Source organism: Schistocerca cancellata, chromosome 8, assembly GCF_023864275.1.
Source record: "Schistocerca cancellata isolate TAMUIC-IGC-003103 chromosome 8, iqSchCanc2.1, whole genome shotgun sequence".
In the NCBI taxonomy this organism is placed as follows: domain Eukaryota; kingdom Metazoa; phylum Arthropoda; class Insecta; order Orthoptera; family Acrididae; genus Schistocerca; species Schistocerca cancellata.
The window spans coordinates 398,756,302-399,044,659 of NC_064633.1; the positions used below are offsets into that span (position 1 = coordinate 398,756,302).

At 42.9% G+C, this 288,358-nt stretch overlaps 1 protein-coding gene and 1 non-coding gene across 2 annotated transcripts; one reads left to right on the plus strand and one right to left on the minus strand.

Moving 5' to 3' along the window:
- Window positions 1–28,154: 28,154 nt before the first annotated feature.
- LOC126095594 (arrestin domain-containing protein 17-like) lies at window positions 28,155–226,089 on the minus strand. Its single transcript, XM_049910367.1, has 11 exons — window positions 226,066–226,089; window positions 225,887–226,016; window positions 213,008–213,095; window positions 181,517–181,584; window positions 181,122–181,214; window positions 126,519–126,730; window positions 100,260–100,442; window positions 80,134–80,328; window positions 57,333–57,501; window positions 40,452–40,687; window positions 28,155–28,229 (listed from the first exon to the last, which is right to left on the minus strand). Exons 1-11 carry the CDS (start codon window positions 226,087–226,089, stop codon window positions 28,155–28,157), a joined length of 1,473 nt encoding a protein of 490 aa, XP_049766324.1.
- On the plus strand, window positions 144,422–144,518 carry LOC126096077 (U6atac minor spliceosomal RNA). The gene has a single exon (XR_007522029.1). It is a non-coding gene; the product is annotated as a U6atac minor spliceosomal RNA (small nuclear RNA).
- Window positions 226,090–288,358: the final 62,269 nt, after the last annotated feature.

Below are 288,358 nucleotides of genomic sequence, written 5' to 3' on the forward strand. Positions count from 1 at the left end.
AGTCAAGTTGTGCCTCAAACTTCTCTTCTCCCCAATCCTACTCAATACCTCCTCATTAGTTATATGATCTACCCATCTAATCTTCAGTATTCTTCTGTAGCACCACATTTCAAAAGCTTCTATTCTCTTCTTGTCCAAACTATTTATCGTCCATGTTTCACTTCCATACATGGCTACACTCCATACAAATACTTTCAGAAATGACTTCCTGACACTTAAATCTATACTCGATGTTAACAAATTTCTCTTCTTCAGAAACGCTTTCCTTGCCATTGACAGTCTACATTTTATATCCTCTCTACTTCGACCATCATCAGTTATTTTGCTCCCCAAATAGCAAAACTCCTTTAAGCATCTCATTTCCTAATCTAATTCCCTCAGCATCACCTGACTTAATTCGACTACATTCCATTATCCTCATTTTGCTTTTGTTGATGTTCATCTTATATCCTCCTTTCAAGACACTATCCATTCCGTTCAACTGCTCTTCTAAGTCCTTTGCTCTCTCTGACAGAATTACAATGTCATCGGCGAACCACAAAGTTTTTATTTCTTCCCCATGGACTTTAATACCTACTCCGAATTTTCCTTTTGTTTCCTTCACTGCTTGCTCAAAATACAGATTGGAGAGGCTACAACCTTGTCTCACTCCCTTCCCAACCACTGCTTCCCTTTCATGTCCCTCGACTCTTATAATTGCCATCTGGTTTCTGTACAAATTGTAAATAGCCCTTCGCTCCCTGTATTTTACCCCTGCTACCTTCAGAATTTGAAAGAGAGTGTTCCAGTCAACATTGTCAAAAGCTTTCTCTAAGTCTACAAATGCTCGAAACGTAGGTTTGCCTTTCCTTAATCTAGCTTCTAAGATAAGTCGTAGGGTCAGTATTGCCTCACGTGTTCCGATACTTCTACGGAATCCAAACTGATCTTCCCCGAGGTCGGCTTTTACTAGTTTTTCCATCCGTCTGTAAATAATTCGCATTAGTATTTCTCAGCTGTGGCTTATTAAACTGATAGTTCGGTAATTTTCACATCTGGCAACACCTGCTTTCTTTGGGATTGGAATTATTATATTCTTCCTGAAGTCTGAGGGTATTTCGCCTGTCTCATACATCTTGCTCACCAGATGGTAGAGTTTTGTCAGGACTGGCTCTCCCAAGGCTGTCAGTAGTTCTAATGGAATGTTGTCTACTCCCGGTGCCTTGTTTCGACTCAGGTCTTTCAGTGCTCTGTCAAACTCTTCACGCAGTATCATATCTCCCATTTCATCTTCATCTACATCCTCTTCCATTTCCATAATATTGTCCTCAAGTACATCGCCCTTGTATATACCCTCTATATACTCCTCCCACCTTTCTGCCCCTGGAAATGTCTTACAATTTAAAACCTGGTTCCTAAATCCCTGTCTTGCCATTATATAATCTATCTGAAACCCGTCAGTATCTCCAGACTTCTTCCATGTATACAACCTTCTATAGTGTGGAATTTTTTTAACCTTTTTTGCTGCTGATAGCATGAAGCCTAACAAGTTAGACAGACACCTTGAAATCAAACAGCCTGAGCTAAAGGAAAAACCAGATGAATTTTTTGTTTGGATACTAAACATTTTATTGTCTACACAGACGAACTTTGCTAAAACAATTAATGTGACCTCTAAGGCCCTTTTTGCCTCTTACCAGATTTCAAATAGGATTGCTAAATGCAACAAACCACAGACAGTTCAGAAATCCTCATTTCAACAGCACTGACTGAAATAGTGTCAATGTTGTTTGGTGACTCATTTGTTTAGCGATGGGTAAGTATTCCTATCTCTAATGACAAAGTATGTCAAAGAATTTTAGACATTTCTGACGATTTACTCCAGCAGTTAAAACCGATAAATTGCATCACAACTATTTGGTACTTCAAGTGGGAAAAGTGACTTATATTCATAGAGATGCTCATATGATTGCATATGTTCATTTCATTGACGAGTGTAACATCTGAGATGAATCGCTTTTCTATGAACAGATACAGAAAACAGCTACAGCTCAAAGTCTTTTTGACATAAATAATACTTTTTTTTGTCAAAATGGTGTATCATGGAATAGGTGTATTGCACTATGCCCAGATGAGACGGAGCTTTCTCAATGTGTGGAATTCACGATGGATTTCAGACAAAAGTTACAACTGTAGCTCCTGATACTACACGGACACTCTGTGTGATAAATTGGGAAGCTCCCTTTATGAAGTGTGGCAAACAGTTGTAGAAACAGTTAATATTATCAAAGCTAAATCTAAAAATTCAAGACTTTTTGAAGTGCTGTGTGAGACTGAACACACTCAGCTGTTCCTTTTTAGTAATGCTCATTGGCTTTCAAGGGGTAAAATACTAAAAAGAATGTTTGAACTGAGGAACAAGGTATTCTGTTTCTTGAATGAATAAAGTCCTCTCCAACAAACAGTTTCAGCAATGGAGATTTTCTATTAAAAATAGCTTCCCTCACTGACATTTTTGAAAAGCTAAATATTCTGACACTTCACTGCAAAGTAATCAAGTAACTGTACTACTGCAGATGGAAAAGGTAAAGGTGTTCATATAAAAATCAGAGCTGTGGCAAAAATGAGCTGAAAGTGGCATGCTAGGTATGTTTCCTACTCTAACATACTGTTAGAGGACACAGATAATCCAGTACTTCCAATGGAGATAAAAACCTACCTTCTTCTTCCTCTTGCAACACAAAGTTCACTTCAAAAAGTACTTCAGTGGCAATTTTGATAAATGTAATTGGATTATCTAAACCTAAAAGAGCAAGAACAACTTACCAATCCCTCTTGTGGTACTTCAGTGATGAGTAATTTTAATGAAGTGTCTGTGTTGGAGTTTTGGCTACATATTAGCAAGGAATTCCCTGCACCGAGTCAAAATGCAATGAGATCCTGATTCCTTTTGCACCAACATGCATGTGCAAGAGTGGTGTTTCAGCTTTGAAGTTGAACTATCATTTAAAGTTAAATGTAAGAGAAGAACTTCAAGTGGATGTTTCCACTATTACACCATGTATTGAGAAACTTTCTTCTCAAAAGCAACCTCATCTGTCACTTAATTCTTAGTGCTTTTGTAACCCTTTTTTGCTGAATTTGTAAATGTTGTTCATTTCATAATTCCTGAATAAATGAAAATGTGATGAACATAAACAATTTGTTCCATACTTTCGTTACTGTAATTCATGCAGTTTTAGTTTCTGTTGCACAAAATCCTTCAAAACTGAATTTGGTAAAACAGAAAATAAAACTAAGAAAATACAAAATGATAATTTTTATTAATAAAATGGGTTGGTGTGAGGGGAGCTGATACTCTTTTTTCCTCACAAAGGGGGCCCACAGGAAAAAATTTGGAGAACCACTGTGATATACACATATGGGAGGTATTTAGAATTCTCCTTCCTGGCGATATAAGCGTTATAATCAAGCTCATCCGAGATGCAACAAATAAAATAATGATGAGTGACTTTATGTAAATGGAGTTACATAAGTCAATAAAAACCTACAACAAATTTCATGACAAGATATGATTTATCATCAAGAGTAGACAACACAGTAAACACAATTAGGCAACACAAAATGTTTGACATTTCTAGGAACACACAATGACTAAAACAGTCATTGAAAATGGCATATTTGTGCCTTAAAAATTTAGTTTTAGTAGCTTTTGCTCTTTGATCTCTCAGATTTCTTGGTGCGAGTGGTTAATAGTGTACTTTTGGGTGTTGTATAATGTAGGGTTTGAAAAGAATAATCAGAGAATTACTCCTTGACATTACTGCATTTAAGCTTCATATTCATATGGAAATAATTGTTCCAATTGATCCCCAAAATCAACAACAGAGCACTTGTCAGAAAATAGTGAAATGGGACAAATCCCGACAGGTGTTTTTGGGTATATCCACACAGTTCCAGCAATATAATGACAGTTCTTTGGTGATAACCCCCTCAAAAGATGACATTCAACAACCACTGCCCGAGATTATCTCACCTGAAAATACAATTCTGCTGTCTAAAATGAAGATTTGGGAGAACTTTCGAGCAAAGCATTTGAATATGTGCTTCTGACAAACACCCAATAAAGAATGAATGGAAGGAGAATGCTTGGGAAAGAAAATCTTGCTACTAAGATGGAAAGACTTACCACAGAAAGAAAAAGAGTGTGACGTAGAAACAAATTGACATAAGCTGGATTTGTCATTGTTCCATCTTGGGTTTTCCACTGTTTGTAAATTTGTTTTCATTAGACGGACATAAAAAAAAGGAAGACAGATCAGCCCGGCAGATGATTATTCTTCATGCTCAGATTCAAATTTCTCGCATCATGATTGTAGCTTAGATATAGATATGGACTTACTATACAGCGAAAAAACATCCACAGAAGAAGATCCTGGGACTTCAAGATAGAATAAGAGGATCTAAAAAGTATACTATACTATTACTGGTAGCCTCTGTAATTGAACTCGTTTCAGGTTTCCCTACTAATTCTCCTTTCATGAAGAAGAAAGTATTTTTAAGCACTGTTCAAATTTACGAGGTATTTCAGTTCAATATTATGTTGGATAACTTAGCTACAAATCATCAATGTCACAAAGAGTTATTTCAAGTGTTTTTGTTATGCAGTCATCCATTTTTATCCACATTTACCTCAATGTTTTAGCTAAATTTTAAATTTATCTATAATTAATAATCAAACAGAGCTGGAACTTGGATGAGATATACGTAACAACCCACCCCGGACTTCAGTTTGAAGTTGCGGGGAAAAACTACCCCTTATTGACAACAATATTAGAAAACTGAAAATTTCAGAGCATTAAGCCCACCTAGCCTACGTTTGACAAACATTGTACATCTGCACAGGTGTTTGGAAAATCCACAGAAAGCAGACAGTGAATTTGATTGTTTACAGGGGCCTTAACATAAGCCTCTGAAAACACTTATTCTCCCACCCCTCCATTACCAAATCAACTATACCTTCATGCCTCAGGATGTGTCCTATCAGTCAACCTCTAGTCAAATTGTCGTATAAAACTATTCTCCACAGCACAATTTAGTACCCATTCATTACATGTTCAATCTAATCCTCAGCATTCTCCTGTAACATATTTCAGATGCTTCTAATGTCCTTTTGTCTGTTGCGTTTATTGTCCAAGTTTAATTTCTGTATAACGATCCACTCCAAGCAAATGTCTTCTGAAAAGACTTTCTAAATACTTAAATTTCTATTCAATGTTGACATATTTGTATTCTTTCTACTGTCACTCATTTTATAGCACCCTCTACTTCATCTATCATCAGTTATTTTGCTGTCCAAATGGAATAGCTCTACTACTTTTAGTGTCTCATTTCCAAACCTAATTCTCTCGCTACCGTCAAATTTAAACAATGCAAAATCCAATAGGGAATAATGACATTATGAAAAGGATAGTTGCTACTCACCACATAGCAGAGATACTGAGTCGCTGATAGGCATAGCAAGAAGACTGTCGGCAAGTAAGCTTTCAGCCAAAAAAGCCTTCATCAAAAATAGACAACATACATACATACAATCATGCAAACGCCAGAGACTGTGGTCGTGTTCTCTGTTTTTGATGAAGGCCTTTCTTGGTCAAAAGCTTACTTACCACCTAATTTAATATCATTTCAAGCATAATGCTTGTTTTTCTTTTGTTGATGTTCAACATACTACCCATTCCATTCAACTGTGCTTCCAAGTCCTTTTCTCCTTGAATTTTATGCTTGACAATTTCAGAATTTTTACATATTAAAAATTGTCTCTAAATCTGTAAAAGTTGATTTCCATTTCCTCAACCTATCTTCTATAAGTCATAGGGGCAGTGTTCCTTTGCACTTTGCACACAATGACAGCGGGGTTGCAGCCAGCGGTGCAGCCCACAGCTAAGAGAATAAGAGGCAGTATGTCAAGGAAGAAAAATAGTGTAAGTGTTGCAATTGTGAATAACAGTCTAAGATTTGTGATTTGAACATCTGTATTAGTAAAATGTCTGGGGAAAAGGAAGTAAGATATGCCCTCAGAGCCGGCTGCAGTGGCCGAGCAGTTCTAGGTGCTTCAGTCCAGATCCGTGTGACTGCTACGGTTGCAGGTTTGAATCCCGCCTCAGGCATGGATGTGTGTGATGTCCTTAGGAGAGACTGATGACCTCAGATGTTAAGTCCCATAGTGCTCAGAGCCATTTGAACCATTATGCACTCAGAAGTAGAGAAGGAAATGAGTCTTACAGTAATAGTGACGAACCAGTGGTTCAGACACAAGTAAATGGTAGTGAAATCAGGTTGTAGTCACAAATGACCCAAATGAAAATGTAAATCCAAACTTTGCTTATGAATCTGAAACTGTAAATTCAATAAACAATACTCCATTGAGAATTCTGAAGTAGCCATGAATGATTTTACGGGATATGTGGAGTTGGCTTTGAAAGAAGACAGTGAAAATGTAGATTAAGTGGGAAACAATGACAATATAAACCCCGAATATGTGGTACCTCATCAAGATGAAATGATGAATTGGAATGACAATGCCAGAGAAAATGACTCTGACATCAACATTACCAATGAGCCAATAGGTGAGTTATGCACATTAAATCACTGTACAGCATCAGTTGACACTTTATCAACTCAGGATGATGATCAGGATATAAGGGCTATACTAAAATTAATTATAGAAGAAGAAAATGTAGCACAAAAAGAATATAGGGGGGAATAAATAAAAACAAAAAATAACATAGAGAAAATAGATAAGAATTAAGTAATCAAATAGATAAGGGGTTAGAAGAAATTAATGTAGGAGTAGCTCAACTTAATGCTATGTTCGATACTTTCAAACAAAAGCTCACACATCTTGAAGCTAAACTGAGGGATGTTGCAAGGAAATAGATTATGAAACAAAAGAATGGGGTAAAAAATTAGAAGCTTGTAAGACAGAAATGAAACCCTTTGTAAAGGCAACACAAATGTGATTCAAGGTAAAGTGAGAGAAATAGAGCAAAAAGTATTACTTGTGATGCAAGACAAAAAAGAAAATGAAGTTAATCAAAAAGTCAAATTTTGGTGTGAACAAGAAAGAAAGAAAGCTACTGATTATGTAAGTGACACAGCAAATCATGCTAATGCATGTAAATTCCATGATTTCCATTGCAAAGGGACTGTACACCCAGTAGCCTTCATTAGACAGTTTGAGGGCATCATTCCTGAAAACATGACAGAACAACAAAGAATCAAATTTGTGGCCAGCAGGCAAGAAGGAGAATCAAGGGAACAAGCATCAGGAACACATGTAAAACATTTAAAGAATTTGTTCAAGTGTTCTTGACTCAATGCTGGTCTTGCAGCACACAAAAGAGAGCAAGAGGTGAAGTAGTTGTGAACAGAAGGTTTTATGGTGAAAAAACCATTATACCACAAATGGAGAGGAGCAAGGTCTATAAAGTCCTGTACTGAAGTACAATGGCATCAAGATATCAATAAACATAGACTTGACACCAACTATTTTATGAAGCACAAGGAAGTAGACATATTGTCGACATAGGACACAACTTTGACATTGAGATCTCATAAAAGACATAAACGTAGTGAATAAGGTTTATATAGAAGACCAAGTTATATGAAGTACAGAGAGTAAAAAAACACACACTAGTTTTAAATATGAAAGGAACGTAGAATAAAGGTCTAGCTAAGGTAATTAGCCCCTACATATTACAAAATCACATAATGCTTGTATACAGAAGTCAGTAGAAACTACACAGTCATTACATGAATACAGTTCCACTAGTACTGTTTGTAGCAAATATGACATTCAAATGTAGAAGGAATACTACTCATAATTTGGAATGAAGCAATAATTGTATTATGATTGAAGCAAGATTTTAAATGTTCTCTCAATGCACCTGTGAATTGCAGTTGTAAGCCTCCATACGTAAGAATTAAAATAGCATAGCAGGTGATGCTGGGTAGCGGTGTGAGCCATTACTGAAGTGAGTCAATAAGTAATAACAGATGGTGCGAGCAAGCACAGAGCTCTTGAAGTGTGTGAAGGGCAATGCCCCAGCCGTATGTAGCTACAGCTGTGGCCAAGACAAAAACATTGATGAACCACTGTTGTAGTACAATGTAAACAGTGGCATTGTTTATAAGCAACCAAAATCAATACAAAACATTATGTATTATGTATTTATATTTTAATAATGTATGAAAACATGTTTATTTAAAATTTGTTTAAAATTATTAGGAAACTGATTTAAGGCATTTTGTATTGTTTTATGGAACTGTGCTGGAGCTGTATGCTGAGTCTGGAGATGGGAGAATGGACTGACAGTTGTTGAACTCGACATCAGTTGGTAAAGTCTGGAGTTTCACAATGCCATATGACATCATGGACAACAGAATCATCAATAAAGGTTGTAATTGTGGGCTGCTTGCAGATGTTCTGGTAAAAGGTGTAAGGGTAATGTTCTTCTGTCTCTGTGTATTTGTGAAATGTGTAGGTGTTGCACTTGTTTTATTTGGAACATATGACGTGGATGTCTGTATGTGACATTCAAGTAAAATTAAGTGCAGAACCGCACAGAGAGGAAAAGTGTAAACGATGTTTCATTGAACTGAAAGGATGGCAATGCACTGATAGCAGTGATATAGCAGTTAGCCAGTTTAAAGAACAGAAATGTGCCAAAAGTGAATAACAATGTAAATTTTTCACAACAAATATTTTGTCGAATTTAATGGATGGCAATGTGCCCGTAGTAACTTAGCTTAACAGCAGTATAAATTTTTGTGATTGAAACTTGGCTGCTATAGAGTATTCTAGAAGAAATGATAGTTTGCAAGTTAGCAAAAGACTACTAACAAATTTATTTATTTTGTGTCATCAGTCTTCTGACTGGTTTGATGCGGCCTGCCATGAATTCCTCTCCTGTGCCAATCTCTTCATCTCAGTAGCACTTTAAATCTATGTCCTCAATTATTTTCTGGATGTATTCCAATCTCTGTCCTCCTCTACAATTTTTAGCTCCTTCTAGTACCATGCAAGTCATTCCCTGATGTCTTAACAGACGTCCTATCATATGTCCCTTCTTCTTGTCAGTGTTTTCCCAATATTTCTTTCCTCCCTGATTCTGTGCAGATCCTCCTCATTCTTTACCTCACCAATCCACCTAATTGTGGTGACTATTGACTGCCAGTAACTGCTGCCTGCCAAGTGCAGAGTAAATTGTCTTTGGACTCGATGTGTTCTTTGGATGGGGTGTGTGATTTTGGACTCTGGTGAAGATGTTTGATTTGTTACTGTCTGTAACTGTTTTCCTGGTGTGGTGTAATTATAAAAGCCATGATAAACATGCCCAATCATAATCAGTTGGTGTTTTCTGTGCACAGTCAGTCGCTATAGTTAGAAAATCCACATTGGTGACCCTGAGTCATGAAAATACGTTGCATTCTCTAGCTGTGTATCACTGGTTTCATGCCTGTAGACAATGTCACAACCTCCAGTATTTCTGGCAGTGCTAGATGCCACAACTGTGGAATGGACCTTTGACTGTGAAGCGCAATGCTTTGCCCCATGTACTACTCATTCACTGGGAATGTTTGTGTCTCCAGTGTTTGCTTTGACAGGCCAGACGACTCTAGTCTTCACTGGCACATCACACCAGATGCTGTACACATTGGTGCAGATGCTTTCTATGGCATTCTACACTCAACAGGATGCTTCTCCAGCACAAAATTCTGGATTCCCCTTACCCAACACAGACCACATGCCTGTCCAGTTTCAGAGTCCACACGCATGGATGCTGTCTCCTCAGAGTGGTCTGTCATTTAATGTGTGCCCTTCCTCACCAGTCGAAGGGACATTCACGTCAACCGTGCCAGGCCACATATATGCTTACCCATCCTGCCATCCCATGCACACCTCAGGCATTGCACCTGTTGTAGTTCCCCCCTGTCACTCGGCGCTCAATTGCAATTCTGTGCCTCTGCTCGAGATTTCATCTGCATCAGCCACTGATTCTTCTGTGCCTGCCGCAACATGCTAATTGTGTGGCCATACAGATTTCCTTCCTACAAGGAATGGACACCATGTCTTGCCTGCACATCTTCCAGACATTCAACACACCACATTACCCATTACTGAGGCATAGTTCACCTCAGTGAGCACTACAGAATTCCCACACGATTTGTGTCTTTCCTACACCCCTGCAAGCACTGGCCCCAGGTCATTTTCCGAAGCTGCCACTGTTATATCCGGATAGCCAAATGATGTGAATTACGTTGGTGGACAACATGTTGGACATACATGACATTGTGGATGACGACACTCATTTTGTGTGTTTAGTGAACCATCTGCATGACCACCCTGATCTTGTCAGTGACTTGGTACTGAACCCACCCAAGAGCGACAAATATACCTCTGCACGTGCACTACTCATCAAATGCCTTTCTTGTTTGGCAGCTGATACTATTCACAATATTATTTATGATGAGAACTCAGGTAAAATGTAAATGTCATGTGACTAGGGCCTCCCGCCGGGTAGACTGTTCGCCAGGTGCAATTCTTTCGATTTGATGGCACTTTGGCAACTTGTGCACCGATGGGGATGAAATGATGATGATCAGGACAACACAACACCCAGTCCCTGAGTGGAGGAAATCTCTGACCCAGCCGGGAATCGAACCCGGGCCCTTAGGATTGACATTCTGTAACACTGACCACTCAGTTGACGGTGGCAGACAGAACTCAGGTGATAGAACACCCTCCCAGCTGTGGTGATGCTTGCATGCGCAGGTCACTAATGAGATCTTGCTGAACTTGGTGCTCTGGGCATTGTGGTTGGTGAAGCTGCTGCAACAACTACAATTACAATTACATTTTTCTCCCCATACCACAGCATCATTCGAGGATAAACTACGGCTGGCAGACCAAGCGTACTCCATTATCTGGCACTGCCGCCTCCCTCTGTGTAGCACAGTGCCTAATACTGCCAAGGTTGGTAATACTGTGAGTATACTTCCACCATTAGGCGGTAGAGGCTGGGTGTGTGTATATCATGGACAGCACATGGAACAACAGCTACCTAGCAGCCACGACCGGGAATCGCCAGCAGTTCAGCGCCAGCCTCTCCCCACCCCAACCGGGCTAGCACCTCCCCTCCCCACCTTCCCCTTGCCTGGTGGTTCGGCTGGCAGGACAAGTACAGTTGACTCGCACTTATGCTGGTTCCATTCCACTTACAGGAATGCTGCTTACAACTGCCACCCGCCCTGTGCACTCCCAAATGCCACACACGGGCTGCAGAAGGCGCTGTGGCTCACAGGTATAGGGAAGGGTGCCCACAGATGATGTATTCTGTTAGATCCACCACCTCACAACATTGCCTGTATGCCTAGGATTTAGATTTGCACTGATATTTTCTCATTGACACTGGAGCAGACGTTAGTGTCATACCTCCCTCATTTAATGTAACGGACACAACAGCAGCCAAACTGTTTCTTCAAGCAGCAAATAAATTGCCACTTCATGTTGGTGGTTTTGCTGAGTTGCCTACTGAACTCATACTTGGCAAATATTTCACTTGGTCCTTCTGCATGGCTGACGTAGAAGACTCAGTATTAGGCGCTGACTTCCTTTTTCACTTTGGTCTCTCTCCGGATCACCATCTGGCCGCATTATTCCACCATGCCTCGTCTACTCAGATTGTGTGTTCAGTTGCCTCCTCAGCTCCCTCTCCCCCTCAGCATCCCAGCAATTTTGACGTAGGTCTCACCGAGTGCTCTCCACTGGTGGACAGCCTTGCATCTTCCATCACCCAGCTTCAATCCGAGCACTCTGCACTTGTTGATCTCCGCACTTGCAACACCAAACTGGACCATGCCATATTGTTGGCTATGCAAGCTATTGCCAAGGCACAATGCCTCGTACAATGCCTGTCAATGCTGCCGTCCCCCAACACCAGCGATGCACCGCATGGAACTTTGACACTGATGCTGTGTACAGCTCCTCTGGCACATTGGGTTACTGACTCTTGTGTGCTACCAATTCCCATTTTCCATGGCCTCTGAGCAAGTTCGTCAGCCCAACTGAATGCTATCATGATTGGAACAACACAAAAATTTTGTCATGGCAGACAGGCCACCAGTGCATCATAAAGCACATTGATTATCACCACATAAGCTACACCTTGTTAAGGCTGCAGTACTACCTGAGAGAAGCTGCATAAATATTCAGTCAGACCTAGATAAGATTTCAAAGTGGTGTAGAGATTGGCAACTTGCTCTAGATGTTCAGAAATGTAAAATTTTGCACTTGACAAAATGGAAAAACATAGTATCCTATGACTATAATATCAATGAGTCACTGCTGGAATCCACCAACTCATGGGCATAATGCTTTGTAGGGATATGAAATGGGTGATCACATAGGCTCAGCCATGGGTAAACCAGGTGGTTGACTTCAGTTTATTGGTAGATTACTTGGGAAATGCAATCAGTCTACAAAAGAAACTGCTTATATATCGCTTGTGTAACTGGTTCTAGAATATTGCTAAAGTGTGTGGGACCCATACCAGATAGGGCTAGCAGGGGATATTGAACGTATTCAGAGGAGGGCAGCATGAATGGTAACAGGTCCATGTAATCCATGAGAGAGCGTCACAGAGATACTGAAGAAACTGAACTGCAAGGTTCTTGAAGACAGATGTAAACTATCCCAAGGAAGTCTATTAACTTTCAAGAACAGGCTTTAAATGATTACTCTAGCAATATACTTCAACCCCCTATGCATCACTCACATAGTGATCATGATGAGAAGATTAGAATAATTATTGGATGCACAGAGGCATTCAATCAATCATTCTTCCTGCACCCCATATGTGAATGGAACAGAGAGAAACCCTAATAACTGGTACAATGGGACTTACCATCTGCCATGCATCTCACAGAGGTTTGCAGAGTATAGATGTAGATGTAGATGTAGATGTGTGTCTCAGTTCAGGTTCTCACCAACATAAACTTATAAGAATTTAGCTTATTATATTTCTTTCATTGATTTACCTTCATGTGTTATTTTTAATGGTATGGTCAGATCCAAGCAGTACACAATTGCTTGTATTGGGTTTTATCTGTGTTGTGTTCTAGTGTCTGGAGACAGAAGCCACGTGTGTGTGGGTTGTTACTAGGTGAAGCTGTGAGAGTTCTACATCTGAGGAAGGACTTAGTATGAAAGCACAAATATTTCTCATATCCTTTTTTGTTCTGAATCAGTGGTTCCTCTATGTGGTGAGAAGCAATCTATCCTTTCCTTATTGTTGTTATTCCATCCTGGACTTCACATTATTTACATTTTCTAGTGTCAAAGTTTCTCCATTAGACCTTATTACAATACTTGACTCATTAGCAAATGGACTATTTCTGCTTCTGTTAGATATATTATGGCAGATCATTTTTACACAAGAACAGGAGTAACCCACGTATCAATCTCTGTGGTACATCTGTAGTGAGTATACTCCATTCTGAAGGTGCTGTTGTGTACCCACCCTGAGTTTCTTAAAGTGATGCCCCATATCCTTCAGTTAGACAGGATGAAAACAAGGGAACAATAAAATCTCTGCAACCACAATTTTTGAACTTCTCTACAAGAATACTGTGAACTTCACAATCAAGTACAATTACGTGATATCTAAATTTGTATGCTGATTACCACAATCATATTATTAGATAATTATGTGAATGTTATCAGCAAATGTCTTTGGCCTGTCCTCGGAAGCTATTATACATGTCACTTATATTTAAAATAACATGAATTTTTAAACATTTGCAAGTTGCAGAGCACCACTTGTACAAGATATACTTATGACAACATTCATTAGCTTGATTTGTTGCCCATATGGAAGCATGACCACATTCTTATATCTACCACCTTACATCTCTTTCTACAGTCTAGAGATTACTCATCTTTGGGTTGTAATGTACTAGTCCAAGACTCATTCAGTTCATGACTTGACACACACTTGCAGTGGTATAGCTGATCTAGTATTATGAACATTACAATTTCATGTATTTACTGTCAATACTTTCTCACTCAATATCTGACATTGTAAAGAAGCACAAAACCTTATTAGACTTGAAAACCATATTATTTTCATTTTAAAATTGTGCTTCTGGTAAAAAACAATGTGAACTTATTCTTATTCAAAAGCATATTTAATTATGTAAGGCATTCTGAAAACATCTGTTGTAATACACAAGATGTTCACATATGACTTTGAAAGCATACTAGCAACTTTTATCTTTAAGTATTTAAAATATATTTCATGTCTAATTAAAATACATTATTAAGTGTGCTAATTTTGTAAATTTTTGTAATGAAGAAAATTGTCTTTGGAGATGATTTTTGTGATAAACTTTGCCAGACCATTTGTAGAATGTATTAATGTATCCAAAATTTCATAATGCTATAACTTTTAATTGCAAATACAATTAACTGAGAATTCTTACAATACTTTGTAGCACTTTTGATTGTGTTGAAGATATACAGATTGCATGACCAAGTCTGCTGCGTGATAGCAGTAGCTGGGAATTGTTTGTCTGCCAAGTCAGTGTACAAGAGAGTTGTACTGTACTAATGGATTTTTGTAAAGAAGAAATGGTAACTTATTGAACTGAAGTGTTAAAATTGGTAAATATCATGTTCATAATTTGGAAGAGTGTATTGAGAAATTCCTATACACAAGAAATCCGAGGCATTATAAATTGCAGTGAGCAGATTTTTGACTTGATGATGAACAGTTAAGTACTAGGTGCATATCATTCTACTACCTTCTTATCAAAATTTGTAAAATGCTTCAAATGCAGTGTGAAGCAACATAAAAATTAATGATTTCAAATGCATCTTTGTACAATCACAAGCAGTTTGATTGCATGATGTATCATATACGATTCACATAATGTCATGGAATTGTGTAAGAAACAAAATAAAGATCTTAGACATTTTTTAAACCAGGGACAGCTAGGAATTTGGTAGACAAACCATGCTCTGGTCCGAGTGGCATAGCTCTCTCACCTGGCTGCACACTTCATGTATCACCGTGGCACACTGTCTGAGCATGGGGATGGGAAAGGGGGAATTGCAAATGCACCACATTTAAATGCTAATGCACTCACACTGCTTAAGACTTGTTTTATATTTCACATTCGCCAACAACACAGAACACAAACAAATCAACTGTTTAGAGTTATTTAATTATTTTTGGCATAGTGAAGACATAAATACTTAATATTTACCTGATATAAACTGTCAGCAAATAGACAGACGCAGACAATTTCACAGATTTTAACACCAGGTTGCCATGTAATCATGACTTATTTTGTTTCATAATCACAAAATGCTATTCACAAACACACTTGTTAACTGAAAGATTTCTATCACATTTCCAACCTCATTATGGAGCCATGGAAACTCTTCCTGAGGAAAACAATGTAGATCTGTTGGATAGTCTTAATATATAATAATTTGTCTTTTAAATGGGAATTACAATGGATATCAATCTGTCCATCTGCACACGCAAAGGGGCACTTTCAACTGAAATGGGAGACGGTCTTGAAACAGATGACTGGCAATGCCCTCAAGACATTTTGAACTATCTTTGTAATTCTTTCTAGGCCACAATGAATACTTCAAAAGTAGCATTTTTAAAATGCATGTGAGGTTAGGGAAAGGGACAATATTTTTGTCAGAATTTGTCCTTTCCACAATCCTATTTTCTTTTTAAGTGCATCCCCGTCAAATCAGAAATAAGTTGTTTCTCTCCTTGCAGGTCTTACTGTGGGCTGTGTGCTGTCATGACCACTTAAATTTGAGGTCTGCAATCCATTCTGGATATTGTAATTTTCATTCCTGATTTTTCCTTCATAAATTCAACAATAGTGGGTTTTAAATCGAAAAGTCATTCCAGGCATGCCCCTTGATTTAACTAATGTACCTTACTGTAATATATAGTTTCCATAATCACTGTTTAGTTCAACTGAAAACTGTTGCAACTGACAGTGGAATAATTCATGTGACTCTAGAAAATGTACTGCTCACACCTCCAGTTTTCATCACATGCTCCATGCCTGCAAATTTAGCATGGAATGCTTCTTGTCGTACAGATCAATCAGTCCTGTCTCTTGATCATTGTAATTTTTGGCTCTTTTATTGGCTACTAAATCCTTAAATTTTTTCTGTGGGGTAATGTCATTCCATAGCAAAATTGCATTACCTGTCAATTACACAACTGTATATCACATAATGGATACTGAGGATTCGTATCCTTCTCTCCTATCATTCCCATTCATTTTAAAGGCTTGTAATGACAGAGTGCTGGGCTGCCTCATTTTGTGCAAACAGCCACCAAACCTGTGAATTACTCTTACATCATGAACATAGCTGACGTCATGATTCTGCTGAAATGAAAAAAGTTGTGCTGACTGAAAAATGCTGCACTGCAATGCTAAATGAAATTCACTCTTTACTGACTGCTTCCAAGAAGGACTTAGAAAATGGAGAAAGGCTGAGCCTTAGCCCGCATGTGGCAGCACTTCGTGATTGCATGCAGTTTGGCACACAATGGCTGACCCTGTTCTAAACAAACAGTATGGGTTCTATACGTTAGCTGCTCAGGACATTTCAAGGTTATTAATGAAAGAATGATCTGAATGCTGAAATAGAAACCAGATTTGTACACTGAATGTGTAGACCCACTCAAGCATATGGAATGTCTGTAAAAATTTATTGTTAGCTGTTTCATTTGTACATATAGACAACAGAACAACTAAAGATGTACATTGATTTAAATATAATAAGTATTTTAAGGCACAAGTGTAAATTATTTATTTGTTAGAAGAATATTTTCTATTGTTGCATATAGAAAATGTATTCTACCAGTCACATTCTTTTAAAAATAAACATTTTTGCATTGAAGTCCTGCAAAAAGCTCTCATTAAACAACACAACTGCTTGCACGTGTGCAATGATAATCTGTAATATAAAGGTCAAGAATATTATCAAAATGTGACTTCAATAATATCTTCAGTAATATAGAGAATTTTAATGTATAATAACGATAATAACAGTAGTCAGTATATAATATTTCTTGTATATTGAAGGCCTTCATATGTATAAAGCTTGAGAAAGGTTATTAAAAATTATGTTTTATGATTGCACACGACTTTAAAAAAGTTATAAGTTTTGATTTTTCATGATATTACATCTTGTTCTCGATCTGAATTCATGAAACAAGAAGTTTTTGTTGCTAACAAGACCAGCTTTTTTGGAACTGATTATTTTGGGCACAAGGAGGAGTCATAATCTTTAGTGCCAAACAACACTAATAACAGAAACAGTGCTTTATATCATTGTTCCAAAGCCAGCGTACATTCCTGCAAAATTTATAGTGAGAATTATACCACACCAGTTTTCTTCAGTCCATGTACTGAACAACCCATATCGACATATGTAGTAGACCATCCTCTCACTCAGTAGGTTTTCATTTAGCTCCTTGTATATGGAAAATCACATTAGCAAATAAAGGCCACTGCCAGACAATGACAAAGGCACTTTGAGACTAACACACTTTCACTTATAACAAAATGTACAGCACAGTTTCTTCTTTTAATCTAATTAAAATATCACAATATAGTAACAAGGCACTAAAATCAGTATAAAACTGTAAAATATGCTCATTGTCTGTAGTTAAATTTCAATAAAAGTAGGACATGCTTCAAGAGTATGTTAATTATATTTATAACAGAAGGAAGAAATTTAAGTACATTTCATTTAAAAAAGAAAAAAAAATCATGCGTAAGTCAGAGACAGTAGAAGTGTTATATCAGCTGTAGAGAGAAACAAAACTTGCAATAAAAATTCTTCATTAAAACAGATATTTATATTTAGTCCAATTGTAAATTTAACCTTGCAAATTAATATCTTCAAGTCAAGATGACCTTTGCGTGTTTAAATAAACTGAATACAAAAATTTACTCCAGAAGTGCCAACTTTTGTCTGTATGATATGTAGGCACTTTTCAGCGTAGTTTCTCTAACATATTCCCGATTTCTCTCTCCACATCCTGGGAGTGAGACCTTCCATAAATATGTTCTGTTCATAAAACACAACAGTCAATTCTTTGTAGTGAATGTGAACCTTACGTAACCAAACTTGTACTAATAATGTTTAGAATGTTGAGATATCATAGGTCTCCTGTCAGTTTTTGTTAGCAGTGAGAAAAAAGGTGGCAGTGATAATAACAGTCAAAACTGTGGGTGCATTATGCGAATTAAAGCCACTTTATGTGCCACATGACCCATTTATAAGGTTTGTATTCTCATGTAGGTTTACAGTTTATTGCACAGAGAAGTGTAGTAAAGGATCCTGATAAATCAAGTATGCTGTAAATTTCATACAGGCTCAATTTTCTCTCTCTGTTATTAATAGAAAGTAGAACATGGGAAATTTGCCAGGCAACATGTTACACGTGTCTTAAGTCAATGTTATTGCAGAATACTCAAGAAGGGTTACATATTAAACATTGAAGTGTTCCCACTGCACAGGAACACCTGGATACACAGGAGAAAGAAATAGAATTATGAAGGTTGATGTATTATTGTGTCATTAGAACAGGGTAAGCAGCCCTAAGGCATAATGATATATATGCTTCTGAAGAAATTAGCAATTCTATGCACTTTTAAATTTGATCTGCTTGTTGTGTATGTCTCATTGTTAATGTTAGCACAAAGCTCAAACAGGGGAGAGTACATGCGGATGTGGATGCAAATTCACAGACACTGCAATTGCAGCTTACAGATTCTGCGCCATTAGATAAATGTAAAAATACGATTTTAAGAAACATTTTGACACTACCTTGAAAACATGCAGTACCGTTAACCACAGAAAAGAGCATATTTTTCCAGTTGCAGAAAAACACTTATAAATGAGAATTATGAAAATTACACCAAAATTACACATTATTTTGTTTAACTCTCTATTTATTTAAGGAACTGTGGAAGAAGAGAGTAACAGCTACCTCAGAGTAACTAGAACCTCAAAATCAGGCCTTTAAGTATCTCAACCTTCCACTGTCAATACATATTTTGGTTCTTTTGCATGATGCTCCATAGAAACAATTCAAAACCAGAATGGAATAATCAGTAAACTATGACACTATTTATATTTACTAATAAAATTTATGTAAATGTTTACAGTTACAGACCTCACATCTGTATTATAAGCACAACATTACAATTTCACAAAGCTAGTACCTGTTGCAGCAAGAATTTAACAGAGTGAATAGTGTCTTAAGAAGAGCACCAATAATACTAAAACAGGTGTGATTGAGAACAATCAAAATAAATCAGTTGCTGCTGAGGCAATCTGGATGGGAAATGAGACACATAAAGCAGCAGATGAGTTTTGTTAATTAGGAGTGAGGTATACGACAAGGACAGAAGTTAGGAGGATATATAGCAGACAAATAATGACAATTTTTCTTAAAAATGAGAAGTATTTTAACATCAGATATCAGTTTCAAGTGTTAGGAAGTTTTTCCTGAAGTTACTTGTGTCGAGTATAGTCTTATAGGGAAGTGGAACATAGGCAATAAAGAGTACATCCAGGAGGAAAATAGAACTTTTTGAAATGTGGTGTTTCAGAAGAATGCTGACAAGTAGATGGATAAGTAATGAAGATGTATTGAATCAAATCATGGAGAAAGGTGCACCATGTGAGTAGAAAAAGGGACATACTGATAGCACAGGCCCTGAGACAACAAGGAAAAGCTAATTTGGTCATGGAGGGAACACAGTGAGATGTTGCGGAGTGGGTGTGGAAAGGGGGAGGGGGGGGGGGGGTAGAATTGTACTGATAGACTAAGGGTTGACTACAGTAATCACTCTCATTTATAAAATTAGCTGAATTTTCCACTGGTGCTTGGCAGAATATAACTATATTATTAAGAAGGAAATATTTCCTAATGTTGCACAACATTATGTTTAGTCAAGTCACCAACCAACTTTGGTTTCTTAGGCCATCTTCAAATGACAATTGAATGTTACAAACACAATAAAATGATGTGCAACTTATACAGATATTATTTACACAGAATATACAAAAATTATGACCATAGCATGTTTGCATAAGATAGTATTATTTTTTGCCATGTAGAAATAATTACATCAATGAAAGAAAGAAACAAACTTTTTTGTATGGAGCTACATTTACCAACTGCTGAAAATAATTTCAAATCTACAATTTCAGTCTATTATTTCTAATACAACTTAGTTAAAGAGAGGGAGAAAAAGGAAACTGAGTCTGATCACTTAATACTAAACTGGCATTCTATGTAATTTATTTGTTAATTTCCAGTGTTTCCAGCACAGACATCTTACTAATTTTTTTAAAATAAATGTAATACTTCACATTCTACATCATACATGTGGTTATCTGTTATTAAATGATCAGCAAACGTTGAATCTTTCTTTCTTAATCTGCAGCTTCTCTCATGTTCAGACAACCTAATTACCAAAGCTCTACCTAACTGACCAAAATTTACGTTCCCACAGTGCTTGCATTTGATTTTATATCACTACTCTGTGCCAACAATTGCAGTTTGTCTTTACTATTGAATAAAAATGATATGATGTTGGTATTATAAAATGCAGGTCTGATTGAGGCTGACTGCTGAACGATTCTGCTGCCAACAACATACATTTCACATAAGGACCATTAAGCTAAGATTAGAGAGATTAGGGTTCATATGGAGACATAGAGATAGTCATTTTTTCCTTGCTCTATTTGCAAGTGAAACAGGAAAGGGAGTGACTAGTAGTGGTAGAGTGGGCCCTCTGCCATGCACCATATTGTGGCTTGCAGAGTATGTGTGTAGATTTAGTTGCAGGACTTCAATTTTTACCTAAGTTATCTGAAATTTTGCCAGTATGTGGCATGATGCACCAGTTTTTGTAACTACTGACTGATTCCTGTTGTTCAGCATACAGAAGTGGTGTAGTTTTACATATTTTCTTTTTTTGTAGTATATTATCAATCAGGGCAGAGCTGTAGCCTTCACTTGAAGCAATTTTTTATGTTCTGTAGTTCTGTTTGAAAGGCAGATTCAGATGATGAGAGATATATGAGGCGATGCACCATTGAATGGAAACCTGCATGGTTGAGGCTGCGTAGGTGCTGGTAGGAATCTGTAGCTATGGTTGTTCTGTAAGGTCCAAGAAATTGACACAAAATTGGTGCATCATCTCATGTATTGGCCAACTTGCAGATAACGTTGGTAAAAAGCTGAAGTCTTGCAACTACACATGTACATTTTACAATACCAACAGCAAATCAAAACTTTTGTTCAATAGTAAAAACAGATGCAACCCTTAGCCCAGAGGGATGTATATATTCATTGGTCAGACAGAGCTGTAGTAGTTAGTGTATCTGAAAATGAGAGAAGATGGAGATTAAGAAAGAAAGATACAACCTTTGCTGATCATCTAATAGAGAAAACTACTCATAGATCTAAAATGTGAGGTGTTACATTTTGTAATGAAAAATAGAAAGATGTCCCTACTGGAGACACAGGAAATCAACAAACATACAACACAGAATGTCAGCTTAGCATTAAATGATCAGACTCAGTTTTCTCTTCCCTCTTTTAAATTAAGTTTTAGTACAAGCAATAGACTGAAATTGGAAATTCAGACTTATTTTTCATCAGTTGGTAAATACATCTCCACATAAAAAGGTTTGTTTCCTTTTTTAGTTGATGTAATTATTTCCCTGTGACAAGAAATATAATACTTTCCTATGTAAACACCCTTCTTGTTATCATTTTTATTTATTCTGTGCAAACAATGTCTGCATAAGTCAGACTCATTTTATCTGTCTTGATGAGATTCAGTTATCACTTGAAGATTCCTAAGAAACTGAAAGCCAGTTTGTGATTGAATAAATATAATTTTGCAGAACATTAGGCACTGTTTCCTTTTTAATATTACTCTCATTTATATTTAGGAGTGAAGGAGACTGGGACAAATACAGAGAGCGAAAACTTATCTTTAACTTTTACACAAACCAGAGTTAAAGGACATGAAAGAGAGGCAGTAATGGAGAAGGTTATGAGACATGATTTCAGCCATTCCCCTATGTTATTCAGCCTGCACATTGAGCAACCAGTAAAGAAAACCCAAGAGAAATTTGGGAAGTGAAGTAAATTGTCAGCGAGATCTCAAATCTGCCAATAACTTTGCAGTTCTGGCAGAGATGGCAATGGGATTGGAAGATTAGTTGAATGGAATGGACAGTGTTTTGAAAAGAGGTTATAAGATTGTAGAATTGTTAGTATTGATCACATTTTATTTTGTTGACAAATGATGCAACAGGAATGAGTTTCAGTTCTGAGTGAGGGGACATTAAATGTGTGGTGTGATGCAAGTACCAGTGCTTGATCCACTCATGTTCTTGGTCTACATAAATCATTTACCTGGGACACTGGGGGGAGCTTTCAAAAACTGATGTTTGTTGAAGACATGGCTATATTGATGGAGGACCCAAACACATCCACAGCCATGAGAATAATCTAACAGGAATTACAATTGGTTATCAACAATGAGCTTAATGTAGCAAAACTCATATTATGCAATTTCAGAAGATTCAAAATGACTTGCAGGTGCCAGAATTAGTGATCAATGAGCATACATTGAATAAAGCTGCATCTGTGTAGTTCCAGCACACCCATATGGATAATTAAGATAGCATCAGCAAGAGGATAAGTTAATCAAAAAGCTCAATTCTACCTGTTTCACACTTAGAAATCTCTCTCACTGAGTTGACCAGCAAAGAGGATAGCTAGTGTGCTGTACCTTGGCATAATTTCTGTACCAATGCAGATAAAGTGAAGGATTCAATAGGAATATTGTGTAATGTTAATACTGAAAAATCTTGCAGATGCCTCTTTAGGGATGTAGGGATTCATAGACTTACAAGCTAACCCACATACTCCTCAGTGGTGTTTGTAGTTAACAAAAAGCATGAATTCAGGATGCACATTGTAACTCAGAACCACAGTAGAAGAAGTGAACATAATTTTTAGTTAGGCTATGCACCACTCACTAAGGTTCAGAATGGAGTCTTATAATATAGTACAAAAATCTGTAACATTAGACAGGAAACTGGAAGTCTCCAAATATTTAAAAGAATGTAAAAGGCTCCATCACCATCCACTCCTATAGGTTATCACTAAGTTAGTGTTAGTAATGTACAGAATTAGTTTTTTATCATCACTGCTTGCCATATTTGACATTAGTTCAATAACATTAGCTGAATACTGAATCAGTGCTTGGTGGAACATGGTAACAATATTAAATAGGAAACACTTCCTAATGTTCTGTGATATTCATTCTGTAAGAGGTTGCTGTTAAACATTGAGCAGTCCCATAACTAGCCAGATATTCTGTAATTATGTATTCACTGTGTTTGTTTGTCAACATTTGACGTTATCAAGGGCTTTAAGGAAGCCAATAAATATGTCAATCTGTTTATTGCTGTCCATGGACATCTGCTGCTTTTTCTAAAGTATACATCTCCCAAATCACTCAGTATTATGTACATACCTACTTCCTTACCTAGGCCAATTCTGTAAAATACTAGCAGTAACTTTGTACTTTGTGAAGCCACGATATACATTAGTGTGACATTTTGAAGAACATTAGGAAGTATTTTCCATTTAATATCATAAATTTAATGCTGACCTGAAGATTATTGATTCATGATGAAGCTATTCTTCACTCCCATCATGTGCCTGTATAGAGTACTCCTGGCCATTGTCTTGGAGACTTATCTCTGTACAAAAGATAATATACAGACTTGGAAAATTGTAATCAATCAATACTCTACTTGACACTTTCAAAATTTATACAATTTACAAGCATCTCTAAAGAATTAGCACTGTAGTTTATGTCAGAACGATATGCAAAATGATTTTTAGTAAATATGCAGGTACGAATATAATGTGTGTGGTTTGGGAGGTATTTACTTCAGCAAAAGGAGACAAGTTTTAGATGTCTGAAGACAGCAACATTGAGACTGACATGTTTATTGACTTGCTTACAGCAAAGTCAAATATTGTCAAAAAACACAACAAATTCATAATTAGAGACTGTCTGGCTGTTTAAGGGACTGGAATGAGTATACTGGTGCTTGTATACTATTTTATATGGAGACAGATAAGAACAAGTGAAAATATTGCTGACAGTACAGTAAATTTTTAGGAATATATAAACAACTAAGCAACTTACTAGGACTTTCCTGGACAATGCTGTTATACATATGAAAGGATATTATTTATGGGTAAGATTTCCAGAACAATCAACGATAGGTACCATGACATGTAAATGATCTAAAGTAAAAGTAATGTAAATATAAAGCACAGCAACTGGTGAACATTTTTATTGTTGCTAGAATACAATGTTCCTACTAAATCACTTCAGTGACAATGTTAAAATGTTTAGAGATGTGAATCTGAAGCTGTGAAAGATGGAATCACTATGTTTCTCTTGTATTGTGGCAGGGAAGTGCAAAGATGTGATTTATTGTAAAGTGTAATATGCCTTCAAAAGTAGTGGCTAAGAACTTTTGACTAACTATTGCTGAGTGTAATTGATTTATAAGATTCTCCTACCTACCTGAGGGAGATGCATGCCTCTTCATTACATGGACAACCAGGGTTCAGTGGTACTAGCTACAGCATTTCCTTGGCAGGACTAGAGTAGCATCAACTTAGTTTCATGTAGCCATCTGAAGAGCTATTTGGAGGAGGAGTAGTGGCTGTGAGTAAAAAGCCGAAAGTAAGAATGTGGAGAGCAGTGCACTAACAACATGCAACAACATACTGCATAGCAAGAGGAAACAGTCACACAACATGATGTGGATTCTTAGGCCTAATTGCAGACCTAGAATGGATAGGTTCATTGGTTGGGAACATTTACTAAATGAGAGTAAATAACAAATTTGTTTGTCAATAGTGTGTAATGGAATCTCTTACTCCAGTGCAAAATTCTAAAAATGGCATACTGTTTCCCATGGTGACCTACACTTACAGTTCTTCGGAGAGAAGTGCAGTTACAACTTATTGAGAGCACTCAGTGGACTGAATAGACTCTCAAAGGAAAAGTATTATGAGTGGATGGAAGAGATTCTCAAATGCCACGCTCTATCTGAAATCACCCAGGCTAACTGGAATGTTATTCTGTTGTATGCATTATATTTACAATGTACTTGGGGATGCATTATCTTTAAACCATCCTGTTCTTCATGTTTATTACAATAATTGTTCTGAGATTATGGAATTTGTATATTTGGTGACTTCCATGAAAATGTTCTCCAGTGCAAAATATTTTGAGCCAGGAAATGTGGAGTTTGTAAAATCAGTCTGTGATAATTATGGCTTGAGCCTGCATTCTGCCCCACATGAACCCTTCAAGTGCTGACTGACTGCCATGTCAACTTTTACCTTAAGGTGTCTTTTGGATACGTTATGGAGGGCAAGGGCCAGCATACCAGCTGTTGTCAGCTTGCCAGACCTTGCAGTCACTACTTCTCCCACAAGTAGCTCCTTAGGTGACCTCATGAGGCTGAGTGCACCCTGTGCCAATTCTTTCACCCAGCATAGATTCCTGACCCTACCAGGAACTGTAGGTGGAGGAGCAGAAGAAAGAGTTTCAGGATAATATGGGCTTGGTAGTACTAGTTAGAGGGGAAAAAAATGGCTCTGAGCACTATGGGACTTAACATCTATGGTCATCAGTCCCCTAGAACTTAGAACTACTTAAACCTAACTAACCTAAGGACAGCACACAACACCCAGTTAGAGGGGAGAAAGATTAATTGAATTCTTTAATAAAGTTCAGCTAGTAATAGCAAATACCCTGTTTGAGTATTACAATAAGGGTATGTATACTTGGAAAGACCTGGAGATGCAGGAAGATTCCTGTTGGATTACATCATGGTCAGACAATAATATGAAAAGTAGAGTTGCTAATCACCATATAGTAGAGATGCTGAGTCACAGATAGGCACAACAAGAAGACTGTTGGAAAGTGAGCTTTCAGCCAACAATGCTTTTGTCAAAAACTGCCTCCCCCAACAAACATGAGTTGCATTTGCGTGTGTGTTTTGTCTATTTTTGACAGATGCCTTGTTGGCCAAAAGCTCACTTTCTGACAGTATTATTCCATTCCATTCTGGACTTTCCATTGTTTGATCAAGGTCAGACAGAGATTCCAAAATCAGGTATGGATGCTAAGGTATATGCAAGAGCAGATATAGAATCAGATTACAGTTTAGTAATAATAAAGAGAAGACTGAAGCCTAAGAGAATTGTAGAATGGAAGCTTTCATGACTGGTATTGACAATATTGCTATATGTAGATATTTGTTTTATCGGCATTAGTTTATGGTCCAAGGCATAATTTTCTGCCTAAGAGAATTTAAGATAATCTTCCAGAAGAACTAGTGAGGAAGGAAGTGAGATACTGAAGTATGGGGGAATGATGAGATGCATTTGAATTTCACTAACGATGTGGATAATGCAATAAGGAACACTACAGTAGCCAGTTCAGTTGATGAGGAGTGAACATCTCTAAAAAGAGCAGTCACAACAGTTGGACAGACAAACATAGGTAAATAATTCAAGGCAATAGTGCAGTGTGCTGTGGTTTTGGAGAGAGGTGACCACCTGACTTAAAGTTACTTCCCCACTCACTGACACAACAGCCTATACAAAAGCTCCACTGTCAACAACAGTGCATTTGGGTGGTTGTTTCTTTCTGTTGCAAGTGTGTTTTTGTGCTGTGGCAATTAAGTGGAAGCATGTTGTGATTACTTATGCTGACAAAGTAGCTGTATCAATGAAGTTGAAAAAGGAAGTTTATTGAAAACTGTTGTCACTAATTATGGAGTTGGTGTTTCTACCATTTGGGTTCAAATGACTCTAAGCACTATGGGACTTAACATCTGAGGTCATCAGTCCCCTAGACTTAGAACTTCTTAAGCTTAACTAACCTAAGGACATAACACATCCATGCAGGCAGGATTCGAACCTGCGGCCGTAGCAGCAACGAGGTTCTGGACTACCATTTAGGAATGGATGAAGCTGGAATCTAAATTTCTAGAGCAAGCTGTGAAAAATCGTTATAGAAAACCATGGAAAACATCTGTCTTTGAAAATGTAGATGAAGCTCTCTACTTTTGGTTCAACCACAAATGAAATAAAGGCATGCCTTTGACTGGCCTGATACTACAAGAAAAAACTAAAATATTTTCTGAGTTGTTAGGTGAGGAAGAAGAAATTTTTCTTCAAGCTTTGGGTGGTTGGACACGTTTAAAAACAGGTATGACATTTGTTGTCTGCAGACCCACATATGGTTAATGTTTTTAAAACAGTGCAAAGATTACACTCAAGGCTACACTAGGAACCAAGTTTACAGTGTTGATGAAATGGGAGCTAATTTCAAGCTTTTGCCTACAAAATCATTAGCTTCCTCAAAAGAAATGTCTGCCCCAGGACACAAAATCAAAAAAGAAAGGATAACTGTTATTTTGGCATCAAACATTTCTGGCACACGTAGGCTGCCCCATCATGTACCTGGAAGTTGAAAAAACCTTTGACCTTGAAGGATATTGCTATTATCTATCCCATTTTCTTGTGCCATTTAAGGGAATGGGATAGATAATAGAAATATTTAGGTATAACACTATAATGTAAAAAAAAACAAAAAAAACCCTTGTTTCCTTGCACATTTCTTGTGCATTTGACACGTTCCAACGGATTTTCCGTGCTATTGATCAATGGAACACATAACTAACTAACTAACTGACCAAAATGCATTACGAGTTTTTTTATAGAGCCTAAAAATATTCTTAGATGTCTTGTAAACTCTTTGACGAATGGTTTACTGATCATTTTGCACAAAAGATTTTATCCAAAAAAGGCCTGCCTAGAAAAGCCATCTTATTAACTGACAATATGCCTATGCATCCTTGCGAGATAAAAAGCAGCAATATTATTGTGTGTTTCCTTCACCAAAATGTAACAAGGCTAATTCAGCCACTGGATCAGGGCATAATAGCGACATTTAAACAGCATTACCATGGAATATTCTTGAGAACCATCCTGCAAGATAGTGACATGCAAAACAAAAACATTAATGATGTGCTGAAGGAATTAAAAATGAAAGACATAATGTATTGGGATGTGCAAGCCTGGGATAATGTGAAGGTAGAAAGAAAATCTTCAAAGGTTTCAGACAGAACAGTATGATAGGCTCGGAGAAAACAAGACAGAAAACTTTGAAAACTTGACAGATATGGTAAAAAGAATTCCTGCATGTGAAAACATGGATATGTGTGAGGTGGAGAACGGACTGTTGCAGATAGTTTGCAAGAAATCATGGAGCAAGAAATTGTAGAGTGTTGCAGTCAAATGCTGACACAATTGAAAATCCCAAAACAGATGACATGGACGACAGAGTCACAACTGACAGTGGTTTTTGAGCACTAGAGGTAAGCCTAAATTAAGAACTTCTCTTCTTTCAAAAACCTACTGGGTCTAGTGTAACACAGAAATTACAGCATATGTTGTTCTTGTTTTGGGTTGCCCTAGGATTCGTTGAATAATGTAATTAGTCAACACCAGCTGGTGTCCTTCTATTCATGAAACAGTGGTGGGACGTGACTGCTCAAAAATGTGTGGAGCGATACAAGAAACAAAAGAAAGTTACTGTTTTTTTTGAATGAGTAATTCATATACTGGAAACTACTGTATTAAGTACGGTATACTGTATATTAATGTAGTGTAAATCTAAAAATTTAATTCTAACTTTAATAAAGAACACAAGCCTTGCATAAAAAGGGACTTTTCAACTCATTTGGCCTTCAAAGCTATCCTAAAATATGTACTGTAATTACAGTACAAAATACTGTAGTAAATGTTAGATGTTCATAGTTTAAGCAGAAAAATTATTATCCAAAACTCCCTATTAGTATGGTTAACCAGGGTTGATGTGTACTTCAATTGATAGATAAAAGAAGGAAGTACAAAAATGTCCAAGGAAAGAATGAAAAAAATAAAAAGTGCAGGGAAGCAAAGATGAAACGGCTACAGGAAAAGTGTGAAGAAATTGAAAAAGAAATTGTCATCAGAATGACTGATCTAGCATACGCAAAAGTCAAAATAACTGTTGGTGAAATGGAAAGCAATGGTGCTAACATTAAGAGTGCAATGGAAGTTAAACACAGAGGAAAGAGCAGGCAGGTGAAAAGAGAGCACTGAAGACCTAAACGAGGGGGAGGCATTGTCTGATGATGTCACAGAAGAAGAAATTAGAGCTGAAATGAAAGAGAGGGTATCTAATATTTGTGTCAGAATTTAAAATGGAAGACCCGAGATCAAATAATGCAGAAGGGATAGGTAACATTCCATTGGAATTTTTAAAGTCACTTGGAGAAGTGGCAGCCAAATGACTATTCAAGCTAGTATGTAGAATCTGTGAGACAGGTGACATATAATGGAAGCAAGACTGAAGAAAAATCAAGATACATTCGTAGGATATGTTAACCTGAAAAAAGCATTTGACAGTGTAAAATTGTACAAGATGTTCAACATTCTGAGAAAAAAGTAATCTATAGTGAATGACACCTAACATACAATATGTGCAAGAATCTAGAGGGAACAACAAGATTATAAGACTAAGACTGAAGTGCTCAGATTAAAAATGGTTTATGATGGGGATGGACTCTTTTCCCCTACTGTTCAATCTACATTGAAGAAGCAGTAATGGAAATAAAAAAGAGAGGTTCAAGAGTGGTATTAAAATTCAGGGTGAAAGGGTGTCAATGATAAGATTTGCTGATGACATTGCTATCCTCAGTGAAGGTGATGAAGAGTTACAGACTCTGTTGAATGGAATGAACTGTCTAATGAGTACAGAATATGGATTAAGAGTAAAACAAAGAAAGTGAAAATGATCAGTAGTGGCAGGAATGAGAATAGCAAGGAGATTAACATAAAAATTGGTGATTATGAAGTAGATGAAGTTAAGGAATTCTGCTACCTTGGAAGCAAAATAACCCTTTATGGATGAAACAAGGGGCACAAAAGCAGGCCATTTCTGATGAAGAGATGTCTGATAGTACCAAATGTTGGCCTTAATCCAAGGAATACATTCCTGACAAAACACATTTGGTGCACAGCATTGTATGGTTGTGAATTATGGACTGTGGGAAAAGAACAAAATCAAAGATTCTGAAATGCGGTGCTTGAGAAGGATGTTGAAAATTAGGTGGACTTCTAAGGTAAAGAATGAGGAGGTTCTCCACAGAATCTGTGAAGAAAGGAAGAAACATACATTGTGCCATGAAGATAAGATATGAGAAATTAGGGCTGTTGTGGAGACATACAAACAGTCATTTTTCGCTTGTTCTATTTGCAAGTGGAATGGGAAAGAAAATGACTAATAATGATACAAGGTACCCTCCACCATGCACCGTAAGGTGGATTGTGGAGTATCAATATAGATGCACATGTAGATGTACAGAAAACATTGACAAGAAGAAGAAACAAATAGCATGACAGAACATGTGTTAAGACATCAGGGGATTACTTCCATGGTACTAGAGGGAGCTGTAGATGGTAAAAATGCAGAGGAAGGTACAGATTGGGATACATCTAACAAATAATAATGTTGAGTGCAAAAGCTACTCCGAGATGAACAGCCTGCCAAAATCGAACTTACATCAGCTCCAGTGTTCTCAGAGAATGCTCTTCCTCACAGTACAGATAGAGAAAGTATTAATATGATATTAGTTAACTGCAGAAGCATCGAAGAAAAGATCCCAGAAATAGCATTACTTATTGAAGGTTATAATGTCCAGATAGTATGGTGAAAAGAAAGTTGATAGTAACTGGAAGTGAATAGCAATGAAATCCTAGGCTGAATTTGGAATATTTAGCATAAGCTGTAGTTATCAATGGTAGTGGCATTTTTATTGCATTAAGGAACTCGATAATATGCAAGTAGATTTTCATAGATTCTAAATGTGAATTAATCTGGATGAAGTTAAGCATCAAAGGTCAGTCAAGAATGATAATTGGATGCTTTTATTGACAGTCTGTGTCTGGAGCTGTAGTGGCAGAACACTTCAGAGAGAGCTTAGCAGGATATTGTTAATACTTTTCCTTATCATTCCGTTGTAATAGGGAGTGACCTCAACTTGCCAGATACAGACTGTGAGTCATATTATCATTCTGGTGTCAGGAGAGAAGGATTTGTGTGACGTTTTTCTGAATGTCTTGTTCGAAAATTACTTTGAGCAGATAGTAAACCAACTCCCGGTCTCAGACCTCCAAGCAACAAACAAACCTGAATTTATCGAATCAGTTAAAGTAGAGGGAGGAGCGCAATGCTGTGATAGCAACTGTGCCTAAGCGTTTTATAAGGAATTTAAAGAAAGTAGGAAAATGGTTTTGCTTAGCAAGAGTGACAGAATACAAATTGCAGAGTATCTGAGTAATCAACATCAAATATTCAGCGTGCACAAATGGAGAAAATCAAAAGCATCGTCCAACAAACCGCGACAGGGATGATTTCCAGTCTAGCATACGGTAACATGTTCAAGTTTGAGAAACGAACCGACCTTCCACCAGATCATACGTGGAACAACAACGAAAAACGACTACGAACTCGAGTTCCTTTCGTGACAGAGGCGAATGTCATGGTATCGTCTGCAGCAGCTGTCACGTTGCGGCAGGTGCGTAAAACCGCCAGTACAGTTTTTACAACTGGGCCCAGGAGACACGACGCAGACGGGACAGTGAATAATACAGCTAATGGCAGATGCTGGCTCCGATCGCCGCGCACGTAATAAAATTTTAATGGCTGTGGAATTCAACGCAAAGAAAATTATTGTCTTGCTTTAGCACTCGAAAAAGGAAAATATAGAGCTTCCATAATGAACACTTTAGCGGTTTCTCAGCTCCCCGAGCTCATGAATTTCGATGCATAGATCGATATTTATAAGCACTGATCAATTGTAAAAAAACAGAAAAGGCGCCATGTGTCGTCCGCGGAACTCTGTGTATTATTAGAAATGGAGTCAAACACTCTTTAGTGACATGCGATCGGTTCTAAAACGAGGAATGTGGTGAGATGGCAAATGTCAATGTCGTATCGAAATTTTTCGCAGAAATAACACGGCAATATGATAAATTTTAGGCCGTAGTACCTATATAAAGTGCTGTTTGATTCTCGGTATACTATGGTTACACGAAAATGGGTGCGAAACTGCGGCGTTTCAGTAGACTTCGGTCTCCCACTCAGCACACTTTTTATGAAAAGTTATACTGTTTCAGTACCATGTATTACCGATGTGTATTGTATTCCTTACTAAGCAAGCTGTCGAATGCCTTTAAACAAGTATGGGGGCGCAAAATAGGTGTTGGGAAGTGTTTATCTAATGCAGTTTAATCGTACGCCGTAAATCATTCTCCTTGTGACATTGTTGTATAGTAGCTTTTAAAATTCTATAGGTCATTCAGCAATGACTCAGTTTATTTTTCAGAATGAAAGCATGAACACTGGAACAGCGTTTGTTTATCGAAAGACATTTTACACATATTTTGGATGTATTCTTATCGTGAGACACGCAATCAGTACCACATTGGATCCAAGAACAGCACCATGCGGGATGACCATTTCCTGGTGAGATTACGGTACTGAAACGAAGACCAACTGTGATGAAAAAAATTAAGCATCCTCTGATACGCCTTTTGTGTAATCTTTCCCCCTTTTTTTACAGGTTGACGAAACGTTTTAGGACTGGATCCCTAAAGGAAGGGCCACTCAGGAAGACCAGCCTCAGTTGAAACCCTAGAGAATTTAGAACGAGTGCAAATCCTTTTCAATGTGGAGCCACTACATCGAAAACACATTCAGCACGGCAACTCAGGATGTCATGACTGTCTCTTCTGAGAATAATTAAACAGAACCTTTACCTTTTTCCTTACAAAATTCAGCTCCTCCTAACTATGGAGGACAGTGATATGGTGTAGCGACTGAGGCCTTTACAAATGGAACAGTCGTTAAGGATACTGTGAATCCACACATTCACGGTGCTGGAATAGTCCCCGTATAGTTCCGATCTCAAACAGCATGATTATTTCTTTTGGGATTATCTAAAGGACAGAGTCTTCTAAGATGCACCTGCCACACTCCAGGCCTTCGTACTACAATTTCCAGAGAGATCCATGCTGTCGAAAATTGTCATCTTCAGTAATTCATCACAGAATTCAATTCAAGTCTTTGCACACTCTTTGCTGCAGAAGGAGAGCACTTTGAAGACCTTTTCAAAAAGAAGAAAAAAAGGAGCTGCTCTTCAAAATATTGGCCAAAGAAGGTTTCATCAGATAACTCACCCCGATGAGTTGAATCATCTAGCGAAAATGTCATTTCGGAACAGTGAAGCATTTGTAAAATATTAGGGGTGTCCCTGTTACGTGGGACACTGTTCCATTTAAGAGAAAGTTCCGGTTCAAGTTCCCATTCATTTACTTGATTTCTTTCTTAAGCTCTGACTCAGATTTCCTAAAAATAAATAAATAAAAGAGAAGATAACCTGGCGGTCAACGTTTATCGAAATTAGAACAGAGAGCCTGTCTTATTTTGATAACAGTGCGTCACTGACTCTTTTATCGCCGGAATAGTATAGGACACTGCAGGTAGACCAGTGAAACACATGAGTGAACCGATAATGCAGTGAGGACCTACCAAATAATAAGACACTTTAAAAAGTAATATGTTGGGTGCTGCAAAGAAAAGAACCTCCATAGATACTGAAGACGATTCATCATCCTTAAATACCTTAGCATAGCTGTAATCGTCGCATTGTATTCTCAAGGATATCAAGACACAAGAAAATTATGTCATAAGAACTATAACCCCCTTTAATTTGAAACTGCAGAGCAATGTAGGGCTATAAAATAATCTCACAGTTTATCTTCTGAGAGTGCGAGTGATGAAACGAGATGGGCGGCATTCATTAATTTTGTGCTGCTCTCTTTCTCATGGAGGTCTTCCTGCCACTTGTCATGTGTAATGTATAACAAAGACTTGGCCCTACTGAAAACAATTTGACAACAGAGAACTGTGTTTTCCTGTCAGAAGTAATTCAAATCATTAAATCAAAGCAAAGCAAATCTGTGCGTGTGAGTGAGAGCGTTGTGATGTCTTATTACTGAAAGCATTAAAAATGTAGGGCAAAGGAGTGAACATCATGGTTTAACATTCGCTTGATGATGATGTCATCAGAGATGCAGCCCCAAATCGGACTGGGAAAACGGGTAAGGAATTCGAAAGTGTTATTTTCAAAGAAACCATCTAGACTTTTGCTTTCAACGGTTTGGGGAAACCCTGATGTGGATGGGCGGACAGGGATTTTAATTGTCAACATGTCTAATGCGAGCCCCGTGTGCTGCCCACTGCGTCGTCTCGGCCAGTGCAAGATGTTGTAAGAATAAGTCAGACAAAAGCAAGGGGAAGATAATCGTAGCTTTTCGAAAATTAAATAAATAAATTTCAAAGCAGCAGCTATCATAGTGCCATACAAAGATAGGCTGCGTGAAAGCAACAGATTTACGCATTTAAAGCATACACGTCGACAAGAACGGGTAGTATCAAGCGTTGGAATAGTGTTCTGGAAATGACTCTGTGGAAAATGACGTGGGAAGAGAAGAGAGAAGGATTGGCAACTTGAGGTTTGTGAACGACATTGTATCGTTGCCTAACGGCAACTTGAGTTTTCCGAACAACACTGAGTGACTCGAATCTCTGGATACTGGTATGGCTTCAAAAAGTCTGTTGGTTGACCTCAGCTTAAAGCTTTCCAAAATTCAACGAAGAGGAATGAGAGGATATGATTTTGTTGACGACTTGATTCTGGAAACTTGTACTGGAATGACTCCATGACGACCTTTAATTTTTATTTTATTTTTGTACTAGTGTACAGTTGCGATCTCAGGCTATTTTCAAGTACCTGGTTACGTTCGTTGGCTCTTCTGTCAAAAAGTAACTGCGATAACAAATATTGGCAATTTAGCGGAAGGTGGTGTTACTAAACAGAAGTACGCATAATGATGTCTTGGCGAGTTAGTGATAAGTTGAAATGCGAAAAGCTTCTGAGCGTTGAATTATTTGAAGCTCATTTGGAGCTTATCACACAACAATTGATAAATTTGAGCATCGTGTTAATGCAAATATTCGATTGGTGGAAATACAAAAAGTTAGAAAAGCTAACGCATGCAAACCATAGAAATTCAATAAGTAGGAACAAGCGTAACATAAAAATTAGTTTTAAGTTTTTCAGTGTGTAGAAAATCTGACTAATATTGGATTAACCCCCACAACAACGACTGTGCTAAATAAAAGCCTAAAATTTAATGCCGAACCTTGCTTTTGAAACAGTACGATGAAAAACCTTATTGAAAATCCGAAGTTAGCTCTCGATATGGCTCACTTGTCTCCACATGATCGTAACAACACTATCTGTAAAACCGCGAAAGTAATGTATACACCAACATAATTGGAAAGTAGACTCACCATAAGAACAAAGAGAGGTAGTGAAGTCATACGTCAAATCAATAATACGAAAATAAAACAAAAATTAACAGTGCAGCCATCAAGAAGCCATTCAAAAAATTTATAGGAACTATGGATCACAGTAAGTTCTGGTCCAACTCGTAAATATGAAGAATAGTAAGATATAAAATCTTCGATCTCTTTATAACAGGATGGTAGGCTTTGGTGAATGCTCACCAGCTGATGTTCTACCAATACATATCTTTGGCTACGAGACACAGACATCGAATACATTGTTTAAATGGAAACTAAGAAAAGCGCAAATAGCAATGGTAAGCATAATGTTGTACAGCAGACGAACATGTGGGAAGAGGAAAAGACACATACGATCTGCTACAAAACTCAGTGCCATCTTTCATTGAAATGACCGTGAGATGATTAGGGCGAACAGAACTGGTGCTACACTACTGTCCAAGTAACAGACGAAGATTTTGGATAAGTGGGCTAAACCGACATGGTAGTTCATCCGGAAAAATCACTGTGTTTACTAGGTAAGCAACAGCTGAAGTCCACACTCGATGAAGGAATGAATAGCTCACGAGTCAACGTGTCTCTAAAGAGGCAGTATCACGTGTTGATAGGAATTATAAAGTTTCTATTTCGCTACAATAAAGATAAAAATTTACACCAAAGAATAAAAAATGCGTGCTTGATCTCTTGCCGTAAATTCCAGCTGTCAATTGTGGATGTTATCAAAGAAGGTAGGAAATGATCCTCTAGTGACTAAAGTAAGTAAAATGATAATTAATCCACAGTACTGACAGTGCTGTAAAACCGGGCTTCAGCCTTACCTCACGAGCATCCTGAATCAATAAAACGTGATCTTCGCATCGTTTCTGCCAAAAGCCTATTTCCACACTAATAAGATATTCCAGGGACATACATTTACGGACCGAATTCATAAAGTGAACATTAGTATTTATTGCAGTACAGCTGCAATACTGTTGGTGCTTCTATGGCATTAAAAAGCTGTTTTCTCGAACTGCCCTACAAATTGAGTTTACGCTTGGATACTGACTTTTATACTCAATTGTTCCAAAGCTGACAATCAGCAAACATGACGAAACATGTGACAGAAATTTTTGGCCTGAAACTTCGAATGGACTGGCGAATAACCAGTTTTTGAAATTGTACTGTACTGTGTAAAACCGAAAGATCCCAAGGGGATGAAACCCATACAACACTTCGACAAATATCAATTTTTTTGCACTCAAATGGCAGCAATAGTAGTCGAACATTTACTCGATAACGATTTAGTTCTTGGGATGTGCGTAAGTAAATGGATTAACGTCACGCCATGTAACGAAAAAGTCACACATTTGAGGAAAGACTGTCCATACAAGGACGGGAATAAGGGGAGCTTTCATGGTCTCCCGCCAAAGTGATGGTGGAGAGAGCATAAATTATGATAAAGGAGCAGGAGACGGTGGAGCAAGAGCTCAGAGAAGTGGTTGCTGAAAGGTATTCTCGAAGACACTGCTTAAAAAAGTTACCAGAACGTGATAAAGGTAATGTGTCCAGTTCAAAAATGGTTCAAATGGCTCTGAGCACTATGGGACTTAACTTCTGAGTTCATCAGTCCCCTAGAACTTAGAACTACTTAAACCCAACTAACCTAAGGACATTACACACATCCATGCCAGAGGCAGGATTCGAACCTGCGACCGTAGCGGTCGCGCGGTTCCAGACTGTAGCGCCTAGAACCGCTCGGCCACTCTGGCCGGCAATGTATCCAGTAATTTGGCATTTCACAATAGGCTTTTTGTCAGCGTAAATTATACAAGAACAAGTGAACTTTCACATGAACGAATGTCATATCTATGTAGACAAAATTATGTAACAAGGGTATGTGTGTGTTCTTACTGCAACAGATATTCTTAAATATCATTGGTGATGCAAAAGTAACAGGAAAAGTGAAACATTGAAATGAATTGTCAACAGAGCGCTGTGGTTTTCGTATGTTTTTTAATAGTGATGAAGTCTATTTATATATAGTTGTATCGCGTCAGGTGGTGCTGTAGCGTTGTTGTAGTTCATCGTTATCTAAGAAAGAAATAAAAACATTGCAGGCTGGTAAAGAAGTAAAATAATTATGAAAAGGTATTTTTAAGGCCAGTGGTCAGAATGGGCACTCTCTTTTACTTATTAGAGGTATCGAAATATACAACTGTGGACTGCACTACACCACCCCGAAAACTACTGCCTTAACACAGCACGTCGATGAATAATGTAACAATTTTCGTAAAAAAAAGAGAAAAGAAAAAGAAAAAAAAATGGTTAATGCTACTGGAACTACTTGTCAGACAAAGTATATTTCACAGTTTCACTTACTTTTGCATCGCCATGTAGCTTCTGCGTGAAATTGGAGTTTTACATGACGTGGCTCTATTTCAAGAGCACTCAGACAAGTACTTCTGCCGTAACACAAGTAAAGCTCATTCTCTAACCACAAAATCTGGGAGGTTGTAGAGGGAGCTTTTGATACATGAGAGTCGTGATCGGCAGCTGCTCGTTACAGTGTAATTACATTTTCTTTGGTTTCTTACCTCCATTTACTGTTCTGAAAATATCTGCAAAACAATGCGAATGTGGACGCTATGAGTTGCGTGTATCATTTGGAACCAAACTCGTTCCATTTACTGACGGTACTCGCTCCTGACAGCAGTAATTCTCACTTTGCTCTTCGTCCTCAAGTTGCTTTCAGTACTGCTCGGGTCTGTTTCTTTCCAGATGGACGTCTACAGTGATACATTGCATCGTGTATAGGTTTACTGTTGAACTGGCCAGTATACGGATCCTGTACGCGTTCACTGATTGCAGTGGAAGAGCGACGCCAGCCACGTCACCGTACCTTTGAATCTGCAACTTTTATATCTTTTATTCAGTAAACGTATCTAACAGCAAATAGTCTGGTAATGATGAGCAACGCAGCTGACACTAATGTTAATAATTAATGAAAACCGCTTCAGCCGTATTATTACAAATTTATTGTGTTACACAAGTTTCATTCGTAGAACATCTTCAGGCTGCCGAAGATTTTCTATGAAAGAAACGTCACAGCACAATAAATATGTAACAATACATATATGTCTGGTGACTCTTACTTTGGGCATGACCTAAAGAAACAGACACCATTTTGATCCTACAGCAACTATGAATCAAGACACTAAGGAACTTAACGATGTTAGCTGCCAGTGAGCATTGGTCAATGGGGCAAATTGAAAATTTGTGCCAGACGGGGATTCGAGCGCGGGTCTCCTGCTTATTGGGCAGGTTCGCTGACCACTACGCCATCCGGTCACATAGCCTCACGGACTGCCCTAGCACGGTAATCCACCAGCTCATTAGCCTTATCTCGCCCATTCCCGTAAGGGTTCGGGTTTGGTGTGCATCTGCGCTGAAGGGATCGTTGACTGCCGTCGCCTCAATTATACGCGTCATAAGTGGTGTCTGTTCTTTCGGACATGTCGAATCCTGATCCAGCACAAATTTTCAACTTGCTCCGTTGATATCAAGCAGTGCCTACTGGCAGCTAATGTCATTAATTCCTCAGTGTCTTGTTTCATAGTGGTAGCAGGATCAAAATGGTGTCTTTTCTTCCGAACATGTCTGCAAGAACAGACACCAGTATATAATTAAGGCGATAACAGCCATTGATTCCTTCAGTGCAGACGCACACCAAGGTTGAACTCTTACGGGAATTGGCGTGATGCCACGAGCAATGAGGCTGACGAGCAGGGGCACTACATCAGAGGTGGGTGGTGTAAGTCGAGAATGTGGGCATGACGAGAGGTGTGCTAGGCTAGTTCGCACAGTTGTGGTGACCTCTGTGCCAAGATGTCGTAGTGGTCAGTGCATCTGCCTAGTAAGCAGGAAACGTGGGTTTGAATACCAGTCCGGCACAAATTTTCAGTTTGCTCCTTTGATATAAATCAATGCCTACTGACAGCTAATGTCTTTAATTCCTTACGGTCTTATAACAATACAGTTCAGGTGGTTTTTGTTAGTAATTAATATCCAACAGCAAGTACTACGAGTGAATGGAACAAGACATACAGCTCATAAAATCGACAATTGTGCTATTGTGCAGATATATTCAATACGACACAGATGCAAAAGTAAACGAGGATAAAAAAATGAAACGAAATTCATTCAGCTCGTGTCCTTTGTACCAAAATATTTAGAAAATACCCCCGAACAACCTCTGGAATTTTGTCTGTGGGCTTTGGTTTCGCTCTGTACAAATGCGCGTGTCTTCGTGTAGTTGTAAAGAGAAAGGCGATATTTTCGCCACGTTTTCTTTAAAAACAAAACGCGTCGGTTTTCATTTCGAGGGGGCAAATACATCTTCCTGATCCGCGGTAGATGCCCGACAATATAAGTCGACGAAGAACTTCGTCTGTTTGCGATGCAGAAGGATTAATTTCGGAGTATCGCCGCGCCAGTGCCTCTGTAAAGAGCTCCGGTCACCAAGTGACGAGAAGGTAGACGTGGACCGCCAGAGTCTTGAGAAGCCAATGCCAGAGACGCCGGCGGCGGCTGGGTCACTGCCCGGGCTCGACCATGAGGTGGTCGGGCGCGGAGTGCCTGCGGGCGGAGGCGCGGCCCCGTCCGGCGGCGCCGTTGCCCTCGGCGGCGCGCTCCTCCGTGGCGTCTGCACCGGCGACGGCAGCGGCGGCGGCGGCGGCGGCGTGGTGGTGGCGCGCGCAGAGCCCCGGAGGCCGCGTGATGACGATGGTGGGCAGCTGGTGCGCGCCCGACTGGCGCAGCAGCGCGCGCACCGTGCCCTCGGGCGGCGGCCGCGGCCGGTACGTGGGGTAGCGCGGCGCCCAGCCGCGGTCCGACGTGCGCACGCCCGGCGCGCGCTCCAGCGGCCGCCGCCGCCAGAAGTAGCCGTCCAGCGGCCGCGGCCCGAACACGCACGGCTCGCCCGTCGACACGGCTGCCGACAGCGAGCACCTTACTGCCGGCTGCCTGTAAAGTCTGCCAGACTAGAATATGCGGGAAACAAGGCGGATGTACGATGTATTCTGTGCTGATAGGAAATTGAGAATACTTCGCGGTATCCCCACTCATCGTTTATTGGTCCAAAACTGGAGGACGAAAGTAACTTTCGCACAATGTGCCAATGCCGAGTAACATACACTACTGGCCATTAAAATTGCTACACCAAGAAGAAACACAGATGATAAACGGGTATTCATTGCACACATATATTATACTAGAACTGACATGTGACTACATTTTCACGCGGTTTGGGTGCATAGATCCTGAGAAATCAGTACCTAGAACAACCACCTCTGGCCCTAATAACGGCCTTGATACGCCTGCGCATTGAGTCAAACAGAGCTTGGATGGCGTGTACAGGTACAGCTGCCCATGCAGCTTCAACACGATACCACAGTTCATCAAGAGTAGTGACTGGCGTATTGTGACGACCCAGTTCCTCGGTCACCATTGACCAGACGTTTTCAATTGGTGAGAGATCTAGAGAATGTGCTGGCCAGGGCAGCAGTCGAACATTTTCTGTATCCAGAAAGGCCCGTACAGGACCTGCAACATGCGGTCGTGCATTATCCTGCTGAAATGTAGGGTTTCGCAGGGATCGAATGAGGGATAGAGCCACGGGTCGTAACACATCTGAAATGTAACGTCCACTGTTCAAAGTGCCGTCAATGCGAACAAGAGGTGACCGACACGTGTAACCAATGGCACCCGCCGGCCGGAGTGGCCGTGCGGTTCTAGGCGCTACAGTCTGGAACCGAGCGACCGCTCCGGTCGCAGGTTCGAATCCTGCCACGGGCATGGATGTGTGTGATCTCCTTAGTTAGATTTAATTAGTTCTAAGTTCTAGGCGACTGATGACCGCAGAAGTTAAGTCGCTTAGTGCTCAGAGCCATTTGAACCAATGGCGCCCCATACTATCACGCCGGGTGATACGCCAGTATGGCGATGACGAATACACGCTTCCAATGTGCGTTCATCGCGATGTCGCCAAACACGGATGCGGCCATCGTGATGCTGTAAACAGAACCTGGATTCATCCGAAAAAATGACGTTTTGCCATTCGTGCACCCAGGTTCGTCGTTGAGTACACCATCGCAGGCGCTCCTGTCTGTGATGCAGCGTCAAGGGTAACCGCAGCCATGGTCTCCGAGCTGATAGTACATGCTGCTGCAGACATCGATGAACTGTTCGTGCAGTTGGTTGTTGTCTTGCAAACGTCCCCATCTGTTGACTCAGGGATCGAGACGTGGCTGCACGATCCGTTACAGCGTGCTGATAAGATGCCTGTCATCTCGACTGCTAGTGATACGAGGCCGTTGGGAACCAGCACGTCGTTCCGTATTACCCTCCTGAACCCACCGATTCCATATTCTGCTAACAGTCATTGGATCTCGACCAACGCGAGCAGCAATGTCGCGATACGATAGACCGCTATCGCTATAGGCTTCAATCCGACCTTAATCAAAGTCGGAATCGTGATGGTACGCATTTGTCCTCCTTACACGAGACATCACAACAACGTTTCACCAGGCAACTCCAGTCAACTGCTGTTTGTGTATGAGAAATCGGTCGGAAACTTTCCTCATGTCAGCACGTTGTAGGTGTCGCCACCGGCGCTAACCTTGTGTGAGTGTTCTGAAAAGCTAATCATTTGCATATCACAGCATCTTCTTCCTGTCAGTTAAATTTCGCGTCTGTTGCACGTCATCTTCGTGGTGTAGCAATTTTAATGGCCAGTAGTGTAGTTCGATGAAATTTGGAACGTAAATACGTGGGTTGGATAAAAGATAGTGGAACACCGCCTTAACGTGAAGGATGTGCGTCACATGGCATTCCCGCTGTTTGTATTTGACAGCAGAAGGTCAATTGAAGGTGTGCTTTGAGTGGAAACGGCTGTGTTTGAGTCAGTTGCTATGTGCACTGACTGAAAGTGCCGAAGGCCAGTTCTAGCGCCCTAACAAAATGTGTAGGAAACATGAAAAACGTGTGTGGATCAATAATGAAGTGCTACGTGGTTGTAGCGCACGACAGTGGCACTGCATCTGGCACTGCATCCCATCATCCTTTATAAGAACATATAATGCCACACGGCGAACCCTGTGCAGGAACTTCAACGTACGTGGGAGTGGGAGATACTGGAACATCCGCCGTTTTCAGTCGATACGAGTCCATGCGATTACGACGTGTTTTCCAAAATGAAGTAATCTCTTTGGGCATACTCTGCAACACAAGAGAAGGCATCCGTGCCATAGGGCGATCCTCACAAGACATCTACAGAGATGTACGACACCTTCCATCTCTGTGGGGGAACGTGATCCAGATGCGGAGTGATTTTATTGAAGTCATGTAATATGGTGAACGTCTGTCAGTAATGTCTGGTATGAATTATAACCGTGTTGTTACTACCTTTTATCCAACCTGTGTAGATAGAACTGCCACGGCGTACGAGGGTTGGAACTTTAATAGTGGCAACTATTTATTTACAGCTCGTACAAAGTAGATACGTGTTTCAAAGTTTTACTGACCTTAAAAGTAGTCACCAGCATTGTGCTTAACCCGTTGCCAGCGATGTGAAAGTCGTAGGATACTCTTAGCAGTGACATTTGAGTTGACAGTTTGAGCGGCGTGGTCTATTTCCCGACGAATTTGTAACAGTTCTGAAGCGAATGCCGTGAAGTGTTTCCTACAGTTTAGAAATCGAGTTGAACTTACGAAGGCTTAAGTCAGGGGAGTGCAGTAGGTGGTATAGCACTTAGCAGACCCATCAGTCAAACAAATCAGTAACAGCTTGCACTACACCTGCTTGAGCATTGCCCTGCAAAATGATGGTCAGGTCTTGCAGAAAGTGTTATCACTACTGTCTCTATGCTGTTCATTTTTTTAACACAACCTACGACCAACTTAGAGACAGAAGTGATGACACTTTCTGCTGGACCTGACAGTCATTTTGCAGGGCAATGCTCAAGCACGGGTAGTGCAAGCTGTTACTGATTTGTTTGACTGATGGGGATGCTAAGTGCTATACCACCTACTGTACTCCCCTGACTTAAGCCCTCGTAAGTTCAACTCGATTTCTAAACTGAAGGAAACACCTCACGGCATTCGCTTCAGAACTGCTACAAATTCGTCGGGCAGTAGACCGCGCCGCTGGAACTGTCAACACAACTGGCACTGCTAAGAGTATCCTACGACTTCCACATCGCTGGCAACGAGTTATACACAATGCTGGTGATTACATTGAAGGTCAGTACAACTTTTAAACACGTATCTATTTTGTACGAGCTGTAAATAAATGGTTCAAATGGCTCTGAGCACTATGAGACTTAACTTCTGAGGTCATCAGTCCCCCTGTAAATAAATAGTTGATACTATTAAACTTCCAATCCTCGTAGTATAGTATAGAAGGCAAGTTAAAGAAATAACAACGAGACGAACAGAAATGACATTTTTATTCAAAGATACTAATTATACTCAAGTCTCTGCGATTTATGATGGTCCTCTGGACATTACAGACTGTTGGACATGGTGTTTACACTGTACAGTCACAGACACTGTCACAGTCACAGCCCAATTGAGATGGTCCCAAAGATTCTCAAAAATGGTTCAAATGGGTCTGGGTACTATGGGACTTAACATCTGAGCTCATCAGTCCCCTAGAACTTAGAACTACTGAAACCTAACTAACCTAAGGACATCACACATCCATGGCCGGCCGCGGTGGTCTAGCGGTTCTGGCGCTGCAGTCCGGAACCGCGGGACTGCTACGGTTGCAGGTTCGAATCCTGCCTCGGGCTTGGGTGTGTGTGATGTCCTTAGGTTAGTTAGGTTTAAGTAGTTCTAAGTTCTAGGGGACTTGAGACCTAAGATGTTGAGTCCCATAGTCCTCAGAGCCATTTGAACCATTTTTGAACACATCCATGCCCGAGGCAGGATTCGAACCTGCGACCGTAGCAGTCACGCGGTTCCGGACTGAAGCGCCTAGAACCACTGGGCCACCGTGGCCGGCCACAGATTCTCGATTGCGTCTAAATCCTTGGAGTTTGGTGGCCAGGGCACTGCTCATCCTGGTGCCCTTACAACACGCACATACACTGCAAGCTGTGCGACATGGTGTATGGCCCTGCTGGCAGATACCATCGTACCGAGGAAAAGCAAACTGCAAGTAGGGATGGAATGGTCTTCAAAGACAGATGCATACTTTTATGCATACTTGTGTTGATCCATTGTGCCTTCCAGAATGACGAAAACATCCCCTGGCCAAAATGCTCCCTCCTCTGGTCTGGAGTCTTCCGACGATTGTTACAAGGCGTTTGCTTTCAAACATTTCGCGCCGTACACACCAACGGGCATCTTTCTGATGGAGCAAAAAATCTGATTCAACTGAAAACGCCGCCTGTAACCACTCATTGGACATCAAGCTGCGGCATTGGCGTGCAAATTCCAGCCTTCGTCGGCAGTGATCAACAGTCAGCAAGGGTACATGAACCAGGCGTCTGCTGTGCGGAGTCCCAATGCAGCAACATTGACTGAACAATCTCTGAGCAGACACTGTTGGTAGCCCCTTGGTTCGTCTAAGTTGTCAGCCGCACAACAGTAGCACGTCTATTCACCAGTACACATCTCTGCAGCTATGGTAAACACCTGTTACCTATGGATCGTGCTGCCGCACAGTTGCCTTGGCGACGGTTTTGGATAGCGCTACTTTGCCGTGTATGGTGTATTTTAGTGGCATGCGAACAGTTTACAAACTTAGCCATTTCCGAAATGCTTCCACATTTGGTCCAAAAGCCAATGATCATGCACTTTTGGACGTCAGATAAATCGCTCCGTTTCCGCATTACGACAACGACTGCACTGTTTCCATGTCCCCTCTCCCTTCCCCAACACCCCCCCTGCCCCCCTGACACGCCTTACATACCCTCCATTGCAAGTGCCTTCACCTGCCGTCTGTGGGTGTTACTCCAAGCTGGCGTCGAGCACGGGCTGCGGTCGTATTAATGTGGGTGGACCCTGTAATAGGATGCGTGATCACCAAAGACAAAGTATGCTCTGCAACGTGCTCCCATGCTGGCCACGAAGTTGGTGAGGAACTCTACTGGAAGGACGTTTTATTCCTCCAGAAACTCGACTGGCAACTGCTGAAAGGACGTTGGCACATGTGGACGTGCTGCATACCCCACACATGTTTGATAAGATTACGCCAAGAGAACGGGCAGGCGAGTCCGTTTGCCGAATGTTCTCTTGTTTCAGGAGCTCTTCCACCTGAGCTGTTCGATTCAGTTCAGGCCGGATGCAGCCCTGAAAAGATGGACAAGGGGAAGGAAAACAGTGTCACAATAATGTGAGTGTACCGTGTTCAAAGATTTGAAAGTCAGTACATCCATACAACTTAAGGGCTCCCCAACCATAACATCATGTTTTGCAACGCTGGTCATACCTCATAGGACGAGAGGTGGGAACACTAAACGCATCCAGAAACATTGTCGAACATAATTGTTTTTGTGGTCCAGATGTTATGGCGTGGGAAGGCATAATGTTGCACGTGCATACTGACGTCCGAACTTTAAATACGGCACATTCACCAGTCTACAGTATTGTGAAGCTGTACTCCTTCCCCATGTGCGTCTTCTGAGGGTTGAATTCGGCCATGACTTCCTTTTTGTGGATGTCAATACGCGACCGCATCGAACGGCGAAGGTGGAAGAGCTCTTGGAACGAGAGAATATTCGGAGAGTAGTCTGACCTGCCTGCTGCCCTGGTTTAACTCCCATTGAGCAAGTGTGGGATGCGTTGGGAAGATGTATTGCAGAGCATCTACACGCACCAACGACCATCCAACAGTTGTCACCAGCACTGGTGGTGGAATGGAATACCCTACCACAAGAACGAGCGTTGTGGGTAGCACAGGAGCTCGTTGCAGAGGATGCATTGCCGTCCGTGGCTATCTTAAACCCTATTAGGAACCATATTCTGCCTTTTGTAATCTCTAGGGGACCGTAATGAGCCGGCCGGAGTGGCCGAGCGGTTCTAGGCGTTACAGTCTGGAACCGCGCGACCGCCACTGTCACAGGTTCGAATCCTGCCTCGGGCATGGATGTGTGTGATGTCCTTAGCTTAATTAGGTTTAAGTAGTTCTACGTTCTACGGGACTGATGACCTCAGAAGTTAAGTACCATAGTGCTCAGAGCCATTTGAACCATTTTTGAACCATTATGAGTAGTGGTGGCTTCAGTGTAACTATTGTCTTTGAATAAATGTGCCGTTTCTGTTCGTCTCATTGCGTGTTTCTCTCAGTTTCCTTCTACTCTGTTCTGTAGCATTTATTTCTGCAATGTATTGTCCAAGTTTCATCGAGCAATGTTGCTTGGCAGTTACACGTCACGTGAAAGTTATTCTCGTCCTTAAGTTTTGCACACCAGTGTAGGCCTATATGCCAGTCCAGTGCTCGGATCTTGGAATCTTTTTTGATGTGGTTGGGTTGCTACAGTGCTTTTAATTATTGACTTTGGAATGGTGAAAAGTTAAGCTCTGTGTCGTGGCCAAAAGCGAGGCTGGCTACCTTATTTAGAATGAGTTTATATTACGACAGTGCAGAAAACTAAAGTGTGTCCGCACTAAACATTTCCGACTATATCGGCGGAGCAGTAAGTCGCATAAATTCTGTCTTGTGTACTTAGTACTCAACTAAAGAGTGTGTGAGTTCTGGCCGTGACCACAAGAGACTTCGAGGACGCGCGAAAGAAGCGTTTGATCCTGTCTCCATCCCACACGCTTCATCCGTTGTCTACTCCGGTAACTGGTAACGGTGGTATAGGTAACACAGGAGGGACACTGTTTCTGCTTCTGACACTCCATAGAAAAATTTATACGTTCGGAATACCCTTGCTGCTGCATCTTAACTTAATACTTGTCGTTTTTGCTTCATGTCATCCACAATGAACAGTACAGAAGCTTAGTATTTTCACCATATCTAAACTGACACGAAAATCAACACTAAATATTCGACACGCAACCCGAAGTGCATGCTACTAACAGTCGCGACAGAACGGCACTGATGGCTGGAGCGTAATATTGTATACTGCTCCTTGCCTCCTAAGTAAACTTCAGATGAGGGATACAAATTAACGCTCCTTCTTTACACGAGGCAAATGATAACTGCTGAATAGTAGTTTCAAATATAACACAAAACCAGGAAATAATTAATGAATAAGAGTTTTAGTTCTGTTTGTTTCTAATAATACATTTTTATATTTGTATTGGTATTAGGTAATGTACAGTGTGAATCATGCGCCATTGAATCGGTAATCCTAACAATTTTTCTGATATTAATGGATACAAGCCACCAACCTTTCGCCAAAATAATGCTAGATCTGTTTTAGAAAAACGTTATCTTAGTGTGTCATCCTCATGGAGGCCAAGAAATCGTGCACACACGCAGTGAAACTGTACCTAGTTCTTAGAAAATAAATTGCAGGATACCAGCACGTTAAAGTCAGTGGATTGCAAAACATTACATTTCCTTAAGTAAATAAAAACGTTATGATTCAAGTAATGCCTTCTTAATAGGAGACAGAGGGTGTCAGTAGAAAGAATTCCTGTATTAACGTATCATCAGTCTTCATCACAATGGAAACTAATTAAATAGCATGTCCCACAGAGTTGCATCTTAGGCTCCATACATTTTTGAGTAGATTAATGAACTCTTAACAGTAACAGTACTAGACACTAAGTTTGTTTTGGTTGCAGATGATAGAAATATTGTAGTAAATAGAACATTATATATCATTTCTGAAAGAACTGCTAATGAAATTTTCATGGATGAGATTTCTGGGCAATTCACTGTCATTAGACTTTGAAAAACTCGCTGGCTGTGTGCATTTCACATCTGCAACAGGTTTCCATTCGATACATGTGTAAAATATGTGCACATACAGATAGAAAAGGTTAACAGTGTTAATTTTTTGGGATTAATTGTTTGATAAAGGCATTTGGCTGGAGCACATCAGGAACTGTTGAGAGAACCAGAGAGAAATAATGGTTTACACTGCGAATATTGCCTCACTTAGGTGAAGTAAAAATAAAAATAAAACTAACAGAATTTTTAGTCCATATTGTCATACAGTAGCGCATTTTCGAATGATGCATCAAGTCAGGAAACTGTTTTACAGGTCCAAAAACGCGTGATAAGAATTATTTGTGGTATACATTCAAGAATGTCTTGCGGAAGCCTATTGAAAGAACTGAGTATACTAACTATTTCTCAGTATATTTTTTCCTTAACGAAATATGACACAAGTAATATACTGAGGTCACAAAACTTCTGGGATACCACCTAATACCTTGTAGGACCTCCTTTTGCCCGGCGTAGTGCAGCAGCTAAACGTGGCATGGACTCAACAAGTAGTTGGAAGTCTCCTGCAGAAATACTGTCTCATGCTGCCTCTACAGCCGTCCGTAAGTGCGAAAGTATTGCAGGTGCAGAATTTTGTGCAAGAACTGACCTTTAGATTATATCCTACAGATGTTCGATGGGATTCATGTTGGACGATCTGGGTGGCCAAATCATTCGCTCGAGTTGTCCAGAATGTTCTTCAAACCAATCGCAAACGATTGTGGCCCGGTGACATGGTGCACTGTCATCCACAAAAATTCCATCTTTGTTTTGGAAGATGAAGTCCATGAATGGTTGCAGATAGCCTCCAAGTAGCCGAACAAAACCATTTCTAGTCAGTGATCGATTCAATAGGACCAGAGGACCAAGTCCATTCCAGAAAACACAGCCCACACCATTATGGAGGCACCACCAGCTTGCAAAGTGCCTCGTTGACAACTTGGGTCCATGGATTCCTGGCGTCTGCGCACACTCGAACCCTACCATCAGCTCTTACCAACTGAAATCGTGACTCATCTGACCAGGCCAAGGTTTTCCATGAGCCCAGGGGAGGAACTGCAAGCGATGTCGTGTTGCTGCCATAGGCCGTTAACGCCACTGGCCTAATTGATACATTCGTTGTAAATCCTACATTGATTTCTGCGGTTATTTCAAATAGTGTTGCTTACCTATTAGCACTGACAACGCTACGCAAACGCAGCAGCTCTTGGTCTTTAAGTGAAGGCCGCCGGCTACTGCGTTCTTCGTGTGTGGTATTCTTGTCACACTCTTGACACTGTGGACCTCGGAATATTGATTTTCGAAATGGAGTGTCTCATGCAACTAGCTCCAACTACCATTCCGCGTTCAAAGACTGTTAATTTCCTTCGTGTGGAATCACGCCGGAAAACTTTTCACCTGAATACAAATGACATTTCCGCCAATGCACTGGCCTTTTATACCATCTATACACTATACTACCGCCGCCTGTATGTGTACTGCATATGGCATCCCATGAGTTTTGTCACTTGAGTGCGTACATCTCTTTCGAGCCCACAGCTCAGTCCATAGAATCAATACAAAGAGTAAGAAATGGCTGCATAAAAACCTGAAGTCACTCAGTATAGTTTTTTTTCATGCATACACATTTTAGATAGTTTTCCAGAGGCCGTAAAAGCTTTAGCCTAAAGGGTTTACTAGTGACCAATTCTTTCTACCTCACTGTTGAACTTCTTAGAAGAACCAGACTGTGTACTTATTAACTATATGGCGCCATACAAAATAAATGCTATAAAATATCTGCTTTTGGATAATGCAATCTGTGTAAGTAAGCTTTGCAAACTGTTTTTGTTTTTATCAAGTCTATCATATCCTTGACATTATCCTTTGTAATCAAGTGTGTGAACATTTAAATGTTTCTGCTAAGTTTCCAACTATTATGTAAACGAAAACTATAAAAAAATTGATTAACGAACTTTGATTCGATAAGTCTATGAGCATAGCGACTGCAGATTAATTAAGGAAGGATAGGAACACAGCGGTCAGTCACAATCCCGCTGGCTTTTTGATTATTCTTGCATATCCTGATTTCAGCTACAAATAGTCATGTTCAATGCATTTAACTGAATTACTATTCAGCAAACTTCCTGCAGTACGTAACACCATATGACTTTACTGGTGTATGGGCAGAAGGAAACCTAGTGAGAGGTGACACTCAGCTTGAGGTAGAGCTGAGTAATATCACCGAAGAATGTTAATTAAATCTTAGAGTGACCCATTAATGGCAGTTGGCATGAAGAATTCAAGAATGGTGGTACTGGTTATGCTCACAGTATTATGCTCTAGTAGGGTGGGTGGTTATATCTGAAAGAACCGGTTTTCGGTTACAACAGTTTTTTTCCCCATACCACTTTAAACTGACTGTTAAAACTCCTCAGAATAACCGATTTCTGAAATAACTTATTTTCAGTTTTTTATTCGTACTGTTCCTTGTAATAAACACAGAAATCTAACAAAGACTGAAAAATTTTTACTTTCTCAGTTTCAAGATAGATAAAAATAGTCCGAGCATTGTTCACTGCTTTCCTCGCAAAGTGGTAAGTGCTTGAATGTACAAAAAAATCATCATTATTCCCCTACTGATTCTAATGTTTTGAAACACTGCTCAAAAATCATGCTGTGATTGAGAGTCAGTGATAAAGGGTGAAAACTGACACTGAATAACTGTTTTTCATGTTAATTTGTTCGTTTTTAGGGGCTACAAGGAGATAAAGGCACATCCTGTAGACACAGCTGCAGATCAGTTACTTCCTATTTTTATTGTTTACTATGAATGGATTTTAAAGTTTTTCCTTTGTTATTGTCATCATAATGTCCTCCTGCTTAGCTGGGAAGGGGGGTTAACGTGCTCGCCTCCCATGCAAGCGGGTGCGGATTCGATTCCCGGCAGGGTTGGAGATTTTCTCCGCTCAGGGACTGGGTGTTGCATTGTCCTCATCAAAATTTCATCATCATCACAGGCGCGCAAGCAGCCCAATGTGGCGTCGACTGAAATAAGACTTGCACTTGGCGGCCGAACTTAACCGGATGGGGCCTCCGGCGAAAGATGCCATACGCTCATTTTATTTTCATCGTCAGCATAATTTCCTTCCTCTTTTATTATTTCATAGAAATGGAAGACAAATCTTTAATCTTTTGAAACAAATGATTTATTGTACTTCTTTGCTATGTCACTTCATAATTTCCCAGACTAGGGTTGGTGCTATTCTACAATACATCGGATGTCCGGCGACTGTATGGAACAGGTGGGACCAAATTTTGCACACTGCACGTACAACCGTACTTTCAGTCTCGACATCAAGCGGCAGGGACATTATTGTCACAGCAACGCTGTACCATTTCTTATGCCATGTGTTTGTTGCTCGTTTCAATTGGCATTCTTATTAAAACAGCACTAATTGTGTTCCCATTTTACATAAAAACGCAACATTTCAAACCTAAAATTTTACAAATCAAAATTATCTTTTTTAAAATTTTTTTTATTCAAAAACGATAATTTTTAGCATTGGTGCTAAAGCTAATTCATGTTTCCGATTTTTCACTCGGATATTAGTTGTTGTTGTTGTGGTCTTCAGTCCTGAGACTGGTTTCATGCAGCTCTCCATGCTATTCTATCCTGTGCAAGTTTCTTCATCTCCCAGTACTTACTGCAACCTACATCCTTCTGAATCTGCTTAATGTATTCATCTCTTGGTCTCCCTCTACGATTTTTACCCTCCACGCTGCCCTCCAACGCTAAATTTGTGATCCCTTGATGCCTCAGAACATGTCCTACCAACCTTCTAGTCAAGTTGTGCCACAAACTCCTCTTCTCCCCAATTCTGTTCAATACCTCCTCATTAGTTATGTGATCTACCCATCTAATCTTCATCATTCTTCTGTAGCACCACATTTCGAAAGCTTCTATTCTCTTGTTGTCCAAACTATTTCTCTTCTTCGGAAACGCTTTCCTTGCCATTGCCAGTCGACATTTCATATCCTCTCTACTTCGACCATCATCAGTTATTTTGCTCCCCAAATAGCAAAACTCCTTTACTACTTCAAGTGTCTCATTTCCTAATCTAATTCCCTCAGCATCACCCGACTTAATTCGACTACATTCCATTATCCTCGTTTTGCTTTTGTTGATGTTCCTCTTATATCCTCCTTTCAAGACACTGTCCATTCCGTTCAACTGCTCTTCCAAGTCCTATGCTGTCTCTGACAGAAATACAATGTCATCGGCGAATATCAAAGTTTTTATTTCTTCTCCATGGATTTTAGTACCTACTCCGAATTTTTCTTTTGTTTCCTTTACTGCTTGCTCAATATACAGATTGAATATCGGGGAGAGGCTAAAACCCTGTCTCACTCCCTTCATAACCACTGCTTCCCTTTCATGTCCCTCGACTCTTATAACTGCCATCTGGTTTCTGTACAAATTGTAAATAGCCTTTCGCTCCCTGTATTTTACCCCTGCCACCTTTAGAATTTGAAAGAGAGTATTCCAGTCAACACTGTCAAAAGCTTTCTTTAAGTCTACAAATGCTAGAAACGTAGGTTTGCCTTTCCTTAATCTTTCTTTTAAGATAAGTCGTAGGGTCAGTATTGCCTCACGTGTTCCAATATTTCTACGGAATCCAAATTGATCTTCACCAAGGTTGGCTTCTACTAGTTTTTCCATTCGTCTATAAAGAATTCGCGTTAGTATTTTGCAGCTGTGGCTTATTAAACTGATAGTTCGGTAATTTTCACATCTGTGAACACCTGCTTTCCTTGGGATTGGAATTATTATATTCTTTTTGAAGTCTGAGGGTATTTCGCCTGTCTCATACATCTTGCTCACCAGATGGTAGAGTTTTGTCAGGATTGGCTCTCCCAAGGCCGTCAGTAGTACTAAAGGAATGTTGTCTACTCCCGGTGCCTTGTTTCGACTCAGGTCTTTCAGTGCTCTGTCAAACTCTTCACGCAGTATTGTATCTCCCATTTCGTCTTCATCTACATTCTCTTCCATTTCCAGAATATTGTCATCAAGTACGTTGCCCTTGTATAGACCCTCTATATACTCCTTCCACCTTTCTGCTTTCCCTTCTTTGTTTAGAACTGGGTTTCCATCTGAGCTATTGATATTCATACAAGTGGTTCTCTTTTCTCCAAAGGTCTCTTTAATTTTCCTGTAGGCAGTGTCTATCTTACCCCTAGTGAGATAAACCTGTACATCCTTACATTTGTCCTCTAGCCATCCCTGCTTAGCCATTTTGCACTCCCTGTCGATCTCATTTTTGAGACGTTTGTATTCCTTTTTGCTTGCTTCATTTACTACTTTTTTATATTTTCTTCTTTCATCAATTAAATTCAATATTTCTTCTGTTACCCAAGGATTTCTATTAACCCTCGTCTTTTTACCTACTTGATCCTCTGCTGCCTCCACTACTTCATCCCTCAGAGCTACCCATTCGGCTTCTACTGTATTTCCCCCCCCCCCCCCCCATTTCTGTCAATTGTTCCCTTATGCTCTCCCTGAAACTCTGTATAACCTCTGGTTCTTTCAGTTTATCCAGGTCCCATCTCCTTAAATTCTCACCTTTTTGCATTTTCTTCAGTTTTAATCTACAGCTCATAAACAATAGATTGTGGTCAGCGTCCACATCTGCCCCTGGAAATGTCTTACAATTTAAAACCTGGTTCCTAAATCTCTGTCTTACCATTATATAATCTATCTGAAACCTTCTAGTATCTCCAGGGTTCTTCCATGTATACAACCTTCTTTCATGATTCTTGAACCAAGTCTTAGCTATGATTAAGTTATGCTCTGTGCAAAATTCTACCAGGTGGCTTCCTCTTTCATTTCTTAGCACCAATCCATCCATATTCACTTACTACGTTTCCTTCTCTTCCTTTTCCTACTGTCGAATTCCAGTCACCCATGACTATTAAATTTTCGTCCCCCTTCACTACCTGAATAATTTCTCTTATCTCATCATACATTTCATCAATTTCTTCATCATCTGCAGAGCTAGTTGGCATATAAACTTGTACTACTGTAGTAGGCGTGGGTTTGGTGTTTATCTTGGCCACAATAATGCGTTCTCTATGCTGTTTGTAGTAGCTTACCCGCACTCCTATTTTTTTATTCATTATTAAACCTACTCCTGCATTACCCCTATTTGATTTTGTATTTATAACCCTGTATTCACCTGACCAAAAGTCTTGTTCCTCCTGCCACCGAACTTCACTAATTCCCACTATATCTAACTTTAACCTATCCATTTCCCTTTTTAAGTTTTCTAACCTACCTGCCCGATTAAGTGATCTGACATTCCACGCTCCGATCCGCAGAACGCCAGTTTTCTTTCTCCTGATAACGCCGTTCTCTTGTGTAGTCCCCGCCCGGAGATGCGAATGGGGGACTATTTTGCCTCCGGAATATTTTTCCCAAGAGGACGCCATCATCATTTAACCATACAGTAAAGCTGCAAGCCCTCGGGAAAAATTACGGCTGTAGTTTCCCCTTGCTTTCAGCCGGTCGCAGTACCAGCACAGCAAGGCCGTTTTGGTTAGTGTTACAAGGCCAGATCAGTCAATCATCCAGACTGTTGCCCCTGGAACTACCGAAAAGGCTGCTGCCCGTCTTCAGGAACCACACGTTTGTCTGGCCTCTCAACAGATACCCCTCTGTTGTGGTTGCACCTACGGTATGGCCATCTGTGTCGCTGAGGCACGCAAGCCTCCCCACCAGCGGCAAGGTCCATGGTTCGTGGGGGGATATTAGTATAAAATAAAAACACCTGTAATAACCGAGACGAAACAGATACCATAAAATACTGGTGTCGGTTTTAGCGGGTATGTTTTTCCATTTCCTACACTGTAGTACTTAAAATCACCCGTCAACTTCTTCTATAGACTTTGGAAAGAGCTCTAGAATCGTCTTGACGTCAAATTGCTGGTTAATGTGTATAAACAGGTCAACTGCTGCATGAAGCACGCGTTTGGTGGACTTATCCCCCAGGTTTGTTTCCCGGAAGTACACTGTCAGGAAAAAAGAAATAGTAATGTACACCTGGAAAGACGACGTCTATTTTGATCCGATGACGGCAAATGCCTCCTAAGAGATAGAAGATGCACTGATAATGGTTTCAACGTCGTCCGTCATCAGATAGCGTTGTAACATAGCTACCAAAGCGCCATCTGTGTCTACCCTTTAATAGGGAATGTTCATAGACAGAAGGCTTCGTGTGTTGCAGACGTGTGAAGCAAGCAAGCAACCATGCCACGGAGAGGCACTCATGCTTCCTACAGCCAACAGAGCGAATTTGACAGGATTCAAATTGGGTCTTCCTAGTGGCAAGATGGTTCAAATGGCTCTGAGCACTATGGGACTTAACATCTATGGTCATCAGTCCCCTAGAACTTAGAACTACTTAAACCTAACTAACGTAAGGACAGCACACAACACCCAGCCATCACGAGGCAGAGAAAATCCCTGACCCCGCCGGGAATCGAACCCAGGAACCCGGGCGTGGGAAGCGAGAACGCTACCGCACGACCACGAGATGCGGGCAGTGACAAGATGGTCCTTTCGGAGAATTTCCCCACAAGTTGGACGTGCTGCGCCAGTTGTGCAACGATGCTGGTATCAGTTGTCACGTGAACATGCTCAAACCCGTAGACGAGATTCTGGACGTCCACGCAGCACAGACGCTCGCCAGGATCGTCGCATTGTAAGGGCAGCAGGGGCAGTGACCACGACAGCAGAGATGAGTCTTGTAAGCCCAGAAGAGTCGACACGAACTGTAGTGAACCAGTTATTAGCAGAGAGACTATGGGCGCGCACACCTCTATCGCGACCTCCATTCACGCCACAACATCGACGTGCGCTGTTCGACAGGTGCCATAAGAGGATCACTTGGAAGTTGGAATGGCGCACCTTGGTCTTCAGTGATGAAAGCAATTCTGCCTGCTAGCAAGTGATGCTCGTGTGTGCGTACGATGTGGATCTGGTATGCATTCGTCCAAGACACCATGGTCCCACCCTAGGACTTATGGTCTGGGGTGCGATAAAGTACAACTCTTGTTCACCTTCGGTGTTTCTAGAGGGGACTCTAACCAGTGGTCGATATGCGCTGGATGTTATTAGATCCGATCTTTTACCGTTCTTGCAACAAGAAAGTGTTGTTCCAACAGGATAATGTTGGCCCACACACTGCCCATGAAACTCAACGTGCTCTGTAAGACGTGCAGCAACTTTCCTGGCCAGCACAATTTCCAATCGAGAAAGTGTGGGATATGATAGGACGAGTAGAGACTCGTGTGACTCGCCGTCCAATAACTCTTACAGAACTACTTGAACAGGGCGAGCAGGCGTGGAATAACGTATCCCCGGACGGCGTCGCCATTTGTACGATCGACTGGATGCCAAGTCAGCGCCCTCATTGCCGCCCGTGGAATCTACACCCCGTTCTAACACTGGTGTTTCAGGGTGGGTCGGTACCTGGTACTTCAGAACAGGTTGTGCTATTGATCTGTAAATGTAATCATTTCATGTACTCCATATGCACTGTTGCAACAATAAATTTTGAGTGAACTGGATACCTCTAAAAGGGCGTATTAATTTTTTTCCGGCAATGTGTTTCCCTACCCCGGCAACTTATTTGCTTGTGGAGGTACTCACGGAGGTCTGGATACTTGGCCACGGTGGCGGCCGGGAAGCGCACCCTGGAGAGGCCGGGGTCGACGTCCGCAGCGGCCAGCAGGTTGGGGAACTGCTTGCACAGCGGGACGGTGCCCAGCCACAGCGGCAGCCGCAGCTCCATCGGCTCCGTCTCCAGCTCCACCAGCAACTGGAACACGGGAGCGAGCGTTCCCACTCCTTCTGCACTCAGCAGGTCGGCTGACTCCCGGGTACTGGAGGAGGAACAGCCGCCACAGACTCTACCTGCAGCTCGACCAGAAGTTGAAGCACAGTGGTGTATCAGCTCCATTTTCAACCGAGGAGGACATCTGCTGTCCCATGAAGAATTTCCTCCATGGCGGCACGGTGTCCACCCGCAACAGCAACTGTAACTCCCTTACGTCAGATAATTTTTAAATCTAGGGTAGCAACAGCTGCAGTAATTATAAGCAACTGAAGCCCAATTCATGCGGTATACGGGTGTTTACATACACTACCGCTCATTAATTACAATATACCCTGGTACTTCAAATTTACGTTATTTCTCACAAAACTTTAACTTCAAAATATATAATACAATCACAATCATTATATTTTACTTTCATCAAAGTATCCTACTTTGGATTTAATGACTGCCTCACAAACTCGAGGCATGCGGTGAATCAGTTTTTGTAGGAATCGTGAATCTAGACGATTCCACACATCCTTAACAATATCCCAGAGATATTCCTTGCTGGATATATTAACTTCCCTGATACGTCTTCCACTTCGTCCCAGACCATTTCAATGGGATTACAATCGGGGCTTTACCATATCATTCAGCACTTTCTGTTTTTCCTTTGATGCAATATAGTTAGTACAGTATGCCGACCGATGATTTGGGTCATTATCTTGTTGTAAGGTGAACCCTTCCCCTATTAAGCGCAATCCACTTCGTATTGCATCATACTGAAGTCTGCGTTGGGACTGCTTCTGATTAATACACCCTTCTATTTTCACAATGTCGCCAACCCTATCTCCGGAAAAACATCCCCAAACCATAATAGAACCTCCACCGTGTTTAACTGTAGGTAGAACACACTGCTGGGCTACCCATTCCCCTACAAATCGGCGACAAATACTCTCCTTTTGGTTCCAAAAACTTCGAGGTTCGATTCATCGGTGAATAACACCTTCGTCCACTCTTACGATGCCCAATTACGATATTTTCTAGCCCATTCAAGTCTCTTCTGTTTATTTATGGGCCTTAGAAGGGGTTTTCTTGCTGTGTCACATCTTTTCAAACCGGCTTCAGTCAGTCTCCTTTTTACTGTTGCAACAGACATTGTCGTGTTCATTTCTATCAATTCTTCACGAATTTGGGACGCTGTTTTGAATCTACGTATTTCTCTTACTGCTAATTCTGATATCTTTGTAATCACTTTTAGTTCTTTTACCAGGACGTCCTGGTCGTGGTATGTTCTTATTGCTACCTGTTGTCTTCTGGCGGTGAAGCGCTTGTAGACACGCTACACTGTTTCGCAATTTGCCGAATAGATAAACCTGCTTGGCTAAGTGCTACAATTGCAGTACGTTTTTCTATGGATATCTCCAATCGGGGAACCATACTAGGAATGTGCACACTTCAATGTCACGAAGGAACTGACGTGCAGGAACCACCTGTTATGTATCGTAGCAATGCTTGCCGTCCGCTGCGGACATCACATCACTACAGGGAACAACACATGTGCATCAAATGCGGCGTCCGTCGGCAAATAGGTAAACAAACGTATCAGATAGGTACATAACGATTATGTACACAGCATTGTTTGTTGGATACTATTGTATCTCGATGATCACAAACAAAAATCATGACATGTGTACAACTGTTGCACTATTCCTTTGTTTCCTCAATCATACCCACGGTATTGGACCTTATCTACAGAGAACTAGATGTCATTTATTGGGTGTATTGAAATTAATGAGCGGTAGTGTACAGGTATTAAAACTATTAAAATATAAAACTGAATGGAAAGTCTAATAGTCAGCAGTAGTCGTTTTTATTGAAGTCAATCAGAGAATCACACAACCGGTTTCGCAACTTTTAAATTGCATCTTCTGATGTAAATAATGCTATGTCATTTGGTAAAGGCATCTATTACAGATATCCGCAGAGTAACAGTCGGCGTGGCGCAGGCAAAGTTCTCAGCCTTCAATTGTTAAAACCATCATCAGTGGTGGATGCCCTGCCTTTCCTTAAAAATCACGAAATGTCATCACTTTACCGACTATAATATGTTCCTGTGGGCGTGTCAAGTAACAGACGATGCCACTCGTAAATGTTATCCGGGGAAATATTGGGTCCGGAAGCCGATACGCTTTTGTTTGTCACCGAGTACTGACACGGCAGCCCACGGGCGGCAGCCACTGCACACGTTCCGCCAACAAACCCTGGACACCTCGTAGCTTGTGTTGTCAGCCGCTATGATTACAATTTTGTCGGTGACAAACATAAGCGTATCGGCTTCCGGACCCAATATTTCCTCGGATAACATTTACGAGTGGCATCGTCCGTTGCGTGACATAGGCCCACAGGAACGTATTTTAATCTGCAAAGTCATGACAGTTCGTGATTTTAGCACAGACTTGACATTCATCATTGATGATGGTTTTACCGGCTGTAGGCTGAGACCTTTGCCTATGCCAAGCCAGTTGTTACTCTGTGCCATTCTGTAATAATTCCCTATACCGTATGACATAGCATTATAAACATCAGAAGCTGCAACTTGAAAGTTGCGAAACCGGTTGTGTGAGTCGCTAATCGACTTCAATAAAAATGGGTACTGGCGACTATTTGGATTTTCAATCAATTTTATATTTCGATAGTTTAACTACAAAGAACGAAACTTGTCTATCTTGAAGGGGGAAACCAGATGGCGCTATGGTTGGCCCGCTAGATGGCGCTGCCGTCGGTCAAATGGATATCAACTGCGTTTTTTAAAATAGGAAACCCTATTTTTTATTACATATTGGTGTAGGACGTAAAGAAATATGAATGTTTTATTTGGACCACTTTTTTCGCTTTGTGATAGATGGAGCTGTAATGGTCACAAACATATGGCTCACAATTTTAGACGAACAGTTGGTAACAGGTAGGTTTTTTAAATTAAAATACAGAACGTAGGTACGTTTGAACATTTTATTTCGGTTATTCCAATGTGATACATGTACCTTTGTGAACTTATCATTTCTGAGAACGCATGTTGATACAGCGTGATTACCTGTAAATACTACATTAATACAATAAATGCTCTGTGCATTTGGCAATACGTTTAACGACATTCCTCTCAACAGCGAGTAGTTCGCCTTCCGTAATGTTCGCGCATGCATTGACAATGCGCTGACGCAGTTTGTCAGGCGTTGTCGGTGGATCACGATAGCAAATATCCTTCAACTTTCCCCATAGAAAGAAATCCGGGGACGTCAGATCCGGTGAACGTGTGGGCCATGGTATGGTGCTTCGACGACCAATCCACCTGTTATGAAATATGCTATTCAATACCGCTTCAACCGCACGCGAGCTACGTGCCGGACATCCATCATGTTGGAAGTACATCGCCATTCTGCCATGCAGTGAAACATCTTGTAGTGACGTTGGTAGAACATTACGTACGAAATCAGCATACACTGCACCATTTAGATTGCCATCGATAAAATGGTGGCCAATTATCCTTCCTCCTATAATACCGCACCATACATTAACCCGCCAAGGTCGCTGATGTTCCACTTGTCGCAACCATCGTGGATTTTCCGTTGCCCAATAGTAGATATTATGCTGGTTTACGTTACCGCTGTTGGTGAATGACGCTTCGTCGCTAAATAGAACGCGTGCAAAAAATCTGTCATGGTCCCGTAATTTCTCTTGTGCCCAGTGGCAGAACTGCACACGACGTTCAAAGTCGTCGCCATGCAATACCTGGTGCATAGAAATATGGTACGGGTGCAGTCGATGTTGATGTAGCATTCTCAACACCGACGTTTTTGAGATTCTCGATTCTCGCGCAGTTTGTCTACTACTGATGTGCGGATTAGCCGCGACAGCAGCTAAAACACCTACTTGGGCATCAATATTTGTTGCAGGTCGTGATTGACTTTTCACATGTGGCTGAACACTTCCTGTTTCCTTAAATAACGTAACTATCCGGCGAACTGTCCGGACACTTGGATGATGTCGTCCAGGATACCGAGCAGCATACATAGCACACGCCCGTTGGGCATTTTGATCACAATAGCCATACATCAACACAATTTCGACCTTTTCCGCCATTGGTAAACGGTCCATTTTAACACGGGTAATGTATTACGAAGCAAATACCGTCCGCACTGGCGGAATGTTACGTGGTACCACGTACTTACGCGTTTGTGACTATTACAGCGCCATCTATCACAAAGCGAAGAAAGTGGTCCAACTAAAACATTCATATTTCTTTACGTACTACACGAATATGTAGTAAAAATGGGGGTTCCTATTTAAAAAAAAACGCAGTTGATATCCGTTTCACCTATGGCAGCGCCATCTAGCGGGCCAACCATAGCGCCATGTGGCAAGCTAGACGAGTTTCGTTCTTTGTAGTTTTTTCGTTTGATGCTTATTTCGTGAGATATTTGGCCCGTTCACTATCAATGGACCACCCTATATACACCTGATGTATTGTACTATTTTAGCTATGGCTACCCTAGTTTTAGAATTATCTATTAAACACAGACGCCTCTGTGTTTAAGCTTCAATCACACTCAGGCTCCATCTATAATTCAGCGCTACCTGAAGCCCATGAATGACTAGTATTTACATTCTAAGTATCACAGATGCATTAGGAGCTGTGGATTGGTTATAGGAGACGGACAAAAATATGTAAACATCGCGAGAAATGCATGCCTTAACGTAATTGTAGATGCTAACCAAGCCGGCAGGTTGCGCTGTTGTATTTGATCACGAACGGTGCCTGTGCAATGTACTCAATACGTTGTCAGTCGTGGTGTTGGCTGTGTTGTTTGGAATTTTTGCCAATATGAGCATCTTTGTATGCCTGAACACATGAGTGACGTATTACTCTTTGGCTACCAGAGGTTGTACTAGCAGTAAATGAGAGAGTGAGTCTGCTGCGAGAGAGAATGTCGAGTGGTCGGTGAGTGAGAAGCTTTGATGGTGGACGTGCTGACTAGAGAATGAATTTTATTTGAGATGCTCCCTGGTGTGACTAAGGATATGAGAAGATTTCGAGATGATTTCATAGAGTGACGCCACATGTGGAGAAAGGTAACAAGAATAGAGTTCTTATTTGTTGCTAGTGCTAGCCGCGATGTAGTGTAAGGATTGCATTGCAAGCAGAAGCCAAGAGTAAATCTTACGTAACATAAACATCGTTTGAATCAGTTTACTCTGTTTCGGACAATGCGTCTGAATGCAAATCGAATATTACTCCACTGTCACGCCTTGCAATATTGCGTGGACAGCTGGTTGCGTTTTTGGAAAAATGTCAAAATTATCATTTGGCAAAGTTGCCTTAAGTGGTCCAAGAGAAAAATTATTGGTTGGTTGATCGTCTCAGAAAAATTTTATATTTGCTGGGTAAATTCCTCAATGTTTAGTAGAAACAAAAATATTTTTTAAAAAAAATTATTGTTTATTATTTTGAAATGGCGGCCATATTTGTTCCAGGCCGCATACCTTTTTTCGTATTTGCAAGCATCTACATTTTTTACAAATATATATATATATATATATATATATATATATATATATATATATATATCGCCTCACCATTGATAGTCTATAAAATGTAAGTATACTATACGGTGTAATAGCATAAAAAATATTAAAGCTGAGAAATTAATCTTTCTTTGGAAAACTAATGTTCAAAAATTGAGTTTTTTTAATTTGTGGCTGATAACTTTGAGCTATTAAAATATATTAAAGAAGACGTTCAGGTAAGTGAAAATGATGTTAATTTGTAGCCCAGAGTTTGTTGAACTAAATGCATAGTATCCGAAAAGCTTACGACAATCCACTACTGAATAATTGTAAAAAATGTAGATGCTTGCAAATACGAAAAAACGCATGTTGCCTGGAAGAAATACGGCCGCCATTTCAAAATAATAAACAATAAATTTCTTAAAAATTTTTTTTGTGACTACTAAACATTGGAGAACTCACCCGGCAATATAAAATTTTTCTGAGATGGTCAAGCAACCAGTGCTGGACCACTTGGTATAGATTAACCCTAAAAGATAAGGCAATTAGCTAAGCATGATTACTTTCAGGTACAAGCAGATCAACATTTCATATTAGGCTGTTAAACAGACTAAGGTGAGCTGAATGATCCATTCTAAGTAAGAAGCAATTGTAGGACCTCAGCGGGCTTTGCGGAATGAACTTAGGAACCGTTCTCATTTGTAAAATTTTCATATAGTTCAGCAGATGCGTTTTCTAACAGGGCACAGTTTCAGTATTCCACAGTTAGCCATTGTGCTGTGACTGTTTGATGAGGAAGCCATTCTGCGTACTATTGATAACATTATCTGTCTTTCATTTCATTTACAGATGCCACATTCAGTTTAGAGTAACTGGCATGACACGCATCGAAAGTAATTTGCACAGTTAACGCTCATGTTCAAAAGTAGTATAGCAAATGCTATTGGAGATTAAAGTACACTACTGGCCATTAAAATTGCTACACCACGAAGATGACGTGATACAGACGCGAAATTTAACCGTCAGGAAGAAGATGCTGTGATATGTAAATGATTAGCTTCTCAGAGCATTCACACAAGGTTGGCGCCGGTGACGACACCTACAACGTGCTGACATAAGGAAAGTATCCTACCGATTTCTCATACACAAACAGCAGTTGACCGGCGTTGCCTGGTGAAACGTTGTTGTGATACCTTGTGTAAGGAGGAGAAATGCGTACCATCACGTTTCCGACTTTGATTAAGATCGGATTGTAGCCTATCGCGATTGCGGTCTATTGTATCGCGACATTGCTGCTCGCGTTGGTCGAGATCCAATGACTGTTAGCAGAAAATGGAATCGGTGGATTCAGGAGGGTAATATGGAACGTCGTGCTGGATCCCAACGGCCTCGTATCACTAGCAGTCGAGATGACAGGAATCTTATCTGCATGGCTGTAACGGATCGTGCAGCCACGTCTCGATCCCGGAGTCAACAAATGGGGACGTTTGCAAGACAACAACCATCTGCACGAACAGTTTGACGACGTTTGCAGCAGCATGTACTATCACCTCGGAGACCATGGCTGCGGTTACCCTTGACGCTGCATCACAGACAGGAGCGCCTGCGATGGTGTACTCAACGACGAACCTGGGTGCACCAATGGCAAAAAGTCACTTTTTTGGATGAATCCAGGTTCTGTTTACAGCATCGTGATGTTCGCATTCGTGTTTGGTGACATCGCGGTGAACGCACATTGGAAGCGCGTATCCGTCATCGCCATACTAGCCTATCACCTGGCGTGATGATATGGGGTGCCATTGCTTACACGTCTCGGCCACCTCTTGTTCGCATTGACGGCACTTGGAACAGTGGACGTTACAATTCAGATGTGTTACGACCCGTGGCTCTACCCTTCGTTCGACCGTGCGAAACCCTACATTTCAGCAGGATAATGCACGACCGCATATTGCAGGTCCTGTACGGGCCTTTCTGGATACAGAAAATGTTCGACTGCTTCCCTGGCCAGCACATTCTCCAGATCTCTCACCAACTGAAAACGTCTGGTCAATGGTGGCCGAGCAACTGGCTCGTCACAATACGCCAGTCACTACTCTTGATGAACTGTGGTATTTTGTTGAAGCTGCATGGGCAGCTGTACCTGTACACGCCATCCAAGCTCTGTTTGACTCAATGCCCAGGCGTATAAAGGCCGTTATTACGGTTCTAAAATGGTTCAAATGGCTCTGAGCACTATGGGACTTAACATCTATCTCCCCTAGAACTTAGAACTACTGAAACCTAACTAACCTAAGGACAGCACACAACACCCAGTCATTACGAGGTAGAGAAAATCCCTGACCCCGCCGGGAATCGAACCCGGGAAGTTATTACGGCCAGAGGTGGTTGTTCTGGGTACTGATTTCTCAGTATCTATGCACCCAAATTGCGTGAAAATGTAATTACATGTCAGTTCTAGTATAATATATTTGTCCAATGAATACCCGTTTATCATCTGCATTTCTTCTTGGTGTAGCAATTTTAATGGCCAGTAGTGTACTTGGGCGACACTGTAATCGAAATTTAAAGCTCATAAGATTTTTGAATCACAAATGTTTCATCTGTTTAGTTCCATATAACTTTCAGTTTATACCGCATACAGGGAAAGCGGAAAAACGTCATCCGCTTAGTCACAACGCGGATGAAGTGTGTGTTCTGTGATCGTGCGGGCAATCATTGAGAGGACTGTCACGAAAAATAAGAAGATGGCAGCGGGAAAAATCACTGCAGAACTGATTGTCACACTCGTGAACGTTGTCAGCACCAAAGCAACACGAAGGGAGCTCCATAAGCTGGAACTGCAGGGCGAGCTGGAATTTCAAAACCACTCATCAGTGATGCGAATGCCCGTAACAGGAAAACGTGACGCCAAAGCCATAAAACCTGGACTGTACAGCAGTGGAAGAAAGTCATTTGGTCGGGTGAGTCTTGTTTCACACTTTTCACAACTTCTGGCCGAGTTTAGATCCTAAGAGTGACACATGGCGTGGGGGTTCGGTGATGATTTGGGCAGACATACCCTGGAATTCCGTATGACCCATGAGTACTCTGCAGTGTTGCATAACTGCCGAGGATTATGTAACCATTTTGGGTTGTCAGGTCCATCTCATGGTGCCATATCTGTTCGCCAATGGTGATAATGCTCTCACAGTCGTATCATCCAGATCTGGTTTTGTGAACACGAGGATGAAATGTCGCCTCCCTGCTCGTCACCACAGTCACCACATCTCGTTTTTAGTCAGCCTTTGTGGTCTACTTTGGAGAGAGGGACGCGTGATCGTTATCCATCTCCATCATCGTTACCTGAATCTCGTATTTTGTAGGAAGAATGGTATAAGATTCCACTAAAAACCATATTTGTACAGTCCAAGACGACTGGAAGCTGTTTTGAAAGCCAGTAGACTTCCTACAATGTATTAGGCATGGTAATGTGTTGTGTTTTTGGTGTTTGCATATTTTTGTCCATCCCCTGTTCTTACACATTTGAACGGTGCCATTCTACAGTGGCAGCACAGCCCGAATACATATCTCTCCAGCTTCAGTAGGTGCTGAAATACTCGCATCTTAGCTCTATCGGAAAAAGTCATATTACTATTCACCACTGGTCAGGCGTCTTTGCTTATTTTTTTCTCTCGCTGCTTGATATGACATAAAGTGATCTAAAATTAATCCATAACACTTGTAACAATATTAAATCAGAACATTAAGTTTATGGCCGCCCGTGGTGGCCGTAAGGTTCTAGGCGCTGCAGTCCGGAACCGCGGGACTGCTACTGTCGCAGGTTCGAATCCTGCCTCGGGCATGGATGTGTGTGATGTCCTTAGGTTAGTTAGGTTTAAGTAGTTCTAAGTTCTAGGGGACTGATGACCTAAGATGTTAAGTCCCATAGGCTCAGAGCCATTTGAACCATTAGGTTTATCAGTCAGGAACTTACTTGTTCAGTTACAGTTCGTGAACATGTAACTAACGTTAACTCCTGCTGGTTATGCATCTCGCATCATGTTTAGCCATCACGTGCTGCAGTGCATTGTGGTCGATCATCATATTCCTGCATATGTACTTTTCTCGAATGAAGTCTCTTTAAACGTACATTATGTGATCAAATGTAACTGGACACCCCCAAAAACATACGTTCCTCGTAGCAGGTGCATTTAGACATCGTGAGAGAGCAGAATTGGGCGTTCCACGGAAATCACGTACTTCGAACGTGGTCAGGTGATTGGGTGTCACTTGCGTCATACGTCTGTACGTGAGATTTCCACACTCCTAAACATCCCTAGATCCACTGTTTCCGATGTGATAGAGAAGGGACACGTACGGCACAAAAGCGTACAAGCCAACCTCGTCTGTTGACTGACAGTCCGCCGACAGTTGAAGAGAGTCGTAATGTGTAATAGGCAGGCATCTATCCAGACCATCACACAGGAATTCCAAACTGCATCAGGAGCCACTGCAAGTACGATAACAGTTAGGCGGGAGGTGAAAAAACTTGGCTTTCAAGTTCGAGCGGCTGCTCATAAGTCACACATCAAGCCGGTAAATATCAAACGACGCCTCGCTTTGTGCAAGGAGCGTAAACATTGGACGATTGATCAGTGGAAAAACGTTGTATGGAGTGACGAATCACGGCACACAATGTGGCGATTCGATGGCAGGGTGTGGGTACGGTAAATGCCCGGTGGACAACATCTGCCAGCGTGTGTAGTGCCAACAGTAAAATTCGGAGGCGGTGGTGTTATGGTGTGGTCGTGTTTTTCATGGAGGAGACTTGCACCCCTTGTTGTTTTGCGTGGCACTATCACAGCACTGGCCTACATTGATATTTTAAGCACCTTCTTGCTCCTCACTGTTGAAGAGCAATTCGGAGATGGCTATTGCATCTTTCAACACGATCGAGCACCTGTTCATAATGCACGGGGTGTGGCGGAGTGGTTACACGACAATAACATCCTTGCAATGGACTGGCCTGCACGAAGTCCTGACCTGAATCATATAGAACAACTCTGGGATGTTTTGGAACGCCGACTTCGTGCCAGGCCTCACCGACCGACATCGATACCTCTTCTCAGTGCAGTACTCCGTGAAGAATGGGTTGCCATACCACCAACAAACCTTCCTGACTGAAAGTATGATTGCGAGAATGGAGGCTGTCAAGGCTAGGGGCGGGCCAACACCATATTGAATTCCAGCATTACCGATGGAGGGCGCCACGAACTTGTAAGTCATTTTCAGCCAGGTGTCCGGATACTTTTGATCACATAGTGTAGACGGAATGCTCTATCGTCGGAATAGTAATTGACAGTCCCCCGCTACAGGTGTGGCGAGTTGTATACATTGATCTTATGGGGAGGGGTGTAGTCTGTGATTGGTTAATAGGCCATTAGCGACCTAGTGTCTGATTAACAGCAGCGGAGTATATTGTGTAACCGAGAAACTTACTCCCCACATTGGCTGAAGATACTCGCTTGATCTTGGTGCTACAGTCTGGAACCGCGCGATCGCTACAGTCGCAGGTCCGAATCCTGCCTCGGGCATGGATGTGTGTGATCTACATCTACATCTACATCTACATTTATACTCCGCAAGCCACCCAACGGTGTGTGGCGGAGGGCACTTTACGTGCCACTGTCATTACCTCCCTTTCCTGTTCCAGTCGCGTATGGTTCGCGGGAAGAACGACTGTCTGAAAGCCTCCGTGCGCGCTCTAATCTCTCTAATTTTACATTCGTGATCTCCTCGGGAGGTATAAGTAGGGGGAAGCAATATATTCGATAGCTCATCCAGAAACGCACCCTCTCGAAACCTGGCGAGCAAGCTACACCGCGATGCAGAGCGCCTCTCTTGCAGAGTCTGCCACTTGAGTTTGTTAAACATCTCCGTAACGCTATCACGGTTACCAAATAACCCTGTGACGAAACGCGCCGCTCTTCTTTGGATCTTCTCTATCTCCTCCGTCAACCCGATCTGGTACGGATCCCACACTGATGCGCAATACTCAAGTATAGGTCGAACGAGTGTTTTGTAAGCCACCTCCTTTGTTGATGGACTACATTTTCTAAGGACTCTCCCAATGAATCTCAACCTGGTACCCGCCTTACCAACAATTAAGTTTATATGATCATTCCACTTCAAATCGTTCCGCACGCATACTCACAGATATTTTACAGAAGTAACTGCTACCAGTGTTTGTTCTGCTATCATATAATCATACAATAAAGGATCCTTCTTTCTATGTATTCGCAATACATTACATTTGTCTGTGTTAAGGGTCAGTTGCCACTCCCTGCACCAAGTGCCTATCCGCTGCAGATCTTCCTGCATTTCGCTACAATTTTCTAATGCTGCAACTTCTCTGTATACTACAGCATCATCCGCGAAAAGCCGCATGGAACTTCCGACACTATCTACTAGGTCATTTATATATATTGTGAAAAGCAATGGTCCCATAACACTCCCCTGTGGCACGCCAGAGGTTACTTTAACGTCTGTAGACGTCTCTCCATTGATAACAACATGTTGTGTTCTGTTTGCTAAAAACTCTTCAATCCAGCCACACAGCTGGTCTGATATTCCGTAGGCTCTTACTTTGTTTATAAAAGGCGACAGTGCGGAACTGTATCGAACGCCTTCCGGAAGTCAAGGAAAATAGCATCTACCTGGTAGCCTGTATCTAATATTTTCAGGGTCTCATGAACAAATAAAGCGAGTTGGGTCTCACACGATCGCTGTTTACGGAATCCATGTTGATTCCTACATAGTAGATTCTGGGTTTCCAAATACGACATGATACTCGAGCAAAAAACATGTTCTAAAATTCTACAACAGATCGACGTCAGAGATATAGGTCTATAGTTTTGCGCATCTGCTCGACGACCCTTCTTGAAGACTGGGACTACCTGTGCTCTTTTCCAATCATTTGGAACCTTCCGTTCCTCTAGAGACTTGCGGTACACGGCTGTTAGAAGGAGGGCAAGTTCTTTCGCGTACTCTGTGTACAATCGAATTGGTATCCCGTCAGGTCCAGTGGACTTTCCTCTGTTGAGTGATTCCAGTTGCTTTTCTATTCCTTGGACACTTATTTTGATGTCAGCCATTTTTTCGTTTGTGCGAGGATTTAGAGAAGGAACTGCAGTGCGGTCTTCCTCTGTGAAACAGCTTTGGAAAAAGGTGTTTAGTATTTCAGCTTTTCGTGTGTCATCCTCTATTTCAATGCCTTCATCATCCCGGAGTGTCTGGATATGCTGTTTCGATCCACTTACTGATTTAACGTAAGACCAGAACTTCCTAGGATTTTCTGTCAAGTCGGTACATAGAATTTTACTTTCGAATTCACTGAACGCTTCACGCATAGCCCTCCTTACGCTAACTTTGACATCGTTTAGCTTCTGTTTGTCTGAGAGGTTTTGGCTGCGTTTAAACTTGCAGTGAAGCTCTCTTTGCTTTCGCAGTAGTTTCCTAACTTTGTTGTTGAACCACGGTGGGTTTTTGCCATCCCTCACAGTTTTACTCGGCACGTACCTGTCTAAAACGCATTTTACGATTGCCTTGAACTTTTTCCATAAACACTCAACATTGTCAGTGTCGGAACAGAAATTTTCGTTTTGATCTGTTAGGTAGTCTGAAATCTGCCTTCTATTACTCTTGCTAAACAGATAAACCTTCCTCCCTTTTTTTATATTCCTATTAACTTCCATATTCAGGGATGCTGCAACGGCCTTATGATCACTGATTCCCTGTTCTGCACATACAGAGTCGAAAAGTTCGGGTCTGTTTGTTATCAGTAGGTCCAAGATGTTATCTCCACGAGTCGGTTCTCTGTTTAATTGCTCGAGGTAATTTTCGGATAATGCACTCGGTATAATGTCACTCGATGCTGTGTCCCTACCACCCGTCCTAAACATCTGAGTGTCCCAGTCTATATCTGGTAAATTGAAATCTCCACCTAAGACTATAACATGCTGAGAAAATTCATGTGAAATGTATTCCAAATTTTCTCTCAGTTGTTCTGCCACTAATGCTGCTGAGTCGGGAGCTCGGTAAAAGGAGCCAATTATTAACCTAGCTCGGTTGTTGAGTGTAACCTCCACCCATAATAATTCACAGGAACTATCCACTTCTACTTCACTACAGGATAAACAACTACTAACAGCGACGAACACTCCACCACCGGTTGCATGCAATCTATCATTTCTAAAGACCATCTGTACCTTTGTAAAAATTTCGGCAGAATTTATCTCTGGCTTCAGCCAGCTTTCTGTACCTATAACGATTTCAGCTTCGGCGCTTTCTATCAGCGCTTGAAGTTCCGGTACTTTACCAACACAGCTTCGACAGTTTACAATTACAATACCGATTGCTGCTTGGTCCCCGCATGTCCTGACTTTGCCCCGCACCTGTTGAGGCTGTTGCCCTTTCTGTACTTGCCCAAGGCCATCTAACCTAAAAAACCGCCCAGTCCACGCCGCACAACCCCTGCTACCCGTGTAGCCGCTTGTTGCGTGTAGTGGACTCCTGACCTATCCAGCGGAACCCGAAACCCCACCACCCTATGGCGCAAGTCGAGGAATCTGCAGCCCATGTCCTTAGGTTAGTTAGGTTTAAGTAGTTCTAAGTTCTAGGGGGCTGATGACCTCAGAAGTTAAGTCCCATAGTGCTCAGAGCCATTTGACCTTAGTGCGTGTTTGTGCTTCCAGCCCGAATGCACTGTGCACATCTTGTTCTAGAGCACCTGCGTCAGATGTTCCCTGGACTGGATACGATGACAAGATCCTTATGCCTTCTTAGCTCTTTTGCTATATCTGATGATCCCACCTCAGTAGTTCTTATGAGACAATATGGAAAGTCCTGTGTACGAGAAACCTGTCGAGTCTGAAGAAAAATCTAGCAGCAGTTGTAGCTGCCTTTGACGACAGGGCTATTTAATGGGTGCGACAGACTTTTGTGTGCCGATGTCACGACCCCATTAAAGCTTGTGGAGAGGAGGGAGGGGAAGTGAGATTTTAAACAACTGCTGTGAATAGAGCACCTTATGCGAATTGAGCATATACTTAAACTGTAACAAAACTGCGTCTCGTTGGACCTTTATCATCAGCGGACTACAGTAAATTTTGAGTGCTGTTATTTTCACTTCTCACTTTCGACTCAACTGTATCTAGACCTAGGATTGTCTGTATTTGTGCTTCATTCCAGATAGTTTGCACTGTCGACATCTTTGGCTACTGGTACAAGGTGACTATTATTGAACTATATGAAAACAAAGTAAATTAATTACAAACTACGGCGTGCAGACACTTTATTCAACATGTAAACGTCACTACAGATATTCAGATTTAGGTTATGACGTGTTCGATATGCCTCCATTAGCAATGATGTGGCGCAGGCGAATAGCGAAATTCTGCACGACACACTGAAGTGTCGGAACATCGATGCTGTCGATGGCCTCCTGAATGGCTGTTTTCAGCTCAGCAGTGGTTTTTGGGTTATTGCTGAACACCTTGTCTTTAATATAGCCCCACAAAAAGGAGTCGCATGTGTTCAGTTCCGGAGAATATGGCGGTCAATCGATGCCCATGCCAGTGGCCTTTGGTTACCCCAGAGCCAGGATGCGGTCTCCAAAGTGCTCCTCCAGGACATCAAACGCTCTTCTGCTTCAGTGGGGTCGAGTTCCGTTTTCCATGAACCACATCTTGTCGAAATCAGTGTCACTTTGCATAACGTGGATGAAATCATCTTCCAAAACTTTCACATACCGTTCGGTAATCACCGTCCTATCAAGGAATATCGCACCGATTATTTCGTGACTGACATTGCACAACACCAAGTCACCCGTTGAGTGTGAAGAGACTTCTAGATCGCGAAATGCGGTTTCTCAGTTCCCCAAATTCGCGAATTTTTCTTATTGACGAATCCATGCTAATGAAAGTGGGCTTCATCGGTAAACCAAACCATGCATGTGCACATTAATCCCGGCATGCCGCGCGGTCAACCGTGCAGGCTGAACGCCCTAACGCAAACCGTTCAGAAGTTATGACGATTTTATTTCATATACACTCCTGGAAATTGAAATAAGAACACCGTGAATTCATTGTCCCAGGAAGGGGAAACTTTATTGACACATTCCTGGAGTCAGATACATCACATGATCACACTGACAGAACCACAGGCACATAGACACAGGCAACAGAGCATGCACAATGTCGGCACTAGTACAGTGTATATCCACCTTTCGCAGCAATGCAGGCTGCTATTTTCCCATGGAGACGATCGTAGAGATGCTGGATGTAGTCCTGTGGAACGGCTTGCCATGCCATTTCCACCTGGCGCCTCAGTTGGACCAGCGTTCGTGCTGGACGTGCAGACCGCGTGAGACGACGCTTCATCCAGTCCCAAACATGCTCAATGGGGGACAGATCCGGAGATCTCGCTGGCCAGGGTAGTTGACTTACACCTTCTAGAGCACGTTGGGTGGCACGGGATACATGCGGACGTGCATTGTCCTGTTGGAACAGCAAGTTGCCTTGCCGGTCTAGGAATGGTAGAACGATGGGTTCGATGACGGTTTGGATGTACCGTGCGCTATTCAGTGTCCCCTCGACGATCACCAGTGGTGTACGGCCAGTGTAGGAGATCGCTCCCCACACCATGATGCCGGGTGTTGGCCCTGTGTGCCTCGGTCGTATGCAGTCCTGATTGTGGCGCTCACCTGCACGGCGCCAAACACGCATACGACCATCATTGGCACCAAGGCAGAAGCGACTCTCATCGCTGAAGACGGCCTAACGGTGTGCGGGACCGTAGCCCAGCTTCATGGAGACGGTTGCGAATGGTCCTCGCCGATACCCCAGGAGCAACAGTGTCCCTAATTTGCTGGGAAGTGGCGGTGCGGTCCCCTACGGCACTGCGTAGGATCCTACGGTCTTGGCGTGCATCCGTGCGTCGCTGCGGTCCGGTCCCAGGTCGACGGGCACGTGCACCTTCCGCCGACCACTGGCGACAACATCGATGTACTGTGGAGACCTCACGCCCCACGTGTTGAGCAATTCGGCGGTACGTCCACCCGGCCTCCCGCATGCCCACTATACGCCCTCGCTCAAAGTCCGTCAACTGCACATACGGTTCACGTCCACGCTGTCGCGGCATGCTACCAGTGTTAAAGACTGCGATGGAGCTCCGTATGCCACGGCAAACTGGCTTACACTGACGGCGGCGGTGCACAAATGCTGCGCAGCTAGCGCCATTCGACGGCCAACACCGCGGTTCCTGGTGTGTCCGCTGTGCCGTGCATGTGATCATTGCTTGTACAGCCCTCTCGCAGTGTCCGGAGCAAGTATGGTGGGTCTGACACACCGGTGTCAATGTGTTCTTTTTTCCATTTCCAGGAGTGTAGTTCAATAATTGTAATCCTGTACATTCAGACCACGTGAGCCTTTTTCTCTGCCGCGCTGAGCTTTGAAATCAACGAAGTCATCCAACGAGCGGAATAAGGCCGAGTCGCTGTCATTTACGCTATACAACGTGAATCTATCATGGGTTTCCGCATCTTTAACTGAAATCAAGAACTGAGCTTAACACCGGAATGGCCTACTGTGTTAGTATTGCAGTTTTAGCAATATAATTAACGTTATTTTTACTTAATTCTCAATATTAGTTCCCCCGTTGTCGTTTTAACGTCTAGCTAGATGAAAAAGCACGACAATTTGTGAAATTTTATGTTTATGTTCATTTCTGTATGTCCTATACATAAGCGCCAGAATTACCTGTTCTTCAGTGAACTCCTCTTTTTTAGTACACTGTGCGTAAAATCGTTCACCGTTCACACAGGACCGTAACAAAACGTATCAGATTCGTTTTCATACGAATCGTCAAAAGCGCATTTTAATTTTCGTTTGCTGCTGTTAGTGGTGATAAGGATCCATTACGTCCTGCTTTTACACAAATAGGCGTTAACATTTTATGATCATTATTTGTCCACTGCAGATACGGAAACAATATTAAGACAAGAAGCAGGATATATCAAAAAATGTTGACTATAGAGAAAACTTTTATAATAAATCAGAGAGTATTAACATTTTGTCGCCTTAAAATCATTGTCGTTTATCGAGTTTTTGATCTCATGACCAATGTATGTCCCGGCTTTCTACACTGACTGCCATTACAAAGTAAGAGAATTTTGCTACGAACATCTGCTACTGAATTTTTCCTCACAGTTTTGTGACTGTTAATCCTCTGATAATAGCAGCTCTTATTCAGTACCACTTATCATGGTGCCCCTCATGGATTTTTGTACAAACTGAAACAAACTTTAGCTAATTATGGTTTTAAATTGAATGAAACTCTTAATTTTAAGCAACTGAATTTTGTTTAGAATTACATCGATAAAAGTACAAATAAAGGGCGTTCTATATTTCACTCTCCGATGCAGAAGACATAGGAAAATTAAAAGAAATAAGTAGAAAGACATCTTGCTTTAGATTTTCTTCCGAAAATAGAGGCTACAGTGTCAAAATACTCAGGAGAAAAATGTTTCGTACGCACTTTGTAAGGTGTTTTGTATTCAAAGTATGTTCTTTTCAACGCAGGATTCGGATAATTTCTTTGTGATTCATCATTGGGAAAACCTTTACCAGTATTCATGATTGTATAAAAAGAAATTACGAAGTTCATATTGTGGACAAAGAAAAGATAATGTAAATAATATTTAATACACTTCTGCTCATACCTTCATGTGACCTTTATCGACAATTTCAGAACGTTTGTACACAAATACTTACACGAAACAAAAGGCTAATCGCATCTGGTCGGTAGCGATATCCCTCCCCAGCTTCAGTCTATAACGTAATTTATTGATCTCGAAAAATGTCTTAGCAAAATTTTAGTGTCCTTAAAACAACAATAATTAAGGAAATAAATATTAGTGATACGTTCTTCTATGTCAATAAACCTTGCTCGAGACTTGACGATTGCAATGAAAAAGTCCTGACTGAAAACGATGAATTAAGGTTACTTAATGCTTTCTCTATTGGCCGGCCGCCACGGGTATTCATCAGTATGCTGTTCGAGATGTTAGTTTGGGATTTTTTCTTTGTTTTTGCTTCATTCCCCCGCCCCATATGAGCGGGAGATGGTCTCTCGCCGGTACTTGCATCTCATTCTTGAAAGAAAAGGTTCAAAATATGTATGAAGTTTAAACAATACAGTTAAAAGGCAAACTACTTAATTACAGTTTTAAAACTGATGAAGAAGATGATTCTATCGATGGCAGTAATAAAATTAAACTGTTGACTTTCTTCACTTTTAACTAAAAACAAAGGCTATAGGTAAGATAAAAAATAAAAAGATATATAAAAATATGGTGCAGGCAGGTGACGATCTTAAAATGAAACACTGAATATCTATCAGGAATCGAAGGTCCTGTACAGGGGAGGGATATTTAAGCGAGGAAAATGTTGGGCGTTCTGTTGGGTTGTAGGGTGAGGATATAAGCAGAATGGTGTGTTGGGCCGTAACTCCGGAGATGAGGCTAGGTGCTGGAATGGATGTTGATGGTAGGAAACAGATAGGGAATGGGAGCTGGGGTGTGGGCCGTAATTTGAAGAGGAAGGGGATTGGGAAAGATGGAGAAGGAAGGGTTGGAGGGGAAATCCTGATGTTGGGTGTGCTAGAAAAGAAAGAGTTGAAATTGACAGGATGGATAAATATCGGGGTGAATTTCGTTGTTGGAAGATGCATTTGTTGAAGTTTTGATTGGGAGAGTCTGTGGAGTGTTAAGAGTTTTAGGATTGGCGGAATGTGTCGGTATAGGTGCAGTAGCAAACCAGAGTTGGAAATTGGGAAACTATATGGTTTGATCTCTCAGGTTTTTCTGTGTGCAATTGATTGATAGTGTGCTTCCTTGTGTTCTTCCGAGTTGTTTCCATTTTATGCATAACATCTCGACGATCGACTCAGCTGTCTTCTTGAGGCGCTGCGAGTTTCGCTGTTATGTGCACTCGCTGCCTCGACTGGTTGCAGTGCATGAAATGGAAACAATAACTCGGCAGAACACACGGAAGCACTCTATTAACCATATGATTGATCGAGTCAAGTTTGCGGATAGTGTTGATGTATGAAGGTGTTCTGTGTCAGTGAGGAGAGGTGGGAATTAGATACAGTTCACTATCCACATGGGAGAAGGCTGTGGCTAGGTGAAATGCAAGGCTTTCTAGGATTTGGGGCAACAAGAATTTTGAGGAACATAGAAATAAAATAGAATAGCTCAAACCAATGTTTCGTTGGTGTGGAGGTTAGTAGAGGGATGCAATTCCCTCTTTCTACTAGCTAGTAGGTTTAGTCTATTGTGAGATTTCTGTTGGATGGCAAGCACGTGAGGCTTCCATATTAGACGCTGATCGAGCGGAGATTTGAGCTGTTTGGTGTGCTGGTTGGTGGGATAGAACGGTCGTAAATGGTTAGGTAGAGCTCAGGGGGATAGAACCTGTGGTGTTTCAGCCTATGATTATTTACTTGGTTTTGGAAGCATTTGTCTTGAGAGCCAGTGGTTAGGTCAGGATGTAAACTGGTTATAGTTGAGTTACAGGAATCTTTGGGATTTCTGGAGTGTGGGATAGAGACATAGGAAAGCGATGTTATCAGCATGCTGATGGATTGAGTGACTGTGCAGAAGATATAAAGGAGTAGAGATTGGACAGAGCTCTGGGGAACGCCTACAGTAGGATGGAAGATATGGAAATTGGTATCAATAGTGACAAAATGGCGGTGGTTAGACAGAAAGGCTGGGATAATTCGATGTGAATCTGTCTGGAGTTGGAAAAGGAGACCAATATGCAATACACGGTCATAAACTTTCCCAAGGTCATGGCATATACAAATTGTGGATTATTGATTATTAAGGGTAAGCAGGTTCAAATGAATGTAGGTTGCGGTAGTTATGCAGATACACGACAGAGTAGGATGGAGACCTACATCAAATCAGTCTTCTGAATGAAAACCACAACGGCAAGAGGGTGGGATTGGAGCTGGGTGGGTGAGGAACTGGAGCTGGACAGCAGAGAAGAAGGTGAGGCGGAAGGAGCTGGTGCCGGTTCAAGTGTATATGGATGCCGTGGCAGATGATGAATTCAGAGGTGGAGATCGAGGCTGGCAGGGCGGTAGAGATGTTGGTTTTCACATAGTGACATGTTGTTTATCTCGTGTAAGGTCTGAGATCATCACGACTAACACTGTATGTACAGGGTGTTTCAAAAATGACCGGTATATTTGAAACGGCAATAAAAACTAAACGAGCAGCGATAGAAATACACCGTTTGTTGCAATATGCTTGGGACAACAGTACATTTTCAGGCAGACAAACTTTCGAAATTACAGTAGTTACAATTTTCAACAACAGATGGCGCTGCGGTCTGGGAAACTCTATAGTACGATATTTTCCACATATCCACCATGCGTAGCAATAATATGGCGTAGTCTCTGAATGAAATTACCCGAAACCTTTGACAACGTGTCTGGCGGAATGGCTTCAAAATGGCTCTGAGCACTATGCGACTTAACTTCTAAGGTCATCAGTCGCCTAGAACTTAGAACTAATTAAACCTAACGAACCTAAGGACATCACACACATCCATGCCCGCGGCAGGATTCGAACCTGCGACCGTAGCGGTCGAGCGGTTCCAGACTATAGCGCCTTTAACCGCTTGGCCACCACGGCCGGCGCGGAATGGCTTCACATGCAGATGAGATGTACTGCTTCAGCTGTTCAATTGTTTCTGGATTCTGGCGGTACACCTGGTCTTTCAAGTGTCCCCACAGAAAGAAGTCACAGGGGTTCATGTCTGGCGAATAGGGAGGCCAATCCACGCCGCCTCCTGTATGTTTCGGATAGCCCAAAGCAATCACACGATCATCGAAATATTCATTCAGGAAATTAAAGACGTCGGCCGTGCGATGTGGCCGGGCACCATCTTGCATAAACCACGAGGTGTTCGCAGTGTCGTCTAAGGCAGTTTGTACCGCCACAAATTCACGAAGAATGTCCAGATAACGTGATGCAGTAATCGTTTCGGATCTGAAAAATGGCCCAATGATTCCTTTGGAAGAAATGGCGGCCCAGACCAGTACTTTTTGAGGATGCAGGGACGATGGGACTGCAACATGGGGCTTTTCGGTTCCCCATATGCGCCAGTTCTGTTTATTGACGAAGTCGTCCAGGTAAAAATAAGCTTCGTCAGTAAACCAAATGCTGCCCACATGCATATCGCCGTCATCAATCCTGTGCACTATATCGTTAGCGAATGTCTCTCGTGCAGCAATGGTAGCGGCGCTGAGGGGTTGCCGCGTTTGAATTTTGTACGGATAGAGGTGTAAACTCTGGCGCATGAGACGATACGTGGACGTTGGCGTCATTTGGACCGCAGCTGCAACACGGCGAACGGAAACCCGAGGCCACTGTTGGATCACCTGCTGCACTAGCTGCGCGTTGCCCTCTGTGGTTGCCGGACGCGGTCGCCCTACCTTTCCAGCACGTTCATCCGTCACGTTTCCAGTCCGTTGAAATTTTTCAAACAGATCCTTTATTGTATCGCTTTTCGGTCCTTTGGTTACATTAAACCTCCGTTGAAAACTTCGTCTTGTTGCAACAACACTGTGTTCTAGGCGGTGGAATTCCAACACCAGAAAAATCCTCTGTTCTAAGGAATAAACCATGTTGTCTACAGCACACTTGCACGTTGTGAACAACACACGCTTACAGCAGAAAGACGACGTACAGAATGGCGCACCCACAGACTGCGTTGTCTTCTATATCTTTCACATCACTTGCAGCGCCATCTGTTGTTGAAAATTGTAACTACTGTAATTTCGAAAGTTTGTCCGCCTGAAAATGTACTGTTGTCCCAAGCATATTGCAACAAACGGTGTATTTCTATCGCTGCTCGTTTAGTTTTTATTGCCGTTTCAAATATACCGGTCATTTTTTAAACACCCTGTAGTTTGTACACGCAGAACGCTGCAGGAGAGAGAATAAAGGCTGGCACTCACGTCGAGGCGGTAGTCGATGTCCATGAGCTTGCAGCAGTTGGTGAAGCGTGAGGAGGGCGGCACCGGCGGCACGGTGAGCGGAACCTCGTGCCACGCGTCGGAGTCACCGCTGGCGACGGCGCCGCGGCTCACCTCGGCCACCACGCGCTCGTCCACGTGGCTGCGCAGCCCGCGGCTCGACAGGTACGTCACCACCTGCACACACAATCACAGTGCAGAGCGGCCTGCACTATGCGTTCGCCCACACAGCTGTTAACAACCCAACACTACTGGTCCAGTATTTTCGGAGTGGGGAAACTATTAAATATAGTGTTCCACAAGGTGCTGTGCTTGGTCCACTCCTACAAAACTTCTTTGCCTGGGACTGTGGAAGAATCTTCAAAACCTGAGATATTTGCCGATGATACTATTCTTATAAAGAGTCCAAACACATCCAACAGCTAGGAGAATAATGAAACAGCCTCACAACTATATTGCTTGACAGCAAAAGAGAAGCACCCAGAAGAAGAGGAGATATTCAAATGGAACTTCGCGGTTTGGGAGGATACGTGATGTTACTTCAGTGATTACAAAATAGAGACAAATTTACGAGCACAAATAACGTAGGGATGACGTTGCACCATCTGCATGGATGCATGCACTGATTCGTTTGAGAAGGGTGTCATATAGACGTTATGTCCTATCCTAAGAAAGCTGGCCTACAACTGTTTTAAGTGTGTCATTGATATCATGGATAAGGGTACTAAGACAGAGTTGACGTCCGAGCTGAACTTACACATGCTAGATCTCGGGATCTAGCTGGGCACAGTATTACCTCAACATCAAAACAGTTTATGGAGACACGTTTCTGTGTGAACAAGCACTGTTCTCTTGAAAAATGTCACCACGATATGGTCGCATGAGAACGCAGCATGTCCATGACACACTGTTGTGCTGTCAAATTTCTCTTATCACTACTAGAGATGAGCGAACTCATATCTGACGACCGGGTGAGGTGGTGCAGTGGTTAGCACGTTGGACGCGCATTCTGGAGGACGACAATCCAAACTCGTGTGCTGCCATCCTGATTTAGGTTTCTCGTGATTGCCCTAAATGCTTTAGGCAAATGCCGGTATGGTTTCTTTTAAAGGTCACGGCCGACTTCCTTCCCCATCCTTCCCTAATCCGATGGGACCGATGACCTTGCTGTTTGGTCCTCCCCCCCAAATTAACCAACCAACCATACCTGATGGCTCCTCACACTCTGACGCCTTGTGTGACACCACTGTGCCTGTACAAAACATTGGCATAATGGGACCCCTGCCAAGGTTACCATCATACTCGTCGACGACGCTCGTACGGGGTAATGCAGAATCGCGATTCACTGCTAAACACAATCCGACGCCATTTATCACTAGTCCATGCTTCCCGGCCGTGGCACCACTCTAAATGCAGTCGTTTGCGCTGTGGTGTTAACTGCAGTCTATTCAAGCGACAGTAATTCCTTATTTCGGCTGGTGCTAATTTGCTAATTTCTGACCAACAGTGAGGTACGACGCAGAATGTTGCAGGCAGCCCAACACTTGTCTGAAGGCAGGTAAAGGAGTGAAGGGGCTACGATGAGCTTGGTGTAAAATACGTCAGTCCTCCGTTGTGGTGGTCAGTCGCAGTCGACTGGAATCTTTACGACGAATATGCTTGCCTTCAATTTATTGGCAGAACACTCTTTCGATGTCCTTCGTCGGTCCATCTTCATGATTGCACTACAATTCACAATTAAGGGCCTGGCAGAGGGTTCATCGAACTACCTTCAATCTCTTTCTCTACCGTTCCACTCTCGAACGGCGCGAGGGCGAAGCGAGCTCTTAAATCTTTCTGTGGGAACTCCGGTTTATCTAATTTTATCATGATGATCATTTCTCCGCATGTAGGGCGTGGGCGCCAACAGAATATTTTTGCAGTCATCGGAGGAGGAAGCTGGTGATTGAAATTTCATGAACAAAGTCCTACCACAGCGAGAAACGCCTTTGTGTTAATAATTGCCACCCCAAGCCACGTATCATGTCAGTAGCACTCTCTTTCTTCTGCCCTTCTTTGAACTCTTTCGATGTCCTTCGTCGGTCCAGTCTGATGTGGATCCCACATCGCACAGCAACAATCCAGGAGAGGGCGGACAAGCGTGGTGCAAGCAATCTCTTTAGTAGACATGTAGCACTTTTTAAGTGTTCTGCCAATAAATTGAAGTCCTTGGATGCTTTCCCCGTAACGTTATCTTCGTGATCTTTCCAATTTCGGTTATTGGTAATTGTAACCTCTAAGTATTTACTTGAATTTACAGCCTTTATGTTTGTGTGATTTATCGTTTAGCCAAATGTAGCGGATTCCTTGTAGTACTTATGTGGATGACTTCACATATTCATAATTTAGAATCAGTTGCTACTCTTCGTACCATGCAGATGTCTTGTTTAAATAATTTTGCAGTTGATTTTGATCGTCTGATGACTTTAGAAGACGGCATCATCTGAGAACAATCTATAAGGACTGCTCAGATAATCTCCTATGTCGTTCATACGGGATAATTCACGAAGATATGCAAATATTTTAATATGTTATTCTACAAGTAAAACTAAAGAAAAAAGTTCACATAAACATAGATACGCAAATGTTTAGTTACGGAGTTACGGCTAATAAAAGAGTATGCCCGCAATTTAGCAACTTCGCTAATATGTAGCCATCGCAAAACTGTTCGAGGTTAAAGTAAAGCACGATTTCCATTTATTTTGCTGTTATTGATCTGGTAAAACTTATAAAAAATGCCCCAGACGTGTATCTGCAGTAGTTTTACAGAACATTCAGAGAAGCAAAGATTATTATACAAGTAAATTTGTTTATTTCCCATTAACAACGTAGAAACTTTAATTTCATTGTTGGCAACCGTTAGTGAGTTGTTTCAGTCGTTTGTCAACCTTGAAACGAGTTAGTTTTCTGTATTGTTCAGTAAAAAAAATAATAACAACAGTGTATTTAAGTGAAACCACATCTAAATGTTGAAGTTTGTTGATTATTTATCAAATAGGGATGTCTTTAAAATTTACGACAGAGGAATACGCCGATGTCGTGTTTATTTATGGCAAATGTGATGATAATGCCACGCTGCAGTTAACGACTATCAAGTACGTTATCCAAAGGATTCCGAATCCACGAACCATTAGTGGAGTATTTCGAATGTTACGGGAGACAGGTTCTCTACCTAGCGTTCATAATCAGTACGAGCGCTCGATACGTGAAGACGATGATGAGGATATTATGGCTGCTGTTCAACGTAGTCCGGGTACCAGTACAGGACGTATCTCCATACGATTAGGCATTTCACAATCTAAGGTATGGCGTACACTGAAGTACAATAATCTGTATCCTTAACAGAAACAAAAAGTGAATCATTTGCGTCAGGGAGATCCTGCCCTTTTCTTGGAGTTGTGCGGCTGGTTAAATACTAATCTGCAGTTGCACAACTACATTTTATTTACTGATGAGCACAGTTTACTCGAGATGGTATAAACAATTTACTTAACGAGTACGTATGGTCTGAAGCAAACCCACATTCAACAGTGCAACGCAATAACTAGCAGCGATTTAGCATAAATGTGTGGTGTGGTATAATCAACACACACTTTATTGGACCATTTATTTTCCCAGGACGTCTAACTTGCGAGACGTACTTACAATTCCTTCGAGAAGAAATGCCCCACTTGCTCGAAGTTGTTCCACTAGCTACGCGAATGCAAATGTATTTTCAATATGACGGCGCGCCTCCACCAACGCCGTTATTACACATTTAAATGAACATCTTCCCCAGAAATGGATTGCTCGTGGTGCTACACGTCTGTGGCCACCCAGATCGCCTGATTTAACACCAACGAATTTTTGTGTATGGAGTAGATGAAAGACATAGTTTATGAAGACAAAGTCAATACACGTGAGGCATTACTTGCTCGCATTATGAATGCAATAGACGAAATTAAGAACAACCCTGTGAAACTGAAACGAGGAACAAAATCTGTTTATACACGTGTAGCTAAATGCATTGAACTCGGTGGAGACATTTTTGCACATTTATTGTGAAAGTATTGTGAAATTGTAAGTACACTGTACAACTTCCTTAACACTGAGCTTTGTTTTTTCGGTTGACCTTGAATTCACGTGTGTTATGGTGTATGTCAGATTATCTGACACATTCATACAGTGTCAGTTAATGTTATTACTATCATTTTTACAAAATAAAATTCTCTGCAACTTCTGTTGAAAACTTTGTGCAATTGGCTGTAATTAAAAAAACAAACTGGGCGATGTAGTTGATAAATTGAAACTTTTACGAAATTACTACTTTGCTTTTCTGGATGTTCTGGAAAGTCTGGGACATGTTTTATGAGATTCACCAGATCATTAACAGCAAAATAAGTGGAAATCGTTCTTTACTTTAACCTCGTACAATTTTGCGATAGCTTCATATTCGCGAAGTTGCTAAATTTCAGGCAAAATCTTTTATTAGCCGTAACTTCATACCTGAAAATTTGCGGATCTATGTTTATATGAACTTTTTTCCTTAGTTTTACTTGTGGAATAGGCCGGCCGGAGTGGCCGAGCGGTTCTAGGCGCTTTAGTCTGGATCCGCGCGACCGCTACGGTCGCAGCTTCGAATCCTGCCTCGGGCATGGATGTCTGTGTCGTCCTTAGGTTAGTTAGGTTTAAGTAGTTCTAAGTTCTAGGGGATTGATGACCTCAGATGATAAGTCCCATGGTGCTCAGAGGCATTTGAACCATTTTGAACTTGTGGAATAACATATGAAAATATTTGCATATCTTCGTGAATCACCATGTGTAGATCAGGAGTAGCAGAAGGACAGTAACACTTCCATGGGGAACGCCAGATATTACTTTTGTTTTACTTGAAGAGTCACTACGAACTGTGACTTTCCTGACAGGAATTCACGAATCCTGTCACACAGCTGACACGATACTCCATAGGCCCGTGATTTGTTCAGAAGTCGCTTGTGAGGAACTGTGTGTCACAAGCCTTCTGACAATCCAAAAATATGGGATCAACTTAAAATCGCCTGTCGATAGCATTCATTACTTCGTGTAATGGGCTAGCGGTGTTTCACAAGAACGTTTTTTTCTGAATCCGTGCTGAGTGTTTGTCAATAAATCGTTTTCTTCGAGGTCATTCATAATGTTCGAACACAGCACATGATCCAAAATCGTACAGCAGATGGACGTCAGTGATATAGGTCTGTAATTCAGCGTAGTACTCATAGTTCCCTTTCTTGGGTATTGGTATGACCTGTGCAACTTTACGGTCATTACAAACGGATCTTTCGACGAGCGAGCAGTTGTGTATGATAGCTAAGTATGGAGCTATTGTATGAGCATACTCTGAAAGGAACCTGACTGGTATGCAATCTGGACCGAAAGTCTCTTGCCTTTATTAAGTGTTTTAAGCTGTTTCGCTACATCGAGGATGTATGCTTCTAAGTTACTCATGTTGGCAGTCGTTCTACATTAGAATTATGGAATATTTTAATCGTCTTCTTTGGTGACAGAGTTTCGGAACACCGTGTTCAGTAACTATGCTTTAGTGGCGCTGTTTTCATTGGCGTCACCATTGTTATCGCACAGTGATGGTATTGGTTGCACCTTGCCGCTGGTGTACTTTACATATGACAAGGATATCTTTGGATTTTACGCCAGATTTCGAGATAGTTTCGTTGTGGAAATTATTAAAACATCTCGCATTGAAGTTAGTGGTAAATTTCGAGCCATGAAGTCCAGCATCGGTCCACTGTCACATGAGAATGTTCAGCAAATCTCGATACTGCACGATTAGACCAGCCGGACAAGTGGAGGTTCACGACCAGGCCCCTTTCAAACACTTTCAGGTTCTCATAACTCTGTCTCACAGAGTATGTGGCAGCTCAAGTCCTTCACAGTCATCACCCAACTTCTGACGCTCTTCATGCTCCTTATATACCCAACCAGTCCTGGTAGCAGCGCTAAACACGAACGACAATAATGTTCTGTGGTGGCCGCTCTACTTGTCTTAGAGAATTGCAACTCTAATCATTAACATTCCTGCCAATGCTGTATACGCGTACGAATTTACACAGACATCCTACGATGTCTTATGGGTGTTTCACATTGGTTTGCCAGGCAGTGTAGTTAATAGTAAACGACTTTACCTTTAATCTTACGAAGACTCATTTCAAGCATAGTGAATGACAGGTATTGGAAGTAGAGATCAGTGTGTAATGGGTCGCACCCTGGTGTTGTCTGTTCTTACTGAACTGGCCACATCCCTTACTGCTTCCTGTCGAACTGTGAACCAAGCATCAGCTTCCTCTTGTACTTGCAGGCGCTAAAGACCTTGCTGTTGTGCGTCCACAGCACTAAAGCACCATCTTATACTTGCGGGTTTAATTAATCTTGGTCCCTTGCTTCCTCGCTGTTGTTAAAATCAAGCTACTAAAAGAAAATAAAGACAGGTGGGAATATTATAGCACTACATAAATAAGAGTCGTAGACAGCCACAAATAAACAGATATACTGAGTTAAGTCCTCTGTTACAGCACACTTAATCCATTAATGTGATAACACCGAAATGACCAGTAAAGCGTACTTAAACTTTTCAGTTTTTACAAATTATTGAACTAGCAGCTAGTGGTCGGTCAACAGGAGAAAGTTTCACACAAGAAACACTGAAATACATAAGAATATGAATGCAACCGAATGAGAGATTCCATGAAATGACAATATGATGACAGCAGAATATGTAGGGTTACCTGAGCGGCTGCATGAATGACCTTGTGGTTTGGTTTCTGTTGTACTTTTGAGTTATCGTAATACTTGTTAATCTGGTTACTGCAATAAGCAAGCTAAAGCCGGTAGCCTTCCTTAAACTTCTGATGCTTCAGCAGTCGGGAACCGTGTTCAACTGTAGGTCCGTGGCGTCCGGGAGCTGATAGTGTAAATCGTGGCGCCCAAAAACAGAGAACCAGTGCTTGCCTGGGGTGCTATTTAAAACCTCTGTTCGCAACAGATGACAGAACAAAGTAACACTACTTCTTGCAGCGAACCTAACTACACTATCAGGTCAAAGGTATCCACCCATTAATGGACATCACACTCTACGTTTACGACGGATTGAACTCTGTTGGGGACACTTTCAATGAGGTATCTGAATGAAACTTCCTGGTAGATTAAAACTGTGTGCCGGACCGAGACTCGAACTCGGGACCTTTGCGTTTCGCGGGCAAGTGCCCTCCCATCTGAGTTACCCAAGCTCGACTCACGCCCCGTCGTCACAGCTTCACTCCTGCGAAACTTGCAGAACTAGCACTCCTGGAAGAAAGGATATTGCACAGACGTGGCTTTGCCTGGGGGATGTTTCCAGAATGAGATTTTTCTACTCTGCAGCGGAGTGTGCGCTGATATGAAACTTCCTGGTGGATTAAAACTGTGTCTTTCTGGAGGTATCTGAATGTCAGTGGAGGAATGGCAGACCATTCTTCCTCAAGTGTCGATGTTGGTTGCTGAGGTATAGAGAGAAGTCGACGTTCTAATTCATGCCAGAAGTGTTCCATTGGGTTTTTTTGGGGACTGAGGGCAGGCGCGTTCATTTCGGGACTGCTACTATCCTCAAGCCATTGCCTCACAGATGCTACTTTATGACAGAGTGATGATACACACAGTCATCGTCTCCGACTATTCCTATATCGTACGCAATACACACTGCTATAAAACATTTCATAGCCTTCCGCTTTTAGCGTTTTCTGAAGCGCTTATCACGCAAGACACCCGTTACTGTAAAATCATATCCTCTGTACTTCACTGTTGGTACTACACATTATGGCACGTAATGTTCTCAAGGAATTCGCCAGACCCAAAAGGCAAAGGGTATAGCATGATTCATCATCACCACACATCACTCGGTTCCAGTCATCCGCTCTCAGTGGAGTCGCTCTTGAAACCACTGGAATTATCGCTTAGCACTGACTACGGATGTGTTTGGCTTATGATGAACTGCCGACCATCACATCCTCTTCTTTTTTACTCCCTACCCACAGCAGTTGTGCTAGCTGTATTGCTGTTAGCACTTTGAAACTCAAGGGTGATTCCTTCCGCTGATTTCATGCGATTGTTACAACCACTCTCCGTCAGTACATGAGGCTTGTCTGGCCGTGGTTTAGCTGAAGTTATTCCTTCATTTCCATTTCACAGTCACATCACTTGGGCTCCTTTAAAAGGGTTGATACGTCCCCGGTGGATGCGTCTCTGAGATGACGTCTAGTTACTAGTCCGTGTTCGTAGTCTCCTAGCCGACGCGTTCTGCGGTTACTGTTTCTGTACTGATACCACATTTTTTTAAAAAAAATCTTTTCATTTCCTTCCAAGATGGGAAAGGGCGGGCAGCTAGAGATCTTCTTGGTGCTCTATTCAGCCTTTGGGTATGGTTGTTCTGTTTTGGCTCTGTTTATTTACTTTTTTTTGGGGGGGGGGGGAGGGAGGGAAGAAGAAGGCGTTACTCCTCCCAATTGGGAATTTATTTGCAGGTGATTAGGTGAACAGCTCCGGTATTCACCCTACGGCCTAAGGAAAAGCTGCAAAACCCGGCCCGCGTTGCTGGTGAATCACCATGCTCTTGGCGCTTCGCTTTTGGAGCGCTGTGTTGGTATCTTCTCGTTGGTTTACCATCTGCGGTGGTAGGATTGGCACTGGCGGCGCTCTTTTTCTTCTCTTCCTTCTCCTTTCTTCCTCTCCTCTATCTTTTCTTTCTTCTGCTTCGAATTTCTTCCGGACTTCCAACCAGTTGCGTGCATGCCTTGTCTGCATTTCTCAGTTGCGTCACGTCCAGCTTGGTGTCGTCTATGACGCCTACCATCTCGGAGTTGACCAGGTCGACGTTCCAGTTGGCGAATTCCCTGGTCTGCACCTCCTGGTCCCAGTACCCCCCAGCTCCTTTTATACTGGCGAGCCCGCTTCCCGTGACATCTGGTGGTCAACAGCGCAGTACATCCGGTTGCCCGAATATTTTTGATCAGATATTGTACGTCTTTTGCGGCAGTTCTGGACGGACCTATTTGGAACGTTTAAACTTGCGATGCTTTGGGGTCTTATAGAGACCAACTTCACCTTGAAAGTGTATTCGTGCACGTGAAAACACATTTGCACACTCATTAAATACCGAAGTTTCTGATTTTTTAGCCTCTGTACTATAATGGATTATAATTTTTATCGGGTTATCGAGTTCCCTTGGGCATGTGCATCAATAAATGGGCACACACTGGTTGAGAGGTGATGGTTCAAATTCCTAGGTACCCGCCAGGGTAGCCGAGAGTGCTAACTCGCTGCTTCCTGGACTTGGGTAGGCGCGCCGGCCCCGGATCGAATCCGCCTGGCGGATTAACGACGACGGCCGGTGTGCCGGCCAGCCTGGATGTGATTTTTAGGCGGTTTCCCACATCCTACTAGGTGAATACCGGGCTGGTCCCCACGTCCCGCCTCAGTTACACGACTCGCAGACATTTCACGATCTACACTAGACGCAGACGGCTGGGGTACACTAATTCCGTCCGGGGGGGGGGGGGGGAGGGGGGGGTATGGGGTGGTGGCAGGAAGGGCATCCGGTCACCCCTTGAACCCTTGAACTTAACCATGCCAAATCCGTATTTAACCCTGCCGACCCCGCGCACCATGCGGGATAAAGGCAGTAGCAAAAGAAAGAAAGAAAGGGTCAAATTCCTAGGTATCCAGATGGCTAACAAACAGAAATCGCACCAGCGCATGGATAATTAACAAAAATATCAGTTATGCCAATATGCCATGTGTTCGGTAATGGTACTACACTTTTTTTATTCTTTCTGTCGACATTAGGTTTGTTGACGTTGCACTTTCACAATCAAACTACTATTTTCTACCTTGAGAATCACCTCGGACTATGTTTAGCAATACAATCTTCAATCCAAAGAAAGCAGAAAAAGATGTGGAAGATGTGACGGCGACATTTTAAATCAGCTCTACGCTAACTCAAATAATATGAGAAAACTGTCGATTAGTTTGAATTACGTACGCTTATCTTCTCGCCTCTTACTGATTACCTAAGATTATATTCACGTTAGTTACAGTGAACTGAAAAATTAACAACAGTGCCGTCAATGACAGTGTCTCTGTTATAAGAAACAATTAAATATGGTACTAGAATGAACTACTACACAGAGACTATTGCTGTTTGCTTCAGTGTAATAACAAGGAATAATAGTGAATCAGAACAAAGATAAACGCGCATGTACGTCTTTCCTCATCACCACAGTATTATTAATTACGATCAGTGTTAAAATATTTGTTTAACTCAGTGACAACAGAGCAGTTATGGCAACATGTTGAAATGACAGGTTTATTTATATTGCTTGATACTTTCGCCGACTGATGGAAAGGAGACGGTGACATTTTAGATTGTCGTTGATCACGAAGTCATGAGAGACTTGACGCAAGGTGGGATTGGACACAGATAGGCTGGTAATTGATCGCAGCCTTTTCGGAGGAACCACTCGACCATTCGTTTTATGTATTGTAATACACAACGTGGGTGGTCCACGGATCAAGGATCAAATTTCGAATTAACGTGGAGTGTACTACATGTTTGTATTTGAAAATTTTCAGCATTTCGGTGAACACATAAGGGAAGATTCCTGTTTATTATAACGCATGCACTGTTATAGAAAACGGTGATCTGACTCATGTTTGCAACAAACAGGAACAGGACTGTCATAAAGGATACTATGTGCGCCAGGCATTCATATTGTACACAGTTAGATCCATTGTTTCAATTCTGAGGCTTCAAACTACAGCACAATTACATAAGTTTGAAGTGATTTAGGCCTTGCTATTGCAAGTACCAGCGCTGCAGCAATCTTATTTCCATTGCTCAGTGAGCAACTCTCAGTGTTTGAATGATCTTCGCATCAAAAGTGCATTTATCACTGTCATAAATAAAAATTCGTAATACACATTCTCTGTCTTTGGGTAGCTTAGTTCATAATTTGGAAAACTAATTTTAATTTAACATTGCTGTTAATGCCATTTCTATCGCAACAGCAGTCATTTAACCAAAGCGAGGTAAGTCACATACACCATCCGACCGAGAATCGTGCAAACTTGTTGCGAGTGCTATCGTATTTGAACTGTTTGTGTATCGTGCCTGAGGAGAAAGTTAGGAACAAGTTCGGAATTTATCTAGACGGCCGTGAGAAACAGACTAAAAACTGCACTTTAACTGGGCGGGGTACCAAACCATCGGTCGTCTGTTCGCCTCAAGGATTAGACCCGTGACCAGCTCACGTCGCTGTCGCGGAAGCTGCCGCTCTAGACGCCTTTATTCCTTTATCATTTTTGTTCGTCATTGTTCCCGTCATTTGGTCTGGGTGGACGTCACATGACACTCCTTCAAGTTCATCATTAGATTCTTCACGCACTTTTCTTATTACAGAGGACAGCGAGCCCTTCTGACCGAACACGCTGAGCTACTGAGATGGCAAGAAGTTAAGCTACACGAACATGTCGAAAGCCGCCCTTGTAAATTTTACTATCATAGCACATTAAGGGGGGACGTACATGAAAATGACCAAATTTGTGAAAAAAATTTTATTGGCTCTTCATTTACTACATGGTATTGAAATTTCAATTACCAAATATTACGTTCCAATTCCGCTTCTAAGGGGGAAAAAAATAATAATTTGTAATAGCTTGCACAGGGCGACGCCCCCCCATCTTGGTCTTCATCCTCTCGTATATCTATTTATACTGCGTTTTTTTCCAGTTTTGTGCAGTCACAATGCAGGGAACGTTTGTGTACTACATCAAGAAGGCTGTGGAATAATATCTCTGCCGCTGGTTTTATATTCTTTGATTTATAGCGTTTGTTTACGAGTGTTTGTTTGGAATACATTTTTACGAAAGTTGTAAGTAGACTTGTTATTATATTTTGCAGCATGCCGCGTTCTAGTAAGGTGTTTAAAAAGGTTAGAAAGTGTCAAGCTTCTCGATGTAGTAAAGACAACTTGAAAACCAGCCCCATAATAACAAATGGAAACGATACTTCAACCAAGAAAGCGAGTGCTTCGAGAAGGAAAATTGACAGCTGTCAATCACTTGATGATTGTGGCTCAGACACTCAAGCTACTAGTGGTTTTAGGCTTATTGATTTGAAAATACTATCTGATATTATATCATCTGCTTGTGTATGTGCTGACTGTGGTGCAAAAAGTTTGAGATTATATGACGAAGAAAACAGAATTGGAATAGTGTGTATGTTGCATCTTACTTGTGAAAGCTGTCATTCAGACACTGCTTTTAGAACTTCGGCATCAAGTAACCGGATATATGAAGCAAATATGCGTTTAATATATGGCATGAGATGTTTGGGCATAGGCAGGGAAGGTACCAGACTGTTTTGTGGGATCATGAACATGCCACAACCAAGTGCTAGGTACACCACTGGAAATAAAACACTGCTAAGTGCTCTTCAAGAGGAAGTGGAAGAAAACTTGAAGTCCTCTGCAAAGGAAGCTGTGAAGATGAATAGTGAACTAAAGACAGAAGCAGATAACACGCCAGACACCGATTTGTGTGTGTCATGTGATGGAACGTGGATGAAGCGTGGACATACATCACTGTATGGAGTATCATCTGTCATTAGTGTTGATACTGGAAAAATTCTTGACGTTCAGGTAATGAGCAAATATTGCTATAGCTGTGTACTCGGAAAGAGAGCTGGTGAAGTGGAAGAAAATAAGTGGCAGGTTGAACACAAGAAAGTGTGCTGTAGAAATTATTCTGGTTCTAGTGGTGGAATGGAACCTGCAGCTATGAAACTTATGTTCCATCGAAGTGTGGAAAAGTACGGTGTTAGATACACAAAATACCTTGGTGATGGTGACTCCAGCTCCTTCAAAACTGTTTTGGAAAGTGAACCTTATGGTCCCCATTGTGCTATAGAAAAGTTGGAATGTGTTGGACATGTGCAAAAACGAATGGGAGGCAGACTTTTAAAATTGAAACGTGAATTGAAGGGCAGGAAACTTGAGGATGGAAAACTTTTAGGTGGTCCCAACAGACTCACAGACAAAGAAATTCATTCTTTACAAGTGTACTATGGCAAGGCAATAAGGGACAACAGTGGAAATTTGAATAACATGCAGAAGGCTGTGTGGTCTATTTATTTTCATAAACTATCCACAGATGACAAACCTGTACATAATTTGTGTGACATATCGTGGTGCAAATTCAAGCAGGCTGAGCGTGATGGCATGAACTATTCACACAAGCACAGTTTACCTGTGGCTGTTTTAAGTGCTATAAAACCAACATTTAGGTGTTTAGCAGAGCCAGACCTCCTACGAAAGTGTGTGCATGGAAAGACACAAAACCCTAATGAAAGTTACAACTCACTGATTTGGAAACGTTGCCCAAAAACAACATTTGTTTCAACAATTATTGTTGAAATTGCTGCATATGATGCTTGTTTAGTTTTTAACAATGGTAATCTTGGAAGAATAAAAACTCTACAGAGGCTAGGATTTCATCCAGGAGCTTTCACCTATTCAATATTGAAGGACATCGATGACAAAAGAGTTGCTGCGGCTGATATTACAGCCAATAAAATTGAACAGCAGGTTAACCAAAGAAGACAAGCAAAGAAGAGACTGCTTGCAGATGAAGAGGAGTATGCATATGGCTTGCACTAGTTCACACAGAGACGGTAAGACCTAATACAAACACTATCAAATCATTGATTCAGTTTTCCCGTAACTTACATTTTTATAACTTTATGTACCTTTTTCTCAAAAACCACAAAAGGTAGAGAAGTGAAATTTGGTATATGACTAGTCAGTACTATAGTGAAAAATTCTGTGGAAGGAATTTTCATTTAATAAAATAGTAAGGTATTTATGGTAGAAAATATTCCTTAAATTTGATATATTATTTTTCAGGGAAATTGGGAGACCCGTAAAAACTGAACAAAAGAAGATATAAAAATTCTGCTCCACAGAGTTTTGTAATTATTTGGTATGAAAGTGTGTACAAAAATTCATTAACATTGCTCTCACAGTTTTCTCAAAAAAGGAACATTTGTAATTACATTGTTGAAAAAAAATTAATTGTTAATAATTAAAGATGTAAAAGGTCAATAAAAATGAAAATTTAGGTTCATATGCGCATAACATTTCTTAATAACTGTACCAAATTTGGATTGATTATCTTAAAAAATTAGAGTTTTATAAAATACTTTTAAAATTACTGCAGTTTCGTGTACGTCCCCCCTTAAAAGTTTAGATTTGGAAATTCTCTTTAGTTCACCAAAAGCACTCCATATCGTTTATATCCTTCTGTTTATTTTACTTTTTGTTTGCTGTCTGTACAGTGTAAAAAGTATTTAAACCGACAAACTCTGGGAGGTTGTAGGGGACACAAAAACAAATATTTTTCCCTTAAATCATTTTTTCCTATGAGGAGTATTTAAAGCGGTAGAGGAACATTTCTCTGGAGGCAAATTAATGAAAACAACAAACACTTTTACATTTTTTTATGACCAAGAGACAACACATTAATACAACCCAATTTCAATTACAGTAGATTTTCAAAAATGCCTCCATTGACACGTAAACAAAGGTTACACCGTCGGATCATGTTCTGTCTGACACGGGCAAAAACCGCAGGAGTATCCTGAATTGTTCCTGCTGCTACTACTATCCGGCCTACCAGATCCTCTTCTGATGCAATAGGAGTTGCGTAAACAAGGTTGCGCATCTATCCCCACACATAAAAGTCCAGAGGGGACATATCGGGGGATCGAGCAGGCCGTGGTACAGGACCACCTCTGCCAGTCCACGTTTCTGGGAACCGTCGGTCAAGGAATCGACGCACACGACGACTGAAATGTGCCGGCGCCCTGTCATGTTGGAACCACATACGTTGTCTTGAATGGAGCGCGACGTCTTTCAGCAATTCTGGCAATGCTGTGGCGAGAAAATTGTAATAGTGCCTGCCATTTAATGGCCTAGGTAGCAGATATTGCCCAATTAAACAGTCCCCAACAACACCGACCCACACATTAACGAAGAACCGCACTTGATGAGCACTAGTAACTGTGGCATGTGGGTTATCCTCACTCCAAACATGCGAATTGTGCATGTTGAAGACTCCATCACGCCTGAACGTTGCTTCGTCGGTAAACAACACAGAGGATGGAAATGTAGGATGCTTTTTACACTGTTCCAAGTACCACTGCGAAAGCTGTGCTCTGGGTGGATAATCAACTGGTTCCAGGTTGTGGACACGCTGTAAGTGAAATGGACGTAACAAGTGCTCTCGAAGGGCTGTTCTCACATTCGTCTGATTCGTCCCCATGTTACGTGCAATTGCACGAGTGCTGATTGATGGATCCCGCTCCACATGCTGCAAGACAGCTTCTTGAAATTACACCGTTCTTACGGCGTCCCTGTCCAGGTAATCTGCTAAATGACCCGGTCTCACGCAGACGTTGGCACACAGCAAGAAAGGTCATATGATGCCTGATACGGCGATTAGGATATTGTTGCTGATAAACCCGCTGTGCAGCTCGTCCGTTGTGGTGCTATACGTAGTATGCACCAACCACATCAGTGTACTCACTCCAGGTGTAGCGCTCCGTTAGTAAACAGAAACAATGCACTACTACACTGGTGGACAGCAGTTGCCTACAACTGAAGAGCATAATACGGCCTCTAACAACTGAAGAGAGTGATACGGCGTCCACAGTTTTAAATAATCCTCATAGGAAAAAATGACATTAGGGAAAAATATTTGTTTTGATGTCCCCTACAACCTCCCAGAGTTTGTCGGTTTAAATACTTTTCACCCTGTATAGTCATTATCTTCAACCACTACACCTACTGACACAAAACTTACCAGTGTCCAGTAAATGCTTCCGTTGGTTGTTGAACATTTCTCTTATTTCTATCTTGATTTTTCGTTATGTAGATTGAACAACAGGGGCGAAAAACTGCATGACTACCATACATCCATTTCAGTCCTAGCAATTTTGTCTTGGTCTTCAGTTCTTATTATTACCTCTTCTTTCTTGTAGGTACTATGTAATGAATTTAATTAATATATTTCGGGAACTTTTTGGTACCATCTCGTACTTAGCATACAATACCGATGAATTTCTGCCAGAGATAGCTCACATTAATCTGCTGGGAGCTCAATCGTCCCAAGAATGGCCACTCGGTAAGCAGAAACATGCTAACAGTATAACAGAAATTGTATGAATGATTATTGCAAGTTCGCACTAACATAAAGTGAAGGAGGTGTGTCCCCTAGTTTGCTCTGCGTACAGACTGGGCTGAGACTGATATCGGAGTTGCTTGGGAAAGCCTTGGGCTTATCGCGGCGCCGCGGAGGGACGCAGGGCGTGGTCTCGCGGTGACCTTTGGCCGTAACGAGCAGCGGCCACACGCGACGCGCCCGACGCCCTCAGCCCCTTGCCGCCTAGCCCTTAGCCCGGCACGTGCCCTACATGGTCGCCGCGCCAAGTACTCCAAGGCCCCTACACATCTTCTTCATTCTTTTTGTTGAACAATACTTTTGCTGTGTGGTGGTGCACGACTAATGCGTGAATTTCTTTGATGAAAACTTCTCAGGTTGTCAGTCGAGTTGTGGCGTCGAGTGTGCCTGAAGATGACGAGTCGGAAACTCGTTGAAACTTCTGACAACTCTATACCACAGTTCCGCTGATAACTCGAGAGAATTTTATCAGTATCTCCTGTCCAAGGAATGACTTGTAGCGAGGCTTATACAATGTATGTTTGGATTATGTTGCTTACACTCTTCCTTTAAGTTTTTTCCATATTGTGCTGTACACTATATTCTTCTTCGCTCGATCGCCTCTACTACACTTTTCTCAAATTTGACGTATATCGTCGTAGGATCTTTCAACTTGTTTTATGTCTGCCTTTCTTATTACCCACCTGTGTTCCCATGTAATAAGAAAATGTTCTCATCAGTTTCCTGATATAATAAAATCACTTTTGTAACTGTGTTTCGCAACTTGCACAAAAATCGTGTAACATAGTGAACCTAATGTTGTTTTGAATGACATTTGATGTAGGAGAGACAGGAGCAAGATGGCTTTCTCACAACTGTACTTTGGCGTTTTATTAATTCTGTACAAATTTTTATGTTTTTTTAATTCTGTGGTTTCTTCTGTTCGTAAAAATTCTAATTAGCATTCCATAAACCATGTGTTGAGTCTTTTGATTACGAAGTAACTATGACTTGCATGGTCCAGTGGAACATGATAAATAAATAAGTTTACGCTTACCCATTTTAATACATGTATTTTTGGAGATACAGCGGAAGCTCGTCTATGCAGACTAGACGGGACCATAGGTCAGATAATCAAAATTCTGTTTAATCTGGAAATTCACAATAAGAAATGCTTCAAATGGCTCTGAGCAATCTGAGCACTCCGACTTAACATCTGAGGTCATCAGTCCCATAGCGTTAGAACTACTTAAACCTAACTAACCTAAGGACATCACACACATCCATTCCCGAGGTAGGATTCGAACCTGCGACCGTAGCGGTCGCGCCGTTCCAGACTGAAGCGCCTAGAATCGCTCGGCCACAGCGGCCGTCTCACATTAAGGCCGAATGACATAGGTTATATGTTATAAATACAAACATTGTATTTACTGTCACAAATTGGCATAAATTATGCATTATTTTTACGCAAATTGTGATCAGATATTGACAAAATACACAGAGTTTATACACTGTAATAATCAACCAGTTTCTTCTGAACCAGATTCGTACGCTGTGTGTGTGTCGCACGATCACGTAGTAGTATCGCCAGCAAGAGTTCGGCAGAAGTTTTCTGCCTCCTGGCGTTCCAGATAATAAGTTGTGGCGTTTGTGCGAAGTTGGGTATCATAATTTAATTCCAATATAGAGTTACATTTACGGTTATGGCTGTGCGTGTCAGAAGAGTTAGGAAGGTTATCCACTCCACTATGAGAGGTGTTTAAGACCCCGGGAGCTGCAGTGCGGGAAAGTTACAGTCGCTAGACTATGTCCTGGAGCTGTGGCAATCCGCTAAAATTCCTATACAAATTTGATGACAATATGCTTAACTTCAAGACTTAATGAATAGTTGATTAAAAACAAAGCTGACGATACTGGAATCTTTGCCCATACTGACGTTTCATATTTGCAGTGTTATTAATTGATAACCTTCCAGAAGAAAAACGAATGAATCAAATTAACGTGACGAATGTCGACAGAGATGGTCGATCTCTGACGGAAATATGCCCTGCATGGGCAGCTGAGAAGCTATGAGGTGTCGCCAGTAACCAGTCTAGCTCGATGCTTCGTGATGTTAAGATGCAACTCGTTAGTGAGCGAACAAGTTATAGTGAGATGACTGTTAAAAGCGCGTTGGGAAACGTTTGATACGACATTAAATGATTCTCAAGAAGAGAGATTGCTATAGGGTATAATAGTTACGGTGCTAGATAATGTGCCGCACGGTTTTGGGCGCCTTGAGCCGGCCGCTGTGGTGGAGCGGCGGTTCTAGGCGCTTCAGTCTGGAACCGCGCGATCCCTACGGTCGCAGGTTCGAATCCTGCCTCGGGCATGGAGGTGTGTGATGTCCTTAGGTTAGTTAGGTTTAAGTAGTTCTAAGTTCTAGGGGACTGATGACCTCAGATATTAAGTACAGTAGTGCTCAGAGCTATTTGAACCACTTTGGGCGCCTTGTCTCGGTTAGCGCGGCTCTCCCCCTCGGGCATGGGTGTATGTGTTGTCCTTAGGGTAAGTTAGTTTAAGTTAGATTAAGTAGTGTGTAAGCTGAGGGACCGATGGCCTCAGCAGTTTGGTCCCATAGGATCTTACCACAACTTTGCTAAATAATGTGACTGACTTATGAATTTTTATTGCCTCTAATGTCTTATTGGTTTTACCATATCGCAACACAATGGGACAATAAGGTGACACCCGTTTTTCTTAAATCAGACTTTCAACATTATTTTAGTTTCAGTAATAGCGATCCCAACGACAGCGATCTACGGAGAACTACGGTGGAGATAACGAGAACTTTAGAAGCCATGTGGTAAGCAGGCATCTCTTCCAACCACCATCGAACGACCGAGTACATATTGTTAGGATATACTCTTGCTGTTTATCCAACGTATGCTACATTACACAGCTTCACATAGGGAAGGACTGATGGAGTTTGCATATTCAGATGTAGTTTAATTATCGCAGGAGGAAGATTAGGTTATGTTTACAAGTTCAGGAAGCGCTACAGTGCGTCCTATTCAAGCACGCGAAGTTAGAAAAAGCCATTGTACAGCGAGACGTGTACGAATACAGGTTCATTTTGCAGCGCACGATGTGGCATTTGCAACAAGCGGCACAGGGTCAGGAGACGTCGGAAGGCTCTGGGCGTTAGTGATGTGTTTTTGGTTGCAGCAAATGTTAATTGCTGACTGTACTGTGTCAGGTAGCCATTGTTGACTGCTGTGTTACTGTGTTGTACTTCAGTCTCTTTCGTACTGTTTCCCTTCTTGGTGAGAGGTAGGGCTTTGAGTGAGGATCTTCATTAAACACTTCCATAGATAAGAGGAGTTCAGTTTTGATTACGAACAGCATTTTAGCGACCGTTACCTCCGTGCGTGCCTTCTGCTTTTACTTAAGCGAGGTGCCTATATTGCAGGAGGCAGGCGGGAATTTTTCCCACAGCGTGGCAGCACAGCCCCAGGCACTGAATGCTTCCTCCACTTCCGGCAACACCCTCTGGCATTGTACAAATGGTTCAAATGGCTCTGAGGTCATCAGCCGCCTAGAACTTAGAACTAATTAAACCTAACTAACCTAAGGACATCACACACATCCATGTCCGAGGCAGGATTCGAACCTGCGACCGTAGCGGTCACGCGGTTCCAAACTGAAGCGCTAGAACCGCAAGGCCACACCGGCCGGCTGGCATTGTACGACTTAGACTTGACAAACTGTACGTATCAGACCGCCAACAGCAGACGAGAAAACAGACTGACCTGCTTGAGGCGAGCGCTCGTGCGGTAGATGGGCCGGTCGCTCATGTTGAGGATGTCGGCGGAGACGGCGATCTCCTCGCCAGGAACGAAGCCCGTCCTCTTCACCTTGGCCGAGGCGATCACCGTGCCCTTCTTGCAGCAGAACAGACACGAGTTTGTGCTGCGCTGCTCGTAGGCGCCGCTCTGCAAACAAACGCCACGCACTGGCTCGTTACAGACATCATGTGATTACAGTCAATGTCAGTCCCACACTGAGAATAACCAAATTATACCACAGTAGTTATCCACAGTACACAGACACTTGACACTCTGTAATACGTCAGATACAGGCAGTGGCGAACGTCCACCATATGGACCTCGTTCAGGGAAACATACACACAGATGGACACACACACTCACACACACACACACACACACACACACACACACACACACACACACGCGCGCGCGCACACGCACACACACTCACAACCACACACACAAACTAACCTAAACACGTAAACTCGCACGAACACACGCTCCTACAAACTCACGTTCAAACAAACATGCACTCACAAAAAAGGAACACTCACACTAGGATGTTGTTCAGAACGTCAATGTGGGTGTCAGTCCCCAACAAACACACACTCACAATTACACAAACACAAATTCACACTAACTCACTTAAACACATTCCCACCCACAAACACACACAAGCACGTTCACACAAACGCACATATCCACACACTCATGTTAACACAAAAACTCATTAACAGAAACATACTCTTGCACTCACAAGAACTTCCCCAAACACACATTCATGAAAACATACACTCACAAAAACACACATTTACACAAAAATACATTTACAGAAACTCATGTTTACATAGCCACATACTTATACAAATACAAACTCACAGTTACACAAATAGACATTCACCAAAACACACATATTCACACAAACACACATTCACACAAATTACTACTTACACAAACACATGCTACGTTAAACACACTCTCGCAAACACACTCACACAAGCTCATACTCATATAAACTCAAATTTAAGCAAACTATTGCTTACACAATCACACAAACACACATTTATATACATTCCACTCTTTCTGTAAACCTAAGATCGGTTGCATGTACTTGATCTATAGTTATCAACTGCTTGTGATGGAGTGTTATTTTATCATCGTAACCTAGATTTTCGCATAATAAAAGCTGGCTCTCATGTAATATAGCAAACATATTCGCCAACAGTATGAAGTTGTTTGAACGTATCCGCATCTCTTCATGTCAGTCTCTTTACTTATATTTAGTTTATCAGAGCTCATCATGTGTTTCAAGTTTTCACATTTAGTTTTTGTGTGTAGAAATTATTCTCAAAATTATAGATATTTATTGGAACACTGCTTAACTTTTTGACACTCTCATTAAAACTCTCTAACTCCGCCCGAACAGTCCATGAAAGCCCAACGCTACCGACCGGTCGCCGTTTCATTTTCAGCCCACAGGCGTCGCTAGATGCGGACGTGGAGGGGCATGTTGTCAGCACACCGCTGTCCCGGCCGTATGACAGTTTATAAGACCGGAATCGCTACTTACTCTCACTGAAAAGCGCTCTGAAAAGTGACGTGTCCTAGTCATTATTTGAGGGCAAAATATTTCGATACAAATAACCTGTCTGATCTAAAAGGCCATGTTTTAATCAATATTAATTAACTGAAAGAGTGACAAAAATGCAACAATACCTTACGAAATATTCAGCCTTCACAAAATCTAGTTCCTGATTTTTAATATACTAAAGAAATGGCCCACATTTGAAATAAATTTCAACGACATTGCGTTTTTTTATTTTGGCTTTTTGTAGTAATTTTCGTTTTTGTATGTTTTTAGACCTTCTAACACCCACATGATCCCGTTTCAGTGAATATATTATAAGAAAAATTAGCATGTGGACAGAGCCAACCATCAGTGAGGGTACATGAATACAGTTTTTTGTTAGTTAGGGCAGTTACCAACAGAGTGAAGGGTACAAGTGATTTGTGACAGGTTCAGGTGAGACTGTGTACATTCGTTCTTAGTATGTGGCAACACTGATGACAGCCATATTGAAGTGGAGCAGATACATGTTTTATTTTGTGTTGGAGGATAATAATAGTAAACAGGATGAAGACAGTACATATTTTTTATTTGTAATTTTAAGATCACTGTATGATACTATATTTAGTTTTAGAGGTAATTGTGTTATAAATAAAAATTAAAAAAAAATATTGCCTCCCGATTTTCTGTGCGTCCCCGAGACAAGAGTGAGACGGAAATTACGTATCACCATTTCCTCTGTGCGGAAGTATTTTGATCTAGATTAATTTTATTGCAATGCCTTTCAAACAGTAATTATTGGTGGTCACGAAGATGGCGGTGACCGTTAGAGAGGCTCCTTCATTTAAAGAAGGAGGTGGTTGGCAGTTAGGACTAGCCGGGTTAGGCCGATCTAACACATCTGGAGAGTTCTCTTAGAACTTGTTTGTAAGGCGAACATAGCTTTTTGTGGGAGCGACCGTTTAGGTTTGCAATACAGAATGGTGCCTTCCCTGAATGTCTTCTGTTTCCTTCCTGGGCCCGAGTTTTCAAATGGGAACCAGTGGAAGGAATGGTCTAAACTGCGACTTTTCTGTATTAGTGTTTTCTGTGAATGCTACTTTTCGGTAAATTCGATTTTTAGTTACGATTTGCCACAATTTAAAGTCGCAGTTCACAAATTCACAACTTGTGTCCCTCTGAAATATTACCTTAAATTTTAATTCACATATGATACATGATGAACTGTTATTACTTGTTTCAATACTGCTACACCTAAAGGAAATAATCAGTTGAAATAAGTAGCTATGAAGCTAGCTACTATGCAAGTTCCTTGAATTTAAAATACTTCGTGAGAGAGAAGGTTCTCATCAAAGTTCAGTTGAGTTAAAGCGTTGGTTATTTTATTCAGAGAAAATACAGATTCCCTTCACTGTCTTGATTAGACTCCTCCCTGTATGTCGCTGAAAATTCAATAGTCTCTGCTGAGAATTGTAAGACAGTAATTAATGGCGCTCGTGGGTCTCGTTGTGTAGGAGCAGCTGCAGATTTCCCCCGCTCGCCTGTAAATTGCTGGGAATAGTTAAGACTTCGTATACCAGTGAACTGCTCTAGTGCAATTCAGAAGCCTTGCAGATATGTTCACTGTTGACATGCACAGATTATAAAATGAAACTTGTTTAAATATCTTTTCAACACTGTGTTAAATTCTTCAGGTAAATTACAGTCTCTTATCTTCAATACTTTTAACACATTTGTCACAATAGCAAAGTAAAATAAAATTACCTTTAATGTCGGACAACAGTGAGTTACAATTCTGTTCGAGATTTGTACACATCTATTCTCGATCGTAAACCGTAACAAAGTGTGTCATCTACCTCTGATTTTTTGTTTTAAATTTATCTCTCCAAGGGGCAACTGCAGTCCAAAAAGTAAACGCATCTTTGTCGCAGGTGGAATCCAGTACATAGCTGTATTCTACGATTTATTATCGAAAGCAAGATTTAGGGAGGGATAATTATGGTATGCTACAGGTGAGGACCATATCCGAGGACAGTCAGCCCGCGTCCGCCGAGGCTATGGCACAGAGTTTAGGGCCAAATCTTGAAAACTTCAGTAGGCCCTGCAGGCTACTGAATCATACCATCTCCACCATGCAGAATCAACGCTCAACACGCCAAACGAAAAACCTGACAAACAACAACAAATCTGACACAGCCACACCTGCTGAATCTCAACATTCACAAACAGATTTCCAACAATCTCAGTAACGTTAACAGTCTCCGTTCGACACACAGCCAGGTATTCATTAATAAACCAACGGTTCTCCTCATGAAACGGAACTTGAGGAGATATATGACGATGAAGGTTTTCAAAAGGTATTCTCCAGGCGTAACTCGAGACGAAACTACACTGCATCCACGGAATCCGGTGAGAACCCAGTAAACTTTTATCTGAACATGCAACCTAGAATTGTTATCATTGGAAATTTGGACCCCAAGGAAACCGCTAAGTACTTTCATACAGCACTAAAACAATTCAGTCTTGAACAATTTGTGATTCACTTGAATTGAGTAGGAACAGTCTCCAACTCACCACTTATCTAACTGAGATTGAAACCAAAATAAAAAAAAAAAAAAAAACGGCACCACTTAGAGACCGGAAGCAACTATGAAGACAATAAACTCGCGCAATAAACCACAAAAAATGTCGATTAGGACGTCACCAATGAAGAAATCGAAGAAGAACTGAAGATTTAGGAATACCAATTCAAAAAGGCAACGCGTATCTAATCGCGACTCACAAAACGAACCATCAAGAAATAATGTCATCTTAGATCACAAGGAAACCATAGACAAACTTCTTGCACATCGTTTCAGCATGCGTTGTGTACTACATAAGTTTAAACGATCCATCCCGCTACCTCCGCAACCCACACACTGGAAAAAATGCAACAGTTTTCAACACACTTCCGAAAACGGTCGCAAAGAACCCAAATGTGGGAACTGTAACGGACATCACCTGATTTCCAACTGTAAACTAGATTCTAAACAGGAAATACCTAAATGCAGCAACTGCAATAGTACTCACCTCGCTTCCGACCCAAGTTTATAACAAAGATCGAAGCAACCCATTTCCGCCGAAAGAACAGAAAAGATAAATGTATTGATGAACTAACTTACCCCGTGGAGGAGCGCTCGCAAACTCAAAACTATCTGTGAACATTCACCACTGCACTACTCAACATTCTTCCGCAACGTAGATCCCTCTATACTGAAATGATAAAAACGTTTTCCAGAAAGTTCCTCCGGCTGGATACGGAAAACACGCACGCCTGGAACAACATATACATCTACATCAGCAAGCCGCCAGACTCATGCGCCCAAGTCTAAGCTAGTACTGCACTCTACAAATTTGGTAATCTTTTCACATTCACGTCCAGAAAAGACACTGCAACTATATTCTTTGCAAACGCAAATGGTTTCTGTGCAAAAAAAGAACTCCTGGAAAAAATGATTCGAGAACAAAACATTACAATTATTCGAATTGCCGAAACCAAATGCTTCGCAAACACATAAGCCTTCTCGATTACGCATGACACAGGTTAGACAAACCCAAGACAGAGGAAGATATTCACAAGGAGGGGTCGCCAACGTTCATACCAAACAAGTGACCGCTATAGCACTTGATTTACCAGAAAAACTGAACACCCACAAAGCTATTGTCCTAAGAAATAGTAGAAAAATATAGGAAACCGGTCTTCTTCGCAACTGAATATGTACGTGCCACTGAGGAACCAGTAGATAGATCTCTAAGAGTACTTCTCTGCTCTTGGCCCAGCAATCATCTCAGGAGACCTTAATGCCACATCTACTGTTCTTGCCGAAAGGACCAACAACAAAAACGGCGATCTCCTCAGTGCAGCTCTAAAGGACAGTCTGACACAACTGCAAAATAATTCACTTACGTTCATCAATCACACTGGAACCTTCACAGCTGATCACATTATTTGCACACCGCAAATTGCTAGTCACTACAGTTTAGTGGAAATAATTGATAACATTTCCAACGACTACGTCCCCATAGTCATTAAAACAACTGCCATTATCCACGTCAAAAATGACAACCACAATAGAAAAACTGTAGTCGAATTCAAAAAACCTTAAAAACAGAATTTTTAAGCAAAACGCTCAACACGAGAGCATTTAATACTACAGAAGAGAACTAAAACTAGCTAATCGTCTAAACGATACACTCTGTCATCACTGGTACTGCACCGAAGAAAACCATCACAGAATACACGTACAAGGTTCCTACCTATATTCTGAACCTAATCAAAGAAAAAAGAAACGTATATATAGATAAATTAAGCGTTTACTTTATGAAAGAACTAAACCGGAATGGAACCGTCTTAGCAGTCAAGTTAGATCAGAGATTCGCCAATTCAGAGCGATTAGATGGGAACGTAAGGCACAAGGACTTGACCGACGTAGCTCCACTCTCTTCTGGAATAAATTCAAGATAATTATGGGCAAAACCGTCACCGAAGAACAGGCTTTACAAATCGACCACGCCATCACGGCGGACGAAAGGGAGAAGGTTGAAATATTCCGTGATTTACGCAAAACATACACAATCATCCACCGGACCCCAAATTTGACAACAACCACGAGGAAATTATTACTAGGGAACTTCATTCACTTCTAAACAAAAGTACCACGCCAGCCGATCATTCACTGTTGAGAGAAATAGCAGATTATGAGATTGCCTCTGCCATACTAACCGGCCAAAATACAGCTCCTGCACATTTTTATCATAGGGACTTGCTCAGACACTAAAACCTTTATTTAATGAAGCCTGAACTTTCAGAACTGTACCAGCCCAATGGAAACCTGAGCATTTCAGAATGGTTCCGAAACCTGGAAAACCCTAAACCAGTCATAACTCATACAGACCTATAACATTACTTCCATTAAGTGGCAAAACTTGGAAGCAATAATTAACAACAGACTACAACGGCTTGCAGAAGACAACAGCGCTATACCACATGAACAAGCTGGGTTTAAAAATAATCACAGTACCGCTGATCCGTTATTAAGACTAACTAGCTAGGTATCAGAAGCTTGCAATTCAACAGTTGCGGCTGCTGCACTCTTTCTGGACATAGAACACCCCTTTTGGTGAGATATAGCATGCAGGACTTCTTCACAAAATGCTAAAATACAACTTGCCATCTGAAATAGTACAATTATTAGCTAACCTCACGGGAAATAGAAAAGTATAGGTATGAGTTGGGAATCAACCAATGAACAAGCCAACAGCTACATCGAGCAAACTTGAAATCTGGCTCAGTAAACTGAGTATCCGACCTAATTCAACCAAAAGTCAAGTTATCCTATTCAGACATAGAAATATTACTAATGGCCAACAGCAGGACCACAGCAAGCTCAATATTCGACTTTGGGGACAAGAAATTACGCCACAGTCAAACGTCAGATATCTTGGAATCTGTCTAGATGAACTCTTGAACTGGCAGAAAAACACGACTTTTAAGAATAAACAAGCTGAAAGTCGACTTAATTTAGTACGTCTCATGAAATACCGAACACGTGGAGTGGAGCAACTAGTTGCCCTTCTTACATACAAAATATTTGTCCGACCCATACTCGAATATGAATTTCAAGCATGGATTATGTCATCTAACCAAACGAAAAAATTCCATCTGGTGACAGGAGGATACTTGGAATAGCTGGAGATCTACGCTATGACTTACCAACAAACTTCCTTCACGAAGCACTTACAACCAAGAACATGCTAGACAGAATAAAAGAACAAGTCACCAAATTCGGGCTCAACAGACTGCGTAACAGTAGACTTAAAAATCACTCTTGCAGCACAATATTAGGTTTAATTTTCCGAAATTCAAACATGCATTGCCTCGCTACATCATTCTCGAAGCAGTATCTAATTAACTCCAACAGAACCCTCTGAAAAACGAAGAAGTCAATGAAGCTGTCAACAGACAAAGAATAATTACTAGGATTTGGGATGATGTGGCAGCCTGATATAAAAATAACAACTTACTGAGCAAAACTACTTCATATCAACTCCTACAGAAAAAGACAATTTTCTCTACATCGACTACATTTTCATGTTTTTCATGTTCTACTGAATTAGATGAAAATTTTCTATATCAAGAAAATCCCAAGATCACAGTATAACATTACCTAGACCAATGAGGTAATATGAAGATACATAAGTCGAACAACAGGCAACCAATCCCAGCTGGTGCTTTTCCGACCGAGAAGTTTTTCCCTCAGCTGTAAATCAAATTCTGGGATTTGGAATAAGGAAAACTTAATGAACAATATCTTTCTCTCATCTATTCATCTACATGCAATTAAATATCCTAAAAAATTAAATACTCACCCAGTTATCGTGAATAAAAGGTTTCACAACAGCACAAGCTACAACTATTGGCTGAAAAGGGCTATGCTCTCCTGCAGCCCACCATCTCCTTTAGAAATAAATTACAATGAAATCTAGACCATTAGCTGCTTACAGGCGTTGATAAATATCAACGGGGACAGTTGAAAATGTGTGCCTCTCCCAGGACTCGAACCCGGTATCTCCTGCTTCCATGGCAGAGCTCTATCCGACTGAGCCATCGGGGCCACAGAGGATAGTACGACTGCGTGGACTTATCTATGGCACGCTCCCCGTGAGACCCACACTTCCACCTTACTGTCCACACACTACATTTGCAGTGCCCTTGCCCACTATACTAATTACTCGCGGCAGTCAGTCTACCGATTCCCGTAAGAACTTGAGCAATGTGAGTGCATCCGCACTGAAGAAGATCATTGGCTGGTATGCCTTATCTATTGAAGATGATATCTGTTCTTTCGGACATGTCCGAAACCACCATCTTCATATAGATAAAGCTTACCGGCCAATGATCTTCTTCAGTGCGGATGCACTCACATTGCTCAAACTCTTACGGGAATCGGTAGATTGACTGCCGCGAGTAATGAGTATAGTGTGCAGGGGCACTACAAATGTATGTATGGACAGTAAGTTGGAAGAGCCGGCCGCTGTGGACGAGCGGTTTTAGGCGCTTCAGTCCGGAACCGCGCTGCTGCTACGGTCGCAGGTTCGAATCCTGCCTCGGGCATGGATGTGTGTGATGTCCTTAGGTTAGTTAGGTTTAAGTAGTTCTAAGTCTAGGGGACTGATGATCTCAGAAGTTAAGTCCCATAGTGCTCAGAGCCATTTGAACCATTTTAAGTTGGAAGTGTGGGTCTCACGGGGAGCTTGCCAGAGATAAGACCATGCAGTCGCACTATCCTCTGTGTCGTCGATGGCTCAGTCGGCACTCAGCCGTGTTGTGAAGCGGACGTGCGCGGGGCTCCGTGCGGGCCGTTGTTTACTCGCGCGGATAGTGGTATTTCAGCGTAAACAGATCACCTCGAACGACGATGGCGCTTTCTTCTAGAAAAGGCCACGATTAAAGTAACGTTCGATCCCCAGTATGCACGACATAAGGCATACGAAGTAGATCGTTTCCTGCGTGAAGTAATGCACGTCGATCCACAGGAACTTACCGGTAGAAATCTTTCGATCGTCTCCAGGAAAGTTTACTGTCAATGAAGCTGCGTGCGAACGACTTATTTGCCGTTCCATCGATGGACATCGTTTCCACCACTCGAACGGCAACGTGGGTGTGGTGACTGTCGACCATGCAGGACTCGGCCTTCGAGCTGCCGTTTGAAGTTCGCCGGCCGCGGTGGACGAGCGGTTCTAGGCGTTTCAGTCCGTAACCACGCGACTGCTACGGTCGCAGGTTCGAATCCTGCCTCGGGCATGGATGTGTGTGATGTCCTTAGGTTAGTTAGGTTTATGTAGTTCTACGTTCTAGGGGACTGACGACCTCAGAAGTTAAGTTCCATAGTGTTCAGAGCCATTTGAACCGTTTTCGTTTGAAGTCTCGGCCAAGCTTGTCGTGAACGCGCTGTGGTCTTATGGGGAAGTACTAACTCACGTGGAAGAAAAGTGGCATACGTTCGAGACGTATCCTGTACTGAATGGAGATGGTCAGGTGCGAATCGAACACATCCCATCGTACGTGACTGTTGGTGGCTGTCAAGCGATCGTCAGTTATGACGGTCAACCACGGACTTGTTCGGGGTGCGAGAAAGAATGGCATGTACGCTCTGAATGCCTGCAGCGACCCCTCATCCAGATACCAAGTGCAGACATGACGCCTACATTGCAACCGACAACGCTGCCTATTACACACGTTGAAGCAGCGAGGAACATGTCGGCCGCCGAGGTTGTTCCGCTCCAGTTGCCGACCCCCACCGGCCCGGTTTCCGTGCCAACGACGACGCAGCGTCCATCGGTACCGTCGCCTTGCTCGACAGCAGCGACCACGTCTGCACCCCACCCCTGTGAAGGAAGAGAGCATGAGCAAAACGATTCGAGCTCGGACACGGAGATGCGAGAAGTGCATACTGTTCGTCGTGATCCACAGGACGCGGACATCTTGTCTCAGCCGATCAACGATTCCTTGTTCGCTGCTGGCAACGACCGCCCAAGGACAAAGCCAAGTTGACGATGCTCAGCTCACCGACGTGCCCCCTGGTAATTTTGCGGCTGAACATTATGCGGATGAACATCATATGTCGCCTAACGTACCTCACCTCCAGTTTGGTGGTTGGGCGTCCGAGAAGGAGATGGAAAGAATGTTATCAGACTCGAGCGACAACCAGATGCCCGCGGCCGGCGGACCGTCGGACGGACATCTTGTCTCGGCCGATCAATAATATATACGGTGCGGGTGACAGGGACAGTCGGACAGACGACGTGGCGCGTACTGGCTTAAACGACTGCAGGAAGTGGTTAAAGGACATGACTCGGGCGGTGGACATTGATATCGTATTTCTTCAAGAGGTATGGCCTGATCTGCGCCTGGATGTTTGTGGATACGCATCTTACGTCAACCCAACTTCCGACGGTGTTGGTGGTACGGCCATACGACTAGGCGATGGTATCGAACCAACGGATATTAAGTTTTTGCCATCAACGAGAGGCATTGCGCCCACCATCGGCGCAGACCGCCTTGTGAATCTGTATGCCCCATCCGGTACTGCGAAGCCTTGAGAGCGAACGCACTATTACTCAGTGAGGTAGCTCCATTGTTTCAAGGCTCTACAAAGCACCTGGTGGTGGGCGGGGATTTTAACAGCATCTTAGGCTCTGAGGATCAGATCCCTCACCATGTACAATGTCCAGCCCTTCATGCTATGGTCAGAGATCTCGCTTTGCAAGATATGGTGACCGACGCGGGTATACACACTTCACCAGTCACTCGGCAAGCAGACTGGACAGGATTTATGTCTCTCGAGGTATTCAGGCAGCAATTAACGGTGCTGAGCTGTGGCCCACTGCATTCACCGACCATGAGGCCTTCATCTGCGCCGTGACTCTGCCACGACAACAGACGAGCCGTAGTATAGGACCTTGGACTCTTAACGTTAACACTCTCCGGGAAGAGACTTGCCGTGTAGCCGTCACTGATACCTCGTACAGATGTGGGCGGCGGCGTCATACCTACGATTCCAAGACACTATGGTTGACATACTGCGCCAAACCAGCTCTTCGCCGCACGCTCATGGCGTATGGACGAGACAGGGCGCTTTGGCTCCGATCCACCTCTGAGTTTTACTACACGGTCTTGCGGGAACTAGCGTCGCAATAACCTCGCCAGTGCGCCAAATGGCCGTCCACCGGACACAGGCACGGCTTATGCAGATCACGCGTGACAGATTGGACGGCACGCAGTTTCGACCGACGCTGCTAGATTCCATCCCAGAGGAATGTGCCTCTCTTTATCACATCGTCAGAGAACGGAGACACCGTAAGAGACGACTCATCACGGTAGTTATTTCTGCGGACGGGCAACGCGTAGGGAGACAAAACGTCATCTCCCGTGCCCTCACAGATTATTACCGCACTCTCTATTTAGCAGATCAACGGCGTGACAATGACATTGAGGACGTCTTGCACGACCTGCCACCTTCGGGTAGGGCCCAAGGCGACGCCACCTTCTTGGTGGCCGTCACGTGGGCAGAAATGCCCATGGCCCTCTCGCGGGGTGCGAGAAACAAATCACCTGGATCTGATGGTTTTCCGCTGTAATTTTATAGTATCTTTCCTGACCTGATGGGGGAAGTTTGGCAGATGTGCTGCGAACTTCTGGATCTGGACTTCCGCATCTCCCCTCGAATTTTTGGAATGCATGATCATCCCTGCACCAAAACCAAACGTGGTGTGCAGACCGCAAGACTTCCGGACGTTGATGTTATTGAATTCGGATTACAAGCTGTTCGCCCGCATTCTTCGTGCTCGCCTCCTCGGTATTGTTAGAGCTGCCATTCATGCCGACCAAACATGTCTGGGAGGTGGCAGTAATATGCACACGGCGTTAAGCTCTTATAGAGATGTGGCGGCGCTCACGTCGGCATGACGCTTTCAAGGTGTCTTCGTGGCAGTTGACCTAGGCCACGCGTTTGACCGAGTTGAGCACCATTTCTTGCAGGCTGTCTTAGAGAAGATGGGAATGTCCCCAATATGGGCAGGTGTGATTCTCCGTCTCATCCACAATTCTGGTCAATGTCTACCGCTCGTCACCGTTCACTATTGAGCGCTCAGTGCGAGAAGGATGCCCTCTGTCAGCCTTTATCATCGCCGTCGCTCTCGAGCCTGCACTTCATGGTCTACGACAGTGTTTGGAGGGCATTCGCCTCCGCGATGTGCATTTTAAATGTTGTGCCTATGCGGACGATGTAGTATGCTTGGCGAGGTCGGCAGAAGATATAAGTACGGCGATCGCGTGGCTTCAGCAATACGGAGAGGTGGCTGGGAGCCGTATCAACCTGCGAAAGTCGCACTACATGGATGTGGGCAGAGCATTGCATTTCAGTACGCCAGTGCCCATTACCAAAGTTCTGGTGATGAAGTGTTTGGGAGTGACCTTCCATGGGAACGTGCAACGTACAGCAGCAGATATGTATCGCAGACTACTTAATGTGATCCGCACTGCCGGCCGTGGTGGCCGTGCGGTTCTGGCGCTGCAGTCCGGAACCGCGAGGCTGCTACGGTCGCAGGTTCGAATCCTGCCTCGGGCATGGGTGTGTGTGTGATGTCCTTAGGTTAGTTAGGTTTAAGTAGTTCTAAGTTCTAGGGGACTTATGACCTAAGATGTTGAGTCCCATAGTGCTCAGAGCCATTTTTTTGATCCGCACGCAAGTTCGTCTCCATAACTTTCGAACACTTGACGTGATCACGCGGGTACATTTTGTCAACGTCTACCTCACTCCGATACTTAATCATTACACACACGTTCTCCCGATGGCTTCTACGGTAGCTACCAAGTTCCAGGCGGCCTTCGGTCATTTCGTCAGCGAGGGTAGGGTATTCAAGAACCGTTACGAGACGCTAACGTTCCTACACATGCAGGTGGCATTGGAATGATAAACGTGCACAACAGGGCGCGCGCTCTCTTCCTGCGGACGATGCAGGGAGGACACTCTCCCTTGTACACTGATTCAGGAGCTGGTGTCTCAATCCCTCCATCCGCCGATTGGTGTTGGTCATATCACGCTAGCGCTGTGTCACATTCGCACGAATCTGGTCGACATGAGTTATCTGTTGGGTGTCTTACCGACCACGCGGGATCCTAGAACCAAGGACTTCTACCGCTACTTTCAACGGACTCTGCCAGCTAATGTGGTTGAACATCGACATCCGGCAGTTGGCTGGTGGCCGGTGTGGTGTAACATTACACTCGTCTTTCCTTCCCACCACGGTCAGGGCGCTGAGGTATGTGATAACGATAGAAAAATTCCCCACCCGACAACGTTTACACATGATACATCTTGTCGAGGATCCTCTCTGCCCCAGACGCGTCGCTGTCGATACCGACATGCACCGTTTCATTTGTGGTACGGCTACCGACTGCTGGCTCCTCACACGGACCGTGTTGACATTGTTGCTGTGACGGACGCCTCAGTCCGTAGAGCCCACCGAACTGATCCATTCCGACGCCACTTACTTCCCTGCTACTCGTCATAACGCCACCGTGTGGGTTAAGGGTATGGCACCGTCATACTTTTTTAATGAGAGCGTTGCAGGGTTGTTAGATTTCTGGCATTATTTAACGAGTAACTACACAATTTTACGGCGCAAAGCGTCGTATGGAACGCTCTTTGAGAATTACGTGGGGTCGTTGTTTACGCGCCCTCCAAACCATTGGCGTGTACCGGGTGTGAGAAGAGATTAACGATAAAGCATATGGTGGACTGATGAGAGACATCAACGGTAATTATTGGGTGTTTCACCCTCGCTGAACGAGAAGACGACCAAGACACCCCGCCGTCTGACTGCTGTGGACACCTCAGAAAAAAAAAAAAAATATATAGAACAAAAAAGAATTACAAATAAAAACATAAGAAAAAAGTGAACAACAAATAAAATGTAATAAAGTATTGTACCACTTCCTTTATCCTTTTCTTTTTTAATAAAATGTTCAGAGGCGTATTTAAATTTTGTTCCTGGGCGGGGCCTGAAGTGATGCTCACGACCGTCCTAGTTAAAAAAATATGAAATAAAAAAAAGTGGTAACGTGAAAAAAGTCGGATAGAGCGTCTGCCATGTAAGCAGGAGATCCTGGGTTCGAGTCCCGGTCGGGGCACACATTTTCAACTGTCCTCGTTGATATTTATCATCGCCTGAAAGCAGGTAATGGTCTGGATTTCATTGCAATTTCATTCTTCGAGTGCTGCAAGATCACCGGACATGTCCGAAGGAACAGATACCATCTTCATATATCTCCTTTAGAGGTGGAATGATAGATTTTATATATATTTACGCGACTTCTGCGACTTATCACCTAGATGTCACACTGTGATTGATCGCAATTAGCAACTGAGAGGCACTGGCAAGTGTATCTGGTAACTGTTGTTTCTAGCCAGGTGAATGTCTCAGTGCAACGGAAGTACTATGTAATCGCTTGTAATGTGTGCAAGCTGATTATTTCAACAGTGTGTCATTGAAGTGATTATGCGATTTGAGTGAGATGATAAATATATTTGAAATACATCGTGAGTGATTAATGAGCATTACATTCCAACCTTGTTAAAGCCGTCTTGTACACCTAAGTTTTTTACCAAGTGATAAAGACTTTATTATGTGATTTAAAGTTGATGGTGTGCAAGTAAAAAGAGCTGGTAGTACAGATCTTCGCGTTATAAATTGACAATATCGGCAATAGTTTAGTGTAATACCTGTGCACTACAGCACTGTAAAAGAAAACATCCATTTTGTGAATACACTAACGTTAAACGTTTGGCAAAAGTTACGTGGTAAACCTCCTCGCCCCACCTTGCATTTTTCATAGTTTACGGTGGGAGACAGGCGAAGTGTACATAGCAATTATAGACATCATATTAAGTCGTGGACCTGTAACCTTGAACCTAACGAACACAATAAGTAAATTCACGGTAGTTCCGGATTTGAGAAACTTATACTCGACACTCGGATTACGGGGGTAGGAACTTAAATAGTGGCAACTATTTATTCACAACCTATACAAAAGAGTTACATGTTTGCACCTGTTACTGACCTTCAGAGTAGTCACCAGCGTTGTGTAGAACCCGCTGCCAGCGATGTGGAAGGCGTAGTATACCGTTAGCAGAACCTGTTCTGTTGGTGGTGCGAATGGAGCGGCCTACTGCCTGTAGAATCTCTGGAACAGTCTTGAAGCGAATGCCACGAAGCCAAAACTGAAACGCCAATTCAACGAATGGCGTCATTATCGGTCGCCGCGAAAGTCGAAAGTGCGTCAGAGCCCCAGTATGGTAAGAGTTATGGTGATTCTCGTGTACGACTGTGATGGTGTTATCCTAACGCATTACATTCCTCCACGGCAGACCGTCAGTGCACAGTATTATTGCTCGTTTTTGGAGAATCACCTACTACCAGCTTTGCGAAAGAAGCGACGACATTTTCTCCGCAACCCACACATCACTTTGCACGACAATGCGCGGGCGCATACAGCGCAAGCTGCGGCTGCTCTGTTCGGTCGATGGGACTGGGAAGTACTGTACCATCCACCATACTCCTCGGACTTAGCATTCGATTCAGAACTGTTTCAGAGATTCGACAGCCAGTAGACCGCTCCATTCGCACCATCAACAGAACAGGCTCTGCTAACGGTATACTACGCGTTCCACATCGCTGGCAATGACTTATACACAACGTTGGTGACTACTCTGAAGGACAGTAACTGGTGCAAAAATGTAACTCTTTTGTATCGGTTGTGAATAAATAGCTGCCACTATTTAAGTTCCAACCCTAGTGTAATGCCAAACGGTGTGCGTAATGAAACCCAAACCCCTGTAGCCAGTCTGTCGTTTCATTTTTGCTGAGCTCTTGAATTAATCTCGTAATGTGAGATGCAGATTTTACGAAGTAAAAAGGCATGCTTAATGTGGGTTTGATTCATATATAGGGCAGGAATGACGATTGCAGAGGTCGTTCTTTCCTATTTTGTGATGCTTCTTTCGTTAGTGTGTCTGTATGTAGTTATTGATCGTAGCAGCTGAGCATTGGCCAAGGGGATTTCGTTCTGACGACAAGAGAGGCAGTTCTGTGGGCCCGAAACGGGTCGGAACACGGGCTGTTGAGTGGTAGTGGCTGGACGCCATGTCGTGCTGCCCTCTCAGGTGGGCAGTCGGCAAACGCTGTTTGAGGGATTGCCGTTGGAGGGATTGACGTCGGAGGAATTAACGTTGCCTATCTGTCTGACTGTGTGTGGGCTCACTACGACTACGTGGCGATCCTACCTATGCCCAGTCACGTGGCAACGTTCACCACGCCAAAACAGAAGGAGAAAAGTCAGAGTGTGCGGCGGCAGGCAGCGGTCGGGGCTAGCACGTTGCAGTGCGCCGGTGGAAACGACGCAACGGGACTTGATCGCTATAAGTGCGAATCATAACGTGGGAGACGCATAGCATCGCCGTTAAGGAACAACTTAGTAGCCTGCCGATGCCCTGCTAGCGCCGCTTGTTAGGAACAGTCCACATGGAGTTCTGACACAGAAGCTAGGCAGCATTCTGTTTGGTCGGCGCTCACAAACTTTAGAAACAGAGATCTGTCATTCGTAGGAACTCAACTTTCTGAAGCAGCGGTCTCCCACTGCTTGCTCTGGCTAGTAAGAATGGTACCATTGGCTACAGCTTTAACAAAAAATCTGCGTGATGTAGAGAAATGTTGGAGATATAGACTTTCACTGGGCGAGTTGAGCCAATCCTTGAGACTGGCTTACATGTGATTCTGGCGACATCGTGAGCGAATGTGCAGCGGGCCGCAAGTTTTAGTCTCATTCACGAGTCACATTCAGGATTTGAGATTCATCACTTAAGTTTCAATTTATAAGATTCGATGGTAGCCATTCAAGATTCATCATTCGGATTAGAGATTCAAGCTTGGAGACTGTTAAGGCTTCCACGACAGACATCCAAGGAATGCGCGATGGCCTTCCGTTGTCCACTACCTGCTGCAGCGCCAGCTTGCCGTCTAGCTCCACATATTAGGTGTAGGTTCTCACAGCAGTGAGGGGCGTCAGTAGCACTGACGTGGGAATATGCTTCACATAACTAGGGACTTAGAGAGATCGTGAATCGTGAGTGATACCCTGGTCATGGCTGTGCTGTTTAGCCTTCATACATGCTTGACCCCTTCACTGCAATCATCATGACAAATGTGACACCGTATTTGCTATTCAGTTTGGTATAATGCAAGTTTATACCAGAGTTTCTTCCATTCCTCCTTGAGATGTCCTTTACGATCCAATATCATAAGGAAATAATCTGCACGGATTCAGATTTTGTCCTGCACTAATCTCCAGTTTGTAAAATCATGTCCTGTGTAGTTTTACAGACAGTCAAATTTTGTCAAGAAATCGTGATTTTAATGGATTTCACTTTAATTTCAGTGGATGTATATATTCTCCCCTCCACCCTCAATTATTAATTTAATATAAGACCCACAGCTACGATTTATTTATTAGGGCAACCCACCTGTTTCGTTTCCTCATACATACCTCTCATTATCATCTAAATTGTAGTGGGGAGGTCTGCATATCGAGAGGGAACGCTCGATGCAGATCACTGATTTAATATTTGTACATGCATTCCCGTAACCCCAGTGGCGTCTGGCAATAGGCAAGCTCACAATAATGAATGCTTTTGCAATGCGTCACTATATGCCAGACTCATAACCATCAAATGCCTAGCTGAGATATTGTGGATAGGTTTGGGATGAAATTCAGGACACCGATTGCGGGCTACGTGACGGGACAAAAACAATTTATTTGACCGTATTCTGCTACTGGAATGTTGGCTAAGCGTGCATCAGCTGAAATTGCATCTGCTTGGCAATGGATAAGCTATTACGAATCTGCCGTCCACTCATGAGTTAAAGAGAAGCAGCTAGTTTAATTAACGGAATGAACTAAGTTAAACTGCGCTTCCACAGGTTCCATGAGACTTGAAAAACTCGGCTCGGGCCTAGCGTCCTACTTCGCGATGCCATCAAAGAGTGGAGACGGCATCAGCACACATCAGAATATGGTGTCAGAAACTCGGAGCCTGTGACACTTGGGGTCGGCCTCCAGGTTTGAAGACCGCCAGGGCCAAATTCTTGAAGACCATTCTTCTCAAAGACGGCCACGACAGTATACTCCTAGTTCTCTCGGAGGCTCCCACTAGAATGTTTTTTCGTACTTCTCATCTCAGTTTCACTTGGTCTCTCGTAAGAAAAACGCGTAGCTTGCATTGTCCAGTAAAATCTTGCAGCCACCGATCGAACAGTCAGGCGAGAGAAACGTGAAGTAGCTGTTCCCGTCCACCTAAAGTTTGGTGACTGACCAACCAGATTTTACCATCCTTAGTGGAGAAGTTCGTTGTTTACCGAATTGTACGACGCCAGTTTGTCGCGACAATAATTATTTTGTGAACACGCGAATGCGACCACCAGCGTCGTCTCACCACACGGCCGTTGCACGAGCAGGCATGGCTGCACTCAGGTCGTCACCAGGAGGACACTTGAGGAATAGCTCTGGAAGAATAGTTTCGCCCAGAGAACAAGCGTCTCGTTCTCACTCCATCTGTGAGAGCTTGTTGAAGGAGCGCAACTACGAAAGACAAAATGCCTGCTCACCGATTGTCGCATCAGGTCTGCGCACAGCACCCCTCAGATTTGTAAGTGACGCCACCAGTGGGAGGTGAACGAGGGACCGTGTTTCAGCAGGGCGTCTTGCGTCCTAATGACGCCAACTAGGCCCGCCCGTCGAAGATGAGTTTTCTTCCTAAGGCCGTTTAGTGTATAGAGTAGAAAGTGGGCCTCCCACTGGTGTTCCATCTGGGCATTTTTCTTGAGCAGCGTGTGGCACAAAACACATTCTAGAATACGTACATAAGAAAATTTAGGAGGGGAAAAAGCTTCTTTTCTTTATGATTAATTTGAACTGATTCGCCGTTGCCTCACAACCACGGTCAGAACGTGAGTAAGGTATTACTGACTGAGCTCTTGCAATTGTTATGTCATTTATGATGACCATTTTCATCCTTTGCCTATTACGCTGGCGTAAGTAGCATAATGTGAAACCAGTCAGTCAGTTGGTTGACATACTCTAATTGACAGACTTGTTTCAACTTGACCAAGAGAAAGGATCCGTTGGCAGCACACCTCCTTAAGCCCTCCTCACACGGGTCAAGGCAGCTGACGTCGATGTGGATGCGGATTCTAAAACGAACTGTACGAGACATATTATCCGCGCCATATGTGACGTGCGGGTTAGCGTGATTTTCAACTGTAACGGTCTCCAGCGGCAGGTGTCAACTGTATGTGGCTCACAAACCAGACAGTTTGTTTCCAAAAATGGACGAGTATAAAATTCCTACGTTACCTCTATTAAAATGTGCATTTTCTCCTTTGTCCACATACTATAAATGTTTTCTGTCTGTACTATACGAGTGCATAAAGAAAAGTTCAATATCCATGAACATGTTCTAAAGCAAAAAAAGTTCCATGTCCAGTCAGTAAGAACATCAGGTTTCAAAAGTTCCATAACAAATATGCGATACAAATTTTTAAAAGTGTTCCACGTAAGATGAAAATTATTTCACGGTTCTCGCGTTATAGTATAATGCTAAGGTCATTCTTAACAGATCACTGCTTCTATTCAGTAGCATAATTTTCGGAAAATGTGAAAAATAAAACTTTATATAAGAAAGTGCAAAATTTCCTACAACAAGAAGAACTAGTTCTCTTGTAGATAAAGCCATAAAAATTACTTGTTTATTGCAATTTTACTGTTAATTATTTTGTACCTCTCTCTCTCTCTCTCTCTCTCTCTCTCTCTCTCTCTCTCTCTGTGTGTGTGTGTGTGTGTGTGTGTGTGTGTGTGTGTGTGTGTGTGTTTGCGTGCGTGCGTGCGTGCGCTTGCCTGTGTATGCAGAACCATAAGCAATGTTTATAACCGAATTACATATTTCCAAATAATGCGTAAATATTGAATTGCGATCAAATCAGGCACTGATGTAGGAAGCAGTCTTCCAATTCGTTGGTCCATATTCCTTGACGTGTTCACAAATTCGAACGAACTTACCCTTGAGAGAGAGCGTACTTATATTTACATAAAATCGAATATTGCAGATATTTAAGTCCCAGAACATAACAGAAAACGAGCAGGGAAATAAACTTTTTTTGGAGGGATGTAGCTTTGTGTGAGCCAGCAACACATTATTCCATAATTCTGCGCCTCTATCCGTTACAATACGCTGAACATAAGTGCCATATGACTATGCCATTTTATTGTTATCTGAACATTTTAATCTCCGATATACTATTGACTCAAAAAATGGCTCTGAGCACTATGGGACTTAACATCTATGGTCATCAGTCCCCTAGAACTTAGAACTACTTAAACCTAACTAACCTAAGGACAGCACACAACACCCAGCCATCACGAGGCAGTATTATTAACTGAAATGTAATTAAACATATCGTACTAAGAATAAAACGTTTTGATGAATCTTCAAAGAGCTTTTGCCTTGAATTGACGTATTTTCATAACGGGCACGTTATACGAGCAATACGAAAATAACCAGGTAGTAAAATTCTTTATCCGCCGACATGACGCTTCCCTCTATTTTATTAAAACATCTCGTACCAACAATGACGCGTTTTCGAGGATTGTCAGTGTGCTGGTGCACTGAAAGGGCATAATATTTATAGAACGTAAGTTATAGCGTAAAACACACCAAATATGGGCTTCAACCGAATACGATCAAATCGATTATGGCATCTCAGGATTTCTGATTACGGTCTAGAAAGCATTCTAGCCTCTGTTGGTTAAATGTTTCTTTGCACATTTCCAAAGTATGGCAGAGATTATTTCGTCTCTCACTCTTAGAAATGCTTTCTCAACGTGCAATAAGAGGCACTGACGTCAAAAAACTCGTAGAGCTCCATGTCCACATTAGCTTTTGCGTCTGACGTGAGGACGGCTTTTGGCATAAGGGAATCGTCAATTTGGTAGTGGAGGGAAGAGTAGGAGGGGGGCAGGTCGATTGTAGGGGGAGACCAACGGATGAGTACAGTAAGCAGGTTCTAATGGATGTAGGTTGCAGTAGTCATTTGGAAACGAAGAGGATTGCGCGGGATAGAGTAGCGTGGAGAGCTGCATCAAATCAGTCTTCAGAATGAGGAGCACCACAACAACTACAACAGTAAGCGTCGGCGTGGGACAGCAATAAAACAGATCATTCAATGAAGGAAAATTAGAGGAAAAAAACGTGAAGTTGCAAATTTTGGCAAAGTGGTACGGGAGAGTCAAAACAACATACCAAAAATCCCCTACAGTTGGATGTAACCGTTTAGTTGTGGGGTGACATTTATATGCTACTTTTTTATGTTTCTCTTGAATAACTCGAAATCCGTAGCTTCTAGCGAAAATGTTCCCAGGACAAAATTAAATTGCATTAAGGTAATATTTTATTCTCTGGGCTAATAGTTTCCGCGTTGTTGAGAATGGAAAAATTGCTTATTATAAACATTGTGCTGTAATTTTGTGAAGTTAACATTTATTGTTAAGTGAAGGGGGTTATGAACGAATGTTAAAGGTGTGCACCACGTGTAAGTGCAATAGAACAGTATTAAGGGATAAAGGAGAGTAACAGGGTAGGGAGGAGGGGTGGAAGGTAGAAGCACGAGGGAAGGTGGGTTACCGGATCTTGGTAACGCAATTACTTCCTTCATAGGTCTACAACGGAAGAGCCACTGGATGATTCCTCCTACTATCTATACCATTACGTCACAAGAAGAAACTGCAGAGTGTTTCACAAAGTTGTACTGACCCTCCACAGCGTGTCTTATGAATCACTGACGACGCAGTGCACAGACTTCCCCAGTGGTGTTTAGTTTCCACAAAGAGGGTTAAAACTTCATGGATTACAGAGATGAGTTACTAGAAATACTGACAGAATCTACGTAAGCCGCGCGGGATAGCCGTGCGGTTTGAGGCGCCTTGCCACGGTTCGCGCGATTCCCCCTGTCGGAGGTTCGTGTCCTCCCTCGGGCATGGGTGTGTGTGTTGTCCTTAGCGTAAGTTAGTTTAAGTTAGATTAAGTAGTGTGTGAGCCTAGGGATCGATGATCCGCACTTTGGTCCCATAGTATTACCACAAATTTCCAAATTTCCATTCTACGTAAATCTCTCCCTTCTGCTTTACACTGCTAGAGAGGAATATGATTCTTAGTGACCCTGTACGGCAGTTGTAGCTTTCTTCCGGGAAAGGCGACTTCCTCTACCACTCGCTTTTCAGTTTACGGGTAGACTGTATCTCCCTAGCATTTCCTGTGAGATTTACTTATGTAAGTAGACAAAGTAACTTCACTGAGCTCGTGTTATATAGGGGAATTATTTTCAAGTAGTTATTTACGGTTGTCAAGTGTGCTTTCATGTAAAATACCTTGCTATAGACAGTGGTGGAGAAGCGGTTAACCTGTAAATGTGGCGATGGCAGTAACCAATGGTGGGAAAGGGATTTGACTGTTAAACATGACATATTGCTGCTGTTTGGCATTGAGAGCGTCTGTAAACCGTGTAACCATGTAGTAGTCACTTGGTGGTGAATTAATGAATGACGAGAAAGTTACTGCATTTCTCTCACTTCTAATGATGTTACTGGTAGACTGCATAAAGCTCTTTCATTCAGGAATTGCTGTCGCTTGTAGCCACTTATTACACATCCACAGTATATGTTTGAAGCTGGGTGTCATTGTGTCTTATGGAAGGGGACTAATCTTGTTTAAGTCTAGAACAGTAATCTGCTGTAATGCATTGCTTGACTTATAGTGAAATAATTCAAGTTTCGTAACACCTATGTGACCTACATCTGTTGCAGAGGAAGACAGTTTGACCCTGTGGGTGTCTTCAGATGGTGGGGAACTGAGCTGGGGTGATGCATTTGATTACCCTCACGCTGTGAAAAGTATTCCAGCCAGTGATAGCGGAGCGAATGAAATTGACATTGTCGACTTCATGTCGACAGTATGTTACCCCTGGGACAGGCTCTTCAGTGTGGGAGAAAACTGACAGCTCCAGCTGTTGAAATTTTTACATAATAGCTCACTTAACAACTGCTCATCTAATTAACTGAAAATAACTCTACTATATAAACACTAGCTCGATAAAGTTATCTGTCTATTTGAAAGAGAAAACTGGACAGGAAATGCTGTGGGAGTATAGTCTGTTTGTAAACTGAAAAGCGAGCAGCATTCGTGGTGATGTAAGCCGCCTTTCCTGGGACAGTATGTTACCCCTGGGACAGGCTCTTCAGTGTGGGAGAAAACTGACAGCTCCAGCTGTTGAAATTTTTACATAATAGCTCACTTAACAACTGCTCATCTAATTAACTGAAAATAACTCTACTATATAAACACTAGCTCGATAAAGTTATCTGTCTATTTGAAAGAGAAAACTGGACAGGAAATGCTGTGGGAGTATAGTCTGTTTGTAAACTGAAAAGCGAGCAGCATTCGTGGTGATGTAAGCCGCCTTTCCTGGGAGAATGCTGCAGCTGCAGTACAGGATAACTAAGAATCAATTTCCCCTCTAGCAATGTAGAGCAGTGTGCAGAGATTTACGTAGATTTCGTCCATATAGGTTTCCTGCCTTCGTATTATTAGCAGCTCATATCTTCACTCCATGTATTGTTAACACGTGCCTCCCCCTCCCCATCGGGCAAGTCTGCACACAGCATCGCCAGTGATTCATAAGGCGAGCTGCGGAGAGTCTATAAAATTTGTGAAACATACTGTAGTTGCTTTTATGACTCAATGGGGTAGACAGAATGGGGGATTACCCTATTTAATGTAGTTTATTATACTGGGAAACAATTACGTCAGAAGCCGCAGGTTTAAAGAAAAACACGAAAAGTGATCATTAAGTTGCACAGGTCAGACCAATATTCAAGAAAGGTAGTATGAGTAATCCACTAAATTACAGGCCCATATCGTTAACGTCAATGTGCAGCAGGATTTTGGAACATATATTGTGGTCAAACATTATGAATTACTTCGAAGAAAATTGTCTACTGACACACAGTCAACATGGGTTTAGAAAACATCGTTCCTGTGAAACACGACTAGCTCTTTATTCACATGAAGCGTTGAGTGCTGTTGACAAGGGATTTCAATGGATCCCGTATTTCTGAATTTCCGAAAGACTTTTGACACTGTACCACACAAGCGGCTTGTAGTAAAATTGCGTGCTTATGGAATATCGTCTCAGTTATGTGACTGGATTTGTGATTTCCTGTGAGAGAGGTCACAGTTCGTAGTAATTGACGGAAAGTCATCGAGTAAAACAAAAGTGATTTCTGGCGTTCCCCAAAGCAGTGTTATAGGCCATTTGCTGTTCCTTGTCTATATAAACGATTTGGGAGACAATCTGAGCAGCCGTCTTCGGTTGTTTGCAGATGACGCTGTCGTTTATCGATTAATAAAATCATCAGAAGATCAAAACAAATTGCAAATCGATTTAGAAAAGATATCTGAATGGTGCGAAAATTGGCAGTTGATCCTAAATGACGAAAAGTGTGAGGTCATCTACATGAGTGCTTAAATGAATTTGTTAAACTTCGGTTACACGATAAATCAGTCTAATCTAAAAGCCGTAAATTCAACTAAATACCTAGGTATTTCAGTTACGAACAACTTAAACTGGAAGGAACACATAGAAAATGTTGTGGGGAAGGCTAACCAAAGACTGCGTTTTATTGGAAGGACACTTAGAAAATGTAACAGATCTACTAAGGAGACTGCCTACACTACCCTTGTCTGTCCTCTTTTAGAATACTGCTGTGCAGTGTGGGATCCTTACCAGGTAGGACGGACAGAGTACATCGAAAAAGTTCAAAGAAGGGCAGCACGTTTTGTATTATCGCGAAATACGGGAGAGAGTGTCACAGAAATGATACAGGATTTGGGTTGGACATCATTAAAAGAAAGGCGTTTTTCGTTGCGACGGAATCTTCTCACGAAATTCCAATCACCAGCTTTCTCCTCCGGATGCGAAAATATTTTGTTGAGACCGATCTACATAGGGAGAAGCCCACCTGGTTGTCCGTGCGGTCTAACGCACGGCTTTCCGGGCGGGAAGGAGCACCTGGTCCCCGGCACGGATACGCCAGGCGGATTTGTGTCGAGGTCCGGTGAACGGGCCAATCTGTGGATGGTTTTTAGCCAGTTTTCCATCTGCATCGGCATCTGCATCTGCATCGGCTGGTTCCCCTTATTCCGCTTCAGCTACACTATGTCGGCGATTGCTGCGCAAACAAGTTCTTCACGTACCCGTACACCACCATTACTCTACCACGCAAACGTAGGGGTAACACTCGTCGGATGTGAGACGTTCCCTGGGGGGTCCACCGGGGGCCGAACCGCACAATAACCCTGGGTTCGGTTTGGGGCGACGGAGGGGTGAAGTAGACTGCGGTAGTCGTCGTGGGGTTGCGGACCACTGCGGATGCGGCGGGGACGGAGCCTCTCCGTCGTTTCTAGGTCCCCGGTTAACATAAAAAAGAATACAATACATAGGGAGAAAAAAATCACCACGATAAAATAAGGGAAATCAGAGCTCGTTCGGAAAGATATAGGTGTTCGTTCTTTCTGCGCGCTATACGAGATTGGAATAATAGAGAATTGTGAAGGTGGTTCGATGAACCCTCTGCCAGGCACTTAATGTGATTTGCGGAGTAACCATGTAGTTGTAGATGTAGTTAAACGCCCCTCCCCCCCCCATACCCCCACACTCAAATTCCATCCTATGCGGATTTTTAGTATGTTGTTCGTGACACTCCTCCGTACCAACGTACAAAAATTTGTGGCTACTCGATATTCTCCCCTGTTCGACATTTTCTGGTCGTCATTGACTGACCTAAAAGTAGAAATTACTGCAGAGATATCCGAGGATATCTCCATTTTTACGGATTTCTAATTACAGACCCTCAGTGAGTGGCCTGCAGCGGGTGTATATTTTAGCTGTTAACTGGGTGGCGTACTCACCTCTGCCTTGGGCTCGGCGTTGAGGTCGGCGATGCAGCTGACGCTGAAGGGCGCGCGGTGCGTGAGTCCGGGCGCGCCGGCGCGCTCCAGCGTCGCCTCGCACAGGTAGCGCACGAAGCCGAAGCGGCCGTGGAAGGAGGCGGGCAGCTTGGTGGGCAGCGCCACGCGGAACGGGAACTGGTGCGAGCCCGCCCACAGCCGCTCGCGCCGACCTGCGGGCATATGCGCGCTGACAGGCGCCGCCGCTAGCGCAGGTACAGAGCACTGCGGGCTAGTGTGGCACGCAGGCGTCAACTTGTAGCATGTAGTGAACAATGGGAAACTAAACGGCTCGCTATTAAAATTCCAACAGCACGAATAATAGCAGATAACGGAACTTTACTTATTGTGCGTACACAGTAGAGCAAGATGAATGTATAATTCCAGTTGTGGCTGATTTTGGAGGTGTACAAGGTGCGAAATTTAGTACACGTAGTTGCCACTTTTGGCAGCAATAATACTGTACCAGATGTTTTAAGCTGGTGTCCGATCTGAATATTGTGCCGGTCAGAGCAAAAGTGGAGCGCATGTGTATCGAATTAAGTCAGGATGCGCTCTTGCAATATCTTGTTGAAAGATAACGTCACAGAAAAGTCAAAGACAGGGCTCATCCATCAGCCTTAAACTGTCAAATATATAATGGCTGCTGTCATAATTACCAGGGATGCGATCCAGAGGTGATTGTTGTGATGATCCGCTTATAGTGCGACCGTCCCGATTCTTCGTTTGTGGATTAACCGCGCGAATTAACGACTCGATTTTTTATGAATATAAATCTCTGGTGAGGGAACAACAGCTAGACAGAAAAGTGGAGGAGGGGATGTGCTAAGCAATGTCAATAACTATTACAGAAAAACTATTTTAACGGAATGAGACGGCGTTTCTTGTGCGCTCGGTGGACTGAGGAACCAACCACTACCAGCAGGCAGCTGAAGGCGCAGCTCTAACGAGGCGTGCGACAAAGAATAGTCCGTTGGAGCAGGATACAGTTTGGCTACTGAAATATAGTATTCAGTGTCCAGTTTTCATGGAGCCCTCATCTGCATGTTAAGTTGTAAAGATACATGCACCAAGAATATTTTGAATTACACTAAAGCTATTGGACTGATTGTTGCTCTTATCTGATTCTCAATACTAGCCAGAGAATTTAAACAGCGCATCGCTGTAAGGATTGTGAGGTGACAGCCTAATCGGCCTCCCCATGACATTCAATTTTGCCGTGATTTTAATCACATTCTTGTCAATGTGATTTTGTTTTCATGTTAGCTTCAATTTTTTTTCGTTCAAGAAGTGAGACACAATGAGGTTCGTGGTAACGTTTCTTCAGCGCTTTCTTTTCGTAACTGTATCTTATACTTAAGAGACCATTAATTTTTTTATACACAGGAGTAGTTCTCTGGGTCAGTTGTTTGGTTCCCTCGGGTCCGGTGTGCGGATCGGATTGGAAAGCCAAGGACGCTGCTATGCTTGATTATATTTCTTTCTGCTATAGTTCTATTTCGGCGTGATTGCCACCTTCAGGTTGAATATAGGTGACTCACCTGTCAATACTGCTGTCACGTAACGTCATTGTGGAATAAACTTTCATAAATCGACAACTACAAAAATAACAGCCCAACAAAAAAATGTAACATAAAAGGAACAAACAAATACAATAGTGTGGCAGCAAATGAGATATCGATGTTATTTGGATGTGAAGACGAGCTGATATAACCTAAAGATGGCAACCACACCGAAATAAGCCTATAATAACACACAGCAGTATCTTTGGTCTCATAACACAATATAATGATGTCCTTATATGACCCAGATGAGTACAAATTGGAAAGTGATTCTATGTCTGACAGAATGTCAGCCGAACGCCACCGCCTAGGTATGCATCTGGGTCATGTACAGTCGTTTTCAGGTGCTGCGTGGGCGGCAGCCAAAGGGCTTTGGAGACCATTTGTGATCTTTTCCCGAACGGAATCTCCCGCACTGGCAGATCAGAGCTTCTCAGAGACGCAAGAGCGAACAATATTGAGGGACAGAGATAGGTCAGGAACTGTAGCTTCAGTCGCGGAGGCCGAACGCATAGGCGCCAGCTGATGCTTGTTTTGGGGGTCTGGTCTGTCACCGATGAATGCAAGCGGCAGAGCTTTCAGGACCCGATAGCATCTTAGCCGGACTCGGGCAATCAGATGAGCAACGGAAAATAACTTGCTTAGTGTTTGCCTAAATTTGGGCGTGCCTTTTGCCTTAGGTGGGAGCGAATCCGATTGACGCGCTGATGGGAACTTATATTTTACTGCAATTTTTTCTGAAGTTGGGTCTCGCGTGTGCCCAGTAATTAGTCGAGGGCGAAGCGAAGAGATGGTGCACCTAGGGCGGGTGGAGACTAGGAGTCTTGAGGTAAAAGGGAATCCGACTTAGGCACTCTTAGAGTGAGGGCATTTGAGTATTTGACCCTTCTGGACGCCCACCCGGGATAGATAAGGACGTCAAGATTTTCGGCGCCTCGGTACTGCAGAGTGGGACGGAGGAGGGAGACGTGGGGCGACTGGCCGCTGCACCATGGGCAACTCACGCACCTCAGACGACCGCAGCGTACTCTACGCGGGAGCAGCACCAGCACACGGACGGTAAGACGTGTCGGCTGCGCGATGTCTCAAAATTGTAGTTGAAATTAGGCATGGTTAGGTCGTGGGGTGTTATTCACCAGCTCTCACTTCCTTCCTATTGCAGTTGTTCACTAAGCTCACCTCTCACTAAGGGTTAGACGTGGGGCATAGGATAGATCTAAACTCGCCGTCAGATTGCACAACCACGCTTTTTAAAAGTATGCGCTGACAGAGTTCCATTGCTGTCAAACAGATGTAATCAGTCAGCATTCGCCGGTTATAAGCACCTCAGAAATGATCTCGCCAACCGCATTTTGTAATAATTAACTGATACTGCCAGAAGAATTTGACAGAGCACTGAGTAGTACAGGACGTGCCGTCAGGATTACTGATAGCCTTGGGAGAGCCATCTACGAAAAAAGTTTTCCATCTGGTGTGCAAGATGCATTAGATAGGCGACGTACCCTCAGACTTTAAAAGGATATAGTAACTCCAATCCCAAAGAAAGCATGTGCTGTCAGGTGTGAATATTACCGAACTATCAGCTTAATAAGTTGTGGTTGCAAAATACTAACTCGAATTCCTTACAGATGAATGTAAAAACCGGTAGAAACCAACCTTGGGGAACATCAGTTTGGGTTCTGGAGAAATGTGGAAACACGCGAGGCAATACTGATCCAACCAATTCTCTTGGAAGATAATGTTACGGAAAGGCAAACAACGTATATAGGATTTATAGACAAAGAGGAAGATTGTGACAATGTTAACGGAAATACAGTCTTTGAAATTCTAAAGGTAGCAGGCGTAAAACAGGAAGAAAAAGGCTATTTACAACATTACATAAACCAGATGTCAGTTATAAGAGTCGAGGGGCATGAAAGCGAATCAGTGGCTGAGATGGGAGTGAGACAGTGTTGTAGCGCATCCCCGATGTCATTCAATCTATTCATTGAGATAGCAGTAAAGGAAATAAAAGCAAAAAAATTGGAGTAGGAACTAAAGCTCAGGGAGAAGCCGATGACATTGTCATTTTGTCAGAGACGCATAGGACTTGGAAGAGCAGTTTAGCGGAATGGACGTTGTCTTGGAAGGAGGATATAAGATGAACAACACAAAAAGAAAATAAGGATAATGGAATTTAGTCGAATTAAATCAAGTGATGCTAAGGGAATTACACTAGGAAACGAGATACATAAATACTAGATTAGTTTTGCTCTTTGGTTAGCAAAGTAACTGTTGATGGGCGAAGTAGAGAGGATAAAAACTGTAGACTGGCAAGGGCAAAGGAAAGCGTTTCTTATGTAGAGAAATTTGTTAAGATTGAATATAGATTTAAATGTTAGAAAATCTTTCCTGAAACTGTTCGTATGGAGTTTAGACAAGAAGACAAGAGAAGCTTTTGAAATGTTGTGCTGCAGAAATATGCTGAAGGTTAGATATGTAAATCACATAACTAATGAAGAAGTACTGAATAGAACTGAAGACAAAAGACATTTATGGCTCAACCTGTCTAGAAGAAGGGATAGATTGATAGGATACATTTTGAGACATCAAGGAATCACCAATTTAGTGTCAGAGGGAAATGTGTGGGGTAAAAATCGTAGAGGGAGATCAAAAGATGAAGACAGTAAGCAGATGGAGAAGTATGTATGTTGCAGTAGTTATTTGGAGATGAAGAGGGTTGCGCAGGATAGAGTAGCATGGAAAGCGGCATCAAATCAGTCTTGGAGCTGAAGACCACAGCAATTGTACCAGTGTTTAAGTGTAATTTAATTTTCGATATCCACGTCAATACTGCATTCGTAATTGTACTGATTTTCTTTGATCCCTTATCAGGGAATCTTGTTGTTGTTGTTGTTGTTGTTGTGGTCTTCAGTCCAGAGACTGGTTTGATGCAGCTCTCCATGCTACTCTATCCTGTACAAGCTTCTTCATCTCACAGTACCTACTGCAACCTACATCCTTCTGAATCTGTTTAGTGTATTCATCTCTTGGTCTTCCTCTACGATTTTTACCCTCCACGCTGCCCTCCAATACTAAATTGGTGATCCATTGATGCCTCAGAATATGCCCTACCAACTGATCCCTTCTTCGAGTCATGTTGTGCCACCAATTTCTCTTCTTCCCAGTTCTGTTCAATACCTCCTCATCAGTTATGTGATCTACCCATCTAATCTTCAGCATTCTTCTGTAACACCACATTTCGAAATCTTCTATTCTCTTCTTGTCTAAACTACTTATCGTCCACGATTCACTTCCATGCATGGCAACATTCCATACAAATACTTTCAGAAACGACTTCCTGACACTTAAACCTATACTCGATGTTAACAAATTTCTCTTCTTCAGAAACGCTTTGCTTGCCATTGCCAGTCTACATTTCATATCCTCTCTATTTCTACCATCGTGAGTTATTTTGCTCCCCAAATACCAAAAGTCCTTTACTACTTTAAGGGTCTCATTTCCTAATCTAATTCCCGCAGCATCACCCGATTTAATTCGACTACATTCCATTATCCTCGTTTTGCTTTTGTTGATGTTCATCTTATATCCTCCTTTCAAGACACTGTCCATTCCGTTCAGCTGCTCTTCCAGGTCCTTTGCTGTCTCTGACAGAATTACAATGTCGTCGGCGAACCTCAAAGTTTTTATTTCTTCTCCCTGGATTTTAATACCTACTCCAAATTTTTCTTTTGTTTCCTTTACTGCTTGCTCAATATACAGATTGAATAACATCGGGGATAGGCTACAACCATGTCTCGCTCCCTTCCCGACCACTGCTTCCCTTTCATGCCCCCGACTCTTATAACTGCCATCTCGTTTCTGTACAAATTATAAATAGCCTTTCGCTCCCTGCATTTTACCCCAGCCACCTTTAGAATTTGAAAGAGAGTATTCCAGTCAACATTGTCAAAAGCTTTCTCTAAGTCTACACATGCTAGAAACGTAGGCTTGTCTTTCCTTAATCTCTTCTCTAAGATAAGACGTAGAGTCAGTATTGCCTCATGTGTTCCAACATTTCTACGGAATCCAAACTGATCTTCCCCGAGGTCGGCTTCTACTAGTTTTTCCATTCGTCTGTAAAGGATAAGTGTTAGTATTTTGCAGCCATGGCTTATTAAACTGATAGTTCGGTCATTTTCACATCTGTTAGCACCTCCTTTCTTTGGGATAGAAATTATTATATTCTTCTTGAAGTCTGAGGGTATATTGCCTGTCTCATACATCTTGCTCACCAGATGGTAGAGTTTTGTCAGGACTGGCTCTCCCAAGGCTATCAGTAGTTCTAATGGAATGTTGTCTACTCCCAGGGACTTGTTTCGACTTAGGTCTTTCAGTGCTCTGTCAAACTCTTCACGCAGTACAATATCCCCCATTTCATCTTCGTCTACCCCCTCTTTCATTTCGATAGTGTTGTCCACACGAACATCGCCCTTGTATAGACCCTCTATATACTCCTTCCACGTTTCTGCTTTCCCTTCTTTGCTTAGAACTGGGTTTCCATCTGAGCTCTTGATATTCATGCAAATGGTTCTTTTTCCTCCAAAGGTCTCTTTAATTTTTCTGTAGGCAGTATCTATCTTACCCCTAGTGAGATAAGCCTCTACATTTTTACATTTGTCCTCTAACCAATCCTGCTTAGCCATTTTGCACTTACTGTCGATCTCATTTTTGAGACGTTTGTATTCCTTTTTGCCCGCTTCATTTACTGCATTTTTGTATTTTATCCTTTCATCAATTAAATTCAATATTTCTTCTGTTACCCAAGGATTTCTATTAGACCTCGTCTTTTTACCTACTTGATTCTCCGCTGCTTTCACTATTCCATCTCTCAAAGCTACCCATTCGTCTTCTACTGTATTTCTTTCCCCCATTCTTGTCAATCGTTCCCTAATGCTCTCCCTGAAACTCTCTACAACCTCTGGTTCTTTCAAATTATCCAGGTCCCATCTCCTTAAATTCCCACCTTTTTGCAGTTTCTTCAGTTTTAATCTACAGTTCATAACCAATAGATTGTCGTCAGAGTCCACATCTGCCCCTGTAAATGTTTTACAATTTAAAACCTGGTTCCTAAATCTCTGTCTTACCATTATATAATCTATCTGAAACCTACTAGTATCTCCAGGTTTCTTCCATGTTTACAACCTTCTTTCATGATTCTGGAACCAAGTGTTAGCTATGATTAAGTTATGCTCTGTGCAAAATTCTACCAGGCGGCTTCTTCTTTCATTCCTTAACCCCATTCCATATTCACCTACTACGTTTCCTTCTCTTCCTTTTCGTACTATCGAATTCCAGTCACCCATGACTACTAAATTTTCGTCTCCCTTCACTGTCTGAATAATTTATTTTATCTCATTATACATTTCATCAATCTCTTCGTCATCTGCGGAGCTAGTTGGCATATAAACTTATACTACTGTGGTAGGCATGGGTTACGTATCTATCTTGGCCACAATAATGCGTTCACTATGCTGTTTGTGGTAGCTTACCCGCACTCCTACTTTTTTTATTTGTTATTAAACCTACTCCTGCATTACCCCTATTTGATTTTGTATTTATAACCCTGTATTCACCTGACTAGAAGTGTTCATCCTGCCACCGAACTTCACGAATTTCCACTATATCTAACTTTAACCTATCCATTTCCTTTTTTAAATTTTCTAATCTACCTGCCCATTTAAGGGATCTGACATTCCACGCTCCGACCCGTAGAACGCCAGTTTTATTCCTGCTGATAACAACGTACTCCTGAGTCGTCCCCGCCCGGAGATCCGAATGGGGGACTATTTTACCTCCGGAATATTTTACCCAAGAGAACGCCATCATCATTTAACCATACAGTAAAGCTACACGCCCTCGGGAAAAATTGCGTGTGTAGTTTCCCCTTGCTTTCAGCCGTTCGCAGTATCAGCACAGCAAGGCTGTTTTGGTTAGTGTTACAAGGCCAGATCAGTCAATCATCCAGACGGTTGCCCCCACAACTACTGAAAAGGCTGCTGCCCCTCTTCACGAACCACACGTTTGTTTGGCTTCTCAACAGATACCCCTCCGTTGTGGTTGCACCTACAGTACGGCTATCTGTATCGCTGAGGCACGCAAGCCTCCCCACCAATGGCAAGGTCCATGGTTCATGGGGGAGACTCTTATGTTAACAAATGTGTCAGCTTAACATGACCTTGAATGATTTTGTATTTGGAGAAACCTTTCAACAGCTTAAGAAGAGATTGCATGTTCTTTTTGTGACAACGCAACGAGCTACTTGGACATTGGTAATACGTATATGTAACTGTGTTCACGGCAACCGCCAGTCCCACTAGTTCCAGGGGGAAGGGGGAGGGGCGGAAATTTTCAAACTGACGGTCGCCACCTTGCTAGACTTATGATAACATACGAGTATAATGATGATAAATTTAACTGTTGATGCTTCGTGACTGTTGTGGGATCTTCGAGATATTCTGATGGGCGAATACGAATTACGTGTCTACTTGCTTCCAAGACGGGGAAGGACAACTTTGATAGGTTAGTGAACCTTTTATGAAAGTGACATTCCGTTTACAGTTTGATTGTAAGTTTCTCTGAGAGATTGGTGATTTTTGCTAATGATATAAGTAGGTGCTGTTTCTCCTTGGAAATTCTGAGCAGTCCGAGACATTTAAAGTATTCAGGGCTTAGCAGTAATTACCAAATCGTGACTAAAATGTGGATTTTAGCCAGACCCTTTTATTGTGTGGTATCGACCCTGAGACGATGATCTCAATTAAGCTTCCAGTCCACGGGCTAGTTGGTATATCAGATGTCGGAAACCTAGTATAGCCAGAGGCCCCAGGTATAGAACCGCAACATCGTGTTACATACTCAGTGAAGCCCCATACCAACACATCAAGTCTGGTGATGACGAATGCGACCCAGTAACGTTCATTTTCCTCGGAGCCTCCTGAAGCGCGTCCTGATGCAACTCGCAGAAGCATGACTTGTCAGGAGAGAATACGTGATGCGAGCCTCTGATGTTGACGTGCCTCTCTCTGATACAGCGTTAAGTGAAGCTGCAGCAGCGGTCGCCATGCTGAGTGTTCGTGGTGCTCCACATATCGTCGCACCTTCCGCATGGAGATTTATTACTCTGCAAACAAGCCCCCATTTCCAGTCTAAGGATACATGATGCGGGTGTACGATCATGCACGTCTGAGGAAACAATATGTCTGTTCTCTTGGCCGCTAATCGCGTGGCACCATTGACACCTTGTGTGGCTTTTCGTCTGACTCTTCTGAACTCGTCGTTCCACCTTCGCTTGACAGTCGTCAGTTTCTGACCAACCAGATGAGCGATGTCGCTTAGGGAAATAGCGGAAAGGTCGGGGAAGAAGGCCAATGTTCACTCTGTCTGCTTGCCGGGGGGTCTCATCCTAGATGTGGAGGAGGCCCTGCTGGCGGCAATAGAGAGCACTGGGTGCACCAGACTGCAAATTGTTGCTCATGTCGGCACCAATGACTCCTGCCGTCTGGGTTCAGAGGTCATCCTCAGTTCGTACAGGCGGTTGGCGGAGTTGGTGAAGGCGGAAAGCCTCGCTCGCGGGGTGGAATCTGAGCTAACTGTTTGTAATATCGTTCCCAGAACCGATCGCGGTCCTCTGGTTTGGAGCTGAGTGGAAGGCTTAAACCAGCGGCTCAGACCATTCTGCGGAGATCTGGGGTGCAAATTTCTCGACCTCCGCTAGCGGGTGGAGAAATGTAGGGTCTCGCTGAATAGGTCATGCGTGCACTACACGCAGGAAGCGGCTACAAGGGTAGCGGAGTACGTGTGGAGTGCACATGTGGGTTTTTTAGGTTAGAGAATTCCCTCCCTAGGCCCGACAAGACGCCTCCTGAGACGCGGCAAGGTAGGAGTAGGCAAAATGCAACAGGGAATAACAATATTAATCTGCTAATATTAAACTGCAGGAGCGTCTATAGAAAGGTCCCAGAGCTGCTCTCATTAATAAACGGTCACAATGCCCACATAGTACTAGGGACAGAAAGTTGGCTGAAACCAGATGTAAACAGTAATGAAATTCTAAACTCAGATTGGAATGTATACCGCAGAGACAGGCTGGATAGTGAAGGGGGAGGCGTGTTTATAGCGATAAGAAGTGCAATAGTATCGAAGGAAATTGACGGAGATCCGAAATGTGAAATAATTTGGGTGAAGGTCACGGTTAAAGCAGGCTCAGACATGGTAATTGGATGTCTCTATAGGCCCCCTGGCTCAGCAGCTGTTGTGCCTGAGCACCTGAAGGATAATTTGGAAAATATTTCGAGTAGATTTCCCCACCATGTTATAGTTCTGGGTGGAGATTTTAATTTGCCGGATATAGACTGGGAGACTCAAACTTTCATAACGGGTGGCAGGGACAAAGAATCCAGTGAAATTTTTTAAAGTGATTTATCTGAAAACTACCTTGAGCAGTTAAACAGAGAACCGACTCGTGGCGATAACATATTAGACCTTCTGGTGACAAACAGACCCGAACTATTTGAAACAGTTAACGCAGAACAGGGAAACATCGATCATAAAGCGGTTACTGCATCGATGATTTCAGCCGTAAATAGAAGTATTAAAAAAGGTAGGAAGTTTTTCTGTTTAGCAAAAGTGACAAAAAGCAGATTTCAGAGTACCTGATGGCTCAACACAAAAGTTTTGTCTCAAGTACAGATGGTGTTGAGGATCAGTGGACAAAGTTCAAAACCATCGTACAAGATGTGTTAGATGAGTATGTGGCAAGCAAGATCGTAAGAGATGGAAAAGAGCCACGTGGTACAACAACCGAGTTAGAAAACTGCTGCGGAAGCAAAGGGAACTTCACAGCAAACATAAACATAGCCAAAGCCTTGCAGACAAACAAAAATTAAGCGAAGCGAAATATAGTGTGAGGAGGGCTATGCGAGAAGCGTTCAATGAATTCGAAAGTAAAGTTCTATGTACTGACTTGGCAGAAAATCCTAAGAAATTTTGGTCTTACGTCAAAGCGGTAGGTGGATCAAAACAAAATGTACAGACACTCTGTGACCAAAATGGTACTGAAACAGAGGATGACAGACTAAAGGCCGAAATACTAAATGTCTTTTTCCAAAGCTGTTTCACAGAGGAAGACTGCACTGTAGTTCCTTCTCTAGATTGTCGCACAGATGACAGAATGGTAGATATCGAAATAGACGACAGAGGGATAGAGAAACAATTAAAATCGCTCAAAAGAGGAAAGGCTGCTGGACCTGATGGGTTACCAGTTCGATTTTACACAGAGTACGCAAAGGAGCTTGCCCCCCTTCTAGCAGCGGTGTACCGTAGGTCTCTAGAAGACCGTAGCGTTCCAAAGGATTGGAAAAGGGCACAGGTCATCTCCGTTTTCAAGAAGGGACGTCGAACAGATGTGCAGAACTGTAGACCTATATCTCTAACGTCTATCAGTTGTAGAGTTCTGGAACACGTATTATGTTCGAATATAATGACTTTTCTGGAGACTAGAAATCTACTCTGTAGGAATCAGCATGGGTTTCGAAAAAGACGATCGTGTGAAACCCAGCTCGCGCTATTCGTCCACGAGACTCAGAGGGCCATAGACACGGGTTCCCAGGTACATGCAGTGTTTCTTGACTTCCGCAAGGCGTTCGATACAGTTCCCCGCAGTCGTTTAATGAACAAAGTAAGAGCATATGGACTATCAGACCAATTGTGTGATTGGATTGAAGAGTTCCTAGATATCAGAACGCAGCATGTCATTCTCAATGGAGAGAAGTCTTCCGAAGTAAGAGTGATTTCAGGTGTGCCGCAGGGGAGTGTCGTAGGGCCGTTGCTATACACAATATACGTAAATGACCTTGTGGATGACATCGGAAGTTCACTTAGGCTTTTTTCGGATGATGCTGTGGTACATCGAGAGGCTGTAAAAATGGAAAATTGTACTGAAATGCAGGAGGATCTGCAGCGAATTGACGCATGGTGCAGGGAATGGCAATTGAATCTCAATGTAGACAAGTGTAGTGTGCTGCGAATACACAGAAAGAAAGATCTCTTATCATTTAGCTGCAATATAGCAGGTCAGCAACTGGAAGCAGTTAATTCCATAAATTATCTTTGAGTACGCATTATGAGTGATTTAAAATGGAATGATCATATAAAGTTGATCGTCGGTAAAGCAGATACCAGCCTGAGATTCATTGGAAGAATCCTAAGGAAATGCAATCCGAAAACAAAGGAAGTAGGTTACAGTACGCTTGTTCGCCCACTGCTTGAATACTGCTCAGCAGTGTGGGATCCGTACCAGATAGGGTTGACAGAAGAGATAGAGAAGATCCAACGGAGAGCAGCGCGCTTCGTTACAGGATCATTTAGTTATCGCGAAAGCGTTACGGAGATGATAGATAAACTCCAGTGGAAGACTCTGCAGGAGAGACGCTCAGTAGCTCGGAACGGGCTTTTGTTGAAGTTTCGAGAACATACCTTCACCGAAGAGTCAAGCAGTATATTGCTCCGTCCTACGTATATCTCGCGAAGAGACCATGAGGATAAAATCAGAGAGATTAGAGCCCACACAGAGGCATACCGACAATCCTTCTTTCCACGAACAATACGAGACTGGAATAGAAGGGAGAACGGATAGAGGTACTCAAGGTACCCTCTGCCACACACCGTCAGGTGGTTTGCGGAGTATGGATGTAGATGTAGAACGAGAAACTACAGCCTCGATAGGGCCCTTCTTGCAAACAAACGATATTCAAACGCCATTTCTGAATGAGAAACTTGCTAGGTAATCTTACCTTATGTACAAAGAATAGATGCTGTTCTCCTAACTTACATTGTGCAGTTGACTGAAATGCTAGTAATTTCACACCAATTTGTCTTTTGTTGTTGCCTTCATGGTGATGCAGTTTTAATGGCCTCCAGGGTGTTTTATGTGGTATTCTTTGTGTACTGAATGGGTAAGGAGGGAAGTGTAGGACTATCTCGATAAGGCAGTTGTCTGTCATGTACACATAATCAGCATGATTCAGTTCACTGATCAGGCAATAATTACTGGACGAACCACCCTCAGATTCCCAGTGGCTTATACCTAACCATTTCGGACCGTCTTACCCTTATTAACAAACGCATGAAATTATCTCGGATTAACGCTCGAACGGAAGTAACATGGAAACCACCTAACAGAAAGTACACAATTTGCTGAAGCTTTTGAAACTACTAACCGCTTGAAAATCAGGATGGCATCCCGTTCACTTTCCTCCTCTCTTCCGAAACATTGATCCGATCTATCCCCTCCTGTGCTTATCTAATCTGGATATCGTCTCCACCAAAATTTTGTCACTCCCTCCAAGTGATTGCATGCCATGCATTCCAATTTGCCTTCCACATTCGTTTACCTTACTGCATATGGAGTATGTATCATCTCATCTTTTTCCCACACCTCCTCGCTCACATTAAACACTACCCGCAGTCTCGAGTCCAACAACCTCATTGTTTCCCCTGTAATTTCCTATCTTGGTATTCCACAGCACTACCTACACTGACACATCCCATCAACTACACCTTTGCACACACTCCATAAACTCAGACAATGATATTTTGACCGAGTTCCTCTCCCAGAATATGAAGTACACTCTGATATTTATATACCACTGTAACTCTAACTCCACCCTCCCTGTTCTATCAAACAACAGAGCTTCCCCCTTCTCTCTCTATTGTTTATTACTCCTTTTCTCATATCATGGTCCAGTCCACACCCCAGCCCTTTACGTCATAGTAATGACTCACCCTTTGTTTACACTCGCACCCCATGACCGCATAGCACCTTCCATCTCCTATCATTTCCCAGCGCAGGTTCTTCAACTTTCAACGACATTTGGTATTTTCAAACTGGAGCACATGACATACTTTGGTCTTAATGGCATTTTTAGTACTAACGACACCCAAAAATTTACGAATCGTAACCGGTTAACCCGTCATATGTCCACAAAATTAGATCAAGACAATTATGAATAACAAGTATCCGTCAGTTTTCAACGAATGTGCAGTGCTCTTTTTTCAAATTTTCACATTTCTGTGCCATCTTCATTTCCTGCTTTTGTTCTTGTTTGTACTGTTTAATTTAAAAACGAAAAAAACCAACGACTTATATTTCTAGTACCATCTTTTAATTATTTTAAAACACGTGAATGTTTCCCCATTTTAAATTTAGTGTAATAACTCAAGCATTTTAAACTTTTGACCGAAGAACAGGATGCTTCTTCAAGATGAACCAACATTTGAAAAATAAAAGAAAGTTCGGTCATGGGATAGCAGCGACCGCATAAATAAGGAATATTCTAGAATAACGTATCTGCAAACGCTGCACAACGCAAAAGGGTTTCTGTAATAAGAAACAGTGCTGAGTCCAAAAAGGACTCATAGAAAGCTACGTTTAGAAAGAAACAATGAAAGTATGATGTTAATGCTGTATGCTGGCTTGAAAGTGGAACCTGGAACGTTGCTTTTCACGGGCAATGCTCCTACATGCTGAGCTACCCACGCACGACACGCTGCAACGTCACATGTTTTGAATCGTCCTAAGACAGCCACATACCGTGACGCGCACGTGAGTGGCCACACAATACCGAAAACAAAGCAAAATTCGAGTAGAAATTAATAAGAAATAAATCAAGTGACGAATTCATTATCCTTTAATGATCAACAACCTGCTAGTGTATTCATAACGTACAAGGGTTGGACAAAAATGAAGCCCTCCAGGATAGCCGAGAGCGCTAACTCGCTGCTTCCTGGAGTCGGGTAGGCGCGCCGGCCCCGGTTCGAATCCGCCCGACGGATTAACGACGAGGGCCGGTGTACCGGCCAGCCTGGATGTGGTTTTTAGACGGTTTTCACACATCCCGCTTGGTGAATACCGGGCTGGTCCCCACGTTCCGCCTCAGTTACACGACTCGCCGACATCTGAACACGTTCGCACTATTCCATGAATTACACTGGACGCAGACAGCTAGGGTACACTAATTCCGTCCCAGGAGGTACAGGGTGGCGGCAGGTAGGGCATCCGACCACCCTTCATCCTAACCTTGCCAAATCCGTTCCTAACAATGCCGATCCTGCGTCACTGCGGGACATGGCACCAGTGAAAGAAAGAAAGAAAGGTTTGGACAAAAATGCATTCTTGAACATAAATGCAGCTGCTAGCCGAGCATGTAGGTTGCTCTGTTATATTTGATCAAAAAAGGCACCTGTACAGCGTACTCAATAAGTTGCAAGTGTCAGTCGTGATTAGAACTGTGTTCTGTGTGGTCGTTAGTGCACTACGTATGAGCTAAGTGAATTCAAACGTCGGCAAATGGCTGGTGCTCGTATGGTCGCTGCTTCCGTAACTATGGTAGTCGAAGTGTTTGGAGTTTCAAGAGGCATCATACCGAAAATTTATACCGCATATAGGCCCAGCTTTTGAAATGTAGTGCAACAGAAGAATGCTGAAGATTAGATGGGTAGATCACATAACTAATGAGGAAGTATTGAATAGGATTGGGGAGAAGAGAAGTTTGTGGCACAACTTGACTAGAAGAAGGGATCAGTTGGTAGGACATATGTTGAGGCATCAAGGGATCACCAATTTAGTATTGGAGGGCAGCGTGGAGGGTAAAAATCGTAGAGGGAGACCAAGAGATGAATACACTAAGCAGATTCAGAAGGATGTAGGTAGCAGTAGGTACTGGGAGATGAAGAAGCTTGCACAGGATAGAGTAGCATGGAGAGCTGCATCAAACCAGTCTCAGGACTGAAGACCACAACAACAACAATAGGCAAAGCGGAAGAACATTATCCTCTAAGTCACAACATGAACGAAACTATGTGTTGAGTAATCGTGGCGGACGGTACTGAAGAGGATTGTGGCGAAAAACAAGAGGACGCCAGCTGCAAAAGTCACTGGAGAACTGATTGCAGGCCCTCGAAAACCCAGACAGCAGCAAAAGAACACAAAGGGAGTCCCAGCAGAAGGGACGTACAGGGTCAGTTGGAATTGTTAAATCACTCTTCGCTGACAGGAAAGCCTGGTACGGAAGACACAAAACCTGGACCACGGAGCAATAGAAAAATGTCATTTGCTCCGATGGGTCTTGTTTCACACTGTTTCCAACTTCTGGACGAGATTACGACCCAATAGTGAAACATAGCAGGCTTCCAGTGGTGATTTGGGCAGCCATATCGTGGCATTACATGGGCCCCTTGGTTACTCTCCAAAATCGCATTCCTGCCAAGAATTTTATAAGGTCCATACCATTTGTTCCCCAATGACGATGTTGTGTTCCAAGACGACAGCGCCTCTGTTCATACAGATCGCAACATGCAGAACTGGTTTCGTGAACACACGGACGAAATTTCCCGTATCCATTCGCCACCACAGTCACCATATCTCAATAGTATTGAACCTTTGTGTTTACTTTGGAGAGAAGGGAGAGTAATCGCTGTCCAACTAAGTCATCGTTACCTGAACTTGCCACTATTTTGCAAGAATAATGGTATAAGAGACCCTTGAAAATCATACACGACCTGTATTTATCCTTTCAGAGACGACTGGAAACTGTTTTAAATGCCAATTGTTTTCCTACACAGTAATAGGCAGTGTAATGCGTTGTGTTTATGGTGTTTCCATATTTTTAGGGTCACGTACATCAGTCGGTACAAACAGAAACCTAATAGGATCTTTTTGTTGTCTATGTGTCCGTCGCATTATCAAGAACCCTTTTTCTCAGGAACGGGTAGACGTATCAGATTGAAGTTATGACCTATGGGAGGTTTATGGTCCCTTGGTGATGGAAAAACGTTAAGCTTCTAAGTCATTGTAATCAAAAGACACGGCTATTTATGTCAAATATTTTGATACTTGCAAACTGACTCTTTAAGATCTGTTGGGTACTTCCTGTTGATCCAGACTACTCATGAAATTTAAAAAGAAACTAGGTTTCACAGTACAAGTAAAGGGAAAAATCAGAAAACTGTTAATTTGTAATTATACGAAACGAAAAAATATTTGTCATTTTTTATCCGTCTGCCTTTTTGTCCGCCTGTTAAGAGCTCTTTTTTTCAGGAAAGGGAATGCGTATCAAGTTCAGATTTATGTCATGTAGTAAGCGGTATGATCCCTTGACTGTGTAAAACATCTATGTTTCTAAGGCAATGGAATATGTCCATTCATGTCACATACAGCCACAAACTCACTCAGTAAAACCTACAATAATGAAATCTGACGAGAATCAAGATTTAACAGCACAAGTAAAGGAAAAGAATCAGAAAATATATACATCACATGAAAAAATCTTCTTCGTCGTTTTCTATCGGTCTTTTTGTCTGCCTGTCTGTTACGACCCATTTTTCTCAGGAGTTGGGAGACGTACTAACTTCAAATTTGTATCACATACTAAGGTCTATGGTCCCTTGACGGTGTAAAAAATGTAAGTTTCTAAGCCACTGAAACTGAAAGATACGACCAAGTATGTAACATATTTTAACGCTCGCAAACTCACTGGTCAAAACCTTTAGAATACTTGGCGCTGACACAGAATCATAAAATTTGGCAAGAAGCAAAGTTTCACAGTACAAGCAAAGGAAAAAATCCGGAAATTGTTAAACTGCGATTATATCACATAAAAATACTTTTTTGCCATTAGAACTGACATTTCATTTATCAACCGTGTAAAGCATATAGAAAAATATTACAGCATGCAAACCAAAAAGGTAAGTTGTAGTCATATTTTAGTAAGTAAATAAAAACTGTTTCATTAAATCTCCTTTCTGTGCCTATATAAACTCCCCTGCAAGCTTCTTTTTTTATGTCGGGCGACTCTCAGGAACTACTGTAAAGATTTTGATATGGTCTTGCCCGTATCGATATCTAAAAGAGACAAAAACAGTTGAGAGTGCGATTCCCGAGTTCGATGAACTGTCTACATATATAATTAAGTTGGAACGAAGCGCTCAGTGGGCGAGCCCACTCGCACGCGTTGAATTTTTTCCCGTCCTGTTGATATCATTATATTTCGAAGTACCAAAAATTCTGTCATAAATTAAGCCATTAAAGAAATTTCAGAGGGAAAATAAGCTTTATGGCAGAGATTCCTAGAACATTGAGAAACCTAAATTTGGAAACATATTTAGGCTGCTATCATTCTGAGAGAGTTAATAATTCACTCATGCTGGCGGTGACTGTTAAAAAGTTGTTCAGATTTTAAACAAACGTCTTCTTACTTGTGGAATGAGTATGAAAGGAGAGACGGTTAGCACTCCCCTAGACAAGGATGGAACACATATAAGGTTGAGGCACCGCTGAGTTATCAGCGCTTGACCCATTTACCCCTCCGCCACACACCGTCAGGTGGCTTGCGGAGTATGGATGTAGATGTAGATAGATATGGAAATACTTGCCGTTCCGACCGTTGATACTGCGCCAGGATAGAGAACCTATGGGGCTAAAAGGAAGTGGACAGTTGCTATATCCCGGCCACTCGCCCTCTCACATAGACGGTAATGGCGCAATGTTTTTTTTTGAAGTCAAAAGCTTGCCGGACTGTGTAACCAATTATCCCGCAAAATGTGTGCCCCACCCCATTCTGTTGTAGCTGCGAGACCTCCCAGCAGCTGCAGCCTCGTCATCGTTTGCGACTGTGTGGTACGGTTATCATTCACCGCCATGCAGTACTAACAGTTTAACTGTTCGTTACTTTGAACAGAAAATAGCAATGTCGTTCGATTTCGCTCGCCATTTCTTCGCTTGGTGTTGAGTATTTATCAGTACGGCTGCAAACCAACGGCGCCAGCCATGCGGTACGATTCACCATAGTCCTTCCCGCCCTCCGTCACCTGAACCCCCTCCCCCCCTCCCTACCTCACCCTGTCCTTCGTCACGTTACTCTGCTTCTTGTGGTTTAGCATTATCACTCGAATTTGTTCTTAGTTGTGCTTGTCTAGATGTCGCTAAAAAGTTGTTCTCTGTGTCACTTCGTAATTTTGTAACGTTAGTGAAGGCTGTCTTCGGCTTAGTAGTGGTCTGTTCCATTTTGATTTCATAATATATATCTGTTTTTACTATTTCCAATTCTTTTTCTTATACGTGTGGCCAATTCCTACCACCTTTCCCCAGTATCCAAACAAATTAGGAATCCCTTTGTAGTAGGAGCATTGCCGACGCCTCACGCGGTCTGTTACTAGGAAATAAACTTAAAATTCAACTTAAAGTGCATGTTTATATCTATCTCGCCCGTTAAATGGGACAAGTTCTTGTCATTTACACTGCTTGGGGATTGTGAGAGCTTTGCCAGGGAGATACGATTTAGTGGTGCATCACGATCCCCTTTCACACCCTCAATTATGCCATTACCTCTCTCCTACTTCTCAAACTTCGAAGTTCTCCTCCAAACCTTCCTTTTAACTCTTCAGGAAGTTTTAAAACAAGAAGCAGCTCACACTCCGCTGCAGAGAGAATTTCACTCCAGGAACATAATGTACAAAAGACACGGAATGGTTGGTCTCGCTTTGCGACATGACTCGTTGGCGAAAACTGTAACTGAAGGGATGTTGAAAGAAAAGACTAGCAGGGGCAAACCAAGATACATAGTATATAAGGTAGATCCCTAGTGGTGAACGATGGAACAATTATGTTGGAAAGTGTTGAGGATAGCTCGCAAGCAAGCGACAGGACGGTAAAGCTGCCTCAATAAACTTTGGGTTTGTTGACTAAAACAATAACTTTCTTAAGTGCAATTAGGGAAAACCAATTCCTCTGCTGGTGGATTTAGTAACTTATGTAGCTTAAGATGCTAATTTACGCAAGTCGCATTTGTTATTCGCAAATAGGCCATCTGATTGTAGAAAATCGCAACCAGTCTCATTACAGTAGTGTATTTAAATGGAACATTCTGAAACCTGAGTTTCTCTCGGCGTACAAACTTTTCAGATAACTTACGTGAATATTGCCGGGTGACGTTTTCGAAAACCGTCGATATTTCGACAGTTCCACATCCTGTCATTTTCAAGGCACAAATGCAACCAGATGGCACTGTGCAAGGAACCTAAAACCTAGTCAGGGGTGTACGCTGACCAAGAACCGTAATGCGGCGTATGCAGGAGGGACAACACACACACACACACACACACACACACACACACACACACACACACACATCGTAAACAACTAACGTCACCACAGAACCGAAGGTGACCGACGTCGATACAGAATTTAATTACCATCTCTGTTCTTTGACCAGGGAGAGAATAGGATTCCAAGCAGGATTTAAGCAAAAACCGCAATCTGTATTTGTAAGGCTACATGCTAATTAAATCTCAAATGGTTTCTTCACAACATCCTAATAGCTGGAAGTACACTCCAGAATCTCCGTGTTGTAATTTTCTATAGGATGACTGGTCAAGGTAATGTTCCACAATGTCAGATTTTCTCGGCTGCTGTAAGCGTGTCTGATGCTTATTCTCTGTACAGTTGTCCTCCACGGTCCTGATTGTCTAACCAATGCATGACATGCTACAGCTGCATCCTTTATAGACACTAAAAGGGTCCTAATCTTAAATCATGTTCGAAAAACACACTTCACACCGTGTTTCGCCAGTCCTGTTTGAAATCCTACCTAGACTTAGGTGCCACTTCATTATTTCCATCACTCAACCGATTCTGGATTTTTTGGCAGCACAATGCGCCTCTGATCTGGCTTTCATTGTAACCGCTATGACGAAAGGTGACTTCGAAGTGGGCTAATTCAGTTGATAAGATTTTAGGATCTGAGATGCGCACCGTAGAAACCAGATAGCACTGGACCAGATAGTGACAACTATCAGCCTGAAGATACAAATTAGTGTGAGCTGACTTTCCAAACTGCTTGTCCCAAAGATCCATCAACCCTCCTCCTGACGAACTCTTCAAGGAAGAGAAGGCAGCAACCCTTTTCCACCTCCATAGTGAAGCGAATATTCAGGTGAACTGAACTAAGATGTTCTAATAAGCTGCTTAAATTGTCACTTCAACGAGGCCAAAGAAAAAGAATCGTCTATATATCTAAAAAAAAAAAACACAGGTTTCTATGCTGTCAACTCGATGGTACGCTGCCCGTTTGTTTACAGAAGAATTCGAGGAACATGCCCTGACGTTGGTCATCTTTGGTTGTGTTGTGGAGCTTGTTATTTATGGTGTGCACGTGTGTGTGTGTGGGGGGGGGGGGCTGTTTAAATTTCCTTGCACAGCTCTCTATCATTGCATGAGTGTCTTGAAAATGACGGCGAGTACATCTGTCAAAATATCGACCGCTGTCGAAGATGTCATGGGCACAAAGGCTCCACGCGGTACAGGAGAGTCAGAGGGGTTGCCTGAGCAACAGGCGTTAAGTGACGAGACGATACTGCAGTTCCGGCCGGGCGTCTTCGCCGCATTATTTTGCAGCTCCTGTCACATGGGCAGAATTAGCCATTGCTCAGTATCCTTCGCCCGCTGGGTAATTAGGAGGCTGAGCAGTCCTAGGAAGGGAGAGCGAAGTGGATAGTCAACTGAAGTTCCTGTCAGCTAGCACGAGGAGCGCCATTGGAGCACAAGCTTCCACCCGTCTTCGACGCTGCTCGCTACCAGTTCACTTACAACTTCTTGGTAGTGTAAATTTCCTGATTAGGTCTTTGATACAAAGTGAGTACTAGCCAAAAATTGTGCCTGATGTAGGTGTTATTCAGACGAGGGTTAAATACTGTATATAGGATGATTAAGCTGCCCCTACCTATGTCTTTTATGCAACACGCAACGCCGTCTAAACACCCACAAGTGATTTTCACATACTCTCGCTCGCTACGTGCAAACTATTAGTCCTATAGAGAAAATGAACAGGGTCCCTTTGTAGGAAATTTAATGTAGTTTAATTTTTTTTACTGGGATAAGTTTTTGATGTAAGCTAGGGTTTTCGAGTTACTCGAGGAAAACGCTTTTGATGACCAATTTTGTACAATTTTCTTGAATAATTTGAAAACTGCGGCCTGTGGTGAAAATGTGTCGCAGTACAAAACTTACCTATATTAAACTTCCCATAAAATGGTCCTGTTCATTTTTTGTATAGCACTAACAGTTTGCATATTATGAGAGAGAGAATATGAAAATCTTTCAGGTGGTATTTGATGACGTTGCGGGTTGCACAAAACCAATAGACACGAGCAGCTGAATTACCCTGTATATTTTATTTAGTAATAAATGTTTTGAAATTTTCCTCTGAAGTGTCAGTCAAAAACTGTGTAAGCCACCTTCGTATAACTGGTATAATTTTTTCACATACGCAATACAGCAGTTTGAATAAATGTACGTTGTCCATCAATAAAATTAAAGAATTTGGAATGGAAGCTATTGGAATATAACTAAAATACATCGTAATTGCTTTTATTTGGACGTGAACTTTCCTTTGTGACAAGGTCTAAATTAATGGTCGTTATCTTTTACGAAGTTACTTAGGACCGTATTCTGAAGTATCAAAAATATAACAGCTAAGTGATAAATCAATGATATCTCATTCCGTTAATGATAATTTCAGCCACTTTCCTGGTGTTACTTATTAGTGACTTGAAACAATGGAGCATTCGTGGGTGGACTTCTGTTGGGACGGTTTTATGCGTATCACGACTAGGCAGTAATCGATTTGTTGGCTGCCTCGTCCATTTTGTATCTTTCCATTTTGCACCAGAGAAGGCAGCATCTTATACAACGTACGAAGGCTGTGTAACTCTGACCAATGATCACCGCATCTGCTGATGATTAAAGTTTTGAGTTACCTTGTAACAGAAACTGAATTGGGTCACATCAGGAGTAGCAACACTGTGTTCCATAGTAGGAGTAAATCGCAGTCTCTCGTCGCCTCTAGCATTCAGTACAAATTTGCCCTGAAATTGTTTTTACACTTCACTTCGCAGGTCTTTAGTTCCACAAATGGAATTATTTGTTAGCAACTCGCGCTGACCCCTTATCCTACGCTGAAAAAACACACTTAGCCTAAAACAGTATCTTCTACAAGCATTCTGGAGAATTAACTAGTTTGCCAGAATCTGCAAACTCCGTTTCTTGTTGGCTCGTAATATTTATGGCCTGTGGGCAGAGCTACGGATGCGTATTTTTGTTTACCCTCACGATGACTGAAAACATGTGCATCCTTCTTCATAATTCTGATCTCAGCCATAATCGCTACTTAAGCTGATGGTAGCATTTTTTGCATAGAAACAAATATTTATGGAGCCATTACTAAGTTTCTGTAACTCACAAACAGTAAATTGCCAGAACATAAAACTAACTACTACGTAAAAAGATGTGTTCCAGCTGCTACGTCTAAACGGTGCACTTTGGTCGCAAAATGCATGTGATGTTTCAATAGCGTGGCAAGCGAAAGAAGCTCGTTACTATGAAAACGCCATACTTTCTCTGGGCTTGGCGTGGCGAGTGTCATCGATTGACTGCAGGTTTTTATCCTTGTGTTATTGAGCAAGCGAACCGTATGCCCGGTCAGAAACAGTCTCAGGACTGGTTATTGCCAGTTCCAATTCAACGTGGCGCACAGTGCGAGTACGGGAAGTGACCGCGGAAAAAGTTGCTACGGACCGGCGCGGTGGATTGCTATTAATGGGAATAATGCTACAGAAGATGAGAAGAAAAAGGACTCGCAGCGCCAAAAGAAAAGGTGGCGGAACGTGCAAGTAAAATGTTGACAAGCAAGACTTAACCACTTTAGTGAAAGCCAATATCGCATCTTGACCACAAATATTTATTTCATTTTTCGTTAGGCGTTTCTGCATTTTACCATTATCTGAGAGCCAGAACACTGTTGATACAAAGTACTCTTCCGAAGTATTGCACTGACTGGAGTAAAATTATGGAAACGCGCCAAACACAAGACATTTTCATGCCTAATACCGTATAGCTAAACCACTGTCGTTCGAAGCAGTTTCCAGTAAACACGGTTTAAAGGGAATCTAATACTATGCTTCCTGCAAAATAGTGGCAAGTTAGGTAACGATGACTGAGGTTCATAGCGTTCACGCTACCTTCTATCCAAAACAGTTCACAAAGACTCAGTATTGTTGAGATCTGATGACTGAGGTGGCCAGGGAGTTGTGAAAATTCATCTTTGTGTTCACATAACCAGTTCAAAATGATGCAAGCTGTATGAACATGGCTCCTGGCATCTTGATACACAGCATGACCACTGTAGAACAAACACTGCACCAGAGAATGGATTTTATCAGCCAAAAGGTCACATAATCGCTTACAGTAATGTGATCTTGCAGAGTAACCTTGGGCAAATGGAATACCACGAGACTGTTGTCTACATCTACATCTACATGGTTACTCTGCAAATCATATTTAAGTGCCTGGCAGAGGGTTCATCGAACCACCTTCACAATTCTCTATTATTCCAATCTCGTATAGCGCGCGGGAAGAATGAACACCTATATCTTTCCGTATGAGCTCTGATTTCCCTTATTTTATCTTTTTGATCGTTCCTCCCTGTGTACGTCGGTACCAACAAAATATTATCGCATTCGGAGGAGAAAGTTGGTAATTGGAATTTCGTTAGAAGATTCCGTCGCAACGAAAAACGCCTTTCTTTTAATGGTGTCCATCCCAAATCCTGTATCATTTCTGTGACACTCTCTCCCATATTTCGCGATAATACAAAACGTGCTACCTTTCTTTGAACTTTTTCGATGTACTCCGTCAGTCCTACCTGGTAAGGAGCCCACACCGCGCAGCAGTATTCTAAAAAGAGGACGGACAAACATAGTGCAGGCAGTCTCCTTAGTAGGTCTGTTACATTTTCTAATTGTCCCGCTAATGAAACGCAGCCTTTGGTTAGCCTTCCCCACAACATTTTCTATGTGTTCCTTCCAATTTAAATTGTTCGTAATTGTAATTCCTAGGTAGTTAGTTGAATTTACGGCTTTTAGATTAGACTGATTTATCGTGTAACCGAAGTTAACACGTTCTTTTTAACACTCATGTAGATGATATCGCACTTTTCGTTATTTAAGGTCAACTGCCACTTTACGCACCATTTCGATGTTTCTTCTAAGTCGTTTTGCAGTTTGTTTTGATCTTCTGATGACTTTATTAGTCGATAAACGACAGCTTCATCTGCAAACAACAGAAGACGGCTGCTCAGATTATCTCCCAAATCGTTTATATAGATAAGGAACAGCAAAGGGCCTATAACACTACCTTGAGGAACGCCTGAAATCACTTCTGTTTTACTCGATGACTTTCCGTCAATTACTACGAACTGTGACACATTCCAGTCACATAACTGAGACGATATTCCAAATCATCACCGAAGCCCCGCCATGTTTCAGTGTTGGGATATAAACTCGTTCTGACCCATCGTGAAACAAGATTCATTCGATCACATGACTTCCTTACATTGCTTCGTAAACTGTGTTTTATGACTTCGTTACCACGTTTTCCTGTTACGGGGATTTGCGATACTGAAGAGGGGTTTTGGAATTCCCTCTTACCCTGCAGTTGCCTGTTGTTGGAGCTCCCTTCATGTTGTTTTGGTGCTGTCTGAGTTCGCGAGTGCGACATTCAGTTCTGCAGTGACCTTCGCACCTGTCATCCTTACACGTTTCTTCACAACCCCGTTTAATGAACGTCTTCCATTGTCACTCAACACACACTTTCGTTCCCGTTGTGGCTTAGCGGACGATGTTTCTCCGCTTTCCCTGTACTTGGTAAAGTCTTCGATACGGTGCTTTTTGAAACACTCAAGACTTCGGCTACCTTGGTTACGGGTGCACCTGCCGTAAGAGACCCAACAATTTACCATGTTCAGATTCACGTATGTCAGACATAATACATTCACAACTACACGGAATACTGTTCTGACCTCGACTGAAGCTTGCAACGTATTGAGGACATCGCACAGGTGCCAATCGTATCAAATACAAGAGTCCAAGCTGCAGGTGGGTAGAATATGCATTTATTGTTGATACCGTCACTATAGAATGTTTGACTTGGTTGATGGAAGCACAACCACTCTTCTGTTTGCAACGGTTTGTCATTATAATATTGGAGTCCTCGAACTTGTTCTTTAAGTTCCGGAAAGAGATGAAAATCGGATGGAGCCAAGTCAAGAATGTATGGGTGATGATCGATGACAATGAGCCCATTGAGCATTCAGAATGACAATGAGCATTGTCATGCTGAAGGAGAAGGTGCTGCATTTGTGGGTGAAATCTTGAAATTCCAAATTCGATTATAGCACGCTGCTTCTCATCCACCAACATAGTTACGTTATATACCATCATGTTACACGCTACAATTCGGAGCCCCTGAAATTTGTTCCTATAAAGAAAACTCTTTAGCCTCAATCATTGACTTAAACGTTTACGAGACAAAAATAGGAGTTTTCTGTATTCTTGCAAGCGACGTTGCTGTACGCGCTCTATTTGTGTGAGTGAGGCGCAACAGACCTTATATTCTGTGCAAGAGAACTTTTACAAAACTGCATATAGCACCAAAAGTCTTTTTGTATTCAACTGAAATCTATAAAAGACTTTTGTTTCACTTGCATGATCGGCTATATGAATGGAAATAAAATCATTTTATGGAAGATTTTGAGGAGCGGGTACTCAATTCAGCCATTTTAAAACCAACAGTTTGGCGGTACGTTGATGATGCATTTATAGTTTGGTGTCATGGTTTGGACAGTTCCCAAGAATTCCTTCACCATCTCAAATGCATACATAAAAACAAAAAATTACTATGGAGGTAGAGAAAGAAGGCTGTTTGCTGTTTTCAGATGTCTTGGTCCGACGTAAGAGTGATGGCACACTTGCAGCTTCGGTATTCCGAAAGCATACTATAGAGGCCTGTACTTACGTGCTACTAGTTGTCACCATCCGGCACAAACAATGGGCATTCCGACCTTTGATTCACCGAACTCATACCATCTCACATGCCGATAACCTTCTAACGGAATTGGAACTCCTCCAAACTGTGTTCCTGGAAAACAAATGTTCGTCTCAGCTGATACAGAGAACTTTACAAACGTATAAACGGTGGAACAAGGAAGAAGATGAGTCATTAAAATCGACAGCTTAACTGCCATATAGTGGAAGCTTATCGCGAAAACAGGCAGAGTACCAGGGATATGTAAGATTAAACTCATCTTTCGTCCTCCATCAAAAATCTCGGAGATTCTCTGGTCTATCAAAGACGACTTAGATCTTCGCAAAGGCAGCTGTTTATAGGATTCCGTTTGCGTGCGGCAAATCTTGTATAGGGCTAACGACGCGCACTGTTCAGGAGCGAATCGTGGAATATCACAGGCCTACGACGCCTCTTTCAAGCCAACAAATGCGTTACTGCTAAACACAGTATTTCTACTCTACATTCGATGAAATGCAACCGAACAAAAATTGTGGGTGATACTTCAAATTTCTGGAACTGAATTCTCAATGCAGCAGTGGATATACGACTGTCTTAGGCAGTGGTTCCTGGTCAGATACTGCATGGAATATTGTCGTATAAAAAGTTCATGCTCTGCGTGGTCAGCGTTGTTATGCGATTTTACCACCCCAAAATTGATCTCATATTGGTTAGGCGATCTTTTATCACGGATGCTGTTCCGAGCAGCGCAGAGAGTTTCAGCAGAAGCGCCAGCACTGTCTTAAATTGCCACAAATTGCTTGGAAGGAGTGTAAAACGGTTTAGGTGTGATGTGAGTATTATGTGGTTTAGGCTTTCCATGGTAGCTTTTTGTCACACGCGTGAGTGCTAGCCAGTCACATACGGACTGAACAAAGCTGTTTTAGCCATACACAACAACATAACCATATTGTTGCGCCACAGCTCTTCATCTCTCGGCAGAAGAACCGCGTGACCGACTTAGCAACAGACGTCATTGCAGACTGAGCAAGAAATCACAGGATAGGGACCGGTTAGGTGTTTTGTGTAAGAGGCCATAAGTGGTTTATGCTGACATAACAGAAACCGCTACTGAAAGGCGAACCTCCTACGCCGACCTGGAGCAACCAGGTCTGTGAAATTATTGACACAATGGAAAGGCTGAGGTAGTGACGTCATTGTTCACCAATGGCCTCCTATTGTGCCTCATTTCCGTTGTGACTTACGAGCGAGAAGGACCGCCGTTTCAGAAACAATGACGCACCGAATTCGTATGAATACTATTCATTTTAGACAGGCATACCAGTCACCGCCAGCAGCCAGCTACAAAGGGAAGTGTACATCAGTCTACGTCCAGTAAAGATCCAACAAGCTACCCCCCCCCCCCCCCTCCATATGCTGCCCGCGCTGAGTCAGAATGCTGTTGACTTGGTGTTTTCCAGCTGGTAGGCCGACTTGATGGCTAACGACGAAGGGTGTAGAATAATTACAGCAACACATTTTTATCTCAGCGAGTTTCGGTTGCAAAAATGGGAAACTCGTTGTGGGACATCTTTGAGTATTTCTACTTCAACCCATATAGTTATAAGAAGTTCCGACTGGTGGGGGCGCTAAAGGTACCCTTCGAAATGGCTTCTGTAACAGAGGTGCATTCCAAGCAGAGAGCTGACACTGAGTTTCTTTTGGCAGAAAACCAGAGCATCACAGATATTCATAGGCGCCTGCAGGACATCTACAGAGACATGGAAGTGAACAAAAGCACTGTGAGTCTTCGTGTGAGTCGCCTCATTGCATCAAGGTCGCGCAAACCTGTCCGATATTCCGCGAGCTGGCCGGCCGCGCACAACTGTGACTTCCGCAAAGTTGCAATGTGTGGACACTCTCATTCAGGGTGATCGACGGATGACAAACACCTCGCTGCCCAACTGTACGTTTCTGTTGATAGTGCTAACGCAGTCCCCCACCAGTTGGGTTCCTTGCCACCTGACAGAAGAGTAAAAAGAGCAACGAAGGGCCACTTGCGCGAAATTGTTTGCGCGTTACGATGCTGATCGTGAAATTTTCTGTCGAACATCGTCACAGGCGATGAAACATGGGTTCGTCACTTCGGAACCGGAAACAAAACGGCAATCTATGAAGTGGCGCCACACCACCTCTCGTTAGAAGAAAAAAATTCAAAGCCACACTGTCAGTCGATAAAATTATGGCGACGGTCTTCTGGGACTCTGAAGGGATTATTCTGCTTGATGTCCTCCCTCATGGTGAACAATCAAGTCTGAATTATATTGTGCTACCCTGAGGAATCTGAAGAAACGACCAGAAAAATGCAAACGAACTTTTCCTTCTCCACGACAAGGAGGTTCTCACACAGCTCTGCACACCCAAGAGGAGCTCACAAAACTTTATTGGATCATTCTTTTCCATCCACCCTACAATCCGGATCTCGCACTTTCCGACTGCCATCTGTTTGGCCCAATGAAGCGCGCACTCTGCATGAAGGAGTACCTGGATGATAGGGAGGTTATTGATGTAGCAAGACGTTGTTCTGATCGCGACTAGGAGTGTGGTACCATGCGAGCATACAGGCCTCCCAGTAGAGCGGGATAAGGCCTTTGCATTGAAAAGAGATTATGTTGAAAAATAGGGATTTGTAGCCAAATGGATGGGGAATAATATCCTGAATAAAACCAACCTGCTTTCAGAAAAAAATGTATTGCATCAGTTATTAAACGTTCCTCGTACCATACACTGCAGGCTGCAACGCAGTTCGTGCGTGGGTCATCTAACTGCACAGCCGTGATTGCCTGTGCGGGAAAAACTCTGTTGCTGTCTGTCATCTACTGCATGAACGCACGGCACCACTGAGAACCTCTGCTGTCCGCACTGGGTCCACAGTTTGATTCTGCACTCTCTTGTGTGTCCCCCATTGAGCTGCAGATTCATACCAGTCGGTGTGGCTGCCTACTCAGGCTGACACCCATTCCGCTGCGGGACCTGAGTCAGCACCATACCAATTTAGTGCTGGCCGCATAGCCTCACACAGCCGCCGCGTGCTGCCCAGGCCGATGTTGCCTGCTGGCTGTGACAAAGCGCCACTTGCTGATCCAAGATTGCTGAGTCGTCTATCAAGCCCAATTTGTGCCTTGAGGGTGTCGACTGTTGCCTAGCACCTTGTCCAATGTACACTCCTGGAAATGGAAAAAAGAACACATTGACACCATACTTGCTCCGGACACTGCGAGAGGGCTGTACAAGCAATGATCACACGCACGGCACAGCGGACACACCAGGAACCGCGGTGTTGGCCGTCGAATGGCGCTAGCTGCGCAGCATTTGTGCACCGCCGCCGTCAGTGTCAGCCAGTTTGCCGTGGCATACGGAGCTCCATCGCAGTCTTTAACACTGGTAGCATGCCGCGACAGCGTGGACGTGAACCGTATGTGCAGTTGACGGACTTTGAGCGAGGGCGTATAGTGGGCATGCGAGAGGCCGGGTGGACGTACCGCCGAATTGCTCAACACGTGGGGCGTGAGGTCTCCACAGTACATCGATGTTGTCGCCAGTGGTCGGCGGAAGGTGCACGCGCCCGTCGACCTGGGACCGGACCGCAGCGACGCACGGATGCACGCCAAGACCGTAGGATCCTACGCAGTGCCGTAGGGGACCGCACCGCCACTTCCCAGCAAATTAGGGACACTGTTGCTCCTGGGGTATCGGCGAGGACCATTCGCAACCGTCTCCATGAAGCTGGGCTACGGTCCCGCACACCGTTAGGCCGTCTTCCGCTCACGCCCCAACATCGTGCAGCCCGCCTCCAGTGGTGTCGCGACAGGCGTGAATGGAGGGACGAATGGAGACGTGTCGTCTTCAGCGATGAGAGTCGCTTCTGACTTGGTGCCAATGATGGTCGTATGCGTGTTTGGCGCCGTGCAGGTGAGCGCCACAATCAGGACTGCATACGACCGAGGCACACAGGGCCAACACCCGGCATCATGGTGTGGGGAGCGATCTCCTACACTGGCCGTACACCACTGGTGATCGTCGAGGGGACACTGAATAGTGCACGGTACATCCAAACCGTCATCGAACCCATCGTTCTACCATTCCTAGACCGGCAAGGGAACTTGCTGTTCCAACAGGACAATGCACGTCTGCATGTATCCCGTGCCACCCAACGTGCTCTAGAAGGTGTAAGTCAACTACCCTGGCCAACAAGATCTCCGGATCTGTCCCCCATTGAGCATGTTTGGGACTGGATGAAGCGTCGTCTCACGCGGTCTGCACGTCCAGCACGAACGCTGGTCCAACTGAGGCGCCAGGTGGAAATGGCATGGCAAGCCGTTCCACAGGACTACATCCAGCATCTCTACGATCGTCTCCATGGGAGAATAGCAGCCTGCATTGCTGCGAAAGGTGGATATACACTGTACTACTGCCGACATTGTGCATGCTCTGTTGCCTGTGTCTATGTGCCTGTGGTTCTGTCAGTGTGATCATGTGATGTATCTGACCCCAGGAATGTGTCAATAAAGTTTCCCCTTCCTGGGACAATGAATTCACGGTGTTCTTATTTCAATTTCCAGGAGTGTATTTTGGCTTGGGATAGGAGATTATATCTAACTGCTGTTTTTATGATGGGACTTTGGGCATTCACCTGGTACCTACTAAACATACCACTGCAGCCACACATAGGCTGGTGAACTGCAAGCCATCCTGACCACAATTAGTCTGAAGGCGCATCTGCTCAAAACGGATGTGCGACAGATGTTATATTTATTTTACAATATTTAAATGATAGGTGTCATAGCTTGCAGTATGCCATTTCACGGTAATTGTGCCGGCCGGTGTGGCCGTGCGGTTCTAGGTGCTTCAGTCTGGAACCGTGTGACCGCTACGGTCACAGGTTCGAATCCTGACTCGGGCATAGATGTGTGTGATGTCCTTAGGTTAGTTAGGTTTAAGTAGTTCTAAGTTCTAGGGGACTGATGACCACAGATGTTAAGTCCCATAGTGCTCAGAGCCATTTGAACCATTTTGAACGGTAATTGCATATTGAAGATTTATCACAAACAGCGTACCCTTATAATTAAACATCAGTTAATCACGCATCAGCGATATAAGCCTTCGAGGAACACCATAATATTTAAGGCAAAAGGCGACAAACATAAGACTACAGCGCGTTATAATGTTCAATGTTTTGGATTACTGTGCCGAAGCATGTGCGTTTGTAAGTTCGCGTCCTGCTAGGTGATAATATTTATTTTATCTTAGCATAGTTAACACATTCTCGGAATTTCTTATGAGTCTTATAAAGCATGTTCTGCAATAGTCGATGTTATTTATGTTTCCATCCGATTAGAAAACAAAGAATGAAATACATGATTGACTGTTTATTTACCAATATTTGGTGATTTCCGAACATGTGGTTAGCCAGGAACCCAAGAGGACAGCTTAAACTGCTGAGAGTGCAACTGTGATAATCTCGTATAGTCTTCGTTGCCACAAATATTTAGCTGTTTCAGAAGATGAACGGAGAGCAGGCTTTGCGTATGGTCAAGGTGAGATGCTTCTTGCGTCACTTCAGTTTGGAGCCGATGTGTGTTGTAGATTTAACTTCTTGTCTAGCATCCCCCATCCACTGTAGAGGTCAACTCCAGACCTCTACAACAGAAAAAAGATAAAATTGCCCTCAGCCCTAAAGGTGGTTTGAAAACTATAGTGGTTTACTACGCATGGTGATATTGGAGGTGGTATGTCCTTTGCTTTTGCAAGACAGTGTGAATCACATTATTAAATGTTTAACGGAGGTGGAAGGAGCGTGATCTTGAGCCCAAGGACTGTGTTGATGCAGCTCTCCACACAGCTCTGTCTGTACAGGCCTCTTCATCTCCGAATAAATACTTCAGCCTGCTACATCCATTTGACCTGCTTACTGTATTCAAGCCTTGGTGCCCCTACAATTTTTACCCACCCCATTTCCTTCCATTGCCGAACTGAGGATTCTTTGGTGTTTCTTGATTTATCATATCAAGCGATGCCTTGTTTTTGTCTGGCTATGCCATAAATATCTTTTTTCCCAATTGTATTCAATATAATTTGATTAGTTATTCCTCTACACATTTAATTGTCAACGTTCATTCTGGCACCACGCTCGAAATGCATTTCTTCTCCTTTTGTCAGCACTTACTGTCCACATTTCACACGCTATGGATGTACATTCAGAAAATACTTTCTAACACTTAAGTGTATTTTCGATGCTGAAAACTTTCTCTTCATTTGAAACGCTTTTCTTGCCATTGCCAGTCTATAATTTGTATACTCTCTACTTCGGCCATCATGAGCTATTTTACTAGTCAAGTAGCAAAACTCATATACTGCTTTCACTGTCTCATTTCACATCGCCTAATTTAATCCAACTTCGTTCCATTACCGTTGTTTTATCTTCGTTGATGTTCATCTTATAATCTCTTTTGAAGACACTACCTATTCCGTTCAGCTGCTCTTCAGAGTCCTCTGAGAGAGTTACAATGACGTCGAAAAACCCCAAAGTTTTTATTCCTTTTCTCTGAAGGTACCTTCACGGCTTCCTCAATGTACAGATTGAATGACATCAAGGGGAGTCTACATCCATGTCTCACTCCCATTTTAATTACTGTTCTCCTTTCATGCCCCTAGACTATGATAACTGCATTCTAGTTTGTGTTTTTGTAGATAATTTTTTGCTCCCTGGAATTTTCCACCTGCCACCTTCAGAATGCCAGTAGCAAACTCTGGTGTTGAGCTAAGATTGCACTTTGACGGAGAGATTTGCTCTAGTCAGACGTGTTAATGATTAAATTGGTTGAATGTGCATAATGCAGAAGATATTTTTCTCCAGACCTCGCACGAGAACACTTAAAACTTTCTGCATTCTTCTCATTGTTTCAAAAAGTGTTCCGTTCATGCGACAATTTTCAAAGCCAGCTCTACACTGCAGTTTCTCCGTGCGCTTTCAAAACAATGTGTTGTGCCTGTGCCTTGAGGGGTGAAAGTGGTGTGCTTTCGCGGCGACAAAGTATCAGATACCGCCATATGTTGACTCTTTAATATTTCAGGCCGAGCAGCAGGCGATACGAGAGCTAAAAATACTCACCATAGGCCACGGATTCGGCCGTGGGGCAGTGTGGTTGCGTGCCTTCTGGTTTGCGTCCTAACCGATGCGGCATAATGAAGTCACGCAGCCCGGATCGCCACACCTGTTGGTCGATTCCCTGCTCCGCGGATCACGCCTTGAACGCCGCTCCTGTCACGCAGTCTGACAACCCGCCGACAAAGAGCAGGCCGTTATTGGTTCCGGCGGACACGGAGGCGTGGCCCTACTACGAGGCTCCCACAGCAAACACCAGTGTCCTGATATACCCGCAATGGAGCTTCTGTCTGCAAATGTATCTTGTTCCAAAACACTCACCGGCTTATGCCACGCATGACTTTCAATGTGGCGTCACGATATTAGCAGTATATCACTTTTATGGTGCGTGCCACTTTTTTTTCGACTCTAACCAAACTTCTTTCACTGTCTCTGAAATCTATTGCATATCTTTCGAATATTTAGTTACAATTTTTTTTCTACTGGACATACAAAGCGAAATTTTTATTTTTAGCAATAGTTACATCAGAATGTTGTTGTTTTGGTGTTCAGTCCAAAGAATTTTTTTAATCCAGTTCTCCTCATTAATCTGTCCTGTGCATAGGTACTGTAGTATACGTCAGTAGAATTGCTTGCTGCATTCAAGCTTTGGTCTCCATCTGTAACTTCAACTTTACCTAACTCCCTACTCTCTCTCTCTCTCTCTCTCTCTCTCTCTCTCTCTCTCTCTCTTTGCTCCATTACCAAATTAACTAGTCCGTTGAAATCAAGAGTCGAGATCACAATAACATTTGTTTATTTACCGATTCGGCTTACGTTAAAGCCATCCTCAGAATTTTTGGGCCCCCTATGGCTGGTATTGGCGGCTCCTCGGTTTTTCATGTGACACCACGATCGTACATGGAGCGATCGTGGTATCAGGTGAAAAACCGAGGGCCGTCCGCTGTGGCCGAGCTGTTCTAGGCGCTTCAGTCCGGAACCGCGCTGCTGCTACGGTCGCAGGTGGAATCCTGTCTCGGCCATGGATGTGTTTGATGTCCTTAGGTTAGTTAGGTTTAAGTAGTTCTAAGTCTAGGGGACTGATGACCTCAGATGTTAAGTCCCATAGTGCTTAGAGTCATTTGAACCATTGTTGAAAAACCGAGGAGACGCCAGTACCAGCCACAGGTGGCCCAAAAATTCTGAGGATGGCTTTAACATAAGCCGAACCGGTAAATAAACAAATGTTATTGTGATCTCTTCTGTTGATTTTCACCTAAGTGTAGCGCCAGATCGCTGCACTTCATAGGAAATGTTGTCTAAATTTATTAACTATTCAGTGATGCCTCAGGATTCGTTCTATCAACCTATCCATTCTTTTAGTCAAGTTGTGCCTTAAAGTTTGTTAGTATATCCTGCTTACAAAAGCAATTATGTACTGATTTATTTTATTCGTTAACGTTGCGCATGCATAATAATACAGAACAGTGGTGCAGCAGCACTAAACTAATTAAAGTTCGTGTAGGTATTAATTAATCACATCATTCCCAGTATGGCACATAGTATTCTCTTCCTCGTTGTTGTGTCGAAAGGTGATTTTTGTTGAAGCTCGTCGCATATAAAAGCGAGATGTCTAAGCTACACCTGTTGCCGCCATTCAAGAAGCAACCTGCAGCAGTCATCATCAGGATCCTTCGTCGTCAGCTTGTATTGATGAGAATGGACTGAAGATTTAGCAATAACAATAAAGTTAACAGCCATTTTTGACACAAGGAATATCACAACTAGGCAAGCGGAAATATTATAAGTTCAGAAACTTTTATTCTGTGTTCTTTTCTGTACTGTTTATCATCCACGATCCACATCCACACAATCTTAAAACATCTTTTCAAGAAAGCGGCCATTCGGTTGAACACAACTCCTCACAAATACTTTCAGAAAAAAATTAAATTCCAGTCTACATTGTCAAAAGTTTGCTGTAAGTCTACAAAAGCTACAAACGTAGGTTTGCATTTCTTTACCCTACCTTCTAAGATACGTCCTAGGGTCAGTATTGCCTCACGTGTTTCAACGTTTCTCTGTGATCCAAACTGATCTTCCCTGGGGTCCGAAAATAAATCGCATCAGTCAGCAACTATGACTTATTAAACTAATAGTTCGGTAATATTCACATTTGGCAGCACCTGATTTCCTTGGAATAGGAATTATTACATCCTTTTTGAAGTCTGAGAGTGTTCCACCTATCTCATAAAATAATGGGAACGAAAGGCTATGTACAAGTTGTAAAAGGATCTGACAGCAGTTCTAAGAATAGGGGGTCACGAAAGAAAAAAAACATTCGACAACGGGGTCAATAGAGACGGAGCAGAAATCAGGAACGCCGAATGGGTATTTGAACTCTCGTTCTCCCGAATGCAAGTTCAGAAGTGAAAGAGGGCCAGCAGCCGGGAAGATAACAAGTCACAGTTGCAGTCTATTGCTCGTGACACTAAATGTGTATTTCTAGGTAGCTGAAAAAAGTAATGACAATTAACCGAGGAAAAACAAAATCTTTTGAGGTTAGATGATGACACTTTAATTCTAACAGAGACGGAAAAGGACCTAGCAGATCAATTGAACTGAATAGATAATGCCGTGAAAAGACAGTATGAAGTGACATAAGTCAGGTGATGCTTCGGGAATTAGATTATGGTATGAAACACCAAAGCTAATACACGAGTTTTACTGCATGGGCAACAATACAAATAACGATAGCAGAAGTAAAGAGGATTACAAAATACAGACGAGCAATATCAAGAAAATCTTTTCTGAAAAAGAGAAATATTTTGACACTGAAATGAATGTCACGTGTGAGGAAGTGGAAGAAAAGCGGTACAGGCAAGAAGATTTTTGAAATGAAGAAGACAAGAAGACTTCAAATGTAGAGGCAAGTTCCCCAGCTGGACTGGCCCCCCCCCTCCCCCCACCCCGTCGTTCTCAGCCAATGTGGTGTTTCATGACTTTGCAATCTCCTGAAAGTCAATCCGGGAAAAGATTAAAATTAGTTTAGGTTTCTATCACTCTGTAGCAGAGCGCACACGTCATCGGCCGTTATGTATTTTGACAGAGGGAAACGTTCTACCTTGTGCTGCAATTTTCGTTATTTCTCCTAGATACCGGCACTTGGACCTTTCGACTGGCACAGGGTGTCCCAGGTGGAATACTGAATATTCAGGGACATGACAAGAGCGATCATTCGAATCAAAAAAGTCTAGTAAACATAGGCTCTAAAACGCATAACTTATCAGCTACGTCCTTCCATGAACCATGGACCTTGCCGTTGGTGGGGAGGCTTGCGTGCCTCAGCGATACAGATGGCCGTACCGTAGGTGCAACCACAGCGGAGGGGTAACTGTGGAGAGGGGCAGCAGCCTTTTCAGTAGTTGCAGGGGCAACAGTCTGGATCATTGACTGATCTGGCCTCGTAACACTAACCAAAACGGTCTTGCTGTGCTGGTGCTGCGAACGGCTGAAAGCAAGGGGAAACTACAGCCGTAATTTTTCCCGAGGGCATGCAGCTTTACTGTATGATTAAACGATGATGGCGTCCTCTTGGGTAAAATATTCCGGAGGTAAAATAGTCCCCCAATCGGATCTCCGGGCGGGGACTACTCAAGAGGATATCGTTATCAGGAGAAAGAAAACTGACATTCTACGGATCGGAGCGTGGAATGTCAGATCCATTAACTGGGCAGGTAAGTTAGAAAATTTAAAAAGGGAAATGGATAGGTTAAAGTTAGATATAGTGAGAATTAGTGAAGTTCGGTGGCAGGAGGAACAAGACTATTGGTCAGGTGAATACAGGGTTATAAATACAAAATCAAATAGGGGTAATGCAGGAGTAGGTTTAATAATGAATAAAAAATAGGAGTGCGGGTAAGCTACTACAAACAGCATAGTGAACGCATTATTGTGGCCAAGATAGACACGAAGCTGTGGCCAAGATAGACACGAAGCCCACACCTACTACAGTAGTACAAGTTTATATGCCAACTAGCTCTGCAGATGATGAAGAAATTGATGAAATGTACGATGAGATAAAAGAAATTATTCAGGTAGTGAAGGGAGACGAAAATTAAGTAGTCATGGGTGACTGCAATTCAAGAGTAGGGAAAGGGATAGAAGGAAACGTAGTAGGAGAATACGGATTGGGGGTAAGAAATGAAAGAAGAAGCCACCTGGTACAATTTGCACAGAGCATAACTTAATCAGCGCTAACACTTGGTTCAAGAATCATAAAAGAAAGCTGTATACATGGAAGAATCCTGGAGATACTAGAAGGTATCAGATAGATTATATAATGGTAAGACAGAGATTTAGGAACCAGGTTTTAAATTGTAAGACATTTCCAGGGGCAGATGTGGACTCTGACGACAATCTATTGGTTATGAACTGTAGATTAAAACTAAAGAAACTGAAAAAAGGTGGGAATTTAAGGAGGTGGGACCTGGATAAACTGACTGAACCGAAGGTTGAATAGAGTTTCAGGGAGAGCATAAGGGAACAATTGACAGGAATGGGGGAAGGAAATACAGCAGAAGAAGAATGGGTAGCTTTGAGGGATGAAGTAGTGAAAGCAGCAGAGGATCAAGTAGGTAAAAAGACGAGGGCTACTAGAAATCCTTGGGTAACAGAAGAGATATTGAATTTAATTGATGAAGGGAGAAAATATAAAAATGCAGTAAATGAAGCAGGCAAAAAGTCATACAAATGTCTCAAAAATGTGATCGACAGGAAGTGCAAAATGGCTAAGTAGGGGTGGCTAGAGGACAAATGTAAGGATGTAGAGGCTTATCTCACTAGGGGTAAGATAGATATTGCCTACAGGAACATTAAAGAGACCTTTGGAGAAAAGAGAGCCACTTGTATGAATATCAAGAGCTCAGATGGAAACCCAGTTCTAAGCAAAGAAGGGAAAGCATCATGGTGGAAGGAGTATATAGAGGGTCTATACAAAGGCGATGTACTTGAGCACAATATTATGGAAATGGAAGAGGTTGTAGATGAAGATGAAATAGGACATATGATACTGCGTGAAGAGTTTAACAGAGCACTTAAAGACCTGAATCGAAAAAAGGCTCCGGGAGTAGACAACATTTCATTAGAACTACTGACAGCCTTGGGAGAGCCAGTCCTGACAAAACTCTACCATCTGGTGAGCGAGATGTATGAGACCGGCGAAATACCCTCAGACTGCAAGAAGAATATAATAATTCCAATCCCAAAGAAAGCAGGTGTTACTAGATGTGAAAATTACCGAACTATCAGTTTAATAAGTCACAGCTGCAAAATACTAACGCGAATTCTTTACAGACGAATGGAAAAACTGGTAGAAACCGACCTCGGAGAAGATCAGTTTGGATTCCGTAGAAACATTGGAACACGTGAGCTAATACTGACCTTACGAATTATCCCAGAAGAAAGATTAAGGAAAGGCAAACCTACGTTCCTAGCATTTGTAGACTTAGAGAAAGCTTTTGACAATGTTAACTGGAATACCCTCTTTCAAATTCTTAAGGTGGCAGGGGTAAAATTACAGGGAGCGAAAGGCTTCTTGCAATTTGTGCAGAAACCAGATGGCTGTTATAAGAATCGAGAGGCATGAAAGGGAAGCAGTGGTTGGGATGGGAGTGAGACAGGGTTGTTGCCTCTCCCCAATGTTATTCAATCTGTATATTGAGCAAGCAGTAAAGGAAACAAAAGAAAAATTCGGAGTAGGTATTAAAATCCATGGAGAAGAAATAAAAACTTTGAGGTTCGCCGATGACATTCCAATTCTGTCAGAGACAGCAAATGACTTGGAAGAGCAGTTGAACGGAATGTTCAGTATCTTGAAAGGAGGATATAAGATGAACATCAACAAAAGCAAAATGAGGATAGTGGAATGTAATCGAATTAAGTCGGGTGATGCTGAGGGAATTAGATTAGGAAATGAGACACTTAAAGTAGTAAATGAGTTTTGCTATTTCGGGAACAAAATAACTGATGATGGTCAAAGTAGAGAGGATATAAAATGTAGACTGGCAATGGCAAGGAAAGCGCTTCTGAAGAAGAAGAATTTGTTAGCATTGAGTATAGATTTAAGTGTCAGGAAGTCGTTTCTGAAAGTATTTGTGTGGAGTGTATCCATGTATGGAAGTGAAACATGGATGATAAATAGTTTGGACAAGAAGAGAATAGAATCTTTCGAAATGTGGTGCTACAGAAGAATGCTGAAGATTAGATGTGTAGATCACATAACTAATGAGGAGGTATTGAATAGAATTGGGGAGATGAGGAGTTTGTGGCACAACTTGACTAGAAGAAGGGACCGGTTGGTAAGACATGTTCTGAGGCATCAAGGGATCACCAATTTAGTATTGGAGGGCAGCGTGGAGGGTAAATATCGTAGAGGCAGACCAGGAGTCGAATACACTAATAAACAGATTCAGAAGGATGTTGATTGCAGTAGGTACCGGGAGTGGAAGAAGCTTGCACAGAATAGAGTAGGAAGGAGGGCTGCATCAAACCAGTCTCATGACTGAAGACCACAACAACAACATAGTTCCGTAGAAAAGATGTGTTTCACAATAGTGAATGTGAACCAGTGCTCATAGCTCTTAAGATAAGTACTTTAGGACCAAAATTTACAAGGCTTTTTTCTGGTTTTGGCCGACCTCTCAAAATATGGGAAGCAAAGATCTTGCGGTAGAGGAGATTTGTTGCACAGTATCGAAGATGAACAAGTGCTTATAGCTCATAATGCATGCATTTTAGAGTCCATGTTTACTAGACTGTTTTGCTTTCGAATGATCGTTTCTACCATATCCCTCAATACTGACCGTTCCTTCTGGGACATCTTGCATATACAGGGTTATTACAAATGATTGAAGCGATTTCACAGCTCTACAATAACTTTATTATTTGAGGTATTTTCACAATGCTTTGCACACACATACAAAAACTCCAAAAGTTTTTTTAGGCATTCACAAATGTTCGATATGTGCCCCTTTAGTGATTCGGCAGACACCAAGCCGATAATCAAGTTCCTCCCACACTCGGCGTAGCATGTCCCCATCACTGAGTTCGAAAGCATCGTTGATGCGAGCTCGCAGTTCAGGCACGTTTCTTGGTAGAGGAGATTTAAACACTGAATCTTTCACATAACCCCACAGAAAGAAATCGCATGGGGTTAAGTCGGTAGAGCGTGGAGGCCATGACATCAATTGCTGATCATGATCTCCACCACGACCGATCCATCGGTTTTCCAATCTCCTGTTTAAGCAATGCCGAACATCATGATGGAAGTGCGGTGGAGCACCATCCTGTTGAAAGATGAAATCGGCGCTGTCGGTCTCCAGTTGTGGCATGAGCCAATTTTCCAGCATGTCCAGATACACGTGTCCTGTAACGTTTTTTTTCGCAGAAGAAAAAGGGGCCGTAAACTTTAAACCGTGAGATTGCACAAAACACGTTAACTTTTGGTGAATTGCGAATTTGCTGCACGAATGCATGTGGATTCTCTACCGCCCGGATTCGCACATTGTGTCTGTCCACTTCACCATTAAGAAAAAATGTTGCTTCATCACTGAAAACAAGTTTCGCACTGAACGCATCCTTTTCCATGAGCTGTTGCAACCGCGCCGAAAATTCAAAGCGTTTGACTTTGTCATCGGGTGTCAGGGCTTGTAGCAATTGTAAACGGTAAGGCTTCTACTTTAGTCTTTTCCGTAAGATTTTCCAAACCGTCGGCTGTGGTACGTTTAGCTCCCTGCTTGCTTTATTCGTCGACTTCCGCGGGCTACGCGTGAAACTTGCCCGCACGCGTTCAACCGTTTCTTCGCTCACTGCAGGCCGACCCGTTGATTTCCCCTTACAGAGGCATCCAGAAGCTTTAAACTGCGCATACCATCGCCGAATGGAGTTAGCAGTTGTTGCATCTTTGTTGAACTTCGTCCTGAAGTGTCGTTGCACTGTTATGACTGACTGATGTGAGTGCATTTCAAGCACGACATACGCTTTGACTCCTGTCGCCATTTTGTCTCACTGCGCTCTCGAGCGCTCTGGCGGCAGAAACCTGAAGTGCGGCTTCAGCCGGACAAAACTTTATGAGTTTTTCTTCGTACCTGTAGTGTGTCGTGACCATATGTCAATGAATGGAGCTACAGTGAATTTATGAAATCGCTTCAATCATTTGTAATAGCCCTGTATTATTCATAGGTAAGATTTAAGGTTAATCATTATCACTAAACCGTTTCATTAAAAAACCTGATTAAAAATACTTTGGATAAACAAAATGTAGGCTGTAGTTCCATAAACCCGACCCCATTAGTTACCGTTATAGTATGTCTATGTTTGTACACGCTCCTGTTCTCTTGGAATTCTTTAGGAGATTCCGGAGGATATGAGTCAAATTGACCACAGAAAGTGAAGTAAATCTAAAATAACTAAAGCTATAGATACAGTTTGGAAGAAGAAGACGAGATGGAACAACGCGAGTAAAGAGTTTAATATTTCGAAAATAACACATATACTTGAGAAAGAATGAAAAACAAAAAGAGCCAGTGCAACAATTTCGGGTGAAGATCTTGAAGAAGAGCTGATTCATTGTTGACTTGCAGTGGAAACTTCTTTTTTGGGTTAGCACGTAATTACTTGCGAAGAATGGCCTTCAAAAGTTGATTAGCTATTTTCTTAAGTGCCATAAAACCATGTTATCAAAAATGAAGCCTACTGAAAAATTCTGCAACAGCGCTCTTGGGTTCAGTAAAGAAAACTCGGATAAATTCCGTAGCTTCTGGAAGATTTTTATGAGAAAAGTAAACTCACTCCTGAGAGAATTTACAGCGTTGATGGGAATGGCATTACTGCGGTACAATTTAAAGTGGGAAAAGTGTTTTGCAATAAGGGTAAAAAGCTGATTAGTACCTTGACATCAGCGAATGGGAGTCTTTATAATAAGTGTTACTCGTAAGAGTGCTAGTGGCCCATTCGGGTCTCCTTTAGTAATCTAGTGAACCATTGAAAACAGGATTCCAGCACGAATAATCTGTTGGAGTGCAAACTTCAGTGTGAAGCCAAATCATCTCCCCCACTCAATGATTCCGACACTTCACCGACGGACCGCAAATTGTTTGACCTAAATCAGTCAACATCTTTGGTATGTCTGGCTGTTTCTCTCCCATCAGCTAAACATGAGGATCCTCATGATTTCACATTTTGTAAGACAAGCCCAATTTGTTTCACTCCCGTTCCAAAATACAGAAAGAGGATCTCGAATAGTGGACAAAAAGCCTGCAGTCCTATAGTCATCGCATCAGCGCCTTTTAAAACCGAATTAGTGTTAGCTCAAAAAGCTTAAGAAGCCACGGAAACTGAAGAGCAAGCAGGGGATCGTGTTCAAGGATGCAGATGTAATCACGGCTGGAGACGAGGTTCAGCAGCAGAGCATTCAGGAAACGGTAAAGCACTCGTGAAAAAAGTCTAATTTTGAGAAAAATGCCGAAAGTTTAGTTCTGAAGATGAAAACTGCGTTTCCTCTGGAACGTCTGCACGTGAACTCCTCCCGTGAGTTTCCCAGTCCAGCCAATATGACGCTTTATGCATGATTTTGTGGTAGAAAATTTTTAGAGCGTAGATTGCACCTGTTTATGGATGGGAGCGATCCGTTGGTTTAATGAAAGGAAATTCCTTTCGAAAACAAGTTCGCTAAAAATTATTTCTTTCACAATGGCTTGTTTCTACAGAAGTTTTCTGTCATCATCTGATCTTCGGAAATTTAACGAACATACATATCAGTCATAGGACTGTTTCCACTATTTAACTGATATGTATGCACTTTAAATTTCTGAAGATGGGATGATGATAGCAAGCTTCCTTCGATATCGGGATCGTGTAATAAACAATATTTAGCGATCTTGTTTTCAGAAGGAATTTCTTTTCGTTAATTCTTGGCGTATTATAATGCGGGGCTTAAGTCATGGGCTCGCTGAGGGCCAACGTTTATTATACCGGGACTTAAAACGACGCTCATTTTTGCCGCTAAACGATATAATTGGTGACGTGAGGGAGGGGGCATCCGGCCACCAGTCGTCGGTAACGGTCCGCAGCTCGTGGTCGTGCGGTAGCGTTCTCGTTTCCCGCGCCCGGGTTCCCAGGTTCGATTCCCAGCGGGGTCAGGGAGTTTCTCTGCCTCGTGATGACTGGGTGTTGTGTGATGTCCTTAGGTTAGTTAGGTTTAAGTAGTTCTAAGTTCTAGGGGACTGATGACCTCAGATGTTAAGTCCCACAGTGTTCAGAGCCATTTGAACCATTTTTGAACCGTCGGTAACATTGCCAAAACCCATATAACATTGCCGACCTTGTTGAGAAACAGGAACAGACAAGGAAGAGGAAGAAGAACAAGGAAAAAGGTAAAAGAAGAAAACAGAAAGAAAATTAAACCCATATGCTGAAATACATAGAAAAGAAAAAAACTAAAAGACTGTCCTGATGGAACAGGAATATATCATAACTGAAGTAGAATGAGATTTTCACTCTGCAGCGGAGTGTGCGCTGACATTAAACTTCCTGGCAGATTAAAACTGTGTGCCGGACCGAGACTCGAACTCGCGACCTTTGCCTTTCGCGGGCAAGTGCTCTACCATTTTTTTTTTAATCTCATTTTGTTCGCTTTCGTTCATTGCATCAGCTCGTGGTGGACGTCGTAAGACATCCGTTTTAGGTTCGTTGTTGATCGATTGACTCAGTTTTTATATTACAGAGTGCTGCTAACTCTCTGACCGAACACGCTGAGCTACCGTTCTGGCTATTTCACAGGAGAGCTTCTGTAAAGTTTGGAAGGTAGGAGACGAGGTACTGGAAGAAGTGAAACTGTGAGGACAGAGCGTGAGTCGTGCTTGGGTAGCTCAGTTGATAGAGCACTTGCCCGCGAAAGGCAAAGGTCCCGAGTTCGAGTCTCGGTCCGGCACACAGTTTTAATCTGCCAGGAAGTTTCATAAGTGAAGTATGTTGCAACTGAGAATAGTCTATGTTAAAGATACTCGCTGATCAGCTAGCGACCTACTATCTACATAACCCCGTCCAGGCGATAGCAGCGCCATTTGGCAAGGAATGATGGCTAGTCAGACACGCACGGTGCATGTAGTATCAGCGAGCGTGCTGTCCGTGTGTAGAATGGAGAAGGTTCAAATGTGTGTAAAATCTTTGGGAATTAACAGCTAAGGTCATCAGTCACTAAGCTTACACACTACTTAACCTAAATTATCCTAAGGACAAACACACACACCCAAGCCCGAGGGAGGTCTCGGACCTCCGCCGGGACCAGCCACACAGTCCATGACTGTAGCGCCTTAGACGGCTCGGCTAATCCCGCACGGTCAATGGGGAAGGCGCGCGATCTATCTGAGCCTGACCGACGATTGACTGTGATGACCCGGAGGCTTGGCACGAGCGTTTCGGAAACTTCATGACTTGTCGGGTGTTCGAGGAGTGTTATGGTGAGTATCTTAAACACATGGCAAAACCAAGGTAAAACCATGTCCAGACGTCGTGGAGTTTGGCGGTCACCCTTCATTACAAATGTAGGACATAGTAGGTTGGACAGTCGGCGAACTATGGTGGAGCTAAAATCAGACCTTAATGCTGGGCGGAGTAAAAGTATGTCTGAACACGCAGTGGACCGAACACTCTAACAGTGGCCCTCTGCAGTCGACAACCTGTGCAATTGCCAATGTTAACACCACGACATCGTCAACTACGACTGAAATGAGGAAGTGACCATCACCACTGGGTGTTGGCGCAGTGACAGAGCCTTACAGGGTCTTATGAATCTTGATACGTTCTTCATCGTCCCATAGCGAGGGCACGTATCCGTCGTCTTCCAGGGGAACAGCTCCTTGACACCCGTACTGCGGAATGGAGAAAAGCTCTCAGCAGCTCCGTTATGGCCTGTTTAACATTCTCGTGGGCATCTAAGTGTCCAGTGGATCTCGTGCAAGGCTCCATGACAGCCTAGGAGTATCGTACACTGGTTGCAGACTGCGTACACCCTTTCATGTCGATCATGTTTCCCGACAGCAGTGGCATTTTCCAACAAGATACTGCGCCATGTCAAAAGGCCAGGAGTGTGGTATAGTGGTTCGAGGAACATACTGGCAAGTTCCAATTGATCTGCTGGCTTCCCAACTTGCCACATCTCAACCCGATCAAACACATTGGAATGTGATGGAACACGGTGTCAGAGCCCATTGCACACTCCCCGGAATTTATGGGAATTTGGTGATTTGTGTGTGTAGATGTGGTGCTCCCTCCAGCGACCTACCAAGGCCGCATTGCTTCCATGCCTATGCGTTGCTGCTATTATCCCTGCCAAAGCGGGACATACCAGCTATTGGGTAAGTGGTCATAATGTTCTGACTGATCAATGTAATACTTGGTAATGATTGTCTTTTAAGTTCTTCACCATCAGCCATCCTCAGAAGGATGGACAGAGCCGTCAACCGCCGGGTTCGCTGTTCGCCTAAGATATAAGAGTCAAGCAGAGGGTAGTCAGCTCATTATCCGACAGTGACAACTGCAGGCAGAGGGAGCATGGTGGTGTTCATACTATCGATTCCTAACGCTATGGTGAGCACTTGCGCAGTGGCTCTGAAGGAAATATATATATATATATATATATATATATATATATATATATATATATATATATAGTGAGGTACTACGCTTCTAAAATTCAGCACAGAAATAAACTATGTGTGGAATGGATGATGGCTGTTTACCGGCATTAGCATAACCAACAGTAAAGAGCTGTCAACCACACTAACTTAAACTAAAACGCAGAAGAAACTGGTATAGGCATGCGTATTCAAATACAAAGATGTGTAAACACGCAGAATATGGCGCTGCGGTCGGCAACTCCTATATGACAAGTGTCTGGCGCAGTTGTTAAATTGTTTACTGCTGCTGCATCGGCAGGTTATTAAGATTTAAGGGAGTTTGAACATGGTGTTACAGTCGGCACACGAGCGATGGGACACAGCATCTTCGAGGTAGCGATGAAGTGGGGATTTTTCCGTACGACCATTTCACGAGTGTACTGTGAATATCAGGAATGAGGTAAAACATGAAATATACGACATCGCTGCTGCCGAAAGACGATCCTGCAAGAAAGCGACCAAAGACGACTGAAGAGAATCGTTCAACTGGTGACAGAAGTGCAACCCTTCCGCAAATTGCTGCAGATTTCAATGCTGGGCCATCAACAAGTGTCAGCGTGCGAACCATTCAACGAAACATCATCGATATGGGCTTTCGGAACCGACGGCCCACTTGTGTACCCTTGATGACTGCATAACACAAGGCTTTACGCCTGGCCTGGACTGTTGATGACTGGAAACCTATTGCCTGGTCGGACAAGTCTCGTTTCAAATTGTATTGAGAGGATGGACGTGTACGGGTATGGAGGCAACCTCATGAATCCATCGATCCTGCATGTCAGCAGGGGACCAGTCAAGCTGCTGGAGGCTCAGTAATGGTGTGGGGCGTGTGCAGTTGGAGTGATACGGGACGCCCTATACGTCTAGATATGATTCTGACAGGTGCCACGTACGTAAGCATCCTGTCTGATCACCTGCATCCATTCATGTCTATTGTGCATTTCGACGGATTTGGCAATTCTAGCAGGACAATGCGACAACCCACACGTCCAAAATTGCTACAGAGTGGTTTCAGGAACACTCTTCTGAGTTTAAACACTTCCGCTGGCCACCAAACTCTCAGGACATGAACATTATTGAGCATATCTGGAATGCCTTGCAACGTGCTGTTCAGAAGAGATCTCCGACCTCTCGTACTCTTACGGATTTGTGGACATCCTTGCAGGATTCATGGTGTCAGTTGCCTCTAGCACTATTTCAAACATTAGTCGAGTCCATGCCACGTCGCGTTGCGGCAATTCTTCGTGCTCGCGGGGGCCCTACACGATTTTAGGCAGGTGTAGCAGTTTCTTTGGCTCTTCAGTGTATGGCGAAGTATGTTATGCAATACATTTTTTTTGCTTGCTAATGAATTACGTTTAAGTCATTGTTAGTTACAAAAAACTACAAAATATTAACAGGAGTTTTTATTTATTGCATTGTCGAGACGGATACTTGGCATAGGCAAATGGATATTCTGGGTGTGATACGAAATTTTTCGAGCCGCTGGATCGCATTTTGTCCGAGTGGACAGTCGTTCCCCGCTATATAGCTCGATAAGTTCTCAAATAAAACAGGATTCAGTTAGTTGTTAGTGAAAGGTACGGCAATTAATAGGCCAAAATGTGATAATAATAAGAACAAGTCATAAATGAGAATTTTAACCCGTCTGAGAATCATTAATCTGTGTTCAGAGGTCAATGCAAGTCGCGATTCAGCAGTTCTGTCTCTGTTTCTCATAGGAACAGGTAATCAGCTGCACAGACATTACGCAAATATTTAATACCAATTTAACTGGACCAGAGATCGAACGATTTGTGCCACTGTTCGATATAAAAGCATTTTAGACGAACCTGAAACAAAAGTGCTTCGGAAACAGAGCGTTGTTATGATGCCTAAGTAGCAAGGGTAGTTAACTTTGAACGTCGAATGCAAAATCAGTATAACGCAGAACTACACTTACGCTAGTACATGGGTTGTAGCACTTTAAGGTGTAACAATAGCATGGACGAGACTCCATGGTCGATGCAAAAGTGAGAAATCAATAAGGAAACTAAATATTGTTTAAGATCTGGAATAGGAAATGAAGTGTTACGAAAACTAGCTCTCGCAAAATCTCTCGCGGCCCTGTAAGTGTTGGGATCGTGCAAGGAAGCGCGTAATGGGCTGAGCAGTTAGCCACTGTGCTCTACAGCTGGCACGGCCGAGACTCGACACGAGTCGCGGGATCGATGCCCCGGAGAACGGCTGCGACCGAGATTGCCGGCGGCGAGCATCGGCCCAATTACATTCATTCGGCACGGGTCACGCGAAACCAGCGCGTCGCGGCGCCACGCGAACCGCAGTGTAGGAATCAGACCGCCTAATGAAGCGGAGTCCGTAAGGAGCCGCGGGCCCGCAGCCGATGGCTGCAGGAGCGCTTCTGTTAGGCGACGCAGTGCGTACGTAGCACAGATGGGAAACTGCTTTTGCACTGCTGCCACTAGTACGCCACAGTATACCACTATTGGTCTTGTATACGCCCGCATGCTTCGGGATGATCGTTCTCGGTCGTGTGTTCTCCGCTATATGACACACTCGCGCTCAAAAGTGTTCATCAGGGACGAGAGTATTGCCAGCAGTGCACCAGGAGTGTGTGATAGGACCGCACTCGTTCTCTATAAATCTGGTGAGGGATCTGGAGAATGTGCTGGTCAGGGCAGCAGTCGAACATTTTCTGTATCCAGAAAGGCCCGTACAGGACCTGCAACATGCGGTCGTGCATTATCCTGTTGAAATGTGTCGGCCGTGGTGGCCATGCGGTTCTAGGCGCTGTAGTCCGGAACCGCGCGACCGCTGCGGTCGCAGGCTCGAATCCTGCCTCGGGCATGGATGTGTGTGATGTCCTTAGGTTAGTTAGGTTTAAGTAGTTCTAAGTTCTAGGGGACTGATGACCTCAGATGTTAAGTCCCATAGTGCTCAGAGCCATTTGAACCATTTCGCTGAAATGTAGGGTTTCGCAGCGATCGAATGAAGGGTAGAGCCACGGGTCGTAACACATCTGAAATGTAACGTCCACTGTTCAAAGTGCCGTCAATGCGAACAACAGGTGACCGGGAAGTGTAACCAATGGCACCCCATACCATCACGCTGGGTGACACGCCAGTATGGCGATGACGGATATACGCTTCCAATGTGCGTTCACCGCGATGTCGCCAAACATGGATGTGGCCATCACGATGCTGTAAACAGAACCTGGATTCTTCCGAAAAAATGACGTTTTGCCATTCGTGCACCCAGGTTCGTCGTTGAGTACACCATCGCAGGCGCTCCTATCTGTGATGTAGCGTCAAGGGTAACCGCAGCCATGGTCTCCGAGCTGATAGTCCATGCCGCTGCGAACGTTGTCGAACTGTTCGTGCAGATGGTTGTTGTCTTGCAAACGTCCCTATCTGTTGACTCAGAGATCGAGACGTGGCTGCACGATCCGTTTCAGCCATGCGGATAAGATGCCTGTCATCTCTACTGCAAGTGATACGAGGCCGTTGGGATCCAGCACGGCGTTCCGTATTACCCTCCTGAACCCACCGATTCTATACTTTGCTAACAGTCATTGGATCTCGACCAACGCGAGCAGCAATGTCGCGATACGATAAACCGCAATCGCGATAGGCTACAATGCGACCTTTATCATGGTCGGAAACGTGATGGTACGCATTTCTCCTCCTTACACGAGGCATCACAACAACGTTTCACCAGGCAACGCCGGTCAACTGCTGTTTGTGTATGAGAAATCGGTCGGAAACTTTCCACATGTCAGCACGTTATAGTTGTCGCCACCGGCGCCAACCTTGTGTGAATGCTCTGAAAAACTAATCATTTGCATATCACAGCATCTTCTTCCTGTCGGTTAAATTTCGCGTCTGTAGCACGTCATCTTCGTGGTGATGCAGTTTTAATGGCCAGCAGTGTACATGGGGAAAGTGTCGTCACTGAGTGACTGGAGTTGGACACAGGATGATTTAGACAGTATTTCTATTTGTATGGTGAATGGGTGCTTGCTGCAAATGTAGAAAAATCTTAGTTTAGATTGGTAGGAAAAGCACTACTATAATGTTTGAATACATTATTGATGATGTATTACTTGACATAGTCACGATGTTTAAATATCTAGGTGTAATGTTGCAAAGTGGAATGAAATGGAACGAGCATGCAAGTTCAGTAGAAGAGGAGACGAATGGTAGACCGGTTTATTGACAGAATTTTAGGAACATGTAGCTCATCTACAAGGGAGATCACATGTAAAATACTACTGCGACCAATTCTTGAGTAGAGCTCGAGTGTTTGGGATCCCCACCAGGTCGGATTAACCGAGGACTTAAAAGCAACACAGAAGCGTGCCACCTTTGACTGACAGGTTCTATCAACAAGCGCGTATTACGGAAATTTAGAGAGGGGATTTGAAGGCGACTGCAGAAGAATCTAATCCCACTAACGTCCTACATCTCGCGAAAGGAACGTGAAGGCAATATATTAGAAATTAGGGCTTCTACGGAGGCATATAGACAGTAGTTTTTCCCTCGCTGTGTTTGCTAGTGGAACAGTAATTGGAATGATAGTAATGGTACAAAATACTTCCCCGCATGCAGCGCTTGTTGGCTTGCAGAAAATATTCAGGATGACCCATAAGTCCGTTAACGTTTGAAAAAGCACTAATTCATGGAAAATGTAAGTAGAGAGGTAAAATTGGACACGCACGCCTGAAATGACATAGGGTTTTATTCAAACCAAAAACTGGTGCAAGAACTGGCCAATAGATAGCGTTGGACAGCAACACTCCGACGGCCTATCAACACCCACAGCCAGTATCATTTCATTGTACAACGTTTGTTCGCTGTGATCCAAGGCGACAGGGCCGCCGTTCACACAGCTCGCATCGTCCGGGGCAGGTTTTGTGAGCACGAAGATAAATTGTCACACGTCCCCTGCCATCGTAGTCACCAGATCGCAATATTAGTGAGCCTTTATGGGCTAGTTTGGAGAGAAGGGTGCGTGATCACTATCCACTTCCACCGTCATCAACTTAATTTTCCACTGTTTTGCAGGAAGAATGGTATAAGACTTCCTTTAAAACCATAGAGAACTTATATTTATCCATTCCGAGACGACTGGAAGCTGTTTTGAATGACAATGCTTTTCCTGCAGCGTATTACGGATGGTAATGTCTTGTGTTTTTGGTGTTTTCTTATGTTTGTCCAGCCATTGGACGTGTATTATCTCTGCTTTATGAGAGACAAGTTTCTCACGCCATTGGATAAAGCTATCCTTGTTGAAAGTCGATTGATGTGGCTTACGCACGATGGGGTACTACCAAATTTTCTAAGACTCGTACGATGGTGCCTAATACAAACGTTAATCGAATACTGGATTTATTAAGAACCTGCAGTGACATGCTCTCTCCGTGCACGTGACCTGAATCCCTCAGATCTCTAGCTTTGGACACATAACGGGCACCCATTTACAATGGTAAAATGTTTTAGGAACATCCCATACAGGTGATCAGATTGGAGGGCAGCCTGGTATTTTCGCACGATATCGTCATTCTTTGAGTGTAAGAATGAGCCGTAACCACTTTGAACATTTTCTGTAGTGTCAACGTATCTACATCTATATTTACGTGATTAGTCTGCTATTCACAATAAAGTGCCTGGCAGAGGGTTCAATGAAGCACCTTCCAGCTGTCTCTCAACCGTTCCACTCCCGAACGGCGCTCAGGAAAAACGAGCACTTAAATTTTTCTGTGCGAGCCCAGATTTCTTTTATTTTATCGTGATGATCATTTCTCCCTATGTAAGGTGGGTGCCAAAAGAATGTTTCTGCAATCGGAGGAGAAAATTGGTGATTGAAAATTCATGAGAAGATCCCGTCGCAACGAAAAACGCCTTTTGTTTTAATGATGGCCACTCCAGTCCACGTATCATGTCTGTGGTACTATCTCCGCTACTTCGCAATAATACGAAACAAACTGCCCTTCTTTGTACTTTTTCGATGTCATCCGCCAGTCTCATCTGATGCGGATTCCACACCGAACAGCAATACTCCAGAACAGGGCGGACAAACGTGGTGTAAGCAGTCTCTTTAGTATACCTGTTGCACCTTTTAAGTGTTCTGCCAGTGAATCGCAATCTTTGGTTGGCTCTACCCACAACATTATATATGTGATCGCTTCAATTTAGGGTATTTGTAATTGTAATCCGTAAGTATTTAGTTGAATTTACAGTCTTCAGATATGTGTGACTTATCGCGTAATCGAAATTTAGCGGATTTCTTTTAGTAATCATGTTAATAGCTTCATACTTTTCTTTATTCAGGGTCAACTGCCACTTTTAGCACCATACAGATCTCTTATCTAAATCATTTTGCAATTCGTTTTGGTCATCTGATGACTTTACAAGACGGTAAACGACAGCATCATCTGCAAACAATCTAAGACGGCTACTGAGATTGTCTCCTATGTCGTTAATATAGATCAGGAACAATAGAGGGCCTATAACACTTCCTTGGGGGCGCCGGATATTATTTGTGTTTTACTCGATGACTCTCCGTCTATTACTACGAACTGTGACTTTCTGACAAGAAGTCACGAATGCAGTCGCACAACTGAGGCGATATTCCATAGACACACAGTTTGGAAGACGCTTGTGAGGAACGGTGTCGAAAGCGTTCTGGAAATCTAAAAACATGGAATCAATTTGACATCCCCTGTCGATAGCACTTATTACTTCATGAGTATAAAGGGGTAGTTGTATTGTAGAGTGCAGAGGGGATGAGACTATGTTGAAGTTTATTAAAAGTATCAAGAACTGAAGAGTACTCACTGTCTGTCTTTTTATTAGACAAGTGATGTCGTTTTCTCATTTTGAGACTGAAAATTTTGATACCCTTGTTCTCTCTCGAGAAGGGCCCATGCTTCTACTTTTACAACTGTGTTCTTTTTCTCCTCAATACCCCCAATCATACTGCCGGCCGATGTGGCCGAGCGGTTCTAGGCGCTTCAGTCTGGAGCCGCGCGACTGCTGCGGTCGCAAGTTCGAATCCTGCCTCGGGCATGGATGTGTGTGATGTCCTTAGGTTAGTTAGGTTTAAGTAGTTCTAAGTTCTAGGGGACTGATGACTTCAGTCCCATAGTGCTCAGAGTCATTTGAACCCAATCATACTGGCTCTCATGTTTTCCCGTCGTGATCGACTAATTCTGTGCTTATGGATCGACATTTCGACAACCGACCCAATCGTCTTCTTGAGTTTCGACGAGCTGTCGTTATACATATTTATTGCGTGGACTCAAAACAGACTGTAGAGTTGGAAAATGTAAATTTCGTGAGACTAGGGTCTCCCGTCGGGTAGACCGTTCGCCAGGTGCCAGTCTTTCGATTTGACGCCAGTTCGGCGACTTGCGCGTCGTTGGGGATGAAATGATGGTCATTAGAAGAACACAACACCCATTCCCTAAGTGGAGAAAATCTCCGACACAGCCGGGAACCGAACCCGGTCCCTTAGGATTGACACACTGTTGCGTTGACCACTCAGCTACCGGACACTGTAGAGTTTATTGTATTATTTATCTACACAGATTATAAAGTTCCTCGTCGCGTTTTTATATATGTATATGAAGCAAATCTCAGGGATTACTATAGGGATTTTGATATGGTTATCAAACTTATCACTAAACAGATAGACGAGTCACAAGGAAGGTGGTGTATACAGGCAGTTTCAAAAATACCGAAACAAGAAAAAAATGTCTTTAAACAGGGGCTCTAAAATGCCCACCTTGAGAGATATGAACACTTTTCATCTTCGTTACACGCCTCTTCTGTCGAGCAAGGGCTCATACGTCTTAAGTTATGTTTTTTAGAGCTCATGTTTATTGTACTTTTTTCTTTTTTAATTAAGGGGTCTGTCCCCAAAGTTTGTACAAGTATTTTTTATAACACCCTTTATTATTTACTATCGCAACGCCAGATAATTTGTCCGGCCATGCTAAGCAGGGCCGTGTCGCTAGTCATCATGTACTTCAGACTCGGGTTGCAGTTCTGGCAGCGAGTACGCATTATTACGCACCACGCATCAAAAAGGAGATAGTTGAAGAAGCACATCATTAATTCAGAAGTCGGTTTTGCACACCTGTAGAATAAGGAGCAGGCCAGGAAAGTGGTAGGCGGCTGCGATTGCACTCACTGCTGTACTTGTGGCCGAAGACGTAGAACTTGTGCTCGAAGTACTTCTCGCTGGAGCGGAACTTGTGGGGGGCGGCGACTGCGGCGGCGGTGGCTGCGGCGGCGGCGGCGCCGGCGGCGGCCACGCGGTGCCTCGGGTAGGTGGCGCGGTGCTGCGGCGTCCGCGCCGGCGGCGGCGGCCCGGGGGCGGAGGCGGGGGCGGTGCTGGGGGCGGCGCCGGGGGCTGCCGGGGGCGGCGCCGGCTGGACCCAGTCGTCGGCGCGGCAGCCCGGGCACAGCTCGCTCGTCACGTCGGCCACCCCGGGGCTGCTGGAAGGACGCCACACCCTGACGACCAGGTGACTGCGGTAAGCACAGTGTTCGCAAACATCTGTGCTTTGATCATCATGTGTTCACCTCTAATGTAGACAAGCACATTACTGGTTGTCGACCCTAATGTACCTCCACCTGATATTGTACCACAACTGCAAATATGCCGTACATACTGTTGCGTAGAAAAACTATATATTCTCTTTATTTTCAAATTAATGGCAAACAGGTGTATATGAAGATGTTTTCTTTTTAGTTACTACGATTGATTTAGAAAAAAATGGTTCAAATGGCTCTAAGCACTATGGGACCTAACATCTGAGGTCATCAGTCCCCTAGACTTAGAACTACTTAAACCTAACTAACCTAAGGACATCACACACATCCATGCCCGAGCAGGATCCGACCCTGCGACCGTCGCTGCAGCGCGGATCCAGGATGAAGCGCCTAGAACCGCTAGGCCACAGCGGCCGGCCGATTTAGAAGCTCTGATTTCGTCATAATCAGGCATATGTCGTTATAATCAAATTTCTCCCCACTCACGAGGAATATGTTTATCTCCTTGTAGAATTAGTAAACAGACAATCAGTAGCAAATTGGAAGATTTATTAGAACCCTTTTACCATATTTTCAATGTTTATAATAACACCTTCTTCAGGAGGAAACAAAGACAATCCAAGCAAGTTAATAGTACCTCGTTACGAATGCAAAAACAAAACTTATTCAGACGCACTGGATTACATGTTGAGGCAGAGGTACGTTAATATATAGCCGAAAGGCATCGGTCAAATAAAGGTGACGTTTTATATTTGAATGAAGCCTGTGCCACAACATGTAATCCAGTAAGTCTGAATGAGTTTTGTTTTAAGAAGACGTTTTTGTAAACGCAACTGATTGGCTGTTTACTATTTCTACAAGAAGGTTTCATTCTACGATTGCTGCTCCAGCCATATACAAATTTTTAATATTTGTTTATCTGCTTAATCGCTATTGTCACGGCATGTGCCTGATAAAGAAGACATCAAAGCTTCGAAATCACTCATAATAAATAAACAGAATAAAATATGACTGTTGGAATTAATTTCAGGATAAAGAGAGTAAACAGTTATTCTTCGCAACAATAGTATGCCAGTATCTCTTCAGCAAAGCAGAAGATGAAAACCCTACATATTATGACTGAAGAGGATAATTCTAAAACTAATGCCTCCCATTTATTTTTATGGAAAGTACAACAGACTAACAAAGCACAATTACACAGAAAAACAGAGTGAGAGTTTAGCTATACGCTATCATTTTTCCACGTAGTCACCGTCATTCGTTACGAAATTTTCCCAACGACGAACATGAACCTGCATGCCGCGCCCGTTGAAACCTGAACAAGGCCAGCCACTGTGTTACTGGTTGCCGTATTTTCAAATGGAAGCATGCAGCCTTATGACTGTTCGTATAACAATAATTTATTTTGCCAGGATAGTCTAATTAGAACAAATATTCACATTAGCGGTTTCAGCATAATATTGCCGTCTTCGGATGGCATAATTAATCCACAGTTTAAGCTTCTTGTATGAATTCTAGTTATACAACGAACATCATGAAATAGTATAAAATATGTCAGTAAATATGTATCATAGCTAGAGTTTATATATCATCTTGAAACTGCGGATTAATCATCACATTTGAAGATGGCTATATTAGGCTGAAATCGGTAATTTGAATAGTTGTAGTAATTAGGCTATGTTGACGTGAAAAATTCTTATACTGCACTAGAGCTTTGACAAAACCGTCAGTGTCTCGAAAATGTAGGCCATCTAGTGAGCCTTCATAGGCCCAAAGATGTGGAAGTCTGATGGCGCTAAATCAGGTCTGTATGGTGGATGTCGTAGGTTAGTCATGATAAATTTGGCAGTGCGTCCTGTGGGTGGAAAACTGTTACGACCGTGGCGTTGTCATGTTACAAGTGGAAGTTTCTCTTCTTCTCTGGCCTTAGCCTGAAAATTTGGGCTTTCCAATGTGCCGCATTCTGAACTAACAGCTGGTATAGGGTCCAAGATATGCAGAAGAACCATATCCTGCCTATCCCAGGGGTCTATACTTTTAACTGTACCTGCAGATAGCTGTATCTTGGAATTTGTTCTTTGTTGGAGAATTAGCATGTCGCCACCCCATGGACTGGCTTTTGGATTCCGGATCGTAATGGTGACAGGAAGTGTAATCTCTGGTCATGGTACTGTTCAGAAAATAGATGAATGTCGATGTGAGTGCAAAACGTGGCAATTAAAATAAATGCGAAGAGATACCTGTATTCCTTCACTACTAAATTACTGTAAATAACTGCCACCTATTCTTCTCGACGGTATCCTAATATCCTAACAGAAAAGGTAAGGGACTTGACTGTAACTTAGGATGAGCACCTCAACTGGGCAGAAAACGCTGTCGCCACTTTAGGGATGACTTCGCCTAGTCTCTATGCCCTCCAGAACTTACGCAACATGTGAGGTACGTCTGAAAAGCTCGGTGAATGGTCTCAGAAAAGAAAGGAAACAAGAGTTACAAACAAAATACTCGTATCTTTACTGGCCTTCGGGGTGCACTCTGCCTCGTGATGCCAATTGAGGAGCTACTCGACCGAGCAGTAGCGGCTCCGCTCAAAGAAAACCATCATAACGACAGGGAGAGCGATGTGCTGACAACGTGCCACTCGCATCCGGATCCTCATCTGAGGATGACACGTCGGTCGGATGGTCCCGGTGGGCCACTTGTGGTTTGAAGACGGAGTGCTTTATTTTTACTGGCCTTCAAAGTAATCACCATTAGCAACAGCAAACTGCTGTAATCGGTTGTAAAGATGTTAGAAAGTGTGAGCAAACGCTTCTTGTGGAATCGCTCGAAGCACTGTGGTCACGTTATTTGATATGCGCAACGTCTGCATGCTCAACTTTGTCGCTCAACGCAATGTGACTGTTCTTCATAATCCACCTTATTCCTCAAATTTGGAGCCGGCAGAGTTTATTTTGTTTGCCCGCTGTAAAGTTGCTCTGTAAGGTGTACCCTTTGCAGACGTTGTTCGTCAACACGGTCCTTCGAGCGATTCCACAAGAAGCGTTTGCTGACTGTTTCCAACAGTGTTACATCCGATGTCTGTTGTAGCTAATGATAATCATTTTGGAGGCCAGTAAAGGTATTTTCTCTGTAATTCTTGTTCCCTTTATTTTCCGAGACCATTCACTGAACTTTCCAGACGCAGTTTGTTACCACAGAATCTGAAACGTAAAACTGAACAATCACTCGTATTGTCGAACCTCTACTGTCGCGATGTGATCACACATTGAAAGAATAGTGAAAATAGTAGACGGTTAGAACTTGTGCTCGTTCCATATGCAACATCCGTCCCGTTGACCAATTCAGTGCTTCATACGTTAAATTCGGATGGTTGCGGCCACACTGAAAGGTAAGTGTAGATATAACTCAGCGTTCATTCTCACTGCAAAAATAATTTTTATGAGTTAACTCTCATGTTTGAGCAGTTGACAGTGTACCCAAAAACTTGTGCAGCCATTTTTAATACACAAAAAGGAAATGAGATTTACGGAAGCTTCGAGAGGTCAGAATTGATGCTCAGAACCGGATGCGTCCTGAATTTAAACCTCATTGGTTGCGTCTAATAAAACTCGTTCCGTATTACTGAGGCATTCTTTAAAGCGAAAAATGTGAGAGGTATCACTTCTTGGCAATACGTCCACTATGTATGCGGCAGCCGAGTCATTAAGTACCACATGAAGTGTTGCGTAATGCGCCGATCTATAACGGGGCAGTTCTTTTCGGCAAGAAGCCATGTTTTTAAACATATGTTGCGTAACGATGGCCCGTTGGCTGTTGTGACGGGTTTCAAATATTTCCGTTGACTAAAAGTGGCTTTGGGCACCTTTAAAGTATCTCGATGCTGGCAGAAGCCCTTATTATCTTTGCCGGTAAGCATCTGCTCGATACAGAGTCTTCCATATCCTCACAGGTTCAAACCCACACAGACTGCGGAGGTCACTAAGCTATTACTTTGCGCTGAAATGAATGTTTGAAGTAAGACGTGTGAAGCGTATGCCTGTAAACTCCGTAAGTTTCGTGAAAAACAACTGCCTGCCACATCGACATCGGCGTCGAAAGAAAAAAAACAACTAACAATCGCCTGTGATGTGTTCAGAGCGGAGTTTTCCACCGTTTGCAGCTCATGGCTGATGCATTTTAATTGTGGTGGAGCAGGATTTCGTGACCGGAAAGCAGAAGGAATGTCCAGAGAAAAATTTAGCAAAATGCCCAATACAAAATTGGAAGAAATTTATCGCCGTGGATAGAAAACTGCTGAATACAGACCACAGAGAGAGCTACCCAAGATTCTAGACAAAGAATTGTTCAGACGTTAGAATTTGAAATGGTACTGTTGGATCCCGTCGCAGGATATTCGTCAAAAAGCACAATAAATTTGACCATGAAATCCATACTCCGACGAATACAGTGTGCAGTGATGGAGAAACAACTACGTTAGCGCCATAAACAACGTAAGCAAGCAATGGCGACAGACCTAAAATTCTGTTCTGTCGATGCATTCTGTCGTGCAATGTACACATTAAAACTGGCGGTCGTCGCTACGAACAGCTACTTTGAGCCTAAGTTGTTGTTATATCAGTAAAATCACTACTCATAACCATCTCTGAAGACGTCCACCTCTGAAGATGTCCAACGCAGCTCTGCACGAAAGTAAAAGGGTTTATGGACAACGATCATACAACTCAGAAGGCTCACCAGCAGCTAAATATTTATTTCCGGGTATTTCTCTCTGATCGCAAGGTGCTCAGTTCGTTTAGTTTTCACCATAAAGATTCGGGGCATCCCGTCTATAAAAACGGCTCCAAAAATTTTTGTACTACTTTTATACCAGCGAATATGCGTGGGTTTCATAGAATAAATTTTTTGAAACAAAAGAACACTTTAAAAAGCGTTCATCGTTGCACATCTGTGAAATGAAAACATGCTACTGCGTAACATTCTATACCGTCTTGCTCCACCCCGTGCTTTGTGACATGCTTGCATCCTCCTTTGCATGTTGTTTACGCAGTGGTCCGGCGTTGCTGGTGTCTTCGAAACTGAACCTCCCGAGATCAGTATCTGAGGAGGGTTGCTACGAGAATACAAGGCGATTTTGAAGCGGTTCTAAGCTAGCTCAGTTGGGGTTATGGCAGCAGATACCTCAGGTCATTCCATTCAATTAATTTCTGCTACTTGGAGGAAGATGTCAATGACGTGGTCACGGAATGCTGTTAAATGAAATGAAATGATCGTTTGGCATTACTAACTGGGAGACCCAGTACGGGGTAGTTCCGCCGCCTAGTGCAAGTTTATCTGTTTGATGATATTTCGGCGCTTTATGCGTCGATGATGATGGGTTGAAATGAAGAGGACAACACAAACACCCAGCTCCTGGGCGAAGAAAATCCGCGAGTCGGATAGGAATCGAACTCGGGAGCCCTGGATCCAGAGGCAGCAACGCTAACCACTGGACCACGAACTGCGGGTGGTGTGTTGGTGCATTCTCTTCTTGAAAGACTCTTCGCGATAATATTGATTTCAGGACTAGATAACAGACTGGAGAATCCTGTTCCGATCTACACAGCCCACACGGTGTCCTCGATAGCGACAAGAGGTATCACCTGTACATGATGCTGCCACAAAACGTGACTCAACCATCTCCTGTTAAAACCGTGGGACCGCTTGCTTGACACGTACAACGGTGTCTGGCCGCCTTTCTGCTCTTCTACGATGATCATCAGGTGTCAGACAAATCCTGCACTGGTCAATGAAGAGAACCCGACGACACTGACCCAAGTCCTATTTCTAGGGCTATCTTGCCCACCTTATTTGGGAGGGGGGGTGGTTGCTGCATTGTTGTTCTGTTGTCGCAATGGGCACCAGGCCTAATAGACTGGGAGGTAAAGGTTGCAATCTGTCTGGGTTGAGATAGTACCTCATTTTCCTCAAAAACGGTGGTGCGCAATCATGTTAGGTCCTCCTCGGGGTACCTCATGGCCACATCAGTAGATAGCGTTGATCAGCTGGTGTTTCTGACGGTATGGCTACTACGAAGAAGATATTCAATGTTTTGAGTCCCACAATAACTGAATGTTCGAATCACATCTGCATGGTGAATTCGACTTCTCGTGCTGGCAACATTTTTTTGCTGTACAGTGGTAATGCGTGCATAGTTTAAGCTTGACCCTTCGAGGCATGTTGACAAACTAGTGAGAAACTATTGCACACAGCCCATATTGTCCCGCTGGCCCCTGGAGACGAACATGCCTTACTGAACTTTACTGAGAACTCAGGATTACTTTCACCTGTATTACATGGGTGGCAGTTCGTATAGAGTTATTGTGGTCAAATGATATTGAGAAAGAGGTTTGTGATCAAGTAAAAGCGCCAATCATGAGGGTGGTGCAAACCTTCTCTTTCATTTACCGGTAATGGAACCCAACTGAGATCACATATTCTGTTGTTGTAATAAATGGCGAACAAACGTAGATTGTTGCGGAAAAGTCGACGGGCAAAAGTTAGCAGAAATTCGAGCGTCTATAAAATGATCGATGCGCGACGCATGCAACTTCCACCATCATACGTTAGCGAAATACCTTGCTGAGAACCTAAATTCTGGTCCTACGTAAAATCGCTAAGCGGGTCGAACACTTCTCTTCTTATCTCTTCGACCAGTCTGGTGAGCCAATGGAAGACAGCAAAATGAAAGGTGAAGTTTGAAATTACGCGTTTAAAAAAATCATTCACCAAGATGATCGTACATAAAGGCCTCCGTTTTGCCGTAGCACAGGATTCCCTATAAACATAGAAAAGGGCGTCCATGGTGTTGAGAATAAACTAAAAGTGTTCAAAATAAATAAGTCGCCAAGGCCTGATGGAAACACAATTCGGTTTTAAAGAGAATACTCTTCGGCATCGGACCCTTACTTGTCTTGCAGTTATAGCAAATCTCCCACTCAGCGCTTAGCCCTAAGCGACTAGAAATACTGTGATGCGCAGGGAAAACAACAGAACGAAAATTTTCAGATCAATATCCTTAACGTCGATTGCTGTAGTATTCTTGAGCATATTCTAAGTTCGAAAATAATACATTTCCTTGAGACAGGAAAATTTCTGGCTACAAAAATGAGCACGGGCTTATAAAATATCGCTCGTGCGAAACTCAGCTTGTACTTTTCTCGGACGATATATTACGAAACTTGGGTGAATGGCAACAGGCAGATTCTAAATTCTTAGATTTCTGGAAAGAAGTTCGTCGCTGTACGCCACGGCAGACTGTTAACAATGGTCCGAGCGCACACAATAGGGTTGCAGATATGTGAGTGGATCGAAGACTTCGTAAGTAATGCAACTCAATGAGTTTGTCCTAGACGGCGAGTGTTCATCAGAGATAAGTGTACCGTCGGAGTGCCGCAGGGAAGTGTGATAGGGCTGCTCTTGACCTCTATGTGCATAAACGACCTAACGGAGAGGATGAGCAACAGTTTGCGATTGTCTGCTAATGACACTGTAGCGTACGGAGAGAAGATGACGTTTGAGAAATTCTCAGAGCACACGGGACGACTTAGAATTGTTATATATTGTGATGAATGGCAGCTTACTCTAAATGTACAAACATGTAAATGGATGCAGATGAGAAGGAAGAAACAATCCTCTGATGTTCGAATACAGTAATAGTAGCGTACTGCCTGACACAGTCACGTCGATGAAATATCTAGGTGTAACGTCGCAACGTAATCTGAACTGGAACGAGCAAGGAAGGTCGGTAGTAGGAAAGGCGAATGGTAGACTTCGATTTATTGCGAGAATTCTAGTAAAGTGTATCAAATGCATCTCATCTAAAAGGGAGACCGTGTATACGACACTTGTGCGGCTCATTCTTCAGTGCTACGACTGTTAAGGAAGACATCAATGAATTCGAATGAATGCTGCTAGATTTCTTCCCGCTAAGTTCAGTCAATACACTAATATGCTCCGTGAAGTCAAAATGGGAGTCCATGGAGGGAAGACGACGTTCTTTTCGCGAAACATTATTGATAAAGTTTGTACGACTAGCATTTGCAACTCATTGCTGGGCGATTCTACTGCCACCAATTTACATTTGACGTTAGTACCAAGCAGACAAGGTAAGAGAAATTAGGGCTAGTATGGACTCATGTGAACCATCATTTTTCCTTCGCTCCATTTGCGAGTGAAACAGGAAAGGGAATGACTAGCAGTGGTACCCTCCGCCATGCACCGTATAGTGGCTTGCGGAGTTTGTATTGAGATACATCCGGAGATGTGGAATGGTATTTGTCTCGATTGTTATTAATTCTGTGGCTTTCACTTCTCTGCAATTTCGTTCTTTAAGCGTAACGAGATCTACACTATATTAATTTAAGGATCTCGTTTTTGGAATCCACGCTTTTTAATGAAAACTTTGTCATGCCTTGTCAGTCTTGATGTGGATAAGAAGGCAGGTGCCGTCAGGTGCGGATGTTATCAACCCATCACTTTAATAACTGAAGTTTGCAACATACTAAAACGAGTTATTTACAGTATAATGGAAATAAGGTAGAAGCTGACCTCAGTTACGCTCACTTGAGGCAGTACTGACGCTACCACATCGATCAGTCAGAACGTTAAGACCACGTACCTAATAGCCGGTATGTCCACCTCTGGCACGCATAACAGGGGCGGCGCGTCGAAATGTGGTAACAATGAGGCCTTGGTAGGTCGCTGGACGGAGATGGCACCACATTTGCACACAAAAGTCACCTAATCCCAACAAATTTCTGTCAGGGGGCGATGAGCTCTGACGTCACGTTCAATCACATCCCAGGTGTGTTTAATGGAGTTCAGATCTAGCGAGTTTGGGGGGAGAGCACATCAATTGTTCCTCGAACCACTCTATTACAATTAAGGCCTCGTGACATGTTGCATTATCTTGCTGAAAAATGCCACTGCCGTCGGGAACACCACGGTGCGTTGCACGAGCTACATTGGACCCATGGATGACCACGTGAATGTTTCTCAGAGCATAATAGAGCCGCCACCAGCACGTCTCCGTCCCACAGTACTGGTTTCAAGGAACTGTTCCCCTGGAAGATGACGGATTCGCGCCCTCCCATCGACATAACGAAGAAGGTATCCGGATTCAGCAGACCATGCAACGTCGTGCCACCGCGCCAACGTTCAGTGCCGATGGTCACGTTCCCATTTCAGTCGTAGTTGCCGAAGTCGTGGTGTTGACATTGGCAAATGCATGAGTCGTTGCCTGCGGTGGCCCATCATTGGGAGTGTTCGGTGCGCTCTGTGCTTAAACACACTTGTACTCTGCCCAGCATTAAAGTCGAAGGAAACGGTCTATTGACACACAGTCAACATGGGTTTAGAAAACATCGTTCCTGTGGAACACAACTAGCTCTTTATTCACATGAAGTGCTGAGTGCTATTGACAAGGGATTTCAGATCGATTCCGTACTCCTGGATTTCCGGAAGGCTTTTGACACTGTACCACAGAAGCGGCTCGCAGTAAAATTGCGTGTTTATGGAATATCGTCTCAGTTATGTGACTGGATTTGCGATTTCCTGTCAGAGAGGTCACAGTTCGTAGTAATTGACGGAAAATCATCGAGTAAAACAGAAGTGATTTCAGGCGTTCCCCAAGGTAGTGTTATAGGCTCTTTGCTGTTCGTTATCTACATAAACGATTTGGGAGACAATCTGAGCAGCCGTCTTCGGTTGTTTGCAGATGACGCTGTCGTTTATCGACTAATAACGTCATCAGACGATGAAAACAACTGCAAAACTGCAAAAAAATATCTGAATGGTGCGAAAAGTGGCAGTTGACCCTAAATAACGAAAAGTGTGAGATCATCCACATGAGTGCTAAAAGCAACTCGTTAAACTTCGGTTACACGATAAATCAGTCTAATCTAAAAGCCGTAAAATTCAACTAAATACTTAGGTATTACAATTACGAACGACTTAAATTGGAAAGGACACATAGAAAATGTTGTGGGGAAGGCTAACCAAAGGCTGCGTTTTATTGGCTGGACACTTAGAAAATGTAACAGACCTACTAAGGAGACTGCCTACACTACGCTTGTCCGTCCTCTTTTAGAATACTACTGCACGGTGTGGGATCCTTACCAGGTAGGACTGACGGAGTACATCGAAAAAGTTCAAAGAAAGGCAGCACGTTTTGTATTATTGTGAAATATGGGTGAGAGTGTCACAGAAATGATACAGGATTTGGGCTGGAAATCATTAAAAGAAAGGCGTTTTTCTCCTTCGAATGCGAAAATATTTTGTTGACACCGACCTAAATAGGGCGGAACGATCACCACGATAAAATAAGGGAAATCAGAGCTCGTACGGAAAGATATAGGTGTTCATTCTTTCCGCGCGGTATAGGAGATTGGAATAATAGAGAATTGTGAAGGTGGTTCGTTGAACCCTCTGCCAGGTACTTAAATGTGATTTGCAGAGTATCCATGTAGATGTAGATGTAGTTGTAGCTTCGCCACAGTCCGCCACCTTTCCTGATTTACCTATCTGCCCAGCCTACGACGTGTGGACGTGGTTTCACCTTGGTTTCGCCACGTGTTGAAGACTCTCACCACAGCACTCCACGAAGAGCCGACGAGTCCTGCAGTTTCCGAAATGCTCGTGCCGAGCAGTCTGCCGTTGGTCAAACTGAGATAGGTCACGCGCCTTCCCCATTCTACAAAAGGACAGCACACTCACAGATAATACGTACACCGTGCGCCTATTTGACTAGCAGTAGTTCCTCGCCAGGTGACGCTGCTTTCGTCCGGATGGGTTTATATCGATAGTATGTCGGTGCTCATAATGATCTGCCTGATCAGTGTATTTATCTTAGAAGATAGACTTAAGAATGGAAAAACTACGTTTATAGCATTTGTAGTTTGACAGAAAATGTCTGAATATATTAACTAGAATAGTCACTCTTTGAAATTCTGTAGGTAACAGTGACAAAATACAGGGAGCGAGAAGTTATACACCACTTGCACAAAAACCGTCTGAGAAAGCAAGTATGGCTTTTCACTCTCTACTCAGATGGCTCTGAGCACTATGGGACTCAACTGCTGAGGTCATTAGTCCCCTAGAACTTAGAACTAGTTAAATTTAACTAACCTAAGGACATCACAAACATCCATGCCCGAGGCAGGATTCGAACCTGCGACCGTAGCGGTCTTGCGGTTCCAGACTGCAGCGCCTTTAACCGCACGGCCACTTCGGCCGGCGTCTCTACTCAGATGCAAAGTACCCTTGAGCTCTGAGAGATTGAGAATTTCGCCTCCTTCCCGTAGGACCCAGCACGTGCTGAAGTCTAGTGCTTGAGGTGGTGTTCGTGGTGGTGGTGGTGGTGGTGGTTGTCACTTGTATTGGGCGCTCAACAGCGATGTCATTAAAAAACTTACTGGAGACGAATGTGATTATTGGTGGTTAGCAATTGTATAACAACGTCACGAAAATCATTGTAATTAACCTATATCAAAACGTAGGTTCATATGTTTCTGAGTTGGCGGCAATTCATTCAGTCATTTGCGAGAAAACAGCGTTATTCAATATTTTGAATTTAGCTAAAAACGGAAGTTTGAAACTTGAAATTTTAAAAGCGTATATAGTTGAATACACAAAAATCACTGAGGCCAGTGTAGAATATCTTCATCATTTTCTGAGTTATTTCATAAAATGCGAAATTACGACGGCTCTTCGAAAAGTAAGATCCGATCGGGCGCGAAATGGAAACCACAGTGAAAATCCTATGAAGCTTTGCACAGATGTGTTGGGCAGTGTCTCTAGTATCCCCATAGGTCGCGTCGCGTCTCTCGTTTCAGTTCTGAGCCCACAGTGAGCACGTAAATATGCCTAGAAAATAGTGCCTCCTGCCAAGTTTAAGGGCCTGGTGAGAGAGTTCGGCTTCTGTCTTGCAGCTCCACATAACATAATTATCGTGCGTTTTTCTTCTTCAGGACAATTCTCGGCAGCAGTGTGCACGGGAGACGAAGATGATTTTGAAGCGTTTTCGATGGGAAGTGTTTCATCACCCAAAATACAGCCCATAATTGGCTCCCTCTGAGTTTCATGTCTTCGCACATGAATCGCTGGATATGAAGACAACATTTTGGCACAGACAACGAGATGTAGACCGACGTAGAGAATTGGGGGAAAGCACAGACTGCTGCTTTTATGACGAGGGTACTGGGAAGTTGGTACAGCGCTACGACAAATGTCTGGTTTGGAGCGGCAACTGCGTAAAGAACTAGCTGGAAGTTGTGGCTAACCTTCGTAAACAAAACGTTTTTGGTTTTCGCAGTGGTTTCATTTCGTGTAGGATCGGACCTTACTTTTCGAGTAGCCCTCACAGATGGAAAAAACAAATAAAGCTATACAAGGTGTAACGGGTTTAAGTGGAGATATTTTTATATGTGCTAACTTAATATGTACATACAAAACCGTGTTGGTTGTTTTTTCTCTGTCTCTAATAGTCTTCCAACAAGCAGGTAACAAACTTTGCAACCTGATGTTTTCTGCACAGTCGTAACTGCACCGCTAAGTGGGCTGCACCTGTCACTATGGAGCAACCAGCTTGCGGCCAGGTGCCACACTTCTACACCTATCCTGCTGCCCCAGGGAATATAAGCATTAATGGCTTGCTCTTGCCACATGTGCTTGGAGATACTAACCAACCTGAAATCACACTACTTCTAATAACAGTAATTATTAGTCTGCAAATGAAGTAAATACTGATGTATCGTTGTTCAGTACGCTGTCTTCGGTCACCATTAAAAATATCTGCACTTACACCATGTGTATACAAGGTGCTTCACAGTTCTTGTTACAGGACTCTTGGGATCATAGAGGGGAATTAATAGATAAAATTTTGATAAGAAACCCCTATACGGAGATAATAGTGTTTCGATTTGAAATAAGTTTGAAGACTGGAGCACTTGCAAATCTCCAGCTTCACGTTTTCTGAATATGTGCTGCTTTTTCGAGAAAAAATTGTATACCTACACGACTGTAATATTTTTTTAAGTTAAGAATATGCCCCAGAGTTCTGCAACAGACGGACATCAGCGGTAACGGCTTTTTTATTTATTTGGTCTTCCGAGTAGCAACTCGTTTTAACCGTCAATAACACATAGTTACAATTTATTTATTTGCACTTCAAGTTCCCTAGGACCAAATTGAGGAGAAAATCTCCAAGTTCATGGAATGTGTCAGTACATGAAATTACAACATAAAAGTAATAACAAATAAATATAAAATGTTTATGAACACGGAAAAAGTCAATCCATAAATTTAAGTGAAAGCAATCAACAATACAACAAGAATCTGCTTAATTTTTCAAGGAACTCCACGACAGAATAGGAGGAATGACCCCTGAGGAAACTTCAGTTTCGATTTGAAAGCACGTGGATTACTGCTAAGATTTTTGAATTAGAGTGGTAGCTTATTGAAAATGGATGCAGCAGTATACTGTATACCTTTTTGCACAAGAGTTATGGAAGTCAGATCCAAATGCAGGTTTGATTTCTGCCGAGTACTAACTGAGTGAAAGCTGCTTATTCTTGGGAATAAACTAATATTGTTAACAAGAAATGACAGTAAGGAATATATATATATTGAGAAGCCAATCTCAAAATACTCAGACTCGAGAAGACGGGACGACGAGAGATTCGTGAACTTACACCACTTATTGCCCGAACCTCCTGTTTCTGGGCCAAAAATATCCTTTTAAATGGGAAGAGTTACCCCAAAATATAATACCATACGACATAAGCGAATGGAAGTAAGCAAAGTAGACTAATTCAAATGGTTCAAATGGCTCTGAGCACTATGGGACTCAACATCTTAGGTCATAAGTCCCCTAGAACTTAGAACTACTTAAACCTAACTAACCTAAGGACATCACACACATCCATGCCCGAGGCAGGATTCGAACCTGCGACCGCAGCAGTCCCGCGGTTCCGGACTGCAGCGCCAGAACCGCTAGACCACCGCGGCCGGCTGTAGACTAATTTTCGACTCGAACGATCACTTACTTCAGATACCGTTCGAACAGTAAAAATGGCAGCATTACGTCTTTGAACAAGATCTTGAACACGAGCTTTCCACGACAGTCTACTATCTACCTGAACACCTAGAAATTTGAACTGTTCAGTTTCACTAATCGCCCATCCTGTGAAATTAAAACGGCAGGGTTTGTTGAATTGTGTGTTAGAAACTGTAAAAACAGAATCTTACTGTGATTTAGCGTTAATTTATTTTCTACAAGCCATGAACTTAGGTCATGATCTATTTTAAACCGAGCTTGCGCACAACATCCCTTACTACCAAGCTAGCGTTATCAGCAAACAGAAATATTTTAGAGTTACCTGTAAAGTAGAGGGCATATCATCTATATAAATAAGGAAAAGTTCAAAAATGGTTCAAATGGCTCTGAGCACTATGCGAAGTAACTTCTGAGGTCGCCTAGAACTTAGAACTAATTAAACCTAACTAACCTAAGGATATCACACACATCCATGCCGAAGGCAAGATTCGAACCTGCGACTGTAGCGGTCTCTCGGCTACAGACTGTAGCGCCTAGAACCACACGGCCGGAACGGGAGTGGCCCCAACACTGATCCCTGGGGCAACCCCCCCCCCCCCCCCTTGACTGTACCCCACTCAGACCCCACATCACAGCCATTCTCAACATTGTGAATAATGACCTTTTGCTGTCCGTTGCTAAAGTAAGAGGTGAACCAATTGTGAGGTACTCCCCGTATTCGGTAATGGTCCAACTTCTGGAGCAATATTTTGTGATGAACACACTCAAACGCCTTAGTTAAATCAAAAAATATGCCTAGCGTTAGAAACCTTTTGTTTAACCCATCCAGTGCCTCACAGAGAACAGAGAATATAGCATTTTCAGTTGTTAAGCGACTCCTAAAGCCGAACTGTACATTTGATAGCAAATTACATACACAGCCTTTTCAATAACTTTAGCAAACAATGAATGCATAGAAATAGATCTAAAATTGTCTAAATTATCCCGTTCTCCCTTTTTATAAAGCGGCTTCCCTACTGAGTACTTTAATAGTTCAGGAAACTGACCAATCCTAAAGGAAAAATTACAAATACCGCTAAATACAGGGCTAACATATGCAGCACGGTACTTTAATATTCTGCTAGGCACTCCATCATAACCATGAGAGTCCTCAGTTTTCAGTGATTTAATTATGGACTCACTCTCCCCCTTGTCTGTATCGTAAAAGAGTATTTCAGACATCAATCTCGGAAAGAAATTTGCCAAGGTAGTTATATGATTCACTGTGTAAAATTAAATTTTTATTTAATTCACCAGCAATGCTCAGAAAATGATTAATAAATACTGTGCGTATATCTGATTTATCAGTACCAGAAATATTTTTACTTCGAACTGACTTTATATCGTCGAGCTTGTGCTGCTGACCAGACACTTCCTTCACACCTGAGCATATGGTTTTAATTTTATCCTGTGAATTAGCTGTTCTATTTGCGTACCACATACTCTTTGCCTTCCTAATAACATTTTTAAGTACCTTACAGTACTGTTTGCAATGGGCTACTGTTGCTTGACTGTGACTACTTCTAACATTTTGATATAATTCCCGCTTTGTTCTACATGATATCCTTATCCCACAAGTCAGCCACCTGGGCGGCCTATTACTGCTAGTACCCAGTTTAGAACGTTCTGATGGAAAGCAACTCTCAAAGAGCATGAGAAATTTATTAAGGAAAGCATTATACACTCCTGGAAATTGAAATAAGAACACCGTGAATTCATTGTCCCAGGAAGGGGAAACTTTATTGACACATTCCTGGGGTCAGATACATCACATGATCACACTGACAGAACCACAGGCACATAGACACAGGCAACAGAGCATGCACAATGTCGGCACTAGTACAGTGTATATCCACCTTTCGCAGCAATGCAGGCTGCTATTCTCCCATGGAGACGATCGTAGAGATGCTGGATGTAGTCCTGTCGAACGGCTTGCCATGCCATTTCCACCTGGCGCCTCAGTTGGATCAGCGTTCGTGCTGGACGTGCAGACCGCGTGAGACGACGCTTCATCCAGTCCCAAACATGCTCAATGGGGGACAGATCCGGAGATCTTGCTGGCCAGGGTAGTTGACTTACACCTTCTAGAGCACGTTGGGTGGCACGGGATACATGCGGACGTGCATTGTCCTGTTGGAACAGCAAGTTCCCTTGCCGGTCTAGGAATGGTAGAACGATGGGTTCGATGACGGTTTGGATGTACCGTGCACTATTCAGTGTCCCCTCGACGATCACCAGTGGTGTACGGCCAGTGTAGGAGATCGCTCCCCACACCATGATGCCGGATGTTGGCCCTGTGTGCCTCGGTCGTATGCAGTCCTGAGTGTGGCGCTCACCTGCACGGCGCCAAACACGCATACGACCATCATTGGCACCAAGGCAGAAGCGACTCTCATCGCTGAAGACGACACGTCTCCATTCGTCCCTCCATTCATGCCTGTCGCGACACCACTGGAGGCGGGCTGCACGATGTTGGGGCGTGAGCGGAAGACGGCCTAACGGTGTGCGGGACCGTAGCCCAGCTTCATGGAGACGGTTGCGAATGGTCCTCGCCGATACCCCAGGAGCAACAGTGTCCCTAATTTGCTGGGAAGTGGCGGTGCGGTCCCCTACGGCACTGCGTAGGATCCTACGGTCTTGGCGTGCATCCGTGCGTCGCTGCGGTCCGGTCCCAGGTCGACGGGCACGTGCACCTTCCGCCGACCACTGGCGACAACATCGATGTACTGTGGAGACCTCACGCCCCACGTGTTGAGCAATTCGGCGGTACGTCCACCCGGCCTCCCGCATGCCCACTATACGCCCTCGCTCAAAGTCCGTCAACTGCACATACGGTTCACGTCCACGCTGTCGCGGCATGCTACCAGTGTTAAAGACTGCGATGGAGCTCCGTATGCCACGGCAAACTGGCTGACACTGACGGCGGCGGTGCACAAATGCTGCGCAGCTAGCGCCATTCGACGGCCAACACCGCGGTTCCTGGTGTGTCCGCTGTGCCGTGCGTGTGATCATTGCTTGTACAGCCCTCTCGCAGTGTCCGGAGCAAGTATGGTGGGTCTGACACACCGGTGTCAATGTGTTCTTTTTTCCATTTCCAGGAGTGTATTTATCATCTACGTTATTGGCACTATAAACATCCTGCCACTCTTGTTCCCTGGCAAGGCTTAAAATGCTCTCTATTGCTGTTGGATTAGCTTTCCTAAATAGTTTGTAATTACATGTGAGTATTAATTACGTTGTTTGAATACAAAAGCCTTTTAGCGTTAAAATTAGTGCATCATCGTCTGAAAGGCCTTTCACCCCAGAATGCCCATCTTGTAATGAAGAATGAATAAAAATATTGTTTATGGTTGTGCTACTGTTTCTCTGCATCCTAGCTGGAAAAAGCACAATCTGCTTCAGATCATATGAATTTAGGAGATCTACCGACATCCTTTTTCTTGCACCATGATATACAAAATTTATATTGAAGTCACCACATGTAACTACTTTCTGGTACTTCCTACAAAGTGAATCAAGAACCCTCTCTAGCTTGAGCAGAAATGCTCTGAAGTCAGAGTTAGGGGACCTATAAACAACAACAATTAGAAGTTAGTTTCACTAAATTCAACTGATCTTGCACACATTCAAATATCTGTTCAGTGCAGTGCCGTGATACGTCTATGGACTCAAATAGAATACAGTTTTTTACGTACATAGCCACTCCCCCACCCCGCAAGGAACTCCTTGAGAAACATCCAGCTAATCTGTATCCTGGTAAAGGAAGACTCTGAACTGTCAAATTATTTAAGTGGTGCTCCGACATATCAATAATTTCAGTCAACATCTATAAGCAGTTCACTAACTTTATCTCTAGTATCTCTTATATTTTGATGAAATTTGCTAATTCCTTCTCTACTTGTAAACATGACATTCTCTGAAGGCGAGCCCTTAGTTAGAGGGACTTCCTTTAAGCAGGGATACCTATCAACTGTGTTCAGTCTACAAAACGTGCAGCTGTAATACCAACAACTACAGGAAATTTTCCACGAGTGATCACACAACCTCCAACTACACTGTCCCCTGTAAGGTTTGCCAGCCTCCCCATCCCATACCTATTGAGGTGCAGGCCATGCCCCGTGAAATCCGACCTTCTGATCGACCCGACTGGCACCACTGAAATGTGACCCATGCCCTCTGCGAACAGCGCCCTCTCCAGCCTCATGTTATCGCGCCTAACAGCAACATTAAGATCAGGCCGATCATGACGCTGAAACAGTTGCACGAAATGCACGTTAGTGCCACCAGTTTGAGTAGCTATCTTTACCAGGTCACCAGCTACATCACATTTGCCGTCCCTATCAAGACTGTTTCCTGCTCCACTCCCTATCACTACCTGATCCTCTTTCGTAAAATTCCTATATAACTCCCCTATGCTGTCAGTCATCTGAGACAACCCTGCACTAAGCTTGACACTTCCTGGAACTGCTGGCCCACACCTCTACCGTGAGATGTACGTAGTAGCAGAACCTTCTTCTTCCTGTTAGACTTTGCAGCTGACCTAGGCCTCCTGACTGCTGACGACTGCTGCGTGTTCTCTACATCTACAGCTACAAGAGGCTCCGCTCCTGTCAACTCTGACAGTAGTTCAAATATGTTGCATATACGCAAAGTATAACTGTCTGAACACCTCCTCCTGCTAGATGGTTGGTTGGTTGGTTTGAGGAAGGAGACCAGACAGCGTGGTCATCGGTCTCATCGGATTAGGGAAGGATTGGGAAGGAAGTCGGCCGTGCCCTTTCAGAGGAACCATCCCGGCATTTGCCTGGAGTGATTTAGGGAAATCACGGAAAACCTAAATCAGGATGGCCGGACGCGGGATTGAATCGTCGTCCTCCCGAATGCGAGTCCAGTGTCTAACCACTGCGCCCTACTAGATGCCTTTGCCAACTGCCAGATCCCATTCCCCACCAGCCTTTACCCTCCTCAACCTATCTAGTTCCTCCTTCGCGCATTGTAACTGCACCAGAAGGACACAGATCATACGCTCCTGCTCCTCTATGAACTTATTTCTACTACAGATTCTGCTCTCCCAGGAGAGGATCTCGCTACAATGTCCACTGGCTTCCTCACTGCATTCCCCCCAATGAAAATACACTCCTGGAAATGGAAAAAAGAACACATTGACACCGGTGTGTCAGACCCACCATACTTGCTCCGGACACTGCGAGAGGGCTGTACAAGCAATGATCACACGCACGGCACAGCGGACACACCAGGAACCGCGGTGTTGGCCGTCGAATGGCGCTAGCTGCGCAGCATTTGTGCACCGCCGCCGTCAGTGTCAGCCAGTTTGCCGTGGCATACGGAGCTCCATCGCAGTCTTTAACACTGGTAGCATGCCGCGACAGCGTGGACGTGAACCGTATGTGCAGTTGACGGACTTTGAGCGAGGGCGTATAGTGGGTATGCGGGAGGCCGGGTGGACGTACCGCCGAATTGCTCAACACGTGGGGCGTGAGGTCTCCACAGTACATCGATGTTGTCGCCAGTGGTCGGCGGAAGGTGCACGTGCCCGTCGACCTGGGACCGGACCGCAGCGACGCACGGATGCACGCCAAGACCGCAGGATCCTACGCAGTGCCGTAGGGGACCGCACCGCCACTTCCCAGCAAATTAGGGACACTGTTGCTCCTGGGGTATCGGCGAGGACCATTCGCAACCGTCTCCATGAAGCTGGGCTACGGTCCCGCACACCGTTAGGCCGTCTTCCGCTCACGCCCCAACATCGTGCAGCCCGCCTCCAGTGGTGTCACGACAGGCGTGAATGGAGGGACGAATGGAGACGTGTCGTCTTCAGCGATGAGAGTCGCTTCTGCCTTGGTGCCAATGATGGTCGTATGCGTGTTTGGCGCCGTGCAGGTGAGCGCCACAATCAGGACTGCATACGACCGAGGCACACAGGGCCAACACCCGGCATCATGGTGTGGGGAGCGATCTCCTACACTGGCCGTACACCACTGGTGATCGTCGAGGGGACACTGAATAGTGCACGGTACATCCAAACCGTCATCGAACCCATCGTTCTGCCATTCCTAGACCGGCAAGGGAACTTGCTGTTCCAACAGGACAATGCACGTCCGCATGTATCCCATGCCACCCAACGTGCTCTAGAAGGTGTAAGTCAACTACCCTGGCCAGCAAGATCTCCGGATCTGTCCCCCATTGAGCATGTTTGGGACTGGATGAAGCGTCGTCTCACGCGGTCTGCACGTCCAGCACGAACGCTGGTCCAACTGAGGCGCCAGGTGGAAATGGCATGGCAAGCCGTTCCACAGGACTACATCCAGCATCTCTACGATCGTCTCCATGGGAGAATAGCAGCCTGCATTGCTGCGAAAGGTGGATATACACTGTACTAGTGCCGACATTGTGCATGCTCTGTTGCCTGTGTCTATGTGCCTGTGGTTCTGTCAGTGTGATCATGTGATGTATCTGACCCCAGGAATGTGTCAATAAAGTTTCCCCTTCCTGGGACAATGAATTCACGGTGTTCTTATTTCAATTTCCAGGAGTGTACTTTGAACAAGTCCCACGCCGTAATCCACTACTCACAAACCTACAACAGAGCCCATACTTATCATTCATGGTAAAATTTTACAGTTACTGAAAAAAACTATACGACTACGTTATCTAAGTCCAGTACCTAAGTACAACGTACATAGAATTGAATAAAACAATACAGAAATGCGTATTTTCAAGTAGAGGAAGCTCAAACCGCCCCAGCTGTGTCCTACAATTAGAAGAAAAGGTTGTTAAAATTGGGGTCTAGTGTAGCAGGGATACAACCCGTCGGCTTCGAACAATGACGTCACAAGTCGCCAGAGAGCATGTACAGGGCTATTACAAATGATTGAAGCGATTTCATAAATTCACCGTAGCTCCATTCATTGACATATGGTCACGACACACTACAGATACGTAGAAACACTCATAAAGTTCTGTTCGGCTGAAGCCGCACTTCAGGTTTCTGCCGTCAGAGCGCTCGAGAGCGCAGTGAGACAAAATAGCGACAGGAGCCGAGAAAGCGTATGTCGTGCTCGAAATGCACTCACATCAGTCATAACAGTGCAACGACACTTCAGGACGAAGTTCAACAAAGATCCACCAACTTCTAACTCCATTCGGCGATGGTATGCGCAGTTTAAAGCTTCTGGATGCCTCTGTAAGGGAAAATCAACGGGTCGGCCTGCAGTGAGCGAAGAAACTGTTGAACGCGTGCGGGCAAGTTTCACGTGTAGCCCGCGGAAAATTGGCTCATGCCAGAACTGGAGACCGACAGCGCCGACTTCATCTTTTAACAGGATGGTGCTCCACCGCACTTTCATCATGATGTTCGGCATTTCTTAAACAGGAGATTGGAAAACCGATGGATCGGTCGTGGTGGAGATCATGATCAGCAATTCCTGTCATGGCCTCCACGCTCTCCCGACTTAACCCCATACGATTTCTTTCTGTGGGGTTATGTGAAAGATTCAGTGTTTAAACCTCCTCTACCAAGAAACGTGCCAGAACTGCGAACTCGCATCAACGATGCTTTCGAACTCATTGATGGGGACATGCTGCGCCGAAAGTGGGAGGAACTTGATTATCGACTTGATGTCTACCGAATCACTAAAGGGGCACATATCGAACATTTGTGAATGCCTAAAAAAACTTTTTGAGTTTTTGTATGTGTGTGCAAAGCATTGTGAAAATATCTCAAATAATAAAGTTATTGTAGAGCTGTGAAATCGCTTCAATCATTTGTAATAACCCTGTATTACAAAGATGAAAGAGCTGAGGAGAATGTTGAGAAACAAAGGAATGCGAGAGAGATAAACTTTATTTCACATATATAACGGCCAGTAGTATTTTCACGTTAACGATATCGCGTGTTTGTATCTTAGTATTTCTCCACAAAATACAATGGAAAGAAATGAATGAAATTACTAGCAAAGAATACATCACGTTACATGTATGTCAGTTGTATCTCGAAAGTCTTTCGAACTGTATTGCTTAAGTGCAGTACGGGATACAAGTTCAGCGTAGTCGATTTCTTAGTTTCAACTAGCATTGCTGTCCTGTTGTTCACTTGAACTATGTATCCCCTGCTTCACTAAACCGCAAATGAAACCCGATACAAATTAAAAGCTCATTCGAAGTGTGTTGCTTAAGTACAGTCCGGAATACGAGTTTGTCGTAAGGCGATTTCTTCGTTTTCACTAGCATTACTGTCCTGTTCTTCACCTGAACGATGTATCCTCCGCTTCAGTAAACCCTAAGTGGAACACGGGATACAAATTGTAGATGTGCTGTTTATTTCGTCTCCGCTATTACTAACATAAAGTAGGATCAGTTTATTCTACCTCGTGAGATTTTTTTTTAAAGCCAAAAAACACTTATCAGCTACTGGAGCATCTGTATCTTAGGATCAGTTTATTCTATCTTGTGAGATTTTTTTTTAAAAAGCCAAAAAACACTTATCAGCTACTGAAGCATCTGTATCTTCTAATGGGTGCGGGAGTTCCGACTCCTGGGGAGGTGGGTGGGTGTGAGTCGGAACTCCCGCACCCATTAGAAGATACAGATGCTTCAGTAGCTGATAAGTGTTTTTTGGCTTTAAAAAAAAAATCTCACGAGATAGAATAAACTGATCCTACTTACGAATAGGTGGAAATACACGTACGTTACATTTGCAACCTGTTTCATTTTATATGTTTTGATTGTTTATTTAACCTTTGTGTTTCACTTGTCTTTGCTGTTATGTTTTAGTTTAGTTTTTTTATTGATTGCTTAATAAAGTAGGATCAGTTTATTCTATCTCGTGAGATTTTTTTTTAAAAAGCCTAAAAACACTTATCAGCTACTGAAGCATCTGTATCTTAGGATCAGTTTATTCTATCTCGTGAGATTTTTTTTTAAACGCCAAAAAACACTTATCAGCTACTGAAGCATCTGTATCTAATATCAAGCGATCGCTTTTAGATTCACATTCAATTATTTTAATGATAGCGCTTATTAGAACACAGAACTGCTTTATTATCTATGCCTCGAAGTGAAGACATTACTACCTATGACTAAGGAATGACGTCATTCTTCAAAGCCGACGGGTTGTATCCCCTGCTTCACTAGACCCTAAAATTGTGTTGAGTTACAGTCACATAATTCCTGAAATATCTTCAGAAGCAAGACATAAAAATAGAATATGTACGCTATTAAAACTTACTGATTGTGCCCAGTACTCCTAAGCGACTTAACAGTCACTTTATAAAGGCGAATGTCTTTGGTAAACAAAAGAGAAGTAGCTGATTGAGGAAGGTGGTATCCCATAGTAAGCAATGTCCTCAGAAACTCCAACTCATTGCAGTCAAATTTGAGACATATAAACAACATGTCGATGACATCAGCTTCCGTCTCAGGATCACACTCACATGCCGATGAAGCGTAAACGTTGATACAATGTAGATGTTGAGGAAAAGAGGCGTGATTGAAGCGAAGTCGTGTCATAGGAGAAATCGTGGATCGGTTCAGATGTCTCCTCATGAAATACGGCTGTGAAGGAATCTGAGGTTGTAGCACCGCGTAATAGCCGCTTTCCATTTGCTGGGAGACGTTCCACATCTCTTGCCATTGTTGGTTTGCGTGACCCTTGGCTTCACGTAAGTAGCCACTATAAGGTAATTTCAGATCCAGGACAGTGCGTAAAGATGTCGCTTGCTTGGTTAAAGCATCAACTTCCTCATTATGTAGGATATCTGCGTGGGAAGGCACCGACAGCAAATGGATTGTCCGCCCCATCCGTGTGCAGCGAAAATATTCCGAAACCAGTCCAAAATATAGCGGTTAGTTGTTTTGTTCAATGTCCAGTGCTGAATATTTTGAGGGACGCTTTGAGAGTCAGACACAATTAATATCTTGGGGAAGGAAGGGGAAGAGACAAACTTAAGAGCTTTCAGAAGTGCCACTGCCTCTGCCGTAAATATAAAAACGCTTGAGGGCAGTTTGAAGTTTTTCCGGATCTGAACCTGACGGCAGAGAAATTCATTCCAATATACTGTTCCTGCGGAATTTTGGATCCATCGGTATATACACAGAAAAAACCAGGCCACTGAGATGCAACAAGATGACTGAATCAACTATTGACATTAATACTTTCCAAATAGTTTATATTAAAATAGTAGACTGGAATATGATATCTGAGCGTATGAAGATAGTATTCAAAAAGAGACAAATGGGATGAAAATCGTATGGAGGTTAAGAGAGGTGACCAAGTGTCAAAGTTGGTACAAACGGTCGGAGCCTTATTCCTTCTGCAGGAGGTAGTCCATAGTCGGTAAATGCAGTCTCTACTTTGGTAAACAGAACCATCCATAAATGCCATGTCTTGAATATAGAATTTATCCGATAACATTAGGTTTCTAATCTTCAAGAGCAACTCCCCTGCTTCCTCAAAATGACCGTTGGCTGACGTCGACCTCATGGCTCCAAGACAAATATGAATGGCTTTGTATTGAAGAGTGAGTAGTTCGGTGAGATGAACCTTTGGCGTATTGTGCTACAGTCGACAGCCATAGTCTTAATCGATATCGAATAATCCTCCGGTACACGACGAGTAAACTACTCTGGACCGTTCCCCACCAAACACGGGTGAGTCATCGAATTTTATTTACCCTTCTTCACACTTGATAACAATGGATCGGATGTGAGGCGCACAGCTTAAAAAGGTTCAAGTGGCTCTAAGCACTATGGGACTTATCATCTGAGGTTATCAAACTCCTAGACTTAGAAGTACTTAAACATAATTAACCTAAGGACATCACACACATCCATGCCCGAGGCAGGATTCGAACCTGCGACCGTAGCAGCAGCGCGGTTCCGGACTGAAGCCCCTAGAACCGCTCAGCCACAGCGGCCGGCTGCACCCAGCTTAACCGAGAGTAAAAAATCATCCCCAGAAGTCGAGCGTGAGATTTTATGTGGAAAGTGTACTTTCCACACGTGGTATGATCATCAATGGGAGCCGATGTCGACTTGTAAAAGTAGACGATTACTGATATCTCAGCCGAAATTTCCAGGCTTTTAAATAATAGCCACTTATCGATGTATGTAGTTGTTGTGAGTAATGCCGTTTTGGCCTGAAGATACGAACGGCAGTGGAATAAACACAGGCATCGTCTGTATATTGCAATATTTTTGTGGGGGGAGTGATTATGCGCTCTAGATCATGCGTGTACAGACTAGAGAGGGCGGGGCTTAAAATTGCACCCTGAGGCAAGCCCTGGCAGAAAATAAATGGTCCGACCATGTCTCCTTTGTAACGGCCGTAGATGGTCCTCTGAGCGACCAGGGTACTGATGCCATAAATCATCCATGGAGGAATTACGAACACTGCCTGTTTGTCCAAGAGAATCGGTATGTGAACGTGATCATACGCTCTTTTAACGTCCAGAAAGGCAGCGACCGCTATTTCTTTGTTTTTAAAGGACGACGTAATATCCATAGCAAGTAAATACAGATTGTACATAGTCCCTTTGCCTATTCTGAAGCCGTACTGACTCAGTTTCACCAAATTATGATTTTCAAGCCATCATTCCAATCTCCTTGTAACTATTGGTTCCAGAGTTTTGCCAACCCACTACAACAAAGCAATCGGTCGATAATTAGAGGTCACATTTGGATCTTTGCCATTTATCATAATTGGAATTATTGCTTGCGTCTTCCATGTTGCTAAAAGGTCCTTGTGCATCCAGTAACGATTAAAAATGTGGAAGAGGAAATCTTTCGCCTCTGTCGCATAGAATAACGAATAAAATCAATACCAGGACAGCCGTCCCTCGATGGTTTAATAGCTTCGTTGAATTCTTTGGAGAAAGGACGAAGGAGAACATGGTATTGGTCATCTTCAACATGATACGGATGATTGAAGAGTGGGGCCGTGGGAAGAGCAAGTGTATCTTTAAATTCCTCTAGCGAGACCATGGTAGCAGAGGGGGGGGGGGGGGGAGACAGTCGGCTGGTTCTGAAAGCCTTTGTTTTATGACAGATGCTTGCCATACTGGTTTCATTATTGAGGGAAGAACGAAATTTTATCCAAATGTCCTTTTTCTTTCAGAAATTTGTTGGCTCACGCATTCGCTTTTCGAACGGCCGAGAAGTTATCCAAAATGGGACTTTGACGACGGGTTTTCAAAGCAAGCCTCGCTTAGCAACTTGTCGAAAGGATTCGAGATTCCACCAAGGAAGGGAACGGTGCTGCATAACGGTGATCTCTTTTTCCTTAGGGATGTTAACATCAGTTGCAGTATTCATAGCGTTGATTAAAACTTGATATAAATCTTCATCCGGTAAGTCACGTCTCATGTTTCAGAACGCCCGCCTAACTGCCCGTTTCTATAAGTCCCAGTTGGTTTCCTTGATTTTCCATGCACTATTAGCGTAACATATGTGCGTGGTATCCACGTTGATATTGATGTCGACTCTACTGAGAGATGATCGGATCCCACTGAATCTGTTTTAACGCTCCAGTTAGATAATTCGGTAAAACAGGGAGTGCAAAGCGTTACGCCGACAGCCGAGGGTCTACTGAAAGGTGAGGGTATCATAGTAGAAGCCATCATTGAGTATCGCTAGGTTATTGTCTTCGATAACATTCATCAGTGTCCTGCTCTTTTTGTCATGTCTCCTCCCCATGCTACGAGGGTAATCCCCAAAAGTAAGGTCACCGCCATGCTGTTCAGAAAATTATGAACTGGCGTGATTGTTGCTTGGTGTCAGGTGTAAAGTTGAATGCCCAGATTTCGTCACCTCTGCGTTCAAAAACTGAATAACTGCGTGCAATTCGCCCTTGGCGGTAACATCCAACGGTAGCTCCGTTCTCAACGGTTGCCAAACCAAGACTGAGCGCCTCAGTGCGGCGTGTGCATGTTTACACACAGTGTGTGAAGCGCTCTTCATAACAGTGTGACCAACTGCCACACAAACAGCGTTCTGTACTTATAAAAAAATAAGAGACTTTACTTGTGGGATTACCGTCGTACATGAAGGGAATTAAAGTCTCCAGCTTAACGGTAACGGTTTATGATTCTGTGCATCCACACTATTACCCTTTTTCAGGAGTGAATCTTGCTCCATTTTCAGCCTCAGGTGGGTTATTTGCCGCGCAAGTGACTCTCGATGAATACGAGCCAGGAAACAAACTAATTCTGTGGTTTATTTATTGCAAAATCTAACTGGAAGTCCGTCAGGGCCAGTATGCCTAGTTCTCTTTACGTAGTCTCAATTGCTTAACAGTAACAGGTGTACTAAAGTTGATTTCACTCTTTTGTGAGTCTGTGCGGGGATCATAAGTTGGCACGGTAGTATCCCCTCGCAAGAATGCATTTTTATATGTGGAATTTAAAATTGCTGGTTTCGCCGTATTGTTTTCAGTTTCTACACCAGTCAGATCCACGGGAGACTGAATGAAAAGTTCGAATCCGTCGACTGACTTTACGCGTGACCAGAAGTTCCTAGGATTTTTTTTATAAAACTTTGGCCAGATTTTGACTGTGCAAGTATTGTTGACTTTGCTCAGCGCCATCCTGACAGATACGCGAGTTGCTATTAACTTTTCTCTATCAGTGTCTCTGCAACAAAACAGATAACTAAATAAAGAGAAAACTGAGGATAACCAAAACCAACAGAAACGAACTTACCACATCTGGTATTTTTCAGCCGACAATCAAGACTGAAACGCAATTTATCTTGGACAGGCAAGGAGAAATTTCAATACTAGTTACATAAAATGCAGAAGAAGACAAAAACTAACAGCGTTGTCGTTTCACATTCGCATAACACCTTATGGATATGGACCACGGATTAACAGACATAAACACTGACCAAAAAACTCTCAAATGCAACAGCCCCACACGGAAACTACTAACTGAGGAAAACTACCAAATGCACAAATCGTTACTAGAAGGAAATGAAATAATAAACGAATGCACAGTTCCAAAAAAACAAAACATCTTTCTCCACACAGTTTCATGGACTCTCACTTTGACAAACAGACACATACACTCACTCACTCACTCACACACACACACACACACACACACACACACACTCACATACACACACTGTTAGATGCACCGCTAAAAGACTAAGACTGAAACAAGTTCAGAAGTTCCGCTCAGAACACATTCAACTGCTCGCTATCTTCTTTTGCATCTTCAAACCAGTGATACAGTGCAAATTTTAAAGTACAGTTCCACTGTAGAGAACATAAGTGGAGCAAATTTTAAAGAACAATTTCACTCAAGAGAAAGTAAGTGGTAACAAACTGCATACACACACACACACACACACACACACACACACACACACACACACACACGCACACACACAAACACACACCACAATTATTCTTAGAGAATAGAATAATGTTAACCATAACAGCCGAACATTCCTAGTCTTAAATTTTCGTGTAAATAATTTTTCTAATTTTCTTGGTCGACAACTATTGGTGCAACTGCTGGTACATCAAAATGTGCTGCAGTACATCTCCCCAGAAAACAAACGGTGAATGAAAAACAGTTGTAACGGCCAATACTGAAAGCCACAGTAACCACAACATGTATTAATAAGCTACATACAGGGTGGTCCTTGATCGTGACTGGGCCAAATATCTCACGAAATGAGTGTCAAACGAAAAACAACAAAGAACTAAACTTGTCTAGCTTGAAGGGGGAAACGAGATGGCGCTATGGTTGTCCCATTACATGGCACAGCCATAGGTCAAACGGATATCAACTGCGTTTTTTAAATAGGAAGCCCTATTTTTATTATATATTCGTGTAGTACGTAAAGAAATATGAATGTTTTAGTTGTACAACTTTTTTCGCTTTGTGACAGATGGCGCTGTAATAGTCACAAACGTATAAGTACGTGGTATCACGTAACACTCTGCCAGTTCGGACGGTATTTGCTTCGTGATACATTACCCGTGTTAAAATGGACCGCTTACCAATTGCGGAAAAGGTCAATATCGTGTCGATGTATGGCTATTGTGATCAAAATGCCGAACGGGCGTGTGCTATGTTTGCTGATCGGTATTCTGGACGACATCATCCAAGTGTCCGGACCGTTCGACGGGTAGTTACGTCATTTAAGGAAACAGGAAGTGTTCAGCCACACGTGAAACGTCAACCACGACCTGCAGCAAATGATGATGCCCAAGTAGGTGTTTTAGCAGCTGTCGCGGCTAATCCGCACATCAGTAACAATTTGCGCGAGAATCGGGAACCTCACAAATGTCGGTATTGAGAATGCTACATCATCATCGATTGCACCCGTACCATATTTCTATGCACCAGGAATTGCATGGCGACAACTTTGAACGTTGTGTACAGTTCTGCCACTGGGCACAAGAGAAATGACGGGACGATGACAGATTTTTTGCACGCATTCAATTTAGCGACGAAACGTCACTCACCAATAGCGGTAACGTAAACTAGTATATTATGCACTATTGGGCAGCGGAAAATCCACGATGGATGCGACAAGTGGAACATCAGCGACCTTGGCGGGTTAATGTATGGTGCGGTATTACGGGAGGAAGGATGATTGGCCCCCATTTTATCGATGGCAATCTAAATGGTGCAATGTATGCTGATTTCCTACGTAATGTTCTACCGATATTACTACAAGATGTTTTACTGCATGACAGAATGGCGATGTACTTTCAACATGATGGATGTGCGGCACATAGCTCGCGTGCGGTTGAAGCGGTATTGAATAGCATATTTCATGACAGGTGGATTGGTCGTCGAAGCACCATACCATGGCTCGCACGTTCACTGGATCTGACGTTCCTGGATTTCTTTCTGTGGGGAAAGTTGAAGGATATTTGCTATCGTGATCCACCGACAACACCTGACAACATGCGTCAGCGCATTGTCAATGCATGCGCGAACATTACGGAAGGCAAACTACTCGCTATTGAGAGGAAACTCGTTGCACGTATTGCCAAATGCATTGACGTTGACGGACATCATTTTGAGTATTTATTGCATTAATGTGGTATTTACAGGTAATCACGCTGTAACAGCATGCGTTCTCAGAAATGATAAGTTCACAAAGGTACAAGTATCACATTGGAACAACCGAAATAAAATGTTCAAACGTATCTACGTTCTGTATTTTAATTTAAAAAACCTACCTGTTACCAACTGTTCGTCTAAAATTGTGAGCCACATGTTTGTGACTATTACAGCGCCATCTATCACAAAGTACTACACGAATATGTAATAAAAAATGGGGGTACCTATTTAAAAAAACGCAGTTGATATCCGTTTGACCTATGGCAGCGCCATCTAGCGGCCAACCATAGCGCCATCTGGTTTCCCCATTCAAGCTAGACAAGTCTCGTTCTTTGTAATTGTTTCGTTTGACGTTTACTTCGTGAGATATTTGGCCCGGTCACGATCAATGGACAACCCTGTATATAAAAAAGTTTTGTCTCTTTTCAATTTTGTGAATATTTTACTTGAAAGCTGAAATTCTATATGTACAAAAAGCAATTTTTATGTTATTTAATAGAAAGAAAATAAAAAGCACTTATGACTTAATATCAGCGAAACATGTCTGGGTAGAAAAAGAAACAAAAAATTGTGTTTTCTCAAGGCGGACTATGTCGAGAAACAAATTTGTTTTCAAGCAAACACGGACACAAGCGTGCGCTACAACCTCAAGATGAGGAAACAACTTTTACTTGTTACTCGATCATGTACTGTTTGACGTAATACGATGTATTGATTCTTTAAGTTTTGAGCTGATAATGGTAGTCTGCCGAATCGTGTCATCTATTCGAAGTAATAAAGTGAGTTCCAGACGGATAATTTTAGTAAACGTACTTCGTGGTTGCAGACGTCTACAAAGTCTTTCCGTCTACTGTTATCCAGAAAGAACATTCGCGACCTGTACGGGAAGTGCACGTGTCCACCTGCAACAACTGTGTGGAATGTCGGGCTGTTACAACCAGCCCATATCATTACGCTTTCGGCAGTAATGGTGGGCGGAGTTCTTACATCCTTTCCAAAGCAACCGTACCCATATTTGCCGCAAGAGCTGTAGGGACACCGCAGGAAACCTAAAGTCCAGCGTCTTACCACTGTGCTATCTTGCTCGACGGTTGGTGTTGGAAGTAGTAGTAGTAGTAGTAGAAGAAGGGAGTAGTTAAGCTTAGCATATATATATATATATATATATATATATATATATATATATATATAGAGAGAGAGAGAGAGAGAGAGAGAGACAGAGAGAGAGAGAGAGAGAGAGAGAGAGAGAGGCGCTGCTTGCTGGCTGTCCGGCAGGCCGGTGCTTACATCTTGTTCTTCCTGAGTCGCGGCCTTGGCGCGGGTGGCTCTGACGTCACGCTCACTGCCGCCTCGCCCACAATGCGCACCGTGATGCCTGTAACCGAGAAACAGCTCAATGTAGTACACAGTAACACATATAATGACGTCAGTGCATTTGTTACTCCCAAATGAATTTGTATTTAGATATGGTAAGTAGTAGTTGACAAATTAAATATTATGTTATGTGATTGGAACAGGTCATCAATTACTGTGGCCGTAATTCAAATTTGGTGCTACAGCATAAAAATCAAATGCGTCTTATTAAACAGTAGTAATTTATTCACTGTTTTGATATGAGAAACTCGTGTGTTTCCACAACAGATGAGTATGCAGATGAGAACTGAAATGAAATGAGCGTTTGGCGTGATTGGCCGGGAGGGGCATGTCCGGTCGCCTTGGTGTAGGTCTTATTACATTGAACGCCACATTGGGCGACCTGCGCGCTGGATGGGGATAAAATGATGATGAAGACAGCACAACACCCAGTCCCTGAGCGGATAAAATCCAAGACCCAGCCGGGAATCGAACCCGGGCTCGTAGAACGGCAATCCGTCACGCTGACCACTCAGCTATCGGGGCGGACAGCTGAGAGCTGATACTTCAAAAATAAGATCACAAACGGGAAGCTACACAACAATGTAAAGATGGTCCTACAGAACCAAACAATCTAGAAAATATGTACTGAATAACAGTGCTCACTAATAATGACACAATAAATGCTAAAGCTTTTGGACATTAAAAACAACAATCATCTGCATAGTAGGCGGAACTCAACGCCCGTAATTTAGTCTGCAACCAGCCTCTGTAGTGGAGGTGGCTAAGACGCGGTTCTGTGGTGACGCACAACTTGGAGGCACGTCTATTTGAATCCAGGAGGTGGATGAAACTTCCACTGCCAATATTTGGCCAGGAGAAGGAGGAGAGGTGGTGGCGTAAAGTTCCTGATGACCTGTGTCTGCGCTAATGCCCTGTATTAAATTCTGAACCTCTACTCTGTGACTCATGAAATGAGGGTATGTGGCTCTGTTGACAGTGATCGGTCCGTCTGATAGGGACGTCAAGCTCGGCAGTCACCACAAATGTAACACTAGACTACACAAACATCCATTATATCAGGTTACCTTCCATTCAAAAGGCTCTTGCACTCAGCGACTGTGACTTGTAAATGATGGATTTCAGCTATCAGTCGTCCTTTTTAAATTTTTTTGGTAGATCTAGATTTCAGCTAGAAACTAGCCATTCTCAATGCACTATCAGTTCATTGACCTGTGGATGAAGCCCGACCAACAGGCATTACATGCATTGATCAAAATGATAGTGCATTGAGAATGGCTTGTATCTAGCTGAAATCTAGCTCTGTCAATAAAATTTAAAAAGGACGACTGATAGCTGGAATCTATTGTTTACAACATCAAAGTATTTACTTCCTGCCTGCACTATGCTTCAATCCCACTATCGTGGAACAATGCAAAGATTATACTGATACACAAGAAAGTAAGTATTCAAAATATAAAAAACTATCGTCCTATCAGCTTGTTCTCAATTTTGTACAAAATTTTCACAGAGATCCTGTTAAAACGAATTAGTTCCACCCTAGACTCAGCCCAACCTATAGAACAAGCAGGATTCCGAAGCAATTTTAGCACTATTGACCACATTCTGACCGTTAGTAAAGTGATAAGCAGATGAGTACCAAGTGTCTCTCTGCATTGCCTTTGTTGATTCTGAAAAGGCGTTTGACTCCGTTAGCCATATAGCTGTCCTCCAAGATTTGAGTGAATAAGGAGTGGGAGCAGCGTACATTGAAGTGCTCAGCAATATCTACGAAACTTCTTCAGCTTATGTTAATGTAAGCGAATCAACTCAAGAATTCCGCATCATGAGGGGTGTCAAGCAAGGCTACCCCATCTCCCCAAAACTGTTTTCGGCTGTACTGGAAATGGCTATGTCAAAGCTGAGCTGGGAAGGTAAGGGCATTAGAATTAATGGAAGAAGGCTTACCAAGTTGAGATTTACTGATGATATTTACTTATTGGCCAACGATTTCGGAGAGCTCCAAAACTTAGTTACATATCTTGCATCGGAATGTCAGTTGGTTGGCCTGAACATGAACCTTTCCAAACCAAATGTAATGTCCAACAAATGAGTCCCATATAGAGATGTGAAAGTCAAGGACAGTCCATTAGAAGAGGTCAGTGATTATATCTACCTTGTAGACATAGACACTGAACTCATTTACAAAAGGGAAACTTATGACAGCACAGAGTGCCATGGAAAGATCAATGCTGGGCTATACAAGATAGGATAGGAAAAGGGCAGATGAAATCCGCTCTGTGACGAATGTTAAGGACATCTTAGAGACAGTAGGCTCCTTGAGATTGCAGTGGGCTGGCCACGTCGCGAGAAGGAATGACGGCAGATGAACGAAGCTAGCACTGGAATCCGAGAGAGCATCAAAGGCCTAGAGGAAGACCACTGGACAGATGGGACAAAGATATCAAGAAGATCGCTGGTAGCACATGGCAGAGAACTACCCAAGACAGTTCCACTTGGAGAGAACTGCTGAAAGCCTACCTGAATCCACGACTCGAGAGGCCACATCATTTAATGATTGAATTGGATGATGATGATGATGATTGGTCATCAGCCTTCCACCTGGTTTAATGCGGCCCGACACGAGTTCCATTCTTGTGCCAACATTTTCATCTCAGAGTAGCAATTGGATGTATTCCAATCTCTGTCATTCTCTACAGCTTTTAGCCTCTACAGTTTTCTCTAGTGTCGTGGAAGCTATTTCCTGATGTGTTAATAGATGTACTACCATCCTGTCCCTTCTTCTTGTCAGTATTTTCCATATATTCCTTTCTTCGTCGACTCTGCGGAGAACCTCCTCATTTCTTATCTCATCAGTCCACATACACTCCTGGAAATGGAAAAAAGAACACATTGACACCGGTGTGTCAGACCCACCATACTTGCTCCGGACACTGCGAGAGGGCTGTACAAGCAATGATCACACGCACGGCACAGCGGACACACCAGGAACCGCGGTGTTGGCCGTCGAATGGCGCTAGCTGCGCAGCATTTGTGCACCGCCGCCGTCAGTGTCAGCCAGTTTGCCGTGGCATACGGAGCTCCATCGCAGTCTTTAACACTGGTAGCATGCCGCGACAGCGTGGACGTGAACCGTATGTGCAGTTGACGGACTTTGAGCGAGGGCGTATAGTGGGCATGCGGGAGGCCGGGTGGACGTACCGCCGAATTGCTCAACACGTGGGGCGTGAGGTCTCCACAGTACATCGATGTTGTCGCCAGTGGTCGGCGGAAGGTGCACGTGCCCGTCGACCTGGGACCGGACCGCAGCGACGCACGGATGCACGCCAAGACCGTAGGATCCTACGCAGTGCCGTAGGGGACCGCACCGCCACTTCCCAGCAAATTAGGGACACTGTTGCTCCTGGGGTATCGGCGAGGACCATTCGCAACCGTCTCCATGAAGCTGGGCTACGGTCCCGCACACCGTTAGGCCGTCTTCCGCTCACGCCCCAACATCGTGCAGCCCGCCTCCAGTGGTGTCGCGACAGGCGTGAATGGAGGGACGAATGGAGACGTGTCGTCTTCAGCGATGAGAGTCGCTTCTGCCTTGGTGCCAATGATGGTCGTATGCGTGTTTGGCGCCGTGCAGGTGAGCGCCACAATCAGGACTGCATACGACCGAGGCACACAGGGCCAACACCCGGCATCATGGTGTGGGGAGCGATCTCCTACACTGGCCGTACACCACTGGTGATCGTCGAGGGGACACTGAATAGTGCACGGTACATCCAAACCGTCATCGAACCCATCGTTCTACCATTCCTAGACCGGCAAGGGAACTTGCTGTTCCAACAGGACAATGCACGTCCGCATGTATCCCGTGCCACCCAACGTGCTCTAGAAGGTGTGAGTCAACTACCCTGGCCAGCAAGATCTCTGGATCTGTCCCCCATTGAGCATGTTTGGGACTGGATGAAGCGTCGTCTCACGCGGTCTGCACGTCCAGCACGAACGCTGGTCCAACTGAGGCGCCAGGTGGAAATGGCATGGCAAGCCGTTCCACAGGACTACATCCAGCATCTCTACGATCGTCTCCATGGGAGAATAGCAGCCTGCATTGCTGCGAAAGGTGGATATACACTGTACTAGTGCCGACATTGTGCATGCTCTGTTGCCTGTGTCTATGTGCCTGTGGTTCTGTCAGTGTGATCATGTGATGTATCTGACCCCAGGAATGTGTCAATAAAGTTTCCCCTTCCTGGGACAATGAATTCACGGTGTTCTTATTTCAATTTCCAGGAGTGTAATTTTTAACATTCTTCTGTAGCACCAAATCTCAAATGCTTCGAATATCTTTCGTTTCGGTTTTCCCACAATTCATATTTCACTACCATGGAATGCTATGCTCCAAACGTAAATTCTCAGAAATTTATTTCTCATATTAAGGGCTACGTTTGATATTAAGAGACTTATGATGGCCAGGAATGCCCTTTTGTCAGTGCTAGTCTGCTTTTGATGTCCTCCTTGCTTCGTCCGTCGCGGATTATTTTGCTTGATCGGTAGCAGAATTCCTTAATACCGTCTACTCCTTAATCCCCAATTCTGATCTTTCGTTTCCCGCAGTTCTCATTTCTGCTGCTTCTCGTTACTTTCGTCTTCATTTGACTTCCTCTCAATCTATATTCTATACTCATCAGACTGCTCATTACATTCAACAGATTCTACAAATCTTCTTCACTTTCACTGAAGATAGCAATGTCATCAGCGAATCTTATCGTTGATATCATTTCACCTTGAATTTTAATCCAACTGTTTAATCTTTCCTTTATTTCCGTCATTGGCTCTTCAATGTATACATGTTTTAATTCGAACGCTTCGTTCTTGCTCCTCCAGTCTTTCTGTCCCACCTTCGTTCTTGTACATATTGTATATTACACGTTTTCCTCTATAGCTTACACCCATTTTTCTCAGAATTTCGAACATCATACATCATTTGACACTGTCGAACGCTTTTTCAAAGTCGAAAAAAACGTATAAAAGTGTCTTTATTTTCTTCAGCCTTGCTTTCATAACCGCAACGTGAGAACGGCCTCTCTGGTGCCCTTACCTTTTCTAAGGTCAAACTGATCGTCATGTAACAGATCCTCAATTTTCTTTTCCATTCTTCTTTATTATATTGTTGTAATAAACTCGTGTGCATTAGCTGTTAGGCTGATTGTGCGATAATTCTTCCACTTGTCGGTTCTTGCTATATCCACAATTGTGTGGATGCTGTTTTTCCGAAAGTCAGATGGTATATCGCCAGACTCATACATTTTACACACCAACGTGAGTAGTCGTTTTTTTGCCACTTCTCACAACGATTTTAGAAATTCCAATGGAATTTTATCGATCCCTTCTGCCTCATTTGACTTTAAAGCGCTTTTAAAGTTTGATTCTTCTCCGTTGCCACCTGTTCCTTCTTCCATCACGTCATCAGACAAGTCGTTCCCCTCATATAGCCCTTCAGTCTACTCTTTCCAATTATCGCTCTCTCCTCTCCATTTAAAGGTCGAATTCTTACGCTCTCTCAACATCACCGTCCTTGCTTTTAATTTCACCAAAGGTTGTTTCGTTTTTCCGTATGCGGAGTCAGTCCTTTTCGACTTCTTCACGTTTTCATTCATCCATTTCGTCTTAGCTTTACTGCAGTTCCTATTTATTTCATTTTTAATGGATTTAAATTTTTGTATTTCTAAATTTCGCTAACTTTATTGTACTTCCTTATTTCGTTGATCAGCTGAAGTATTTCTTCTGTTTCCCACGATTACTTCACAGTAACTTTCCTTGTACCTAAGTTTTTCTTTCCTTCTTCTGTGATTGTACTCTTTCGAGATGTCCATTCCTCTCCAAACGACGTGGCTACTGAGCTGTTCATTAACTCAGAGAACTTCAAGCATATCACTTCATTCCTTAATACTTCCGGATCTCATTTCATTGCGCATTGATTATTCCTGACTAGTCTCTTAACTTTCAACCTAGTCTTCATCATTACTAAATTGTGATCTGAGTATATCTGCTGCCGGGTACCTCTTACAATCCGATGTCTTCTTTCGGAATCTTTGCTTGACAATGAAGTAATATAAGCTGGAATACTCCCGTCCCTCCCCGCCTTTTCGAAGTATATCGCCTAATCTTTCGATTCTTGAACAGAATATTCACTATGAATAGCTGAAATTTATTGCAGACCTCAAGTAATCTTTCTCCTCTCATTTCTACTTCCTTGCCCATATTCTCTCGTAATCTTTTCTTCTACTACTTCCCCTAGAACCACATTCCAGTCCCCCATGACTATTAGATTTTTATTTCCTTTTACGTACTGAATTACCTTTCAACTTTCTATATCTTCATATACTTTCTCTATCTCTTCATCTTTTTCTTGCGACGTTGGCATGTATATCTGAACTATTGTTGTCGGTGCTGGTTTGCTATCTATCCTGATTAGATCAACCCTACCACTGAACTGCTCACAGTAGCTCACTTTCTGTCCTGCCTTCCTACTCAAAATGCAGCCAACTCCGGTTGTACCACATCACTTCACTGAACGTCACTACATCTAGATTGAGCCTTAGCATTTCCGTTTTCAAAGTTTCTAGCTTCCCTACCATATTCATACCTCTGACATTACACACCTCGATTTGTAGAACGTTGCCCTGTGGTTGGTTATTCAGTCTTTTTCTCATGATCACCCCCCCCCCCCCCCCCCTTCATGGCAATCCTTCCGGAGATGCGAGGTGCGAGTGGGGGACTAGACAGGAATCGTTTAACACTGGAGAGATCATCATGAAACTTTTTCAACTACAGGCCACATGTCCTGTAAATATACATTATGTATATTTCATACAGCGGTTTCCACTGCCTTCTGTGTCCTCATGCCGTTGATCATTGCTGATTCTTCTGCCTTTTAGGGGCAGTTTCCCACCCGAAAGACAAGAGAGTTTCATGAACGTCTGTCCGCTCCTCCACTCTCTTTGACAATGCCGTTGGCAGAATGAGGGTGCCTCTTATGCCGGATGTCTTAGGCCACCGTTTCTTATGATTTTTCTTCAAAATTTAAGCAATGGTCAGGTTCGAACCCGAGACCCAAAACGTTATGAACGCTGTCCAAACACTGTACCCCTAGACTTCAGAGTTATCTACCTGAAATAAAAGAGCAGCAATTACAGTGCAAAGCTTCTGTTTAAGATCAGCTTCAAGAAGTACAGGGTACAATAATATAGGATCGCAGTGTTCTAACAAGTGATCTGCAAGAAACAAATCTCACGTTTGTTAAGGAACAACAAGTACGCAAAACGTTTTTAAAGAACAGTAGACCTTAAATCAATCTTTGGGTCATTGTTGTCATGTTACATAAAAACTGGCTTCATCAGGAGCAAAAAATATTGATTTGAAATTAAGGGAGCAGTATATGCAAAAGCTTTCATACAAGAGTGTGCTAAACTACTGCTTATAACATAGAACCACAAGTAACTTACCTCATTCATTATAAATTATATAGTTAGTGATAGCATCAAGTAGACATGTGAAAGTGTCGGTTGTTGTAGCACTGTTGAGGATTTCAGTAAGAAATTTCTTTGTGAATACAGCTCAAAAGATGTCCAAGAAGAAGCAGTTCTCTAAGTCTGGATAGCATACAAATATCAGTGTCACTTAAAAGTTTCTGTAAGTATTCCTGGGATAAGTTAAGATAATTTTGCACACAGACAAAGAAGTACATGTAAAAATCTACAACACAAAATTCCAATCTCTGAACAAAAATCATTAGTATGAGCTCCAAGAGATCGGCAAGTTTGTCAGGTTCCTTCATGGAGTGGAAACTAAGATTGAGAACTTTTAGAATAGTGCGATGCGTACAGAAAATGTCAAACGTAACTACAGCTGGGTCAATGTTCTCATGACGCCCGCGAACCACTTATGTACCGATGGCGGGATCAGTGTTTTAGAAGACGAAGCGAAGGGCAGGACGGCTTCAAAACCGGAAACAGGTCTTATAATGACATGTCCGTAACTTAATCTTGGCTAGAGATCGACCGAAGATTGCAATTAGCATTATCCCTGATTTAACTAATGACAGTTTTAATAATGATACATCTAATACTAAACGTAGGAGACAATACACTTAGTAATACGATAATATTCAGGCCTAACGTAATACCAGAGAGGAGAGTGCCGCTCCAAATACAAGCCAGCCAATCCCAAAAGTTTTAAATAATATAGATAGAGTGCAGAATTGCAGAAGATGCTGTATCTACGGGGCATAGAGGCTCCACGCGGTACAGTGGAGTAAGCAGGGTTGTCTGCAAAGCAGGCGTATGCAACCGGATGATACCACACTCGTAGTTCCTGCCAGGCGTACAGAGGGTGCAGTGGAGAAGCACTGTTTTTGAGTACGCATCAGATAGGCGGAACTGGGTTTCCAACTGTTTTCCACAGGTAATATCAGACGATGATTACTCTGAACTAAATGGTTTTAATCGTCCACCCATAAAAAGTGATATGCTTAAGAGAAAGATGGGGTGAGTGAAGAACTTGCCAGTTCGTTAATAGCTATTAAAAGGCACAAGATTTGGTAGATAGTGGGCCAAAATTTTGCTTAGATTTTTCAAATTAGTGCCAAAAGAAGGCGATGCAATAATTATTGGTACTGAAGATAGTTGGACCTACAGGCATACTACCCAAAATAGTTACATATGATTTATGCAGCAGAAAACGCATTGCAGTAGGAACTAACAACGCCAAGGTTTCATTGATAAATTATCTGATCAAGGGTATCAGGAGTCCTGTTAGTGGAGGTTAATACTGGGTGTGCCCATCCTTCGACTTTATGACAGCCTGAACTTTGCTGGGGACACTTTCAGTGATGCCTGTGAATGACCCTGGGGGAATGGAAGTCCATCCTCAAGAGGCGATATCAGAGTAGGTAGAAATGTTGGACGCTGGTGTTTGCAGATAAGTCGACGCTTTAACTCATCTTAAAGGTGCTATAGTGCGTTCACGTCGGGAGTCTTGGCGGACCAGTCCGTTTCAGGAATGTTACCATCCATAAAACGTTGCCTCACATATACTGCCTCATAGACAGGTGCACTGTCACGCTGATATAATCGTCGTCTTTAATTATTCCTCTACCGTACACAGTACACAATGCTGTTAAGTGTGTTTATATCTTTTCGCGTATCTTTAACTACAACTAGGAGACAACAGCCAAACCACGAAGAACACCCCCATATTGTAACATCACTTACTTGGCACTTCACTGTTGGCACTACACATAATGTCGGGTAGCGTTCTCCATGAATTCGCCAAAGCCAAACACTTCCATCCGATTACCACAGGCCATCGGATGATGCGTCACTCCCAATTACTCGTTTCTTTTATTATACTAACTGTTTTGTTTCCACGTACCACTTCAACACCCGACCTGCTGCCTAGGGGAAAATAAACATTAATGAATTGCTCTTGCCTCATGTATTAGTACTTGGAAGGACTAACCAACTTAAGAGCATACCACTCCTCATAGTTGTAAATATTAGTGTGCAGATGAAGTAAATACCAGCGTAATGTTGTTCAGTACGCTGTCCTCAGTCACCGATAAAAATATTTGCACTTTTACCCCTAAGGCCCTGTATGTGAATTATATGTTGCTGATGGCAGTGTATAAATTAATGGTCATTGATTAAACCAGCATTGTTTTAATCTGTCTATGAATTAATTGATACAGTACTGTTTTGTCATGGTAGGTATTGTTGTTGTTGTGGTCTTCAGTCCTGAGACTGGTTTGATGCAGCTCTCCATGCTACTCTATCCTGTGCAAGCTTCTTCATCTCCCAGTACCTACTGCAACCTACATCCTTCTGAATCTGCTTAGTGTATTCATCTCTTGGTCTCCCCCTACGATTTTTACCCTCCACACTGCCCTCCAATACTAAATTGGTGATCCCTTGATGCCTCAGAACATGTCCTACCAACCGATCCCTTCTTCTGGTCAAGTTGTGCCACAAACTTCTCTTTTCCCCAATCCTATTCAATACTTCCTCATTAGTTATGTGACCTACCCATTTAATCTTCAGCATTCTTCTGTAGCACCACATTTCGAAAGCTTCTATTCTCTTCTTGTCCAAACTATTTACCGTCCATGTTTCACTTCCGTACATGGCTACACTCCATACAAATACTTTCAGAAATGACTTCCTGACACTTAAATCTATACTCGATGTTAACAAATTTCTCTTCTTCAGAAACGCTTTCCTTGCCATTGCCAGTCTACATTTAATATCCTCTCTACTTCGACCATCATCAGTTATTTTGCTCCCCAAATAGCAAAACTCCTTTACTACTTTAAGTGTCTCATTTCCTAATCTAATACCCTCAACACCACCCGACTTAATTCGACTACATTCCATTATCCTCGTTTTGCTTTTGTTGATGTTCATCTTATATCCTCCCTTCAAGACACCATCCATTCCGTTCAACTGCTCTTCCAAGTCCTTTGCTGTCTCTGACAGAATTACAATGTCATCGGCGAACCTCAAAGTTTTTATTTCTTCTCCATGGATTTTAATACCTACTCCGAATTTTTCTTTTGTTTCCTTTACTGCTCGCTCAATATACAGATTGAATAACATCGGGGAGAGGCTACAACCCTGTCTTACTCCCTTCCCAACCACTGCTTCCCTTTCATGCCCCTCGACTCTTATAACTGCTATCTGGTTTCTGTACAAATTGTAAATAGCCTTTCGTTCCCTGTATTTTACCCCTTCCACCTTTAGAATTTGAAAGAGAGTATTCCAGTTAACATTGTCAAAAGCTTTTTCTAAGTCTACAAATGCTAGGAACGTAGGTTTGCCTTTCCTTAATCTAGCTTCTAAGATAAGTCGTAAGGTCAGTATTGCCTCATGTGTTCCAAAATTTCTGCGGAATCCAAACTGACCTTCCCCCAGGTCGGCTTCTACTAGTTTTTCCATTCGTCTGTAAAGAATTCGCGTTCGTATTTTGCAGCCGTGACTTATTAAACTGATAGTTCGGTAATTTTAGCATCTGTCAACACCTGCTTTCTTTGGGATTGGAATTATTATATTCTTCTTGAAGTCTGAGGGTATTTCGCTTGTTTCATACATCTTGCTCACCAGATGGTAGAGTTTTGTCAGGACTGGCTCTCCCAAGGCCGTGAGTAATTCGAATGGAATGTTGTCTACTCCGGGGGCCTTGTTTCGACTCAGGTCTTTCAGTGCTCTGTGAAACTCTTCACGCAGTATCGTATCTCCCATTTCATCTTCATCTACATCCTCTTCCATTTCCATAATATTGTCCTCAAGTACATCGCCCTTGTATAGACGCTCTATATACTCCTTCCACCTGTCTGCTTTCCCTTCTTTGCTTAGAACTGGGTTTCCATCTGAACTCTTGATGTTCATACAAGTGGTTCTCTTATCTCCAAAGGTTTCTTTAATTTTCCTGTAGGCAGTATGTATCTTACCCCTAGTGAGATAAGCCTCTACATCCTTACATTTGTTCTCTAGCCATCCCTGCTTAGCCATTTTGCACTTCCTGTCGATCTTATTTTTGAGACGTTTGTATTCCTTTTTGCCTGCTTCGTTTACTGGAATTTTATATTTTCTCCTTTCATCAATTAAATTCAATATTTCTTCTGTTACCCAAGGATTTCTACTAGCCCTCGTCTTTTTACCTACTTGATCCTCTGCTGCCTTCACTACTTCATCCCTCAAAGCTACCCATTCTTCTTCTACTGTATTTCTTTCCCCCGTTCCTGTCAATTGTTCCCTTATGCTCTCCCTGAAACTCTGCACCACCTCTGGTTCTTTCAGTTTATCCAGGTCCCATCTCCTTAAATTCCCACCTTTTTGCAGTTTCTTCAGTTTTAATCTACAGGTCATAACCAATAGGTTGTGGTCAGAGTCCACATCTGCCCCTGGAAATGTCTTACAATTTAAAACCTGGTTCCTAAATCTCTGTCTTACCATTACATAATCTATCTGATACCTTTTATATTTCCTTGAATACATTCAGAGAGGGTTTACTTTCGACCTCCATACTGTGGCCACAGCATAATCAATGTTCGACTGCGGTAATATTTTCCTGTATCCGATTGGCATTTTGTTAACAGTTTAGAACTACCATAGTACACGATTATTTACCTCTATTTGAGTAGAACATTATCTTAGTATTGTTAGATGCAGTAATTCCTTTTAAATCTGTTTTACTGTGTAGTACACGGCAAATCTTGTATCAGTTACTAAATAAATTCGAATACGTTATTAGCCAGCAAAGAATCTTATTTGCTGATAAAGTGTGCTACTGTCACAATGATGCTAAATGTCTGTGTTTGAGGCGAGAGTTCGTGCCTTGTCACTTGGAGTATTTACTGCTCGTCTTGGAAAAAGGATGGAGAACGGTCTCGACCACGAAGGAAACGTCCCAACATTAGCCGGAATTAACTTAACCACTCCATGCAGTTCAAACTTAAGTGAGGATGGCCCGTCAGAGAACAGAACTTTATTCCTCCTGAATGAGGGTACCAGTCGCCTCGCGTTATATGATCCAGAAGACGACGTACTTGCCGGGGAAATGCAATGGAACCGAGCTACTTGGAGAAAGTATTTTTACGATTCAGCAAACTGATTCAGTTTTTAGTGACAATACAAATGCATGGAGACCAAAGATAATGATGGAATCTTAGCCCCATTTCAAAATATAAGGAAAGCGTTTTTAGCGCAGCATTTGGCAAATTAGGGGTGAGTACGGCGCCGCTGTTACCTTGAACGGTGAGGCAGTTGTCCAAGTCGACACGCACTTTGCCGCTGACAACGTCTCCGGAGAAGTAGACGCAGCCCGGGTCGTCCAGGGTCACGTCGAAGCGCCGGATCTGCTCGGGCGACGGCGTACCCTGCAGACACAGACGCCGTACTTGGGTAACGATGACGTTAGAGCTGTACCAGCCACTGCCCAGGGCGTGGCATTGATTGGCAGCGAGGCTGGTCCGCAAAAGTGTCAGTTCAATGCAGCCAGGTGCCTCATGACAGTGATTATGTTGAGCACGGTTGCATCAGAGCACACGCTATTAATTCACATCACACTCGAGGAAGTGTGCTGTTAAGTTCCTTGGTGTAGTGCTCAGTAATGACGTCTGATAGCCCATTTTACCGCGAGCGTTCACTACTCAGGTGGCGAAGGAGCGTTAGCGCTCGTGCTCGTCCAGCCGCCTCCGGAACAGCCTCCTCATGTAGTGAATTCATTTATGACCTGGCGCTGTCTCCTCACCTGGTATGGCTAATGAATAAAAAGACAGTGTTCATCATACCTATACCCCAATTTAAATTATAAACTGATGTGAAGAAATGATTGGGAAACAGTCTGAAAGTTCAACAGCTAGGTATTTTTCTAGACAGAGAATTTGTCTGATCCATTCTTCACAAAAATACCATAACTGCGGTTGATTTGTGGTGCAACTGAGAACGGACGGTTTAAAATGCATTTTAAGAACTTCATAAATTCCTTAAAAAGCTTTACAGTCGTTCTAGGTTTATTATCACATGGCGGGTATTTACAGGTACTTTATACATGGTGTTCCAGAAAAACACTAATACGCTTTAGGGACAGCTTGCTTACACCAAAACAAGAAAAAAAGGATAGTAAACCTGGGCTCTAAAACACACATCTTAAGAGCCACGAGCACTTGTTCAGTTGAAGAGATGTGTTTCGCAAAAGGGAAGATGAGCAAGTGCTCACGTCTCTTAAGGTACGCATTTTACAGGAGATGTTTACTGGATTTTTTTTGCTTTGATGCCCGTAAAGCTTCTCGATGTTTTTTGGGGCACTTTGTGTACTGATCAGACAAAGTATTATGACTACTTAACAGCTTGTAGGGCCAAATTTGAAACGCAACGCAGCAGCTATTCTGCTTGGTATGGATTCGGCAAGTCCTTGGTAGGTTTCCGGAGGTGGCAGCAGACGTCTACACGCAGGTCTCTTAAATTTCGGGCCGGTGGTTTGTAACCCGCTCCATCGGGTACAGATCAGGGGAATTTGGAGGGTGAAACATCAACAGGAGTTCGCCGTCATGTTCTTCAGACCATTATAGCACGATTCTGCACTTTCGACGCGGCCTTCAATCTTTCTGGAAGATGCCATCGTCATCGGAAGCCATGAACCACGAAAGGATGCTTGTGGTCCGCAGTAATATTCACGTAGTCCACAGCCTTCAATTACTATCACAAATCCCATGAAATCTCAGCTGAACTCCATCCACGCCCTAATGCTTTCCCCACCAGCTTGATTCTGTGTCTCGGTGCACTTTTAAGCAGCCCCTTTGCCCAGATGACGATGAATCCGGACACGATCCTTGATGACCAGGTGACACGTTTACATTGATCCGCAGTCCAATCTCGATAATACCCTGCTCTGAACGTAACTGACGATGTCGTTGGGTTGAACATTGTACTCCGAAACACTTGTGCCTTCTCCAGGATTGTACTCTGTCATCAGAGATGTCACAGACCAACGCCTATCCTGCTTTACAGAGCGGTAAATCCTCTCACCTCCGCGTTCCGTGATTGGGTTTGGACGTCCAACACTTCTGTCAACTACTCGTAGTTTCACATTCCTTCAACCGTTTGCCATACATGCTGACGGCAGCAGTTCGCGGTCAGCCGACCAGACTCGTCGTTTCTGAGATGCTTGATGCCATGTACCGGGCCACAGCAGTCTGCTCTTCGTCAAGGTAGCTGATGAGGGGATTTTTCCATTTGAGGCCGTCATCATCACTAGAATGGTTCCCCAGTCGTTTGTTCTTAGTTTTCTACTTTTTTATCGTGTCATATACCGCAATGTCACTAGGCGGAAATCCATCTCGTGGTTGGTAGTGATCACAATTTTCTGTTTCGTTCTATCATCAAGTTACAAAGTGGTACTGTTGAACTCCAAATGTCGTTAACAATCTCCGTTATCTGACATTCTACCAAAAAAACTCATACAAAATTAAAATTCTGTCTCTGTCACTTAATACCACTTTCTAGTAATTTTTACAATACCCATACTCATTAAAAACAATTTAAAGCAGTTTCCAACACATCTAGCTGTAATTTTCCGCGTGGTAAACATTTCTAAATTTGAAAGCTGATGTCTGCCATTATATGGCGTGTGTGTTGATCTACCATAATCTCTGACTTGTTTCTCACAGGCCTGAGAGCTGCAGCTAGCGTAGTATACGAACTGTACAGCTGCTTGTCATTAGTTTTTCTTATTTGTTTACATTTTTTACTTTTTGTTTACGTTTATGTAGTGAGAATCTCCTCATAAGTTAATGAAACTGTACATTCTGAACTCATTTTATCTATCAGTAAATAACTGCCAAAACGTGAACAACAGTTCAATTTTTGTAAAGCAAAAGCAATGAAAACACAAATGCGAACTCGCTGTCATTTTTATACATATGACAACTTTTCTGAATAAAAGATGCCCCACGAAGACGAAACGCGTCATTGATAAAAGAATTAAGATGTAACCAAGACTGTTTCTAATTTAAATAAAAACTGGATAATGGCCTGAAAAGTCGAAACTGGCTGTGAAACGAGATATAGCCGGAATAGGAAAAATGCTGAATTCTTTCAATAAGTATATGGCTGTAGTACCCTCAGTTAAGGCTCTCCGTAATTCATCGTACCAGTCTGGCCAATATATACCTTTTCGTATATCAATAATGTCACTGACAAATTCCCGACCGCTCATATTTATTCCCACACTTAATACAGACCATGAAATAACCTCTGTTAAAGTCAAATAATGTAAAAATGTTTTTCAGATATTAATTTTCTTTTTAATGAAGTGCCAAAGTGATAGAGTACAATTTTCCACGTAGTGCATGTTTCTAATTCTCAAGTGACGAAATGTGGTTCCGTTACTGTATAATGTGCGTGTGGATATGAGACAATCTCTGTCTTATTTTTCATTGGCCGTCAGCTTAGTACACTAATGAACTTGTGCGAACTTGAAATTATTTTAACTGTATTAACAATCGTGCTAAATGGTGATGTGTAAACAGATTTAACGCCACTGAAGAATAACTTCAAGAATTTTGTGTACCACGCATACATGGTTAAAGAAGTGTCTGGACTGTTTACGAGAAAGAATGCAGGAGCAGTATATGAGCTGAACTGTAAATTAATTGTACTGTGTCTGTTATGTTACTTTGGAGATATACACAATTTTTTATTAACCTATTCAAATAGCAACAAAACAGACAAACCAAATTTATGTAAGTCTATCTTTATACATGGTAGTTACATGACCTCAGCTCTTCAGTACAAAATGTTAAATCGAAACACATTCAGCCGTTCAAATTTCTGGTTTATTTTCTTTGTGCAGCCAATTTCAGCGCTACGTTACGCCATTTTCAGGTCCCCTGACCGACGTGTAGGAAGAATCCCACTTCTGGTCCAGTCAAAATAGGAGCCAGCATTCAGACGGAAAGTCAGCATTGAGGCGGCAAGTGATGATCGAAGGGATCGCTGTGCTAATAAGAAATCTACTGATACTGGTCACTGAATTCTGGGACCCTATTTTGACTGGACCAGAGGCGAGATTCTTCCTAGACGTCAGACAGGGAGGCCTCAAGCTGGCGAAAAGTAGCGCTGAAACTGACTGCACAAATAAAAGAATGAAAATTTTAACGGCTCAAGGTGTTTTGATCTGACATTTTAAACCGAGGTTTGGTCAACAGTTACTGTTGTGTCTAGACAAGACAGTCTAGACACAAGGCGAGGAAGCCGAAAGGGCACGCGTCAACTCACGCCGGCTTGCGTTAAGTATGAAACAGGATACGTAATGAGTGCTATAAAGAAAAGTACGTAGCTGCTGGAATACTTAACTTTAATCCATCATTTGTATACAGCATTCTTGATGATATAAGTGAGACTCTCTCTAGAAATGGTTAATGGCGCCTTGCTAGGTCGTAGCCATGGACTTAGCTGAAGGCTATTCTATCTCTCGGCAAATGAGAGAAAGGCTTTGTCAGTGTAGTCGCTAGCAAAGTCGTCCGTACAACTGGGGCGAGTGCTAGTCAGTCCCTCTAGACCTGCCGTGTGGTGGCGCTCGGTCTGCGATCACTGACGGTGCCGACACGCGGGTCCGACATGTACTAATGGACCGCGGCCGATTTAAAGCTACCACCTAGCAAGTGTGGTGTCTGGCGGTGATACCACAGTTACATACAAGGTCAGTTAAATTTCTAAAAACTAGATCGACCAATGCATTTTGCTACATGTTACGCAGTGTCGTTACAAGGCCTGAGAATCTTCCATTCGAGTGCCCTGAACATGCAGTTAGAGAGAGGAGTCAAGTATTTATAGGGTACAGAAACACGTGTTAAATAGGTTTTGAATTTATTATTCTAAAGGACTTTCAGTGAGCTAGAGAGGAGAGCTAATTTTCAGGCAGTTGCAATCAAGTAAGTGGGCGTTGAGATAGAAAGGAAATGTTTGGAAATTTGTGGTAAGGACTATGAGACCAAACTGCTGAGGTCATCGGTCCCTAGGCTTACGCACTACTTAATCTAACTTAAACTACACTCCTGAAAATTGAAATAAGAACACCGTGAATTCATTGTCCCAGGAAGGGGAAACTTTATTGACACATTCCTGGGGTCAGATACATCACATGATCACACTGACAGAACCACAGGCACATAGACACAGGCAACAGAGCATGCACAATGTCGGCACTAGTACAGTGTATATCCACCTTTCGCAGCAATGCAGGCTGCTATTCTCCCATGGAGACGATCGTAGAGATGCTGGATGTAGTCCTGTGGAACGGCTTGCCATGCCATTTCCACCTGGCGCCTCAGTTGGACCAGCGTTCGTGCTGGACGTGCAGACCGCGTGAGACGACGCTTCATCCAGTCCCAAACATGCTCAATGGGGGACAGATCCGGAGATCTTGCTGGCCAGGGTAGTTGACTTACACCTTCTAGAGCACGTTGGGTGGCACGGGATACATGCGGACGTGCATTGTCCTGTTGGAACAGCAAGTTCCCTTGCCGGTCTAGGAATGGTAGAACGATGGGTTCGATGACGGTTTGGATGTACCGTGCACTATTCAGTGTCCCCTCGACGATCACCAGTGGTGTACGGCCAGTGTAGGAGATCGCTCCCCACACCATGATGCCGGGTGTTGGCCCTGTGTGCCTCGGTCGTATGCAGTCCTGATTGTGGCGCTCACCTGCACGGCGCCAAACACGCATACGACCATCATTGGCACCAAGGCAGAAGCGACTCTCATCGCTGAAGACGACACGTCTCCATTCGTCCCTCCATTCACGCCTGTCGCGACACCACTGGAGGCGGGCTGCACGATGTTGGGGCGTGAGCGGAAGACGGCCTAACGGTGTGCGGGACCGTAGCCCAGCTTCATGGAGACGGTTGCGAATGGTCGTCGCCGATACCCCAGGAGCAACAGTGTCCCTAATTTGCTGGGAAGTGGCGGTGCGGTCCCCTACGGCACTGCGTAGGATCCTACGGTCTTGGCGTGCATCCGTGCGTCGCTGCGGTCCGGGTCCCAGGTCGACGGGCACGTGCACCTTCCGCCGACCACTGGCGACAACATCGATGTACTGTGGAGACCTCACGCCCCACGTGTTGAGCAATTCGGCGGTACGTTCACCCGGCCTCCCGCATGCCCACTATACGCCCTCGCTCAAAGTCCGTCAGCTGCACATACGGTTCACGTCCACGCTGTCGCGGCATGCTACCAGTGTTAAAGACTGCGATGGAGCTCCGTATGCCACGGCAAACTGGCTGACACTGACGGCGGCGGTGCACAAATGATGCGCAGCTAGCGCCATTCGACGGCCAACACCGCGGTTCCTGGTGTGTCCGCTGTGCCGTGCGTGTGATCATTGCTTGTACAGCCCTCTCGCAGTGTCCGGAGCAAGTATGGTGGGTCTGACACACCGGTGTCAATGTGTTCTTTTTTCCATTTCCAGGAGTGTAACTTACGCTAAGGACAACATACACACCCATGCCCGAGGGAGGACTCGAATCTCCGACGGGGGCAGCCGCGCGAACCGTGACAAGACGACCTAGACAGCACGGCTACCCCGCGCGGCGGATAAAAAGGGACAGTAAAGAAATAGAAGTGGTATCATATGCCGACAAAAATCACACCAGAAAAAGAGTACAGTTGGTATATTACAGACATTATTATGAGTAACTAAAGAAGTCAAATCTGAGGTGATAAGTATCACAGCTAAGAGTAAAGGGGTCGAATCAAATCTCAATGCTGGAGAAAATTTAAAGAAAGATCTGAATTAATAGTTGATAGGACTCAAGAAGCAATATGGCACTAGAGATAAAAAAAAAGTGTTTGAAAATAAGATCCAGAAAGCAGTGGAAGAAATTAAAGAGGAGAAGAATGATGTGAGAATCTAACAAAATATGTCCAAAATAAGCATTCGAAACTAGAACTTCGAGCAGTGTCATTTTGGAAAACACACCTGCGACTAACTGGATATATTCAAGTTTAATTAAAAGAAAAAAACCAATAAGTCCAAGGTAATTAAAAAGGAAAAAATAGTTTCCATCTTGTAATTTAAAACAAATTAACATTCTGGGATTCATATTTTGAAACCAAGACTAAAAGAGCTTAAGAAAATAATAACCTGAAGAAGCCATATAAAGTGAAGCAAAAATATTGAATATATACTAGGCAGTCGTAATTACGTTGATACTGAGCTCAAGAGTGTAATTATATTACGACTATGTTGTTGGAAAGAGAAAGACAGTTACTACTAAAAGCAATTAAGTTAAAACTACAGCTTCAAATATTATACTCAAATCATTAATATTATAAACAGTTTGCATGAGATAATGATATGAAAAGGTAAAAAAAGCCGGTGCAAGTAGAAAAATAACATAGCTGACCTGGCTTGTAACTTTTGAAACTTAATTTCTGATGTTATGTTAAACTGATAGAATGAAAGTGCGTAATTTTCGCTGGATCTAATTTACGATAAGTAAAACGTTTACATATGTAGTTTTGCTACTGTATTTGATGCATTATTACAGAGTTAAAGGTTTTATTTCCAGTATCCATTCCTACGTTAATTTTGAATGCGGTTAGGCTGTATAGACGGTTTACGGTTTATTAATACGAGGATAAATACGAGGATTCACGCACTGCGATCAGCTTTAAATTCATTTAAGTTGTATACATCATTCTATTAAGCTAGAGACCATATTATGAAGCAGATAACTGCATTTTTTTGTAATACGCTAGCTATTTGTGATTACTTCCGTATACTATTGTCCCTTATCTTGAAACCTACGAATACCTATGAGCATTCCTTAAGAACTAGGGAATCTTTTTTAAACATGGAAAGTCAGAAGCGTTAACTACCAACACTGCTCATACATGAAAGAATGTAAGTATTTACAACCAAGCAAGAAAGTGTAGGCATATCAGAGATGAAGTTAGTTTTTATTGTGATCAGGTTTTTTAAAAGAATTCGAAACAAACTAGGGAAGGCGTTCAAAAAATTAGAGAGTCAACGTCTGCAATAAAAGATTGAGTGGGAGGTAGAGATTATCAGAATCTCTAGAGGGCAGAATCTCAAATAAGAACCGATATGCTCCAACGGAGAGGATTTGTCCTGTTGTTGATCAGAGGGAAGGGCCCAGTTAGTATAGGAATTGTCGAACTGAGCCCAAGTATAAACTAGTAGTATCATATGACGAAGGTAGGAGAAGAGGAGTAAAAATAATTGAATAACTGTGGGAGCAGCACGCTGGATGGGGGGCTGATAACTGTAATTGAAGGTAAAAGAATGGAGGAAATGATTGTGCGTACGAGTGAGTTAGTTCAAATATGTGAAGAGTATAAATAATTTGAGAAGAAGTGGAGCAGTAAACGAGAAATAGCCATAACATGTAATAAAGGCGAGACATGCAATAGACATCTTTTAAGGATGGGTTGTTGTTCTTAATGTGGGAGCAAAAATAGGTGGTATTGAGCTAAATGTATTAAAGAAGTGTTCCAGCTGTTTGAGGAAGAATGCAGGACGAATTTATGGTTTGAACAGTAAATTAATTTTACTTTGTTGTATTATACTACGGACTTAAATTTTTCATTAACCTGTTCACATAGCAACGTCACAAAGAAATACATTTATATCCGTCCATGCAATTACCAGAAAATACATATTTGTGAACCTGTAAGGGTTTCATTTTTTTTACTGTAAAACATAGTCATTGATAGAATTTTATGTCCGATTTTCGCTTTCATTTGGAAGTGTCGTCTGCTAGTACATTTCTGCGGTATTCCTTCATTTGGCACAGAGATACTTTTGCCTAACCTCACGTTTGTTTGCAGCATTACAAATTTCTTTACTCGGAATACGACACAATATAGCACCACTAGTACTTGTTTGAATACTACTGACTAAAGGTATCTGCTGTGATCTAAAATCGTGTGAAAAGTGCCACCACTGATGCTGTTTTATATAAATAAAATGAAACCCCTAGTTTACATAAAGAAGCATACATGTTTACGTCACTTCTAGTTTTAAAAACTAGGTCGAACAACTCATTTTTACATATGTAATCAAACAGTAATGGTCCTTTCGTCTATTTATATGCAACACCTTGTTCTGAAAGTCAGCTTCCAATCCTAACATTACTGCATTTCAGTAAAATTTTCTAGCGTTTCTGTTCCCTACATACAGTGATTCACTTAACGAGTCAGCGGCGCTTGCAATGTGTGCGGATGTTAGGAATTCCTTGACGTTGCTCGTACTCAATAGAGTGATAGTATATGGTAGCCAGTGCGAATCGCTAAATCCAATGATTTCTTTCGGAAGAGAGCACGAATTGATCACATTTGTTTTCGGTAAGGAGAGCGCCAGAATAACTTTTAGTGATCTGGTTATTATGGATATTAAGGTCGCCATTTCTTTGGTGAATGTAAAAAACAAAGACGTGCTGACAAACTGATCTGTAGCCAAACTTGAGGCCTTGGTTGGTTGGACTATGACAGTTTGGTTGAAAGCTGCCGAGGCCGGCGATTGTGGAAACAAAAACATTGTTGTGGTGACAGATTGCCCTGTAATGTAGTCCGAGGACTAGGTTAGGATGGAATGTGACAGTTCGGTTGAGAGTTCGCGAAGCCAACATATATGAGTGGAAGAAAACTAGTTCTGGACAAGGACTGATCTGTAGCGTAGCCCAAGGATTGTGTCAAAAATCTTATGAGGTAACTTGGAAATGGCACGACTTCCGAGGTTGTGGTTACGCACGAACCTAAGAGTTTAAATTTTGCTGAGTATTCTGTTATATATGACAACATTCTGCAAAATGTATTCCATTATGTCGCCATGCAATTTCATGCAGTCCACAACTTGACTTCGTTAATGAGACACTATTTTCTCATTGGTTCTGTCATTATTCGCCGGGTTCACCTCCTACAATTCACCGCGAAAACAATTACCAATTGAAGCAGGCAACATAAAAGCCGCTTACACCGTAAGTGCACTTTTACCGTACTTCCGTCTTCCAACGGCCTCGTCAACTTTAGATATTATCCGTTACATGTATTATGAACAGTAATGGTCTTATAACACTCCCTCCTTGTTTGAGACAATCTATTTTCGTGCAGTGAATTTTGCGATATGCACAGCTGCTGTGAGTGTGTTGTTTACGCACCATTGCTGCGACGGCGACAGAGCACTTGCTGCGGTTGTCGGTCACCATTAGACGTTGACGCGCGAGGCGAGATGGCGGGCAGACACTGCCAGGCGTCGCCCCAGCGCTCGCCGCCGCTGGGCGTTGCCGGCCTAATTGAATTGCACGCAATTACCTGCCTGGCCGCAGGAAGGGCGTCGGCCCTCCCGCGACACGCACTCTCACGCACACACAGATGCTCAGCTGTCGTGCGAATTCCGTGTCTGTAAGCTGTCTTTTTACTGCAGTAGTTCCTGTCGTCACCAGGATGCAGCTAGAGGCACATTAAAAGTGTGATTGCTGCCTCTGCATCCACAGTCCACAGTCTGCATACTACTATGGCGTCCACTGCATAGGTCACTTCCCATGGCGCCACATACTAAGTTTTTTATAATTTAACTCTTTCGTGGTTGACGGGACACATAAATTCCACTACAGTAAAAAATGGTTCAAATGGCTCTGAGCACTATGGGACTTAACATCGATGGTCGTCAGTCCCCTAGAACTTAGAACTACTTAAACCTAACTAATCTAAGGACAGCACACAACACCCAGCCATCACGAGGCAGAGAAAATCCCTGACCCCACCGGGAATCGAACCCGGGAACTCGGGCGTGCAAAGCGAGAACGCTACCGCACGACCACGAGATGCGGGCTCCACTACAGTAATAAGAAGCTTTGAGCATGGGGACGTATGTTCTGTATATATCTAGTACAACCATCTAGTACAGTATTCCCCGGCTTGAGGGTATGGGGTATTTAATCCATGAGGTGTAAAATTAAATTTAGTCAGGGGTAAAAACAAAAATGATTAATTGTGTTCGGCCACTAAACTATTTTGTAAGACTAATAGTTATTACAGAAGTTTCAATAATCAGATTTTTCTTAAATAACAGTATTAAAGTGTGACACAATATAATGTAGGTTGTTGTTGTCGTTGTGATCTTCAGTCCGAAGACTGGTTTCATGCAGTTCTCCATGCTAGTTTATCCTGAGAAAGCCTCTTCATCTCTGAATAACCACTGCAACCCATATCCTGCTGAATATGCTTACTGTATCCATCTCTTCTTCTCCCTTTACGATTTTCACCCCCCCCCCCCGCACACACACATCCCTCCATTACTAAATTCGGGATCTCCTGATGTCTCAGAATGTGTCAACCTATCTTTTCTTTTGGTCAAGTTGTGCCACAAATTTCTTGCCACCCCCCCCCCCCCCCTCCCAGTTTTATTCAGTGCCTCCTCATTAGTTATGTGATCTATTCACCTAATTTTGAACATTATTCTGTCGCACCACATTTCAAAAGCATTTTTCTCTTTGTGTCTCAACTTTTTATCGTCCATGTTTCACTTACATACGTGGCTACACTCCAGACAAATACAAAAAATGGTTCAAATGGCTCTGAGCACTATGGGACTTAACTTCTGAGGTCATCAGTCCCCTAGACCTTAGAACTACTTAACCCTAACTAAACTAAGGACATCGCACACATCCATGCCCGAGACAGGATTCGAACCTGCGACCGTAGCGGTCATGCGAGACAAACACATTCAGGAAAGACTTTCTAACATTTAAATCTATGTTCGCTCTTAACAAATTTCTCTTCTTCAGAAACGCTTTTCTTGCCATTGCCATTCTACACTTTATATCCACTCTACTTCGACCGTTACCAGTTGTTTTGCTGCCCAAATAGCTAAACTTCTCCACTGCTTTAAGTGGCACGTTTCCTAATCTAATTCCTTTAGCATCACTTCTTCCTCTCACAGTCTACGTACTCTAAATATATTTTGTATCTTGTACCATGCATATGCAATTGTGTGATTGGATTGAGGAGTTCCTAGATAACAGGACGCAGCATGTTATTCTCAATGGAGAGAAGTCTTCCGAAGTAAGAGTAATTTCAGGTGTGCCGCAGGGGAGTGTCATAGGACCGTTGCTATTCACAATATACATAAATGACCTGGTGGATGACATCGGAAGTTCACTGAGGCTTTTTGCAGATGATGCTGTGGTGTATCGAGAGGTTGTAACAATGGAAAATTGTACTGAAATGCAGGAGGATCTGCAGCGAATTGACGCATGGTGCAGGGAATGGCAACTGAATCTCAATGTAGACAAGTGTAATGTGCTGCGAATACACAGAAAGATAGATCCTTTATCATTTAGCTACAAAATAGCAGGTCAGCAACTGGAAGCAGTTAATACCATAAATTATCTGGGAGTACGCATTAGGAGTGATTTAAAATGGAATGATCATATAATGTTGATTGTCGGTAAAGCAGATGCCAGACTGAGATTCATTGGAAGAATCCTAAGGAAATGCAATCCGAAAACAAAGGAAGTAGGTTACAGTACGCTTGTTCGCCCACTGCTTGAATACTGCTCAGCAGTGTGGGATCCGTACCAGATAGGGTTGATACAAGACATAGAGAAGATCCAACGGAGAGCAGCGCGCTTCGTTACAGGATCATTTAGTAATCGCGAAAGCGTTACGGAGATGATAGATAAACTCCAGTGGAAGACTCTGCAAGAGAGACGCTCAGTAGCTCGGTACGGGCTTTTGTCAAAGTTTCGAGAACATACCTTCACCGAAGAGTCAAGCAGTATATTGCTCCCTCCTACGTATATCTCGCGAAGAGACCATGAGGATAAAATCAGAGAGATTAGAGCCCACACAGAGGCATACCGACAATCCTTCTTTCCACGAACAATACGAGACTGGAATAGAAGGGAGAACCGATAGAGGTACTGAAGGTACCCTCCACCACACACCGTCAGGTGGCTTGCGGAGTATGGATGTAGATGTAGATGTAGATGTAGATGCATGTATGCCAGCAAAATTGAGACATTTACGTCACTTATGCTTTGATATCTTATAAAAATGCCTTCTCCTAGTTGTAGGTAACTCCCGTAATGGACCAGAAATGGTTTCGTTTTGCCGTTAGTAACAGACAGACTAACTAATTGACAGCACAACACATTACTAAGCATGTAATAGCTGCTGCACTGCTATAAAGCTTACACAGTCGTATTATTATTATTATTATCATTATTGTTATTAGTGTCAGTGCTAGGAGAGAAAATATTGTCATTGTGAAGTCTTCCAGTTTCTACCATTTCAGAAGTAAGAAGTCCAACAGTGAAGTGGTTTACAAATAGTAGTATAATGCACGCATTTTAACTTGGTTAATTTTAAATGCGGGTGGAAAGCGTGGGTGAAGCAACTTGTCGCTAGGAATAGGAGTGATGCAGAGAAAGCATGTTCTGTAGCAAGTGTCTACCTTCAATGTGGATAGCCAGTTTTCATTTCTGAGGAGGAATTGTAGATAATACTCGCGATGGACAGAGAATAACTTCATCATTATATTAAAAAAAAATTGTTAGAATTCGTTAGTGTTTCAGTAAAACACCTGGAAAAAGTAAATAAAAATTATCTTTCTTCATCCTAAAAAATGCCAATGGCAGTGCTGCAGTCGTAAAACCGGTTACCGTCAGATCACCGAAGTTAAATGCTGTCGGGCTAGGCCGTCCGGTTCAAAATGGTTTAAGGGGCTCCGGAACGCCCTATACTTGCAATGTTAAAATAACGCCTATAAATTACATCTTTCCTCACAAAGTATTTGAGGTAGGAAGTTGAACATTTTACAGATTATTTATTGGAATATTGGGCTACAACTTAAGACAGGGATTTTACAAAATTTTAGTTCAGTTATTAAAGATGATTTTTTTTTCAATTGTAATGAAAATTCACAACATTTTTTTGCAATTTTTTATTTATATATTCAAAAATATACAGTTTTTTGGAAAAAAAGCTGTGTTAAATTATGTAGAAGGTACTGTGTAACATTTACTGAAAGTTTGAAACAAGTATGTTTGGAAGATCCTTAGAAAACATGTAATTAGTATGAGAAAATAAAAGTTTTGGGAATCGAGCGACAAAGATTGGATTAATTTTTTAGTGCATTCCAGGTCCATTGGATGGATTATCTTCATCCTCTGCAAACTCCTCCTCCAGCTTCTTCTTGTTCCTCCTCCTGTTTACTCTTGCTTGTATTTCTAGACTCTTTACAGCCCTGTCTGCAGCCCGAAGGCGTTCCTTGTCTAAAGCAAGCATCGCTCGTACCATGTTAGAACCTATCTTCATTCCCATATTTCTAAATACCTTGCACCTTACAATGTTGCCATCATTGAAAGTCGCAACAGCAACTTTACTTTTACTCATTATTATACTTCAACGAAACAGAGACTCAAGAAACAGAATTAATTACGAATATTTTCGAGATAACGACAGAGTAAATAAACATGAAACAATCGACAATCACACCAGCGATATATATTGAACCATCACAGGTTAGCCACAACACATACTTTATCTCACATCACTAAAATGTACCTGATGAACACGGACGTTAATAATAACACCATTTGACAGTAGTTTAACAGCGCCACAGTGGGTCACGCCCATGTAGAACACATTTCAAAAAAGAATTAAAAATAGTTATAGTCTTCGGAATTGAATAAATTATATATCTATTAAAAGGTAATAGTCTGCAGATTCAGAAAACGCAAAAAAGTAAAAATTGAACTTTTCATGATTTTGAGCCTTTCCGGAGCCCCTTAAATGGCTCTGAGCACTATGGGACTTAACAGCTGAGGTCATCAGTCCCCTAGAACTTAGAACTACTTAAACCTAACTAACCTAAGGACACCACACACATCCATGCCCGAGGCAGGATTCGAACCTGCGACCGTAGCGGTCGCGCGGTTCCTGACTGAAGCGCCTAGAACCGCTCGGCCACTCCGGCCGGCCAACTGTCCGGTCTGCCGAGCGCTGTTGGCAGGCGGGGTGCACTCAGCCCTTGTGAGGCAAACTGAGGAGCTACTTGACTGAGAAGTAGCGGGTCCAGCCTCGAAAACTGACATACGGCCGGGAGAGCGGTATGCTGACCACTTGCCCCTCCATATCCGCATCCAGTGACGCTTATGGGCTGAGGATGACACGGTTGCCTGTCGTTACCATTGGGCCTTCAAGGCATGTTCGGGAGGAATTTAGTTTTTTTCTTTCTAAGAATGAAAGCATTCAAAGAAAATCCTTTCTCAACTAAAGTTCATTTAGGCGTTCATCTCGGTGGAGGGGGAGAGGGGTCCGGGAGGGGGGAGGCTGGTGCACTTTCTAACACGTGATTAATCTCAGGGGTAATGGTCTGAGAAAGATTGGGAACAAGTCTAGCGAGAAGCTTTCGGAAGAAGGAGAAAAATTCTACGGACCATGTGTTGGATAGAGGAAATCTGAAATGAATACCTTACACATTACGGAATTTGACTGGAAACATTACTACACTCCTCATCCATTATGCTCGTTCATTTAGGCGTTCATCTCGGTGGAGGGGGAGAGGGGTCAGGGAGGGGGGAGGCTGGTGCACTTTCTAACACGTGATTAATCTGAGGGGTAATGGTCTGAGAAAGATTGGGAACAAGTCTAGCGAGAAGCTTTCGGAAGAAGGAGAAAAATTCTACGGACCATGTGTTGGATAGAGGAAATCTGAAATGAATACCTTACACATTACGGAATTTGACTGGAAACATTACTACACTCCTCATCCATTATGCTCGTTTATACGTCGTTTGTACACTCCTGGAAATGGAAAAAAGAACACATTGACACCGGTGTGTCAGACCCACCATACTTGCTCCGGACACTGCGAGAGGGCTGTACAAGCAATGATCACACGCACGGCACAGCGGACACACCAGGAACCGCGGTATTGGCCGTCGAATGGCGCTAGCTGCGCAGCATTTGTGCACCGCCGCCGTCAGTGTCAGCCAGTTTGCCGTGGCATACGGAGCTCCATCGCAGTCTTTAACACTGGTAGCATGCCGCGACAGCGTGGACGTGAACCGTATGTGCAGTTGACGGACTTTGAGCGAGGGCGTATGGTGGGCATGCGGGAGGCCGGGTGGACGTACCGCCGAATTGCTCAACACGTGGGGCGTGAGGTCTCCACAGTACATCGATGTTGTCGCCAGTGGTCGGCGGAAGGTGCACGTGCCCGTCGACCTGGGACCGGACCGCAGCGACGCACGGATGCACGCCAAGACCGTAGGATCCTACGCAGTGCCGTAGGGGACCGCACCGCCACTTCCCAGCAAATTAGGGACACTGTTGCTCCTGGGGTATCGGCGACGACCATTCGCAACCGTCTCCATGAAGCTGGGCTACGGTCCCGCACACCGTTAGGCCGTCTTCCGCTCACGCCCCAACATCGTGCAGCCCGCCTCCTGTGGTGTCGCGACAGGCGTGAATGGAGGGACGAATGGAGACGTGTCGTCTTCAGCGATGAGAGTCGCTTCTGCCTTGGTGCCAATGATGGTCGTATGCGTGTTTGGCGCCGTGCAGGTGAGCGCCACAATCAGGACTGCATACGACCGAGGCACACAGGGCCAACACCCGGCATCATGGTGTGGGGAGCGATCTCCTACACTGGCCGTACACCACTGGTGATCGTCGAGGGGACACTGAATAGTGCACGGTACATCCAAACCGTCATCGAACCCATCGTTCTACCATTCCTAGACCGGCAAGGGAACTTGCTGTTCCAACAGGACAATGCACGTCCGCATGTATCCCGTGCCACCCAACGTGCTCTAGAAGGTGTAAGTCAACTACCCTGGCCAGCAAGATCTCCGGATCTGTCCCCCATTGAGCATGTTTGGGACTGGATGAAGCGTCGTCTCACGCGGTCTGCACGTCCAGCACGAACGCTGGTCCAACTGAGGCGCCAGGTGGAAATGGCATGGCAAGCCGTTCCACAGGACTACATCCAGCATCTCTACGATCGTCTCCATGGGAGAATAGCAGCCTGCATTGCTGCGAAAGGTGGATATACACTGTACTAGTGCCGACATTGTGCATGCTCTGTTGCCTGTGTCTATGTGCCTGTGGTTCTGTCAGTGTGATCATGTGATGTATCTGACCCCAGGAATGTGTCAATAAAGTTTCCCCTTCCTGGGACAATGAATTCACGGTGTTCTTATTTCAATTTCCAGGAGTGTAGTTAGCGGGACGTATGTTTCTTGCGAACTTATAGAATGGTAGCGCAACTTCGATATTTTTCTCTGTAAATGAGATAAAACTATTACTACTACGTGTACCGCTTATCGAATAATGTTTGATATGTACAATATCACAATTATAAGAAAACTACGTTTTTAAGTTTCTATAAATCAAGGAAATCGACACCCTCCAGTAACAATGCAGAAATATGATCCAGTCTATTTGCAGCCAAATTATCACATGATTTGATATTGAATGGTACAGGAACATATTCCAATCGATTCCTTAATGTGCCGGATACGGCTTCGACTGAAGTTTTCGAAGTTTCAGTTACTTTGCTTTGCGCTGCGTGGAAAAGAGTGATAGCGTTGTAAGATTCTGCAGATACGAAATTCAGTTTTGTAAAACATTTCGGTACGCCAATGATAAACGATGACTAGGGGAGGTCCTTGCACTCAGAGAAATGCATTACGAATCACTCTTTGTTTGAGAGACTTTGCGGCGAGCGGACTTATACGACTCGCCCTTCAATAACAAAAGCTTGGCAAATCAAAGCAGTTAAGTTGAAGGTTCAGTATATCGTTGACGCAGTGATGCTTGTAATGATATAGTATTGACGCTTTGCATACACCGAGGTGACAAAAGTCATGGGATACCTCCTAACACGGTGTTGGATCTTGTGATAATTTGGCTGCTATTAAAGTTGATCACACTGCTCCCCATTAAAAGTATTGTGGCCTCGTGACCACGAAACAAACAAACCTTATCCGAATCTGCGAAAAAATTGATATTTGTGTCAACACCTGTAAAACTCTAATTCCTCTCTCTCAAACTCCACACTATTGTGAGAGAGGGAGAGTTTTAGTTTTAGCGACTCAAAATTTACGAAGTAAATAAGTATTTTTTATTTATCCGTAACCATTTTCCACGTAAAAATGAGAACAAATCTTTACGACAAAATGTACGTTGTTTTCTATGTAGAATCTGATTCTGCAATAAAAAATGGGGGTTCCCATTTGAAATTTTAAAGTTGCCTCCCACCCCACCCTCAGAGGGCTGGGCTGGCGGGCTAATTTTAGCACCAGCAGATGTCCCCTTCGAAAATAATCAACTTTGGATTCTACAAATTTTTTCGTGTGAAGCTTATTTTTCGAGTTATTCTGGTTTGTCAGTTTAAAATTGACACCCTGTATATATTAAAATGGTTGAAATAAAAAGTGGCGCTGTAAATTTGACCAGATTGATGGTTCCAATTAGTTTTAATGTGCTCAGATAGGCAGTACCATTTTAGACGAACTAGCTTTCGGTTAGAATCTTGAAGGGAGATGGTAAAGGTCGTTGTCGGCAATGTTGGATGCGGTATACCGCCATAGGAAGAGACTACCGACGATATTTATCTCTTCGAACATCCTCCCAAAATAATCTTTGGAGGAATACGTTTCTGTTTTCGAGATTAACAGAGTTTGGTAACGAGTTGATTTTCAACCGACCTGAGTAATTACAGCACAATGAGCTGCAATGTTACACAAATGCTTGTATTTTCAAAGACAATAATAGCGACAGCTACCTTACGTTAGCTTCAGTATATTAAAAGATCATTGTAAATATTGCCACCATTATTTTGTCATTATTAGTAGAACGTACATGATATTTTTTGCTGTAGTATGAGTGAGTATATGAATGCAGTGGCATATTTGCGTGAAGGAATGCGATCCCATTATCCTGTTGTGCTCCCCATAGACACGCGTTTCGTAATAACAGTGGTGGCACGTATCCCACCCACTTTTTATCGTAGGCACGCCAGTGAATTAATTAAAAGTCCCACAAACTATGTCCAGTAGCGCGTTAGTCGGAAGGTCACCTTGTTTTCTTTCGTAGTTGATTAACAGATCCACTGCTCTCTAACGAGTGCACGTTGGTCGCTGATGCTCGATAGTCGCAGTCAGTCGAAACGTAATTCCCGAGTAGAATTACAAAACATACGAGGCTGTTTTGTGCTACACATCGACTGCCACACATAAGCAGAGTCACTACTATCCACATGCGTCGCCACTCATTGCAGATTATATGAATGTTTGAGAAACGTAACTACTATGGGGTACTAAATAGACAATATGAAAAGCGGAAGAATTAACCGAGCTAGGTGGTGCAGTGGTTCGCACACTTGACTCGCTTTCGGGAGGACGATGGTTCAAAGAAGCGTCCAGACATCGTAATTTAGGTTTCCGTGATTTCCCTAAATCGCTTCCGTCAAATGCCTGGATGGTTCCTTTGAAAGGGCACGGCCGGCTTACTTCCCCATCCTTCTCTAATGCGATGGGACAGATGACTTCTCTGTTTGGTCCCTTCCCCCAATTCAACCGACCAATCAACCAAGCAGAAGAATTTTGGCACCAGAGAGAAGTTAGGTAACACTGGGTGACTGAAGCTTGACAGGCATCAGAGGCACATGTGGATGAATCTTTCCTCAATAAATTAAGCTATTGATGGTTTTAAATATTGACGTAGCGTTTAGAAAGAACATTTTTTTCTTTTTAAATTGTTCTTTCGAAGCACAACACGGGAAGACGCTGGAGAGAGCAAGCTATTAAAAAGTGGTGCTACAAAGGCGTAGTATAACTGAAGTACGAAACGAGCACCACGGAAAAATGAGTATAAAGAAGTCCATGGGGCAAGAACGGACAGATGCGGGGGAGATGAGTTATCTAGGAATTATTCAGTTTAACTTTGTAAGAAGCTACCTAGATGGAAACTTTGCAAGAGGAAACAAAAACTAGAAAATGCAAAGTATTTTAAGGTGGTCAGAGTGCCCATATATGCTTGTGTTTCAGAAAAGGGAATGTTTTTTATGAGAACTACCGTTTTACGTTGATGATCGACGTTCTTTTTCCGTTGTAGCTGTTATGTCATGTGATTTTTCTGCTGGATACATAGTATAGGGGAAACATCTTTGACTATCAGTCAAAACATTCAGGATCCCGGGTCCAAACCTTACCACTGCTTAAATTTCGAAGAAAAAACATCAGCAATAGCGTCCCAAGATTTCCGGCATAACAAGTCACCCTCGTTCTGCCAACGGCCTTGTCAAAGAGGGCGGAACAGCGGACAGAGGTTCAGGCCACTGTCTTGTCCTTGAAGTGGGAAACTACCACTAAAAGACGGAAGAATCAGCAATGACTAACGTCATGAAGATGCAGAAGGCAATGAAAACCACTGCATTGAAGATACATAATATGTATCCACAGGGCATGTGGAACGTAACTGAATAATGTCATGATGATCTTTCTGTACGCAAAAAATTACGGAATAGTCCCCACCCTGATCTCCGGAAGTGAAATGGAAAGAAGGCAAGGATTGGATCTCTGGTCAGCAGCAACAGAAAATGGTGTACCGGGAGTAGGATTCGTCAAAAGTAGGAAAGTGAGGCAGAGAGTGAGTTACTGGAACTGTTCAGTGATAGGGTTGTTCACATCAGAATCGACAGCAAACCAGTACAGACAACAATGTTGCAATTATAGATGCCGACGTCGCGAGCAGAAACGGAAGAACAGACTGATTATATGAGGATATTGAACGGATAATTCAGTACGTAAAAGTAGATGTAAATCTGATCGTCATGGGGGACGAGAATGTAGGGGAAAGAGTAGAAGAAAGTATTGCAGGAGAATATGTGCTTGGCTGTAGGAATGGGAGAGGAGAAAGACTAATTGAGCGCTGCAATAAATTTCATAAGGTAGTAGGGAATACCTTGTTCAAGAGTCACAAGAGGAGGAGATACTCTGTGTGATGAAACGTATTCGGACATCTGGCTGAAAATGACTTACAAGTTCGCGGCGCCCTCCGCAGATATTTCTGGAATTTAATGTGGTGTTGGCCCACCCTTAGCCTTGATGACAGCTTCCAACTCTCGCACGCATACGAACAATGAGGTGCTTGAAGGTTTCTTGGGGAATGGCAGCCATTTTTCAAGGAGTGCTGGACTGAGGAGAGGTATCGATGTCTGTCGGTGAGGCCTGGCACCAAGTCGGCGTTCCAAAACATCCCAAAGGTGTTCTATAGCATTCAGGTTAGGACTCTGTGCAGGCTAGTCTATTACAGGGATGTTATTGTCGTGTAACCACTCAGCCACAGGGCGTCCATTATGAACTGGTGCTTGACTGTGTTGAAAGATGCAATCGCCAACCCCGAATTGCTCTTCAACAGTGGGATGCTAGAAGGTGCTTGAAACATCAATGTAGGACTGTGCTGTGATAGAGCCACGCAAAACAAGGGGTGCATGCCCTCTTCACGCAAAACACGACCACACCATAACACCACCGCCTCCGAATTTTACTGTTGGCACTACACACGCTGGCAGATGAGGTTCACCCTGCATTCGCCATACTCACACACTGACATCGGATCGCACATTGTGTACCGTGATTCGTCACTCCACACAACGTTTTCCCACTGTTCAGTCGTGCAATGTTTACGCCCCTTACACCACGCGAGCCGCCGTTTGACATTTAACGGCGTGATGTGTGGCTTAAGAGAAGCCGCTCGACTATGATATCCAAATTCTGTCACCTTCCGCCTAACTGTCATTGTACTTGTAGTGGATCCTGATGCAGTTTGGAATCCCTGTGTGGTGGTCTAAATAGACGTCTGCCCATTACACATTACGACCCTCTTCAACTGCCGGCGGTCTCTGTCAATCAACAGACGAGGTCGGCCTGTACGCTTTTGTGCTGTACGTGTCCCTTCACGTTTCCACTTCACTATCACATCGGAAAAAGAGGATTGATGGGTGTTTAGGAGTGTGGAAATCTCGCATACAGACGTATGACACAGGTGACACCTGACCACGTTCGAAGTCCGTGAGTTCGGCGGAGCGCCCCATTCTGCTCTCTCACGATTTCGAATGACTACTGAGGTCGCTGATATGGAGTACCTGGCAGTAGGTGGCAGCACAATGCACCTAAAATGAGAAAGTATGTTTTAGGGGTGTCCATATACTTTTTATCACATAGTGTATCTCGTATTTCTATATGTGTGTGTGTGTGTGTGTGTTGTGTTTTTTCCTCCATGTCATTTGCTAATCTACCCCAGCGTTCTCCATGTTTTAGTCACTCTGCACTGCTCCCATCACTTCTGCTGGATGTGATTAACACATTCGACAAGAAAGTAATGAGAAAATTGCTTGACAGAGTTTAAATTCCACTAATACGTCTGAAATACTGTATATTCATTACTATACTTATCATTATTAATTTTATTATGAATTATGGAAATGGTAACATTAACTCACTAAGAATGTCTGGTTAGATGTAAGATAGGGCCTGAAATTCTGCTAGGTGAAATAATGCATAAATACGTACTTGGGTAAATTGAAGACGAAACAGAAATGTGAGTGGTCATAATACTCTAGTCTGCAAAGGACGAAAGTAATTTTCACAGTATTGCGTCTATGCCAGCTAACATAACTGGATGAAAATTGCACCAAGCACAGAAAGAACTCTTACAGTGTAGTAGAGAAGATAATTGAAAGAAATACGCAATGAGCCGAACAGAAAAAAATGCAAATGACCGTATGGCATCGTTGGCCGGGAGGACCCATCCGGGGAAGTTCGGCCGCCAAGTGCAAGTCTTATTTCGGTCGACGCCACTCTGGGCGACTTGCTTGCCGGTGATGAGGATGAAAAGATGATGAGGACAACACAAAATCCGGTCCACGAGAGGAGAAAATCTCCAACCCAGTTGGGAATCTAACCCAGGCCCACGGGACTGCTACGGTCGCAGGTTCGAATCCTGCCTCGGGCATGGGTGTGTGTGATGTCCTTAGGTTAGTTAGGTTTAAGTAGTTCTAAGTTCTAGGGGACTGATGACCTCAGAAGTTAAGTCCCATAGTGCTCAGAGCCTTTTGAACCATTTGAACATTCGGCGAATTGACTGGCCTGTCCGTTGCCCCGACTTAAATCCCATCGAACACGTGTGGGATGCGTTGGGCAGACATATTGCAGCGTATCTACTACCCAGCAGTCGTCAACCACGCTGGTGTAGGAATCGAACGGCCTACAACAAGAGCTACTTACCAACCATGATCGTACACCTTATTAAGAACCATGTTCCATCTTTTGTAATGTCTAGGTGACCATAACAAATTGCGGCAATTTCAGTGTCATTATTGTCTTGAAATAGAAGTGTCATTCCTTTTCGTCTCATTGCGTATTTCTTTCAGTTACCTTCTCTACTATACTGTAAGACTTCTTTCTATGGTTGTCGCAATTTTAATCGAGCTATGTTACATGGCAGTGACATATCACGCGAAAGTTACTTCTGACCTTAAGTTTTGTACACAAGTTTAATATTAGAACTGACTCCTTCGCCGATCAGGGAGTTGTGTGACGAACGCAGCATGCGTTTTCGAAGTTTGACGAGCGCTTACTTGTTGGGCCGTTGGCAGTGAGGCTACTTTACGGGGGAGTCCTTCGGCGGGGCTTTATCGCGGGTCGCGTGTCGTGGCGTGACGCGCGGCTCAGATATTCTCCCTCTCCACTGCTCCCCTCCCCATACCTTCCTTCGACCGCACCACCTGTTAACTGCCGCGTTTTGTTGCTGTCTGATCGCCAGCTCGTGGCCTCTAGTCTCCGCGTCTCCATTCCCTCTCCCCCTCTGCCTTGCTCCTTCACTTCCTTAACAGCTTCGTTGTGTATTAGCCTAGCGTGAGAGTCGTGCTCGCACCCCTATATTCTGCTCCTTTTCCTCGGCCGTGGAAATGCGTGTCCGGTACTAAACCTTGTGGTTGTAGAGCGCGATAATGCTGCGGAACAAGGCTACGGTGTCGAGGTAAACTTGCCGCGCTGAAGGAAATCGCTTCCACAGGTGCAACGACTCTGCAACAGTTCTGGATTTTATTTACTTATTTACTCTCAAATAAGAACCTAATTCGAGTGAAATAATTGCTGGTATTTTTGTGGAGGCAAACCGAGTTTCAGCTTTGGCATGGGCATGGATACAGACAATACCAGTTAAAGAATTTTTATAGATATTTTAACTGTTTGCAGCTGCCGGAGGAATGAGCTGGCAGCTGTGTGCAACAGTTGCACAGTACTGACAAAGCATTCCCAAGCAGCAGTGATTAAGAGAGACGTGTGGTGCCTAGGCTAGCGATAAGGAAAGTGGCGGCACTCGTTAAGGTGCGTTTACATGGGCCACATGTTACGGCAATGTGTGGCCACAGTAGCGTTGCCGCCAACATTGCTGCAGTGTGGCTGCAATACATGTAAATGCTGCGGTATTGCACAGAAAGACTACTGACGGAGCAGGCTGTTGAAGGCAGATGCCGAGGAATGGGTGGTGATTTGGGAGGAGGGGACCAAACAAGTAGGACATTGGTCCCATTGGATTAGGTAATAATGGAGAAAGAAGTCCGCTGAGCCCTTTTGAAGGAACCACACCGGCATTTCCCTGAAGCGGTTTAGGGAAATCACGGAAAACCTAAGGATGGCCGGACGCGGGTTTGAACCGTCGTCCTCCCGAATGCGAGTCCAGTGTGCGCCACCTCGCTCGTTCCGAGGAATGGCAGAGTTGAAGAACCGGATCCGTACTGCCATAACATCAATCACGAAGGAAATGCTTGCCCGAGTATTGGAGGAATATGAGTATCGATGTGATATTGTTCGTGTCACTGATGGTGGACATATTGAACATCTGTAATCTGAACTTGAGAGCTTCGTAAATATGTGTGTAAAGTTTCATATTTGTATGTCTTAAAGTTTAATAAATATATGCATTCGAAATACGTATATTTGTTTTGAAACGCGATGTATTTCGTATTGATATTGGTCTTACTTTAGCGGTACATTTGAAATTGTGTTTCACTATCCCTTACGAAATATGTATCCAGAATTTGTTCACAAGCAGTTCGCTCACTTAAAAAAGAACTTCTACACAATTTCCGATTTCGCTTTTCCTTGCTAACATTTTTGCATGTGAAATTCGAAAGTAAGAGAGCTGCACTCATTTCCAACACCTCGATTTCATCCATTTGGCGGCCAGCGTAAACATTTCTGGCCCAGAAATGTATTGCTGCAAATATTTCCGGGCAAGAGTGGTCAGCAATGTTGCTGAACATGTTACTGCAGTTTGTGTGGCCGATATGTTGGTATACAATAATGGAAATATACGACTTCCTTGGCCCATGTAAACGAATATTTACGTAGAGACTGAAGGGAATCAAAGACTGTCAGCGGGAAATGCGCTGTAGCGAGCGGGAAATATGCAGTGCCGATAGCAATGACTTTTAGTGTAGATCACGTTGGTACGGCGTGAAATGTATGTGGAGGAATTCATTTGCCTTACTGTATTACTTTAAGGTTTCTTTTAGGGGTAATCTGGAGGTATCACGATGTTTGAGAGTGCCGTACATAAGTAACTTCGGTCGAAATTCACTTCAATATTGACCGTTAGAGGTTCCGGACGTGTCTCTGCGTATAATGTCGTTTCCATAGTCATAATGGTAATTGTTCCCGTAATGTGCATAGATTATATTTACAACGTTGAAAAGTCCGAATGTATTTAATTGTTAAAGCATGTTACGGTCATTTTTAATTTCTTGTTGTTTCATAGCTAGTAAAAGCACATGGGATCCCACGGCATATATCTTTTTTTTGTAGTAGCATGTCACTGCCAAATTCTGGAATTCATTTCTTACAGCGCTCCTAGTTCAGCGGTCAGCACTTTCTCGGCGCAACAGGACAACGACCTACGAGATCAGCGACAGGTAGGTTAGTGTCGATTCTCTGGCACCGGCCGTGAGTCGCTATCATGGCTTCGGTGGTAGGTGGCATGTTGTCAAAAGCGACGCCCAATGTTGATGATATCGCAGTTATAGTCCGCATGTACCACTGCAGTTACGTCTGGTAGCGTAGAGGAGTATGAACACCAGGCTGCAAATCAGTATAATTTAACATCTAACATACTCGAAATTTTGAAAGAAGCAAAACTACTTTGGTTGGGTAAGGAAGAAGACGGTAACCATCTGCAGTCGTGCTGAAGAATTTGAAACGTCCCCTTGGAAAAATTATACATGACTGTGCTTAAACTGACACACAATATTTCTTAACGCAACGCAATCTGAATTTCAATAATCTCTACAAGAGAATGGCCCTGAGTAATTAACCTATACGTTTCACAAATCATTTACCTCACAAAAATCTTCGTTACTCGAACTACTCAATACAGCGAGCGCCACTACTGCCAGCTAAATAAAAGATTCAAACTACTGAAGGCACTAACTACTGATAGGCATAGTTAGCAAAAGAAAGATTTTGATGGAGAACAAACAATATATTTACCTTAATAGTGTTCAAAAGTCATTATATATATATATATATATATATATATATATATATATATATATATATATATCAGTCCATGATATCCAATATTACAAATTTACTCTTTCTGATGCACACACGTCCAGATCGTCCCCTCTCAAAATTCCGCGATCTCTCTCCCCACATCCACCACTGCTGGCGGCTCACCTCCAACTGCGCAACGCTTCGCGCTGTTAACAGCCAACTGCCCAACACTACAATAGCAAATTCCAACAATGCCGCACACAGCACAGTCAGTGATTTTCATATAGAGCGCTACGTGGCGTTACCAATAAAAAAAACCTAAACAGCCTACTTACAAATTCTGGAATATTCCTGAAGGAAACTATTTTGGATTTTATCGAGTAATGTGTATCCATATTTTGACGATATTAAGTGTCAAAGCCGGTTGACAGGTTCGACATTCCCAAATGAACTCTAGAATATGTGTGGGCAGATACGAAATGTTTTGTGTAGACTCATATATGCACGAATTTATCGGCCATTGTGTCCAAAATCAAGAGTAGTACAAGACACGTGCACTTCTGTCACGCTACCCAAACGACAAGGGAGATCTGATATCACTTTGTAGTGCCTATGGTCTCCAGTTTGAAGAACTTTTTAAAAATAAGGTATATCTGAAGGCATTTTGGAAGTAATGAAAAATTATTATTGCAAGTGGACGTTGACAATAACATCGTTTCACAGAGATTTCGTTGAAAAGTAATTGTTTGATAAACTAATATGTGTCATTATTTGACCTCAGTAATTGTTACAACTAAATTGTTATAAATTTTTTGTAATTAACACATGTACATACTGTAATACCGAATCCTTTTGAAATTATCGTGTTGTGTGAACGTATTTCAAATATTTTTCTTCATAGAGCAAAAGTAGTGCAATTCAGCCCCAAGTTAGGTGAGTCTCAAAATCCATTATGTGATATGTAACTTTTTATGTACAACCCTATGGCATGAATGTTATATATCACTACGTGATATTATTTCATTTTTCTGCTACTACTGCGTGGTTATTTTATTGATAGTACGGGACATATTTCCTTGAGATGAAAAATTTACATTTTTTTCTCTAAGATACGCTGTAGTTCCCTTTGTCAGCAGTAGGTGGTCAGTGCGTCTCATTTAGAGGGGCGGGTATGCCCAGGGAGTTCATCGGTTTAGGATAAGTCGGGCCGCAACTCATTCCATGCTTTTGTTGGCTAGAGCTGGCGCCCGTCGTCACTGATGACACAAACCATTGTGCTGTCACTGCTATCCCCAGCGGATAACTGAGCGTGACATTTTTGCCTTTTCTGTAGAGAAGTCAAAGAATGGAACCTTATGGCGCTGCCTGAGCAGTATGAGGAAGCTGGTTGTTTTCGGACCAGAATGAGTGCCCTGCCACCGTGCTTGATGCAAGGAGACCGTCCAACTGGTGGGTCAGTGTTACATGCCAGTACCAATCTCCTGATTATTAAGGTGCGTTTTGCGCCCCTAGACTGGGACGTTTCTGCTGCATTCCCCAGGTTTTACGTGTAGTAAGGGATATTTTTGTTTGCGACATTGTCAAAAACATTGAGTTTTTCCCTCCACTTGGAGTTTTTTGAAAGTTGGAACTTGCAGAGAACGCAGATTCTGGGCTGTTCTGTTCCTGGCCGCTGTCTACTGCTGATTGATGCACCCAGCTGATTTTTTTGGGGGGAAATGTAAGTGTCGCAATTACAGTAGCGCAGTTCATATTGTGAGCGGCTCACAACTTACCTGTTTGAAACTTGTGTTACATATGTGAATATAATTTTTGGTCTCTTTTTGCCTTGTTCACTTAGAATTTACAAACTGCCCAGGTGAGGAAATCGTGCTGCATTTTCTCCAAATAGTCTTCCTCGTAATTTGGTACCTCCAAAAAACGTTAGCGTCAATTTGTGTAATTTATTTTGAGATTTTAGAGAACTTTGCTCTCTGTCAATTTTATGTTCATTCTGTGTATCATGAAGAGGAAGAAAAATCTGTTATACCCAGGCGTGACTTAGCTTCCAAGATCCCTTAATTGTCCGACAACGTAATTGTTATATACCTGTTATTCTCATTGTGACGGTCTTTTCGTTGTGTACAGTGCCCAAACAGAACCAAGCGCTGCATGCATTTAAAGAAAGACCCCACGAGTTTCACTATAATTAGGTGAAAGTTAGCAGGTGAAACAGGGAATGGATATCTCCCAAGCATAGTCTTTCAAAATCGTGCTACCTCCAGAGGAAAACTCTTATATACAATACTCATACTTCATGTTTACCGCTCAACTCGTCACATTTTCACCTGCACCAAATTTGTTTAGCTTGCACAACACTGCAAAGTGAATGGAACAGAGTATGCCTAAATGACCAATACTGTTACATATTACATTTCCATCCCACTTCTCTCTTTTCAACGAGAATGACTGTGTATTCGCATCCACATGTGCCACGATTAATCATCTCGAATTAGAATATTCAAAGTTATAGTCTCTAAATTGTCGAAACTCGGCAATACCGAGAAAATACTTTGTAACAACGTAAATACTCAGGAAATAAGGTTACTCAACAAATAAAAATCTCATTTAAATCGCTGGTGACACAACCTGAGGCAGTCACAGGTTTCTCACACTAACAAAATCATATGTTGTGATTACCATCATTAGTCAGGAGGTTGTACTTGATGGATGAGTGACGAGCATATCATCCCGTCGTATCCAGATTCGTAGCCTCGAACTCCGAAGCCTTTTTTGTTCATACTCAAATATTCACAGAAAACCTTGTTGTCTAAGAATATTAAGAAGAACTTGGGTTCTAACAGCCCTTTCTGTTTACGGTATTTATTTAATATCGTAGTAGAACTGTCTGCAGGCATGTTTCAGGGCGTGGAAGCGGAATTAAATTCCTTATAAGATTTTAAAGTCTTTCTCAATTGATATACGGTCTAGAGGTCAATCGCACGTGGCTGCAAGTATACGTCCCGTTTTAATACATCGTAAGTTGACTAGCAGACATATTAAATGCAGAAAATTATTTAAAGTAGATGGAGTTAATTGGAATTAATCCTAGACCATATGAGAGTTTGTTTTCGATTGAAAGCGTCATTCAAAATTCACACTTAGGTATCTGACAATGTCTTAATTAAAGACGGCCACTGTAACTTCAACCAATGAAACTAGTGCTTTGTTAATACCTCACCATCCACCAATAAGACGTTCATGGCAAGGATTTTTATATCCAAATGAACTGGAAAATTTTCTTGGTACTAATTTAAGCCTAGATTACTAAACCCTGTAAAATTTACGGTTGCATTAGGTTATAAAACAGGACAGTTTGTACTTAATTTGGTATGTAACATACGATAGGCGATCTAATAATTGTATTTAAGTAAGGCATAACCTATAAATATGATTTCCTTTGAATAAAATGTGACGCAGTAGACTTTACGATGGTTTAGTAGCAATGTAACATTTCCCCCCCTTTAGTGTTCTAGAGTTAACATCGCATGTGGAATATTACCAAGTTACATCAACTGCGAGATAACCAAAACAAGTGCCCGTTCCGTTTGGTGACCACAGTGTGAGTTGCAGCGTCCTCCGCCCCTAGTTCTTCATAGGCTGCAGCTATCGTTGCTCGTCTCCCATGTGGTATCACGTATCGATAAAGCCACGTGGGCGTCAAAAAATCATTTTTGTACCTGTCTAGCTTTCCTACGACGACAACTGTTGCAGCAACCTGTAGCTCACTTCTCCTTAACGTTATGTACAAAGTCGTACACTATACCCAGTTACACAATTATTAATGACGTGAACCACAACACGTTATCAAAATTGAAATTATAGAGTCTGCTGGCCGATTTTAACAAATAGCATCACTGGATATACACTAAGATGATAATGAATTTCATATAAAACAAGATACGATTATTTAAATTACTATTCACATAAACTGAAATTCGTAACTTTTCTAAGGAAGCTTTTCCCTATAGTTAAAATTTTACATACAAATAATGCACTGTTCAGATTTATTTGCCACGATACATTACATGGTGCTACCAGATCTTCATTGGTTGGCAGTGTTATTAACTTATTACTTAAAACTCTATAACAAAAACTTACGTAAGCCTAATCCGCACATGGAAATTATTATGTAATCAAATAGGACTCTTCATCAATTAGGAAAGAGGTTTCCCCATCTACAGGTGCTGGTGTGTAAGTTCTTGGTTTTCTTTATTTAATCATAAACATTATTTAATTAACGGAATGTACCCACAAACTACTAATACGGTTATACGTCAGCTGTTCAAATGATTAGTGACAAGTGGAAATTTGAGACGGGCCGGGACTCGAACCCGGATTTCCCGCTAGTCGCAAGCAGTCGTCTTAAACACTTGGCTCTCGGTGCAAGCATTCTGGACCGAAGCAGACATTACAGTGTCGACATTCGATGCTCGCAAATACTCCTGCGATTTCTGCACGGCTTATAGTTATTCTCGTTGTTTTGCCTTGCTGTGGCCTGACATGAGGGTTGACAATGTCTGTATTGTTCAGTGTCTGTGTAGTCTAATGTTATTTTCCTCTGGCACTGGTATACAGCTGTCTTCGTAATTTCCAATTACATTTCGTTAATTTAATGCGGTTGCAGATCGTCGGCAGTGTCCATTCCTTCCGACATGTATGGATGTAGTGAACCTACAATAACACAAACGACTAGATGGCTTATCTAGTTCCGTGTATAGCTGCCATAAGATGGTGCCAATGAGACACCAAAACTGGTAGCTAAATAAAATTATTAAATAAAATTACGGCTACTGGTATCAATTTTTTCAAGAATACAAGAGTATGCGCGCTGTATGTCCAGCAGCCAATTAGCTACCATCCTTGCGAAGAGAAATTCGCAACGAGCTTGGTTTAGGAAAACTGTCGGATATGCTCTGGCTATTCTTTGTATTCCTCTAGATATTTCGTTTTTGGACTGGACATGGTAACAGTTTCGGAGTTTCAACTCAGTCTCTTGTATACGTGGATGTCGTACAAACAAACTGCGCTGACAACACAATATTTACGCTAAGAACGTTGCAGCAACAAGACGTCCATGATTACTTCAAAGGCTAGTGACTGTCTACGAGATGATGACTGCGAAATTGTTGATTCTGCTGACTTGATTGGTTGCTGAACTGTTGAGATAGTTGTCAATTTGGTGAGGAGGAAAGACCACATGGCATGCTGAACACGTCGTTGTATCTGTCTCTCTGGCAGTTGATATACTTGACTGAGGACAAGGATACTAATATCTACACTATCGAAGCCAGAAAATAGTGTGTGAGCGAACATACTTCTTGTGCAGTAATCGATCATTTTTATCATCCTTTATTCCTTCACACTTCCTGTGTGGGAAGAACAGTGCTAGTGCTAATGACACAGTTAAATCAGGACAGTAACATACATTTAAAGACACCCAATTTCGAAACATAAAGGCACAGCATAATTTTCATTCATGTATTTGTTAATTTCAGTTGATAATCCAGTTTGAGGTATCTAGAAATATGCATCAATCTTCTACACTATCTGTTAGTGGCATGACGAACTATTTGCATGACTGATGTCATTCTTCTGTTTGAAAAAAACTAGTAATTGCTGATATTATTAATTTGGTGACGAGTTCTTCCAAAATTTAAACAAGACAGCTGAACGTCTAACAAAAAGAAACAAAGGACTTAAAACATTTCATGATTCCTGTATGAGGTCTGCGCCCCTTAGGCAGAGACTTTATTTTTTGTAACAGCATCGAAAGTAGTAGTAGTAGTAGTGGTGGTAGTCTGTGGCAGTCGGTCGTTGCCGTGCCTGTGCTTTGAGCACAGCTGTATGCATTTGTGATGTTCAAGGAAACGCATGTGGAAAAATGCTTGTAATGTTACTATATATGGAGAGGCCAGAACAAGAGGTTAGGCACTGTGAAATAATTAACACGACACTGTAAACGGAACGAATGATGGAGAGTACGAAAATTGATTTCAGCTAAATCTTACTTGTTCGTAAAGTGCAGTTTCGTTATATCTCTTTTCGTTCACGTTCTGAAGTTCAAGAATTAAATATGGTGCAGACAACTTGATTCTTTTATTGACTATTTTTAAGACCCTTATACTTTGATTGCTAATCAGAGCTCGAAGTAAAGTATAATGTTTCTTTACGAATAATGTACAGTTCCACGATTGCAGTAAATTAATAACTACACAGTATTATCTCTATAAATACTAATGCTAATTACTTAATGATTAATGGGACAGCTCGTACGTATGATTGTGTAAGTGCTTACCACATGTATTATGACAATACGTTATTATGTGATTTAGTGTTACATTATATTACATCATTATCAAACTTACCTCAACCTTCCAACAATTATGATTAATGTTTCTTCTATCTAATTTCAACTTCTCAGTTAGTACTCGTAATAGCGAAGGGTAGTTCGATCCATATGGTCATATTTCTTTTAAAACAGAATGATTAAATAGTAAATCTGACTGCCGCGTTTTACGTGGCAACCATAGGACACAGAAGAATAGTTAACTTTGTCCTGATCTTTGCAATTAAACATCGATAAACTGGAAGTGCTGGGAGAAAAGCTGAACCTAATAAATATTTATTTGAAACTGCTCAGAGAAGTGTTTCATGAAGCAGAAAATCGTAGCGAGGAAGATTCCGAAGTAGGAATAGTTATAGATGCGAAAGAGAACAGGAGAGTAGCTGGAATCTTTATTAAATAAAAGATGGAAATTTTACATGGGGAGACAGGTGCATCAAAAGAAAGAATGGATTTCTTCTACAGGGTCCATCGCCTAATGAAAACTGTGATGAAAAACTAAAAACAGAGAAAATCGAAGTTCGTACAGTGCTTGGTCAGTCAGTAAGCAAACTCTGGAAACAGACTGAGATGGAGGAAAGTAAAATTAACGAAAATATGCAGAATTTAGAAATATGAATTAACAAAAAGATGAAGAGTAAGATGTCTTACAGCTGGAACGGATATTGGTGGTAGAAATAAATCATTGGAGGTTTCCATCAGCTGGCAGCTTTCCGAATGGAAGGTACAAGTGGTAGAAGAATTAAGATCTGTATAGAAAATTAAAGCAGATTTATATGCGAGTCCCTGAAAAACATTTGTTAGTGACCATGCATAGAAGTTTGCCATGGGATGTGAGAAGGTATATTAATGTGGCAGATTGTAACTTGGAAATCGACTTTGAGAAGCAAACAACGGGAACTAAGAAGGCATAGTCAGGGGGCGTAAATGAAGAATATCGTGTAGTAATGACGAGAACGGATAGAGAGAGAAGAGACGGAATAGGTATGAGGCTCCAGAGGGGCACAAATACATGATTTCACGATGGAGGTAACGAGGAAAATATTGACCAGGAACAGTGAGGGGCGCAGCTGGTGCGCTTTATGAACACATGGCCGGGGATTACGGGTGCAGGCAATCAACTGGTGTCAGTAAAACCTTTCAAATAAATTATATCTATAGGGGAAATAGTGAAAATAAAGAGAGAGGTAACAAAAGTTGGTGGAGTAAGGCAGAAAAGGATTGTAGTTTGAAAAGGATTCAATCTCCAATAAAAGAAGATGAAAACAGTAAAACAAACAGACTGTATAATGCGAAGAGAGGTTGTCAGAGTAATGAGGGTGCCAAACTGCAAGAATATAGTAAAAGAGAGACTGGATTAGTCTATAGCATCAGAAAAAGTGAGGATGGTATATTGACATGCAATTTAGATCAGGTAACTAGTGATAATGATGTAAATGGTCGTAGTACCAATGCAAATATTCTCTTTTATAAGACGGTGTCTAATGAGTATGTGGAAGAGATGAATAGGTGACGGGAATTTTCAAAAGAATAGGGAGAAGTAGCAAAAGGGAGGTTTGAAAGATGTTTGGTGTACAATAGTGAAGGTAATGAAGAAAATATAGCAGAGTACTGTAGTGATGTTAGAAAATTAAGTGACATGGTATTGTGAAGAGGAAGGTGGGAAAGACAGTCAGATAGGAGGTTGTGTAGGCACTGATGAAAGTAATGAACGGAGTACAGGAAATTCAGAAGTAATTCGAGTGAGGTCAGTCTATTCTGGGTTGTTAAGAGAGAAGGTCGGGTAGGCGATAAAGATTGTCAGTGTATAGAATCAGTGGAAAAGAAGGTAGCAGAGACTAACTAAGGCTAGCGGAAGAAGAAGATTCTACTGTGGAAATCGATAGTTTAATGAAATCTGGTTAGACCACAGGGGTAACTGAACAGGGCGTGTTGAAGGAGAAAAATGAAGGTGAAATCTACAAAAAGGGCAACCCATAAAAATGATTAACATTTATGACTTAAAGGGAAGACAGAATTCCTTGTAATCAGCAAAGGCCACACATTACAGAGCCAGACTGGCACAGGCCGCTGCTACTGGGAGGCTGTCCCACTGTGCTGCCGAGTTCCTAAATGCCCTGTAATGCAGAACAGATTATGTGGTACATAGTATATAAATATTTCGTGCAAATTGGCAAAAGTCCCGTGCCACTGCGAAAACAACGTCATTGCCGTCTAGTGGTGAAATGCAGAACTGCTTGGAGTCAAGTAATGCTCCTGGGAAGTCAGCGCCAGACACCGTCGACAGGCCGGTGCAAACCAACTCTACTGGGAGACTGATGCGAGCTAACGCCAACTTCCTGAATGGCCTGCAATGCCCGACATATCAGATACTAAGCTGATAAGTCGTACTTTGTGTTACCCGTACAAAACCGGGGGAGGCCTAAGGTTACACGGGTGGTTATAATCAAACGTCTGCTACTTGAGCCCCATGAAAAACTAGTGATACTAGGACAATGAAACTTTGTGGAAAAATTTTTAAGACACGTTGAAGAGAAATAATGAACAAACCGTTGAAGGAAAAGCAATTTATTTTCCTCATGGGAGAGTAACGTTTGTTAACCGCGTACCATGTTTACATTCTAGGTGACAAACATTTATCATAAAATATTTTATATTCCGGGTAACAGCAGCTGTTGAAAGGCATGTTGTTAGGAAGAACTCCGCTTACAGCTGGTAAAAATTTGTTTATTAAAAGACAACCGGTTTCGCGGCTTCAAGGAGCGTCATCAGGCGAACAACGTTAAAAGATCATAGGCATACCCATCGCTCTTAGCCAAAATTTACTGTTCAGAAAATATCGTCAATACTATGGCGAGCGAAAGGTAAAGAAAACGTGCATCAGTGTGACTGATGGACAGCTCAGTGCAGGGCAAGGCATAAGCGGCCCGCACGAACGACGAGGAGCGATGAGTATGACTATGATCGTTTGACGTTGGTTACCTGATGATGTTGCTTGAAACCGCGAAATCGGTTGTGTTTCAATAAATAACAATTTTACCAGCTTTAAGCAGAGTGCTTCCTAACGTTATGACAAACATTTCTCAGTGTCACGATCATTTTGATCCAGGATAGCCTGGAACCGCACTAGTACACTTATTTTCTGCCTCCAAAGTGTGTGAATCTCCTGTTGATAAACTCTGTTCTTCAGTAACCCCACAGCCAAATCTGGTAGTCCTGGTGGCCACATAGTTTGGAACGATTTGTCTATGCTTCGGTTCTCTCCATGTGTTACAGAGTAACCGAGGACCTAAAAAGCAGTATGAGGTGGAGCTCTATCGTACATCAAAACAGCCCAGTCCAAAGCACCTCTCTCCCGTAGATCAGGGCCCACATGTTGGCGAAACAGATCACAGTAACGTTCACGCTGCCTGTCCCTGGTTCTTGGGATCTGAGTTCCTCAAAGAAAAAAGGACCACTCATGAACGGTGCCGTGAAGCTACACTACACGGTGGCTCGTTCGCTGTGTACGGAACTTCATGAATGTTTGTCGTCGGTGACGATCCTCAAATGCGACAGTTGTGAGCGTTCACTGCCTTGGAGAGCCTAAAGTGTACTTCATCACTCCACAAAATGTTCCACGGCCACCTGCCGTTAACGTCAACCCTTTAAAGGAACAGAGCAGAGTCTACTCGAATGTCTAGAGCAAGCGGCGAAAGTTGGTGAATAATCTGAAGTTGTATGGATACTGTTTCATAACTGTGGGCAGCACTTTTCGAACGGTGGTCCATGGAATGCTCACGTGTCGCGACACAGCTTGTACACTGCATGAATATCGCACATTCCGTCCAACATTCTCAGCCATGACAACAGTAACTTCTAAAACAATCTATGGTGCAATTGGCAATCTCCAGTTAATTCGAAATTCCAAATTATGTTCTTCAACTCCGGTGTGGAAAGAGGACCTCTCTGTATTCGTTTAATACGTCGATACTCGCGAAGAGAAACAGCACTATTGCTTTTGTTTTGATAAAACAGTTTTATGAATAAAACCCTATTCACTTTGTCCAGACCCATCTTGACTGCAAATATATTGCTCACTGGTGCTTGTGTTTGAACCCTACGTCTCCGTACCAGTACAGGCGCCTGACGGGAATTTGTCTCGCTAACGCCACTAACAATGCAAAGCCTGCAGCGCACAGTCTGGGTACCCATGCTGTAAATTTTTTTCCGTCATATAAACTTTGTCCTCGATGATGTCCTATTACCTAATGTTTCCTTTTCTTCTTTATGGGGTATTCCTCCTCATAGTCTGCCAACATGACATATCTTTCTCGAACTCAGCTTATTTCCCCTTCTATATTTCTTCAATTACAGCTTTTTGCTGACAGTTATTCCTTAGAATGTATCTGAGCCACTTCAGTTTCCTCTTTATGATATACGTCAGGAGATTTCATGTTCTTTTACTCTTTTGTACGCCTCTTAATTTATTACTCTGTCCACTTGTTCAGTTTTCTCCACTCTCCACAGCCAGATTTCACCGTTTTCCACATTTTTATTCTTCTTTTAACCTCACTGCCAAGTTTCAGCAAGATAATTCTCCGATGATGGTCGCACTGTGTTGCATGTGTTTTAATCTTCTTCTTTGTTAGCAACTGTCCCGAAATGTAGTGGGATACGTCCTTTTGGCTCTCTGTCTCCATTTGGCGCGATCTTGTGCTTTGTCAGGGAGGAGACCCGCTTTCTTGAGGTCTACGCGGAAGGTATCTAGCTAACGTTACTCGGTCTGCCAGTTGATAGTTTAGACGTTTGTTAATGTTTCTTGATCTTCTCGACGTACGTGTCCATGCCACTGTAGGTAGCCCTCATCTTACTAACGATGGTGCTACTCTGTACCACCTACAAATTTCATCATTTGTCACGAGTATCGAGCCAGATGTTCACCAAAACATTTTGTTTTCCATCAAAAGAAGGTGTTGCTCTCTTTCTCTTGTTGTGGACCAACATTCGACGCTGTGCAAGGCAACTGGACAGGAAGCAGTGATGTATTTTCAGCTTGAGTCGGTGCGGGATCTTTTTTATCACAATCACACCAGTTATTGTCCGATATTTAAGCCAAGCAATGTTAACGCGGTTTGTAATTCCGGTAGAGAGCGAACCTCTGTCGACAGCGATTTGTGAGCGAAGTTTCTTGAAGATATTTGTCTTTGGCAGATCTATGCTGTCGGTGTAGAAGGTATCCGTCTTATTTGTGCCTGTTGACCGGTATTCCGTCGTCTTTAGAGACGTATTCCAGACAGCTCAAGGGAGATTTTCCATCATTGGACTTGTCGTTGAAGGTCGTTATTGTCTTCAGCAGCCAGTGGAACATCATCAACACACAGCAGTGTTCAAGCTGCTAATTTCTGAGGACGTCTAGTGACCGCATCCATTAGTACGACGAAGAGAAGTGGCAGAACAGATCCTTAAGGGACACATATAGGAAAGTCACCTGACACTCCAGCAATAGATAATACTAGAGTTTTAATTGTTTGGTACGGCAGTTGGGTCCGTTCAGTTAGGTCTACAAATAGTTCCTGCTCTCGGAGGATAAATCGTATGAGATTAGTGGTACTCGGTCAAAAACCTTTACCAGGTCCAAGAGAGCGAAGATATACGTCTCACAGTATTTCTCAGTAAGCAAGCGAGTTAATCGGATAGCAATAATTGTTCCACAGTCCTCCACAAAACCACATTGACTGTTAGTAATATTGACATTTTGGGTTGTCTGCTGACTATGATGCGCTCGAAGATCTTCATTGTATTTGGTAGGGTGGTTCATAATTTCGGCAGTTGTTTTTTCCCCCGTTGTATCCCAAGATCAACTGGTCCAAGACGAGATTAGGTCGATTGATCCACTTTTTTAAAACTTTTCTTGTAGTCTTCAGCCTTTTGACTGGTTTGAATTCCTCTTCTGTGACAACCAACTTCTTCACCTCAGAGTAGCACTTGGAATCCACGGCCTCAATTTTTTGCTGGATGTATTCCAATCTCTGTCTTCCTCTCCGTTTTTTACCCTCTATAGCTTCCTCTAGTTCATGGAAGTTATTCGATGAAGTTTTAACAGATGTCGTATAATCCTGTCCCTTCTTCTTGTCAGTGTTTTCCATATATTCTTTTCCTCTCCGGTTCTGCGGAGAATGTCCTCATTCGTTACCTTATCAGCCCAGCTAATTTTCAACATTCGTCTGTAGCACCACACCTCAAATGCTTCAATTCTATTCTCTTCTGGTTTTCCCACAGTCTATTTCAGTGTCAAACAATGATGTGCTACAAACGGAAATTCTCAGAAATTTCTTCCTCAAGTTAAGGCCCTTGTTTGATACTAGTAGACTACTCTTCGCCAGTAATGCCCTTTTTGCCAGCGCAAGTCTCCTTTTGATGTCCTCATTGCTCCGTTCCTCAAGGATCATTTTACTGACTAGGTACCAGGATTCCTAACTTCATATATTTCGTGACCTGATGTTAAGTTTCTGGCAGTTCTCATTTCTGCTTCTTCTCATTACTTTCGTCTTTCTTCGATCTACTCTCAGTCCACATACTGTACTCATTACATTCTTTATTCCATTCAGAATGTCATGTAATTCTTCTTCACTTTCACTCAGGATAGCAATGTCATCAGCTTATCTTATCACTGATATCCTTTCACGTTGAATTTTAATTCCACTCATGTCTTTCTTTTTTTTCCATCAGTGGTTTTTCGATGTATAGATTGAACAGTAACGGCGAAAAAGTAGACCATTGTCTTACATCCTTTTTAATCCGAGCATTTCGTTCTTGGTCTTCCACTCTTATTATTCGCTATTGGTTCTTGTACAAGTTATACATTACCGTCTCCCCCTACATTTTACCTCGATTTTTCTCAGAATTTCGAACATCTTGCACCATTGTATATTGTCGAACGCTTTTTCCAGGTCGACAAACCCTGTGAACTTATCTTGATTTTGCTTTAGTCTTGCTTCCATTATCAACCACAGCCTCAGAACTGCCTCCCTGGTTCCTTTATCTTTCCTACAGCCAAACTGTCGTCATCTAACACGTCCTCAATTTTCTTTTCAATTCTTCTGTATATTATTCCCGCCAGCAACTTGGATAAATGAGATGTTAAGCTGATTCTGCGATAATTTTCGCACTTGTTGGCTTTTGCTATCTTCGGAAGTGTTTGAATGATGTTTCTCCAAAAGTCAGATGGTATGTCGCCAGACTTATACATTCTACATGCCAACGTCAGTAGTCTTTTTGTTGCCACTTCTCCACGATTTTAAATATTCTGATCGAACTTTATCCATCCATTCTGCTTAATTTTATCTTATGTCTGTCAAAGCTGTTTTAAATTCGGATTCTAATAGTGGATCCCCTGTCCCTTCTGTATCGACTCCTGTTTCTTCTTCTATCACATCAGACAAACCTTCCCCCTTATAGAGACCTTCAATGTTCCCTTTCCAGCTACCCGCTCTCTCTCTGTATTTGAAAGTGAAGTTTCCATTGCTCTCTTAATGTTACCAGCCTTGCTTTTAATTTTATCGAAAGTTGTTTTGACCTTTCCATATGCTGAGTCAGTTCTTCTGACAATCATTTCTTTTCCTATTTCTCCACATTTTTTGTTGTGTACATAGTTCCGCGTAGTCAGTGCGTACACAACTTTCCCATTAGAGCGCGCCCCGCTAAGCACAACAGCACAGGCACAGCGCTCGTCCGTCTCCGCACTATGAGATGGCGCTGTCTTAGGGACGGACCAAATTCTGCTTCCGCCGATCCGTGTATTAATATGTAACGCAGCCAATGAGTTTGCTACTTACGTAGAACCTTTTCTCCTCGTGGATCACACTCGCGCAGTGGTACCTGAACGTGCGAGGTATTATAACGAGTGTACAGACCTCCAATTAGTCAGTCTGCATTAGTCTGCATTTGTCTGCATTAATCTGTAGTCAAGTTTCAGTCTGCGCCTAATAAGATTATCATATCCCTGTACATAGCCATGAAGATAAATGTATAGACACTTTGTCAAGTATCAGAGATATGTGAGAATAAGATTAACGTACCAAGACCAAATGAACTTCAGATTGTCAATTGTAAATAGCATCCAGAATCAAGTTAAGTAAGGTTTATAATAATTATTATTTTAATATATGTGTGTGAAAATTAATCAAGTTCTATTTAAAGTTGGTCACTGTCAATCTGCTACTCTAAGCGTGCAAGTGACATTTCTATCGTCTGATCTAACAGCAGAAGATAAACACGCCACGATAAGACCACGAGACATATTGCTGACACTCGCCTACTTCGTTAGAGCGACAAGTCAAATAATCTGATGGTGTATGTACCGTAGGTCTAACAGGACGCACACCACATTTTTCATGCAGCGATTTCGCCTTAGCATTCCCGCGCTTACTATTTATTTCATTCCTAAGGGAGTGTATTTCTGTATTCCTGAATTTCATTGCACATTCTTATACTTCCTTCTTTCATCTATCAGCTGAAGTATTTCTTCTGCTACCCATGGTTTCTTCGCAGTTACCTTGTTTGTATCTATGTTTTCCTTTCCATCTTCTGCAGTTGCCCTTTTTAGAGATGTCCATTCCTCTTCAACTGAGCTGCGTACTGAGCTACTTCACGTGTATCTCTTCATTCCTTAGTACTTCCGTATCCCACTTCTTTGCTCACTGATTCTTGCTGTCTAGTCTCTTAAGCTCAATTGCTCCAGTTGTAGTATCTCAATCAAGAACTTGCCCCCTTTCTATCAGCAATTTATCGTAGATCGCTGGAAGAACGTAAAGTACCTAGCGACTGGAAGAAAGCGCAGGTCGTTCCCATTTTCAAGAAGGGTCATAAATCAGATGCGAATAATTATAGGCCTATTTCGCTTACGTCAATCTGTTGTAGAATAATGGAACATGTTTTGTGTTCTCGTATTATGACGTTCTTAGATAATACAAATCTCCTTCATCATAACCAACATGGATTCCGCAAACAGAGATCATGTGAAACTCAGCTCGCCCTATTTGCCCAAGAAATTCACAGTGCCGTAGACACTGGCGAGCAGATTGATGCCGTATTCCTGGACTTCAGGAAGGCATTTGATACGGTTCCGCACTTACGTTTAATGAAAAAAATACGAGCTTACGGAATATCGGACCAGGTTTGTGATTGGATTCAGGATTTCCTAGAAGAAAGAACACAACATGTCATTCTTAACGGTTCAAAATCTGCAGATGTAGAGGTAATTTCGGGAGTACCGCAAGGAAGCGTGATAGGACCTTTATTGTTTACAATATACATAAATGACTTAGTTGACAACATCGGTAGCTCCGTGAGGCTATTTGCAGATGACACGGTTGTCTACAAGAAAGTAGCAACATCAGAAGACTCGTACGTACTCCAGGAAGACCTGCAGAGGATTAATGCATGGTGCGACAGCTGGCAGCTTTCCCTAAACGTAGATAAATGTAATATAATGCGCATACATAGGGGCAGAAATCCATTCCAGTACGATTATGCCATAGGTGGTAAATCATTGGAAGCGGTAACGACCGTAAAATACTTAGGAGTTACTATCCGGAGCGATCTGAAGTGGAATGATCACATAAAACAAATAGTGGGAAAAGCAGGCTCCAGGTTGAGATTCATAGGAAGAATTCTAAGAAAATGTGACTCATCGACGAAAGAAGTAGCATACAAAACGCTTGTTCGTCCGATTCTTGAGTATTGCTCATCAGTATGGGACCCTTACCAGGTTGGATTAATAGAAGAGATAGACATGATCCAGCGAAAAGCAGCACGATTCGTCATGGGGACATTTAGTCAGCGCGAGAGCGTTACGGAGATGCTGAACAAGCTCCAGTGGCGGACACTTCAAGAAAGGCGTTACGCAATACGGAGAGGTTTATTATCGAAATTACGAGAGAGCACATTCCGGGAAGAGATGGGCAACATATTACTACCGCCCACATATATCTCGCGTAATGATCACAACGAAAAGATCCGAGAAATTAGAGCAAATACGGAGACTTACAAGCAGTCGTTCTTCCCACGCACAATTCGTGAATGGAACAGGGAAGGGGGGATCAGATAGTGGTACAATAAGTACCCTCCGCCACACACCGTAAGGTGGCTCGCGGAGTATAGATGTAGATGTAGAAATGGAGGAAGATTAGGATTTAACGTCCCATCGACATCGACGTCATCAGAGACAGAGAACGAGCTTGGTATGTTTCAAGGATGGTGAAGGAAATAACCGTTGCCCTTTCAAAGGACCCATCCCGATGTTTACATGGTGCGATTTAGGGAACTCAGAGGAAACCTCAGTCTTAATGGCCGGACTCATATTTGAACCATCTTCCTCCAGAATGCAAATCCATTGTGCTAAGTAGCTCAAAAAGACACCCTTGAAGAAATATATGGAGTGGCGTCGGCGCATCTACGAGTAAATAATCTGCATGCGTTGGCTCTAGGACGAAGGCCAATGCCAGGCGCGTCGTGTGCCACTTACGCTGGGCCGAAAGACGTTCGCTACGTTGGCTGTGAGGGTGGGGGGGTGGGGAAGCAGCGAACACATCGACCGTCTTTGGCCTCGTGGCCAGCGGCGGCAGTGGCAGCATTAGCATATTGACCAGCACGTGCATTAGCGGCGCCACGTCACTAAAAATATGCGCCGCAGGTGGCAGGTGGACCCGAGTCTACGGCGCCGCCGCGACCATCGACCGCCGCCCACGTGGTCGCTGACGTCACTCTTGGCGATGACGTGTCGCCCCGCCCGCGTCTTACGTCGCCCGAGTCCGTCACTCGGAGTCCCACGCCCTGTTGCTCGCGGGCCGCAGTCCTAGCTGAGAGCCTGCAGGCGGTGCACTAAGTTAGAATATCATTCCCATCCTTATCCAGTCAGACCGAAGGATGCCTCTGTCATACAAGTAGTTGTAGAAACATTGTCATTTGTTTTAGGACTTTTGAGGTTATTGGTCGATCAGTGCTACTGTGATTTATCGTATCGTAAAAGTGTAGTACCCTAGACGCCTGTTCACTGATACTTCAGAACTACGAACAAAAAATTGATCACGCCTAGAAGACGCAAATGTCCCGATCATGTAACAATGCCTCTAGCCTTCATAATAGCGTCAGTGCAATAAGTGGGTTCACCATTTTCTTCAGCTTTGCCACATCCAATGGAAGCCACTCATTGATGAGTAGAGCCCGTAGAGGTTACAGAGTGCTGGAATGTTTTTCAGCTGCCCCAGACATTTTATACAGGTTTAAGACTGGGTGGTTTAGCGGGGTAGTAAGGTGCACGATCAAACGAGGAATGCATACTTGTGGTCCTTTGAATACGGCTGTTGTGACCTTTGTCTTCACTACACAGTACAGGGTGTTACAAAAAGGTACGGCCAAACTTTCAGGAAACATTCCTCGCACACAAAGAAAGAAAATATGTTATGTGGACATGTGTCCGGAAACGCTTACTTTCCATGTTAGAGCTCATTTCATTACTTCTCTTCAAATCACATTAACCAAGGAATGGAAACACACAGCAACAGAACGTACCAGCGTGACTTCAGACACTTTGTTCAAAATGTCCTCCGTTAGCGAGGATACATGCATCCACCCTCCGTCGCATGGAATCCCTGACGCGCTGATGCAGCCCTGGAGAATGGCGTATTGTATCACAGCCGTCCACAATACGAGCACGAAGAGTCTCTACATTTGGTACCGGTGTTGCGTAGACAAGAGCTTTCAAATGCCCTCATAAAAGAAAGTCATGAGGGTTGAGGTCAGGAGAGCGTGGAGGCCATCGAATTGGTCCGCCTCTACCAATCCATCGGTCACCGAATCTATTGTTGAGAAGTGTACGAACACTTCGACTGAAATGTGCACGAGCTCCATCGTGCATGAACCACATGTTGTGTCGTACTTGTAAAGGCACATGTTCTAGCAGCACAGGTAGAGTATTCCGTATGAAATGACGGCGGTGAATCGAGGAAGTACAGCACATACTGACGAAACTAAAATGAGCTCTAACATGGAAATTAAGCGTTTCCGGACACATGTCCACATAACATCTTTTCTTTATTTGTGTGTGAGGAATGTTTTCTGAAAGTTTGGCCGTACCTTTTTGTAACACCCTGTATATTCATAATGAAGATGTAGAAAAAAAAGACAACACTCTTTTAACAAGAATTTTGAAATAAACACCGTGCTTCATTTTCACGGAAGTCTGAATGAGTGAAACCAAGCCAAGGTCTGAATGAGTGAAACCAAGCCAAGGTACGATAAACAGCCCCAAGCCATAAGAGCACCAGCTTTGCTGTGAACTGTTCCCTGAACTGAATAAGTGTTCGTAGCTTTGTTGTTGTTGCGGTCTTCAGTCCAGAGAGCGGTCTGTCGTAGTTCTCCATGCTACTCTATCCTGTACTAGCTTCTTCATCTCCGAGTATCTACAGCAACCTACATACTTCTGAATCTGCTTAGTGTATTCATGCCCTGGTCTCCCTCTACGATTTTTACCCACCGCGCTTCCCTCCAATAATAAATTGATGCTTCGTTGATGTCTCAGAAAGTGTCCTACCAAGCGATCCCTTCTTCTACTCAACTTGTGCCACAAATTCCTCTTCTCCCCAGTTATATTCAGTACTTCCTCATTAGTTACGTGATCTACCCATCTAATCTTCAGCATTCTTCTGTAGCACTTCGTAGCTTTATCATTGGAAAAATAGGCAGAATCACGGCTCGTCGGAACATATAACACATCTAAAGTCTGCTAACGTCCAGTTTCTGTGTTGTTTGGACCATTGACAACGTTCTCAATGGAGAGACGTCTACAGACGTTAAAGTAACCTCTGGCGTGCCACAGGGGAGTGTTATGGGACCATTGATTTTCGCAATATATATAAATGACCTAGTAAATAGTGTCGGAAGTTGCATGCGGCTTTTCGCGGATGATGCTGTAGTATACAGAGAAGTCGCAGCATTAGAAAATTGCAGCGAAATTCAGGAAGATCTGCAGCGGATAGGCACTTGGTGCAGGGAGTGGCAACTGACCCTTAACATAGACAAATGTAATGTATTGCGAATACATAGAAAGAAGGATCCTTTATTGTGTGATTATATGATAGCAGAACAAACACTGGTAGCAGTTGCTTCTGTAAAATATCTGGAAGTATGCGTACAGAACGATTTGAAGTTGAATAATCATATAAAATTAGTTGTTGGTAGAGCAGGTGCTAGATTGAGATTAATTGGGAGAGTCCTTCGAAAATGTAGTCCATCAACAAAGGAGGTGGCTTACAAAACACTCGTTCGACCTGTACTTGAGTATTGCTCATCAGTGTGGGATCCGTACCAGGTCGGGTTGACAGAGGGGATAGAGAAGATCCAAAGAAGAGCGGCGCGTTTCGTCACAGGATTATTTAATAAGCGTGATAGGGATACGGAGATGTTTAGCGAACTCAAGTGGCAGGCTCTGCAAGAGAGGCGCTCTGCATCGTGGTGTAGCTTGCTGTCCAGGTTTCGAGAGGGTGCGCTTCTGGATGAGGTATCGAATATATAGCTTCCGCCTTCTTATACCTCCCGAGGAGATCACGAATGTAAAATTAGCGCGCACGGAGGCTTTCCGGCAGTCGTTCTTCCCGCGAACCTTTCACGAGTGGAACAGGAAAGGGAGGTAATGACAGTGGCACGTGAAGTGCACACCGTTGGATGGCTTGCGGAGTGTAAATGTAGATGTAGATCGGTTTCTGTTGAATTGAATTTTGAGAGGTACCGTATTCGAAAAGACTACTGCATGCTGTTTCCTCCGAAGTATTATCTCGGAAAGTTAGTATCTTATCGAAAGTGGCTGGGTACCTATTTCTGGATATTAATATGTGTGTGTCCACTCTTCGCTTTTATGACTGCTTGAACTCTCTCTACACGTCTGTGGAGGAATGGAAGATCGTTTTTCCTCAAGAGTCGAAACCAGAGAAGTCGTGATGTTGGACGCTGGGGTCTGGAGCAAAGTCGATGTTCTGACTCACTCCAGAAGTGTTCCATTGGTTTCAGGTGGCTGCTGTTGATAGGTCTGTCTGTTTAAGGAACTTTATTGTTCACAAACCACTGCCTCACATATGTTATTTTATGGTAGAGTGCGTTATAATGCCGATAGAATCATCTTCTCCGAGCTGTTTCTCCACTGTAGGCATTTAGCGTCTTTTTAAGCGCAATAAGGGGGACTACACACTAACTCCGAAAAACACTCGCATACCGCAGCACCACCTCCTCCGTACTGTCACTGGATTGTGGAGTTCCTAGATAACAGAACGCAGCATGTCATTCATTCTCAATGGAGAGTAGTCTCCCGAAGTAAGAGTGATTTCAGGTGTGGCGCAGGGGAGTGTCGTGGGACCGTTGCTATTCACAATATATATAAATGACCTTGTGGATAACATGGGAAGTTCACTGAGGTCTTTTGCGGATGATGCTGTAATACATAGAGAAGTTGTAACAATGGAAAATTGTACTGAAATGCAGGAGGATCTGCAACGAATTGACGCATGGTGCAGGGAATGGCAATTGAATCTGAATGTAGACAAGTGTAATGTGCTGCGAATACACAGAAAGAAATATCCTTTATCATTTAGCTACAATATAGCAGGTCAGCAACTGTAAGCACTTAATTCCATAAATTATCTAGGAGTAGGCATTAGGAGTGGTTTAAAATGGAGTGACCATATAAAATTAATTGTCGGTAAAGCAGATGCCAGACTGAGATTCATTGGAAGAAACCTAAGGAAATGCAATCCGAAAACAAAGGAAGAAGTTTACAGTACACTTGTTCGCCCACTGCTTGAGTACTGCTCACTAGTGTGGGATCCGTATCAGATAGGGTTGATAGAAGAGATAGAGAAGATCCAATGGAGAGTAGCGCTTCATTACAGGATCATTTAGTAATCACAAAAGCGTTACGGAGATGATAGATAAACTCCAGTGGAAGACTCTGCAAGAGAGACGCTCAGTAGCTCGGTACGGGCTTTTGTTGAAGTTTCGAGAACATACCTTCACCGAGGAGTCAAGCAGTATATTGCTCCCTCCTACGTATACTCTCGAAGAGACCATGAAGATAAAATCAGAGAGGTTAGAGCCCACACAGAGGCATACCGACAATCTTTCTTTCCACGAACAATACGAGACTGGAATGGAAGGGAGAACCGATAGTGGTACTCAAGGTACCCTCCACCACACACCGTCAGGTGGCTTGCGGAGTATGGATGTAGATGTATATGTAGATGTACTTCACCGTTGGCGATACACGTGATGGCAGGTAATGTTCTCCAGGCATACGCCACACACAAACGCTTCCATTGGATTTCCACAGGGTATAGCGTGAGTTATTACCCCGAACTGTAGTTGCCATTCATTCAGTGCCCAGTGGCGCCTCTCATTTGACCGCCTTAAGGGTCGCTAAGCATTGAATACAGACATGTGTGGCTTATGAGCAGCTGCTAGAACGTTGCACACCGTACTTTTTAACTGTCTGCGCACACTCATTATGTTAGCTGGAGTGATGGCACCTCTTTCGAACTCACGGATCATTCCTTCCGCTGATCTCGTGTGATTTGTTACAACTGTCCTCCGCAATGTTCGACGGTACCTGTCCGTCGGTACATTTGGTCTACCTCCTCTTGGTTTGGCTGTGGTTGTTCCTTCTCGTTTCCATTACACGTCTACGTCACTAACAGTCGATTTGGGCTGCTTTTTAATGGCGTTCGTACCTGTCGTGACATCTAGTGGTTAATTCTGCATTACACAGAGGTGTCTGGCTGGTTCTGATCAGGCAGTGTAGGTTGAGATGGGCCTGCTTTCACTGACAGCAGAACTCCTGTTACTTTTGGTACAATTGTGATGGAGATCGCATGACATGCGTGAACATCGAACTATTGACTACAAAAGATAAAACTTGTGTATTCATCCTCATAGACTACTGTGCACACATCAGTAAGTTTCTTGGAAGAAAAGAAGGAAAGAAACTTAATGATACAATGAAAACTTAGCTGTTCATATAGCACTCAGTGCCTGTTACTTCACGGTAAAGCCTGTGAGCTTTCCCCAAGAAAAGCTCCACAGCACCAATTCACACTATAAGTCCCACAATGGTTTCGCACGAAAGTTACCCTAAGTCCAACTTGTAGCTGGGTGCAACAGCCTGAAACTGTTAAAGTCCCCACTAGCTTGTCCTACTTGCAGTCGACCCGCCATGAAATTCTCTAAACCCAGTTTGTACGCTTAGAATTATTACCTCCTCGCAAATGGTAAAAAAATCACAAGTCCCTACAAACGGCCCACCATGAAATTCTCTAAGTCTGGAGTTGAGGACTTAGAACAATTCAGCGCTCAGAAACACGGCTATGTTGCTGCTCACCGAACATGACGACTCCCAGAGACTACCTCCCTGCCGCTCCCCAAGACAAGTCCAGACCGAACTCCCCATTTAAAGAGGCTGTCGCCCTTGGTCTACGACTGCTGAAGTCAGTTCAACAACTTAATAAGACAATTGTTGAAGTTCATAATTTAGACAGTTAATATACCGGTTATACATTAGCGTATATGGAAATGTTTCGAGTTATGCTGCAGTTCGTTTTCTTCTGTTTGGCATAATTTCGTTATAAATAACATTTTTCTATGGCTATGTTTCGTTTTTCAGGTTCTTAGAAACAAGTATTAATTAGTAATTTAAACTATACATTCCAGAAATTTCCCACTTTTATTTAGTTTGTAGTACTGTTGCTACTTTTATGATTTTTATAGTTATTTAGGAAGAAAAACTGCTTTTACTGCACGAAATGCACACTTGGCTTGTCATTTAAAAATGTGTACGTTTTCAGTGAGTCTACTATGATTGTCCAATACAGTGTCTAATGTGCCAAATGAAAATTTGGTACCTTATAAAATTTTTTGTCACTTTAACTTGCACCAAAGTGTCGGTATTAACGTAATAATAACTTATGCACAATACCTGCATAGAAACCAGGGAAATTTGATATGATTTTTGTACCATTTGTTAATCGTATTGAATGACGATAATTGGAAGTTGAGAAGTTTGGACGGTCCATACTATACTTTTGGCACGTCGGGGCAGAAGGTGCTGCTCGGGTGGCAAAGAGCTTCTTGCTGCCAAGAACTGATGTTGCTGTCAACTGTCGCCGAAGCCGACGGCCGAGCAAATTCAAATTTTACATTGTTGTACGAGCGTAGTGGTGTTCTTTCAGTATTACGTTGTAATAAGGGCAGTTTTCCTATCTGAGATCCGGAGGCGACAGCGGTGGGAAGATTGCAGCTTAAGGAAAGGTATAAATCTATGCTGGGTACATATACAGCTGTAGCTGTTAGTGGTCTCAAGGTTGAGGCCATTAAGAACGGGCCAAAGAAAATTGTTGTGGCGCCGGAATTCAATTTACGAAAGGGACTGGCGGTTGGCCTCTCATAAAGCTGTCGAGTTAATTAATTAATTAATTTATTTTAAATTTTCGATTATTCCCATTTAAGAGAGCATTTGAACTTGGAATTCCTTTATGATGATTGTTTATGTTTTTTCTGAGCCCAAATTTTCTTCATGTGTTCACTGTGTTGTTTCTTTCGCTCTGCTGTCCATTTGCATCCTGGTCTCTTCTGTGTTGTGGTGTCAAATTTATGTTTTTTGATGATGTTCCTGAATTCAGTTCTATTTTCTGCATCGTTTACTGTTATGTGCGCTTGTCTGAGGTCCTCTTCAACTTCTTTTATCCATTTTGTTTTTCCTCTGCTTGAGTTGATGACTTTAAGAATTCGCTTTCAAATTCTGTTTTCATTCATCCTCTGGATATGTCCGTAGAACTGCATTCTTCTTTTCCTTATTGTATCCGTAACCTTGTCTGTGTATTTATATAATTCTGATGTTGGTCTCTTCTTCCAGATTCCTTGCTCTTATATCGGGCCAAAAATTTTCCTGAGAATTTTCCTTTCTTGTTTCTCTATTTCTTTGATTTTAGTTTGCCCATCTATTTGTGTTGTTTCAGATGCATACAGTGCCTACGGAAGTACGACAGTGTTGTAGTGCCTCAATTTTGCGCTAATGGATATGGACTTTTTGTTATAATAGTTCCACGTGAGTTTATATGCTTTCTGTAGTTTTTTTATTCTTTCCTCATTGGCCTTTAGGTTGATCCCTGATGGCTGGATGATTTCTCCCAGGTACTTAAAATGTGCTACTTGTACGATTTTCCCATGGGTAGTCACAATAGGCAATTTGTCTTGTGGCACTCTTTCTATGTACTGGGTTTTCTCGTATGAGATTTGCAGGCCAGTTCTTTGTGCAATTTCGTGTAACTTCTCTATGGCGTTAGCGGCTTCTTTTCTATTATTTGTGAGGATTGCAAGGTCATCCGCAAAAGCTAAACACTTCACATTGAATCTATTATCTTTTCTAATGCCAATTTGGATTCCTTTGACTTCTTTTTCCCATGTCCTGATAATTTTTCCAAGAATGATATTAAAGAGTAATGGTGAAACTCCGTCACACTGTCGCACTCCAGCTTGGATTTCAAATGCTTCCGAGATATCCCCCATAAATTTAACCTTGGAGACTGTCAGTTAATGTTTGCCGAATGATTGCTCTTGTCTTTCTGTCAATGCTGAATTCTTCCAGCGTCTTGCAGAGCTCTACTCTGTCTACTGAGTCGTAGGCCTTTTTAAAATCTACAAAAGTGACCACTGTGTTTCGGGTGCTCATAGTGCTCAGAGCCATTTTTCTCATCTGGAGAATCATTTTCAGATTCCAGATCTGCTCTATGCATGATCGTCCCTTGCGAAAACCAGCCTCGTATTCTCCTATTTGTGGGTCAGCTTGTTCTTCTAATCTATACATGAGAACTTTTGATAGGATTTTATATGTGACCGGTGCGAGTGAGATACCCCTGTAATTATTTGGTTTAGTTTTGTCCCCTTTTTTGTGGAGTGGATGGATGAGTGCGCATTTCCATTCAGAAGGGATCTGTTCTGTTTCCCAAATGTTTAATATGATTTTTCCTGTTAATCTTTCATCATTTAGTTTCCATAGTTCTGCAATAATTCCATCTTCTCCTGGGGCTATATTGTTTTTCAGTGTCTTGATAATTTCTACTAATTGTCTGCAGCTCGTGGTCGTGCGGTTGCGTTCTCGCTTCCCATGCCCGGGTTCCCGGGTTCGATTCCCGGAGGGGTCAGGGATTTTCTCTGCCTCGTGATGACTGGGTGTTGTGTGCTGTCCTTAGGTTAGTTAGGTTTAAGTAGTTCTATGTTCTAGGGGACTGACGACCGTAGATGTTAAGTCCCATAGTGCTCAGAGCCATTTTTCTACTAATTCGTTGATGGTTGGCGGTTTAGTGTCAGGATTTGGTGTAGACATCTGGTAGTGAATATCCTCTGTAGATCTTTCGCAGTTGAGAAGTTTGTTGAAATAGTCTGCGAGGATTTGGCAGTTATTCTTCGTGTTAGTTTCTAGTGAACCATCCGGTTTCTTGAAACAAAGATTGGGTGGCTGGTATCCTGTAATATGTTCTTTAAACGTCTTATAAAAATTCCTGTTGTTGTTCTTCTTAAAGTCTTGTTCTATCTCATCTAGTCGCCGTTTGTCATAATTTCTTTTTTCCCTCCGAATAGTTTTCGATGTTTGTTTTCGGATTACTAGAAATGTTTGCCATTTTTCTGATGTCTTGTGACTATTGAAGTTTTTCCAGGCATTGGTACTTTCTTCTATTGCTTGGTCACATATTATATTCCACCACCTGTGTTTTCTCATTCTCGTGGGTTGACCCAATTTCATCGTGGATTTGAGGACGTCCACAAGTTCTGTCCAGTTTGTGGTGTTTGTCTGACTAATTTCCTGTAAGTTGTTTTCCTTGTTGAGTTTTGTGTATTCGGGGTCTGGTCTCAGCACTTTGTTTAGTTTTGGCTTTTTTCTATTGGGTTGTAATCTGGTCTTTATCTGTAGAAGATGGTGGTCTGAGTCAAGAAATCCTCTTCTCGTTTTCACATTCAGAATTTATGGTGTGCTACTCTTGCAGATGGCCACATGGTCTATCTGGAATTCACCCAACATTGTGTTGGGCGACTTCCAAGTATACAGTTTCTTGTTGCATTTTTGAATTGTGTTGACATAATTAAGAGGCCGAAATTGTCGCAAAAGCTTATCAATCTTTCCCCATTCTTGTTAGTTCTCTTGTGAGCTGTGTGGATTCCGGTGATTTTCCTGTATTTTTTCTCTTTGCCTAATTGTGCGTTAAAACAAGATTATTTCATGGTGTTTGGCAATTTTGTTTGTTGTCTCTTCAAGGTCATCCCAGAAGTCATCCACTTTCTGGCGGTTATTCTTGTTATCGTTATTTGTAGGTGCGTGTGTCTTGAACAAGGTATATGCTTTGTTGGCCGATTTGACGGAGAGCGTTGGTATACGTTCTGAGGCAGACTGGAAGTCAATGACAGAGTCGCTGATAGATTTGTGGACTGTAAATGCTGTACCAAACTGTTTGAGTCCTTTCTGATTAGTTTTAACTGCTGGTTTTCCTTTGTAGAGCCTGTAGTTGTCTGTGTCAAAATGTTTTTCGTCCGTAAATCGTGTTTCCTGGATTGCAAGAATTTTGATCTGGAATTTTTGCAGCACGTCTGTAAGTTGTTTGATCTTGCCCAGTTTGAAAAGAGTATTAGTATTAAGTGTGCCGATGAAGTGTCTTTGTTTTGTGCGTAATAATTTGGACGTCGTCTGGTTCTCAACCTTAGGCGTAACATGATGCTCCTGGTCTCCCGGAATCCGATGGCCAGGTAAAGCCAGCATTGCGACTGGTGCCCGGGGTAGTGGATTCATTCCTTGTGTTATCATCATGTTTGGTTTTCAAGTTGAAAACTAACTTGGTGCTGGTCCTTCCGAGGAAAGATCACGAGGAATACGACTTGATTGTTGAGATCAAGAAGGTTGCTGCAGCCACACCATCTAGGCGAACAGACGCTGACCCCTAACCGCTGGATACCAGGCAGACGTTAGTGGATTTCGGTTGATAGTTTTGGTCCACCCCGGGTATTTTATTTCCCCGGTGCCCTCCATATCTGGAGAGCATTCCCCTATCCGCCACCTGGGGGGCACCCGATATAATTTATTATTTATATTATTATTATTTATATTTATTATACATATTATTTGTTATATTTGTTATTTGTTTATATTTATATTGTGGAGTTAACACTTCGAAGTTTAGTAAGATCTTGATGAGCTGGTGGAATTACATAGTGGAGAGCTTGAGGTCCTTGATTCGAAGCTTGCTCAATTGCATACGGCCAGGGTAGCCGTTTATTAGTATATTGTTGAGAGGAATCGGTTGATGGCAGATTCATTGCTGAAGTCAAGATTCTAGGCGGAATTGGTGACTGGCGTGGTCGGGATTGAAAAGGTGATTCGCTACTGTTGGAAGGATTTTTGGAAATTTGTTAAGCAGAAGCTAAAGCTATTGAAATGTTCCACATAATTAACTGATTTTTTTTATCAGCCAGTCCCGTTCGATTTTAGAAGACGAAAGCATAATTATTGGTGATAGGAAGTCGACTTCGACCAAGAGACTAATAATGTCGAATAGTATTGTGAGATCCCTGTAAGAGGGAAAGTCTTCGTGGAACCATTTACCACTCTTCTTTTTTTCCACAGCGTTACATCCTGTTATGAACTCAGGAGTCACGAGTGATCCAGAGTAGCCAGGGCGTCGTTAGGTTTTGATAGCCAGTGCCTGAAGAGGCTGAGGTTTTTTGTGGGAGCATCTATAATTCAGGTAGCTAATTTCAGAGCCCAAAGAGGGTGTGGCGATTTTTTTTATTTAAATGTGGTTCTGTGTAGGGAAATATTAGGAAGACGCTCATCAAAAATATTTGTTAAGCACCCTGTAGCAGTGTCGCTTTATATTGAATAAACCAGTGGTTATTTCTTGGAAAGAAAACAAACCTGTGTTCTAAAATTAAAGTTTAGATTCCTACCTACTCATACAATCTGGGTCTCTCGCCTTCGCAGTGGCTGTCTCCTTAGACATTGACGGGTAAAAACACGTTAATTTCTGAGATGTATTCAGAGCTTACAAATGAAACTCTCTTTACGGAATAGACAGCTATGAAACGGAAAAACTGCTCATATTTTCAAGTTGTTGTCTTTAAGGATGGGAGCAGAGCGCTATTTCGAACAATATCAAAATACCTTCGGTGATCTTTTCCACGAATTTGAGATCCTTTTCCAGGATTTTGAAAACGTAAATGAAAAGTGTAATGTCTTTTCAGTTTCCTTTTCAGTTGACGTTGACAATGTGAAAACAATGTGAGCTGTAGGTAGTACTAAATGTGAAAGCCAAGTACGTGATAAGTTTAATAATAAAATTTGTCTCGCTCAATTTTATAAGAATCTGTGTCCACAAGCTCTGCAAGACACCTCACGATGCGTGGTGGAGGGTATCTGGTACTACTAATGGTCGTTTCCTTTCCTGTTCCACACGCAAACAGAGCGATGAGAAACAAATATATGTATGCCTCCGTTCATATCTTCTTGTTCCTTATCCGAAATCCATGTTCGAGCAGTATAATGGTTCTGCAGGCAGCTTCAGGTGCCGGGTTTGTAAATCTTCTCAACAGCGTTCCCTAAAGAAAAGTATTTATATATATGAAAACAAAATTCGAAGTACATCCCATTGCTAACTGTGCAAGTGTTAGTTCTTCCTAGTTCGCATACTCGCATAGTAGTTCTTAGCTGATCGCTTTACTTAGGCGGTTTCACAACGACAGCACCGCCACTCATCTTTGCGCACCCGGCACACCCCAAGTATATGGCGGGTCCGCAAAAACCATTACTCGAAAACTGGCATATCAGTCATTGCACTTTTGTAGCCGTAACAGTTTCGTGTGTCCATCTTGCAAGTAGTGTCAGTAATCCAGTACGTTCAGTACGTTCAGACGTGTGTCTCTATGGATGTAATGGACCATCATACCTGTGATCCACGCCGCTGCGTTCGTCTTATGACGCGGAAAATACGTTTCCTCTGGAAAAAAATACTATGTCAGAAGATACTGCTGTATAGATATTGCGCCGCATGAACGCTATTATCTTCCTTGCGAGAGTCCAGACAGCCAATGCCTCGCTGCAGACCAGCCGGTGGTCGTCCGTATCCAGCACTCCGCATTGCTGACACATGGGCGAATCCGCCAAATGTATTGCCTACTTTTTATCATTCTTAGGGTATTTTCGATTCGCTACAATGCACCATGTTTATCTGACTGTTGTAGGTAAGTGGGGGTGGTGTACCGTGCGCCACACCAATTGCCAATTAACGGCTGAATGTTTCCGTCCCACCCAATTCCGGGCGATCTGTCGAAGAAGCAGATGGTACACGTCCTTCGATGTCGATTGTCGGGACGTCGGTAAACGCTCTCCAACGTAACTGTGTTCCACGATCAACGTGCGCACATACGTTAACGGGGGCGATATATGGCCAACATTGACTGGAGGAAGATGCGATGTTGGTACTAGTTCTTCGATGACCGTCCCCGTAAGCGAGTGATTCCTGTTGCGCCACCGTCTGAGCATGGTATTAATATACATCACCTTCTCGTGCACGTTCACTAAACCAACGCCCCCCTCTCGCGCTAGCCGGCCGTTGTGGCCGAGCGGTTCTAGGCGCTTCAGTCCGGAACCGAGCTGCTGCTGCGCTCGCAGGTTCGAATCCTGCCTCGGGCATGGATGTGTGTAACGTCCTTAGGTTAGTTAGGTTTAAGTAGTTCTAAGTCGAGGGGACTGATGACCTCAGATGTTAAGTCCCATAGTGCTCAGAGCCATTTGAACCTTTCGCGCTGGGAGGGTAAGCGGGTTGTATTGTACTTTAAAGAGCTGTCCCAGGCTTACATAGTACCCAAAAGCCACCTGAATCCTCATAGCCATCGTGCGCGTCAAGGGGAGAAGATGTGTCAGGTGGCACATCATGGGCGCGAGATAGACTGACGAGTAATACTCGCTGCAGCATATCCATCGACCGTAGGGCATTTAGTCGTACTGCCGTGCGGACTCTGAGTAACAGCAGTCGGCAGTCGTCCGCAGCCGTTTCCGCCGTCTCCTTATGAAAGGTGATACCCAAACAGCGGAGGGTTTGTACCGCAGGTATCGGTCCTTCCGTTCCTGGTTCTAGTCCACGCCCCACATGCATGAATTGTGATTTTCCGAAGTTGAACTCGCTGCCAGCTGCCATCCCATACGTCTGTAGCCAATCCAGTGCTGTTTGAGTCTCCCCCTCATTCCGTACGAGGAACACAATGTCATCCGCGTATGCTCTGCATTTGAATGATAGATGCCGTAGGGAAATCCCGGTAAGGCGGCGGCGAAAGCCTGCGAGGCACGGTTCTAAGGCGATCGCATATAGGAGGATCGACAAGGGGCAACCCTGTCTGAGTGATAAGATCGTAAAATACTCAGTTCTCCCTCCGTTGATCAGCATCACTGATCAGGCGCCGTGCAACAGTCGCGTCACTGCAGTGGTCAATAATGGCGGGAACCCCATCCTGTTCATCACCGTTGCGAGGTACACATGATCCACGCGATCAAAAGCATGATCGAAATCAACAACCAGCGCCCCCCCCCCCCCCAAGTCGGGATGCAGCCGCGAGGGCGACGACGTCTCGATAGTCTCCCAAGGCTGTGTGGATATTACTGATGCTGCCAAGACAAGTCTGATCGGCATGTATTCGATTCTTCAGCGACGTTTTAATACGACTGCCCAGTATGCGATGAAGATCTGGTAATCACTATTAAGGAGGGTCAAGGGGCGATAATCACAAGGCCGTTTGCCACCACGGGGCTTGGGTATCGGTATCATGAGCCCTTCCGTGAATTTAATGTGAACCGGTACTTCTTGCTGCAGAAGCTCATTAAACATGCATAGCCACACCGGTGTCATAATGGTCACAAAGGCACGGTAAAATTTCAACGGGAATCCGTCTGGACCTGGGGACTTGTTGTAGGCACCTCGTGTAATCGCTTCCTCCAGCTCTTCACACGTAATTTCAGATAACACGTACGCTTCCCCGTTCACACTCGTCGCGTCTGGGATCTCTTCCAGGACTTTTCCCAGCTCCCCCTGATCCTCCCTTTTGCTCGCATAGAGTCTGTTAAAATGGTCCTTGAACGCCTGTGCTATGGCCCTTTGTGTTGAAAAACGACGGCCATCGCCGAGATCGACCTCACGTATTAACGTCCTTCGTCTTCTTCGTCTTTTCTTTATCACATAACGCATCGAGGGAACCTCGTTGGGCAGGCAATCCTGCGACCTCGCGTGCATCATCGTACCCGCCATCCTCAACGTCGCAAGTTGTACCAGCTTCGCCTTGACTCGGTGGACGGACTTCTGGCGTTCTGGTGTAGGTGGTTGAGCTAACAGTTCCCGGAGAGCCGTAAAGTAAAACTCAGTGGTCGTGCCCTGCCATTGAGAAACCTCCTTCCCTTAACCTATTAACGTCCTCCTTAAAGCTGGCTTCGCGCACTCGATCCACCACTGCAGGACAGAACCGAAAGAATTTCGGCGACGGAGGCATCCATGCCACGCGTCCTCCACCATGCGTCGCCATTCTGCATCACGCAGGTGGGAGACGTTCATCTTCCAATTACCCCTCCGTCTCCATACCTGCTGTCTATCAAGGTTAATCGTACAAATATATGCCTCGTGGTCTGTAAACGCTGTCGGCCATATTTCTGCGTCCACCGTCGACATTGCTAACGCCCTTGAAACGTAGATCGGTTCCAAACGGCTCACGGAGTGGCTCGTAAAAATGTATATCCTGGTTGGTTGCTATACTTCAGGTCCCATGTATCGACTGATTCCATCCCGTTGACCAGCTCTCGAAGTTCTTGGCTAGGAGTATAGTTATGAAGTTGGTTCTTTCTGTCGAGCCCCCGGTCGGGGCACATTTTCAGCTGTCCCCATCGAGGTATATCAGCAACACCCGTCGGCCGCTGAGGGTTTCAATTAATTATCATTTATTCTAGAGAAGCTGCACGGTCATCAGTGGTATCTGTTCTTTCGAGAGCAGTTACTATCTTCATAAATTGAAATACTTTGATTTGAAAATAGCGTATTCCCTTATTTTTGTTAAAGATTATCTAATAGTGATTCCCAGTGCATGAAGTACTTGTAGGCGTTTTATTTCTTGAGACTTACCTGTGGCTGGGCGGGCAGTTTCACAGACAGACAGCAGATGAAAGCGAACTGAATGCAGGTCTTTAAAAGTGATGCCGACGCAGAGTAGGACAATGTTTGCCGAAGGCTGTTGTGCGTACTGAACAGGATAAGGAGATACCCATCGCCAGCCGACACAAGGCGGACAGCGATGGTCATGTGGACGGTTCCAGAGGAGTCGTTGGAATTCTCTATGAGATAACCACCGCTCCCAGTTTCCTAAAGCGTTTTTATGCGGCGAAAGCGTTGTAAAGTACAGTTAAGGTCCCAATAGGTGGACAACAGTGAGCCCTGGGAGAGAAATGAAGAGGACGGCGCCAGTGCGCCGATAGGACAGCAGTATACTGGCGGACACTATGCAGGTTCTGTGAAAGCTACAGGTGTTTATGGCTCTATGCTCTCAGCAGAACATGGCAAGTGAGGTGTTAGGATTCTGTAAGTGTGAGACTGTAACATTCTCTTCTCAAAAACACATGTAGCTGGTCCCTCATATATATGAAGCAGATTGGAATCTTAGGTCTTTGGAAACAACATCCTATGAAACAGTAACGTGATCCTTTGAGGCACAAACAGGCTAGAGGAACAACAAATTCCTTTCTTTAGCTGTAGGCCTCTGGGCACGAAATGCGAGATTTTCATTGGTCATCTGGATCTGATGCAGTTGTTTTGGAAAATTATTGAGAAGTGGGAAGACAACTGACAATTGTCATTGGATGACTGCTCGTGAGAAGCTAGTACTGACTTTCGAAGAAGGGGCAAATGTTACGAGGGAAGACATGAGGAACTAAGGTGACTTCGTTCGCTGATAGTGAGAGATTCACTTCGAATTTTGCTGGCAGAATTCGGCGTGAGAAGTAGTCATTTTATTTTGCAGCTCCAACTAGAGCGTGATAGCTTTCGGGATTCACAGGCATCGTCGAACACAGTGGCTGCCGACAGCAGCATTGGTGGTCAACAAATCGACGCCGTTTAAAAAATTGGTAATATATGTAATCGGCTTCGGCGTATATAGATCTCAATGTTCTCACTAAACGTTAGTTAATGAGTAGGAGAAAGACGTCTTTCTGACATGTATAATTTAACGATCTCGAACTTCGGCGATCACTGTTGTCAGATCATGGAAACGGATCAGTGCACTAAGAATGTCAAAACCTATCTATCGGTTCCTCGTCTTGAATCTCTGCCCACTTTATTTACTTGTAACTGTTTTATGTTATTGTGATGTCAGTGAATAGGACGTTATTAAACATGTTTGAGTGTAAGGTGGGCATGTCATTTTAGTTTTTGTAAGTTATCGACGTGCACGTCAGAGAGAGAGAGAGTTAGTGTTAAACAATATTTGCTCTTGTTGTTGGACAGTCTTTGTCCCTGCGCAGTCTGTATACGATAGATGAAGAAAGATTTAGTGTAAAAGACAGAAAGGATGAATTTGATCTATATATTGAAAGGCGAAAAGAATATAAATTTTGAATAATATTTTTTTTCTTTTTTTTGAAGAGAAGAAATTTGAGGTAAGACTGCAGCACTGTCCAGCTAGTTTGTCGGAATGATTATTGTCAGCTAGTTAACTTCGTTCACTTGCTCAGAAGTGAAAGTAAGACCGCCCCACTTCCCTGAGTTATGCATTAACATATCAACTGATTAAACTATTTGGTTTTTGTAGAAATTCTCTGTTAATACTGTATACTTTTTAAATCATTGTTCACTTCGTTAAGCATAGTATTGTTCAGACCAATATTATGTGTGAATTGTACACAAACGTTTACTCTGTCTTTTTGAATACATACTTCATTCTAAAGTCGTTGTTTTGGGATATCATTTTATAGAAACAGTTACTCTCCACATCGCACTGTCTAAAGAACGTTTGTCATTATGCATTGCCACACTGTACCATTTGGTATGCAACAGGTTGGATATTGTTTGCAAATTTTATTTAAAAATATAAATCTAGCTCCGCCATTGCCTGCTTGCTGTTTGCTGCTGTGCTTTTGAGAAATCTGCAACAATATTGTCAAGACTTGATGTGAGTGGAAATTTTGGTTAGGGCCAGATAATTGTTTTACTTCAGTTGCGCATTTAATATAAACACAAGCTGTATTCAGACCAGTTACAGTTCATTTCAAATTAGGTTCCGCTTAGTCAAAGGTTAGCATGCGAGTTTAAGTTGGATGACATTTTGTGGCCACATAGTTTTAGTAGTTCATCACCTTTCTGAGAGTGGGATGTAAAACTGGGTTAAATTTCATACAGAAATACATAGTGGGGAACTTGCACGTGTTATACGTCAGTCCAACTTCTGCACTCTTTTTGTTGAGGATTTATGATAAACAATAGAACTTTCATTACACACGTATCTCACCTGGCCACAAGATTAATGTTCTACCACCCTTTCGAACTCTGTAGGGACATAATTTTGCGTTAAAAATCCTTGCGTAACAAATGATAGTTTACAGTCTCCAATGGGCATCTATATATTGATATAGGTTAATTACCTAAAGGCGTAGCAGATGAGGTAGTAAAATGCTTATGAAATAAAGATTTATGTTACAGATTTATGTCAATTTAAATTTCGTCGTAAAACAGCAGTCATCGTAGAACTGCATCAATTCTTAGAAATATCATGTTTCGCAATTAGCTGACCCATGTTATACACTGCATAAAAATTCGAGTATTATAAGAGATGTACGTTTCATTTCATTGTCATTTCCCATTAGTACAACAGTCTTAGCAAATGAATTTTGCACAAAACGCATTAATAAGCGATCGCGAAGCGATAATTCTCTATATAACACTACAATCGGCCGTAGAATCTTGTGAAGTTAACTTGTTCCTATTCCACTTCTCTTCCAACCACTCGCCGCTCCTTTCCCCATCATGTGTTGCTGCGACCCGGCAGGTTGCTCCCTACTGTGGTGTGAACGTGAGACAGTTCATACGACCAGATCGGTGAATAGATTTTCCGTAGCGTACTCTCTGTAAAACCGAATTGAAATTCCACTCGTGAATTGTGATTGATGGAATTCCGGTTGTGTTGTCAAAGCGTTGACCCTTCATGTGGATATCTTCATATTGTTGTTTCACGATAGGTTCGTACACCAAGTCTCGTCCCCTTGAAAATTTTTGCCAAAAAAGAATTGTTTGCGTTTCGCGTTTCAGTGAAGTCGACGCAGACATACAGGCATCGTTGTTTTTGTTCGGGAGTTAGGGCGTGCGAAGCAAACATACGAGGGTAATTCCAAAAGTAAGGTCTCCTATTTTTTTATAAATACTTAGACCTGTTTATTTCTATAATGGTTTACATCAGTTTACGGCTTGAACATTTAGCTATTTTTCGACATGATCACCATTTCTGTCGATGCATTTTTGTAGACGCTTTGGCAGTTTTTGTATGCCCATGTCATACCAGCTCGCCGCCATGCTGTTCAGAAAGTTATGAACCTCTTCTTTCACGCCGTCGTCGGAGCGGAATCGCTGGGACCACAATTAACGCTGACAGGTAATA

Excerpts from the sequence above, each read along its gene's own strand:
- LOC126095594 (XM_049910367.1), bottom strand. The coding sequence starts at position 226,089 with ATGCCACGCCCTGGGCAGTGGCTG. Across the intron at positions 213,096-225,886 it reads CAACTGCCTCACCGTTCAAG|GCATCACGGTGCGCATTGTG; the intron begins GTAACAGCGGCG and ends TCTCGGTTACAG. Across the intron at positions 100,443-126,518 it reads ACGCCGAGCCCAAGGCAGAG|AGCGGCGCCTACGAGCAGCG; the intron begins GTGAGTACGCCA and ends GTTTGTTTGCAG.